This window comes from Leptodactylus fuscus, chromosome 2 (assembly GCF_031893055.1).
Source record: "Leptodactylus fuscus isolate aLepFus1 chromosome 2, aLepFus1.hap2, whole genome shotgun sequence".
Classification (NCBI taxonomy): Eukaryota; Metazoa; Chordata; class Amphibia; order Anura; family Leptodactylidae; genus Leptodactylus; species Leptodactylus fuscus.
Genome location: NC_134266.1, coordinates 204,013,019 through 204,301,376, shown reverse-complemented (window position 1 = coordinate 204,301,376; position 288,358 = coordinate 204,013,019).

Below are 288,358 nucleotides of genomic sequence, written 5' to 3'. Positions count from 1 at the left end.
CAGTTCCTGGAGAAAATAGCAGGATCTGTCTGATAACGGAGAGCAGTAGAGCTAGCTGCTTTGAAATTATATACAGCACAAAGAAATAATTCCCAGACACTCAAATGCATTTAGCAGTGCCAGTCACAAAGCAAAATGGACTTGTGCTGAATTTGGGGTAAAGTTATCACCATATAAACCACACGAGAAATTAATGCTCCAGAACCAACAATAAACTTACAAGGAAGAGTGGACTCCGAAGAATCAAGCCCGTTTAGGTCACAAACCGTGTGATCCTCCTCCTCAGCTGTTCTAACTCATTTTTCAGGCTTATATGAGACAAATTCTAAAGTCTCATTCTAAAATCTGCACCGGCATCCAGTCACAGCTGCCCGTATTTTGGTCCGGAATCTGAGGTGACCTCCGCCTCAGGTTCTGGACCAAAAAACCCCATGTGAACTTACCCTAAGGGTGCATTCACATTGAGTAAAATGGTGAGGAATTTGCTGTGGAATTTCAGGGCTGGAAAAAGCCCCCCCTCCTTGACTTCAGTGGGTTTCTTTTTCTGCTAGCAGAAAAAGGTACCCATTGAAGTCAAAGGGAGGCTTATTTTTTAGCGCTGGAATTCCACACCAAATTCCTCACCATTTTCCTCCATGTGAATGCACCCTTAGGGTCCTTCATCAAAGCCAAATCAATCTGATTTGGGGCAGCTGTCCAGATATATCCATGACATTTCTTCTTTCAATAGATGTTCCACACTGGCTTGCTCTTTCACCTACATGGATTGAATTAAGGGAACATGTCTTTTGAAATTCAGATAAGATTCCAAAATACATTTTCAACACTGTAGTAAAACCAAGGAGGGGGTTATATAAAAGTTCACAGTGCAGGAAATAATTCCCATTGCTAAAAAAAATAAGTGAGATGCTAAATGTAGTCCATGTTGGGGTGCGTTCACATATGTCAGTTGTGACCATCAGCTTCCCTCCAGTATAATCCACACAAGCCAGAGGAAATTAATGCAGTTTTCTATGGGATCTATTCTTGTGCAAAGAGCTTCAGTTTTTGCACCGTATAGCACCAGATCTCTGAATTACCTTTTATCTGCCCCGGTGAGTGATAAAGTGTTTGTGCATCTTGTGTCAAATGTGAACCAATAATCTACCTCCAGCACACAATAGGGGGCTAGAAGCAGAAATCTCCATCCACTTTCTAGTGGCCCTGTGTCTTCACTGCAGTTTAGCTCCCATTCTACTGAGCTGCAGTAAAGATGACGGATTGCTATACAACGAGTAGAGCTTTCTGCTTCAGTCGCCATATTGTGTACTGGATGGGCGCAAAAGCAACTCCGTTCAGATTATTGGTCTGGGGGCAAGGTGTTGGCTCTCTTTTGTTCAGATATTTATGACATTATCTTGAGGATAGCCATAAAAAAAAAAAAAAAAAGTCTAAACAACCCCTTTAATAATGTCAGTATAATGGCATGAGTTATAGCTGAAATCTACACCTGTTGTAGATTTAAATACTGGCACATGGGACCTCCCAAGATGCACCAGAATTACTAAGTGGCCAGAGCTTATTATAGAGCCTCTTTAATAACTTCGGCCCATCTCACTCCAGCAACATGGCATGCATATACTACCTGACTATAGAACACGTCACTCACATATTACATGAAAACAAAACATGTCAATATCCATATTTTAGTAACTTACATACGTTGGTAATATTACATACACATCACTCTTACACATCTGAACACTGCACATACATCCCTTTACACTGTAATACTTAAATGCTGTCCATATTGGCTGCAAAATTTCAGTAAAATAAAATCCTTCCTCTTGTTTATTAAGCGCCATTCACCTTTGAACAAGACTCCCAGTATTTCTTGGCCTGGTCAGTGTGAATTAGAGCTCTACAGTACAGCTATTTCGGCCCTTAACTGTGACATGAACCCTAATGCAGTATGCTGGAAAGTCTGCTATGGCACATAGGCTGCGCGCCCTGGCAGTATACATGAAGATCGACTCAGAGTACGTTCCCCAGATAATCAACTATAATATACAATACAGATTATTAGTGATAACTATGCAGTGAGCACAACCTGTCCCAAACATGACAGACATGGCACTTTCATCATATACTGCCCCCTCCACTTTTAATTCACTGAAAAAGGAGGAAGTGACTATACAGTAAATCTTAACCTTTAAGTATCTTAAAATTAGTTAACCCTAAAAAATTAAGCATAAAATAAGACAATAGTGACTAGAGCCATTACTTGACAATAATATTCTTTGGTCAAGGTAGTCACTACTAAAGGATTGATGGGCACTAGAGATGAGCGAACACTAAAATGTCCGAGGTTCGAAATCCGATTCGAACAGCCGCACACTGTTCGACTGTTCGAATGGATTTCGAACCCCATTATAGTCTATGGGGGAAATGCTTGTTTCAGGGGTACGCAAAATTCGATAAAATTATACTTACCAAGTCCATGAGTGACGGTCGGGCTGGATTGTCCTTGAAGTCTTCTCCCGGCGCAGCGTCCTCGCGTCTTCTTCCGGCTGGAATTCACTCTGCCTAGGCAGAGCCGACTGCGCATGCGCGGACATGCGCAGTTGGCTCTGCCCGGCCTGACGCCGGAGCAGAGCCGACTGCGCTTGCGAGGGACGGATGCTTAGGCAGAGTAAATTCCAGCTGGAGACACCGCTGGGACGCTGCACGGAGAAGACTTCTGAAGGTAAGAGAAGAACCTTAAACTTTGAACAGCTAGTAGTGTTCGATCGAGTACGAGTATTTCGAATACCGTAGTATTCAATCGAACACCTACTCGATCGAACACTTCTCGCTCATCTCTAATGGGCACCCAAGTATAAAATAGATGGCAATAATGTGGGACTATTATAATAAGCTAAATGCTCAAACACATCCAAAAAATGTATATTCAGATAAATAGTTCTCACACAATTGATGTATGATATGGGCAAAAGACAAAGTATAATGTTCACATAGGATTAATGTGTGTGTGTATATATATATATATATATATATATATATATATATATATATAGTGCATAATGCACCAACGTGTTAAAGCGGTCCAGTCTTTACCATATGCAGACACATTTTCTGCACATACTAAAAAATGGGAAATGTGTCTGTTCCTTATCCACATATTGACCTGGTACGAGAGTGGTTAAATTATCATGATTTAAAATGAAACCGTTTAAAGGGGTTGTCCCATCTCATGGATACTATCTATACTAATAGCTTATGTAAATTGAAGCCTTCTTCTAAATATATTCCTTTAGAAATTCTGCTTTCTTTGCCTGGTATGTGAACTTATTCCCCCATTGTTTACTATAACCACAGACCTGGGAGATAGGACAAGTGACATCACTTAGTGCCAGCAGGACAATATGTTCAACTAATTGCAGTTTGCTGATAACGCTTTGTCTGTTATCTCTCTATGTAAACAAATAGATAACACTAAGTCTGTTCTGTACAAGAATCTGCAGATTATCTCATCTGTATAAGTGTTGTGAGACTTCTTCAGTCTGTTTAGCAAGAGTTAGAGGGAGGGAGGAGAAATACAGGAAATGAGAACAGCAGACTGGCGAAAGACTGAGATGGGAGAACCCCTTTAAGATGGAGCACAGGTCCCATGTATATAAATAACTCACTTATTTTCAAGTAATATGAGACATTATCAGAGCTGTAAATATATTTTTTACAACTAGGGATCCTATTTGTAGATTTAGGGAGGTTTCATACTAATATATTTTTATGTGCTTTTTGTCCATATACAGCATTCATTAATTCTGTCCCAACCAAAGTTCTAGTGACCCAAACTAACAGAATTTTAGATCCCTATAACAGGATTGAGGCCAGGAGTTTCACATGTGCTACAGATGACATAATATACATCATTTTGCCTTTTTTAAATACATAAATTTAAAAAAAAAAACTTGATAATTTATTAGTCATTTTGAGTCATTTTAACAATTTATTATAAATAAAAGACAAGGGTCAGTTCTAAACAAATGCATTGTGGTGTTAATGATCAGAGAATACTGGATTAAGCGAGGGGGACCGTGACAGTGATAATTGTGATGGTTATAAGGAATATTATTCTTACTATATAATTTAAAACGTATTAACATTATCTTTTTATTTCTAAAAAATATTCACATTTACTTTAAGCATAAATACTGTGTAATACGATGCAAAGCAAGGTAGTGATTAAATTGTCATGCAGGTATACTGACTGTTCTGCTTGTAGCTTGCTGCAGTTATATTGATATACATTATGAAATATTTTGATATTTTCAGATAATGGAACAGGATTTCCATTATAATAGGGCTCCCGGGTATCAATATAAATGTGTTGCAGGCCATTAGTAGTTTAAAGTCTTTCTATTTAGAAGTAGACAGGTGTCTTCATCATATTTGACATAATAGCTTTAAGCTAAATATAAAGGAAGAAGATAAAGGTTGATCACAAAGACTCGCTGCTTTGCTCTGCTGTCCAGTTTTCTGTTTTATATTGTAAATGAATACTTTGAAAGTACATTCACAGCTTGGACATTAAGCTTATAAAGTATTATACATCAGAACTGTGCTTTCTAGTGATAACTTCAGAAAATGACACATTGTACCCACATTGTACTATTGTAAAAAGTGACAAATAATTATGAATAATGATGAGAAGTATAATAATGAGTCACAGTAGCAGACGATGTATTTTTTTCCTACAAAATAATTTTATTTGCAAGAAACTATTAAACACACGTTAGTTATAGCAAATATGATTTAGACATATACAAATTAGAAAATAAAAATAAAACTAACCTAAAAATTAAGTATAAATATTTATTAAATACATGATCTAAAAGATACCAATTGAGAGTCTGCAGTAATTTATACCTTTTTAATGGCTTACTGAAAAGATGAAAAATAGAAAGATTTTAAGACACTGTAGGTTTCTGTAACGTCTCTGCCTGTTTGGGTGTCTGCGCCACCCTCTGCGCATTTGGGAGGTGGGTTCATTTTGATTCTTTGCTTAGAGTTTTTCATTGCACTGTTTGAACACTGCTCTATTACCTCTCATCTGTAATTGAATTTCCACCACACCCATCTCCTAGATCTTTTTTCTCTTTGATCATCAAATGGTTAATTCTAGTCTGACCTGTGTGATTGACAGCCTGTCTACCACTCAAGCCCTAGGGCGGGTCTTTGGCTTGATCTATACAAGCCATTAGCCTACACAACCATGCTGGCTATTGAAACTCTGTCCTTAGACTTTGTCCCTGATCAGCTCCTCTGTCTGCTTCTATTATTACTACCTCTGACTTCTGGGTTCCCTTTTGACCATTCTCTTGCATTTTGATTCTGTACTGCATTGCTCGACTGTTACTGGACCCTCGGCTAGCTGACCTCCCTTTATTGTTGTTTGTCTTTTCTTCATTCTGTGTTGTCACCTATACAGGAAGGTCTTAGTCGACCAGTTGTCCTCTGCCGCCTAGGGCAGTGAGGCAAGCAGGTAGGGGCAGTGGTGGGTTCAGCTTAGGGCTCACTGTCTTGTTGTGCCACTTCCTCCAGGGTTTTCCAGTGGCTGATGGGGAATTTCTCCTCTAGCAATTCCATTACAGTTTCTTCATCAGACATGGTATAACACACTATCTGAAAAGTCACATTTATGCACAAAAGGACACATGAATAGAGTGGTAAATGAGACAAATGAAGTAGCATTCATGTTTCTTCCTCAATCTAAGTTTATACCTCGTTTCTCCTACATATAGACCAGGAGGACATTTGGCACATATAATTAAGTAGACGACATTTGCTATGGTGCAGCTGAAGGTGTCTGGTATTTTGTAGCCCTGATTAGAGATGAGCGAACACTAAAATGTTCGAGGTTCGAAATTCGATTCGAACAGCCGCTCACTGTTCGTGTGTTCGAACGGGTTTCGAACCCCATTATAGTCTATGGGGAACATATACTCGTTAAGGGGGAAACCCAAATCTGTGTCTGGAGGGTCACCAAGTCCACTATGACACCCCAGGAAATGATGCCAACACCTCTGGAATGACACTGGGAAAGCAGGGGAAGCATGTCTGGGGGCATCTAACACACCAAAGACCCTCTATTACCCCAACATCACAGCCTAACAACTACACACTTTACACACTCAATACCACCTCTCTGACAGTAGGAAAACACCTTGAAACATGTGTATGTGGCACTTGGAGTGAGGAGAGCTTGTCATCAGCAGTGAATTTGGCCCTTGTAGTAAGTTGAGGTTGGCACCAACATTTGTTTTGAAAATCAGGGTGGATTGAGCCTCTAACCAGCAGAGTTTGGGCAAATTCATGGTGGAGGGAGCCTCTAAAAACCCTAGTTTGGACCAATTCATGGTGGAGGGAGCCTCTAAAAACCCCAGTTTGAACCAATTCATGGTGGAGGGAGCCTCTAAAAAACCCAGTTTGGACCAATTCATGGTGGAGGGAGCCTCTAAACAGCCCAGTTTGGGCAAATTCATGGTGGAGGGAGCCTCTAAACAGCCCAGTTTGGACCAATTCATGGTGGAGGGAGCCTCTAAACAGCCCAGTTTGGGCAAATTCATGGTGGAGGGAGCCTCTAAAACCCCCAGTTTGGACCAATTCATGGTGGAGGGAGCCTCTAAACAGCCCAGTTTGGACCAATTCATGGTGGAGGGAGCCTCTAAACAGCCCAGTTTGGACCAATTCATGGTGGAGGGAGCCTCTAAACAGCCCAGTTTGGGCAAATTCATGGTGGAGGGAGCCTCTAAACAGCCCAGTTTGGACCAATTCATGGTGGAGGGAGCCTCTAAAAACCCCAGTTTGACACTGTGATGACCATACGGCTTATAAATGATATTTTCTACACTCAGTCTAGATTTATAGAGGAATAGCTGAACAATTTGGTCTAATTTCTTTGATAACGTGGAGGAATAGAGTAGTTTTACAGAAGGTATTAGTAGAAAAAGGAGGGGTTTGCAAAATTATTGACATTAATGGTTGTACTTTTATCCCGAATAATACAGCCCCTGATGGAAGTGTCACTAGAGCGCTAGAGGGTCTTACATCTCTGTCTGAAGAGATGGCTGAAAACTCAGGCATTGACAACCCCTTCACTGATTGGCTGCAAATCTGGTTTGGAAAAATGGAGTGGCCTAAAGTCAAGCCTTTTTGTCTCGGTGGCAGTCGTAGCGGCAATACTTGTTACCTGTGGATACTGCTGAATTTCCTGCAATCAAGGACTTTTTCATAGATTGACTGATACAACTATGTGTTTGGAATTAAAAACCCTGCAATGATGATTAAATGTGAAATGCTATAAGTGAGAATAAGATATGATCCTTCCCATACCTTCAGGGAATTCGGGAAGGCCTGACAATAGCTTCTTGCTATTGAAGTACTTGTGGATGAGGGAGGTCTCATATCTGTTCTCAAAAGGAGGGATTGATAGGGAAATCAATATGTTCATATATATTCCCTATATGTGTATACATTCTTTCAATAACTTAAGCTTGTAACATGCATCTTCAGGTCAGCTTGACCCATATTCCATATTAATCAGAATATTTGCAGACATAATGCCGCACCCCATAATAAACAGAGTAATAAAGTGGCTGGAATAAAGTGATAAGATGGTTATTAAAATAGCTTAAGATGAGACTAATGGAAAAACCCATGTCAAAATAGACTGTTATGCCACGCGGTAAGGTGACTAAAACATACACTACGTAATGCGCACTGAGTTAACCTCATCATCAGATGTCAGAACAGTTAGAATATTCATGGTTAGGGGTGGGATATTCTTGTAATACTCATGTATAGAAATTGCTGAATCCTAACGGTTAATGATTACTCAATGACACACCCATACACGCCTACCGAGTTAATGATTACTCTATAATACACCCTGTATGTACTCCCACTTCTTTGGGTATAAGAAGAGATGATTTGTTCAATAAACTTTATGCTTTTGCTCAGATTCAACTTGTTTCTGTGTCATTGCATCACTGACGCTCCGGAGTGTGACGTAATTTGGAATCCATCCAATATACCTATTGGTCTGACTTGAGGACCACCATAACAAGGGAGCCTCTAAAAACCCCAGTTTGGCCAAATTCATGGTGGAGGGAGCCTCTAAAAACCCCAGTTTGGACCAATTCATGGTGGAGGGAGCCTCTAAACAGCCCAGTTTGGACCAATTCATGGTGGAGGGAGCCTCTAAAAACCCTAGTTTGGCCAAATTCATGGTGGAGGGAGCCTCTAAAAACCCCAGTTTGGACCAATTCATGGTGGAGGGAGCCTCTAAACAGCCCAGTTTGGGCAAATTCATGGTGGAGGGAGCCTCTAAAGAGCCCAGTTTGGACCAATTCATGGTGGATGGAGCCTCTAAAAACCCCAGTTTGGCCAAATTCATGGTGGAGGGAGCCTCTAAACAGCCCAGTTTGGGCCAATTCATGGTGGAGGGAGCTTCTAAAAACCCCAGTTTGGCCAAATTCATGGTGGAGGGAGCCTCTAAAAACCCCAGTTTGAACCAATTCATGGTGGAGGGAGCCTCTAAAAACCCCAGTTTGGCCAAATTCATGGTGGAGGGAGCCTCTAAACAGCCCAGTTTGGGCCAATTCATGGTGGAGGGAGCCTCTAAACAGCCCAGTTTGGACCAATTCATGGTGGAGGGAGCCTCTAAAAACCCCAGTTTGGCCAAATTCATGGTGGAGGGAGCCTCTAAAAACCCCAGTTTGGACCAATTCATGGTGGAGGGAGCCTCTAAACAGCCCAGTTTGGACCAATTCATGGTGGAGGGAGCCTCTAAACAGCCCAGTTTGGACCAATTCATGGTGGAGGGAGCCTCTAAACAGCCCAGTTTGGACCAATTCATGGTGGAGGGAGCCTCTAAAAACCCCAGTTTGGACCAATTCATGGTGGAGGGAGCCTCTAAACAGCCCAGTTTGGGCAAATTCATGGTGGAGGGAGCCTCTAAACAGCCCAGTTTGGGCAAATTCATGGTGGAGGGAGCCTCTAAACAGCCCAGTTTGGGCAAATTCATGGTGGAGGGAGCCTCTAAACAGCCCAGTTTGGGCAAATTCATGGTGGAGGGAGCCTCTAAACAGCAGAGTTGTGGGAAATCAGGGTGGAGGGAGCCTCTAACCAGCAGAGTTGTGGGAAAGCAGGGTGGAGGGAGCCTCTAACCAGCAGAGTTGGGGGAAAGCAGGGTGGAGGGAGCCTCTAACCAGCAGAGTTGGGGGAAATCAGGGTGGAGGGAGCCTCTAACCAGCAGAGTTGGGGGAAATCAGGGTGGAGGGAGCCTAGTATTAGCAGAATTGTGCAACGCTTATGGTGGATGAGTATGAGGATGCGGAGGAATTGGAGAGGTTGAGCACAGACATGGAGTTTCATGTTGGGGTGCTTTACACAGGTGGGCACAAAAATGAAGGCTCTATCCAGTGGTGGTTCATTTTTATCAAAGTGAGCCGGTCGGCACTCTCAGCTGACAGACGGGTGCGCTTGTCAGTGATGATGCCACCGGCTGCACTGAACACCCTCTCAGATAGGACGCTGGCGGCAGGACAGGACAGCACCTCCAAGGCATATAGGGCAAGTTCAAGCCACAGGTCCAACTTCGACACCCAATACGTGTAGGGCGCAGAGGGGTCGGAGAGGACAGGGCTGTGGTCGGAAAGGTATTCCCGCAACATGCGCCTATACTTCTCACGCCTGGTGACACTAGGACCCTCCGTGGCGGCACTTTGGCGAGGGGGTGCCATCAAGGTGTCCCAGACCTTAGACAGTGTGCCCCTCGTTTGTGTGGACCGGTGAGAACTTGGTCGCCTACTGGAGGAATTGCCCTCCCTGCTGCCAACGTCACATGCTGGAAACATTTCCATCATATTCTGCACCAATTGCTTGTAGCAAGCATTGATGCGATTGGCCCTCCCCTCTACCGGAATAAAAGAGGAGATGTTGTTTTTATACCGGGGGACAAGGATAGCAAAGATCCAGTACTGGTTGTCCTCCATAATTTTGACAATACGCTTGTCGGTTGTAAAGCACCCAACATGAACTCAGCCATGTCTGCCACAGTGTTAGTTGGCATGACTCCTCTGGCCCCACCGGAAAGTTCAATCTCCATTTCCTCCTCATCGTCCATGTCTACCCATCCGCGCTGCAACAATGGGACGATTCGAAGTTGCCCGGAAGCCTCCTGTATCACCATCACATCATCGGACAACTCTTTTTCCTCCTCCTCCATTAAACGCGATGAAGCGGACAGATGTGTGGACCTACTCTCCAGCTGTGACGGATCGGATGCTATCCCGGGACTCCTCTGTGTGATCTGAGTTATCCCTGATGTCAATCAGGGATTCTCTCAGAACACACAAGAGCGGGATTGTAAGGCTCACCATCGCATCCTCAGAGCTCACCCTCCTTGTGGACTCCTCAAACACCCGTAGGATGTCACAAAGGTCTCTCATCCATGGCCACTCATGGATGAGAAACTGAGGCAGCTGACTTTGTGGCACCCTAGGGTTTTGTAGCTGGTATTCCATCAAAGGTCTCTGCTGCTCAACCACTCTATTCAACATCTGAAACGTTGAGTTCCAGCGTGTGGGGACGTCGCACAAAAGCCGGTGTTGTGGCACATGCAGGCGTTGCTGGAGAGATTTTAAGCTAGCAGCGGCTACTGTCGACTTGCGAAAGTGGGCGCACATGCGCCGCACTTTCACCAGTAGCTCTGGAACATTGGGGTAGCTCTTTAGGAAACGTTGCACCACTAGGTTGAAGACGTGGGCCAGGCATGGAACATGTTGGAGTCCGGCAAACTCCAGAGCTGCTACCAGGTTCCGGCCGTTATCACAAACGACCATGCCTGGGCCCAGGTGCAGCGGCTCAAACCATATTGCCGTCTCATCGAGGAGGGCATCCCTCACCTCGGAGGCAGTGTGCTGTCTGTCCCCCAAGCTGATCAGCTTCAGCACGGCCTGCTGACGTCTACCAACGCCAGTGCTGCAACGTTTCCAACTCGTAGCTGGGGTCAATCTAACAGCGGAGGAGGAGGTGGTGGCGGAGGAGGAGGCGGTGGAGGAGGAGGAGGAGGGGGGTGTTCTTCTCGTGTCCCTGCCAGGAATGTTAGGCGGGGAGACGAGGTACACCGGGCCAGTTTGGGAAGCAGTCCCAGCCTCAACTACATTCACCCAGTGTGCTGTCAGTGAAATGTAGCGTCCCTGTCCGCATGCACTTGTCCACGCGTCGGTGGTCAAGTGGACCTTTGTGCAAAGCGCGGAACTAAGGGCCCGCCTGATGTTGAGTGACACGTGCTGGTGCAAGGCGGGGACGGCACACCGGGAGAAGTAGTGACGGCTAGGGACGGCATAGCGAGGTGCCGCAATTGCCATCAGGTCCAGGAAGGCGGGAGTTTCAACAAGCCGGAACGCCAACATCTCCTGGGCCAGCAGTTTAGCGATGTTGCCGTTCAAGGCTTGCGCGTGTGGGTGGTTAGCGGTGTATTTCTTCCGCCGCTCCAATGTCTGAGAGATGGTGGGTTGTTGTAAAGAAGCGCCTGATGGTGCCTTTGATGGTGCAGGAGAAGGTGATAAGACAGGAACAGGGGAGGATGAGGAAGAAGTCAACAAAGTGGCGGAGGCAGATGAAGTGGTGTCCTGGCTCGTCCTCTGGAGTGCATCGCCAGCACAGTCAGCAGTGGCAGTGGCAGAGTCAGTGGCGTGAACGGCAGGCGGCCTTTGTCCTGCCATTGCTGCCTGCCACTGATTCCAGTGCTTGGATTCCAAATGACGGCGCATTGAAGTGGTGGACAGGTTGCTCTTCTCAGAGCCCCTAATCAATTTCGAGAGGCAAATTGTGCAGACAACACTATATCTGTCCTCGGCGCATTCCTTGAAAAAACTCCACACCTTCGAGAAACGTGCCCTCGAGGTGGGAGTTTTTCGGGGCTGGGTACGAACTGGAACATCTTGGGAGATTCCAGGTGTGGCCTGGCTTCGCCTAAGCTGCTGACCTCTGCCTCTGCCTCTAGCTACCCTTTTTGGTGCTGCACCTGCCTCAACATCCACACTACTTTCCCCGCTTGACATCCCCCCTGTCCAGGTCGAGTCAGTGTCCTCATCATCCACCACTTCCTCTTCCAACTCCTGTCTCATCTCCTCCTCCCGCACAATGCGCAGGTCAACTGGATGCCCTGACGGCAACTGCGTCACATCGTCGTCGATGAGGGTGGGTTGCTGGTCATCCACCACCAAATCGAACGGAGATGGAGGAGACTCTAGTGTTTGAGCATCTGGACACAGATGCTCCTTTGTTAGGTTCGTGGAATCGCGACGTGGAGGGGCAGGTTGAGGGACAATGAAAGGAGCGGAGAACAGCTCTGGGGAGCAGGGACAGTTGGGGTTATTGTTCTGTGAAGCTTGGGAATTTTGGGAGGAAGAAGGACAAGACTATTGGGTAATAGGAGGAGAGGAGGCAGAGTCTGACTGGCTGCTGGACAATGTACTGTAAGCGTTATCCGACAGCCATTGCAAGACCTGTTCCTGGTTCTCGGGCCTACTAAGGTTTGTACCCTGCAGTTTAGTTAATGTGGCAAGCAACCCTGGCACTGTGGAGTGGTGCAATGCTTGCTGCCCCACAGGAGTAGGCACGGGACGCCCTGTGGCTTCACTGCTACCTTGCTCCCCAGAACCATTCCCCCGACCTCGCCCACGGCCTCGTCCACGTCCCTTTCCGGGAGCCTTGCACATTTTGAATTCCCAGTCAGAAACTGGCACTATATGGCAGTAGCAAGAATTGAGGGTATTTGTAAACCCAATATATTCTTTGAATTCCCAGTCAGAAACTGGCACTATATGGCAGTAGCAAGAAATGAGGGTATTTGTAAACCCAATATATTATTGGAATTCTCAGTCAGACAATGGCACTATATGGCAGTAGCAAGAAATGAGGGTATTTGTAACCCCAATATATTCCTGGAATTCCCAGTCAGACAATGGCACTATATGGCAGTAGCAAGAAATGAGGGTATTTGTAACCCCAATATATTCTTTGAATTCCCAGTCAGACAATGGCACTATATGGCAGTAGCAAGAAATGGGGGTATTTGTAAACCCAATATATTATTGGAATTCTCAGTCAGACAATGGCACTATATGGCAGTAGCAAGAAATGAGGGTATTTGTAACCCCAATATATTCCTGGAATTCCCAGTCAGACAATGGCACTATATGGCAGTAGCAAGAAATGAGGGTATTTGTAACCCCAATATATTCTTTGAATTCCCAGTCAGACAATGGCACTATATGGCAGTAGCAAGAAATGAGGGTATTTGTAAACCCAATATATTCTTTGAATTCCCAGTCAGACAATGGCACTATATGGCAGTAGCAAGAAATGAGGGTATTTGTAACCCCAATATATTCTTTGAATTCCCAGTCAGAAACTGGCACTATATGGCAGTAGCAAGAAATGAGGGTATTTGTAAACCCAATATATTCTTTGAATTCCCAGTCAGAAACTGGCACTATATGGCAGTAGCAAGAAATGAGGGTATTTGTAAACCCAATATATTCTTTAAATTCCCAGTCAGACAATGGCACTATATGGCAGTAGCAAGAAATGAGGGTATTTGTAAACCCAATATATTCTTTGAATTCCCAGTCAGACAATGGCACTATATGGCAGTAGCAAGAAATGAGGGTATTTGTAACCCCAATATATTCTTTGAATTCCCAGTCAGAAACTGGCACTATATGGCAGTAGCAAGAAATGAGGGTATTTGTAAACCCAATATATTCTTTGAATTCCCAGTCAGAAACTGGCACTATATGGCAGTAGCAAGAAATGAGGGTATTTGTAAACCCAATATATTCTTTGAATTCCCAGTCAGACAATGGCACTATATGGCAGTAGCAAGAAATGAGGGTATTTGTAACCCCGTTATATTATTGGAATTCCCAGTCAGACAATGGCACTATATGGCAGTAGCAAGAAATGAGGGTATTTGTAACCCCAATATATTCTTTGAATTCCAAGTCAGAAACTGGCACTATATGGCAGTAGCAAGAATTGAGGCTATTTGTAAACCCAATATATTCTTTGAATTCCCAGTCAGACAATGGCACTATATGGCAGTAGCAAGAAATGAGGGTATTTGTAAACTCAATATATTCTTTGAATTCCCAGTCAGAAACTGTCACTATATGGCAGTAGCAAGAAATGAGGGTATTTGTAAACCCAATATATTCTTTGAATTCCCAGTCAGACAATGGCACTATATGGCAGTAGCAAGAAATGAGGGTATTTGTAACCCCAATATATTATTGGAATTCCCAGTCAGAAACTGGCACTATATGGCAGTAGCAAGAAATGAGGGTATTTGTAAACCCAATATATTCCTGGAATTCCCAGTCAGATAATGGCACTATATGGCAGTAGCAAGAAATGAGGGTTTTTGTAAACCCAATATATTCTTTGAATTCCCAGTCAGACAATGGCACTATATGGCAGTAGCAAAAATAGTGGGTGTATATAGCCCCAATTCTATTGCTAGGGGACTTGCAGGGTATTTCTGGGGTGAAGGTGGGGGGGCACACCGTTGGAACGGGGATTTGGGGTGTATATATGGGGTATACGGGAATACACTGTCAGTGTATTCCATTCAGGATCCTGGGAAAGCTGGGTTGCGGCGATTGAGCCCGTCAGTGCCACGTTACACTGACAAGCTTCTCCCTGGAATTGAAGTTATATGTAACCCCAATATATTCTTTGAATTCCCAGTCAGACAATGGCACTATATGGCAGTAGCAAAAATAGTGGGTGTATATAGCCCCAATTCTGTTGCTAGGGGACTTGCAGGGTATTTCTGGGGTGAAGGTGGGGGGGCACACCGTTGGAATGGGGATTTGGGGTGTATATATGGGGTATACGGGAATACACTGTCAGTGTATTCCATTCAGGATCCTGGGAAAGCTGGGTTGCGGCGATTGAGCCTGTCAGTGCCACGTTACACTGACAAGCTTCTCCCTGGAATTTAGCTCTTATAAGAGCTGTTGGTTGTCTTCTCCTTCCTATCCTAGCCTGTCCCTGCCTACCCAGAATCTAACCCCTAGCTAGCTGGACGGAAACCTCCGTCCCCGGTGAATTGCAAGCTCAGAATGACGCGAACCTGGGCGGCGCTGTTCTTTTAAATTAGAGGTCACATGTTTTCGGCAGCCAATGGGTTTTTCCTACTTTTTTCAACGTCACCGGTGTCGTAGTTCCTGTCCCACCTATTCTGCGCTGTTATTGGAGCAAAAAAAGCGCCAGGGAAGGTGGGAGGGGAATCGAGTAATGGCGCACTTTACCACGCGGTGTTCGATTCGATTCGAACATGCCGAACAGCCTAATATCCGATCGAACATGAGTTCGATAGAACACTGTTCGCTCATCTCTAGTCCTGATTCAAGTTGGGAATCTTTATCTTTTCCGTGATCATTATGTATGGACAGGTTATACATTTATTCAGGTTGCAAGGAAATGGTTAAATAGATAGTGATCAGATGGAGATCCAGACCCTATTTCACCTACTATGTCTATAATTCATAGATGACATACTGTTTCTTTGGAATTGGCTAAAAATGTGCAGATTTGGTTTATGCCCTTAAAAACAATGAAGTTCTTAAACATACAGTTTGTCAGGGTCTGGGGTTGCTATGTGGGGTGGCATAGACACACAAGTCCAGATTCTTTAGTCCAAAAAAATAGTAGAGTTTTATTTCCACTCCAAAAACAGTACAGCAACAAAAGTAAACAATACAAAAATAAATACCCGTCCGGCTAGGCTCTAGCTGAACATAGAATCAGATACCTCAGCTATAATAACAGAATCAATAACAAGTTGAATCATACAGGACACAGTTCCAAATGTGTGACCTTTCTGACTCTCCAGCCAAGCTCTGTCCAAAGTCTTGCTGCTGGAGCTTACCTCTTAAACCTCAGTGATGAGGAGACTCTCAGCAGCTGACACACTGCAGAAACATCCACAATGTGTGGACTGGAGGGGGGGGGGATGGAATGACAGGTCCCACTGCCAACCTACCTGCCATTCCTAAAAATCCTGCCCAATACTGGGCATTTAACAAAATGCTCAGGAGACAAAAGTTGTTTGCTGAGAAAAAAAATAATTCCTGGACTTTTCTCATCTCGCCCACCTGAGTAGTCTGGACGAGATGTACACCCCCTCCATTATGTGACTGGCCATTGGCTTACAAGTTATATATTTTCTACTTAAATGTATAATTGGTATCTAGCTACCCTACAAAGTGTGTATTATATAATTTGAAGAGATATTTAGGACACCCTACCAGCACTTAAAGCGCCATTTCTCAAAATCCCAGTATCATACCTTGCCTGATAGGTGCAGAACCCCTAAAGCATTTTGGTGTTTTATTTATCCAGGTGGGCTTTAACACTGTGAGCAGTAAAACCCTAATTTGTCCATAACACTAATGGTTCCTATTAGAGATGAGCGAACAGTGAAATATTCGAGATTCGATATTCGTTTTGAGTAGAGCCTCAATATTTGACTACTCGATCAAGTATCAAATCCTATTATAGTCTATGGTAAAAAAAAATGCTCATTTCAGGAGAAACCACTATTCGACTAAAGGAGAGTCACCAAGTCCACAAATAGCAGGAGGAGAGTGTTTAGGAGGCGCGCTGTGCAGTTAAAGCGCACGTACCCCATTCTAGTCTATGGGGTCTGTGCGCTTTAACTGCAAAGCGCTTGCAGTTTCGCTGATAAAAAGTAAGCTCCCTCGTAACATCAAGCTGCCAGCTCTCCTGACTAGCTGTTACAGTTCTGTGTATATAAATAAAATAATTTTTAAACAACAGAACCCCTGGGCTGCAAGGCACTGCAGCGAGGTCCACAGGCCTTATGATGGGCGGCCGTCTGCCTGAGCGCAACAGTATGACAGTACAGCACAGTGTGCACAAGGAGCAACACACATATGCCAGTTAAGTTCACTAAGCGGATGCAACGGTGCAGCTCCCAATGTGAACAGGGTGCAACTAGAACCTGTCAGTTAAACTCGCTGGCCAGGTGCACCTGTACTGCAGAAGTAACAAGGCTGCCAAGGGTTAACGCCACCCCTGGTCAGCAACACAAATGCTCCTGCAGCAGCTAGGAATTTAACACTGAACTTTGACAGTACAGTAAATCTATCTCCTGAGACCAACCTGCTGCAACTCTACAGGCTGGAACAGTCTCTACTGCTCCTAGCCTTGGTGTAGAGCTGGCAGTTCAGGGTTTACCGGTCCTAACTACCCAGCACCCAGATAACAGCAGAGGAACCCCACATAGAGGCCTAGTCTGGAAACCTGCCTGGAAACTGGAGCCTTTCCCTGCAACTACTGTCATTAGGTATTTCAGTCTAAGTGTGAGCACTGGGCGGGCGTCGGCTCACACTTTTTAAAGGGGAGTCCCCGCCCAACAGGGCAGTGGCCATGGTCTCATTGCTCATGCTCAGTAGGCACTTAGCCTGTGAGCGACTCCAATAGGCCTGAGCATGCTCAGTGGGCAGAAATCTGGACTTACACTCCAGACACCTCACTACATGAGGCCGAGGGCGAGGGTTAGATTGACCCGCAGGTGGCGCTGTGCACTGAGAGTGGACCCTGCGGGACCCAATCCTAACACTAGCAAGGATGAGCCTGCTGCAGAACCAGCGTTGATTTGCAGCAGGCTCGTCCTTGCTAGTCAGGAGAGCTGGCAGCTTGATGTTATGAGGGAGCTGACTTTTTCTCAGAGGAAAGAATTGATCAGTGTTGATTGGCTAGTGGACTCGTCTGTGAGGAGACGGAGTCTAAAATCGGACCACAATGGAGACTGCTGTGGTCCGATCTTAGACTCTGCCTCCTCACAGACGAGCCTCCAGCAGGACCAGCATTGATTGGCCGAATGCTGTACACTGGCCAATCAACGCTGGTCAATTCAATCCTATGAGAAAAATTAAGCTCGCTCGCAACAACAAGCTGCCAGCTCTCCTGACTAGCAGGGATGAGCCTAGGGGAAAGCACTTTATTAGCTCTTTTCCTAATCATTATGGAAGTAGTCAGAGGGTCTATCACTGATGGACCCCCTTGACCTTGGGTTATAAGACACCGTCATTTTTTAGCAAGATTTTTTCTTCATAAAAGTGCTCCTGACAGTCCAGTGTGTGTGTGTGTGTGTGTGTGTGTATATATATACACCGTATATGTGTATTCATTATAATAATTAAATTATTTGCATTAAGAAAGCCATACTAAAATTTCTACTTTTCTTGGTATGAAAACTAAGAATATGTTAAGCATAACTGTGTAATCTCAGTGGATGTGTATAGTAGTGATAAATGTAGACATGATAAGGAGCTGAATTGATGTGATTTAGATGCCTTGCGTTAACTGAAATTCTGCCCACAGGCTTTCTCTATAACATTTGGTAGTTAGACATAAAGAAGAGGTGACCTTGAAACTTAGCTTAAATGAGTAGGAAAATAAAAGAGCGATACATAAATATTTAGATGTAGAAAGTAACTTAATGTTTAACCCATTAAACCATTTTAAATTAGTTATCCTAAAATATAATTTTGGATTTTCTTTGAAATTATTGTCTTCTTTCTTTTGATCCATAAATTGCTGAAAATTGAAAAAAAAAAAAAAGAAAAAAAAAAAAAAAGAAAAGACTAATCAGAAACTTTATTGAAGGGTGTTTTTTGCTTTTTTTACATCATTTTTTTTTAACTTTTCTGAATATTAGAAACAGTCCTGTATGTAGGACTTTTTCTTCTGTTTGTTATGTTGTTTACATTAGAGCCAATGGTGATTGATGCAAATTGAGAGGGCTCCATGCCCATGACCTTGCTACAGTTAAAGTTCATTGTTATCAACTGTCAGAGGCAATAGCAGTAGTAGTTGCTTTGTACTTGTCTAGTACTTAAAACAAAACAATACACCAAAAAAATGCTCAACTGATACTTCATTTAATGGACAATACACTTAAATAGTAGAAGGATAATTTGTTACAATGTACAAGGATACACAGTGCAATATTTATCTAAGTTTCTGGTAAATGTTGAACTATCATGTAACAGTACTTAAACCTAGTTCTAAGGTCAGAGCCTTATGACAAATGATTTCAGCTGGTTAGTACATGTCAATGACTTATCTAAATTTTATCTGTTTGATGCACTTAAAAACAGCAATGCAAAGGGTTAAGGCTACATTCACACATTCACACCTGCCCATGAGCATAAATTGGAATATCTGACTAAAATTGGTGGAGGAAAGAGTCATGCATGGAGCACTTTCCTCCACTAGTTTCGGTTAAAAAAAAGACGGACATTTGACGGACTCCATTCAGTGAATGGGGTCCACCAGGCTTCGCATGTTAGGAGTATTTAGGTTCATTACTTTCTATTTTTCTTACCTGGGGAGTTTTTGGCTGCGCAGTGTCTGGGGTGGCATCCTGGCGCTGCGGGGTTGTCCTGTCGTGGGTATTGGTGCACACCTTCTGACTTGCACGTGCGCACTGATGGTAGGCAGCTTTATCTCCTGGTTGATTAGTCTGTCCTCCCATTTGCACCTGGGAGGAGTGGTCTCTACTCTGTATTTAAACCCATGCCTCCCATGGTTCTGTGCTGAGTGTCTCTTGTACAGAGCTAGGCCTTAGCAGGAGGAGTAGGTGGTTATCTTGGATAGAGGAAGTTGAGGAAGTTCCGTGGTTGGTTTTTGGGAGGTTTGGTTGAACGAGTTGGTTTGTGTGTTTTCCCTTCTGTGTTCACCAATCCTCCCTCTGTGTATAATTGACTGTGTGAGTGAATTGCCTTATCCTTTGATTTCTACTCAGTTTCCCTGTGTTTGTTTCCTAGTGTAAGGTTCCTTCCCATATTGGTTTGGGGGAATCCTTTCCCACATGTTTCCTGTGTGCTGCTTGTGTTGTTAGTCAGCGCACACCCTTGTCAGTCCCTGTCAGTAGCAGCTTCACTTGTTCGTTAGGGGTCACCCCCTTTAGTCTCCAGTCCCTAGAGATCTTATAGGGCATTCCTTCTCCCACTTCCCTCTAGGCCTACGGTATCAGTGAGAGAGGAGCCGTCGGGGTCAGGCTTAGCCTGAGAACAGCCGACCCACACCCGTGAGGCAGGGACCGGGTTAGCTAGTGGGAGTAGTGCAGGGCGAGATTCCCTACTGCTACTCCTTAGCCCCGTTGCACCTACCTGGACTTACATAACATCGCATGTAACCACTTTTAGCAATCCTATCAGTTGCTTGGTTCCCTGATGGACCCAAACAACAGAGATGTGATGCAAGTGTGCACCAAGTCAAACTCTGATAAATCTGTAAATATGACTTGTTCAGTACATAAAGATATAGAAAATTCTAAAAATGGCTCAGCAAACTTTAAATTGACATTTTAATGCATGTATTAAATTACATGGTAACACTTGCTGAGTTAGCGTAAAGATGTTGTAAATACTGTCATTGGTTGGAAAGCATATATTTGTAAAGCTACTGACATACAGTATATTCAGTCTTTAGCTCAGGGTTTAACTTTATTCTTTTTCAGTTTAGTTTAGTTCGAGTTCCTTTTATTGCTTACTTCTGGCCAAGTGTTTCCCTTTGAATTTACTACAGAGAAATGTAGTGCTGCAGAGAATTATTTTTGGGTAAACTATAACCTGTATTTTATAAGGTAATCCATACAATGCCAGAGGTCTAATCTTACGTTTTATTCAGATGCCCTATAACGTTAAGAATTGGTTCAAACATATACTCAAGATACATAATCCATTTTATAGCAAAGTTTAACACACTGATAACTATTTAAGCATAATGTATTGTCACAGGACACAACAAAGCCTTTGATACCTATTTACAGTACATCTATGCAGGAAAGAAGACAGTATAGAACCATTGTATTTAGCTGTTTCTCTAGTATCCTACCACTACCCTACCAAAAAAGCCTTACACAACATTTTTTTTTTATTTTTTATTTTTTTTATTTATTTATTTATTTTTTTTTTGGGGGGGGGGAGGTTAAAAATGTTTAAAAAAAAGAGAAAAAAGAAAACTTTATACATTTGGTATAGCTACAATTTCAGAATGCAGGTGACATTTTGACTGCACAGGGAACACCGCTGTGTGAAAACATGGTGGCTCAGTGGTTAGCACTGCAGCCTTGCAGCGCTGGAGTCCTGGGTTCAAATCTCGCCAAGAACAACATCTGCAATGAGTTTATATGTTCTCTCTATGTTTGCATGGATTTCTTTCCATTCTACAAAGACATACTGATAGGAAAGGAAAAAAAAGTGCATTATGATTGCATGATTAACTCTGCATTTCTTCATCAGTTTGTGACCATGAAGTTATGTTTGTGCTTATATTAACGGCTCCTATATGACGCTATTATTGATTAGGGAGGCATCTTAGACCTGACAGACTCCCTTCAGAGCTTGTCTTGTAAACTAGTGATACATGCACAATGCAGTATTTTACAATGAACTGCTCTGCAAGCATACAATACAGATCAATATAAAGTTAAGATCTATTAAATAGTACAATTGTGTGTGGAAAGAGCAATCCTATAAATTCACGTTTCCAGCCATTTTATACCTGTCCCCCATTATTTCTAAAGAGTTCCAAGTACTGCTAACATTTTACAATCAGAATAAAAAGTGTTTACAATAAAATTTGTAGAGAATTATGTTATTTAATTTGTGGTAATTCCCGAACTGAATTTTAATGAGCCGACAGATGGTACAAACTCAACAAAATCCTTTTATAAACTAAGTGCGTGTATAAAAACTTTGGATGGAAACCTTAATTAAATTGCAATCATGTACTATAGCTTGGGGATATTTGTTTTGCTTACAGGGCTAGATTCTTTTCAATTTTATTTTATATGTACAGCCATTCATTTCAATGTGATTATGTATGAGCATTCTTTATCCATGCCTAATGAAAATGCTTCCATTTTAATCTTAAATGGTATTAATAAGCAACCTAAAGTATGCAAAAATTGGTGCTGGATCACCTAGTGAGTTTAGATTTAAAGCTTGGGTTGTTAATTCCTCACATTTATATATCCAACTTCATTTTAGGTGTGGATATACAAATATCTATCTATCTATCTATCTATCTATCTATCTATCTATCTCTATCTGCCTATCTATCTATCTATCTATCTATCTATCTATCTATCTATCTATCTATCTATCTATCTATCTATCTGCCTATATATCCCTAAATAATACAAAAAGCATGTTTTTTAATATACTTCACCACTTGACTAAAATATTTATATTACAAATATTTAATATTTGCTAATTGTTTAAGTCACTAATTGATAGATTGTTAAGTGTGTTAACCTATATGTATATACAATCCTAAAATGTCAGCTTAGGCCTTACATGGAATCTGCGCACATATATATTGATATTATCTATCTATCTATCTATCTATCTATCTATCTATCTATCTGTGTATACAAACTGTATATGAAGTGTTTTTTATTCATAAACATGTAACCGGAAATGCACCATGGCTGCGCTGCAGGTAGACCGACACAGTGCATTTCTGCAGGATGATTTTCCGGTGTTGCTTGAAGATGTGCCTTTGAACGTGAGGGCAAGGATGTGGCTCCAGCAGTATGGAGCACCTCCCCATTTTGGCCACATCGTCCATGAACACACCAACAATTGATGGCAGAATCAGTGGATCAAACATGGTGGACCTATGCCGTGGCCCCCTCGCTCACTGGATTTGACCCAACTTGATTCTTGTAATAAGTAACAGTGATTAAACTGATTTCCCATTAAAACGCTTTCTCTTCTTCATTTGTCCTTTCACATGGTGCAGAGAGGGATAGGAAACCGATATATCGGTCTATTGCAGCACCACAATGGTGCATTTCTGGTCACATGTTCATTAATAAAAAACACTTCATATACCGGCTAAGGTCCACCCTTTCATTTTGTGTACTTACTTTCCAGACACCCTGTATATATACACAGCATAAATGAGAACATTTGAAAACTAAAATTTCACTTCATATCTCCCTGAACACAAGAACAATTTCCAAAATTTTGAGAAGACAGAGATTTATAGAACACATGTTTAACCCATAACATGAAAGTAAGGTTACTAAAATAACTTAGATTACAGAATCTTCAATTTTGCTCAAATTAGATGACGCAAAAATGAACACTCCCAAATCAAACCCTACTACATTTAGTATATTGTATGACCTCCCTCCCCATCTATTTAAAGTATTATTATACTTAATTTTAGATTGTGTTTCTTCTTGAATCCAGAATATGAAAGTGAGCAACCCTAATAGTTAAAGGGGTTCTCCCATCTTCAGCCAGGCTGTATGCAGTGTCTGCTTCTCACTTCCTGTATTTCTCTGCCTCCCCCTCCCTCCTGCAGAACGGGACAAACAATACTTCTGCCGGTCAGAAAATCTGCAGATTCATGTACAGAATTGACTCCATGTTATCTGTGTATTTACTTAGAGAGATATCAGACTTGGCTTTATCAGCAAAGTGCAATTATCTGAACAGATTGTCCGTCGGGTACTGAGTAAGTGACGTCACTTGTCCTATCTCCCAGGTCCGTGGTTATAGCAATGCTGTGTAAACAATGGGAGGAATAAATTCACATACCAGGCAAATAAAACAGCATTTCTAAAGCAATATATTTAGAAAATGGCTTCAATTTACATAAGCTACCAGCATAGATAGGATCCTGGAGATGGGACAACCCCTTTAAGTCACATTGCAATACTGGATATTCTCTGACTCATAGATTCAGAAGTAATTTTGTCTGCATGCATTATGTACTGTTATATAGAGATACGGTTTAGCTACAGTGTATTGCAAACCTAAAAATATATTCATGTTATGTTTTTTTAAAGCATACAATATCTCTGCATATACGGATATAACTTTATATACCAATATATAATGCATGCAAACAAAATCACTATTGAAGCCTTGGGTCAGAGAATTCCTTTTTTGAGGTTGAGGTTGTGGCTCAAACAATAGGGTTACTATCTTCCATACACAAAGCTCTGGTTTAACCTGAAGAAACATAATGAAAAATTAACTAGAATAAACTTTGCATAAATGGGGATCCCCTGACAATGTCTTCATTACTATGTACAAAACTGAGCTGATAGCACAGTGACTGCTAATGGTAGCTGCCATATGGGTGAACGAATATATTGACTGATCACTGGGATAAGGCTCTTGTCCTCCCTTATTATACAACAGCATAGTAAACCACTGCAAAAATATTTAACAAGTAAAATGAGAAAACATATAAAAATAGACAGAGACATTATACCCCTGGCGCTATTGGTGCCATGTTGTCCCGCATGAAAGGATGCCATACCCAGCTCCATACATATAAATAGAAAAAAGTTACAGGTGTCACAACTTGGCAACACAATTTTTTTTTTTTGCAAAGTTTACATTTTTTTATAAGGTATCAAAACATTACAAATACTATATAAATTTAGTAACACTAAGGCCGGGTTCACACGATGTATTTTGGCAAGTAATGTGGCACGTAGACAGCGCGGGAGCTTTTGCCCGCAAAAACTCCAGTGCCGTCTACGTGCCACATTACGTGCCAAAATACATAGTGTGAACCCGGACTAAGATTGTACTGACCAACAGAATACAGATAACATGTCATTTTTACCACATATTGAATGCCGTAAAAATTAAACCCATAAGAAATTGTCGCAAATGGATTTTTGTTTCCAATTCCACCTCATTCAGAATTTTTTTTGTAGCTTCCCACTGTTGAATGGTGCCATTACAAAGTAAAATTTTTAATGCAAACAATTAGCCATCAAGTGATTCTGTGAACTGAAAAAGGAAAAAAAATATGGAATGGGGAGAGGGAAAAATGGACATGCAAAAACAAAAATTGTCATGAAAGGATTAAATGAGGCGCAGCCTCTGCCAACTACAGGGTTATGAAAACTGGAGTTAGCAATGTCAGTCTTCATATGTGTGCCTCAATCTGTTTAAGTGAGGATGGGTCCACAATTAATTGATTTTCAGTTTAATTAAGGATTTAATTACACGTTAAACTAATTCAGCACAATATTACAAAATGATAGCAAACTCTATGCTAGCTAAAATGACATGTGAATTTACAGTTGTCATTGGCTTTTTAAGCTCAAGTGTTTTGGGTTACACTTGGTATCGAAAGTAGATCATCATCATCGTTTGGGGGATCTTGCATCCCCAGCCAAAAGACTATACTTAGTAAGCTCATATACACGAGTTTTACAATAGGATTTTTTTTTCTCCTCAGTCACAATTTGCTGACAGTGATCCACACTCAATGATAGGCCTCACATTGTGGTCGTTTTCCTCTTCTTTGTGCTCCTTCATGCATTTCCTAGGGAGTAGCACTAGAGACTGAACCTAATCTCTTAAAGGACACTATAGTCTTGGGAATCTCTGATTTGCTCTTTCACTATACCTCTGTCCTAACCTCACTCAAAGATACTACTAAATAGAGTCTTAATTAAACAGGACACTTGCCTTAAGTGGAAATACTCTTTATCCATTCAAAAATTTCTTGCCAGGACTCGAATTCGGACATAGCCCTCAATTACCTGAAGTCCCTTCAACTGGCAACCTTGGCAAAATTACAAGGACAGTATAAACCCAGTGAAAAGCTAGACTTTCCATGAACACTTTTTTTTAGCGTGGCAAAGCCCTACCATCCTAACTTCATACTAAATCTATGGCTGAGATTGGGGGGGAGGGGGAGGGTTTGCCAACAATGGCCTTCTGGCTGACTTCTCTATAACACAAAGGGAACACAAATAAAATAAACACACATATTATGTATCTATGTATGCATATAGGTCTGCAATATATAAAAATGGTTATTTATCCTGTACAAGGAACGTCGAAAAAATAAGATACTACAATTTATTCAACAACAAAAAGCCTTCCTATAACTCCATCAACAAAATATGAAAATGGTACATGTTTCAAAATGCAGTTTGGGTTCAGCCTGAACCAATTCCTTCTTATCTGGAAGTGCAAATAAATTGTTTTGAAAAGTTGTGTTTGATAGTCTGAAGACTCTTGGGCTCCATCTAACCTCTTTCTCTCTGTAACACAAACATAACCTTGGTAATGTCAAAGTGACATCAACTGATATGTTTATTGGTAACCAGTTGTAACAGCCTGTATAAAAACACATTTCACTATAGAAATGTTCATGCTTTTAAGACTTCACAGTTTGTTTGTTTTTGTGGGAAAAATTATTAAAGAGGTAGTACATATACCTTCACTGACTAAAAGAATGCCATGAGACATGACTATATTGTCTCTTTGACACATTACATATTAAATTGGAATGTTTTGACTTTGAGTCTCCGTTCCCACAGAGTAACGCGCCGTGGATTCAGACACGTATACACGTGTCAGAGTGTGAGCGCTCAAAACAGATCCCATTCACTTCAATGTGTGCCGGCTCACGCGCACTACACATTTGAAGTCAATGGGTTAAAAAGCCTCCCATTGATTTCAATGTGTAGCGCCCATAAGCCAGCACACATTGAAGTGAATGGGATCTGTTTTGAGCGCTCACATGTGTATATGTGTCTGAATCCGCGGCACGTTACTCCGTGCAAATCCTGTTCGCGATTGTGAAATTTGCTCGATCGCCGATCGGGATCCGATCTTTCCTGGTCCCAATCGCTCAACCCTAGTCAATGCTTCTCTATGGAAAAAAGTCACTTCTAGGTTTGAGCCGATCTTGAAATTTCAAAATCTGATTTCCGATCACTTTCCAATCCGATCTTTTCCGAACCCGATCTAAACTGAGATACATGCATCACAGGATTAGATACATAGATCAGCACACAGTATCACATGCCAGAGGATTAGATACACGCATCTGCACACAGTCCCACACACCAGAGGATTAAATACACAAATCTGCACACAGTTCCACACACTGAAGAATTAGATACGTGCGTCTGCACACCGTTCCACATGCCAAAGGATTAGATACACAAGTCTGCACACAGTTCCACATGCTGAAGGATTAGATACACGCGTCTGCACACAGTACCACAAGCCGGGGGATTGGATACATGCGTCTGCATAAAGTATCACATGCCGTAGGATAGGATATGCACCTCTTCACACAATACCACACAGGGGAGGATTAGATACGCACATCTGCACACAGTTCAACACACACTGAAGGATTAGATACGCATGTCTTCACATAGTACCACTGCCAGAGGATTAGATATGTGCATCTGCACACAGTACCACATGCCGAGGGATTGGATACATGCATCTGCACACAGTACCACATGCCAGAGGATTGGATACGCGAATCTGCACACAGTTCCACACACCAGAGGATTAGATACGCACGTTTTCTCACAGTACTACATGCGGTAGGATTAGATACATGCGTCTGCACACAGTTCCACACGCCAGAGGAATAGATACGCGCGTGTGCATACAGTTGTACACACCATAGAATTAGATACAAGCGCCTGCACAAGGTACCACATGCCGTAGGATTAGATACGCCTGTCTACACACAGTTCCACACACCATAGGATTAAATATTCTCCTCTTCACACAATACCACACAGGGGAGGATTAGATATGTGCGTCTGCACACAGTACCACACGACTGAGGATTCGATATGTGCGTCTGCACACAGTTCCACACATTAAAGGATTAGATACATGTGTCTGTACAAAGTACCACACGCGAAGGAATAGATTCGCACCTCTTCACATTATACCACACAGGGGATGATTAGATACGCGCATCTGCACACAGTTCAACACGCCAGAGGTTTAGATACGCATGTATTCACATAGTACCACCGCCAATGGATTAGATACGCACGTTTACACACAATACTACAAGCCGTAGGATTAGATACATGCGTATGCACACAGTTCCACACGCCAGAGGATTACATACGCGCATCTGCACACAGTTGTACACGCCGTAGCATTAGATACAAGCGCCTGCACAAGGTATCACATGCCGTAGGATTAGATACGTGCATTTACACACAGTTCCACATGCCGTAGGATTAGATATTCGCCTCTTCACACAATACCACACAGGGGAGGATTAGATACGTACATCTGCACACAGTACCACATGACCGAGGATTCGATATGCGCGTCTGCACACAGTTCCACACGCTGAAAGATTAGATACGTGTGTCTGCACAAAGTACCACAAGGGGGAGAATTAGATACGCACCTCTTCACACAATACCACACAGGGGAGGATTAGATACGCATATCTGCACACAGTTCAACAAACTAGAGGATTAGATATGCATGTCTTCACATAGTACCATCGCCAGAAGATTAGATACGCGAGTCTACACACAGTACCACACGGGGGAGGATTAGATACTCGCATCTGCACACAGTACCACATGCCAGAGGATTGGATATGTACATCTGCTCACAGTTCCACACGCCAAAGGATTAGAAACGCATGTCTGCACACAGTACCACATGCTGTATTATTATATATCCGCCTCTTCACACAATACCACACAGGGGAGGATTAGATATGTGCGTCTGCACACAGTTCCACACGCTGAAGGATTAGATATGTGTGTTTGTACAAAGTACCACACGCGGAGGATTAGATTTTCATCTCTTCACACAATACCACACAGGGGAGGATTAGATACACACATCTGCACACAGTTCAACACGCCGGAGGTTTAGATACACATGTCTTCACATAGTACCACCGCAAGAGGATTAGATGCACACGTCTACACACAGTAGCAAATGGGGGAGGGATAGATACGTGCATCTGCACACAGCACCACATGCCAGAGGATTGGATATGCGCATCTGCATACATTGCCACATGCCAGAGGATTAGATACACACGTCTGCACACATTACCATACTGGAGGATTAGATACACGCCTCTCCACACAATGCCACATAGGTGAGCATTAGATACCTGCATCTGCACATAGTACCACACAGGGCAGGATTAGATACATGCCCCTGCACACAATACCACACGCTGGAGAATTACATACGTATCTCAGTACAGTCAGTACACAGTACCACATGCTGTAAGATTAGATATGTGCGTCTGCACATAATTTCACTTTCTGGAGGGTTAGATAAGCACCTTTTCACACAATACACATGGGGGAGGATTAGATATGTGCCTCTGCACACAGTACCACACGCCAGAGGATTAGATACGCATATCTTCACACAGTACCACACACCGGAGGATTAGATACGCACATCTTCAGACAGTACCATATGCCAGAGGATTAGATACGTGCGTTTACACACAGTACTACATGGGAGAGGATTAGATAAGCGCATCTGCACACAGTTCCACACGCCAGAGGTTTAGATACACACCGCTTCACACAATACCACACAAAGAGGATTAGATATGTGCCTCTGCACACAGTACCACAAGCCGTAGGATTAGATACGTGCCTCAGCACACAGTACCATAGGCTGGAGGATTAGATAGACGGCTCTGCACAGAGTATCACACATTTAGAGTTTTACTCCAGGTTTCTATAGCAACCCATCCATTTTTCTTCACTACTTTATGTCAGTTTTAAAGGGGTAGGGCGCGGTGGATGACACTGTTACACATGGTCACATACACACAGCTTTACTCCAGGTCTCCATAACAACCGATCACAAGTTTTTCACTGATATCCAAAATGAGATACAAAGGATCACAAATTTATTGACTCAATTCATGTGTATGTCAGAAATACTACTTGTCTGAATTAGTATAAGTAAAGCTTAAAGGGGTTTTCTGGGGTGTTTAACTTACTCTGGTTCCGACTGCAGAAGAAGCCCTCGATTGCTCCGCCTCTTCCTTCCTCTCCTGATTTCACAGGTAATACCTGTGCTATGGCGTTTGGATCACTATAGCAAAGCCTCCTGGAAAATTAGGAGAGGAGGGAGAGGTAGTGCAAACCAGGTGTTGTGGAGTGGTTCAGATCACATGACCTGGGGTTTCGAAGCCAGATCTAAACTGCAGGGTCCAACATAAAGAAACAGCCAGAGGAAGTCAGGTAAGTTTAACTCTCTGGATAATCTCTGTAAGTAATATGTTTTCATGAAATACTTTGTCAAAAAGAAGACACATGCAAAAATAAATCTATTTGTGCTGTTACAAATTGCAACAATATAATGATCTGCTTATGTTGTGCATTTCCCTAAATTACATTAAGGTAATTATACAGTGTATATATATATATATATATATATATATATATATATATATATATATATATATATATATAGTCAATTTGAGATTGTGTATAGATCAGTATTTTACACTGTACTTGATATATTTCAGGCTAGAGCTACAGTGCTCTTAGATTAAGCATTCTACAGTATTAAAATATGAAGAAAATTGAAATATATTTTATTGGTTTTAAACCAGAGCTCACACTAAGAATGTTCCACTGACTTCACTTATCATTTGTTGCAATAACATAGTCTCTGAGGGCATCTTTTTTATCCGTGTTATATTAAATGTCAAAAGGGGTAATGATAAAGGCTTGTGTTGAGGTTCATGTAGTGTAGCTTAGCTAACACATCTAACCTTCAAAAAACATCTTCAAAAGTATTTTGTTAAATGATTTACAGGCTCATGCAATTTTAAGCCTTGGAGTGCACTAATGGGTTTTTCTGATGAATCCCAAAGGAGCTATTCCATTTGGAAAAAAAGAGCACAGAGAAGCACTTAGGACCTAAAGCTCTAAGTTGAGAGGCATATAACTTAAAATGCAAACTAAAACACACACAATTCTTGTGTTCACAATTATGTAATATGTTAATAAAGTGCATTTCAAATAAAGGGGATAGAAAAAAACATCATCGGCAAATAAATCTGTACCTACAGTGTCCTGGTATACTAACTGCAAAGTGCATTTCCATAATTGAGAAAAACTGTTTGACGTGTTAAATGATATAAAGCCAAACTTCTGCATCTGCTTGTTAAAGGGTTTCAAAACCTATTTACAAATAACCATTAAAGGGAATCTCACATAATAGCAGACATGCTTATTTGTATCTCCATCAATTAAATGCAGTGGCTTTCAAGAGCATATCTAGTTGGCGCAGTTTTATGGATTTCAATGGCCATGATGAAATGTATCTTTTCCTCTGTGGTGTCACTGTAGTGGGAATTGACACTTAGTGTTGCAGATATGTCCACACATAACTGATATCCAATGTGGTTAAGGACTTCTCCACTGGATGATTACATATATATATATATATATATATATATATATATATATATATATAGTATATATAAGACAATTAGCTTATTACTTTGTGATAACTTTTTATAAACCTGCTTAAACTTGATATACACATCTTCAGGATCCCACTTAAAATACAGTTTAGAGGGACAGTGTCGATGATTACCTTATTCTTTGAGTATCTGTTTAAAGGAGTTGATGCTGGTGTACATTCTTTTTTGGATTACCGTTCTTCTGGTCCACTTGAGGACCCGAAAAATGGAAACCCTATCTGCTTAAAAAACGGTTACCCATGGAAACCCACAAACTCCTTAGACCTATAATTGTATACATATATATTTTAAACGCAATGGGGGACAGAGTCCCTGAGCAGTCACCCAATGCTAGTGTGACTTCAGCTTGATTGTGTTAAAATGATTGAGGACCTACCCTAATAATAATTATCAATATTACTGTGATGAAATATGTATATATCATGCTATTAGATGTGTTGAGTTATGATTTAACTGTTGTAGTCATTGTCGTAGCAGGGCTTTTGGTGTACTGTGTCAGCCGTTTATATAAAGCTTTAGCGTTTCCTGGGTATAGTACCTCCAAGTTGTAATTTCAAACCCACGTCTCAGGTACTAATTCAATTGTCGTCCATTGAACTACTAAGTTTATGGTGGCGGTCATTCCCAGATGTCACAACTCCTGGGCGTGAATTGATGAATACATGAATGGCCAGAGCCTGGTATATAGATCAAAGAAATCACAGATGGGAGGTTGCAGGAAGTAGCTTGAGAGTCAGGGGTTAATAAAAGGCATAAGACAGAGGACCTGTGCCTAGTCTAGCGCAAATGGTGAGTTGGAAGGGAGTGTGGAAGTATAGATCCCCCATGGGGAATGTTGGACACACACCCTATAGCCTTACTAGTGGTTAATTACCCATGGCCAATGCTACAAGTGGGTATAAGAATGCGAGGGATTTACCCGAGACGGACATCACATTTTAATCATTGCACTGAGCACTTATTACTAGAGATGAGCGAGTAGTACTCGACCGAGTAGGTATTCGATCGAATACTACGGTATTAGAAATACTCGTACTCGATCAAGTACCACTCACTGTTCGAATGTAAAAGTTCGATGCAGAACCAGCATTGATTGGCCGAATGCTATACAGTCAGCCAATCAATGCTGGTTCTTCTCCTACCTTTAGAAGTCTTCTCCGTGCAGCTTCCCCGCGGTGTCTTCTGGCTCTTCATTCACTCTGCCAGGCATCGGGCTTGTAGTGTGGGCATGCGCAGTCGGCTCTGCCCAGGCCCGATGCCTGGCAGAGGGACTGAAGAGCCGGAAAAGTTGGAAGACGCCGCGGGAACGCTGCAAGGAGAAGACTGCACAGAGGATCCAGCCCGACCCTCACTCGTGGACTTCGTAAGTATAATTTGATTAAACGTTGCCTACCCCTGAAACGAGCATTTTCCCCCCCATAGACTATAATAGGGTTCGATATTTGATTCAAGTAGTCGAATATTGAGGGGCTACTCGAAACGAATATCGAACCTCGGACATTTTACTGTTCGCTCATCTCTACTTATTACTATTTTTATTTTATTATCAAAAAAGTTACGTTTTATTTTCTTTTTAAGGCACTGACTTCTCTTTGATTTGTGGTTATGATTTGGGTTCCCGATTTCACCCTTCTGTGATTATTTAAAGGTACAGTGTAGATGCATAAACTTAATTGAAGTTTTTTTGTGGAGTGCAAGTGCTTGGTCTAGTTCATGGATGTGTGCTTCCATGCCAATTCTCTTGGCTGGATATGTCCAAATATGTGTGTAACCCCCTCACAGGAGTTACTAATGGTTATTTGGCCATATAAGTGCCTTACATGTTATGATAGTTTGTATATGTTGCCATGTGTATTCTGTATTCATTTGTGTAATGTTGTTAAGCTATTGTTCTCTGGTTTCACTTGTCCTAGTGAGCTGTGGTCTCCATAGCAACACACACTATAGTGGGTGGATCTGTAGCTGGAACAGGAAATAGTCATAGCAGGGAGAGGAAGTAGTATTCTGTAAGAGCCAGGGAAGGAGAAGCAAGGAGAAGTGTGGCAGTGGCCATCTTGTGTGTCAGACACTGTGTTGTGAGGATTGCCACAGCAACAGCAGGACAGAGAAGCTGTGTGACAGCGCCCCCATCACTATCAGTAAGAGGACAGGAATTACATCAGGCTGAGCAGAGCTATAACCCTGGCAGCCTGCACCTACCTCTACAAGGTAACTGAGCCCCTGCAGTAGACCAGAAGCTGGACCTGCAGACATCTTAGACTCTCTGCTAATACATGGGAAGGTGTCAGCCAGCTACAAGCCACTGTGCCACAGCTCACTGCTACAGGACAAGTGACCAGGAGATGCCTGTTACAATAAAGCAGTGAGGACTTCTACTGATCCAGGCCTGGACATTGCCTTCCCTGTAGCTAAGCCCTGGGCAAATGCTCTTTGTTGGAGTAGAGCACTGGCACCCACATCACCATCTCAGCCCAGGGACCAGCGGGTGTCTCAATACTCCAACTGGCGTCACAACTAACTGACTCTGCCTATTTCCCTGTGCACCTCTCCTGGGAGTTCTGGTGCCTATAAGGTCACCGTGACAGTCCAGCCTCCTGCACGGTTCTCCCGGGGTGGTCGCAGTTGGCGTCACGAACAGGATTGCTGTGCCATTGAAAAAAAAAAGGGAGGCACTTGAGCTGCCGGCAGGAAAAAGGATCAGTGACTGCGACACTGTGCAGTATCGCCATCTTGGCCCTGCATCGCACGCTATACCTGAATCTACAGCACCGGCAAAAGCAGGTGAGCCACGTACTGCCAGTATGTTTAGGAACAAAGAAAAAAGGGATTTTGTCAGTTTTAAACACCAAGGGTCCAGTAGTGAGGATGAGGAAGAGAGGTGTAGTGTTTCAGCCCCCACAGCTGCAGTAATGCCAATCACAATGCCTTATTACCCAGGTGTGCCATGGCTGCCGCTCTATGTAGGCGAGCCAAATACCCTAAAGGACTTTAAAGAAAAGATGCAAGCAACTTTCAAAGTTTATCCCCTCACTGCTGAGCAGAATGTTGCTATGTTAATGGGTCAGATGGGAGGACTAGCCCTCCGTGAAGTTAAGTCCTGGGATGTTAAGGAGAAACAAACTGTTAAGCAAATATTTGATAAACTGCGCGCCATATTTGAAACTAAGACTCTGTCAGAACTAAAAGCTCGGTTCTTTAGCCGCAAGCAGAACGCAGGTGAAAGTCTTAGAGACTATGCTCTGAGCTTGGATGAAGCTCTCCGCCAGGTTGCGCAGCTAGATCCTCATGAGCTTCACAATTATGATCGCACGCTGAAGGAGCAATTCATCGAGGGTGCTACACCTGATGCAGTTAAAATGCAACTACGTATGCTTAACTCTCAAGACCCTGACCGACCCTTCAACCTATTTAAAGAGACAGCCATCCAAATCCTTAAAGTGGACACAATGCCAGAGGAGCAGCATAATGTGCCCTCAGCTTCTACAGCACCTCCGCCCTGTGTAATCCAACAACCCATTTCTCAGTGCGCACAGATCCAACCTTCTGACTCCAACCTTGAACTCCAAGGACAAATCGCTGAACTTTCAAAGAATCTAATTAAGCTTTGCAAAAAAGTGGATGACCTTCAGCTGACACCACCGAGGTCTCCCTCATCCCGGCACTGGCAGCGACCTTCGCCACGTCAGTATTCACGCAGACCGTTATTCCGACCCGGTCGCAGGGTCACGGACCAGTTTGATTCATCCGGAAGGCCCATCTGTCGAAGTTGTCATTTACCAGGACATGTTGAACGAGAATGCCAGTCTTTAAACTAGGCCGTCCTGGGGCAGAGGACCTACCCCCAGGAGACAACCACCACCATGGTCCACTATCACCTGAATGGGGCCGACGTTTCATTGGAGACCGTCCTATCCTTTCCATCAATATGAACAACATCCCACTGACTGCTCTCTTGGATACGGGATCACAGACGACCACCATGCCTCTTGCCCAGTTTGAAAAATATTGGTCTCAAGATCAGCTACAACCATGCAATCCTCATGAGCAGGTGACTCTAATTGCCAGCAATGGACAAGAACTTAAACAGGTAGGATACTTCCTAGCCACCCTTAAGATTGGCAAAACCGAACTGAAGGATCAAGGGATTGTCATTGTGGACGTTGCCAAAGACAGAGACACTCCCTCCATCATCATTGGGACCAATGTCTTAGTTAATTGTTTTGATGAAGCCATTGCTGCCTTGTCTGACACTCTTCAAATAGCCGCTCCAAAAGAGAGACACATCTACCATAAGGCCATTAAGGTTTTGGTACAACAACAACAGGTACAACTTTCCCAAGGTGAGATCGGAAAAGCTAGGGTGACTGACGCTAGACCCATCATCTTACCACCTGGTCATGTGATGATGGTCTGGTGCCGGGCCAGGTTTGGTGTCAAAGGCAGGGATTACTCCGTGCTCATCGAGTCAATGCCTACGGATCGTACAGTTATTGCTGCCCGTAGTTTGGCTAAGGTGACCCATGGACGAGTCCCTGTACAATTGTTGAATTTTGGGGATTCTGAAGTTACACTACCACGGTATACAGTGGTTGCCAAATTATCCAGAGTTCAGGATGCTGATTGCCTCCAGAGAGTCCATTGTGGAGCTCAGACCACCAATTCACAACCCACATGTAACCCCACTGGGGAGCAAAAAGAATGGTGGCAAGAGATTCACCTTGGAACCCCTGAGACGCCTTCATCTCAGCTGGAAGGGGTATTGCGGGTAGTTCACGAATTCGAACACATTTTCAGCAAGTCCCCTATGGACTTTGGGCATGTCACTGCAGTAGAACACACAATTCAAACTGGTGATCATCCTCCCATCAAGGAAAGACATAGGCCCATTCCCCCAGCACAATACCAACAAGTAAAAGGCTTACTCCAAAACATGAAGGATTCTGGTGTTATAAGGGACAGCCGAAGCCCTTGGGCTGCTCCCTTAGTACTCGTCAAAAAGAAGGACGGTACTATTCGCCTTTGCGTGGATTACCGCAAATTGAATGATATCACTCACAAGGATGCATATCCGCTGCCCCGGATAGAGGAGTCCCTTGCAGCTCTTCAGTCTGCAGCCTACTTCTCTGTCCTGGACCTTACCAGTGGATACTGGCAGGTCCCTATGTCCCCAACTGATGCTGAAAAAACTGCCTTCACAACACCAATGGGTCTGTTTGAATTTGACCGGATGCCATTTGGGTTGTGCAATGCGCCTGCCACATTCCAACGGCTCATGGAGTTCTGTTTAGGTCATCTAAACTTTGAGTCTGTCCTGTTATATCTGGATGATATAATTGTTTACTCCAGAACATATGCAGAGCATTTGGATCACCTTGCGAGAGTGTTTGAGTCTTTGGATCGCTATGGTCTGAAACTCAAGCCTTCCAAATGCCATCTCCTAAAATCTGAAATCCAATACCTGGGACACATTGTGAGCGCTGATGGAGTGTCGCCAGATCCTCAGTACACTGAACGGATACGCGACTGGCCAACTCCTGAAACGGTAAAAGACATCCGTAGATTCCTTGGGTTCGCCGGTTATTACCGCCGATTTGTAAAAAACTTTGCCCGGATTGCTGCACCCTTACAGGCTGTACTGGTAGGTCAGTCTACCACCCGATCTGGTAAGAGTCCAACTATCCAATGGACCCCTGAAATACAAAAAGCATTTGATGAGTTAAAAGCAGCCTTAGTCGGTCCAAATGTCCTTGCTTACCCTGATTACAGTAAACCGTTCATTCTGCAAACAGACGCAAGTAAAACTGGACTTGGTGCTGTCCTTTCCCAGAAACAAGAAGGTTTGATTAGACCCATTGCATTTGCCAGTCGTTCGCTTCGGGCGACTGAACGTAATGACTCTAACTATAGCTCCTTTAAGTTGGAGTTTCTGGCCTTGGTTTGGGCGGTTACTGAAAAATTCCATCATTATCTCACCGCCACTCCTTTTGTTGCATACACAGATAATAATCCTCTGACCCATCTTAGCACTGCCAAATTGGGAGCAATTGAGCAGCGTTGGGCTTCACGTCTTGCCAATTATCAGTTTACCTTAAAATTCCGGGCAGGGAGAGAGAATGTTAATGCTGACATTTTATCTCGGTTACCCCAAGAGTCAATTAATGACCTAGATGACCCTGACATATGGGAAGAAATTGAACTCCCTGACTTCTATGACAAAGTCACTCAACGTGTTAATCAAAATGTCCGGACTAAATATTGTACCCTTCAGACCGTGCGAGTTGAGTCCCTCCATCATATGGATTGGGAACAAGTCCAAAAACAAGATCCAACATTGCAAAGATTAAAAGACCTTTTAAAAGATTCTAATTCAATAGGTCCAGATAACAATGCAAGCCCTGAACTTCAAAATCTTTGGCGAGAGCGCGGTCGTTTAACCTATCTGCAAGGAAAACTGGTCCGCCGTTATGTAAATCCTCGTACCCATGAGCGAGTGTTTCAGATTGTGATACCAAGACAAGACGCTCCTTTGATCTTGGATGCGTATCATAATCAGTCAGGACATTTCAATGCCCAAAAGACAGAACGAACCATTAAGGATCGTTTCTACTGGGTGGGAATGCGCCCTCAAATTGAACAGTGGTGCCGGGATTGTGCACAATGTGCTTTGCGGAGAGGATCTAACCAACGGGCCCCTCTACAGGGCATTGTCACAGTCAGACCACTAGAGTTGGTAGCACTTGACCACATCAAGTTGACACCAAGTCGGTCAGGTTACACTTATGCACTAACAATGATTGATCATTTTTCAAAATTCATGGTTGTAGTCCCAGTAAAAGATCTCACTGGTAAAACAGCAGCTCAGGAATTCCAAAGACATTTTGGGCGACCCTACGGTTATCCTGAAAAGATCCTTACTGATCAAGGTCCTGCATTTGAGTCAGAGCTTTTTCAAGAGTTCTGCAACCTCTATGGGTGTCAAAAGATCCGCACTACAGCCTACCATCCCCAGGGTAATGGGCTTTGTGAAAAAGCCAATCAAATCATTATCAACATGCTGAGAACAGTTGCCCGTGAAAAACGATCTGAGTGGCCAGAGCTATTGCCAGAGATCACTGAGATCTATAATAACACCAGACAGGATTCCACAGGGTACACTCCTGCATACCTCCTTAGAGGACAGATAGGGCAGCTCCCCGCTGATCACCAAATGGGAGTGATTACAGAGGTTAGGTCCCCACCTTTACCAAATGACACTTGGGTAGCAGAAAGACTAAGGGTTAGTAGAGAACTTCAGGAACTTGTGTGTAAATCTCTGGACCAGGCTAGACACAAACAGGCTCTCCAGTATGACAAAGGAGCAAATGCTCAACCCTTGCAACCTGGAGATAAGGTCCTAAAAAGGCGACATGTTAGGCATCATAAGTTAGAGGATCGTTGGGAAGACAAAGCCTATGTTGTCCAAGAGGCACCACATGATAACTCTAAAGTGTGTAAAATTGTTCCAGAGGATGGAGAAGGTCCATCCCAGCTAGTGTCTCGAGATGATCTCAAAGTCTGTCCCTCCTCTTATACAAGTCCAAGAGTGACCCGTCGGTTACCGGCTACTCCACACGCTCTGTCACAACCAAGACGGACATTACCCTGTATACCCATTCCTGGCCAACATGGTACAGAATTAGGACTTGCTCTGGCTTCCCCTAACTTATACTTCTTTGTGAGACCTACGGTTACACCGTTGCAAAGAGAGACTCGCTCTGTGTCAAGGGAAACAAGTGACTCCATTTCCTTAGAGGACTTTGTGTCAGAGACTCCGGATACTCAGGTACTCCCTGTTGACAGAGAGGAGGCCTCAGAGCCTGAAACAATTTCTCAAAGGAGATCCCAAAGGGTAAACAAGGGTAAACCCTCAGTTCGCTACAGCCCTTAAAGGAGCATGCCCAGATCAGCCATAGTAGACTGTGCATTTCAGCTGATCATCTGCCTTGGAAACTTATCTTCACTTCAACAAATAAGCCATATACCTGGTGCCATAGTGGCGACACCATGCTTGGACTGCCCAAAGTTCTACCTCTATGTTTATTATTTGTTCCCAACCCATTTAACGTTTATTCCATTTACTTTGGACTATGGAATATTTAAGCCATTGACTGTTTTCTGTGTTATTGGTAGCCCGAGGACGTGCTACATTCAAGAAGGGAGGGATGTAACCCCCTCACAGGAGTTACTAATGGTTATTTGGCCATATAAGTGCCTTACATGTTATGATAGTTTGTATATGTTGCCATGTGTATTCTGTATTCATTTGTGTAATGTTGTTAAGCTATTGTTCTCTGGTTTCACTTGTCCTAGTGAGCTGTGGTCTCCATAGCAACACACACTATAGTGGGTGGATCTGTAGCTGGAACAGGAAATAGTCATAGCAGGGAGAGGAAGTAGTATTCTGTAAGAGCCAGGGAAGGAGAAGCAAGGAGAAGTGTGGCAGTGGCCATCTTGTGTGTCAGACACTGTGTTGTGAGGATTGCCACAGCAACAGCAGGACAGAGAAGCTGTGTGACAGCGCCCCCATCACTATCAGTAAGAGGACAGGAATTACATCAGGCTGAGCAGAGCTATAACCCTGGCAGCCTGCACCTACCTCTACAAGGTAACTGAGCCCCTGCAGTAGACCAGAAGCTGGACCTGCAGACATCTTAGACTCTCTGCTAATACATGGGAAGGTGTCAGCCAGCTACAAGCCACTGTGCCACAGCTCACTGCTACAGGACAAGTGACCAGGAGATGCCTGTTACAATAAAGCAGTGAGGACTTCTACTGATCCAGGCCTGGACATTGCCTTCCCTGTAGCTAAGCCCTGGGCAAATGCTCTTTGTTGGAGTAGAGCACTGGCACCCACATCACCATCTCAGCCCAGGGACCAGCGGGTGTCTCAATACTCCAACTGGCGTCACAACTAACTGACTCTGCCTATTTCCCTGTGCACCTCTCCTGGGAGTTCTGGTGCCTATAAGGTCACCGTGACAGTCCAGCCTCCTGCACGGTTCTCCCGGGGTGGTCGCATGTGTACCCCCAGTTAAGCACCTTTTCCAAAAACATCATGATCTAGTGTTAAATGAATACAATGTGATATGATAACTATGCTATTTGTGTTTATATGCAGCCACCAAGGGGAAATATATGATTTGCATCTTTTCAAAGATTTTGGTAGCATGTTAGGATATTGTGCATAACTGGTTAGTTAGAGTCCTTAACTAATCTGACAATAAGTTAGGTGTTTGCACAGCTGTATTTGATGCTATCTTTAGAAAACTGGCAAATGCCCAGGTTGTTAAGTCAATAGTTGAATTAGGCTCTGTTATGATGAGCCAGGGCCTCCACTGTGCTGCGCAGAGGCGCCCGACCTGATCCCTGTCCAGCGCCGGGATGTCTGCTTATTCTGGCACTGGGATAGGCCGGAGGCCTCTGCTTGAGTGTGCGAAGTTTCCGGTTTCCCCCTAGCGCCGGGACCGGCACTTCCAGGATCAGGGGGTCAGCAGCAGGCCTGAGGCTATTTAGGCCTCATTTTGGTTTCAGCCTGCCGCTGGTTATTCATTTTTCTGCGGTATCAGCTCCCTTAGTGATGAGTCTCTCCAGTCCAATGTCTCCTGTCCGCTTCCTCCTGCCTATTTTCCTGTACCTGGATTTCCTTGCATGTGTATGACCCAGCTTGCTTTACAGACCTCTCCTCCATGATCCTGATTTGGCACCTTCCTGACCTCCTGTGTATGACCTTTGGCTTCCACCTGACCTCGCATTTGGCTACTCCGTTGCCTTCCTGTGTATGACCCGGCTTCCCTGACTATGCTTTTGCCTCTGCCTTCTGCTACCACGTGACCTCCAGTTATCGACTCAGCTTGTTAGACCACGTATATGCTTCTTGGGTATCTGTGTGACTTCCTTGGTTTACCGTTCTGCTCATCTGCACTCCAGTCCATCCTGCTCTTTTGGACTTCACTCTCAGGTTAGTGTTTGAGTCCTTCTGGGTCCTCCTACTTGGGGTTCACTGGGCGTGCATCACTCTCTGGGCAGTTGCGGATCCGGGCTTCGGACTTTTACCAAGTCAACTCCACTATCAGGAGCTCTGGTGAAGAACTCCTGGGCCTAGTTCTGCTCCAGTTGGGAGAGAACAGCACACCCAGGACTGTTTTTGCCTCAGCGCTTGGGGATTCTAGCTGCCCGGGACTTAAAGAGGTATTTGTTGCATCAGGTTCCTAACAGGCTCAAAGGAGTGATGATATATAATGGCAGGGAAAGGTTTGGGAACAGGACCGTACTTGTCCATAAGTTGGGCTTGGTAAATAGTACCTGGTGAAACTTACCATCATTTAATGAAATCATACAGATATGCTATACAAGACACAACCAATGAAGAAGAGTTCCATTGATACTGTGGAAAAAGGACATTTTTTTTTGTCATACTAAATATCTTCTATTGACGTGCAGCATTTTATACTTTTCTGTGTGTTAGAATTTTGCCATTATGTATTACTATTGAGGTATAAATAGTAAGTCAAATTTTAAATAAAATGATCTCATATGTAAAATGTAAAATATTATATTCTGGATATAAGCCATTTAGATGGTTTCAAATTGTGCTTGGTTTACAATCCCTTGCAAGCATCATATTTATATATAATTAATGATATTTAACTAAAAGAAAACCATTTTCTACTAATGTGTTTGTGTGCAGCTTTGGATTTAAGCCCAAAATTTGCAGATCCATCATTAGAGAAGTGCATCTGGGTTTGGAAGACATGAAAAGAAACTCTATTTGTATAGCAAGGACTAAGATGGAAGTTAAATAACATAATTTACAATTTTACTTTTCTTATTTTCTTTGTTTTGGGGACGGCATTATTATTTTTGCCTGCCAGGCGATTGCGACATTTGATTATAGCTTACAGACCATTGTAAACTATTTAGAAATAGATAAAAGAAATTTAATGGATTTCATGAAATAAAGCAAATACAGAAGTAAATGTACACTGGATAAATGACTTGCTTCCGATTTCTGTACCTAAAATGGAGAAAATAGAGACAAATTATAAAAGAGAGACGACTATCGTCAAAACGCTTTTAAACCACTTAGATGGTATAGTAGGCAGAACTGTATATGGAGTTCATGATGTCCTAGGTACTTTTAGTGCTCATCCCGTCCCACTGTCTTACAACCACTCTCATATCCTTCTCAACTAAATGCACAGGGTTCAGTGTACACATTCTCAATAGAGACGAGAATAAGCTGCTGCCAGAAACTGGAGAGTTCAGCAGATATTCACCTAACTTATATGGCCAGCATGTGACATTCTATTCATGAACTAGGAGGCTCAGGACAAATCCATAGGTCTAGTGTTGCTACTTATATATACCGCAGCTATAAATATATCGAATCCATGATAAGAAACGTCCTGTGATACACCACAACTATGGAAAGCGTTTGAACTGAACATTTAGAATTATTAGTACATGGCTGGTAATATAGTGGGGTATTGAAACAGAGTATATGATTGCTATAAAAGACAACATTACCAGACTGGGATCAGTATGACAATTGTAGTTCTGTTTGCATCTGCACTGTGAATTCTGTTTTCCTTCATAGGAGCAGAAAATGGAATTTCAGCTGTTATGGTTGTCATTCATTTTACCAGAGACAAATAGGACTGCATTCTGCACTTTATTTTCTGGCAAGCTTGCCAGAATCTATAATGCAGACTTCAACACAGATGTGAACACAGTCTTACATAAGGAATTGTTATCTACAAGACATACAGTCTCACCACAAAACAACAGTATAATAATAATCAATTTCCCATATAATTTTTTATCACTTTTTTTTAGTAAGAATAGAATAAACTCAGGAATTCCTTTTTATAAGATAACAGAAAATGACATTTCCATTTTTCGGCTGAGTTGGCTTTTGACACTGATTTTGAGGCAGATTCTGTCCCAACTCTGCAGCAGATTCTGCCTATCCGGATCTGAGTTGTTTATAATATGGTTGTGTGTTTCTTAGCGGTGTTCGCCTGGGGACTTGAGCTGAGGTCCTGTGGATCTTTGGTTGGTTCTTTTGCCACTGAGTTGTTGGGATAGTGGTTGGGTATCTGCCTTAGTGTCTACTTGAGCTTGCTTTGTGTATAGGTGGATGTGAGATTCAGGCATGGGTAATTGTCATCAACCTATCAGGTCTTTCCGGGATCTGTAAAAGGCTGACTGCTGGCTTCAGTCCTTGCCAGTTTTCATGGTTACCAGCTAGGATGCTTGGCCCAGTCTAGAAGGAGAGTTTAGGTAGAGTTGTATGGTTTCTGGAGCTGAATTGGTAGTGGTGGGAGTTTTGTTCTGTGTGAGTCGGCTTTTCCCTCATATATTCCTACTCAACCCCTGTACTGCATTTCTTGGTGCCTGTCACTGTTTTGGTATTAGTGAGGTTCTGTTTTGGGTTTCAGGTTTGCTTTGCACCCTGTCCTGTGATACCTTTCCTCACCACTCCACTCACTATTCCTCTCCTCAGTTCCTGTTGTGTGTTTAGTGGTTGTGCTGTGCCTGTTAGTTCTCCAGCACATCTCATCCTATTTATTACTGTTTGCAGCTGCGCTTATCCTTTCGCTAGGGGTGACCACCTCTAGTTTCCCAGTCCCTAGCCTCTTTCAGCTCTCATCCTACCTGTCTGTTAGGTCTTCGTGTTTAGAGAGAGAGTAGTCATCAGAGCCAAAGTTAGCTCGGGTACAGCTGACCAACACCCTCAGGCAGGGCCTAGTCAGCCATCATAGCACTAGGGACTGCTTTCCTACCCCATTTCCTTAGTAGTGCAAGCACCATTCAGTACCACAGTTGTCAAGCATTGAAACAACCGTGACACTGCCCTAATTCTGCCTACCATTGTATTCAGTGAGAGGTGGAGATCAGAGAAGGGCACTGAATAAAAAAGTGGCCTGTTCAATCTTGTTGCAGATTCTGCTTCAGCATTCAGCTGTGGATTGCGGGAAGGGAACATGCTCCTCAAAATTCCTCTTTTTCTTCAATGCCTTAGGCCTGGGGCCCCACATAGCATAAATGCCGCAATTGTGCCGCAGCAGAAACGCTTCAACAAAAAAATTGTGGCATTTTACATTAACAACAAAGTGTAAGGGATTCTGCTTAATCTGATCCACACATTGCAGAAAAAAATCTGCAGGGAAAATGATGTGATTTGAAAAACGCTTGTGAAAAACTTTGCAGACTTTCTGTGAAAAGAACTGGGGGAAAAACAGAGATGTGTTTCTGTCAAGGTTATTTCTGCAACACTTTTTGGCTGCAGCTCACTAGACGGGATGTTAGCCTTATGCTAGGTTCACACCTGTGTTCAGCTGTCCGTTCTGTGGTTTCTGTCTTCTGCATGCCAGAAGAAGGAAAGCACAGACCAGGTCCGGCCGTGAGCGGCGGTGAGCGTTTTATGCTCTCCGCCGCGACACCGTTTTTTTTTTTTAGCCGGACACAGAGTACTGCATGTACGACTCTGTGTCCGGATTATAAAACCCGGTTTCGCGGCGGAGAGCATAAAACGCTCACCGCTGCTCACGGCCGGACATCTTTCTCACCCATTCAAATGAATGGGTGAGAGAGACTCCTGCAGGTTTCCGTCTCCTGCTCTGTTGTATGCAGGAAATGGAAACCTGAAGTACGGACACCTGGGCGCAGATGTGAACGAGCCCTTAGTCTTTTTGTGCAGTTTTTAAGCTGAAAACAAGTGTGTTGCATAAAGGGTATGTGCACACAAAGTTTTTTGAAGATTTTGAGAGGAATTCCACCACAAAAGCTCTCATAAAGTTCCTAACTTTCCCTCCCATTGATTTTTATAGTCCGTTTCAGATTTTTTTCCTCTAGAAGTGTCATGCTCAATCAGGTGGATTATGATGGAAACTTCTACAGAAATTAATTGGAGGAAGAAGAAAAAAAAAATGTGAAGAGGTTTTTAAAGCGATGTTGTAACATCTCTGCCTGTTCGGACCTCTGCGCCACCCTCTGCTCGCGTCCTGCGGCGCAGGAGGCGTGTGCAGTCTGATAATCTGCTTAAAGTTTTTAGTCGCACTGTGTGAACACGGCTCTAGTTCTGTGATTGCATTTGCACCACACCCGTCTTCTGCCAGAACACGATGAGAACATCGTCTCAGGAATAACCTGTGCCTGTACTGTGGTTCCTCTGGTCATGTCATCCGAGACTGCTCGATCAGACCCTTGTCACCTGCGAAAAATCTTCAGTGCCTGAGTGGTAATCAGAAGAACCACTCAGGCAACCAGGTATTTGGGGGGAATAACAATAAGATGATGTTATCTGTGTCTCTGTCCTCTGGGGACAGATCTGTTTCTGGCAAGGCCCTAGTTGACTCTGGGTCTGCAGCAAATTTTATTAAATATTCAGTTGTTGAATCTTTGGGCATTGAGCTTTTGCCACTTGATACACCTATGTCTGTTACTGGAGCGGATTCTACTCCACTGGCCAGGGGTAAAGTCAGTTTTAAAAACCCCTTGATCTCTTTGCAAGTGGGTTCTACTCATTCAGAGGTCATAAGCCTTTTTGTTATGGAGAATCTCTCTGCTGATGTTATTTTGGGGTTCCCCTGGCTGAAGCTCCATAACCCTGTTTTGGATTGGGGTAAAAAGGAGTTGGTAAAGTGGGGAGATCAGTGCTCATCCCACTGTATTGCTTTACATTCTGTAGATTGTGTCATTGAGGGGAAGGTCTCAGCTACTAAAAGTTGGGAACGCCCCTCTGGTATTAAAACCCAACAGTATCAGAAATTCCAGGTGAATAAAAAATGTTTGCCTGGTTCTCAAGCGTCTGTGATTCAAGCAGAACCAAAATACAAGGCAGGGAAAACTCAGAATCCCTCTAGAACTGGTTTGTCTGGTGAGGGTCCGGTGGCCCCTCATAAAAGGGGGGGTACTGTAACATCTCTGCCTGTTCGGACCTCTGCGCCACCCTCTGCTCGCATCCTGCGGCGCAGGAGGCGTGTGCAGTCTGATAATCTTAAAGTTTTTAGTTGCACTGTGTGAACACGGCTCTAGTTCTTAATTGGATTTGCACCACACCCATCTTCTGCCAATGTTGCCTCTGTCCATTTAGTGTTTGATTTTGTCTTGCCTGTGATTGACAGCTTTCCTTCCTATCAGGTTCAGGGCGGGTCCTTCCTCCCCTATTTAGTCTTGGCTCACAGTCACACTGGTGCCAGTTATTGCCTCTTGCTTTCTGGTATCTCTTGCTGTTTATTTACTTGTATTCTAATCCTTGACCTCTGGCTTCCCTACTGACAATTCTTTTGGACTCTGATTTGACACTGCATCGCTCTACTGTTACCGAACCCTGGCTAGCTGACCTCCCTTTGTTGTTGTTCGTCTTGTCTGCGTTTTGTGTTTCACGTATTCAGGGAGGGACTGTCTTCGTGGTTGTCGCCTATTACCTAGGATAGGGTCTGGCAATAGGAAGGGAAAGAGGGGGGCTTCAGCTTAGGGCTCACTGTCCCTTGTGCCCCATCCCAGGGTTTAAACAGTTACTGGGAATTGCTGTCCTAGCAATTCCCTTACAGATGTTAAGTCAATTTTTGCAAAAAATACTTTAAAAAAATGCTTCCCAAAACTGCTTCAGAACCTCTTTAAGGCTAGGTTCCCACATTGTGGAAAACATGCTTTTTGGCAAAGATGTTGCTGCATTTTTTGAGGCAAATCCAGGTGTTGATTGACCATAAGGGAGAAGTGTAAGTGTTACTTTTTTCAACATTGTAGGGCCTTAACTTAAAAAACCTTCAAAATCTGCAGAATAAGAGAAATTGTACTGTGCCCGATATACAGAATAAAACATTCTGAGAATTAGACTAATACACAGGACAAGAGAAGTGGTCCTTCTGCACAACTACATCAAGTGAGCATCTAACATCCAATCTACTGCATTTATTATCCAATTACTCACATTGAGCACCTCTTCTCCCCTTTTCTTCTCTTTTCTATATTGTCTATATTTGATTGCACTGTACATGAGCGCACAACCTTCATCCCACTTCTTCCTCCCCTACTAGTCTTGACTCCATTATTCCATATGCAAATTATCATTTCAGTGCCCACAGGGTATGTCTGCTTTTGCTGTAGCACCAATAGTCTATTGTGGTCAGTATCAAATATTGTTCATGTGACATGTCTGTCTTCATAGGTTGGTGTTGGGTAGCAACCACAAAAGAAAATGTGTGCTCTGTCAGATGCCTTGCGTCGGATGACTCATTTGTATATGGAATAAAAGTTGAATTCCTTAACAGCAAGATTGTACATTAAGAAAGATGATGATAAGAAAGAAATGGTATTGCAGTAAATCATGTGGTGATGGTGACTCCCTTTAAAATAATTTAATACCAGAGCTGACAATCAGAGCTTCGGGAACTACAACTATCATTACAAATGTTATTTTCTCAGCACTATCTGCCCTAATTGAGTTATTTACTGCTCCTAATGCACCCTATATCATTTTGTGCCATCACCTGTGTAACTGGATACTAGACTAACTCACATACCGCCCTCAGTATGTGAGAGCCCAGGACTGTGTGTCTGACACTGTGATCTGTAGTACGGGGGCACCACAAGGTACAGTTCTTGCCCCATTTCTCTTCACACTGTACACTGCTGACTTTAGGCACAACTCATCCAGCTGTTACTTACAGAAGTACTCCGATGACTCTGCAATAGTAGGCCTCATCCATGATGGTGACGATAGGGAATACAGAGACTTAAACTGGGATTTTGTTAAATGGTGCCAGCAGAAACATCTCAGGATTAATGCTGGGAAGACCACGAAGATGGTGGTGGACTTTAGTAAACGGAGAAGTGCTCTGACCCCGGTGGAGATCCAAGGGACATGTATTGAGATAGTCAGGTCCTCTAAGTATCTAGGTGTGCTCCTCAATAATAAATTAGACTGGGCTGATCACCTGGAGGCGCTGCACAGAAAGGGCCACAGCAGGCTCTACCTGCTCAGGAGGCTGAGGGCCTTCGGAGTCTAGGGTCGACTTCTTAGGGCCTTTTTCAACTTGTGGTTGCTTCAGCCATATTTTTCAGTGTGGCCTACTGGGGGAGCAGTATATCAACCAGGACAGAAATAGACTTGACAGGCTGATCAGAAGGGCCAGCTCTGTCCTGGGGAGCCCCCTGGACCCAGTACAGATGGTGGGTAACAGAAGGATACTGTCCGTGGTGACATACATGCGGGAGAACAAATCCCACCCCATGTATGGGACCCTGATGGGACTTGGCAGCACTGTAAGTGACCGTCTGCTTTACCCCAAGTGTGAGGTTCCTTCCAACCGCGACCAGGCTGTATAATCTACATCAGACCAAGCAAAGATCACTCTGCACAGAAAACTAATGATTATGAAGTCTTCCTTCTTTCTTCTTTTATTCCTTAGCTGCTATGAACTCCTAGTATATCTTCTCTTCTCAGCATAGGCATACATATTACTGTGTATTATCCTGTATCTGTATTACTATGCTGCTGTAACATACTGAAATTTCCCCACTGTGGGACTATTAAAGGATTATATCATCTTATCTTATCTTGAAGGGGGAATCCCATGGAGTATGAGTGTTATAGGGAGGATAACCCTTGAATACACTTTGGGCATTCCATTTAGAACAGTTTCTGGTTCTACTTCCATTGAAGACATGGAGACTGTTTATAACAACGAAGTACCTAGTACCTCGCGCTCATGAGGTAATAGTACCTCATAGGTTGCTAAGGGGTTAAAGAGGAATTTTCAGGTCCTTGGGCACACAGTTCTATATACTGCTAGAAAGCTTTCCCATTATGTGCCCCCATGGAAGAGATATCAGTGCATTTACAGATAGCTCTTCACTGTCAGAATGATGTTCCTGACAGTCTAAGGGTGCGTTCACACGATGTAAAATGGAGCGCAAGCAAGCAAGCACGTATACGTGTGTCAGCATTTTGCGCGCTCAAAAAGATCCCATTGATTTCAATAGGAGTTACTAGCGTATACGCCGCGTTATTTTGCGCCCATAATTTTGAGGAATGCCCCCCCCCCCATGTGGGTGAATACTATCAGGAGGAGAGGGGTGTTCCCAGGTAGACTGTGAGGAGTGCCCATCTGAAAGTTAAGAGCTACTGGTAAATGCACCAATAGCTCTTCAACTGGGCACATAACAGAAAAGCAGACAGTGCTCTGCATTCAGCTCACTGTCTGCTTTCTAGTGATATATAAAACCGCATGTGCACGAGGATATGAAAGGTCCTCTTTAAGCTGGGCTTCAGTAAACTGGCATGGTCACTAAACAGTATGCGGAGCTGTGTACACTGTGCTAGTTGCCGCAGCATCTGCCATCAACTGATCAATGGGGGTGTCAGAAAAACACTTCAAGTTAAGCCAATGGATCATATTAAAATATGTAAGATATAAAATATTTAAGACATTTAAAGTAAGTACACATGAAGCTTTCTACTGAACAACCAAGTATAACTGAAAACCTCCATCTACAATATTAACCGTAACTACGTCAGAATATGACATAGAAATCAATTTTCTGTAGATAATTGCAGATTGTAGAAAATGTGGGTTTATTGCAACTTCTAACAAAGAGCGCTAGTTATTGTGCATAATTGTGCACATTTGCATAATTAATACAACCTAGAGAATATTAGATTATAGTTCTTTACAATGTTTGTAAATTGTAATGACTAATTTTACAATTTATATATCAATTTTGTTGTTTTCACTCAGCAAGTGAATATTACTGTATGTTCTAACTAATTACCAAAATGAATTGTCACTGTATTATTATGATGAAATGCCTTATTACTGTATGCAGAAAATGGTAAGAATGTAAATCTGAGGAAAACCTAGGAAGATGAATTGGATGTCTCCTAATGTAGATTCTGGAGTCTCACTGATTTCCTCAAGAGTAAATAGCTATTTGCTAAACAAGATTTTATACTTTGAGATCATGAGAATAATTATACCCTTGTGTATATGTGTAATGTCTTTTGATACAGTTACATTATGTCTTGTGGATATACAGACTATTAGAAGGAAATCATAATTTTTATTTTGTTACGTAACTTGTTTGTCCTTTTGATGTTACAAAAAGCCAAGTACACATCAATTACATCTGCACAAGCAGTTACTACATTGTAAGTGTCTAACTTTGTTGAGTTTTAAGAGTCTCTATACTTATAGTGGTAATGTGCTGTGTAACAAGTAACCCTATTACAAAACCATATGTGGTCTTATAAAGAGGTACCACAGTTTTCTAACAGCACAGTTTGTGGTTACACAAATTAAATACATTGGGGAGATTAATCATGAACGGGTTCTTCCTTGGCATAATTTGGGTGGTATAGAAAGTGAAGTAATTAGAGATGAGCGAGTAGTTAAATATTCAATATTCGTTTCGATTAGCCCCTCAATATTCGACTACTCAAATCGAATATCAAATCCTATTATACACAATGGGGGAAAAATGCTCGTTTCAGGGGTAGGCAACATTTGAGCAAATTGAACTTACCAAGTCCACGAGTGAGGGTTGGGCTGGATTCTCAGAGAAGTCTTCTCCTTGCAGCATCCCCGCGGCGTCTTCCGGCTCTGTATTCACTCTGCCAGGCATCGGGCCTGGGCAGAGCCGACTGTGCATGCCCACACTACAAGAAAACGGCCGCTTACAGTCAAAGCGGCCATTTTCTTGTAGCGCAGGCATGCGCAGTTGGCTCTGCCCAGGCCCAATGCCTGGCAGAGTGAATTCAGAGCTGGAAGATGCCACGGGGACGCTGCGCGGAGAAGACTTCTAAAGGTAGGAGAAGAACCAGCGTTGATTGGCCGACTGTATAGCATTCGGCCAATCAACACTGGTTCTGCATCGAATCTTAACTTCGAACAGCTAGTAGTATTCGATCAAGTATGAGTATTTCGAACACCGTAGTATTCGATTGAATACCTACTCAATCGAATACTACTTGCTCATCTCTAGAAGTAATATCTCAGGACAGAAGGCATATAGATGCACCAAATTGATGAAATATTGTGCAAAGTTTCATCAATTTGGTGCAGCTATGTGTTTTGTCCTGAGATGTTGCTTGACTTTCTGCACCACCTAGCCATTGGAATGCGATTATGACAATTTTTGAGACTTTCGAAAAGTCACAGTTTGAGTAAAGACAATCAGACATGCCATCCATGCCCACTTCCCTGTTTTCTCGGTCTGCCTCTCTGTTATTTGGGTCCCCAAATTATGTAAAGCACAAAAAAAGGTGCAAATATATTTAGAAAACATGCTAAAGAAATAGTAAGAAGACAAGTCACATATTGTAGAAATGCTGTATCTATTGTTGCGGATTTTAAACCAAATTCAAGAGTGGATTGAGTAGAAAGCAATAATATAAATTTAGAGATGAGTGAACACTGTTCGGATCAGCCGATCCGAACAGCACGCTCCCATAGAAATGAATGGAAGCACCTGGCACGTACGCTTATAAATCCTTCCTTTATATTTCCAAAGCCTTTTGATGCCACACTTGGCACTGACAAAAAAAAACCACTGAAAAATCTCAAACAGAAAAATGCAGTTTTTCTATGTGTATTACCCATGGAAACTTGCGGACCCCATGGACTATAATGGGGTCTGCGTGGTTTCACTTGGTTTTGCCTGAAAAGGGCGAAAAATGTGGAGAGAAAAGCACTGCTTGCAACGCTTTTCTCTCTGCATTTTCCAAGTCGAGAGGGGAACGGAATCCCCTTATGAAAAGCCAACGCTGGTGTGAACCCAGCCTTAGCCTTTGTGCTGCATACACATTTTGTTGTAGATTTACTCCACTGCATTGCAATTTTATGAAATCCAATTAATGCAATGCAGCCAAGAGCCATCTGTTTTTTCAGGCCATGCTGCAATTATGTTCCATTAGATATGTATATAGGAGATTACTAGGTTGTAACTTTACAGTATTATGTAAAACTTTTATGTCAATCCCAATTTGTGCTAATACAGCCATCATTTTCTGGTAACGCTTGTGTGTTGGTAAAAGCTTTGTGAGATATTTAAAATGTACGTTCTGCAATGTGACACTGAAAATACTAAAATGTGAATCTTACTTTCTATATTAATTAATATATTATACCCTTGCCATCAGCACTGCTCCAGGCAAGTCACTTCATTGAATTCTCCACTTTCAAACACGGTATCATTTTAAATACATTTATATTTCTAAGGTGCGACTGCACAACAAGCAAAATCATTTTAAAGGGTAGATGGCTATAAAATATCAGTTACATATAAAGTAATAATATATCAGTATACATATAAAGTAATAATATATTTTAGCACTAAACTAAGCATATGTTAAATGTTACTGAAGATGTTTTAAAGATATAAAAGTATAAAGTGTGAGAAATTATTCATATTCTCCAATAGCCTTAGATTGCATATTGATTTCTTATTCATACAGGATACAATACATAGTTTTGTAAAGGACAAGTGAGATGGTAAAATCTTATGCAATTGCCTATAAACTATAAGATCACAATTGATTTTCTTCTTGGAATATTTTTCTGGTAGTTTACAAAAAAAATGCATGGGTAACAAACTCTTAGACCTCTCCATGTAAAAGTTTTGATCCAACCCCTCATTCATATCTGCATTTGGTAATTCGTTTGGGGAATCTGCATGGGGACCCCTCGAACGGACTACCGAACACATTTGCAAGTGGTGTGCAGTGAATGCAGACATACCCCATAGACTATATTGGGATCCGTGTGCTTTGTGCGTGCTGCCTGCATGAATCATGCTGACAGAAAAGTAGATTATGAACCAGAGTCCTAAATCAGGCTAAAACATAACTTTTAATATCGATAGAATAAAAGATGAAATAATCCCAAAGCAAATAAATAAAGGGATCAGTATTAGAGATGAGCGAACAGTGTTCTATCGAACACATGTTCGATCGGATATCAGGGTGTTTGCCATGTTCGAATCGAATCGAACACCGCGTGGTAAAGTGCGCCAAAATTCGATTCCCCTCCCACCTTCCCTGGCGCCTTTTTTGCACCAATAACAGCGCAGGGGAGGTGGGACAGGAACTACGACACCGGGGGCATTGAAAAAAATTGGAAAAAGTCATTGGCTGCCGAAATTAGGTGACCTCCATTTTAGACGAATAGTGGATTTCAAATCCGGGTCATATGAGAATGTGAACTTTGTGACTATGAGACAGGGATAGCTGTACAGGCAGGGATAGCTAGGGATAACCTTTATTTAGGGGGGAATGTTATTAAAAATAACTTTTTGGGGCTCTATCGGGTGTGTAATTGTGATTTTTGTGAGATAAACTTTTTCCCATAGGGATGCATTGGCCAGCGCTGATTGGCCGAATTCCGTACTCTGGCCAATCAGTGCTGGCCAATGCATTCTGTTGGCGTGATGAAGCAGTGCTGAATGTGTGTGTTTAGCTCAACTACACCGGTGGAGTAGTTGAGCTAAGCACACAGATTCAGCTCTGCTTCAATCAGCGCTGGCCAATGCATTCTATTAGCTTGATGAAGCAGAGTGTGCACAAGGGTTCAAGCGCACCCTCGGCTCTGCTACATCAGAGCCGAGGGTGCGCTTGAACCCTTGTGCACCCTCGGCTCTGATGTAGCAGAGCCGAGGGTGCGCTTGAACCCTTGTGCAGCCTCGGCTCTGCTACATCAGAGCCGAGGGTGCACAAGGGTTCAAGCGCACCCTCGGCTCTGCTACATCAGAGCCGAGGGTGCACAAGGGTTCAAGCGCACCCTCGGCTCTGATGTAGCAGAGCCGAGGGTGCACTTGAACCCTTGTGCACCCTCGGCTCTGCTACATCAGAGCTGAGGGTGCGCTTGAACCCTTGTGCAGCCTCGGCTCTGCTACATCAGAGCCTCGGGTGCGCTTGAACCCTTGTGCAGCCTCGGCTCTGCTACATCAGAGCCTCGGGTGCGCTTGAACCCTTGTGCAGCCTCGGCTCTGCTACATCAGAGCCTCGGGTGCGCTTGAACCCTTGTGCACCCTCGGCTCTGCTACATCAGAGCCTCGGGTGCGCTTGAACCCTTGTGCAGCCTCGGCTCTGCTACATCAGAGCCTCGGGTGCGCTTGAACCCTTGTGCAGCCTCGGCTCTGCTACATCAGAGCCTCGGGTGCGCTTGAACCCTTGTGCAGCCTCGGCTCTGCTACATCAGAGCCGTGGGTGCGCTTGAACCCTTGTGCACCCTCGGCTCTGCTACATCAGAGCCGAGGGTGCGCTTGAACCCTTGTGCACACTCTGCTTCATCAAGCTAATAGAATGCATTGGCCAGCGCTGATTGAAGCAGAGCTGAATCTGTGTGCTTAGCTCAACTACTCCACCAGTGTAGTTGAGCTAAACACACACATTCAGCACTGCTTCATCACGCCAACAGAATGCATTGGCCAGCACTGATTGGCCAGAGTACGGAATTCGGCCAATCAGCGCTGGCTCTGCTGGAGGAGGCGGAGTCTAAGGTCGGACCTGAATGGAGACTGGTGTGGAGCGATCTTAGACTCCGCCTCCTCCAGCAGAGCCAGCGCTGATTGGTCGAGTTCCGTACTCTGGCCAATCATGTTAGGAGTATTTAGGTTCATTACTTTCTATTTTTCTTACCTGGGAAGTTTTTGGCTGCGCAGTGTCTGGGGTGGCATCCTGGCGCTGCGGGGTTGTCCTGTCGTGGGTATTGGTGCACACCTTCTGACTTGCACGCGCGCACTGCTGGTAGGCAGCTTTATTTCCTGGTTGATTAGTCTGTCCTCCCATTTGCACCTGGGAGGAGTGGTCTCTACTCTGTATTTAAACCCATGCCTCCCATGGTTCTGTGCTGAGTGTCGCTTTTACAGAGCTAGGCCTTAGCAGGAGGAGTAGGTGGTTATCTTGGATAGAGGAAGTTCCGTGGTTGGTTTTTGGGAGGTTTGGGTGAACGAGTTGGTGTTTGTGTTTTCCCTTCTGTGTTCACCAATCCTCCCTCTGTGTATAATTGACTGTGTGAGTGAATTGCCTTATCCTTTGATTTCTACTCAGTTTCCCTGTGTTTGTTTCCTAGTGTAAGGTACCTTCCCATATTGGTTTGGGGGAATCCTTTCCCAAATTTTTCCTGTGTGCTGCTTGTGTTGTTAGTCAGCGCACACCCTTGTCAGTCCCTGTCAGTAGCAGCTTCACTTGTTCGTTAGGGGTGACCCCCTTTAGTCTCCAGTCCCTAGAGGTCTTATAGGGCATTCCTTCTCCCACTTCCCTCTAGGCCTACGGAATCAGTGAGAGAGGAGTTGTCGGGGTCAGGCTTAGCCTGAGTACAGCCGACCCACACCCGTGAGGCAGGGACCGGGATAGCTAGTGGGAGTAGTGCAGGGCGAGATTTCCTACTGCTATTCCTTAGCCCCGTTGCAGCTACCTGGACTGACATAAATCAGCGCTGGCCAATGCATTCTATTAGCCCGATGAAGTAGAGCTGAATGTGTGTGCTTAGCACACACATTCAGCTCTACTTCATCGGGCTAATAGAATGCATTGGCCAATCAGCGCTGGCCAATGCATTCTATTAGCGTGAACTGAGTTTGCACAGGGGTTCTAGTGCACCATCGGCTCTGCTACATCAGATTGCTACATCTGATGTAGCAGTACCGAGTGTGCATCAGATGTGTAGTTGAGCAGAACTGGCTCAGCACTGCTAAGTCTCTGCATTCGCATAGGAATGCATTGGCCAGCCTTCGGCCAATCAGCGCTGGCTCTGCCGGAGGAGGCGGCGTCTAAGGTCGGACCTGAATGGAGACTGGTGTGGAGCGATCTAGACTCCGCCTCCTCCAGCAGAGCCAGCGCTGATTGGTCGAGTTCCGTACTCTGGCCAATCAGCACTGGCCAATGCATTTCTATGGGGAAAAGTTAGCTTGCGAAAATCGCAAGCTGACAGGGATTTCCATGAAATAAAGTGACTTTTATGCCCCCAGACATGCTTCCCCTGCTGTCCCAGTGTCATTCCAGGGTGTTGGTATCATTTCCTGGGGTGTCATAGTGGACTTTGTGACCCTCCAGACACGAATTTGGGTTTCCCCCTTAACGAGTATATGTTCCCCATAGACTATAATGGGGTTCGAAACCCATTCGAACACTCGAACAGTGAGCGGCTGTTCAAATCGAATTTCGAACCTCGAACATTTTAGTGTTCGCTCATCTCTAATCAGTATCAAAAATATAATGGAAAAGCACTATACAGGACTGCCTTGGTCAATTAGCCACTATATACATACATACTGTATATCTCTATCTATCTATCTATCTATCTATCTATCTATCTATCTATCTATCTATCTATCACAAAGAGCAAAATACAATATGCGTGATATAAGATGCGGCAAGCACATGGACCCCATAATAGTCTATGAGGATCCGTGTGCTTTCACTGGCACACCGCTAGCCGTTCCGTTCGGTATTCCGTTCGGGGGGGGCGGGGGGAACCTCATGTGATCGAGGCCTTAGACCAGCATATAACCAGGTCTTATGTCTGTGTACCAAGATAGACTGGTGTATTGCCAGGTCTCTATGCGTTTCCCCCTAGGATATCAGTCCCACTACAGATGAATTGAATGCCATCGCAGTAAAAATTGTGTTTCCCGGGTCCTGGTGGTGGATCCTGGTACTCAGATACTAAATCACTTTGCATTGGACTATATTTAATAGACTTGCATTTATATATAGATAAAGAAAAAATATATATATCCCATTTTTGCTTTTCTAAAGCTTGCCTGAATTTTGACCTCCTGTGTGCATACAGTTTGCCGCTGCACTTTGCTTTCCTGAGCTGTACTCTGTCATGCTTTGCACAAACAAGTTATGCACCATGTGGGTCTGCAATGTGGATATACACTCACCGGCCACTTTATTAGGTACACCATGCTAGTAACGGGTTGGACCCCCTTTTGCCTTCAGAACTGCCTCAATTCTTCGTGGCATAGATTCAACAAGGTGCTGGAAGCATTCCTCAGAGACTTTGGTCCATATTGACATGATAGCATCACACAGTTGCCGCAGATTTGTCGGCTGCACATCCATGATGCGAATCTCCCGTTCCACCACATCCCAAAGATGCTCTATTGGATTGAGATCTGGTGACTGTGGAGGCCATTGGAGTACAGTGAACTCATTGTCATGTTCAAGAAACCAGTCTGAGATGATTCCAGCTTTATGACATGGCTCATTATCCTGCTGAAAGTAGCCGTCAGATGTTGGGTACATTGTGGTCATAAAGGGATGGACATGGTCAGCAACAATACTCAGGTAGGCTTTGGCATTGCAACGATGCTCAATTGGTACCAAGGGGCCCAAGGAGTGCCAAGAAAATATTCCCCACACCATGACACCACCACCACCAGCCTGAACCGTTGATACAAGGCAGGATGGATCCATGCTTTCATGTTGTTGACGCCAAATTCTGACCCTACCATCCGAATGTCGCAGCAGAAATCGAGACTCATCAGACCAGGCAACGTTTTTCCAATCTTCAATTGTCCAATTTCGATGAGCTTGTGCAAATTGTAGCCTCAGTTTCCTGTTCTTAGCTGAAAGGAGTGGCACCTGGTGTGGTCTTCTGCTGCTGTAGCCCATCTGCTTCAAAGTTCGACGTACTGTGTGTTCAGAGATGCTCTTCTGGCTACCTTGGTTGTAACGGGTGGCTATTTGAGTCACTGTTGCCTTTCTATCAGCTCGAACCAGTCTGGCCATTCTCCTCTGACCTCTGGCATCAACAACGCATTTCCGCCCACAGAACTGCCGCTCACTGGATGTTTTTTCTTTTTCGGACCATTCTCTGTAAACCCTAGAGATGGTTGTGCGTGAAAATCCCAGTAGATCAGCAGTTTCTGAAATACTCAGACCAGCCCTTCTGGCACCAACAACCATGCCACGTTCAAAGGCACTCAAATCACCTTTCTTCCCCATACTGATGCTCGGTTTGAACTGCAGGAGATTGTCTTGACCATGTCTACATGCCTAAATGCACTGAGTTGCTGCCATGTGATTGGCTGATTAGAAATTAAGTGTTAACGAGTAGAGATGAGCGAACACTAAAATGTTCGAGGTTCGAAATTCGATTCGAACAGCCGCTCACTGTTCGAGTGTTCGAATGGGTTTCGAACCCCATTATAGTCTATGGGGAACATAAACTCGTTAAGGGGGAAACCCAAATTCGTGTCTGGAGGGTCACCAAGTCCACTATGACACCCCAGGAAATGATACCAACACCCTGGAATGACACTGGGACAGCAGGGGAAGCATGTCTGGGGGCATAAAAGTCACTTTATTTCATGGAAATCCCTGTCAGTTTGCGATTTTCGCAAGCTAACTTTTCCCCATAGAAATGCATTGGCCAGTGCTGATTGGCCAGAGTACGGAATTCGGCCAATCAGCGCTGGCCAATGCATTCTATTAGCCCGATGAAGTAGAGCTGAATGTGTGTGCTAAGCACACACATTCAGCACTGCTTCATCAAGCCAATACAATGCATTAGCCAGTGCTGATTGGCCAGAGTACGGAATTCGGCCAATCAGCGCTGGCCAATGCATTCTATTAGCCCGATGAAGTAGAGCTGAATGTGTGTGCTAAGCACACACATTCAGCACTGCTTCATCAAGCCAATACAATGCATTAGCCAGTGCTGATTGGCCAGAGTACGGAATTCGGCCAATCAGCGCTGGCCAATGCATTCTATTAGCCCGATGAAGTAGAGCTGAATGTGTGTGCTAAGCACACACATTCAGCACTGCTTCATCAAGCCAATACAATGCATTAGCCAGTGCTGATTGGCCAGAGTACGGAATTCGGCCAATCAGCGCTGGCTCTGCTGGAGGAGGCGGAGTCTAAGATCGCTCCACACCAGTCTCCATTCAGGTCCGACCTTAGACTCCGCCTCCTCCGGCAGAGCCAGCGCTGATTGGCCGAAGGCTGGCCAATGCATTCCTATGCGAATGCAGACTTAGCAGTGCTGAGTCAGTTTTGCTCAACTACACATCTGATGCACACTCGGCACTGCTACATCAGATGTAGCAATCTGATGTAGCAGAGCCGAGGGTGCACTAGAACCCCTGTGCAAACTCAGTTCACGCTAATAGAATGCATTGGCCAGCGCTGATTGGCCAATGCATTCTATTAGCCCGATGAAGTAGAGCTGAATGTGTGTGCTAAGCACACACATTCAGCACTGCTTCATCAAGCCAATACAATGCATTAGCCAGTGCTGATTGGCCAGAGTACGGAATTCGGCCAATCAGCGCTGGCCAATGCATTCTATTAGCCCGATGAAGCAGAGTGTGCACAAGGGTTCAAGCGCACCCTCGGCTCTGATGTAGCAGAGCTGAGGGTGCACAAGGGTTCAAGTGCACCCTCGGCTCTCCTACATCAGAGCCGAGGGTGCGCTTGAACCCTTGTGCAGCCTCGGCTCTGCTACATCAGAGCCGAGGGTGCGCTTGAACCCTTGTGCACACTCTGCTTCATCAAGCTAATAGAATGCATTGGCCAGCACTGATTGGCCAGAGTACGGAATTCGGCCAATCAGCGCTGGCCAATGCATCCCTATGGGAAAAAGTTTATCTCACAAAAATCACAATTACACACCCGATAGAGCCCCAAAAAGTTATTTTTAATAACATTCCCCCCTAAATAAAGGTTATCCCTAGCTATCCCTGCCTGTACAGCTATCCCTGTCTCATAGTCACAAAGTTCACATTCTCATATGACCCGGATTTGAAATCCACTATTCGTCTAAAATGGAGGTCACCTGATTTCGGCAGCCAATGACTTTTTCCAATTTTTTTCAATGCCCCCAGTGTCGTAGTTCCTGTCCCACCTCCCCTGCGCTGTTATTGGTGCAAAAAAGGCGCCAGGGAAGGTGGGAGGGGAATCGAATTTTGGCGCACTTTACCACGTGGTGTTCGATTCGATTCGAACATGGCGAACACCCTGATATCCGATCGAACATGTGTTCGATAGAACACTGTTCGCTCATCTCTATTAACGAGCAGTTGGACAGGTGTACCTAATAAAGTGGCCGGTGAGTGTATGTCTAGACCATAAAAAAGAACAGCAATATGGAGGAAGTCCTATATCTGTCCTTATTTGTGGCTCAGCCAATTCATTCGAATATAATGGTTAGAGGATATCACAACTGATGCATGGATACCATTCCGTGTGTCATCCTTTCAATTTTTACTGACCTATACTTTGCACACAGTGAGCTCCTATGAGTTCTCCTAGGAGATAAATATATGCAGTAAAAGTTTAGGGGTCTTGTGTGACTTAGTAGAGAGACGTAGAGCACTTTACTAGCAAACTGTAGGACAGGTGGCAATGTATCAGTGGAAATAAACAGCCCAGCCACATTTTCAGTACTGATCCCAGAAGGACAAATGAGTAATGAAGAAACCAAAACTAGTGTAAAGATTCCTTCCTCTGCACTGAACAGAACTACTTGATAGTTTGGTTTTTCTTTTTAATGTACAGCAAATATGGCCGATATTATTCGTCTTTAAATTTCACACATTTTACAACTTCTAATGGACATGCCTCAGTCTGTGAACAGGTAGACAGTAATCCCTGAAATCAACGCTTTCAGGGATTTTCCAGACAATTGATATTGTCTTAGAATAGATAAACAATATTAAATTAGTGGGGACCCAACACCCAGGACTCTTACCGATCAGTTATTCTTTACAGCCACCGTGTGATTAATAGAGTCAGAAGCTGATAACTCTTCTCTTTTGTAGCCGCGCTGAGTTGTGTATAGGAGCTGAGCTGCAGTAACTCAGCACAGTGAATATTCAGAGAACAGCGCTATCTGCTCTCTGCTCTGTTCTATGTATAGTGCAGTGGTGAACCTAGCCTTTCTGCTGCCTGAGGTGGACGACAGAAAGGCGCACCCCCCCCCCTCCCCAACCGCCGGACTGAATACCAGGGGTGGGGGAGTTGCTAGTGGTAACAATAACAGTGAATACAGTGAGTAACATTTTGTGGTGACTTACCGGAGACGTCCCTGACTAATCGCTCCTCTGGACCGCCGTGACCACTTCTTCCAGCTGTAATTTGTCTCTGTAAGGTTTGCAACACAGACATCTTTGACTCCTCACTTCTCCAGGCACCCGACCCATATTGTCCTCTCCTACACAATGCCCCTTAAAGAGGTCCTTTCATGAGTTGGGGCACATGCGGTTTTATATACCGCTGGAAAGCCAACAGTGCACTTAATTCAGTGCACTGTTGGCTTTCCTGATCTGTGCCCCAGGTGAAGAGCTATCAGTGCCAGTACCGTAGCTCTTCACAGTCCAAAGGGCGTTCCTGACAGTCAGTCAGGAACGTCCTTCTTCACAGCAGCATCTATAGCATTGTACTGTGAGAGGGGGAGGAACACTTCCCCCAGTACTACCGTGTTTCCCCGAAAATAAGACAGTGTCTTATATTAAATTGTCACTCTAAATATAGGACTTGTCTTATTTTCGGGGGGTGCCTTATTAAAACCGGCAGTCATGCCGGCACTTCCTTAGTGGAGCGTCAGCATGACTGCCGGTTGTAGGTAGTGTAGTGTAGGGGAGGGGGGAAGTTATCATACTTACCTTTCCCTTCTTTCTAGCAGCGCTGGTGCTGCTGTTCATCCTGGAAGTGGTGAGCGGGGCTTAGCTAGGCTTCGGGGGGCGGGGCTTAGCAAGGCTTCGGGGGGCGGGGCTTTGCAAGCTCCACTTCACTGACACAGCAGCCGTGCTCTGTGCTCCATGTGCACAGGAAAGCCGGCTGCTGCCTCTTCTGTATGGCAGCTGCTGTGTCTGCCTCTGGGATGAGCTGGGAGAGCTCATCCTACAACAGCAGAGGCAGCAGCCGGCTTTGCTGTGCACACGGAGCACAGAGCATGGCTGCTGTGTCAGTGAAGTGGAGCTCGCTAAGCCCCGCCCCCGAAACCTCTGCTAAGCCCCGCCCCCCAAAACCCCGCACACCACTGCCGGGCATGCCTTTTTTTCGGGGGATGCCTTATATTAGGCAATTCAACAGAAACCCCCGCATGCCTTACTTTCAGGGGGTGTCATACTTTCGGGGAAACACAGTAGTCTATGGACGAGCACTGTGAGCAGAGGGAGGGGGCATTCCTCACCACTCTCACAGTACAGCGCTATAGGCACTGCTGTGAGGAAGGGCATTCCTGACTGACTGTCAGGAATGCCCTTCTGACTGTGAAGAGCTACGGTACCGATACTGATAGGTCTTCACTGGGGGCACAGATTGTGAAAACCGACAGTGCACTGAATTCAGCGCACTGTCGGCTTTCCAGCGGTATATAAAACTGCATGTGCCCCAACCCATGAGAGGTCATCTTTAAATAGTGCCCTTATTAATAATACCCCCTATTTTAATAATGCCACTAATAGTCTGTAATGCTGTAATGTCTGTAATGTAATAGTATGTATCAGACTGTAATGCTCCTATTAACCCTCAAGTGCAAGAATTGCAAGTGGGTGGAAAAAAAACAGTTCTCAAGCCCAAGGAAGGGCCAGACAGATATCCAAAAGCCCCCCTCCCTGTTCCCCAGCACCCCAACCCCCCCCAGCACTCCAACCCTCCCCCCTTCCCCAGCACCCTCCCCCAGCACTCCAACCCCCCCTCCTCCTCATCATCATCAATCTAGTATTTATCCCCTATCCGTAGGATAGGGAATAAATACTTGAAAAATCACTTACCTGTTTCTGCTCTTCTGCCTGCATAGCGGTCTTGTCACTGGAGACCGCGTAGGAGCGCAGGCACGCGTCGGGTGTGGGCCTGATTAAGTGGCCACGTCGCCTGGTGTGTGGGGAGGAGGGGGAGGAGGAGGGGGTGGCGTTAGCATGCAGAGAGCAGGCAGGGAGATAACCTGCTCTCTACTAAGAATGAGGGGCGGCCGCTGGAGCAGCGCTGCTGCTAATAGGTGAGAGTTAAAGCAGCGCTGCGTCCACAGGGCCGCCCCAAACCACCACTTTCTTCCCCTGCCAGGCTGACATGACGTTAAGCCAGTCCAGGACAGTTCGCACACAGCTTGTCCTGGACTAGCTTAGGTCTGTAAAAATGCCACCCACGCTGGTATAGTGACTGCTGAGAACAGCTCATTGGTATGGATTCCATGTGTTAGGATCCCTCCAATCTGATATTGAAGCCCTATCCTAAGGACATGTCACAAATATATATTTTTTTTTTTTAAAAAAAACCTTTCATGTGGCCTAATGAACTACAGTAATAATCCATTATATTTTATCTTCTGATTTATTAAAGGTAAATTATCAGATTGGTTGTTGTGTGCAACAATCCCAATTCTTTTAAATTAATCTTGTAGGGTTATTTAGGAGACCCATATAATTCAGCAATGGCTGAAAATAATATTAAAGGAAACCAAGCACTTGAAATATGTGTGATCACTTGCAAATAGTAATCTGGGCTCTGTAGTAGTGAAAACTAGAGATGAGAGAGTAGGTATTCGAACAAATACTACGGTATTCGAAATACTCGTACTCATTCAAATACTATCGCTATTCACAGTAAAGATTCGATTCAAAACCAGCATTGATTTGTCAAATAATAATGATAATAATAATACATTTTATTTATATATAATTTATAGGGTTCAGATACAGACATACATAACAAAGAACGTCATTTCACACAATGGGACTGAGGGCCCTGCTCAAAAGAGCTTACAATCTATGAGGTAGAGGGGTGACACAAGAGGTAGCAGGGGCGGCATTGCTTATACAGTGTTCAGACAATTTTGTGCATTAGGAATTGTGATAGGCTTGTCTGAAAAGATGCGTCTTTAGTTTGCGTTTGAAACTGTAGAAGTTGGGAGTTAATCTTATTGTCCGGGGTAGAGCATTCCAGAGAAGTGGTGCAGCTCGGGAGAAGTCTTGTATACGAGCGTGGGAGGTTCTGATAATAGAGGATGTAAGTGTTAGATCATTGAGTGAGCGGAGAACACGGGTTGGGCGGTAGACAGAGATGAGGGAAGAAATGTAGGGAGGTGCGGCATTATGGAGAGCCTTGTGGATGAGAGTAATAACTTTATATTTTATTCTATAATGAATAGGCAGCCAATGTAGTGACTGGCACAGACCGGAGGCATCACTGTAGCGTCTAGCCTGATAGATGAGCCTGGCCGCTGCATTCAGAATAGATTGTAGAGGAGAGAGTTTAGTGAGGGGAAGACCGATTAGTAAGGAGTTACAGTAGTCAAGGCGAGAATGAATCAGAGAGACAATAAGTGTCTTTAGTGTATCTCTGGTAAGGAAAGGGCATATTCTGGAGATGTTTTTGAGGTGGAGGTGACATGAACGTGCGAGTGATTCAATATGAGGGGTGAAGGAAAGGTCTGCGTCAAATATGACCCCGAGGCAGCGGGCATGCTGCCTAGGAGTTATAGTAAGGCCTGAGACTGCAATGGATATATCAGGGACAGATCTGTTAGATGGTGGAAACAGTAGTAGTTCAGTCTTAGAGAGATTTAGTTTCAGATAGAGCGAGGACATGATATTAGAGACAGCAGAGAGACAGTCACTGGTGTTCTGTATGAGTGCAGGGGTGATGTCACGGGAAGATGTGTATAATTGGGTGTCATCAGCATAAAGATGGTACCTGAAGCCAAATCTGGCGATGGTTTGTCCAATGGGGGCTGTGTAGAGAGAAAAGAGCAGGGGGCCGAGGACCGAGCCCTGAGGAACCCCAACAGCAAGGGAAAGAGGGGAGGAAACAGAGCCCGCGAATGATACACTGAAAGTGCGGTCTGAGAGATAAGAGGAGAACCAGGAGAGCGCAGTGTCATTGAGGCCAACTGAGCGGAGCATAGTGAGGAGAAGTTGATGGTCAACAGCGTCAAAAGCTACAGAGAGGTCCAGAAGAATAAGAAGAGAGAAGTCACCATTGGATTTAGCCTTTAGTAGATCATTAGAGACTTTTGTGAGAGCTGTTTCAGTAGAGTGCAGAGCGCGGAAACCAGATTGTAAGGGGTCAAGCAGAGAGTTAGCAAAGAGATAACGGATTAACCGAGAATAAACCATGCATTCCAAAAGTTTAGAGATGAAGGGGAGGTTAGAGACGGGTCGATAGTTAGCAGCACAGGATGGGTCCAGGGAGGGTTTTTTCAGTAGCGGGGTTATAACAGCATGCTTGAAGGAGGATGGGAAGATTCCAGAAGAGAGAGAGAGGTTAAATATTTTAGTAAGGTAAGTAGTGACAGCAGGGGACAGAGATTGGAGAAGGTGTGAGGGGAAGGGGTCACTACTGCAGGTTGTGGGGCGAGATGAAGAAAGTAGCTGGGAGACTTCCTCTTCTGTGACAGGTTCAAAAGATGAGAATGGACAGTCTGAAGTGCGGCTGGTGAGGGGATCAGTACTATCATAGGTGTGGGAGTCAATGCCACCTGGGGCTTGGGCAGTAATTTCCTGATGGATCTTATCAATTTTGTCATGGAAATACATGGCCAGGTCATCAGCACTAAGGTCTGTGAATGGTGTCTGCACCTTGGGTGTGAGTAAGGAGTGAAAGGTTTCAAAAAGCCTTTTAGGGTTGCTGGAGAGAGAAGAGATGAGGGCGGTGAAATAGTCTTGTTTGGCGAGGTAAAGGGCAGAGCTATATGTTTTAAGCATAAACTTGAAGTGGAGGAAATCTGCAGGTGAGCGTGATTTTCTCCAGAGACATTCGGCACACCTAGAGCAGCGCTGAAGAAATCGTGTCTGTGGCGTGTGCCAGGGCTGCTGCCTCCTATGTGGGACTTTACGAGTGGAGGGGGGAGCAACCTCATCCAATGCATTTTTGAGGGTTTCATTATAGTGACTGGTGGCCAGATTGGGACAGGAGATTGAAGAGATGGGGGACAGGGAGGACTGTAGAGTATCTGAGAGGTGCTGGGTGTCAATAGCATGCAAGTTCCTATATGTGTGATGGGTAGGGGCGTCTTGTGAAGGGGAGAGAGCACTGCAAATAGCAAATGCTATACACTGTATAACATACGGCAAATCAACGCTGGTTCTTCAGCAGGCTCATCCTTGCTAGTCGGGAGAGCTGGCAGCTTGCGTTTATGCGGGAGCTGACTTTTTCTCATAGGAATGCATTGACCAGCGTTGATTGGCTAGTGTACAGCATTCGGCCAATCAACGCTGGTTCTGCCGGAGGCTCGTCTGTGAGGAGGCAGAGTCTAAGATCGGACCACAACAGTCTCCATTGTGGTCCGATCTTAGACTCCGCCTCCTCACAGACGAGCCTCCAGCAGAACCAGCGTTGATTGGCCGAATGCTGTACACTGCATAGCATTCAGCCAATCAACGCTGGTCAATGCATTCCTATGAGAAAAAGTAAGCTCCCACATAAATGCAAGCTGCCAGCTCTCCTGACTAGCAAGGAAGAGCCTGCTGTAGCACCAGCATTGATTGGCCGAATGACGAGTAAGAGCCATTTCAAATTAGCGCTTGCCTTCCGTCTGGAAGGAGTCCGCAGGAGGACCCCCCGAACGGAATATCAGCACAATTGCAAGCGCTGTGCAGTTAAAGCGCACGGACCCCATAGACTATAATGGGGTCCGTGCGCTTTAACTGCACAGCGTCCTCCTAAACACTCTCCTCCTGCTACTCGTGGACTTGGTGACTCTCCTTTAGTCAAATAGTGGTTTCCCCTGAAACGAGCATTTTTCCATAGACTATAATGGGATTCTATTTTCGATTGAGTAGTCGAATATTGAGGCTCTACTCGAAACGAATATCGAATCTCGAATATTTCACTACTTGCTCATCTCTAGTGAAAACGTGATGTGAAGGCCCCAATGCAAAATCTATACCAGACCCCGCAAACTATAATGTATTGTACTGGTCTCCTTATAATGGGAAGAGACAGTGACACAAAATATGCAGCAAACAGGTTTATTCATAAAAAAACTGGAAAATAAATAAACCTTCACGTCAGGTACAAAATGAGCAAAATAAAATACAGCCTGAACTTCAGGCAAAAAAAAACCCAAAAAAATGTGAAGCAAAATCCTGCTCATCTGAGCTCTTAACTAAACAGTAGCAATAAATTAACTATATGTATGGCTTACTAGCAGCCATACAATCAAATTAGCATGATGCAGTCTCACCAGACTCAGAGTATCAGTACAGACTCGCATGCCTCCTCTCACTCCCTGGACCTGCTCTGAAGTGCAGCCTTTTATGGGTCAGTAATGAGCCTATGACCTATACCTGGGTTGTAGCCTACTGCAGACCACACATAGGTCAGAAACCTTGGGCTGATATACAGTAGTGGCACTCTCTCTCTCTCTCTCTCTCTCTCTCTCTCTCTCTCTCTCTTCCTCAGCTCAGAGTCTATAATAATTATTATAATAATTATACAGACAATTAATTAGAGACAAAATGAGGCAGTACTCCAGAACAGATGAAAAAATAGTACTTTAAGGTTAAATGCCCCACATAACAGGCCACAGTCACAAAAAATTTGAACTTTCTGCTTCCACCATCGGTTCTGTATGTATAATTGACATGCTATGATCTGCAAATAACACAAGCGTTTTTCAAATCGTAGCATTTCCACTGAGGATTATTTTTTGCAATATGTCGATGGGATTGGCCAGAATCCCATCCACTTTGCAAAGACTGTAAAACACCACGCTTTACACTATGCTTAATGTCACACAAGTAACTAACATTTCAGTACAATTCCATATGTGTGTCTGTCTATTTATATGCCCATGTAGACATATATTACTGTTGTTTTTTCATTACAGTTGTAGAATTGTGATAAATGCAACTTGTATACACCAAAAAAGCCATTAAGTGATATAATAACGACAAATTACATCTTCATATTGATTTCATTATGGCAGTCTATGGGAGGAAAAAAAAAAATTATATAGTTTTTTTTTATTTTATTTTATTAATCTTTTAATTCTGTGCCCCTTTAAACCAAAGGACATTCATCCATAATATAAATGATTTTGTCCTAAAATATTCAGATTATTTACGTGAAGGGCTACCTTAGCTCTGTACTATTGGAAAGCCATAACATTATGCTAGACAACCGATAAACTTGGCTGTTTGTTCTATAAAAGTACCTGCTGTTTAATTACACAGATATATATCTGAATTATTACTCAGGCAATAAAAACATTTCAAAATATTGAAATAAATAATGCAGATGTAGAGCAGACATTTGAACGATCCTATTAAAATGAAATTAGGTAGACAACATGTCTGTTTCATGACATTACACATGTTAAAAGTACAGACTTGACATCACTATGGCTTCTAACAATGCAATTATATATATATTATTGTACATCTGGGAAGATAGGCCCATTAAAATTAATAGATATGATTTAATGGTCAGAACTTGTTCTGACCTTTTCCTGACTCTGTATGCATAAAAATTTTCCTTTTAATCATCCGCATTTGCATAAAATCTATAACGATTTGGATTTATTTCCCTGAAAGCAGACGGTCTATCTCAGTAGGAACAATCTCATTGTTTGTGATGCAGAACGATAGTAAGAACTGTCAACATTATGACAAAACTGCCCATTACTACTGTTTGATATACGGCCAAAAATATTGACTTTCATAAATAAAATAAATATAGAAATAATTATAAATCCAAATCATTATTTGCTCATAGTGTACAGTTTTGCATTACTGTCTTATAATTAATACTAGATTTTTGTTTTAATATTCATTTTTTTCTCTTAAACTTATTTCTATTACCTTTTATTTAGGTAAGTTGCAACAAAATGGATATTTTCATAGTTTGCTAGTGCATGAGTTCCATTATTTTAAGAAGGGCCAGAAATAATGTTTAGAAGAAATACAAAAGTGAACATAAATATTACAATTTCTAAAATCAATGACCTAACTTAATATGGCATGTGTATGGCTAAGTAACCATAAACCATAAAAAAAAAAATAGAAGAAACCTCTATATTGAAGCTTAATGCGGCTACTGTGCCGTGAATATTATGTACTCCCTTTTCAGATTTCTATTATTTTTATACATCTTGGTACACAACTAGGTAATCTAACCAGAAAATGAATGAAGCACAAGAATGTTCTCCTCACCTGTCTCTGCTCTATATAGTGCTGTATAAACAATACATCCTGTCAATCACCAATGTGGTAGAGGCAGGCGCGCACTCCTCTTATGAATATACGGGACAAGTCCCCTAGCTAGGAGCCTGCTATATCCTCCTATAAATCTGATGGCCTTTACATTAGGCTCCATAGCTGACAAATTCATTTTAAAACCAACAAAACTGGTATGACTAGAAAACCAAGAAAACATTAAACGTCCATGATGGTTAAAAATAATCGCAGCATATAGTAGAGAAAGCTGACTTAGGCTTAGTTAAATCATGCTTTGCCCTCTTTTGGGCTTCCTGTCAGGCATGTATGTTTAAATCCCTAAAACAGCATATAAAATGTATACTGCAATTCTACTTTTGGCTCTCTTTGACCTATTCTGAGTTGGTTTTGCTGTTTTACAGTAATGTAGCAAACTAAATGAATCCTGATATGGAGCAACTTGGAATCCTTTGGACTCTGCCTCATTAAAGTGAAAGAATCTGTCACTGTGCACATTTAGATGGCAACTTCAGCATTCGGATGTACTGTATATCCCTGACAGAAAACCCAGCAGAGGATAGAAACAAGATATGAACAGAATTTGTTTTTTCTCATAGCCTATAAATGATGTTTGGAAATGCATAAGCCAGTTATAAGCCAAGATATCCTAATATGTAACTATTCAATTAAAGGGTCGTTCCCATCTCAGCAAATCACTGCCAAGATGGTGTTAACTTCTCTCAAGTCCAAACACAACTCATAGGAACATCTGAGCAGTGCTTCTGTACATTGTTTCCATAACTGCCAATAGAAAAGGAGCTATGGAAACTTGTACATTTAGCTATGCCATCTTTGTAACCAATAAGCTACGGAAAAGGTGTAGTTCAGTTGTGCTACTTTGTTTCTGTTGTTCCCATTCTTCTTTATGGGCACAGAGCAGTGGCGTAACTACCGCTATAGCAGCGGAGGCAGCTGCCACAGGGCCCAGGACATTAGGGGCCCGGTGACAGCCACTACCGCTGCTATCATTATACTCGGGGGGTCTTTTCGGACCCCCAAGTATAATGATTGGTGGACCGGGAGAGGTAAGAAACATAAAAAACATGTTACTTACCTCTCCATGATCCTGTCAGGCCTCCTTCCTGATGTCCTTTCTGACGTCTCTGACGTCACATGAACCCGGCCTGCGTAAGAGCCGGGGGACAGGTAAGTAACAGTAGTTTTTTATGTTTTTATTCCCCCGGGTCTCCGATTATTATACTCTGGGGTCTGAAAAGACCCCAGACTATAATAATTGTTTATGGGTGTCCACTATGGGCCATAATACTGTGTGCAGGGGCCACTATGGGGGATAATACTGTGTGCAGGGGCCACTATGGGGGATAATACTGTGTGCAGGGGCCACTAAGGGATATAATACTGTGTGCAGGGGCCACTATGGGGGATAATACTGTGTGCAGGGGCCATTATTGGGGATAATACTGTGTGGAGGAGCCACTATGGGGCATAATAGTGTGTCCAGGGGCCACTATGGGACATAATACTGTGTGCAGGGGCCACTATGGGGGATAATACTGTGTTAAGAAGCCACTATGGGGCATAATAGAACGCACAGAAATGCGTAGGAGGGGGTCGGTCGAGGTCTTCGGCGTCGGTTTCGGTCGGGGGGGGGGGCCCATGCCATACCTAGTTACGCCCCATCATCACCTTCACATAAACATACTTTCCCTACACAAATTATAATGCCCTCTCTGTGGTCCTCACATACTATAATACCTCTTAGTGGTGCTCACATAGTATAACGTGCCTGCAGTGACATCAAACGCTAACTGAATCCTCCAGACATAATCCTGTCCCACCCCAGTAGTATGTTAGACATTATATTATAATGTCCCCCTCCAGTTCCCTTCACAGTATAAAGCCCTTCTCCTGGTGCACCTACAGTATAATGTCCCTTGCCTGGTTTGCACTGTCCCAAGGTCCCCTCTTACCATAGTGCCAGATAACCCCTTTAAGTTACTTTTAGGCTTATTCCATCTGCGCTAATCTGAAAAAAATCCCCATTTCTAAAGTTTTTTTTTTTTTTTTCTTTCTGCTTACTGAATACACAGTGTGACACAGACTGATGATTATCTGAAAAATCTCCATTTATTAAGGTTTTTTTTTTTTTTTTTGATTACTATATACTGTACATACAAACTGCCACCAGTGGGGGGGGGGGGGGGAAGCTAATGCAGTTCTAGTGTACTTCCGACTTAGCAGGGTACCCTTTTAGTGCTTTGTTATTTATTTATTTTTTTTAAAGGGGGTTACACACACTGTCACAACCATTGCAAATCACTATTCTAATTAAGCAGGGTTCAGTAAAACAACTGGAAAAAAAACATGACAGGGGACAGGTGAGCAGGGGCAATCACTTGTGCATGCACTAACGGTTGGTGGAGGAGGGATGTGGAACTACTGGTAGTTGTTCTACTAGGGGAGGTAGGGGGGACATCTGAATCTAGAAATAATGAGCATGTGCAGGAATCCCAGGACTATAATGAGTCAGAAAAAAAGTGAGGAATTTTATGACATCATCAATGATGGTGATTGTTTTGCAGATAGAACCTGACAGCCAGGGGGACTAAGTGACATCAGAAGAAAAGGGTAGCAGCAGTAGTGATAGTAACAATTCCAGTCAACTGGGTCAATGCCTTGAGTGTCAATGGCTAAGGTCCAGAAATGCAACAAGACCAAGTGCTGGTTCCATCTAGTTAGTTCAGGCCTACCACCATGCAAGGCTGATCCATCTTCTCTGGATCCTCCTTTCTAGACCATTTACTGACCCTGTCTTTACCATGGCAAGGCGCTGCTTCAATTCCTCTCCTTCCCTCATTTAATAGGTGTAAGTGAAGCTCTGCCAAAGGGTTTTGTAGTTAATGAGCCTGAATCAGAGAATCCACAGCAAGTATCCTACAGCAAGTGTATGGCTGGATGGCTCCTTGCCAACTTCAACTGCGCAGTGTTGCCAGCAACAATGGCACTAATATTGTTGCTGTGCTGCAGTAGGGTCAAATAGCACATTGTCCCCGTATGGCATATGTGCTGAATTTGGTGCTGAATGACTTTACTACTATGTATACTAGCTTAAAAGAGGGGCTTTGTTTAATAAACATTGTACAGGAAGAACAGCTTCCACATTTTTGCCAACATCTTTGCCCCAGGTTCCGGCAAAGGGAACTCGAGGAGGATAAAGATCTGGGTCAGGGTCATTATAGTGTAGGACCTGGAACTTGATTTGTCACAGCCAGGTCAGGAGTCTGACCCTTATTTCTTTCAAGATTACAATGATGACCAGAAGTCTTAAGTTCCTTATTATGACTTCTCTAAAAAGAAAAAAACAAACATCTATTATGCTACAAATTTGCAAGCACTGTACTAGAATGCATTGTAAAACAAGAAGCAAATAGATAATTTGCTTTACCAGAGGAAAGACATGTCTTTGCTTTATAAATTTAGAATTCAGAAGATTGACCTTCTCTGTGTCACAAATTATTTTATTAAATTTGTTTCATGCAAATAAAATTCTAAATTATGTGCATCCAGTTGAGCACATTTTCCAAAGTGTATGTAACATTTTCTAACTCTACTGATGACTGTATTAATGGCAGGGCACACCAGATTGCATTCCAAATAAACATCCGGATGGTAAAGTCACAGCATGTAATTTTTATGGAGACATTAAGATGGATCTTATCTAAGCTAGCACATTACCTGCACTTTAAAATGATCAAAATGACCTTTAAAATGATAAAATAAAACATATGAAAACAATATTCTAGATACATTAGTGGCTGGTAATAACTTTTAATAACTTAAAAGTGTATTACAATATTAATATTAATAGGATAGCAATAATCCACTTTTTTGCCTATTATACCTAAAATTACAATGGTATTATCATAAGTAGAGATGAGCGAACAGTGTTCTATCGAACACATGTTCGATCGGATATCAGGGTGTTCGCCATGTTCGAATCGAATCGAACACCACGTGGTAAAGTGCGCCAAAATTCGATTCCCCTCCCACCTTCCCTGGCGCCTTTTTTGCACCAATAACAGCGCAGGGGAGGTGGGACAGGAACTACGACACTGGGGGCATTGAAAAAAATTGGAAAAAGTCATTGGCTGCCGAAATCAGGTGACCTCCATTTTAGACGAATAGTGGATTTCAAATCCGGGTCATATGAGAATGTGAACTTTGTGACTATGAGACAGGGATAGCTGTACAGGCAGGGATAGCTAGGGATAACCTTTATTTAGGGGGGAATGTTATTAAAAATAACTTTTTGGGGCTCTATCGGGTGTGTAATTGTGATTTTTGTGAGATAAACTTTTTCCCATAGGGATGCATTGGCCAGCGCTGATTGGCCGAATTCCGTACTCTGGCCAATCAGTGCTGGCCAATGCATTCTATTAGCTTGATGAAGCAGAGTGTGCACAAGGGTTCAAGCGCACCCTCGGCTCTGATGTAGCAGAGCCGAGGCTGCACAAGGGTTCAAGCGCACCCTCGGCTCTGATGTAGGAGAGCCGAGGGTGCACTTGAACCCTTGTGCACCCTCAGCTCTGCTACATCAGAGCCGAGGGTGCGCTTGAACCCTTGTGCACACTCTGCTTCATCAAGCTAATAGAATGCATTGGCCAGCGCTGATTGGCCAATGTATTCTATTAGCCTGATGAAGTAGAGCTGAATGTGTGTGCTAAGCACACACATTCAGCTCTACTTCATCGGGCTAATAGAATGCATTGGCCAGCGCTGATTGGCCAGAGTACGGAACTCGACCAATCAGCGCTGGCTCTGCTGGAGGAGGCGGAGTCTAAGATCGCTCCACACCAGTCTCCATTCAGGTCCGACCTTAGACTCCGCCTCCTCCGGCAGAGCCAGCGCTGATTGGCCGAAGGCTGGCCAATGCATTCCTATGCGAATGCAGAGACTTAGCAGTGCTGAGTCAGTTTTGCTCAACTACACATCTGATGCACACTCGGCACTGCTACATCAGATGTAGCAATCTGATGTAGCAGAGCCGAGGGTGCACTAGAACCCCTGTGCAAACTCAGTTCACGCTAATAGAATGCATTGGCCAGCGCTGATTGGCCAATGCATTCTATTAGCCCGATGAAGTAGAGCTGAATGTGTGTGCTAAGCACACACATTCAGCACTGCTTCATCACGCCAATACAATGCATTAGCCAGTGCTGATTGGCCAGAGTACGGAATTCGGCCAATCAGCGCTGGCTCTGCTGGAGGAGGCGGAGTCTAAGATCGCTCCACACCAGTCTCCATTCAGGTCCGACCTTAGACTCCGCCTCCTCCAGCAGAGCCAGCGCTGATTGGCCGAATTCCGTACTCTGGCCAATCAGCACTGGCTAATGCATTGTATTGGCTTGATGAAGCAGTGCTGAATGTGTGTGCTTAGCACACACATTCAGCTCTACTTCATCGGGCTAATAGAATGCATTGGCCAGCGCTGATTGGCCGAATTCCGTACTCTGGCCAATCAGCACTGGCTAATGCATTGTATTGGCTTGATGAAGCAGTGCTGAATGTGTGTGCTTAGCACACACATTCAGCTCTACTTCATCGGGCTAATAGAATGCATTGGCCAATCAGCGCTGGCCAATGCATTCTATTAGCGTGAACTGAGTTTGCACAGGGGTTCTAGTGCACCCTCGGCTCTGCTACATCAGATTGCTACATCTGATGTAGCAGTGCCGAGTGTGCATCAGATGTGTAGTTGAGCAAAACTGACTCAGCACTGCTAAGTCTGCATTCGCATAGGAATGCATTGGCCAGCCTTCGGCCAATCAGCGCTGGCTCTGCCGGAGGAGGCGGAGTCTAAGGTCGGACCTGAATGGAGACTGGTGTGGAGCTATCTTAGACTCCGCCTCCTCCAGCAGAGCCAGCGCTGATTGGTCGAGTTCCGTACTCTGGCCAATCAGCACTGGCCAATGCATTTCTATGGGGAAAAGTTAGCTTGCGAAAATCGCAAACTGACAGGGATTTCCATGAAATAAAGTGACTTTTATGCCCCCAGACATGCTTCCCCTGCTGTCCCAGTGTCATTCCAGGGTGTTGGTATCATTTCCTGGGGTGTCATAGTGGACTTGGTGACCCTCCAGACACGAATTTGGGTTTCCCCCTTAACGAGTTTATGTTCCCCATAGACTATAATGGGGTTCGAAACCCATTCGAACACTCGAACAGTGAGCGGCTGTTCGAATCGAATTTCGAACCTCGAACATTTTAGTGTTCGCTCATCTCTAATCATAAGGTGTTAGATAAATTGAATTATAGTACCAACATATTCTGTAGCGCTGTAGCAATATTGTATTAACTTTTCCACTTGGGTTCATTATTAAATAAGCTTATTAAGCTTTTCTAGAAGACCCTGTAGAGAGCTGCCACATAGGGAGCATGGACATGATCTCTTCATTGAAACTGTCATTTTGTCTGCTTTTGAAACAACATTTAAAGGAGTTTTCCCATTTTCCTGTTTCAGCAGTCTACCTGCAGTCTCTTTTTCTCACTTCCTGTATTTCTTCAGACCCCCTTGCTAAATGGGACACTGAGGTGTCTCAATACTTAAGCAGATCAGATATACGCATGCTTGTAGAGAAGGACTCAGTGTTATCTGTGTATTTGCATACAGAGATAACAGACTCCGCTTTATCAGCAAACTGCAATTAGCTGAACAATTGTCCTGCCGATACTGAGTAAGTGATGTCACTTGTCCTATCTCCCAGGTCCATAGTTATAGCAACACTGTGTAAACAATGAGAAGAATAAGTTCACATAATAGGCAAATAAAGCAGAATTTCTAAAGCAATATATTTAGGAAAAGTCTTCAATTTACATAACCTACCAGTATAGATAGAATCCTTGAGATGGGACAACCCCTTTAAGAAAACTGTTTTAAGTTGTAGCCACCCAGTGGTGGTGAGTGAATTGCATCCTTTTGAGGCTTTTGTAAGTATATTGTGATGTTGTGTTAAATGTGCTTTAAGACAAATTGGAATCTTTAATCAAACTGGAGAATTGAGTATGGACATATATCTTTAATATAATTACTAGTATTATTAATAGTATGGTTACTAGGTCAGCAAATACTACTGGATTATATAGTAGACCTATAAAATATGATATATACTCTCCACTTCCAATATGTAATTTACTGTTAAAGTTTTTATTGAATTAGTGTCTTTTTGCATATGGATTTAGTGAGAACTCTTCCTTCCTTCTTCTGCACCCATATATCAGTTGGTTGTGTGCTGTTTAATTGTACACAACTAACAGGCCTTATGTCATACAAAGATGTTTAATAAAGATGAATGAATGGATTTGGCACAAATCAAATTCATTCCAAAGTGTTTAAAAATGTAAGCGATTCAAGAACTTTTGGGATTTCTTTTTGACAAATTGCTTAAAAAGGTGGCTGCCATTTAACTGATCAAATAAAAAAAGGACGTTCACATAACCTGAGGCAACAGGCTTCCCACAATGCCTTGCAGGTGGTCCCTTAGCCAATTAAACTCTATATGTGTGAGGTCACTGATAACTTGGCTATTAATTATAATCATTGTGAAAAGCACAGCCATGAATTATGCCATAGTAAGGAGATAGAGACTGCAGAGAAAGCACATTATTGTTGATGGAAACAGATAGCAGTCAGTACTGTTGTTTGGTTTTTTTTTTTTTGTTTTTTTTTTAATATACTGTTTGTTTGTTTTCTTTTCATACAAAGTTTTTATTAGTTTTACAAGTGAAAGGTTACAACTCGACAAGTAACAAGAGAAATAAACATAACAATTCAGTACAGTTGTTAAACAGTGTGGTACATGACTAACGGATATATTTCGTGTCAATTTACTCTAGTAAACATGTTTTAATCCACACAATAATCTTGAGAATGATAATTTTTCATACAACAATAAGATAAAGAGGAGGGGTGGGGGAGGAGAGAGGGGGAGGGAGAGGGAAGGGACAAGACAAAGGGCAAGAGTAGTGTACTTTTCATAGAAAGAGAAAGTCAGGTGTAAAGGGCGATAAAGTGAAGGCTTAGAGCTATTAGATCAGCTAACGAAAGAGGAGTCATTAAGTGTTACTAGTAGGAGAGGATTTCTGCTCCAAATAATTTATCCAGGGAGACCAAATGTTTACAAACTGGGTATGGGTTCGCGATGCCCAACTAAGTAGTTCCTCGAAACGCATGATTTGAGTCACTTTAGCTTCCCATTCTTGTATGGATGGTGAGGTCGTCTGCATCCAGTATTTCGGGATCAGCAATTTGGCAGCTGCTAGCAGGTGGTTGAATAGGATATCCTTTTTAGGTACATAGTGGGGCGTAGATTTCATTAAGAATATGATAATAGGAGAGAGTTCAAAATCTCTGGACTTCAGCTGTTTAAGTATGTCCTCTATTTTAGACCAGAAGGGGGAGATTTGTGGACAATTCCACCAGATGTGTAGATATGAACCAATATCATTCTTGCACCTCCAACAAGTATCTACAGGTGAGAGATGTCTGTTGAAAAGCCACTGTGGTGTGCGGTACCACTTTGTCAATAATTTGAAGTGATTTTCTTGTATTCGAGTGCAAACAGATAGACCATGCGAGTACCTTAGAACATAAGACACGTCAGGTTCCGAGAGAACAATGTTTAGGTCTGTCTCCCAGTGGGTTAGTGCGTTGATTTTGATAGTTTCTGTCTGGGTGAGAAACTTCCGTACAGTAGTAGAGATTTTATATAATTGCTGTGGAGGGGCTTCTGTGTAGTGTTTCTCAAATTCGGTGAGAGTTTTTCGTATTTCAGTGCTTTTTGCGAACTTGGACAGACAAAATTGTAAGTGTCGTGTATGCAAGTCAGAGGTTCTCAAGGTCGGGATCAGATTCAGGGCAGTGGTTAGGGATAGAGAGGCATCTTCACTCATAATGTCCTTCAGCTGCAACGAGTCGAGTACAGACCAGAGATACCTAATTGGAGGCTGAGTGAGCTTGATAAGGTACGGAATGAGACTAATTGGGAGAAGCGGGGAAGGAAAAGGTGCCAGGTCCTCTGACATCAGTTTCCAAATCTCAGAGCACCCCTTCAATATAGGGTCCTGAAGGAGACATTTAAATCCTGAAAGATGGGGAACCCACAAGGCAAGTTTTGTTAAAGGTGGGATCAAGTCCCCTGGTCTACTGGGTTTTTTCGTCAATTTCATCCACCATGCCAATTGGACAGCTTTATAATATTTATGTACATCAGGTAGTCCTATCCCTCCCATTTGTTTATGTCTTATGAGTTGAGACCAGGAGATTCGCGGCCTTTTATCATTCCATGTTGTTTTTGTTAGGCAGGGTCTCAGGATGGATGTGGATGTCAGAGTCCTGCATCACAACAACCACACAAATTAATACTTACAGTACATTAATTCTTAGTTTGTGTTCAAGTAAAGTGACACATGTGGCACAGAAGTGTTCATATTCTGCATACAGGGCACCACCGGTAATTGTCCCTATATTTTATGTGACAAGTTAACACTTTCACACTATACTTCTTTACACTCCAGTTCACCTCCATTACTTACTCTTATAGTATGCTGTCTGCAATTGTCATTAGAGTATTTCCTTCCTACAGCAAGTAAAAATATTTTACACCATTAGGGTGCGTTCACACGATGTAAAATGGAGCGTAAGCTGGCACGTATACGCGTGTCAGCATTTTGCGCGCTCAAAAAGATCCCATTGATAAATGGGAGTTACGAGCATTTACGCCGCATTATTTTGCGCAAAATTACGGGCACAAAATACCGCGGCATATACGCTCGTAACTCCCATTGAAAACAATGGAATCTTTTGGAGCGCGCAAAATGCTGACACACGTATACGTGCCATCTTGAGCTCCATTTTACATTGTGTGAATACACCCTTAGTATTCATGTTGGGTAGGAGTAGGGAAAGGGCTAGGGAGCTGAGTCATCTCCATATATAACAGGTGCTGGCACAATCTGTTTCTAAACTGATTTGTAGATGCTTTACTCAATTGAGGTGCCTGAACAGTGAGGCACTATAAATCCAGCATATTGGACTGGATAACCACCCCATTAGAGGTTATTGGGGGCAAAAATGTGTTGCTATAACAGCTGGGAACCTATTGAAACCTCCCAGGCTTGCCAACTTCAGATAAAATCTAGAACCCATGTCACCAATAAGATAATTCTGGCTAGTTCCCTGGTCCCAGGACCACGCAGTATGTGCAGCAAGTCACTCCTCTTTTTGTGACCCCTACACAAGCTCCACCTCTCTTCCCTTCACAGAAACAGGCTATTTCATTGCATGCCCCTTCTTTCCATAGTCAACCAGTTCACCCTGACATCAGTAGACTGTAAAAATGGTTGGAGTAAGGCAAGCTGTGTTGCACTGCACTGCAAATGTATTTCTGTCAAATCACAAAAGCAATGTTAACATCTCTGGTCTATGCATGAATCTTTCCATACAGACCAATGGGAAGAACAACCAGCTACTTAAAGTTTGCATCTGTACCTCCTTACAGTCTGCCTATTGTTCTGCATAAAACTCACATTTAAACACCACATTTATACCATACATTTCAATTTGTGCCCATGTGAGAATTTTTTTTCAATAATACATTTTAATTGACATCAAAAACCTTCTGGACCAATACTGATGCTTCCTTTAACATGGCATATTACCTCCTGTGCTGACTGCTGGATCTGAAATTGTGGTTGTATGCCATAGCTGCTCTGCTCACTTCTTATTTTTTCACTCCCCAATTAACAAATTGTATGTAGATTTTTTTCTTAATAGAACGTTAAATCCTCCTCTGGTGCTGAATCAGATGACATTTCACTCGGTCAGTTTCCAAGAAGCAAATATTCTTCAAGTCCTTCTTCTACAGCTGATAATAGTTCATTGCCTATTAACATCCATAGCAAATGGTTTTCAAATTGAAATTAATTGAAATGCTATTCCTGTTGATGAGTTACTTGAGAACTGTGAGTAATTCAACTGCATTGTGTAGGTGGATCAGATGGAAGTGCAGGAAACAAGTGAAATACATAGCTTTGCCGATGGTAGTGTGGTATAGCCATGGTGATCAATGGTAGACAATGCAAATACAGGTGAGAAACATAAGACTGAGCAAAGAGCCTATGTCATAAAAGATTACAACACCATTCTGCTTGCACCAAGAGCATTACAGCAAATACCTACTGTATATAAAATAATATAAATTTTTTTATAAACTTGTATAAGCCCATCTGCCAGCAACATGGCAGCCTCTTTTGATGGGACTCTACACTATAATGACTTTTTCTCTTAGCCTTGGCTTCAGGACCAGAGAGAGGTGATCACAGCAGATGTCGCCTTGTTGCTGCAAGCAGATGAGCTTATACAATTGAAATTAACTTGTTAACCCAAAACCTAATTTTCATATACTTTATATACAGTAGGCATTAATAGTAGTGCTCTTAGGGCTAGCAGAGTTCTGTTGATGATAATGCTGACCCTTACCAACCATTGCAGAGCAGAGTGAAGAATTAAACTACTTCCTTGGACATGCTGGCTAGCATGGCAAACCACCTGCTTGGTTACTTATATACCCGTAACAGTATCATTAGCAGGAAGGAAATGCATAACTATTGGAATGGCATGCTTTAGGTCCTTGCTTTATGCAAAATAGGGAATTATCTGCATTTATCAAGACTAGCTATCATGGTGCCGGATGGAAGGACAGATTTGAACATAGAATAAATAAAGATATGTCTAAGTTTAACAATACATTGATAAATTGCCATGCTGTGATATCTTGTAACAGAATACTAGAAACTAGAGATGAGCGAACACTAAAATGTCCGAGGTTCGAAATCCGATTCGAACAGCTGCACACTGTTTGACTGTTCGAATGGATTTCGAACCCCATTATAGTCTATGGGAGGAAATGCTCGTTTCAGGGGTAGGCAACATTCGATAAAATCATACTTACCAAGTCCATGAGTGACGGTCGGGCTGGATTCTGCTTGAAGTCTTCTCCCGGCGCAGGGTCCCCGCGTCTTCTTCCGGGTGGAATTCACTCTGCCTAGGCATCCGGCCTAGGCAGAGCCAACTGCACATGCGCAGGCATGCACGCGCATGCACGCGCATGCGCAGTAAGCTCTGCCCAGGCCCGACACCTGAGCAGAGCCGACTGCGCATGCGCAGAGTGAATTCCACCCGGAAGAAGACGTGGGGACGCAGTGTGGAGAAGACTTCGGAAAGGTAAGAGAAGAACCAGCGTTGATGGGCAGAATCTATAGCATTGTGCCCATCAACACTGGTTCAGTAGTGTTCGATCGAGTACGAGTATTTCAAATACCATAGTATTCGATCAAACACCTACTCGATCGAACACTACTCGCTCATCTCTACTAGAAACGGCATTGAAATCCATTGAAAAAGTTGACCTTACACTCAATGCCTCTTCAGATTTTGTTATATCTAACTTTTAACTTTACGCCCCAAAACAATATGATATCAATGACTTATCCTAAGGAAAGGTCATCAATACCTAAATTCCAGAAAACCTGTTTTAAGGCCGAGGCTCCTTGGGACAGAAACGCCAAGATTTTCCCATGGTAGAAATGCTGCTGGAAAAATTAGGGCGTTTTACAGTAACTGCAAAGTGGATGAGATTCTTTCAAATCTCATGCCCACTTTGCAGTAAAAACCGCAGTGCGGACATGCTGCCATTTCCAAAACCAGTGCGGATTTGGAAGTCACAGGATGTTAATTATACCTGCAGAAACACCGTCGGTTTTCCCATAGGTATATTTGTAACAGAAAGTCCACAGAAAACTCCACAAACCTTCTGTCTAAAGCTCTGTGGGAAAAACTGCAATGCGTTGCCATTGCTGTTTTTCCCGCGGTGCTTTATTGCTGTCGATGTCCCATGGGGCCTTAGCCTAAAAGATCAGAGCACCTTCAGATGTTAGGCAGGTGGTTTTATTGTCATAGCTAATGGCTATATATACTGTATTATAAGATACTAGGTGTATGTACATTTATTATTATTATTATTATTATTATTATTATTATTATTATTATTATTATTATTATTATATATTTTTTTTTCTATAACTGAAGGGCTTGCATGTTCAGTACTTTAAAATGTACTTTAATAATTTGCAGCCTAAATGGATTACATTGATGCATAATTTTAATTATTACTATTATTAATTTTACTTAACAAGTATCTATCTATCTATCTATCTATCTATCTATCTATCTATCTATCCATCCATCCATCTATTTGCATTACTACTAGCATGTTTTCCCGTTTTGTTTCCTTTGCATCTGTTGGCATTTTAAAATTGTACTTGGGGAATAAAGATGTAAGAGGCAGATGTCTGTCAAGTCAGACAACAGATGAGTTAGAATTTCAATCCACTCACTTTTGGAAGAAAATAATTAGTGTGAGAGTTCCTCGTTGCTTATGTAGTTCCCTTTCGTCCTCTGGATAGAAACCTAATGGTTTTGCCTCTGACAAGAAGAATGATTTTTCTAATGTTTATGGCAAATGTATTCACCAGAGGAAGGTGACTGACAGCGTGCTGCCAGCGGTCATGACTTCCTATTTTAGGCTGCCATTTAACATGCTGTTTTATTTTTTAATAAAAGGAATTATACTGCTTTGTGCCAATATAATCCTCATGAGTACCTCAATTCACTGTTTCTACCTGTAAAAAGTAGCATTTTTGAAGAATATGAATATCATCTGTTAAGGGACTAGGAGGATAATTGGTCAGAATTCTTTTGCTGTCAGTGATTTAATAGGTTCCCTTTTAAAATAATACATAGAGATATTTAACCCTCATGTCACATTTCTCTGAAACATAATGATCTCAGTTATAAAAAAAAAAAACAGCATATAAAAAGATTTGTTTTCTGTTTTCCAGGTTCTCTGTATATCTATAAGTAGAAATTTACCTTGAACAAGCAATTATATTTTACTGAGCAGGGACAATGCTTCTCAGGCTGAAATAATATATCAGATTGTCATTTTATCAGTATTGAGACATATTTTTGCCAGCTGAGGAAAATAGATTAAGATTTGATACTTGAAGAGACACAAGTCCTTTAAATGTAAATGTATTATTATATGGAGTGATATAGTACATAGATTATAAAGGAAAATGAAAAACAATGGAGCTAAATAGATAACTCTTTGGCTTATGATGATATATGGACGGATCCAGAGGTAACTGAGGTCCAGTTTACTCAACTGGTGCAGTTTCTCATGAAACTGACTTAAAACTACATTACTATATTTCAACATGTTAACAAAAGCTTTGAAAGGTTGCAATTCACACATACCCCTATACAGAATGGTCACATGTAAACACAAATAGGACAGTTAACATATCTTTTGTACTATTTTATCAGGAGATCATATTGCTTTTAGAAAGATTGCAGTATTTGACTTGTTTTCGTCATAGTGAGTTTTTCGTCGAAATACTCGTACTCGATCGAGTACTACTAGCTGTTCGTAGTTAAGATTTGATGCAGAACCAGCGTTGATTGGCAGAATGCTATACATTGCCAATCAACGCTGGTTCTTCTCTTACCTTTAGAAGTCTTTTCCCTGCGCAGCGTCCCCGCGGCATCTTCCAGCTCTGAATTCACTCTGCCAGGCATCGGGCCTGGGCAGAGCCGACTGCACATGTCCACTTCTAGTGCGGGCATGCGCAGTCGGCTCTGCCCAGGCCCGATGCCTAGAAGAGTGAATGCAAGGCCAGAAGAGGACGCGGGGACGCTGCGCAGGGAGAAGAATCCAGCCTGACCCTCACTCATGGACTTGGTAAGTAGAATTTGATCGAATGTTGCGTACCCCTGAAACGAGCATTTCCCCCCATAGACTATAATGGGGTTCGAAACCCGTTCGAACAGTCGAACAGTGTGCGACTGTTCGAATCGGATTTCGAACCCCGAACATTTTAGTGTTCGCTCATCTCTAATAGTGAGTGGTATTGGTCATAGTGAGATTTCACACCATCTGTTCTTGGTCATGCAGCTGTTGGGTACCCATGGGTTACCATAGCAGTAAGCACATCAAAATACAACAAAAGCTTCAAGAACTGCTTCAGTAATGCAAAGGCAATATTGCTTTTGAATACTATACTAAGGATGGGTTCAGACTACCGTTGTTAATGTCTGTTACTGTCTTCTGTCATAGGATGACAGCAATGGACATTAAACTGTTGCAGAGAATAGACACAGACTAATTCTGTGTCTGTTCTCATCGACACTGATGTAAATAACATGACGGAGGCTATTTTCCATCATATGTGTTTACTTTTGTAATGAAAGATAAAGTCCTACATGCATAGCCTCTGCAACAGTATAATGTCCATTGGTGCCATCCTATCACAGAAGACAACAGCAAACATTAACAACAGTAGTGTGAACCCAGCCTAACTGTCACAGGGTTATATGCAAGCAATTATAGTTGTTTCAAGCCTCTAGGGAGATATAAAAAGAAAAATTAGATTTAATATCCATGTTAAAAGTTCTGTGTACCTCCTCATTTGTCCTTTTGGCTGGACATATTCAGATAAAAATATGACTACTTAAAGGGTAACCGAGTTTTTAATGGAACTTACAAATCATGCAGAGTCTTCCTTGATGACTTTGTTGATGTCGGACCCTTAAAAAGTGTTCATTTATACTTTTTTTCTGGGGTAATCGTCCCATTTTGTTTGCACCTTTATTTGCAATTTACTTAGGGCAAGGGGCAGGTACATACTGTGGACCTCTCGCAGTTGTTTATTGAGCAACACTTATTATGAGGCTCAGAAGTGTATATGCTAAGTAATGCCTGTGGTTCTATACGAGTAAATCTTTTTATCCTTCTCCTCTCATCCCCATTTGGAGTCAGAAGAATTTGCATATCTTTTCCTTGCTCGTCTGTTATCACCAACACAGATCTACAGTGTTGGTAAAAAGTATTTGCACCCCTGCAATTCTGTCAGATAATACTCATTTTCTTCCAGAAAATGATTGCAATCACAAATTCTTTGGTATTATTATCTTCATTTAATTTGTCTTCAATGAAAAACCACAAAAATAATTGACAAAAAGCCAAATTAGATATAATTCCACAGCAAACATAAAAAAGGGGGTGGACAAAAGTATTGGCACTGTTTGAAAAATCATGTGATGCTTCTGTAATTTGTGTAATTAACAGCACCTGTTACTTACCTGAGGCACCTAACAGGTGGTGGCAATAACTAAATCACACTTGCAGCCAGTTGAAATGGATTAAAGTTGACTCAACCTCTGTCCTGTGTCTTTGTGTGTACCACATTGAGCATGGAAAAAAGAAAGAAGACCAAAGAACTGTCTGAGGACTTGAGATTCAAAGTTGTGAGGAAGCATGAGCAATCTCAAGGCTACAAGTCCACCTCCAAAGACCTGAATGTTCCTGTGTCTACCATGCGCAGTGTCATCAAGAAGTTTAAAGCCCATGGCACTGTGGCTACCCTCCCTAGATGTGGACGGAAAAGAAAAATTGACGAGAGATTTCAATTCAAGATTGTGCGGATGATGGATAAAGAACCTCGACTAACATCCAAACATGTTCAAGCTGCCCTGCAGTCCGAGGGTACAACAGTGTCAACCCGTACTATCCGTCGGCGTCTGAATGAAAAGGGACTGTATGGTAGGATACCCAGGAAGACCCCACTTCTTACCCAGAGACATAAACCTTACCTGAGAGCCAAAAACGTTTTGGAAGAATGTTCTCTGGTCAGATGAGACAAAACTAGAGCTTTTTGGGAAAAGGCATCAACATGGAGTTTACAGGGAAAAAAAAGAGGCCATCAAAGAAAAGAACACGGTCCCTAAAGTCAAACATGGCGGAGGTTCCCTGATCTTTTGGGATTGCTTTGCTGCCTCTGGCACTGGACTGCTTGACCGTGTGCATGGCATTGTGAAGTCTGAAGACTACCAACAAATTTTGCAGCATAATGTAGGGCCCAGTGTGAGAAAGCTGGGTCTCCCTCAGAGGTCATGGGTCTTCCAGCAGGACAATGACCCAAAACACACTTCAAAATGCACTAGAAAATGGTTTGAGAGAAAGCACTGGAGACTTCTAAAGTGGCCAGCAATGAGTGCAGACCTGAATCCCATAGAACACCTGTGGAGAGATCTCAAAATGGTAGTTTGGAGAAGGCACCCTTCACATCTCAGGGACCTGGATCAGTTTGCCAAAGAAAAATGGTCTAAAATTCCAGCAGAGCATTGTAAGAAACTCATTGATGGTTACCGGAAGCAGTTGTTTGCAGTTATTTTGTCTAAATGTTGTGCTACCAAGTATTAGGCTGAGGGTGCCAATACTTTTGTCCGGCCCATTTTTGGGGTTTTGTGTAAAATGATCAATGATTTGACTTTTTTTTTCATTCTCTTTTGTGTTTTTTTTAATGCAAGCAAAATAAATGAAGATATTAATACCAAAGAGTTTGCGCTTGCAATCATTTTCTGGAAGAAAATGAGTATTATCTGACAGAATTGCAGGGGTGCCAATACTTTTGGCCAACACTGTACATAAAACCCACCCCATTATGTCCATAGATGCCTGCATACATGCTCCTTGTAGGTAAACATGAACTTGACATGATAATCCTATTCTTAGTAAATCCCTTTTTTTTTCCTTGTTGGGAAAAGTGAGATGATAGTACACCTACTGTTGAAGTTTAAAAGAGTATGGTTGGAATGAATGTTTTCAAAAATGCTGCCCCTAGCAGTCATGCAAAGGTGTCACCTTTGTTACAGCCTTAGTTCTAATAATAAGCACAAGGCACATTCACACTTCCTTTTAGCTTTAATTTTATTTTTTACATTTTAGCAGCATGAAATATGTACAGGATATAAGCCAAAGGATTTAACAAGGTCACTTTTATATAATGGTTCTGTAATCTCTTTTCCTTGTGTGTGTCTGTAAGATAGGCGAGATTTATTGTCCAAGTTCTTTAAGAATGATGGATTATCATTGGATAGATATCATTTAATTCACCATGGAAAGATCAATAATGAAAGAATGAAATTCTTCATTAAATGAATTATTGTCTTTTAATTACATTGTAAGACAAGACTGAGATTCAAATTAGGATTCAGATCATTACCTTGCTGACATTATTAATGCACTGATAAATGACACATATTTTTCTGGTTATATTGCAGAAATCACAAATACCCTATTACTTCCTGTGCAAGATAAATCAGAAGCCGAAAGTGTTAAATAATGCAACAAATGATTGAGCTTGGAGATGGGATCCAAAATCTATTTCTTTTTTCTTATTTTAATATATTTTGGTATAAACTGCAAATTTGGCACTGCTAAAACCCCTAACTTGCATTCATTTCAACAGCACCCCTGTGCCATAAGAATGGAATTAATTTAGTGAAAGGGTGGGTTGCATTGTTGAAACCTTTATAACACTATTACGGGAACATCATTAAATGCCACCTAAGGACACAAAGCCGGACACAAAGTCAGACATGCAGGACTTTATGTCCAGTTTAAAAAAAAAACCAGTTTCCTTGCAGACAGACCGGTGGACAAGGGCGGTCTCCTTTACAAACCTATTCACGTGAATGGGTTTTAAAGCTGACCTCCAGGTTTCTATCCCCTGTACAGTTTCGCCGGGGCTGAAAACGGAAACCAGGTGGAATGCACAAACCAGACACCGGGCGCAAGTGTGAAGTATTTAGTAGAAGTTACTTTGAAGATCTAATATACCTAAAGTACCTGTACTTCCAGTTTTTCAGAAGAAAATTGATCATAGTGCAGGATGTGTTACTATAATCATCTTTGTAAATGATTACATTAGTTAATTCTGCTGATAGAACAAAGTCCTTGCTGATGGTTACATTATTTATTTATTTATGCTTGCTTATATAGCACCATTATATTCCACAGCACTTTATAGATATTGTAAATGCCGTCCCAAGTAGGACTCACAATCTAATTGCTATGCTAAAGTCTTTAGTGGGGAAGCCAAGAACTATAATAAAAATTCAATTAAACTGGAGGAACACATTAGTTTTTAAAGATATTTATTGAAGGAAAGTGTACATTAGTAACACATTATACAGGGCCTTGCAAAAGTACTCATACTCCTTGAACTTTTCCACATTTTGTCACCTTATCACAACAAACTTAAATGCATTTTACTGAGATTTTAAATGATAGACCAACATAAAGTAGCAGATAATTGTGAAGTGATACATGGTTTTCAAAATCAAATAAAAATCTGAAAGTGTGACTTGCAAAAGTATTCAGCCCCCTATATCAATACTTTGTAGTAATACTTTGCCACCTTTGGGTGCATTCACACTACGTTTCCTGAAGCTTATTCTGAACGTAAAACATGTTCAGAATAAGCGGCGTATAAAGCAGCTCCATTCATTTCTATGGGAGCCGGCATACGAGCGCTCCCCATAGAAATGAATGGCCTGCTTCTTTCACTCCGTGCAGTCCCATTGAAGTGAATGGGAAGTGTCGGCGTATACGGCAAGCTCTGCTCATGCCAAGCCGTACACGCCGGCACTTCCCATTCACTTCAATGGGACTGCTCGCAGTGAAAGAAGCAGCCCATTCATTTCTATGGGGAGCGCTCGTATGCCGGCTCCCATAGAGATGAATGGAGCTGCTTTATACGCCACTTATTCTGAACGTGTTTTACGTTCAGAATAAGCTTCAGGAAACGTAGTGTGAATGCACCCTAACACTGCAATTACAGCTGCAAGTTTTTTGTTGTATGTCTCTACCAGCTTTGCGCATCTAGAGAATGAGATTTTTGCCATTTCTTCTTTGCAAAATAGCTCAAGCTCAGCCAGATTGGATGGAGACGTCTGTGAACATCAATTTTCATGTCTTGCCACAGATGCTGAATGGGATTTAGGTCTGGACTATGACTGTAGCTCTGGCTGTATGTTTAGGGCTTTTGTCTTGCTGGAAGGTGACTCTCCTTCCCAGTCAAGTTTTTGAAACCTCCAACAGGTTTTGTTATTTTCTTATTTAGCTCTATATCAACTCTGACCAGTTTCCTTGTCCCTGCTGAAGAAAAGCCTCCCCACAACATGATGCTGCCACCACCAGGCTTCACAGTGGGGATGGTGTGTTCAGGGCGATGAGCAGTGTTACATTTCCGCCACACATAGTACTTTGCATTTAGGCCAAAAAGTTCAATTTTGATCTCATCTGACCAGAGCATTCTCTTCCACATGTTTGCTGTGTCCCCTATATGGCTTGTAGCAAACTGAAAATTACACTTCTTATATCTTTTCTTTCAACAATGGGTTTCTTCTTGCTACTCCTCCATAAAGGCCAGCTTTTTGGAGTGCACAACTTATACTGTAGTTGTCCCGTGGACACATTCTCCCACCTGACCAGAGTAATGCTTGTAGTGAAGTTGGTGTTACCAAGGCTGATTCCAATGATACCTACTGTGACCATCTATCATATTATGTATGGAACATGCATTTGTAATAATATGGCTGAAACATAGTATTTATAGAGATTAGGAACAGATAGGCTTCCCAACATTTTTGAAAGTATGTGTCTCCGTATTTAAGGATTTCTATATGCCCATATATAGTGAAAGTTTTCTCTCGGCAAACCCACAAGGGAGATGGATGTTATCAGGGTTAGCATGGTATGGAAATAATAAAGTATTCTTGGCAAAGTAACCATTTTAACTGTATTAATCCTACTAATCCAGGAAAGAGTGGGATAGTTCCATGTGGTCAGATCTTACATTAATTTGTAGTAAGGGTGGCATCATTTGATTTGAAATAATAATTAGAAATGAACGAGTAGTATTCAATCGAGTAGATATTCGATCGAATACTACGGTATTCGAAATACCCATACACAATCGAGTACCACTCACTATTTGAATGGAAAAATTTGATGCAGAACCAGCGTTGATTGGCGAATGACTGTAAGCGGCCATTTTCTTGTAGTGCGAGCATGCGCAGTCGGCTCTGCCCAGGCCCGATGCCTGGCAGAGTGAATTCAGAGCCAGAAGACGCCGCGGGGATGCTGAACGGAGAAGACTTCTCGGAGGATCCAGCCCGACCCTCACTCATGGACTTGGTAAGTTCAATTTGATCAAATGTTGCCTACCCCTGAAACGAGCATTTTTCCCCCATAGAGTATAATAGGATTCGATATTCGATTCAAGTAGTCGAATGTTGAGGGGCTACACAAAACTAATATCGAATATCGAATATTTAACTACTCGCTTATCTCTAATAATAATATACCGTAAAGTGATTTGAAAAAATGAAATCCAAGATGTGGCATATACCTTTCCTGTGTTTTTAAACCAAAATTAAGGGCTATGAGCTTTCCAGTTGAGTGTGTGTGTGTGTGTGTGTGTGTGTGTGTGGGGGGGACATTGCAGTGCAAATTCTAATTGAGATGCATTAATTACAAGACCTAATAGCTGTGCAAAGTGCATAGGAGTGTTAATCAGGTTTGGAAGTGTGATCAATGGTTAAGTAATAGTAAGCGACATATTTTCAGCAAAAAGGTTAACTTTATAGTCACTTCCTTCAATACATACATCTGATATATCAGGGTTGGAACATATAGCAAGGGTGAACAACACTGGGGAGAGGGACAGCCCTGACAAGTGCCTTTATGAATATTAATAGGGATTGGAGAATCTATCAGAGGTTTTAAGTATGCAATGGAATTGCAATACAGTGCATGCAGAGCTTGTTGAAATTGACCTTTGATACCCATAAACTGGAACACCTGCACAAGATTGCTCCATGATAAGTTTTCAAGTTAAGTTCCTTTTTAATATCAGACACTATCAACTAAATAAGTAGGCGTTGTGCGTCAGCCCAATGTTGGTGTTACATCGCTTTCAGACAGTGAAGCTTGCCAGGATGGCATAAATCCATCTTGATCGGAATAAACTAATGTAGGAGCAAGCAATTCAGGCAGGAATCTAGGATGGAGGAGAACATCTTTATGTCTAAATTCAAATGTGAGATTGGCTTATAGTTAGCAGGAGTGGTGGTGTATTGGTTTTGGTGTTTTGGGGATTACTATTATTATTTCACTAAGCATGTCCAAGGGGAAGTTACCACACTATGGGATAAAATTGTACACATGTTGTAGATGGAGTGCAATAATATCTTTAAATTTCTTGGACTGGAGGCCAGTAATTTATCCAGTTTAGAGCATTTATAAAATTTGGCTGAGTCTATCAAACAGCCCTTTCTGTCCTATTTGCATGAACTGCATAAAGTTGCAGTTTGGTATCTTAAATACTTTTTATCAGGAACCTAAAAGGATGTTGCAGGTTAACGAATTCTACTTTAAGAAGCCTATGTTCTAGAAGTGATTGAACTTTAGATCACTTCAGCTTAAATTGAGTAGCTTCTGCAATAATAACGTCCCTAAAATTAATAGCTGGATTAGTATGGGCTGCTTAATTATGCTCCAAAAGCATCAGAGCAACTGAAAGTAGTTGGTTAATACCAGGGTCTGTAAGTAAGAACTCATTCAGGCACCAGAAATAAAGGCACTTGGCAGGCACTTGAAGATTGAAGTCAGCTAGCACAAAGTTATTATCCAACCAGGGGCGCGGTATATGGCAATCAGGTGTGTGGGTGAGTGCTGGGCGAAACAATGTGTGAGTGGGTGTTCATTCTTCATCAAAATTGAATTCTCACCAACAATCCACCACATCAAGGGACTGAATAGCGTTACTGATCTCATCCTTGTATTTAGAGGATAGCTTGTTGTAGGAAGGCTTTACACTGTTTTTATGGGGATTTTAAACCCCTGACGTTATGGGAGAGAATATTACACATTATACATATGCCGCTAATTGGTGTGCTAAGAAAAAAAAAAGGGATTACTCTAACTTCACATGTAGAAGTAAGCAAGATAACCCAGAGTCGGCCCTAGGCCCAGGAAGAAGTTCTTAACTGAAAATGAAGACCTAAGAAAACATCAGGAACAATAGATAACTCAAACAATATCCTTAAAGGGGGAATGTACCAGGGGAAAAAGGCACATTAGGATTTTAGGATTTCAAAGGGCTCTGTGAATGAGAACCATTTGAAATGATGTAGGATCAGCTTGAGGAAGTGGCACCCAAAACAGGTTGAAGACTGTATCTTACAATGCAGTGATCATCTCCAGCAAGTCATGTATCTGTTTGATGAAGTCCACAATAGCCGTAGATAGTTCAGTCGAAAACAGCTGTTTCATTTTTGTAAAGAAAGTAGTATCCAACAGAGTTTCATGCTCTGAGAAGGACAAAGACATAGTGCTATAGTGCAGGAACCACCATCAGTTAGATACTGTGTCCAGAACAACTCCGGGATGATATGGCAAGATGAGGGTTCGTCTGTTAGGGATCCTAACAGATAGCGGATCTGGGTACAGGTGTCATGGCTTGTGGTTGGAATACTAATCAGTCATTAACTGCATATGGTGGTACCGTGGAGAAACAGGTACCGACACAGACAATACTGGAGGCGTTACAGCTTTAGCAGAGAGTAGAGCAGAAGCTATAATCCACCAGATTCCAGCTGAGAGGGAATGAATAATTAAAAGATTACTATCTTCTGACTATAATATGCAATAAAATTATAATTAGTGGGGATATAACTTCTGGAACCTCAGCCAATACTCCAAACAAAAGGGTAGCACTCTGCAAGAAACATTGATAGAGTTGCTTTCAAGTGAATTAGGTTGTGCTGCAGTTTCCTGCATAGTCTGAGATACGATTATTATTATTATTATTATTATTATTATTATTATTATTATTATTATTATTATTATTTATATAGCACAATTAATTCCATGGTGCTTTACATTTGGGGGTTACATACAGTACGCAGAATATACAGTTAGATATAATACTAACAATGACCGACTGGCACAGTGGGGTAGAGGGCCCTGCCCACGAGGGCTTACAATCTATGAGATGTTAAAGGAAGACCAAGTCCAAAATGCCTCCCAAAACAATAGCTGTACAATGTAGGATTCCTTAATAGGTGTAGTATCAAACCTCTGGGGCCACAAGCAGATAACGCAATGCAGAGATTAGCATATTTTCATGAATATGCATATCAGGCTGCAAATGTTGATTGATATTTTCAGGCTCTGTCTGCATCCAATTGTCTGTATGTAAATGTAGTAAATCTGGTCCCAATGCACTTGCAGGCTAATTTGCATATCTATGAAATTATGATTATTATTAGAGATGAGCGAACACTAAAATGTTCGAGGTTCGAAATTCGATTCGAACAGCCGCTCAATGTTCGTGTGTTCGAACGGGTTTCGAACCCCATTATAGTCTATGGGGAACAGATACTCGTTAAGGGGGAAACCCAAATCCGTGTCTGGAGGGTCACCAAGTCCACTATGACACCCCAGGAAATGATGCCAACACCTCTGGAATGACACTGGGACAGCAGGGGAAGCATGTCTGGGGGCATCTAACACACCAAAGACCCTCTATTACCCCAACATCACAGCCTAACAACTACACACTTTACACACTCAATACCACCTCTCTGACAGTAGGAAAACACCTTGAAACATGTGTATTTGGCACTTGCAGTGAGGAGAGCTTGTCACCAGCAGTGAATTTGGCCCTTGTAGTAAGTTGAGGTTGGCACCAACATTTGTTTTGAAAATCAGGGTGGATTGAGCCTCTAACCAGCAGAGTTTGGGCAAATTCATGGTGGAGGGAGCCTCTAAACACCCCAGTTTGGGCAAATTCATGGTGGAGGGAGCCTCTAAAAACCCCAGTTTGGACCAATTCATGGTGGAGGGAGCCTCTAACCAGCCCAGTTTGGGCAAATTCATGGTGGAGGGAGCCTCTAAAAAACCCAGTTTGGACCAATTCATGGTGGAGGGAGCCTCTAACCAGCCCAGTTTGGGCAAATTCATGGTGGAGGGAGCCTCTAACCAGCCCAGTTTGGACCAATTAATGGTGGAGGGAGCCTCTAACCAGCCCAGTTTGGACCAATTAATGGTGGAGGGAGCCTCTAACCAGCCCAGTTTGAACCAATTCATGGTGGAGGGAGCCTCTAAACAGCCCAGTTTGGGCAAATTCATGGTGGAGGGAGCCTCTAAAAAACCCAGTTTGGACCAATTCATGGTGGAGGGAGCCTCTAACCAGCCCAGTTTGGACCAATTAATGGTGGAGGGAGCCTCTAACCAGCCCAGTTTGGACCAATTCATGGTGGAGGGAGCCTCTAAACAGCCAAGTTTTGGGAAATTCATGGTGGAGGGAGCCTCTAACCAGCCCAGTTTGGACCAATTCATGGTGGAGGGAGCCTCTAAACAGCCAAGTTTTGGGAAATTCATGGTGGAGGGAGCCTCTAACCAGCCCAGTTTGGACCAATTCATGGTGGAGGGAGCCTCTAAAAAACCCAGTTTGGACCAATTCATGGTGGAGGGAGCCTCTAAACAGCCCAGTTTGGGCAAATTCATGGTGGAGGGAGCCTCTAACCAGCCCAGTTTGGACCAATTAATGGTGGAGGGAGCCTCTAAACAGCCCAGTTTGGGCAAATTCATGGTGGAGGGAGCCTCTAACCAGCCCAGTTTGGACCAATTCATGGTGGAGGGAGCCTCTAACCAGCCCAGTTTGGGCAAATTCATGGTGGAGGGAGCCTCTAAAAAACCCAGTTTGGACCAATTCATGGTGGAGGGAGCCTCTAACCAGCCCAGTTTGGGCAAATTCATGGTGGAGGGAGCCTCTAACCAGCCCAGTTTGGACCAATTAATGGTGGAGGGAGCCTCTAACCAGCCCAGTTTGGACCAATTCATGGTGGAGGGAGCCTCTAACCAGCCCAGTTTGGACCAATTAATGGTGGAGGGAGCCTCTAAACAGCCAAGTTTTGGGAAATTCATGGTGGAGGGAGCCTCTAACCAGCCCAGTTTGGACCAATTCATGGTGGAGGGAGCCTCTAAACAGCCCAGTTTGGGCAAATTCATGGTGGAGGGAGCCTCTAAAAAACCCAGTTTGGACCAATTCATGGTGGAGGGAGCCTCTAATTAGCCCAGTTTGGACCAATTAATTGTGGAGGGAGCCTCTAACCAGCCCAGTTTGGACCAATTAATGGTGGAGGGAGCCTCTAAACAGCCCAGTTTGGGCAAATTCATGGTGGAGGGAGCCTCTAACCAGCCCAGTTTGGACCAATTAATGGTGGAGGGAGCCTCTAACCAGCCCAGTTTGGACCAATTAATGGTGGAGGGAGCCTCTAACCACCCCAGTTTGGACCAATTCATGGTGGAGGGAGCCTCTAACCAGCCCAGTTTGGACCAATTCATGGTGGAGGGAGCCTCTAAAAAACCCAGTTTGGACCAATTCATGGTGGAGGGAGCCTCTAAACAGCCCAGTTTGGGCAAATTCATGGTGGAGGGAGCCTCTAAAAAACCCAGTTTGGACCAATTCATGGTGGAGGGAGCCTCTAACCAGCCCAGTTTGGACCAATTAATGGTGGAGGGAGCCTCTAAACAGCCAAGTTTGGACCAATTCATGGTGGAGGGAGCCTCTAAAAACCCCAGTTTGGACCAATTCATGGTGGAGGGAGCCTCTAACCAGCCCAGTTTGGACCAATTAATGGTGGAGGGAGCCTCTAACCAGCCCAGTTTGGACCAATTAATGGTGGAGGGAGCCTCTAACCACCCCAGTTTGGACCAATTCATGGTGGAGGGAGCCTCTAAACAGCCAAGTTTGGACCAATTCATGGTGAAGGGAGCCTCTAAAAACCCGTTTGGACCAATTCATGGTGGAGGGAGCCTCTAACCAGCCCAGTTTGGGCAAATTCATGGTGGAGGGAGCCTCTAAACAGCCCAGTTTGGGCAAATTCATGGTGGAGGGAGCCTCTAACCAGCCCAGTTTGGACCAATTAATGGTGGAGGGAGCCTCTAACCAGCCCAGTTTGGACCAATTAATGGTGGAGGGAGCCTCTAACCACCCCAGTTTGGACCAATTCATGGTGGAGGGAGCCTCTAAACAGCCAAGTTTGGACCAATTCATGGTGGAGGGAGCCTCTAAAAACCCCAGTTTGGACCAATTCATGGTGGAGGGAGCCTCTAACCAGCCCAGTTTGGACCAATTAATGGTGGAGGGAGCCTCTAAACAGCCAAGTTTTGGGAAATTCATGGTGGAGGGAGCCTCTAACCAGCCCAGTTTGGACCAATTCATGGTGGAGGGAGCCTCTAAAAAACCCAGTTTGGACCAATTCATGGTGGAGGGAGCCTCTAACCAGCCCAGTTTGGACCAATTCATGGTGGAGGGAGCCTCTAACCAGCCCAGTTTGGGCAAATTCATGGTGGAGGGAGCCTCTAAAAAACCCAGTTTGGACCAATTCATGGTGGAGGGAGCCTCTAACCAGCCCAGTTTGGGCAAATTCATGGTGGAGGGAGCCTCTAACCAGCCCAGTTTGGACCAATTAATGGTGGAGGGAGCCTCTAACCAGCCCAGTTTGGACCAATTCATGGTGGAGGGAGCCTCTAACCAGCCCAGTTTGGACCAATTAATGGTGGAGGGAGCCTCTAAACAGCCAAGTTTTGGGAAATTCATGGTGGAGGGAGCCTCTAACCAGCCCAGTTTGGACCAATTCATGGTGGAGGGAGCCTCTAAACAGCCCAGTTTGGGCAAATTCATGGTGGAGGGAGCCTCTAAAAAACCCAGTTTGGACCAATTCATGGTGGAGGGAGCCTCTAATTAGCCCAGTTTGGACCAATTAATTGTGGAGGGAGCCTCTAACCAGCCCAGTTTGGACCAATTAATGGTGGAGGGAGCCTCTAAACAGCCCAGTTTGGGCAAATTCATGGTGGAGGGAGCCTCTAACCAGCCCAGTTTGGACCAATTAATGGTGGAGGGAGCCTCTAACCAGCCCAGTTTGGACCAATTAATGGTGGAGGGAGCCTCTAACCACCCCAGTTTGGACCAATTCATGGTGGAGGGAGCCTCTAACCAGCCCAGTTTGGACCAATTCATGGTGGAGGGAGCCTCTAAAAAACCCAGTTTGGACCAATTCATGGTGGAGGGAGCCTCTAAACAGCCCAGTTTGGGCAAATTCATGGTGGAGGGAGCCTCTAAAAAACCCAGTTTGGACCAATTCATGGTGGAGGGAGCCTCTAACCAGCCCAGTTTGGACCAATTAATGGTGGAGGGAGCCTCTAAACAGCCAAGTTTGGACCAATTCATGGTGGAGGGAGCCTCTAAAAACCCCAGTTTGGACCAATTCATGGTGGAGGGAGCCTCTAACCAGCCCAGTTTGGACCAATTAATGGTGGAGGGAGCCTCTAACCAGCCCAGTTTGGACCAATTAATGGTGGAGGGAGCCTCTAACCACCCCAGTTTGGACCAATTCATGGTGGAGGGAGCCTCTAAACAGCCAAGTTTGGACCAATTCATGGTGAAGGGAGCCTCTAAAAACCCGTTTGGACCAATTCATGGTGGAGGGAGCCTCTAACCAGCCCAGTTTGGGCAAATTCATGGTGGAGGGAGCCTCTAAACAGCCCAGTTTGGGCAAATTCATGGTGGAGGGAGCCTCTAACCAGCCCAGTTTGGACCAATTAATGGTGGAGGGAGCCTCTAACCAGCCCAGTTTGGACCAATTAATGGTGGAGGGAGCCTCTAACCACCCCAGTTTGGACCAATTCATGGTGGAGGGAGCCTCTAAACAGCCAAGTTTGGACCAATTCATGGTGGAGGGAGCCTCTAAAAACCCCAGTTTGGACCAATTCATGGTGGAGGGAGCCTCTAACCAGCCCAGTTTGGACCAATTAATGGTGGAGGGAGCCTCTAAACAGCCAAGTTTTGGGAAATTCATGGTGGAGGGAGCCTCTAACCAGCCCAGTTTGGACCAATTCATGGTGGAGGGAGCCTCTAAACAGCCCAGTTTGGGCAAATTCATGGTGGAGGGAGCCTCTAAAAAACCCAGTTTGGACCAATTCATGGTGGAGGGAGCCTCTAATTAGCCCAGTTTGGACCAATTAATTGTGGAGGGAGCCTCTAACCAGCCCAGTTTGGACCAATTAATGGTGGAGGGAGCCTCTAAACAGCCCAGTTTGGGCAAATTCATGGTGGAGGGAGCCTCTAACCAGCCCAGTTTGGACCAATTAATGGTGGAGGGAGCCTCTAACCAGCCCAGTTTGGACCAATTAATGGTGGAGGGAGCCTCTAACCACCCCAGTTTGGACCAATTCATGGTGGAGGGAGCCTCTAACCAGCCCAGTTTGGACCAATTCATGGTGGAGGGAGCCTCTAACCAGCCCAGTTTGGACCAATTAATGGTGGAGGGAGCCTCTAACCACCCCAGTTTGGACCAATTCATGGTGGAGGGAGCCTCTAAAAAACCCAGTTTGGACCAATTCATGGTGGAGGGAGCCTCTAAACAGCCCAGTTTGGGCAAATTCATGGTGGAGGGAGCCTCTAAACAGCCCAGTTTGGGCAAATTCATGGTGGAGGGAGCCTCTAACCAGCCCAGTTTGGACCAATTAATGGTGGAGGGAGCCTCTAACCAGCCCAGTTTGGACCAATTCATGGTGGAGGGAGCCTCTAAACAGCCCAGTTTGGGCAAATTCATGGTGGAAGGAGCCTCTAACCAGCAGAGTTGTGGGAAAGCAGGGTGGAGGGAGCCTCTAACCAGCAGAGTTGGTGGAAATCAGGGTGGAGGGAGCCTCTAACCAGCAGAGTTGGGGGAAATCATGTTGGAGGGAGCCTAGTATTAGCAGAATTGTGCAACGCTTATGGTGGATGAGTATGAGGATGCGGAGGAATTGGAGAGGTTGAGTACAGACATGGAGTTTCATGTTGGGGTGCTTTACACAGGTGGGCACAAAAATGAAGGCTCTATCCAGTGGTGGTTCATTTTTATCAAAGTGAGCCGGTCGGCACTCTCAGCTGACAGACGGGTGCGCTTGTCAGTGATGATGCCACCGGCTGCACTGAACACCCTCTCAGATAGGACGCTGGCGGCAGGACAGGACAGCACCTCCAAGGCATATAGGGCAAGTTCAAGCCACAGGTCCAACTTCGACACCCAATACGTGTAGGGCGCAGAGGGGTCGGAGAGGACAGGGCTGTGGTCGGAAAGGTATTCCCACAACATGCGCCTATACTTCTCACGCCTGGTGACACTAGGACCCTCCGTGGCGGCACTTTGGCGAGGGGGTGCCATCAAGGTGTCCCAGACCTTAGACAGTGTGCCCCTCGTTTGTGTGGACCGGTGAGAACTTGGTTGCCTACTGGAGGAACTGCCCTCCCTGCCGCCACTGTCACATGCTGGAAACATCTCCATCATATTCTGCACCAATTGCCTGTGGCAAGCATTGATGCGATTGGCCCTCCCCTCTACCGGAATAAAAGACGAGATGTTGTTTTTATACCGGGGGTCAAGGATAGCAAAGATCCAGTACTGGTTGTCCTCCATGATTTTGACAATACGCTTGTCGGTTGTAAAGCACCCCAACATGAACTCAGCCATGTCTGCCACAGTGTTAGTTGGCATGACTCCTCTGGCCCCACCGGAAAGTTCAATCTCCATTTCCTCCTCATCCTCCATGTCTACCCATCCGCGCTGCAACAATGGGACGATTCGAAGTTGCCCGGAAGCCTCCTGTATCACCATCACATCATCGGACAACTCTTCTTCCTCCTCCTCCTCCTCCTCCTCCTCCTCCATTAAACGCAGTGAAGCGGACAGATGTGTGGACCTACTCTCCAGCTGTGACGGATCGGATGCTATCCCTAACTCCTCTGTGTGATCTGAGTTATCCCTGATGTCAATCAGGGATTCTCTCAGAACACACAAGAGCGGGATTGTAAGGCTCACCATCGCATCCTCAGAGCTCACCCTCCTTGTGGACTCCTCAAAGACCCGTAGGATGTCACAAAGGTCTCTCATCCATGGCCACTCATGGATGTGAAACTGAGGCAGCTGACTTTGTGGCACCCTAGGGTTTTGTAGCTGGTATTCCATCAAAGGTCTCTGCTGCTCAACCACTCTATTCAACATCTGAAACGTTGAGTTCCAGCGTGTGGGGACGTCGCACAAAAGCCGGTGTTGTGGCACATGCAGGCGTTGCTGGAGAGATTTTAAGCTAGCAGCGGCTACTGTCGACTTGCGAAAGTGGGCGCACATGCGCCGCACTTTCACCAGTAGCTCTGGAACATTGGGGTAGCTCTTTAGGAAACGTTGCACCACTAGGTTGAAGACGTGGGCCAGGCATGGAACATGTTGGAGTCCGGCAAGCTCCAGAGCTGCTACCAGGTTCCGGCCGTTATCACAAACGACCATGCCTGGGCCCAGGTGCAGCGGCTCAAACCATATTGCCGTCTCATCGAGGAGGGCATCCCTCACCTCGGAGGCAGTGTGCTGTCTGTCCCCCAAGCTGATCAGCTTCAGCACAGCCTGCTGACGTCTACCAACGCCAGTGCTGCAACGTTTCCAACTCGTAGCTGGGGTCAATCTAACAGCGGAGGAGGAGGCGGTGGCGGAGGAGGAGGCGGAGGAGGAGGCGGTAGAGGAGGAGGAGGAGGGGGGTGTTCTTCTCGTGTCCCTGCCAGGAATGTTAGGCGGGGAGACGAGGTACACCGGGCCAGTTTGGGAAGCAGTCCCAGCCTCAACTACATTTACCCAGTGTGCCGTCAGTGAAATGTAGCGTCCCTGTCCGCATGCACTTGTCCACGCGTCGGTGGTCAAGTGGACCTTTGTGCAAAGCGCGGAACTAAGGGCCCGCCTGATGTTGAGTGACACGTGCTGGTGCAAGGCGGGGACGGCACACCGGGAGAAGTAGTGACGGCTAGGGACGGCATAGCGAGGTGCCGCAGTTGCCATCAGGTCCAGGAAGGCGGGAGTTTCAACAAGCCGGAACGCCAACATCTCCTGGGCCAGCAGTTTAGCGATGTTGGCGTTCAAGGCTTGCGCGTGTGGGTGGTTAGCAGTGTATTTCTGCCGCCGCTCCAATGTCTGAGAGATGGTGGGTTGTTGTAAAGAAACGCCTGATGGTGCCTTTGATGGTGCAGGAGAAGGAGATAAGACAGGACCAGGGGAGGATGAGGTAGAAGTCAACAAAGTGGCGGAGGCAGATGAAGTGGTGTCCTGGCTCGTCCTCTGGAGTGCATCGCCAGCACAGTCAGCAGTGGCAGTGGCAGAGGCAGAGGCAGAGGCAGTGGCAGTGGCGTGAACGGCAGGCGGCCTTTGTCCTGCCGTTGCTGCCTGCCACTGATTCCAGTGCTTGGATTCCAAATGACGGCGCATTGAAGTGGTGGACAGGTTGCTCTTCTCAGAGCCCCTAATCAATTTCGAGAGGCAAATTGTGCAGACAACACTATATCTGTCCTCGGCGCATTCCTTGAAAAAACTCCACACCTTCGAGAAACGTGCCCTCGAGGTGGGAGTTTTTCGGGGCTGGGTACGAACTGGAACATCTTGGGATATTCCGGGTGTGGCCTGGCTTCGCCTAAGCTGCTGACCTCTGCCTCTGCCTCTAGCTACCCTTTTTGGTGCTGCACCTGCCTCAACATCCACACTACTTTCCCCGCTTGACATCCCCCCTGTCCAGGTCGGGTCAGTGTCCTCATCATCCACCACTTCCTCTTCCAACTCCTGTCTCATCTCCTCCTCCCGCACAATGCGCCAGTCAACTGGATGCCCTGACGGCAACTGCGTCACATCATCGTCGATGAGGGTGGGTTGCTGGTCATCCACCACCAAATCGAACGGAGATGGAGGAGACTCTAGTGTTTGAGCATCTGGACACAGATGCTCCTCTGTTAGGTTCGTGGAATCGTGACGTGGAGAGGCAGGTTGAGGGACAATGAAAGGAGCGGAGAACAGCTCTGGGGAGCAGGGACAGTTTGGGTTATTGTTCTGTAAAGCTTCGGAATTTTGGGAGGAAGGAAGACAAGACTGTTGGGTAATAGGAGGAGAGGAGGCAGAGTCTGACTGGCTGCTGGACAATGTGCTGTAAGCGTTCTCTGACAGCCATTGCAAGACCTGTTCCTGGTTCTCGGGCCTACTAAGGTTTGTACCCTGCAGTTTAGTTAATGTGGCAAGCAACCCTGGCACTGTGGAGTGGCGCAATGCTTGCTGCCCCACAGGAGTAGGCACGGGACGCCCTGTGGCTTCACTGCTACCTTGCTCCCCAGAACCATTCCCCCGACCTCGCCCACGGCCTCGTCCACGTCCCTTTCCGGGAGCCTTGCGCATTTTGAATTCCTAGTTAGAAATTGGCACTGTATACCAGTAGTAAAAATTGTGGGTGCACGTAACCCCAATATATTCTTTGAATTCCCAGTCAGACACTGGCACTATATGGCAGTAGCAAGAAATGAGGGTATTTGTATTCCCAATATACTCTTTGAATTCCCAGTCAGACAATGGCACTGTATACCAGTAGTAAAAATTGTGGGTGCACGTAACCCCAATATATTCTTTGAATTCCCAGTCAGACACTGGCACTATATGGCAGTAGCAAGAAATGAGGGTATTTGTATTCCCAATATACTCTTTGAATTCCCAGTCAGACAATGGCACTGTATACCAGTAGTAAAAATTGTGGGTGCACGTAACCCCAATATATTCTTTGAATTACCAGTCAGAAACTGGCACTATATGGCAGTAGCAAGAAATGAGGGTATTTATAACCCCAATATATTCTTTGAATTCCCAGTCAGACAATGGCACTGTATACCAGTAGTAAAAATTGTGGGTGCACGTAACCCCAATATATTCTTTGAATTACCAGTCAGAAACTGGCACTATATGGCAGTAGCAAGAAATGAGGGTATTTGTATTCCCAATATACTCTTTGAATTCCCAGTCAGACAATGGCACTGTATACCAGTAGTAAAAATTGTGGGTGCACGTAACCCCAATATATTCTTTGAATTACCAGTCAGAAACTGGCACTATATGGCAGTAGCAAGAAATGAGGGTATTTATAACCCCAATATATTCTTTGAATTCCCAGTCAGACAATGGCACTGTATACCAGTAGTAAAAATTGTGGGTGCACGTAACCCCAATATATTCTTTGAATTACCAGTCAGAAACTGGCACTATATGGCAGTAGCAAGAAATGAGGGTATTTGTATTCCCAATATACTCTTTGAATTCCCAGTCAGACAATGGCACTGTATACCAGTAGTAAAAATTGTGGGTGCACGTAACCCCAATATATTCTTTGAATTACCAGTCAGAAACTGGCACTATATGGCAGTAGCAAGAAATGAGGGTATTTATAACCCCAATATATTCTTTGAATTCCCAGTCAGACAATGGCACTGTATACCAGTAGTAAAAATTGTGGGTGCACGTAACCCCAATATATTCTTTGAATTCCCAGTCAGACACTGGCACTATATGGCAGTAGCAAGAAATGAGGGTATTTGTATTCCCAATATACTCTTTGAATTCCCAGTCAGACAATGGCACTGTATACCAGTAGTAAAAATTGTGGGTGCACGTAACCCCAATATATTCTTTGAATTACCAGTCAGAAACTGGCACTATATGGCAGTAGCAAGAAATGAGGGTATTTATAACCCCAATATATTCTTTGAATTCCCAGTCAGACAATGGCACTGTATACCAGTAGTAAAAATTGTGGGTGCACGTAACCCCAATATATTCTTTGAATTACCAGTCAGAAACTGGCACTATATGGCAGTAGCAAGAAATGAGGGTATTTGTATTCCCAATATACTCTTTGAATTCCCAGTCAGACAATGGCACTGTATACCAGTAGTAAAAATTGTGGGTGCACGTAACCCCAATATATTCTTTGAATTACCAGTCAGAAACTGGCACTATATGGCAGTAGCAAGAAATGAGGGTATTTATAACCCCAATATATTCTTTGAATTCCCAGTCAGACAATGGCACTGTATACCAGTAGTAAAAATTGTGGGTGCACGTAACCCCAATATATTCTTTGAATTCCCAGTCAGAAACTGGCACTATATGGCAGTAGCAAGAAATGAGGGTATTTGTATTCCCAATATACTCTTTGAATTCCCAGTCAGACAATGGCACTGTATACCAGTAGTAAAAATTGTGGGTGCACGTAACCCCAATATATTCTTTGAATTACCAGTCAGAAACTGGCACTATATGGCAGTAGCAAGAAATGAGGGTATTTATAACCCCAATATATTCTTTGAATTCCCAGTCAGACAATGGCACTGTATACCAGTAGTAAAAATTGTGGGTGCACGTAACCCCAATATATTCTTTGAATTCCCAGTCAGACACTGGCACTATATGGCAGTAGCAAGAAATGAGGGTATTTGTATTCCCAATATACTCTTTGAATTCCCAGTCAGACAATGGCACTGTATACCAGTAGTAAAAATTGTGGGTGCACGTAACCCCAATATATTCTTTGAATTACCAGTCAGAAACTGGCACTATATGGCAGTAGCAAGAAATGAGGGTATTTATAACCCCAATATATTCTTTGAATTCCCAGTCAGACAATGGCACTGTATACCAGTAGTAAAAATTGTGGGTGCACGTAACCCCAATATATTCTTTGAATTCCCAGTCAGAAACTGGCACTATATGGCAGTAGCAAGAAATGAGGGTATTTGTATTCCCAATATACTCTTTGAATTCCCAGTCAGACAATGGCACTGTATACCAGTAGTAAAAATTGTGGGTGCACGTAACCCCAATATATTCTTTGAATTACCAGTCAGAAACTGGCACTATATGGCAGTAGCAAGAAATGAGGGTATTTATAACCCCAATATATTCTTTGAATTCCCAGTCAGACAATGGCACTGTATACCAGTAGTAAAAATTGTGGGTGCACGTAACCCCAATATATTCTTTGAATTCCCAGTCAGAAACTGGCACTATATGGCAGTAGCAAGAAATGAGGGTATTTGTATTCCCAATATATTCTTTGAATTCCCAGTCAGACAATGGCACTGTATACCAGTAGTAAAAATTGTGGGTGCACGTAACCCCAATATATTCTTTGAATTACCAGTCAGAAACTGGCACTATATGGCAGTAGCAAGAAATGAGGGTATTTATAACCCCAATATATTCTTTGAATTCCCAGTCAGACAATGGCACTGTATACCAGTAGTAAAAATTGTGGGTGCACGTAACCCCAATATATTCTTTGAATTCCCAGTCAGAAACTGGCACTATATGGCAGTAGCAAGAAATGAGGGTATTTGTATTCCCAATATACTCTTTGAATTCCCAGTCAGACAATGGCACTGTATACCAGTAGTAAAAATTGTGGGTGCACGTAACCCCAATATATTCTTTGAATTACCAGTCAGAAACTGGCACTATATGGCAGTAGCAAGAAATGAGGGTATTTGTATTCCCAATATATTCTTTGAATTCCCAGTCAGACAATGGCACTGTATACCAGTAGTAAAAATTGTGGGTGTATATAGCCCCAATTCTATTGCTAGGGGACTTGCAGGGTATTTCTGGGGTGAAGGTGGGGGGGCACACCGTTGGAACGGGTATCGGGGTATATATCGGGTATACGGGAATACACTGACAGTGTATTCCATTCAGGATCCTGGGAAAGCTGGGTTGCGGCGATTGAGCCCGTCAGTGCCACGTTACACTGACAAGCTTCTCCCTGGAATTTAGCTCTTACAAGAGCTGTTGGTTGTCTTCTCCTTCCTATCCTAGCCTGTCCCTGCCTACCCAGAATCTAAGCCCTAGCTAGCTGGACGGAAACCTCCGTCCTCGGTGAATTGCAAGCTCAGAATGACGCGAAGCTGGGCGGCGCTGTTCTTTTAAATTAGAGGTCACATGTTTTCGGCAGCCAATGGGTTTTGCCTACTTTTTTCAACGTCACCGGTGTCGTAGTTCCTGTCCCATCTACCCTGCGCTGTTATTGGAGCAAAAAAGGCGCCAGGGAAGGTGGGAGGGGAATCGAGTAATGGCGCACTTTACCACGCGGTGTTCGATTCGATTCGAACATGCCGAACAGCCTAATATCCGATCGAACATGAGTTCGATAGAACACTGTTCGCTCATCTCTAATTATTATCTACACATTTCTTCGTCAATTTATGACCACAAAGGTATGTATCAGCACTTTTATTGGTTTGGGAGGAAACAGACTCCCTTTAAACTAAGTGACCTCATTCTACAGTGTAGCATTTTTACTGTTTAATGACAACCAATCCTCTGTTATAATAACAGCCAGGATCAATGAAACCCACATTCCCATCCATTTAAACACCTCAATTTGTTTTTTGATAGAGACTACAGATGAGCGAACAGTAAAATGTTGGAGGTTCGATATTCGTTTCGAGTAGCCCCTCAATATTCGACTACTCAAATCGAATATCGAACCCTATTATAGTCTATGGGGGGAAAATGCTCGTTTCAGGGGTAGGCAACGTTCAATTAAATTATACTTACCAAGTCCACGAGTGAGGGTCGGGCTGGAACCTCCGAGAAGTCTTCTTCTTGCAGCGTCCCCGCGGCATCTTCCGTCTCTTCATTCACTCTGCCAGGCATAGCTGTAGCACACTACAAGCGGACATGTGCAGTCGGCTCTGCCCAGGCCCGATGACTGGCAGAGTGAATGAAGAGCCGGAAGACGCCGCGGGGAAGCTGCACGGAGAAGACTTCTAAAGGTAGGAGAAGAACCAGCATTGATGTTGAATGCTATACAGTCGGCCAATCAATGCTGGTTCTGCATCAAACTTTTACATTCGAATACTCTGGGGTTGAGTTGATTTTCTTTAGGGAGCACCAGTATTCATGTGTCTGCTACTTTAAAGGGTACTCCATGTTACTCTACCCCAGTGTATTATAACATCCTGATGGCTTAATTTATAGAGTAATTGGGAAAGTTGTTTTTTTTTCAACATTAAAAGTTTTATTGAAAGTTTTTCCAAAAATTTTTTAACACAAACTGGAGAGGGGGAGGAAAAAGAAAAGGGGGGGGGGGGTTCGGGGGGGAGGACTGGGAGGGGGAAATAATGTACAGAAGTATCAAATAATGGCAAAACTTGGGGGAAAAGGAGGGGATGAAGGAGGGGGAGGGAAGGGAAGGGGGAGGGGCACAAAACAGATAAACGCTCTGGCGCAGCAGAGCTGGGGAACAAACCATATGCGAGAACCTCAGCAAAAATATGAATAACAATAGACAGAGGAAATAAGGAAGAATTCAACAAACAAACCACGCAGGGGGACATTACACAGGGGACACAGAGGGAAAGAGGGAACGGAAGTCGGCAGAATAATAAAAGTGGTTCCAAAGGAGCCAGGTTTGTTGATGCTTGGTATCATCCTGACGGAGCTCAGCCACCAGGGTTTCCATAGTTCGCAAGGCAAGGACCTCATTCAACCAACAAATGAGCGAGGAGGGGGTCGTAGACTTCCATAGCCTGGGGATGACAGATCGAGCCGCCACCAATAAAAAGCCGAGACGTCTACGGGTGGGTTTACGAAACACCCGGGAGAATAGTGAAAGGAGTAGCGGAGCCGGGTCATCTTCCAGATCAATCCCCGTCACCTGCCGAATAACCTGTCTGACCCCAGTCCAAAAGGGACGAAGGAGAGGACATCCCCACCAAATATGGGCCATCGTGCCGCGGTCAGAGAGACATCTCCAGCATCTATCAGAGGTGGAGGGATAAATATCATGTAGGAGGGCCGGAACCCTATACCATCTGGAAAGTATCTTAAAGTTGGTCTCCTGCGCCCTACACGATATGGAGAAAGTATGACACGCACGAAAGGCCGATGACCACATACCTGGGGGGAACGAGACCCCCAATTCCCTCTCCCACCCGCTAATAAATGACGGAGGCGAATCCTCAGCCCCAACCAACAAAAGACCATAGAGAAGGGAGACAGTGTGAGAGGGAGGAGAGGAGGAGATACAGAGACGTTCGAATGGTGACAGAGGCCTATGAAGGTCTCGGGAGGACCGCAAAGAGGAATAAAAATGGGAAAGCTGGGAGTATTGCCAAGAAAAGAGCAGTGTATCTGGGCATGAGGCTTGGGTCAGAGTCTCAAAGCGAGAGAGAAGCGAGGAAGATGAAGTAACCTGCTTAAAGCGGAGGATGGGAGAGCCCACACGGTATGATAGAAAGGAAGAGCCCAGAGCTGCAGGAAAGTCCGGATTACCCAAAACGGGGGTCATAGGGCCATCGTTTGTAAAGAGAAGGCGCATGGCACTATACTTACGACACACTCCCATGGTCTGGCGCGCCACATAAGGAAGCGGATACCGTTTGTCATCGGACCAGTATTTCTCATGGAGCCAGGGGAGTGCAGTAAGGGGAACGGGGCTCAACGAGTCTTCCAGAGAAAGCCAGAGCTTGATCGGAGCTGAGTGGTGCCAGTCAAGGATGCGCGTAGCGACCGCCGCCAAATAATATTTGGCGCAATCCGGGGCTGCCAGGCCTCCTCTCCTTTTGGAACGTATCAACGTGTTACGGGCAACACGAGGGGGTTTCGAGGCCCAGATGAATTTCTTAAAGGCCTTGTTAACCACCGAGAAAAAACCTGGGGGCAGGATCACTGGGATAGTTTGAAAGAGATATAGCAACCTAAAGTTGTTTTTTTTTACCCCTTGTGTATGCAAATATCAGGGAAATGACTTATTGCTCTGCACCAATTTGAGTATATTGGGTAATGCCCTCTTATATTTTTAGACAAAATCAATAAAAGTTAGATTTTTTTTTTTTAAATTCTATTTACATCCTCCAGTGAATTCTAGTTGTCTTTTGAGTAAATAAGATCCCAGAGTGAACTCAACCTTCTAAAAAGAGTTGCACAGGATGTTTTGTTCAGAAAAGTGCCATGCTGTAGCCGTCTACAGTTTGTGTTTAGCATTGCAGCTCAGTCTCTTTCACTTCAATTGATCAATCGCAATATTACACACATGGGCAGGTTTTTGTTTTTTTTTAATTAAATAAAAGCAACCTTATTTTTCCAAGCTTATACAACCCTTTTTATTTTAACTTCATTTTAACTTTATGTTGTTGTTGTGATTTTTTTTTTTATAATTTAGAGTAATGTTTAATTTAAAGTATAATTACATTAGAGCAGTGTTTACAAAGTTAATGTTTCTACATCTTTCTCTCTATGTCTTCATAAATAACATAAAAAATGAATTGTGAATTGAGCCTTAACTGGTTGAGGAATTGAATAATGACATGTAAATCAGATATTATATAGTGTAGGTATAATTTATATCTCAATAATTCTTTGATTTTTAAGGAACATTTATAGAAGCTTACAAGTTAAACATTGAATTTACCTGCATTTTCTTATTAAGGTTTAGTTTACTGTAAATCAAAATCATTGACACATAATAAAAGTCATACTTGTGGCCTGAGGGACAATCATTCAGATAACTTAAAATGGCAACCATGGCTATAAAATGCACTGAGGCAGATCTAATGGGGAACAGTTGGTGTTAGGTAAACTAGAAACGCAAATAATATAGCTCAAATATAATGGTGTTTCAAATGTCAACAAAGCATGCACAAAATTAATAACACACACCAGTGCCTTTTCCGTTGTGGAGTAAGTAAAAAGTAAGGCATGAGAAAGAAGAGAGCATGTGTATTATTTAATACTGTAGAGGAAAAAAAAAAAAAAAACGGACAAGAAGGTTGTGACCCTCTTCTAATGTGCTTGTTTGACAACTCCATATAGCAGAAGCTGCTACATGATTAGGCCTATTAGTTAATAATAAAATAAAAAAAATGCTGAAATAATAACCTACTGTATATACATACATGGTCCAAGATTCTGAAAAAGTAGTGGGCACCAAAGATCCAATTACTTGTCTTGCCTTGCCACTTTGGTCTATTTCTAAGGCCCGATTCACATCCGCGTTCAGTATTCCATTCGAAAGAGTCCACTTGGAGGTCCCCCGAATGGAAACCTATGCACATTAAAAAAGTGGTTAGCTAAGAAACCACACGGACCCTATAGACTGTAATGAGGTCTGTCTGGTTTCCACACGAAACATGCAGAGAGAAAAGTGGTGCTTACAGTACTTTTATCTTTGTATGATTCGTGCGGACACTGAGTGGATACTCTACCATTATAGTCTGTGGGGTCCGTGTGGTTTCTTAGCTACCCGCTTTTTAATGTGTATAGGTTTCTGTTCGGGGGATCCTGAAACAGACTCCCCAAATGGAATAGTAAATGGAGATGTGAACCGGGGCTAAGTGTGTAGACTTTTTTCTTTTGAACGCAAGCAATAAAAAAGATGTACACAAATGCCCATCTCTATAAATATTAATTATGAAAAAAAAATACTATTGTTAGAGTCAAATCCTCCATCTTTGTATTTTGTCAGTCATCTTGTAACCTTTCACACATAAACTGTGTAAGTAAGTCGCAGCTGGCTATTTGTATATCTTATCTTCATGGTATATGGAGGTCACTGAGACTCATTTAGCACCAACATGACATCTTATCTCTGTTTCCATGATATATGCATATAGACATAGTGTGAGCTGCTAGTTCACACATAAGTGTTTTTGAAGCTTTCTTTGTTTAAGGACAAAGTACAAAGTCCATTAAGCTGTAATGATATGCAAAATACATAAGGCCTCAGCCAATAGTCATGTGCCAGGTTTATCTTATAACCAATCATTTTATGCCAACCATGTTATGTTATTAGAATAGTCCAACCTGCTCTTGTCTGTATTGTATTTAAACCACCTTTGTGCACCATTAAATTAGAACTCACTTGATACACCATCAGTTGTGTGTGTGTGGCTTCTCCAGACCTGATAATGGGCGTAATTACTTCAGGCCTGATATTTAATTTGGAACTCAGCAACATACTCTATCATGGGGACCCCTTAATGTCCCCAACAGAACCTGGCGCCCAACGTGGGGCTCGATAATCGTTTAATGTGCAGCCGATAGTGTACTGATCCACTCACCAACCGATTTGGAGACGGGCCCGGAGGACCTCAGATGAATAAAACGGCGCTGTAACGGTAAGTCCTTTTCTTGCCAAATAACTAATCTGAGTTCCTACGTGTCCCGGATCCTGTGTGTCGGTGAGTGAAGATTAGTGCTGCATATGTTATAACAATCGATGCCATATTATATAGTGTGCAAGAACCTGAATAGTATGTTGTCTGTAGTGGGGTGGGAAATGTTATACCTCATTCTTTGTCTACTGTCCATGCTGTCATTTGGTTGCTACATCTGTTATAGAGTGTAAAAAGCGGTGCAGAAGAGAGAGTTATTCTTCATCCTTAATCCCTAGAGTTGCGAGAGTGGAAGTACTGAGTGATTGAAAAGTCCTTGTTTTGGACACTAAGGACTGAGTAGAATCTGAGTAAGTACATGCAATGATTCAGGGGTGTTCGATAGAGGGACACAGACAAAGTGGAGTCTGTGGAAACCAAATGAGGGTTTTGCCCTGAGCACTACGCCAGAACATGCACATTAGAGATTAGTTCAATGAAAACAGAGTGACTGTTTGGGAGGTCCCACTAGGTGAGTCAAAAGTGACCCTCTATTGTCTTAATTGCCCTAGAGGAGTGGGATGCTCACGGCTGACTGGCCATCAGCTATTATGGGGGAGGGACCCTCTGAGGTAGGGTATACCCCCATATGAACTAATAGGAATGGGAGAGAGAGAAGAAGATGCCGCTCAAAAAAAAAAAAAAAAAAAGAGCAGGAGTTACCAATGGAGAATAGACAGGACAGATACAGGGATAGAGGGTAACCAGGAAGTGTTTTAATTGTGGAAACCAGGGACACTTGGCTAGAGATTGCTGGTGTCCTAAGCGAAGGACAAAGGCTTTGAGTGTAAGGAAATGTATAGTGAGCATCCATTGACAGTCCAGCTAAAGGGTTAATGTGCTCGGCACTTAGCATTGTGTTGTTAGTTTGTTGGTTAGTGGAAAGTGGAAACATGATATGTTTTGTCGTGAGGATACTGCAGGTTAAGTGTAGGTATGTGTATACACATATGTGTGTATATAGGCTTGGGGGTGGACATTAAGTTATTTCTAGAATGTCTATAGTGTCCTTTTATTCAGGAAAGGTTTCCCATTTTGAGAATGCTCCCCTCATGGTAATGTTTTTAAAAATTGGATAAATGGCATAAATATGAGATCAACATTATTATGTTTATTTTATAGTAATATGCAAATTGGTAAAAAGATGAAGGCAACTATTTACATGTTTTGGTTTGTTTTCTCCTCAATATTTAGCTGTGCGGGAATTATAACTAACTCTGTGCCTATTTGTAGGAATAAGCCGTCCCGAGACGATAAGTGATATCACGGTACAAAATATATGAAAATTTTTATTTTAGTTCAGACAAGTTCTTTTTGATTTAATTGACATTTGTTTTGTTTTGTCTGGAGCTCCAGTGTGACGTTGCATGTTTGTATGGAAGGTTCAGAAAAGTGAATGGGCCCATATATGTGTGTCAGTTATATGTACATGTTACATGTGTCTGCTATGTGTACATGTTCTGTTTGTCCATGTCTGTATTGTTACATGTTCAGTTTCCACAGCGAGCAGATAAAGATATTGACTGCTGATAACACAGAGGGTGGTGACAAGTAGATATGAAAGGGAGGCATAAAAGTTCTTTCCATTGTTGAATACATATATGTGTGTTCTGGTGTAAATGAGATGTACTTGATATACCATGTACATGTATTATGTACTCAGTGTGTATTGGTGCGTATGTGTTTCAAATATATCACATGGGCTTTACACTTGTAACATAAATATTTGTTATGGGTTTATACTATAATTCCATGAATGTTAACAATCGGGATTTATTGTGTGAAAAAGTTATTCAGATGTTCCTTCTGATATGGGATTAGGCCCCATAGGGGTAGGCAATACATGTGAACTATCTTGCCACAAGGGGCACAGAACGCCCCTAATATGTACACGCAGGTAAAGATAAATTGCAGTTCTACAAAGTTAAAGTGGTGTTTCTGGGTCATTGTTTGCGACAAGGTGTTAGATAGCTGTCTAAGTAAATCAGAAGTCACTCACATATCTGCTCTGTAATGGCTGATATATTTTGAGTATTTACTTACCTCAATGAATTTCTGGAGTGTTTAGAAGCTTTAAAGAACTGAATTTACTTGGGATTGTATAAATAAGTCTGCTGGGATATGTAGTACTACAGCTATGACAAGTGTGGGGAGAGTCAGCGCAGCTGCTTCCATGATAAGACACGGTTTACAAGGGGTGATAAATCTTGCATTGGAAACAAAGATGACAATGGCTGGATATCTCAGGCTGCAGTGTGTCTTATCTATGTCTTCTAATGTAAGCTTTGCATTCTGTGCTGCACTACAAGTCCCATCTAACCTGTTAACAATAGTTTCAGGGGAGGAGTAAGGAGAGTCAGATAACTTAAAATTAATTTTACTTTTGCTGATTTGGTTAATAAATGATGAATCTATTGTTAACTCTGATGAGAGTTCTTTTATTTTAGATGATTCTCGATTTGGGAATGATGGTGGATTCTGCACCAGATATGTCATGGTCACTGAATATGAGGTAAACCAAGGGTAAAACCAAGCACAAGTAGAACCATTATAGAACTGTATGGGTCTCAGCTCATGAAGTTGAACTAGAAGCCATCACTGAGACAGGGTACAATGTCTGAGGGTAGGTGTTTGATATAGTGGGACTATGGTCCAATCTGGAAAGCGAGAGCTTTCTGTAGGGTCAATGTTAAGCTTAAAAGGATTTCCATGCTGTTCAGGTAGTGATAGACCCTGCTGCCCCCACACAGGTGGGTATAGTCAAAAGTCAGGACACACACTAAGGCTGATACGAAGGAAAGTAGAGGTAACTTGTGGGCAGACACTGCCACTAACCCAGTTGCAGAGGCCTAGGGGATATGCCTTACTGATAATTGGTCATTATACTCGACCCAAACCCCCCTTTTAGCTCTCTTTTCAGGTTTTACAACACTGAGGCACCAAAAATGGTCCAGGACTACAGTAAAAGAGGATGTACAAGTCCTGATCTCCGGTGGTAAGAGAATATATTTACTGAGTGCATTGTCCCCACTGATGGCATAAAGCAGTGTTTAGAAGTAGCCATGTGTGACCTGGTGAGCAGAGGATGGGCGGCTGCAGGATTTAACATCACTACAGACACTGCATGGCATGTGTTAAATGCAAAGTAGGCCAAAAAGTGAAAAGTTTCTCAGAGCCAGGCCCAGAGCCCTTGTACCCGTTCCAGAGATTGCAGGTTAACTATATGCAGTTACTAAAGGTGAGATGGTATAAGTACGTGCTTGTGTGTATAGTTATCTATCTTCAGAAAAGTCTGAGGCATATCTGGTGAAGAAAGCCATCACAAACGGGGCTGCAGATAGACGGCTACTGAAGAAGTAGTGTGTCACTTGTATTGGTATTTTCTGTAAGGTACCCTCCTAAGAGAAGAATTGGCTTTAGCCCATGTCAAACTTTCTTTGAGGGTTGTATTCTTGGCAACTCCTACAGATGTGGTATGGTGTACTGACTGACTATGTGATGTATTGGCAAAAACATTTGACTAATGTATAGTTTTGAGTTTTCTCTCCTTCTCAGATTTTAAGTTAGTGGGCGGGACCTATTCATTTGAACCAAGAGATTGATGGTGATAAAGAGACACGTGAGAAAAACCTTGGAGACAAGATTTGATGGTCCCTTCCAAATGCTGATGATAACCAGTCCTTCTGTGAAATTTGAAGGAGAGCCTAATTGTATCCATGCTTCATATTGCAAGAAAGTCTCTACACACAAAGCGATGAAGATTCTCCTGATAATGCTGTTACAGATGGTCCTGACGATAAGCCTGCATAGAACATTTAACAATGAAGCGGGACAATAAGTTTCTTAAACATCATATGATTTTGATCGAAGATCTGAATGTGTCAGATTGTAGGATATGTCCTCATAACCCCATATTAGCCTAAGTCATGTCATATATAGCTGTTTCTTTGACGCAACAGGAAATGTTTGAAGTATATATTTAAGAAGATACCACCTCATATTTTAGGAACGATACATAGTATAAACAAGTAAATATCAGCAAGTTGTAGTAAAAATCTTATCTTCATTTTGTTTGTTTAATACAAAACATATACAAAAGGATGAGCAGACCAAGATATAAAAGGCCAGAACTATGATTGAGATTAGGTTAGAATACAGGAACATATGAGGGGAATCTGGTAAAGTCCGGCAGTAGACATTAGGTCACTGAAGTACCTAAATATGAATTCCTGTATTCAACCATCTCAAAATGGGGGAATGTTAGAGTCAAATCCTCCATCTTTGTATTTTGTCAGTCATCTTGTAACCTTTCACACATAAACTGTGTAAGTAAGTCGCAGCTGGCTATTTGTATATCTTATCTTCATGGTATATGGAGGTCACTGAGACTCATTTAGCACCAACATGACATCTTATCTCTGTTTCCATGATATATGCATATAGACATAGTGTGAGCTGCTAGTTCACACATAAGTGTTTTTGAAGCTTTCTTTGTTTAAGGACAAAGTACAAAGTCCATTAAGCTGTAATGATATGCAAAATACATAAGGCCTCAGCCAATAGTCATGTGCCAGGTTTATCTTATAACCAATCATTTTATGCCAACCATGTTATGTTATTAGAATAGTCCAACCTGCTCTTGTCTGTATTGTATTTAAACCACCTTTGTGCACCATTAAATTAGAACTCACTTGATACACCATCAGTTGTGTGTGTGTGGCTTCTCCAGACCTGATAATGGGCGTAATTACTTCAGGCCTGATATTTAATTTGGAACTCAGCAACATACTCTATCATGGGGACCCCTTAATGTCCCCAACACTATAAATAGTTGATTCAATAAATAAATAAATTAGCTTTCTTCCAGAAGAAAGAAAACAGAATTTCTAGTGCTACCTATTGGAAGTAGTTACCCTGTAAGTCTAATTTGACTTTAACATTACAAATAGTACATTAACTGTATTGTGGCTTAGAGTGTGAACTTTTGAAATAGGATTCCATGACTTTTGTTTTCTTCTGTTACAACATGTAATGGTGCATCGTTTTATCAGTGTAATGTTAGATTAGGTTACATTTGTATGTATACAGTATCACACGTTAAGAAGCTTTTCTAAACCTCACAAGTTCTGTGACAAGAAATCACAAAGCTTTATGCTAATCATTCTATTTGCTTTTATGTATGACCACCCAGTGTGAATAGAAGCTTTCCAAAGCTTTTGTTAGCATATCCTGATATTGAGTTGACTGCGTTTCTATACAAATTAGAATGCTTAACTAAACCGGGGATCAGTTAAGTGTGGACACATCTGTATATGGACCTAAAATGCGGGGCGGAATGTTAGCAGAATTTTTGCATACAATATTGCATTTGCAAAATGATCTAACGTTTTCATACAAACTAGGTCAATTCATAGATGATAAACTTTTAGGAATGCAGTCTATATACCAAATTCACAATATAACCTAAAACTGCCACATTTTCAAATTACATAAATCTATGCTATTTAACTATTAACTCATTTTCCCCATTGTTTTAATTTATTGTATCATTTGTTAAATCATATCAGAAAATGTGTAGATAATTTTTGGAGATTTGACCTATGTAACCTTTCCCATGTTAGAATTAGTTCCTACCATTCTGGACATCCACGGGGGCTTGTCTGGATATACAACTGGTCTATACAGCCCCTGAATGGTGATTCCTTTTTGGGTTTCCATGCCATGAACACCACTGTTGGCAACCTGACTAAGCAACTGTAGTGGAAGAGTTAACTGTCTGGTGATCCTCATTATTTGCAAAAATCTCACCCTATGATAATTTTCTTTGTTTGCTTGTTACAATGTAACCACAATTGTGTATTGTATAAACGGTCATTAATTTAAATGTTTTCTTCCCTTGCTAAAGCTGTTTTATAATCCAGTGAAACGTTGCAACTGTTTATGGTATAGACCATTGTGGTTCTGTGCTCCTAACATGATTTGGCGTATGTGCTTATACTACAATGTCTGTTCATGTTATGATGACAGAATAACATCCCAGGTGCTTGTACTAAATCAGGTCTTTTTAAGAAAATTGTTTACAACGACAAATAAAAGATTGTGATTTGTCAGAAGTTTAAGTGTTCTTTGTGCTGGAGCCTAATTTTCATGATACTGAAGCAAAAAAGAATCATATTTTACTCCTAAGAAGGGCATGTACATTAAAGATAATGAAGCCGAACTAGATAAAGCATCTTACCTAGCAGATTGTCACAGCATGGATTCTCATTTGAATATCTGCTTGAAGCTTGGTATTTGACACAGATAAAGTAATGCAGAAATTTCCAGGTGAGTTTAGCTGTAGGAGACAATTGATCACTTTGCTTAAATAGTGTTTGTAGGATTGCATAGCCCATGGGCATTAAAATGGCTCAGATATATTGATCAAGATAGACCAGCGAGAGGAATTTTACTTAACAAGCAGAAGTATATGAAAATTTAATTTCATGTAGCTAAACTAATACTATGTATTCTAAAGGATTTGGTTTATTGTTTTGCCCGCAATTCGTTTTAAGGGACAATCCTTTTCGATGGTGAAATATAGTTGTTATACAATGATTTTATAAATTCCTTTAAAAACCTCTTTGCCTCCTGTTGTTCACTGTTACTGTACAATGTCTACACTACAGCATCAAGTAGCTGACACAAATTACGCGTGGCTATGAAATATGTCAGTTCTATATTATTTACTTCTCACTACACAGATATTGCTTAGTAAGTACACACAATAAAGTGTCATCCAATGGGAGTCAATTACAGACATATTTTGTGGTAAACATGCAGTTGCAAGCATATTCTATTCTGAAATCATATCTTTCTCAGCTTTAGAAAGTAGAAATCTTGTCACTGGGTTTTTCCATGGGCAATTAAAGGCAAACATAATGGAATATTTATTCAAATTTTAGTTTGGAATTCTTAAAAATGTCAGAATCCAGCAAATACGAAACAAAACTTTGAATTTATTTTAAATAAAGCATTCAAAATAGTGGCCATCATTTTACGGATCAGTACAAACCAGAGAATGAGGACTTCCATAAAGCCTTGCAAGAAGTCCTTAGCTAGTCATCAGGAACTATACAGTGCCTACAAGTATTATTCAACCCCCTGCAGATTTAGCAGGTTTACACATTCGGAATTAACTTGGCATTGTGACATTTGGATTGTAGATCAGCCTGGAAGTGTGAAATGCACTGCAGCAAAAAAGAATGTTATTTCTTTATTTAATTTTTTTTTTTTAAATTGTGAAAAGTGTATTCAGATGGTCATTTATTATTCAACCCCTCAAACCACCAGAATTCTGTTTGGATCCCCTAAAGCATTAAGAAGTAGTTCAGGCACAAAGAACAATGAGCTTCACATGTTTGGATTAATTATCTCTTTTTCCAGCCTTTTCTGACTATTTAAGACCCTCCCCAAACTTGTTGAACAGCACTCATACATGGTCAACATGGGAAAGACAAAGGAGCATTCCAAGGCCATCAGAGACAAGATCGTGGAGGGTCACAAGGCTGGCAAGGGGTACAAAACCCTTTCCAAGGATTTGGGCCTACCTGTCTCCACTGTTGGGAGCATCATCCGGAAGTGGAAGGCTTATGGAACTACTGTTAGCCTTCCACGGCCTGGACAGCCTTTGAAAGTTTCCTCCCATGCCGAGGCCAGGCTTGTCCGAAGAGTCAAGGCTAACCCAAGGACAAGAAGGAAGGAGCTCCGGGAAGATCTCATGGCAGTGGGGACATTGGTTTCAGTCAATACCATAAGTAACTTACTCCACCGCAATGGTCTCCGTTCCAGCCGAGCCCGTAAGGTACCTTTACTTTCAAAGCGTCATGTCAAGGCTCGTCTACAGTTTGCTCATGATCACTTGGAGGACTCTGAGACAGACTGGTTCAAGGTTCTCTGGTCTGATGAGACCAAGATCGAGATCTTTGGTGCCAACCACACATGTGACGTTTGGAGACTGGATGGCACTGCATACGACCCCAAGAATACCATCCCTACAGTCAAGCATGGTGGTAGCAGCATCATGCTGTGGGGTTGCTTGTCAGCCAAGGGGCCTGGCCATCTGGTCCGCATCCATGGGAAGATGGATAGCACGGCCTACCTGGAGATTTTGGCCAAGCACCTCCACTCCTCCATCAAGGATCTTAAGATGGGTCGTCATTTCATCTTCCAACAAGACAACGACCCAAAGCACACAGCCAAGAAAACCAAGGCCTGGTTCAAGAGGGAAAAAAATCAAGGTGTTGCAGTGGCCTAGTCAGTCTCCTGACCTTAACCCAATTGAAAACTTGTGGAAGGAGCTCAAGATTAAAGTCCACATGAGACACCCAAAGAACCTAGATAACTTGGAGAAGATCTGCATGGAGGAGTGGGCCAAGACAACTCCAGAGACCTGTGCCAGCCTGATCAGGTCTTATAAAAGACAATTATTAGCTGTAATTGCAAACAAGGGTTATTCCATAAAATATTAAACCTAGGGGTTGAATAATAATTGACCCACACTTTTATGTTTAAGATTTATTAAAATTTAACTGAGCAACATAACTTTTTGGTTTGTAAGATGTATGCATCTGTTAATAAATCCTGCTCTTGTTTGAAGTTTGAAGGCTCTAACTTATTTGCATCTTATCAAACCTGCTAAATCGGCAGGGGGTGGAATACTACTTGTTGGTACTGTAGGTGTGTGAGGTCATTGATGATCAGCTGCCATTTTGGAACATTTGAAAACCAAGTTATTGGTTTATTGGCAATGGTATATGTCATTAAAATTTGCAATACTGATTAAACTATGAACTTCTAGTCTTATCCATAATTTATTCAAGATTTGATAGGTATGGGTACTACATGAGTTATAGGTGGAATAATTACAGGAGGCATTATATATAGATGGCCTCTCTCGTACTAGCTGCGCCATTGTTATATTGGTCCTATCAATTAATTACATACAAGCCTCTAAAGAGGAGATGAAAACTAGAGATGAGCGAGTAGTACTCGATCGAGTAGGTATTCGATCGAATACTACGGTATTTGGAAATACTCGTACTCGATCGAGTACCATTCGCTATTCAAATGGAAAAGTTCGATACAGAACCAGCATTGATTGGCCGAATACTATACAGTCGGCTAATCAACGCTGGTTCTTCTCCTACCTTTAGAAGTCTTCTCCATGCAGCTTCCCTGCGGCGTCTTCCGGCTCTGAATTCACTCTGCCAGGCATCGGGCCTGGGCAGAACCGACTGTGCATGTCCGCTCGTAGTGCGGGCATGCGCAGTCGGCTCTGCCCAGGCCCGATGCCTGGCAGAGTGAATTCAGAGCTGGAAGATGCCGCGGGGACACTGCACAGAGAAGACTTCTCAGAGGATCTAGCCCGATCCTCACTCATGGACTTGGTAAGTGTAATTTGATCGAACGTTGCCTACCCCTGAAACGAGCATTTTCCCCCCATAGAGTATAATAGGATTTGATATTCGATTCGAGTAGTTGAATATTGAGGGGCTACTCGAAACGAATATCGAACCTTGAACATTTTACTGTTCGCTCATCTCTAATGAAAACTCTTAGACTAAGCCCATGTAGCAAATCACTGCTAAAAAAAACCACTGCAGAAATTTTACTCAGCTTTTTCCACTCCCTGTTCAATAGAGAAAATGCTTGGAATTCTGCCACTAAAATTAACATGCTGTGTTTTTAAAAAAAGGCATTTTTTCCACAGCTTTTTTTTCTTAATAATGTGTGGATGAGAAACACCTACATCTCATTCACTTTTCTGGTATTGTAAAACGTAGAATTTTTTTCTGCCGTCTTTCCACAGAAGCCGAAAAAAAGCTGCTTTTCTGTAATGTGGGGTGTTACCCTTATACAGATTTATTGCATTTTATACAGATAGGTTTTGCAGAGAGAGGATATCTCAGACAGAAAAGGATACAGAAAACACAGTAAAGATATACATAGTGAGAATTAGTGCTTGAGTGAGAAGAGAGAAATTAGATTAAGGTCTACAAATAATAATTGATAGAGTTTTTAGGGGGATCGATACATGTCTGTACTAGTGTAGCTGTGTTAGACAAGGCCAAGGGATATCAACTGATGTAATTGTGTGCTAGATGATCACAACCTCAAAATCCCTACATATATTCTATGAATGTGGCCTATGGTGGCACATGTTGTGTACAGTGCTCCAGGACTACCCATAATTGGCAATGTTACTGTATTTTCTTCATCGAGTCAGCAGTTTTGCACCACTGTTAATTGCACCTCACTTCATGTTTTGGTACGCACAGTGCATCACCCACAGTTGACTTTACCATATTTCTTGTCAGCATTTTTTACAATTCGATTCACTGTTTCATTGCATGATATAGCCCTTCTTCATTTGATTCTGATAACATGAAGCACCTGAAAAAGGTCAGGTTAAATAGGAATGCAACTGTTCATTTGAAATTGTCATGTTTAAAGGACTGCATTTATAGTGCCACCAAAAATTAGCATATTGTTCTGCATCACATTTGCATTTATTCTGTGTCCAAGTGACATTTTTTTTTTCCCAAATCTTGGAAAGGTATCCAAATTAGACTCTGGGGTTCTACACTGGTTACAACTAAATTATGAAACCGCAAGATCACAGCTTTACCTAAAAAATCACCTGAGATATCACCAGTTATATCAATAGGGATTGGGAGGAGCTGCATCTGTATATAAATATGGCAATCGTGGCAGTGTTTTTATCTGGTAATATCTCTGAAAATGTCACTTCCCATGTAGCGAACCACTGCCAAAAAACACTGCAAAAAAAACCAAAAAAAAAAAAACATGGCAGAAACACATCATGGTGTTTTCGGCAGAGTTATAACAGAAATCCACAGAGTTGTCCTCTGTGGATTTTCTGCCCCTATCATACCTATGCGGAAAATGACAGTATTTCCATAGGCATAAATGATATGCTGCAAATTTCAAAAACTTTAAATCGATTTTGAAATAATAGATTTTCCGCTGAGGATTTTTTTCTGTAATGTGTGGATAAGAATAGGCAGAATCTATCACATTTTATCCTTAAACCAGTAAGGGTCAATGCACACAGTGTTTTTGGATGCGGATTGTGATGTGGTATCTGCATCAGAATCCATGCTTAAAAAAGCCTCCTATTGACCTCTGCTACTGGAGGTAACCCCGGCACACTTGAGGAACTATAATGTCTTTAAATTGGCTTGGTTAACCTGGATTATTGCCATCAAAATGGCTGTTGTCCTCTAATTTCTATATGTATTATACAGTCTGTCTTTACCAAATTTAGAACATTCATGCTACTAAAATTTGACAGTGGTGCAGGCCTCCTACACCCTAATCTGTACAATACTGCTGCAGCCTGAATGACTGATTGGAGCTATAGGAACTTCCAAATGCAATGGTTAGCCATTATAGAGGACCTACTTCTCCTACTCCCCATTGGCAGAGGACTCCTCTGACACACCATAGTGAAGATGCTCCGGCAGCCATGGATCATGTTCTGGGAATCCGATAATTATCTTGAGAAGTCACTGGGCGGGCTATCCAGGACCACATCTGGGCCAACCCTGTTCATTTGACCGAAGACTAGACAAATTCACACTAGTTGTTCCTAGACACATAGTTGTTCCTTTAGTAGTCCCTTTAGGAACCCCTTTAGTAGCCACTGTATAGTATTTCTGTTTGACATTTAGACATTCTTTTTACCAGTTTTCCAATGTTGTCTAATTTTAAATTGGAAAAACCTTTAGTAAACTTTGATTAAACATAAAAATATTACAGGTGTAGAATATAGTGACTACAAGATTTTTTTTTTCGATTTTTTTTTTAAGAGTTGAAAACATAAAAAAAACACAATTTAAATAGTTCCGTCCAGCCTATAACAGAGTGTCGTTAAACACAGATTTATTACACATTTATTTGGACTTAAACTAATCCAGATTCACCAGTAGGCCATACAGCAAAAATAAATATGTCTTGCACAGGGAAAAATAATAAGATTAATAGAGATGAGTGAACAGTGAAATATTTGATATTCAATATTCGTTTCAAGTAGAGCCTCAATATTCGACTATTCGATTGAATATCAAATCCCATTATAGTCTATGGGAAAAAATGCTTGTTTCAGGGGAAACCACTATTCAGCTAAAGGAGAGTCACGAAGTCCACGAATAGCAGGAGGAGAGTGTGAGGAGGAGCGCTGTGCAGTTAAAGTGCACAGATCGCATTATAGTCTATGGGGTCCGTGAGCTTTAACTGCACAGCGCTTGCAGTTGCGCTGATAAAAAGTCAGCTCCCTCGTAACCGCAAGCTGCCAGCTCTCCCAATTAGCAAAAACGAGCCTGTGGCAAATCAATGCTGGTTCTGCAGCAGGCTCATCCTTTCTAGTCGGGAGAGCTGGCAGCTTGCTGATATGAGGGAGCTGACTCTCTTTCTCATAGGAATGAATAGACCAGCGTTGATTGGCCAGTGTACAGCATTCGGCCAATCAACGCTGGTCCTGCCGGAGGCTCGTCTGTGAGGAGGCGGAGTATAAAATCGGACCACAATGGAGACTGCTGTGGTCCGATCTTAGAATCTGCCTCCTCACAGACGAGCCTCCAGCAGAACCAGCGTTGATTGGCCAAATGCTGTACACTGGCCAATCAACGCTGGTCTATTCCTTCCTATGAGAAAAAGTAAGCTTGCTTGTAACAGCAACCTGCCAGCTCTCCTGACTAGCAAGGACAAGCCTGCTGCAGAACCAGCGTTGATTTGCCAAATGCTATACACTGGCCAATCATCGCTGCCTCTGAATTGAATATTTACTGCGAATAGCTAGTAGTATTCGATCGAGTATGAATATTTTGAATACTGTAGTATTCTATCGAATACCTACTCGATCGAATACTACTTGCTCATCTTAAAGATTAATTTTCTGAAAAAGTTACTTTTTTAAATTCTCTGAGTAAGGTAGGGAATAGTTGCCTCTCAATGGGACATTCACTTTAAGTTTGTAAAAAAATATCAGTTTTCTCTCTTTCTAGTGCCAGTAACATATTCTAAAAAGTAAATCTATAATTTCTTGTATTCTGTATTACAGCAAATTAGCCTCATATAACATACTCTGGTCATAATATATTATCTTTGAACACGGTGCAATTTAGTTTTGTGGTCACTTTAACAAATCTCTGTTTTTCCCTCTGGACAACAAGTAAAATGTTGTGAATTGCAATTTTCAGCAATTTGCTGTAACAGTATACTAATAATACCAGGACACTGTAACAGGTTTGTTATGGCATTGGTTTACTGGTATTGATTAGTTGTATAGCACAAACATAATACCCGGTATAAAAGGTTAAAGAAACAAATAAACTAGAACTTGATTTTTTCTTTGCAACATTAAAATCTAAATGTCAAAGCAAAAATGTAATAATTTGTCACAATTACAGCTAATATTGGCAGGCATTCTAAACTTTCTATTTGATAACTAGACATAAATTTCAGCTTTTAAATCTTTACACCCAATTTAAGGGATCATTTATTTCACTGACAGCAAGATGTATATGCTTGTATTTAGTGCTATGTTGCTGACTAGTCTCTTAGAAAGTCCGAGGTCTCAGAAGTTACCATTTCTGGGAGATGTTTAGAAGAGTATGTGATGTATAAATTACATATATAACATTTCCTATAATGTCCATGAAAATAACATATTCTGGTATATAATTTTATTACATTAAAGATATATCCATTATATTTGTTCATTTGTGTCACCTATTTTTCCAACTGCTACTCTAAATACTCACTAAATTCTAAACATCTCATCGGTAATGACAATATACTGAGACCTAACAGTCCATTTTGTCATATAAGGGTAAGACCTTATGCACACAATAGTGATGTTTTTGATCAATCTTGCATACAGGTTCATTTTTAATGGCCTATTTGCAGCTGCTCCATTCCATTTTTCCATTTTTGATGTCTGAGTGTTATGCTTTTTGCATCAGCTTTCTAAGGGATTTCATAAGTTTGTTTTTCTTTTTTACTAGAGATGAGCGAACAGTAAAATGTCCGAGGTTCGATATTCGTTTTGAGTAGCCCCTCAATATTCGACTACTCAAATCGAATATTGAACCCTATTACATGTTCCAAGAGCAAGACAAAAAGAAGATACCACAGCTAAAGCTGTCTTGCTCCTGGAACATGTAAGATGTTTCTGTTTTATTGGAATATGAAGTAAAAGTTATATTTTATATACATTGGTTTGCTGGACACACTTTTTGCGAATTTGGACTTCTGACTACGTTCATAGCTGTAGTTGTTTTAGAATTTTGCAACAAATTAGATTTTCTTTTTTCTGACATGTATATAAGTAGCAAACTGCCAATTTGGATTAAAGGTGTTTTCCCATCCAGTGTGTCAGCACTGCCTGAAGAAGATCAGATAATATGCAGATGCATGTACAGAATGAGTGTTAGCTGAGTGTTTATACATAGAGATAGACTTGGTTTTATCAGAAGCTGAGATAGGCTGCTGGCAAGAGCAGTATAATATAGTATGTGAACATAAATTCATAACAGTCATGAAGCCATGTCATTTACCGGGATAAAAAGTAGCCTATGTTTTAATTGAGGTTACAAACTATGTGCCAAATTTCATTCAAATCCATTCAGCAGTTTTTGCGTGATTGAGTAACAAACACACAAACATACAAACACACTATTAGTAGGATTAAATTCAAGGACTCATCCCTGCATTGCTGATATTTTCTCAATGTGCTTAACAAAACACATAAAAGTTATAACAATTTGTGTGTTATTAATTTAGTTAATTCCAATGTGCTAGTAACAAATCAGATTTGGTATTGTACATGTTGTTCATATTAAAGAGGACCTTTCATCAGATTGGGCACAGGCAGTTTCATATACTGTTGGAAAGCCGATAGTGCACTGAATTCAGCGCACTATCGGCTTTCCCGATCTGTGCCCCGGGTAAAGTGCTACCGGTCCCGGTACAGTAGCGCTTTACAGTCAGAAGGGCGTTTCTGACAGTCTGTCAGGAATGTCCTTCTCCACAGCAACACCTATCGCGCTGTACAGTGTGAGCGGGGAGGAACGCCCCCTCCCTTTGCTCACAGTGCTCATTCATAGACAAGTATTATCAGGAGGGGAGGGGGCGTTCCTCCCTGCTCACACTGTACAGCGCGATAGGGCTGTACAGTGTGACTGTCAGGAACGCCCTTCTGACTGTAAAGCACTATGGTACTGGGAACGATAGCTCTTTACCCGGGGCACAGATCGGGAGAGCCGATAGTGCGCTGAATTCAGCTCACTGTCGACTTTCCAGCAGTATATGAAACTGCCTGTGCCCAATATGATGAAAAGTCCTCTTTATCAGGCCTTAGCTGAAAAGTTAAGTCTCAAAAACCCTTTACTTAATACTTGCACCTGACATTACATGCCATTTTTGGATTCATAAGAATTCAATAACACACTTCAAACATGTAGCAATGCACATAAAATGTTAATAATCATATGAAGATTGTTATTGTCTATGGTACTATAATCTCTATAATTTACAGTACAGTCTTCATTTAAACTGTAAAGGGAACAATGAAAACTTATAATGCTAAACTTTTTTTTTATTTAAAATTCTATTACTTAATAAAAATATGTCTTATAATTCAAATTGTAGCTTAAATATGAAACCATAGATTAAAATACATATGGACTATGAGCAAGGTCATCACTGAATTTTAAAATACTGCAATAAAACAAATGTATTCAGCTACTCCATCTGTCTTGCTCATTTTTACTATAACTATCAGTCATATGCTTGGGGTTAATCACCAAACCCACCACACACTGCTGTCCTCCATTACATCATAATTAGAGCAGGTAGCGAAAAGCAACAAAAAGCTAAGACAATTATTCACATTTTCTATTGGGAGCCAGATGTTGTAGGTTATATTTCATTTAATTTAGTGACAGATGCAATAATAGCCTCCATGTGGAGAGATCAGATAGTCACATCGATAACAGTCTAAGGGAAAGGAAGTGAAACATTCTTCTTAGTTACTTTGGGATGATTATGCATTATTCTTAATTGGCTTGTTTAATAGAGAAAAACAATATGAGATGATAACATTGAAAAAAAGCAATAATTTTAAATATTCATGCATTTCTAAAGGTGCACTGTGTATAAATGTATATGAATTGTATCAAACCTTGATATAATTGAATTTTCTAAATTTTGGATCATTTAAGCTGAAAACCGCTGTCAGATTCTTTTTGGTGGGAACAATTTTTAACAATCCGAATTTGACCATGCAAAACATCAAATCTGAACTAATCCAAACTTTCTGTTATTCAAGCCTGTTAGGGCTCGTTCACATGGAGGAAAATTTTTCAACTGTGTGTTTTTTTGCTGTGGCTAGCAGCGATGGCATCACAGCATCCTACTCTTGATTAGGAATAAATGGGCCTAAACAGGAGCGTGCCTTGAGCCATGGGTGCTGCAGCTGACTATGACTGAACTAATACTGTTTCCACCATCTAATAGATCTGTCCCTGATATATCCATTGTAGTCTTAGGCCTTACTATAACTCCTATGCAGCATGCCCGTTGCCTCAGGTCATGTTTTACGCATGACCTTTCCTTCACCCCTCATATTGAATCACTCGCACATTCATGTCACCTCCACCTCAAAAACATCTCCAGAATGCGCCCTTTCCTCACCAGAGATACACTAAAGACACTTATTGTCTCTCTGATTCATTCTCGCCTTGACTACTGTAACTCCTTACTAATCGGTCTTCCCCTCACTAAACTCTCCCCTCTACAATCTATTCTGAATGCAGCAGCCAGGCTCATCTATCAGGCTAGACGCTACAGCGATGCCTCTGGTCTGTGCCAGTCGCTACATTGGCTGCCTATTCATTATAGAATAAAATATAAAGTTATTACTCTCATCCACAAGGCTCTCCATAATACCGCACCTCCATACATTTCCTCCCTCATCTCTGTCTACCGCCCAACCTGTGCTCTCCATTCACTCAATGACCTAACACTTATATCCTCTATTATCAGAACCTCCCACGCTCGTATACAAGACTTCTCCCGAGCTGCACCACTTCTTTGGAATGCTCTACCCCGGACAATCAGACTAACTCCCAATTTCTACAGTTTCAAATGCAAACTAAAAACGTATCTTTTTAGACAGGCCTATCACAATTCTTAACGTAAACCCTTCCATACTATAATTAGAATCCCCCAAATTTAACCTTCCTCTGTCCCCACTCCCACACTTCCCCACATGATATGATGTCTTATCAGGATAACTTTAGAGGTCCAAGCTCCATTCACATGTTACAGGACACCACTAGTGATGGCTGATAAAGTTTTAACTTTGTGTAATGACAGTAACTTCTATTACAAAAGTGTCTGACCTCTGCATAAGCAATGCCGCCCCTGCTACCTCTTGTGTCACCCCCTCTACCTCAGATTGTAAGCTCTTGCGAGCAGGACCCTCAGTCCCATTGTGTGAAATGACTTTCTTTGTAATGTATCTTTCTGTCTGTATAAGAACCCTACAAATTGTACAGCGCTGCGGAATATATTGGCGCTATAGAAATAAAATGTATTATTATTATGCCACGAAATCCATAGCAATCCATATATATATATATATATATATATATATATATATATATATATATATTCATACAACATATGGAATACCCAAGTGTATCTTCAGCAGAGAATCATTCATCATTTGCTGCATCTGTTTTGGATAATTAAACTAGGTTGATGTTTGCTCTTTCACACTCCAAGAATAAATTTTACAAAAAAAATAAAAAAAATAAAGGTTAATTCCCTCCAGTATATGACATATTAGAAGTTATAAGATTTACAATTATATTTTTGGCTTAGACACTATGGTCTGATAATATCAGTACATAGAATATGTAAGAGTTTTTCTTGACCCCTAAATTCTCTTGATTTGGACTCACATTGCAACTTTAGATTGTATTTTGAGAGCTTGCAAGGGTGTTTTGTCTGGTAAGCCACAAAAGATATACCTACTAGAGATGAGCGAACAGTGTTCTATCGAACTCATGTTCGATCGGATATTAGGCTGTTCGGCATGTTCGAATCGAATCGAACACCGCGTGGTAAAGTGCGCCATTACTCGATTCCCCTCCCACCTTCCCTGGTGCCTTTTTTGCTCCAATAACAGCGCAGGGTAGGTGGGACAGGAACTACGACACCGGTGACGTTGAAAAAAGTAGGCAAAACCCATTGGCTGCCGAAAACATGTGACCTCTAATTTAAAAGAACAGCGCCGCCCAGGTTCGCGTCATTCTGAGCTTGCAATTCACCGAGGACGGAGGTTTCCGTCCAGCTAGCTAGGGCTTAGATTCTGGGTAGGCAGGGACAGGCTAGGATAGGAAGGAGAAGACAACCACAACAGCTCTTGTAAGAGCTAAATTCCAGGGAGAAGCTTGTCAGTGTAACGTGGCACTGACGGGCTCAATCGCCGCAACCCAGCTTTCCCAGGATCCTGAATGGAATACACTGTCAGTGTATTCCCGTATACCCGATATATACCCCCGATACCCGTTCCAACGGTGTGCCCCCCCACCTTCACCCCAGAAATACCCTGCAAGTCCCCTAGCAATAGAATTGGGGCTATATACACCCACAATTTTTGCTACTGCCATATAGTGCCATTGTCTCACTGGGAATTCAAAGAATATATTGGGCTTACATATAACTTCAATTCCAGGGAGAAGGTGTCAGTGTAACGTGGCACTGACGGGCTCAATCGCCGCAACCCAGCTTTCCCAGGATCCTGAATGGAACACACTGTCAGTGTATTCCCGTATACCCCATATATACACCCCAAATCACCGTTCCAACGGTGTGCCCCCCCACCTTCACCTCAGAAATACCCTGCAAGTCCCCTAGCAATAGAATTGGGGCTATATACACCCACAATTTTTGCTACTGGTATATAGTGCCATTGTCTGACTGGGAATTCAAAGAATATATTGGGGTTACGTGCACCCACAATTTTTGCTACTGCTATACAGTGCCATTGTCTCACTGGGAATTCAAAGAATATATTGGGGTTATGTGCACCCACAGTTTTTACTACTGGTATACAGTGCCATTGTCTGACTGGGAATTCAAAGAATATATTGGGGTTACGTGCACCCACAATTTTTGCTACTGCTATACAGTGCCATTGTCTCACTGGGAATTCAAAGAATATATTGGGGTTACGTGCACCCACAATTTTTACTACTGGTATACAGTGCCATTGTCTGACTGGGAATTCAAAGAATATATTGGGGTTACGTGCACCCACAATTTTTACTACTGGTATACAGTGCCATTGTCTCACTGGTAATTCAAAGAATATATTGGGGTTATGTGCACCCACAATTTTTGCTACTGGTATATAGTGCCATTGTCTGACTGGGAATTCAAAGAATATATGGGGGTTACGTGCACCCACAATTTTTGCTACTGCTATACAGTGCCATTGTCTCACTGGGAATTCAAAGAATATATTGGGGTTATGTGCACCCACAATTTTTACTACTGGTATACAGTGCCATTGTCTGACTGGGAATTCAAAGAATATATTGGGGTTATGTGCACCCACAATTTTTACTACTGGTATACAGTGCCATTGTCTCACTGGTAATTCAAAGAATATATTGGGGTTATGTGCACCCACAATTTTTACTACTGGTATACAGTGCCATTGTCTGACTGGGAATTCAAAGAATATATTGGGGTTATGTGCACCCACAATTTTTACTACTGGTATACAGTGCCATTGTCTCACTGGTAATTCAAAGAATATATTGGGGTTATGTGCACCCACAATTTTTACTACTGGTATACAGTGCCATTGTCTCACTGGTAATTCAAAGAATATATTGGGGTTATGTGCACCCACAATTTTTGCTACTGGTATATAGTGCCATTGTCTGACTGGGAATTAAAAGAATATATGGGGGTTACGTGCACCCACAATTTTTACTACTGATATACAGTGCCATTGTCTGACTGGGAATTAAAAGAATATATGGGGGTTACGTGCACCCACAATTTTTGCTACTGCTATACAGTGCCATTGTCTCACTGGGAATTCAAAGAATATATTGGGGTTATGTGCACCCACAATTTTTACTACTGGTATACAGTGCCATTGTCTCACTGGGAATTCAAAGAATATATTGGGGTTACGTACACCCACAATTTTTGCTACTGGTATATAGTGCCATTGTCTGACTGGGAATTCAAAGAATATATTGGGGTTATGTGCACCCACAATTTTTTACTACTGGTATACAGTGCCATTGTCTCACTGGTAATTCAAAGAATATATTGGGGTTATGTGCACCCACAATTTTTACTACTGGTATACAGTGCCATTGTCTCACTGGTAATTCAAAGAATATATTGGGGTTATGTGCACCCACAATTTTTGCTACTGGTATATAGTGCCATTGTCTGACTGGGAATTAAAAGAATATATGGGGGTTACGTGCACCCACAATTTTTACTACTGATATACAGTGCCATTGTCTGACTGGGAATTAAAAGAATATATGGGGGTTACGTGCACCCACAATTTTTGCTACTGCTATACAGTGCCATTGTCTCACTGGGAATTCAAAGAATATATTTGGGTTATGTGCACCCACAATTTTTACTACTGGTATACAGTGCCATTGTCTCACTGGGAATTCAAAGAATATATTGGGGTTACGTGCACCCACAATTTTTGCTACTGGTATATAGTGCCATTGTCTGACTGGGAATTCAAAGAATATATTGGGGTTATGTGCACCCACAATTTTTACTACTGGTATACAGTGCCATTGTCTCACTGGTAATTCAAAGAATATATTGGGGTTATGTGCACCCACAATTTTTGCTACTGGTATATAGTGCCATTGTCTGACTGGGAATTCAAAGAATATATTGGGGTTATGTGCACCCACAATTTTTACTACTGGTATACAGTGCCATTGTCTCACTGGTAATTCAAAGAATATATTGGGGTTATGTGCACCCACAATTTTTGCTACTGGTATATAGTGCCATTGTCTGACTGGGAATTCAAAGAATATATGGGGGTTACGTGCACCCACAATTTTTGCTACTGCTATACAGTGCCATTGTCTCACTGGGAATTCAAAGAATATATTGGGGTTACGTGCACCCACAATTTTTACTACTGGTATACAGTGCCATTGTCTCACTGGGAATTCAAAGAATATATGGGGGTTACGTGCACCCACAATTTTTACTACTGGTATACAGTGCCATTGTCTGACTGGGAATTCAAAGAATATATTGGGGTTACGTGCACCCACAATTTTTACTACTGGTATACAGTGCCATTGTCTCACTGGTAATTCAAAGAATATATTGGGGTTATGTGCACCCACAATTTTGGTACTGGTATATAGTGCCATTGTCTGACTGGGAATTCAAAGAATATATGGGGGTTACGTGCACCCACAATTTTTGCTACTGCTATACAGTGCCATTGTCTCACTGGGAATTCAAAGAATATATTGGGGTTATGTGCACCCACAATTTTTACTACTGGTATACAGTGCCATTGTCTCACTGGGAATTCAAAGAATATATTGGGGTTATGTGCACCCACAATTTTTGCTACTGGTATATAGTGCCATTGTCTGACTGGGAATTCAAAGAATATATTGGGGTTATGTGCACCCACAATTTTTACTACTGGTATACAGTGCCATTGTCTCACTGGTAATTCAAAGAATATATTGGGGTTATGTGCACCCACAATTTTTGCTACTGGTATATAGTGCCATTGTCTGACTGGGAATTCAAAGAATATATGGGGGTTACGTGCACCCACAATTTTTGCTACTGGTATACAGTGCCATTGTCTCACTGGGAATTAAAAGAATATATGGGGGTTACGTGCACCCACAATTTTTGCTACTGCTATACAGTGCCATTGTCTCACTGGGAATTCAAAGAATATATTGGGGTTATGTGCACCCACAATTTTTACTACTGGTATACAGTGCCATTGTCTCACTGATAATTCAAAGAATATATTGGGGTTATGTGCACCCACAATTTTTACTACTGGTATACAGTGCCATTGTCTCACTGGGAATTAAAAGAATATATGGGGGTTACGTGCACCCACAATTTTTGCTACTGCTATACAGTGCCATTGTCTCACTGGGAATTCAAAGAATATATTGGGGTTATGTGCACCCACAATTTTTACTACTGGTATACAGTGCCATTGTCTCACTGGTAATTCAAAGAATATATTGGGGTTATGTGCACCCACAATTTTTACTACTGGTATACAGTGCCATTGTCTCACTGGGAATTAAAACAATATATGGGGGTTACGTGCACCCACAATTTTTGCTACTGCTATACATTGCCATTGTCTGACTGGGAATTCAAAGAATATATTGGGGTTATGTGCACCCACAATTTTTACTACTGGTATACAGTGCCATTGTCTCACTGGGAATTCAAAGAATATATGGGGGTTACATGCACCCACAATTTTTACTACTGGTATACAGTGCCATTGTCTGACTGGGAATTCAAAGAATATATTGGGGTTACGTGCACCCACAATTTTTACTACTGGTATACAGTGCCATTGTCTCACTGGTAATTCAAAGAATATATTGGGGTTATGTGCACCCACAATTTTTGCTACTGGTATATAGTGCCATTGTCTGACTGGTAATTCAAAGAATATATTGGGGTTACGTGCACCCACAATTTTTGCTACTGGTAGATAGTGCCATTGTCTCAATGGGAATTCCACAAATAATTTGGGGATTCATTCACCCTACATCTCAGGCTCTTGCCATATTCACCCAGGTTGTCAGTGCTGCACCAGCTCGTTCCCAGACAGCTCGGCCCGAAAAACACGTTACCTATATAGAGGATTTGGACAATGAAGACAACATGTTCTAAATCTAAGGTCTGCACCTTCTCCAGAATTAAAATAAAGGCAGCGTTTAACTTTCAAATAGCACTGCACAAAGGAAGAGCTTATCAGCTTGTCTCATGACATGCTACTGAAAAGTGTCATTTGTGTATCTTAATGTAAATATAGTTGTATAAGCTTTTTGGGTTTTAGGCACTGCCAAGTCATTTATTACCACCCGCTCCCTTATAATGATGATGACGCCAAAGTCACTGTGGGTGTTCAGAGCTCACAGCTTTGGGTGACATTTGTCTTGCTCTCTGTCGGTACCAGCTGTCTTTTTGGATACCGTAAAGTTATGTTATGTTAGACCTAGACCGGGGTTCGAGGCTTGTAAAAATCCAGTATTATTTGTTCTTCATGATGTGAAATATGTGTTGAAAAGCAACCCAAGATGAAGTCAGCCATGTGTGCCAGTGTGTTACTTGGCATGCCTTTGCTGGCCCCAACTGTAAGGGTCACTCTCCATTTCCTCCATTTTCCACTCCCCTTCACACCATTTGTGGTGAAGCAATGGGATGCACTGAAGTGCACCCTCTAGCCTCGTGTGGGATAGGGACATCAGATGCCACTCCAACCCCCTCGTCTTCCTCCGCCAGCCAATGGTGCGAAGATGAGAGGAGTGTGCTCTGAATGTTTTCTGCCTAGCAGAGGCTAGTTCTCACTTACGAAAATGGCCCCACTTTGACCTGTATATCAGGCACAATGGTGTAGGTTTCAAAGAAACATGGCACCAACAAGTGGAAAAACGTGGGCCATGCGTGGACCGTGTTTGAGTCTGGCAAGCTCCAGATCTGCTACCAGGTTCCAGCCATTATCACAGGCGCAAAAATGCCAGGCCCCAGGTGTAGCAGGGAAAAAAAAATGCCATCTCAGCCAGGATGGCATCCCTGACCTCGGAGGCACTGTGCTGTCTGTCCCCCAAGCTGATCAGTTTCAGCACGGCCTACTGACATCTCCCCATGCCAGTGTTACAGTGTTTTCCGCTAGTAGCTGGGGTGGAGGTTGCAGCTTCGTAGGGTTTCAGTCTACTCCTGCCATGAATTTTGGCCTGGGAGAGGAGATAGGCCACCCCAGTTTGCACCCGGGGAACAGACTCCACCACATTCACCCTGCCTGTCATTAAAGATAAGCACTGCAGCATCCCTGACCACAGGCGCTTGTCCATGTGTCGGTGGTCAAGTGGACCTTGCAGCAAAGCGCGGAACTAAGGGCCCACCTGATGTTGAGTGACACGTGCTGGTGCAAGGCGGGGACGCCACACCGGGAGAAGTTGAGACGGCTAGGGACGGCATAGTGAGGTGCCACAGTTGCCATCAGGTCCGGGAAGGCGGGAGTTTCAACAAGCCGGAACGCCAACCTCTCCTGGGCCAGCAGTTTAGCGATGTTGGCGTTCTAGGCTTGCGTGGGTGGGTGGTTAGCGGTGTATTTCTGCCGGCGCTCCAATGTCTGAGAGATGGTGGGTTGTTGTAAAGAAGCGCCTGATGGTGCCTTTGATGGTGCAGGAGAAGGAGATAAGACAGAAACAGGGGAGGATGAGGGAGAAGTCAACAAAGTGGCGGAGGCAGATGAAGTGATGTCCTGGCTCGTCCTCTGGAGTGCATCGCCAGCACTGTGAGCAGAGGCAGTGGCATGAACGGCGGGCGACGTTTGTCCTGCCGTTGCTGCCTGCCACTGATTCCATTGCTTGGATTCCAAATGACGGTGCATTGAAGTGGTGGACAGGTTGCTCTTCTCAGGGCCCCTACTCGATTTCGAGAGGCAAATTGTGTAGACGACACTATATCTGTCCTCGGCGCATTCCTTGAAAAAACTCTACACCTTCAAGAAACGTGCCCTCGATGGGGGAGTTTTTCTGGGCTGGGTACAAAAGGGAACATCTTCGGACATTCCGGGTCTGGCCTGGCTTTGGCAAAGCAGCTGACCTCTGCCTCTGGACATGTCTCTGCCTCTAGCTACCCTTTTTGGTGCTGCACCTGCCTCAACATCCACACTACTTTCCCAGCTTGACATCTGCCTTGTCAAGGTGGGGTCGGTGTCCTCGTCGTCCACCACCTCCTCTTCCAACTCCTGTCTCGCCTCCTCCTCCTGCACAATGCGCATGTCAACTGGCTGCCCTGACAGCAACTGCGTCTCATCGTCGTCGATGAGGGTGGGTTGCTGGTCATCCGCCACCAAATCGACCGGAGATGGAATGGAGGAGACTCTAGTGTTTGAGCATCTGGACACAGATACTCGTCTGTTAGGTCCGTGGAATCGCGAAATGGAGGGGCAGGTTGCGGTACAGTCAAAGGAAGGGAGAACAGCTCTGGGGAGCAGGGACAGTTGGGGTTATTGTTCTGGGAAGATTGGGAATTTTGGGTGGAAGGAGGACAAGACTGTTGGGTAAGAGGAGGTAGAGGCTGCCTGGCTGGTGGACAATGTGCTTTAAGCGTTATCCGACAGCCATTGCAAGACCTGTTCCTGGTTCTCGGGCCTACTAATCTTTGTACCATTCAGCCTAGTTAATGTGGAACTTTTGTGCAAAGCGCAGAACTTAGGGCCCGCCTGATGTTAAGGGACACACGCTGGTACAAGGCTCAAGTCACCCTAAGTGCCAAAAACACTGCTGGTGCAAGGCTCTACTCATGCCAAGGGCCTCAATCTCTGCTGGTAGCTCAGCTTAAGGTCCTGTAACTTTGTTTGGAAGGGCTCATGTTAAGGGCTAGAAAAGTGAATTTTGGAAGGTCTTACCACATCACACACACACACACACACTCAAAATGATAGTTAAGGGTGAGGGCTTTTGGAATTCCCATTGCCTATTCCATTTGTGGTTGTCATGGGGAACGTGATTTAAAGGGGTGGTTGTTACTGTTTGTTGAGCTTAAATTGGGGTTTGTGTCCATCCATTTGGGGAGTAAAGAAGGTTTCCAGGTATTTTCCCACTTTGTTAGAGGTTTTTTTGAATGTGGAAAGTGTGTAGTTGTTAGGCAGTGATGTTGGGGTAATAGAGGGTCTTTGGTGTGTTAGATGCCCCCAGACATGCTTCCCCTGCTGTCCCAGTGTCATTCCAGAGGTGTTGGCATCATTTCCTGGGTTGTCATAGTGGACTTGGTGACCCTCCAGACACGGATTTGGGTTTCCCCCTTAACGAGTATCTGTTCCCCATAGACTATAATGGGGTTCGAAACCCGTTCGAACACACGAACATTGAGCGGCTGTTCGAATCGAATTTCGAACCTCGAACATTTTAGTGTTCGCTCATCTCTAATACCTACAATTCTTTTCTTTTTAGACACAAATATAAAATGTAATGATTTCTTTTCTGGTTATCATGGTACTACACAATTTGTTATCCTGTTGTTAGACAAAGTACTGCATCACATCCATGACCAGATATGTAATCCATGGTATTTGTAATATGTTGCTTCAGTGTTCCATGGACCACATCACCAAAAGTAATGAGTAGACAGTACGTAGTCTGATTCTGTAGTTATAGTCTCTTCTCCCTGTCCCTTTTTGTTATCCTACTAAAAATCCATCAACGTGAGGTTACTTTAACTAAAATTCCCCTTCCAATTTTTTTTTTCTCTCAATCAGGAAAATTAATTTTACTCCCACCACAGAGGTATTGACACTTCCCAAAATATCACCTATGTCTTAGAAAATATTTGTTCCTCCCCACTACAAGGACTGATCCCCCTTACACTCTATGCACACATAGTTTTCGGGCGTGGATTCTGATGCAGAATCTACGTCAGAATCCCTGCGGAAAAATAGCCTCCCATTAACTTCAATGGGTTCCTTTTTTGAGAGGAAATTTTGTCTATGCCAAGAAACCAGAGGTTTTAAAGGGAAACCACCCCAACAAGTCCAGCTCTTTACATTAACTAATACATGTGTGCCTCTCCACTGATTTTGGCACAGTTTAAATTTTTTCTCTAGTGTTCAATAACTGCTGTTATCTGTGGTGTCTGATATGCTATTTAGGCTCTGTTAATGGAGTAGACAGCTCTGTACTTTTTATAGTGGCAACCACCAATTACTGCAGCTTAGTTCACATTCAAGTGAAGAGCAGAGGCTATTTATCATTAAGGGGAGTTAGCACACAATGGGGCAGATTTACTATTAGCGTCTAAGTATTCGCAGCAGGTTAATCAGCTTTCATCAGGCATGAAGAACAAGAAGTTAGGCAACATGTTGGCTCAGTGGCTAGCAATGGTGCCTTGCAGCACTGAAGTCATAGGTTTGAATCTAGTCAAGGAGCTTGTCTGGAAAAAAACTGAAGTATCTGAAAGAAACCCAAAGACGTGTTGATAGGGATATTTTAATTTGAAAAGATAATTCTGCATTACTTTTCAACTTGGTTCACAGCCAGGAACAATTATGGCTCCCAAATAAAAAGTCCAATAGCAAGCAGGACTTTTCTTTCTGATGATTTTGGGTGGAAAATGGGCAGAAACCCGGTGGACCCTATTATAGCAGGTAACCACTTTTTAAGCGGATAGGGTTTCCATTTTTCAGGTCCCCGACCGGACCCGCAGAATGGAAAACCGAACCATTTGGTTACCTTAGGCATTATTGGGTGTATGTTTAGTGTTTATTCATACTCTTTCTCTCCCAATCACTTATTCTTTTCATCCACTCTAAGGGCTAGTTCAGACGTGGGGCTAGCTGCGTCTCTCTCTGGTCAAAACCCACCTGCCACGACCATCGCGGTCGCGGCTTTCCCCTCCTATGTTGGCTCAAATGAATGAGCCAACACTGGAGGGTGCTGCCGCTAGGCGGAAGCCGCGGTCCAGCACGCTGCGGCTTCCGCCTGAAGAAAGGACATGTCGCTTCTTTTCTCCGCTAGCAGCAGCCCGCCGCTAGTGGAAAAAAGAAGCCCGGCGGTCTGCATAGACCACCATTGTAAAGGGGCGGATTTTGTCAAAATCCACCCCTTTGTTCACATATGAACGAGTCCTAAGGGTTGGAGAGGATTGTAAAGAAAGGTAAAGTGTAAGCTAAAAGTGCTTCAGAAAAAAAAAAAAAACTGCATCAGGTTCCAATCCAAAAGCATGGTAGACATGACTGAAAGCCGGTGCACAGCAGCAGCATCCAGCCTCGCACTACGCTCTGGATTAGGCCCAATGAATGAGCCTAGTCTGGAGGAGGGTGCGTTTTCAGGCCTAATCACTTCTTTTTCCGGAAGCCGGCACAAGCCAGCTCCCGGAAAAAGCTCCTGAGTGGTTCCCATTCATTTCAATGGGAGCCGTCTTTTTGGTCAGGATTTTGAGGAGAATACGGCCTCAAAATGGTGACCAAAAATTTCTGTGTGAACTTACCCTTATGCGGATCTGCCAGTAGTCTAGAGATAAAAATCTAAATTTATTAGCTGGTTTAGTCTGAATACTATAGAAAGCTGTATTGTGAAATTAGAAACTACTTGTTTTGTTTGTGAAAGCATGAGCTAAATTTATAATTTACATTAAACACCCAGTGGTTGTGATGTGAATTGCAGTCTGTCCAGAGTTTAGATAACATATCATGGTATTGTGTTAAATTGATTTCAAGAGAAATTGTACTCCTTCACCATTTTGAGAATGGCTCTTGTTACATTAGTTTTACAATCCTAGAGAGATGACATGCTAATTTGAAAAGTGGGAAAACACTACAGTTAGGCTGAGGCCCCACGTTGCGGAAATGTAGATTTTTTGTTGTAGATTTTGCTGCTTTTTTTTTAGCCAAAGTCAAGAATTGCTACCACAAGAATGGGAAATATATAGAAAGTCCTTACACGTCTACCTTCAATCCACTAATGGGGTTGGCTAAAAAAAAAAAAAGGCAACAAATCTGCAACAAAAAGCTGTGTTTCTGCATTGTATAGGCTCAACCTTAAAGTGAGTTTGCCACCACTAAAATTTCTTCTAAACTACTTCAATGCTGTTGCAGGGACTAACATTGACATAGTGAAAACACTTGTTTGTGTCAAAGTACAATCTTTCTGCCAAGAAAATCAACTCATAACTTACCTGTCAAAGCACCTGTTCTTGTCTGTACTTGCTACCACTTCTTAGCAGTAGGATTTACAGATCCAGATGTGCGGTGGGGTGACCACAAGCGAATTTGGTGTATATATTTGATAAAGTTTCTGCATCAATTTTGTTTCATATGTGTCCACATGAATGCAACCTTAACCAAACACAAAGGTGATATATTCTGGGACATATAACAAATTGTTTGATATGTCTTATCAGACATGAACATGTATAGTATAAATACATCACTTTGCCCTAAATGTATTTATGACATGAGTACTGTAGATTTCCTGAAGTACATTTCATGGAATTTTAATAAGCTCCAGTGATTAAAACTTTATATATTCTTTTCAAGCTTAGAAAAGGTACCATAAACTACATCATATTTAGCTCTATAACTACAGTATATTATTGCATTCTGGAATGTATCAGCTTCCAAAATGTCTTGGAAAATGTTGAAGAGAATTGTTCACTTCTTGGTCTGATAGTACGCTTATGTGATGTACTGTAGTTTGATAATAATGGATAAGGTACAGAACTTTTGTCATATAAAAGGTTAAAAAACAATTAAATGAGCTGGAGATCAAGACTTTTACATGAAGAAAAGACCTAATGAACTCTTTTAGATAAAAATACACTGTAACCTATCATAGAGGCTCAAGAAATAATTGTTCTGAAAGACCTATGCCTTTTAATGATTATATATATATATATATATATATATATATATATATATATATATATATATATATATATATACCTTTACACTGGAAAGAACAAAAGGGCAGAGGAAAATTGATTGAGATCTATTATTGAAGTATAACCATTTATGAAAAAATGTGTTTCGCTCCTGGCTGAGGACTCTCCAAGAAATGTAACTTTTAATTGCAGTCATACCTTTGTAAAGTTCTTTATTGTGACTTAATTAATAGCAACAAATTAGAACAAGACAAACAAATAATTATTACTCACCTTTGACCTTTTCTGATGAGCTGCTCAGTTCCGCAAGTTCTGTGCTGCAGCCTTTATAGAGTTTATCTTAGGACCTTTGACATGATTATCTTTGTTAGGTCACTTCAGCTCTAAGGCAAGGCAAGAATCGGGACAGTAACAGTTTTTAATTCTGTTCTATTTTTCCTTTCCTATTTTTCACAATTACGTTTTTTCACTATTCACTATGTTTACTCAGTTTTAACTGAGGGGGATTAATATTGATACATCATTTGGATACATCATCAACATGTAGTTTGTGGGGTCTCACACCCAGGACCCCCCATCCATCAACTGGTATTCATTGAAGCCTCTTCAATGAACACCAAGCATAGCATCATTATATATGTAATTTGTATAATATGCAATTTCTATAATATCTTAGCATTGTGACATGTATATTGTGTGCATATAGAGTGTAGTTTCTCCTTTAAATGGGCTGTACCACTGTGAACCAGGAGCAAAAATTTGGTACGAACAAAGCAGGAAGTTCTGCTTGGAACAGAGGGTAAATGTTATATGAGTCTCAGAGCTACTTACCTACTACCTACGGCCATAAGACAAACTGGTCACCCTGATATCCTATACCCTGGAGTGGTTACTGGTTTAGACTCTCTGGGACCTTTGTGAACTTTTGTTCATGTTTTCTGAAAGGACATATATCAGACAATATTTGGTGACTCCCGGGAGACTTCTATTAGATAGAGTGTGCCCCAACCTACATGGCCAACATGACATTAGGCTTCATTATGACTGTCCCACTGTGCAGTTATTAGTGGTATATATGCGAGTGCAGTCAGGCTATTGCATGGGATGTGACGTACTTCAGGAGTTATAGCTATGTGCCATGCAACAGGTATTTCTGATGTATCTGCTGTGTTCCCTTGTATTCAACACAATATACTACATCAACACTTCTGCCCCAGAGGAAGCCTTGGAGTGAAACACATGTTGTGGCAGAAGGCTAGACATTGTGGGAAGTCGTAGCTGCTATTCTTACATCAGCATTTTACACTGGTTAGTTTGTGCACTTTATAATAATTTCAATAATGGTTGTTTACAATTATGTTCATGAATTGAACCTGGTATAAAGTACTAAAAATATTATGGATGTTAGACTTATTGTATGTGTATTTTGTTTTATTCACTATTAGCTGCCATACTCGGTATTTCAGCTTAGTACTATTCACTTGAACGAAAGTGAGCTGCTGCTTTACCATGTGACGGGTGAACATAACATCATTGTCACAAGGTCAATGCCACAGTTTCTTTAAACAGCTGATCGGTAGGGTACCTGGGTGATAGACCACCAACAATTAAACATTGATGACAAATCCTAAATATTTTTGAAAAACTCCTAATTGAGCACTGTGTTTATAAAGAGCAGTCACCTATGCATGTGTCTTTTATACTAATAATCTTCCATACTCCATTTAGGTACCTTTGATACAAATAGAGTATATGAATGGATGTAAACATTGAGGCTCTTGGTTACATAGTTACATAGTAGATGAGGTTGGATAAAGACATTAGTCCACCAAGTCCAACCTATAACCCTACAATCCCCTACAGTGATGATCCAGGGCAAGGCAAAAAACCCCATGAGGCTCATGCCAATTGCCCTATATCAGGGGAAAAAATTCCTTCCCGTCTCCAAATCTGGCAGTCAGTATAAAAACCCTGGATCAACGTGTCCTTAAAATCGAGAGTCCATAACCTGTTATATTTTTCTCTTCAAGAAAGACATCCAAGCCCTCTTTGTACTTGTTTAATGAATCCACCATCACCACAATGCGGACAAAAATGTGCCAGGAAATTTCAAACCAACTATAATCTGAGTGTATCACAGATGGTGAAGGGTAACCCAGTACTCATATTATATCCCAAATACTTGGCCCCAGGAAGAGAATAAATAAAATATAACCTGTATTGATACTTTTAAAATCTGTGAAAGACGTAAACGTCCACTGTATTAATTGTACAAGTCTCTAAATAACATAAAAGTAGCCCTATCAAATATAGGGGATCTGCAATTACAAAGTGGTATAGATCTGTGTGCTCAGGTGGTACTGATGATATAACCCACACTCAAATATATACTACTTCTTTACCCTGTTCAAACATGAACAAGAACATTCCCCTATAAATACAATCTTTTATAGGGGTATTAGACACCAGTGAATAAGATACACCTAAATATTGGACTTAGAGGATTCAAATATATACTGCAGTGAGGGTCAACAATAAAGCACAGCAGGGGCTACACAGTGGCTCAGTGGTTAGCAATGCAACATTGCAGAGTCCTGGGTTTGAATCCCGCCAGGAACATCTGCAAGGAGTTTGTATGTTTGCGTGGATTTCCTCCCAGTCTACAAAAGACATACTGATAGGGAAAAAAATGTACATTGTGATCACTATATGGGGCTCACAATATACATTTTTAAAAAAGCACAGCTTCATCAGCCTCCTCAATCCAAACACTCTGGTTACCAATACCCCTCTCAAAAGTTCTATTCAGTGATATACATGCCCTAACCCACTACTCAACTCGTTTCACCTATGTCTAAGTTCATCAGGACTGATTTAAACTAGTATTATTTTAATATAAAACAAAAAATGAAGTAAAAAATGCTGTTCCCAGGACTCTGATGGTGAGTCCTGGTACTTCATAGATGTTGATGCTGGTCACTGGCACTGCTTCCCTATATAAAAGGTTGTAAGTGCCAAAGCTCCGACCATAGCCTTGCGCCGCTACCAACCAGAGGCTCCGATCGCTAAAACATCCATATATGATCCTGGTAGGGCGTCTACAACAGCGCAGGGCATAACACAATATCTAGGTCCAGTCAGCTGTTTAGGAAAATCAGCTGGATCGTAGTAATGGTAAATACATGAAACAGGGATGGTCCCAGTTATGGATGTGCAATGATATTTTGGCCCAATACTGTGTAATGATGTTAATGATACCAACCACCATTACCAATGATCAGGACTATACATAAATACATCCAGGGCACCAATAATACCTCCTCACTGGTTAACAAATACACTCACCGGCCACTTTATTAGGTACACCATGCTAGTAACGGGTTGGACCCCCTTTTGCCTTCAGAACTTCCTCAATTCTTCGTGGCATAGATTCAACAAGGTGCTGGAAGCATTCCTCAGAGATTTTGGTCCATATTGACATGATGGCATCACACAGTTGCCGCAGATTTGTCGGCTGCACATCCATGATGCGAATCTCCCGTTCCACCACATCCCAAAGATGCTCTATTGGATTGAGATCTGGTGACTGTGGAGGCCATTGGAGTACAGTGAACTCATTGTCATGTTCAAGAAACCAGTCTGAGATGATTCCAGCTTTATGACATGGCATTGCATTATCCTGCTGAAAGTAGCCATCAGATGTTGGGTACATTGTGGTCATAAAGGGATGGACATGGTCAGCAACAATACTCAGGTAGGCTTTGGCGTTGCAACGATGCTCAATTGGTACCAAGGGGCCCAAAGAGTGCCAAGAAAATATTCCCCACACCATGACACCACCACCACCAGCCTGAACCGTTGATACAAGGCAGGATGGATCCATGCTTTCATGTTGTTGACGCCAAATTCTGACCCTACCATCCGAATGTCGCAGCAGAAATCAAGACTCATCAGACCAGGCAACGTTTTTCCAATCTTCAATTGTCCAATTTCGATGAGCTTGTGCAAATTGTAGCCTCAGTTTCCTGTTCTTAGCTGAAAGGAGTGGCACCCGGTGTGGTCTTCTGCTTCTGTAGCTCATCTGCCTCAAAGTTCGACGTACTGTGCATTCAGAGATGCTCTTCTGGCTACCTTGGTAGTAACGGGTGGCTATTTGAGTCACTGTTGCCTTTCTATCAGCTCGAACCAGTCTGGCCATTCTCCTCTGACCTCTGGCATCAACAACGCATTTCCGCCCACAGAACTGCCGCTCACTGGATGTTTTTTCTTTTTCGGACCATTCTCTGTAAACCTTAGAGATGGTTGTGCGTGAAAATCCCAGTAGATCAGCAGTTTCTGAAATACTCAGACCAGCCCTTCTGGCACCAACAACCATGCCACGTTCAAAGGCACTCAAATCACCTTTCTTCCCCATACTGATGCTCGGTTTGAACTGCAGGAGATTGTCTTGACCATGTCTACATGCCTAAATGCACTGAGTTGCCGCCATGTGATTGGCTGATTAGAAATTAAGTGTTAACGAGCAGTTGGACAGGTGTACCTAATAAAGTGGCCGGTGAGTGTAAGTCACATCTTTCAGAGAATTTTAAGAGTATCAATAATGGTTATATTTTATTTATTAATTTCACCCTGGGGCCAAGTATTTTGGATGTGGCTATAATATGGTATGTAAAGTTAAACTACATAGAAGAATATAGCAGATTTATCAAACAACATTAGATACTTTCATACAATTGGTGCAGTTTATAGCGTCTAGTCTAGGTTTGCACTGTCTTTCATTTAGACAGTATTAGTAAATCTGCCCCAGTTGTGTCAGATAACAAGGACAGCTAAGTAGAATAATATCCAGTTCTGTGTAAAACATATACTTTATTTTCTTAATTTAGATCATTGCTGGCTGTTGGATCCTACGCAGCTATCTGTGACTTAGAAGGATAGCTGTCTCCTAAGCACAGAAGGACAGGAGACTGAATCTTTCCCCACAACATATATTTGAATGTACTAATCTCCTCTTGCTCTATATCATGGTGGAGGACAGGTTCCCTTTAATGCAATATATCTGTAAAAATGTTATGTATGCATTTTGATACAATTATTGACCATGTTTAATTCATCTGTAAAGAAGGATATGTCATAGGGTATCATGTTTGTAATATATTTTGATAACATAAAATATGTCAGAAATCATTTTCAATTATATTAGAAGTACACTAGAAGATGATTGGGATAAATAAGTACATGGAGTGCAGTCTAGTCTAACAAAAACAATTATTTTACCATTTATTTCATTATCATTATTCATAATGAAATCTCTGACCACTTCACATTACTCGAGAATTGTCCATCTTCTGCCAAATTAGTGTTTGGAAAATGAAGATGTTTGTAACTCTATCTATTTGATCTTCATCAAATTATTTCTGATTGTAATTGGATTCCCTGGTATTTAACTATTATTAAAAGCAATAATGAAAGACACCATAGAGAGTTTCAATTATGCACACAGTAGGCGGCCGATAGAGCTGTTCTGCTTTAACCTTCATTCTGTGATGAGAATATTATTACCAAGTACAATTGTAACTAATATAAATATAAAGTTTAACAGAACACTTACCCAAAAGGGCATTAAAAATTCAGTTTCATTCGAAATGTATGTTTTAATTTAAAGGATTTTAACATAGATTTAAGAAAGTAAAAGAAGCAATGCTACAAACATACATTCTTTAACTTGGTCGCACAACAAACTTCATGTTTTAAGGTTTCTTACAGGAAAATAAGTATATGGCACAAATGATATCACTATGATAAATAAAATTGACTGCTAGATAGGAAATTTAACATTTTTTTGTGAAATCACAGAATCACAGTATTATCTGAATTGGAACTTACTATATGTACATGGTAAAGTTACATTAACAGACTCTATACCTTATCAAACAGCATCCTATAGGCAAGATATTCTCACAGTATTCTCTGCTAGAAACAATGCTTGTATGGAAAATTCCTTTATAATACAGAAGATAATAGAACATGCCAACATTTAGTTTTGCAACAATTCCAAGGTCTCTAATGGGCCCATATTATGTTATAAGTGTATTTTACAAATCTGTGATTTATAATGCTGCCCTGTGAAGCTTTCAGTTATACTATTTAGAGTAAAATATATTGATATTACTTTGTATGGCAACTTTATATGATTTTCAATAAAATGAATTACTGTATTCAACTATTTCCAGCACTGCCAAAGACTTGGAAATGGAGTGGCAAGTTGCATGCATGACTGTCTACTAGAGATGAGCGAGTAGTATTCGATCGAGTAGGTGTTCGATTGAATACTACGGTATTTGAAATATTCGTACTTGATCGAATACTACTATCTATTCGCAGTAAATATTCAGTTCAGAACCAGCGTTGATTGGCTGAATAATATACAGTGTATAGCATTCGGCAAATCAACGCTGTTTCTGCAGCAGGCTCGTCCTTGCTAGTCGGGAGAGCTGGCAGCTTGCTGTTATGAGAGAGCTGACTTTTTCTCATAGGAATTCATTGACCAGCATTGATTGGCCAGTGTACAGCATTCAGCCAAACAACGCTGGTCCTGCCGGAGGCTCGTCTGTGAGGAGGCGGAGTCTAAGATCGGACCACAGCAGTCTCCATTATGGTCCAGTCTTAGACTCCGCCTCCTCACAGACGAGCCTCTGCTAGAACCAGCGTTGATTGGCCGAATGCTGTACACTGGCCAATCAATGCTGGTCGATGCATTCCTATGATTAAAAAAGTCAGCTCCCTCGTAACAGCAAGCTGCCAGCTGCAGAACCAGCGTTGATTTGCCGCAGGCTCATCTTTGCTAGTCGGGAGAGCTGGCAGCTTGCGGTTACGAGGGAGCTTACGTTTTATCAGCGCAACTGCAAGCGCTGTACAGTTAAAGCGCACGGACCACATTATAGTCTTTAACTGCACAGCACTCCTCCTAAACACTCTCCTCCTATTACTCGTGGACTTGGCGACTCTCCTTTAGTCGAATAGTGGTTTCCCCTGAAACGAGCATTTTTTCCCATAGACTATAATGGACAGTGAAATATTGGAGATTTGATATTCGTTTCGAATACAGCCTCAATATTCGACTACTCGATCGAATACTGAATCTCAAATATTTCACTGTTCGCTCATCTTTATTGTCTACCACTTCCTTCAAACATCTCAATAATAAGAACTCAGCACCTCATTCTAATAATCGGTGAGGCTCTAAGAGGTGTTTTTTTGTGGTATAACATTTGCAAACATTTGTTTAATTCACCACATACTTAGGGGGCGTTCACACTACCGTTGGTGTCTGCTCAGCAGTGTCCGTGGCTATGCTCCATACAAGATTTTAGCAATGGACACTAACTGGTCTGTTTGAAATTTCCATTCATTTCAATGAGATTTTATCTTGTGTCCTTTAATGTCCGTTTACAACCATGTCCATTTTTTCAAGTGGACAAAAAAATCCTACATGCAGGACATTTCTGTCCATTTGAAAAAATGGACAATAAGTGTCCGGTTTGTTTTTTTTAACAACGAGGTTTTGAGCAACAGACATATAACCGACAGTAACTGATAGCCATCAATTACTATCCATTTATGTCCATTATGATAGGTGTCTTTTTTTTTTTTTTTTTTTTTAAACAGACACCTTCTGAGCGGACACCTACGGTAGTGTAGCTTTTTATATTTCAGTCTCTGAAGCTATGTAAAAACTCTTTTTTGGGGAGGAAACTGTAGTTTTTATTAATAATATTTTGGGATAAGTATAACTTTTTTATCACTTTTAATTCTTTTAGTAGCTAAAAAAAACTAAAATAAAGAGATTTGAGCATTTTGACTGTACATTTACATACAGGATAAACACTTATTTTTAAACTTATTTTTAATCAGTTTGGGCATTTTTGTATGTAGTGATACCAACTATGTTTAATTTTTATGTTTAACTATTCATGATATAGTATTTAATTAATGTAAGGCCTCAGTGTTTTGTTAGAGAACACAAGTGAACAAATAGCATCATGAAGACCAAGGAACTCACCAGACAGGCCAGAGATAAAGTTGTGGAGAAGTTTAAAGTGGGGTTAGGTTATAGAAACATATCCAAAGTTTTAAGCATCCCAAGGAGCACTGTTCATTCCATTATCCAAAAATGGGAAAAGTATTCCACAACTGCAAACCTAACAAGACATGGCTATCCATCTAAGGTAACAGATAAAGCAAGGAAAGTACTGGTTAGAGAAACAACCAAGAGGTCCATGGTCACTCAGGAGGAGCTGCAGAAATCCGCAGCTCAGGTAGGAGAATCTGTCCACAGGACAACTATAAATCTACAAATCTGGCCTTTATGGAAGAGTGTCAAGAAGAAAACCATTGTTGAAAGAAAGACATAAGAATTGTCGTTTCTAGTTTTCCACAAGCCATGTAGGGGGCACAGTAAAAATGTGAAAGAAGGTGCTCTGGTCAGATGAGACCAAAAGTTGAACTTTTTGGTCTAAATGCAAAACAGTATGTGTGGCGGAAATGTAACACTGCTCATCACCCTGAACACACCATCCCCACTGTGAAACATGGTGGAGGCAGCATCATGTTATGGGGAGGATTTTCTGCAGCAGGAAGGGGGAAACTGGTCAGAGTTGATATAGAGCTAAATAAAAAAAGAACAAAACCTGTTAGAGGCTCCAAAAACTTGAGACTGGGAAGGAGATTCACCTTCCAGCAAGACAATGACTTTTGCATATTACTCTTTTTAAATTTTTATTTGCTTAAAATTTTGAAAATCACGTATCATTTCCTTCAACTTCACAATTATCTGCTACTTTGTGTTGGTCTGTCACTTAAAATCTCAATAAAACACATTTACATTTGTAAGGTGACAATATGTAAACAGTTCAAGTGGTCTGAATACTTTTGCAAGGCACTGTAATATGTAAAAATAAAGTTTAAATAGTGCCTTTAAAATAAAATGTTTGCTTTTACATTGCAGCCACATCGGTGTACATTTGGTTACATTTATTTTATTCTGGAGATACTGCCTCATCTTAGATTTTTGCTTATTACCTGAAGATGGCATGTACATTTACTGTAGAGTAGATTTATATGAAAATTCACAGATTTTGGAATTAAATATTTAATTTTATAGTTTCTATAAGGCCTCGTTCACATCTGCATTGGTAATCCACTCAAGAGAGTCTGCATGGGAACCCACTGGATTACCAAACTCATTGGCAAGCAGTGTGCAGTGAAAGCACATGAACCCCATAGACTATAACGGGGTCCGTATGCTCTCTGTGTGCTGCCCGCACAAATCATGCGGACATGAAAGTACTTTGTGATCTACTTTCTTGTCCACATGATTCTTGCGGGCACAGCACAGAAAGCACATGGACCCCATTATAGTCTATGGGGTCCATCTGCTTTCACTGCATACCACTTGCCAGTGTGTTCAGTAGTACATTCAAGGAGTCCCCATGTGGACCCGCCGAACGGATTACCAAACGCAGATGTGAACCAAGGGTAACACGGGAAAACAAGTGTACAGTTCAACCAAATTTTAATTGGAATTACTCTTTTTAGAAATAATAATGACATTAAAAAAATTCTAAAAACTGTATAAGAAAAAATTAAACCTGAAACTAAATTTGGTATTGTTGCAATCATACTGAACCACAGAATATAAGTAATATGTCTTTTTTACCACCTAGTAAATGATGCATAGATATAATAAAATTATTTGCATCCTATTTTCAAATCCACCTCATTCTGAAATTATTTCAAGCTTCGTAGCAAATGAACATAATATTAAATGGTGCCATTAAGAAGTATAGTATGTTCCACAAAAAATAAGACCTCACAGCTATGTGAACAGAAAACTAAACACAAATGACTTTTGGAAGGCTGCTGCAAAAAAAGGGTTAAATATAATTTCTTTATCTTAAATATACTGAAGTTCTATAATTGAATTTTAATTTAACCAATACTTACACTTGTTTTGATGATTTGGGAATTTGATGTCATTTTGTACTTTGCTTGCTCGGGTTTGATAAAGTTGGTATCTTTGAAACCCGCACATGTCAATCATATTTGCATTACTACTTCTTTAAACTGAAAAAAGTTGCGTGCAGATCCTAGGTAAAGTAGCAATGATGTTATGTAATTGGAATCACAATTACATGGGCTATTACCTTTTTGTTCACTTAAATGTAAGTTCTCATGCACAAGTGATACATATTTCCTGTTCTATTTTTTTCTTAATTACTTATTAAAGTTGTGGTTCATGAAGTAAATTAGTTCTTTGCCACAATCCTTTATTGAATTAATGCATGTCATGAACAGAAATTCATGAGCAGTAATTATAACTCATTAAGGTATTAAGCAAATCATATAGAACACAATAATGAATGCAAAGTCACATATGCTTCATTAAGTTCATTATTTAAATAAAGTTAGCATTTTTACTACAGCGCAGAATTATATCTAACTTACTATTAGGCAGCTGAAATATATCTCGGTTTCCTATTAGTATACTTATCAAGCAAGCACAAAGGATGGTCGCACTTGTTTTATGACAGAGTAACTCGGCATTTATGACTCCACATGTTTCCTGGTTTTCTAAAATTAATGATTCATTATGACAGGAAAACTCTACAGTATTGAGGCTTAGAAGCATAATGCAAAATTAGCTATAGAAATGAACTTTATGCTATTTATTGCACAAAATTATGGGTAATGTAATTATACACATATACACTTCAATAGCACACTCAGTTATTCCTCATATAAACTATAAACATTTGATGGACATGACATTATTAAAAAATGATAATACATTTTAATATCTGTCTTTCATGCTTCTAGAGCTCATGGTACTATGATGCTTGGTACCCTGGTGCATGAATACCAGAGTAGCAAGAACAGCAGCTGTCATGAGGTTCACTAAGTAAAGCAACCTCTTCCACTCCCAGTGACATACAGTCCCATATTGATTTGATTTTTTTCCAAAGCAAAAGCGCTACAGACTTTTTTTTGCTTCTATTATATCTATACGGAAAATGCCATTCCCGACCGTATATTTGATACAAACAAATGTCCAAATTGCTGCATTTATGCCACGTGGGGCCCTATCCTTACTCCAGATTGAAATTATGCATTCTCCATCATCTTTTTCTTTTCTTCATTATGACTAGAGATGAGGGAACAGTAAAATGTCCAAGGTTCAATATTCGTTTCGAGTAGCCCCCTCAATATTCGACTACTCGAATCGAATATCGAACCCTATTATAGTCTATGGGGGGGGGGGGGGAAATGCTCGTTTCAGGGGTAGGCAACGTTCGATCAAATTATACTTACCAAGTCCACGAGTGAGGGTCGGGCTGGATCCTCCGAGAAGTCTTCTCCTTGCAGTGTCCCCGCGGCGTCTTCCGGCTCTTCAAGCTCTTCATTCACTCTGCCAGGCATCAGGCCTGGGCAGAGTCGACTGCGCATGCCCGCACTACAAGCCCGATGCCTGGCAGAGTGAAGGAAGAGCTAGAAGACCCGGAAGACGCCGCGGGGAAGCTGCACGGAAAAGACTTCTAAAGGTAGGAGAAGAACCAGCGTTGATTGGCCGACTGTATAGCATTCAGCCAATCAATGCTTGTTCTGCATCGAACTTTTACATTCGAACAGCGAGTGGTACTCGATCGAGTATGAGTATTTCGAATACCGTAGTATTTGATCGAATACCTACTCGATCGAGTTCTACTCGCTCATCTCTAATTATGACCTCTTACGTATAAATGTAAATAATGTACGACCTTCTATCCTGTTAGAGAATTATTGACCATTTTCACCAACTTTCAGGTCCAAAATTAAATCGGGAAAACAGATGACAAAAATTTTACATGCAAAATCTTCAAGTTGATTTTCAATCTTAGAAATGTTATATTTTTTATTCTTAAAGCACTGAAAGGTAAACACTATCCCAGTTATAAGAACCAATTTAAAGTACAGTCGATTAACCCTTTTATGACCAAGCATCATTGATACCCCAATGCTCAGGCCAAATTTAGCACTTTTGTATGCATTGCTTTACACAGCAACATCCTTTTAATGGCTTTGCATATCCCCACTATTTTTACCATGTTTTTTTCAGAACACATAAGGCTTGAAATATCTAACCTTATTTGTTAAATAAGTTGAATATTTTTTTATATAAGTAGAAGAATGGTATAAAATGTAAAAAAAAAAGTAAATTTTGCTTCTTTTACCTAAAACAAATTTGTTTTTATATATAGTGTTGCACATAAACTTATTAAAATTTGCTTTCCTAGTTCCTCTGATCACAGGGGCTACACATTTATATAGTTTTTCAACTAAAATTAGGTTTTATATTCAGCATGGTTTATTTTCTGACCACTAGTCCATGTGTAAATTAATCACTATAGTAGTATAGTAGAGGGCTGTAAACTGCTTGTATTATTTCTAGTTCCTGCTGAGACTGAGCAACATCCAGACAGTAGGTGATGGGAGGGGGTGGCAGGGGAGCAAGTCCTGCTAGCAAAACTTGATCACTTTAAAGAGTTAAATTTTCTAGGTAAAAGTGATGATAAAAGTCCTAAAAGCTTCCCTTATCACAGTGTAACTCCCATCAGTAACTTCAGCATGGAGATGCCGGCACTTATCACTTGTAGAGGATCATATGTAAATCACAGGTATTAAACTTTAATTAACATGACTGCAGCATTGGGCATCAGATAAAGCGACATAAATAGCCAGATTAGTGACGTCTAGGGGTTAACATCCATGGTTACATTGTGTAAAGGAATACACATGATTTTTTTTTTTTTAAATTATTTGAAGAAGCCTATCCAAATGAAGTTGAAGTTGAAGCTATATTACTAGTTTTATTGCCTGTAGCTATATATGGATATTATGAAAGCCTTTGTTTAAATTGAACATAAGTTTCACATACTGTGAGCCATCTGTTTGCTTCAAATGATACTGTGAACTATCTTAAAGTACTATCTTAATGAAGAGACTGAAGTGTAGTTAAGAATTCTCATAGGTGTTATTGTGTTAGTTAAGTTTAATGACTACATCTTATTACATCATCCTTTCTACTTGAAGCTATAACCATGTTTTGACATTTTATTGTTTTTTTTGTCCTTTTTTGTAAAACCATTGAATTTGCCTTATAAAATCTTAATCACACAGTTATCTTTGCAACATTATATGCATTGTTTAATTCATTTATAAAGTAAAGTAAAATAAAATGCTTGTTATTTTCAGTGATATTAAATAAAAAAAAAAAAACTGTTTCATGAACAAGGATAAAGTAAGAGGATAAGAGTGAAGTAGGAAATGCAATATGTTTCTTTTTGGAAATTTGACCCCTATAGCTTGCTATAGTCCCTTCACTGCATGACAGATATTTGTGCAGCTGTGTTTACTATGGACTACAGATACCAGTCTCAGCTGCTTGAATGAATGTGCCACTGTGTTTTTGCGCTCGCTGTAATGAAGGGTTTGCAGAACTTAGTTCTGATGATCTACTGATTGTATATATATATATATATATATATATATATATATATATATTAGTGCATCTCAATAAATTAGAATATCATCAAAAAGTTATGGGTTCTTTTTAGTAATTCAATTGAAAGAGTGAAACCCATAAATTATATTGAGGCATTACAATCAGAGTGAATCTTTTTCAAGTATTTCTTTCTGTTAATGTTGATGATTATAGCTTGCAGCCAAGGAAAACCCAAAAGTCATTAATCAGATAATTAGAGTATTATATAAGATCAAATGTAAATGTGTATATATATATATATATATATATATATATATATATATATATATATATATATATATATGTGTGTGTGTGTGTGTGTAGATAGATAGATAGATTTCCAGTAAATGCCCTCAATACTTGGTGGGGGCTCCTTTTACATGAATGATGACATCAATGTGGCAATGTGGCCTGGAGGTGATCAGCCAGTGGCACTGCAGAGGTGTTATGGAAGCCCAGGTTGTATGATAGCAGCCTTCAGGTTGTCTGCATTGTTGGGTCTGGTGTCTCTCATCTTTCTTTTGACAATACCCCATAGATTCAGTATAAGATTAAGGTCAGGTGAGTTTACTGGCCAATGAAGCACAGTGATACTGTGGTTATTAAACCAGGTCTTGGTACTTTTGGCAGTGTGGACAGGTGCAAAGTCCTGCTGGAAAATGAAAATTCCATCCTAAAAGCTTCTCGCAGAGGGAAGAATGAAGTGCTCTAGAATTTCCTGGCAGAGGCTGCCAGGGTTAGCTAGCAATTAGAATTATTTAGGAAGGAATCTTACTCTAACAGCTCTTATAAGAGCTAAACTTAGATCTACTACTGCTTGAAGACTGTATATACACCACTAGCCTCTTCCCACAACTTCGTCTGCGGGTTGTGGTTTGCACCTATATTTAACAAAATGTGCTCGGCGATGATCTGCCTGTGCCCGCGTTCCACCTGCGTCTCGGTTCTGCTACATCTTTGCATATGTGCAGCAGAGCCAGCGGTGGTTGCGACTTGGTTCTGCTACATCTGTGCATATGCGTAGCAGACCCAGTGGTGCCTGCGTCTAAGCTCTACTACGTGTGTACATATGCGCAACAGACCCAGCGGTGCCCGAGTCTCGGCTCACACACGAGGTTAGTGGGGAAGTTCAGTGCGCCCCATTGCTTCAGCGCAGATGGGGCGAAGGGGAGGAAGAAGAGGAGGAAATAGAGAGTGACCCTTCCAGTGGGGGCAGCAAAGTGATGCCTATTAACACTCTGGCACACATGGCTGACTTCATGTTGGGTTGCTTTTCCAGTGACAAACGCGTTGTACACATCACGGAGAGCAACCAATACTGGATTTTTGCAAACCTCAATCTCCAGTATAAAAATAACATATCATCTTTCATTCCGGTAGAGGGAAGGACCAATCGCATAAATGATTGCCACAAGCAACTGGTGCAAAATATGATGGAAATGTTTCCATCAACCCTCGCTGGCAGAGAGGAGAGTTCCTCCAAGAGGCTAACAACTGCCATCCGGTCCACATCCACCAGGGGGACACACTCCAAGATGTGGGACACATTAATGGCACCCCCTTGCCAAACTACCACCAGTGTCATCAGGAGGGAAAAGTATAGGCACATGTTGCGTGAGTACCTGGCACCCCACAGCCCTGTCCTCTCCGATCCCTCTGAGCCCTACACATATTTGGTGTTGAAGTTGGACCTGTGGCTGGAACTTGCGCTTTACACCTTGGAGGTGCTGTCCTGCCCTGCCAACAGCATTCTATCTGAAAGGGTCTTCAGCGCAGCCGGTGGCATCATCACCGATAAGAGCAGCCGTTTGTCAGCTGACAGTGCTGACCGGCTGACACTGATCAAAATGAACAGCCAAGGGATTGACCCAGGATTTGCATCTCCACCAGGGTAAAGCACCCCAACATGAAGTTACATGTTTCTGCTCCAGCTAACCAGTTTATCCTCCTCCTCCACCATCACCGTTGAAAAACAATATTTAAAACCACTCCACTGAGGCTCACCTCAAGGGCCTCAATCTCTGCTGGTACAAGGCTCAACTCACCTCAAGGGCCTAAAACTCTGCTGGTACAAGGCTCAACTCACCTCAAGGGTCTAAAACTCTGCTGGTGCAAGGCTCAACTCAACTCAAGGGCCTCAATCTCTACTGCTACAAGGCTCAACTCATCTCAAGGGACTCAATCTCTGCTGGTACAAAGCTCAAATCACCTCAAGGGCCTAAAATTCTGCTGGTACAAGTCTCAACTCACCTCAAAGGTCTAAAACTCTGCTGGTGCAAGGCTCAACTCACCTCAAGGGCCTCAATCTCTGCTGCTACATGGCTCAACTCACCTCAAAGGACTCAATCTCTGCTGGTACAAGACTCAACTCACCTCACGGGCCTCAAAATCTGCTGCTACAAGGCTCAACTCACCTCAAAGGACTCAATCTCTGCTGGTACAAGACTCAACTCACCTCACGGGCCTCAAAATCTGCTGCTACAAGGCTCGCCTCACCCCAAGGGCCTGAAGCTGAGTTTGGGAGGGCTCACTCCAAGGGCCTGAAAAGTAATTTTTGTATGGCTCAGCTTAAGGGCCTCTAACTTAATTTGGAAGGGCTCACCTCAAGGGTCAGAAAAGTAATTTTTAGAGGTCTCACCACATCACACACACATACACAATGACAGTTAAGGGTGGGTGCTGTTTGATTTCCCCCTTGCCTATGCCATCTGCGGTTGTCATTGGCAACGTGATTTAAAGGGGTGCATGCTAATGTTTCTTTAGCTTAAAATTTGTCTTTCTGTCCATTCTAAAAAAAATGTTTATTTTGACTTTACATCTTATAATAGTAGAATCTGTGTCCAAGGAGCTTACAGTTGGAACATAATATCAAACAACACAGGTAGGGCAACACGGTGGCTCTGTGGTTAGCACTGCAGCCTTGCAGCGCTGGAGTCCTGGTTTCAATTCCCACCAGAAACAACATCTGCAAGGAGTTTGTATGTTCTCCCCGTGTTTGCCAGGATTTCCTCTCATTCTACAGAGACAAAAAAAAAGTACATTGTGATCCCTATAGGGGCTCACAGTCTACAATTAAAAAAAAAAAAAAAATGCAGGTATCACTTGAGGTATTGGTATATGTGAATATTGATCTTGATAAGGTCCAAGACGTTTCGATGGGAAGACCGATTACCACAGAAGTGAAATACCTTATAGTTGTGCATCTAACATGTGCACGAGCAAGTGTAGGGATAGTCCTGCAGAGGCGTATACGGATGCTACAATTAAAGAGGAGCTGAGCAGGAGGAGTCCTGCTGTCCCAGTACAAGATTTTTGAAAAACGATTTTACAGGACAATTTTTAATTGAATAAAAAAGAAGTACCTGTGTGCTTACATGGGTTTCCAAAGACCCAATTAGGAACTGAAGTTTTCCAATAGTGGACTTTTAGGGTAGGATTTATTTAATTGACCAAACTTTCCACTGTAGAAGCAGAGTCTCAATTATCTGCATCTAGTTGCTAGATCCTTGCAAGATTACATGACTACAATCTGTATAGGTGACATTGTTGACACCAGAAATTTAGGTGTGGAGGTATCAGTTTACTCAGGTGATGTTCAAGTAAGTGCTGATCCACTTTGATGGCTAAGGACATTTCAGAGTCTAGAATGTTGGGAGAAGGCTGATGGACTGGATGACCTCAAACAGAACTGACATCTGAAGGCCAAATCATTCCACTGGTATTTAGTAGCCTTACACCTAAATTTATAAAAAAAAATTCTGAGCTGTATGTTTACTGTGTATTGGACATGACCACACAATCGGGGTCATAAAAAGGTCCCACGAGAGAAGGTTCAGGAGAGATAAGTAAAACACTCATATCTGTAACTTTTTGATAGATATATGATGATAACACTGACTGCTAAGTCTGAACCAATGTTGCTCAGTTACGGTGTCTGAGCTTGCAGTTTTTCGACAACTATTTGGAGTTTTCGGCATGCTTGGCCCAGTTATTCTGAAAGAGTCTTGTCACCTGTTTTAAACAGGACTTCTGCCAGTTGGTCTTGGCTTGAGCTACTTTGTTAAGCAAAATGTAACGGATTGCAGGTTTTCACAGCTAGGGCCCGTTCACACGAAGTAAACGCGCGCGTATTTTGGCAAAATACATGTGTAAAAAATACACCTGTAAAAATAAGACTCCCTTTGACTTCAATGACATTTTACACGTGTATTTTGATGTGTATTTTGACATGTTTTTTTACACGTGTAAAAAAATGTCATTGAAGTCAATGGGAGTCTTATTTTTACACGTGTATTTTTTACACATGTATTTTGCCAAAATACACGCCTGTTTACTCCATGTAAATAGGCCCTAATTCCTATGCAGGAATATGTTGCTTCTGCACTTTTACATGGGTAGGAGATCACTGCACATGTGGAGGGATGTTTATCAAGAACTTTGCACAGTTTTCTGTTATAAAAAAGGCCTAGATTTTGGCACGTCAGTGAAGACAAATTTTACAATTTTATTAATTTTAAAAGTGACAAGAAAATTGGATATAGATTTGTAGAAGGGATAAGAAATAGTAGAGTATAGCACAGAAATTATAGAACAAATTTATACTAGATCGCAGATGTCACAGATTTCATTTTCTAGCACATGGACAGAACATACACAACAAATTTATTAAGCGCTGTATGCCTTTTTGCAATCTGCAGAGTGGGCAAAAACTTGTTTGGTCTTGGGGGAAATAGATGAAAAATGTTTACCAGGGACTGGGTTAGTGGTATGTTTGATTTCATATTTCTGCTGCAGTTTCTGAAACCTTCCAGTTTTTATTAAGATCAAAAAATGTGTCATTACTGTGTGATTTTTCAGTACCATAGGCATCAAATATCTCAGAACTCTTTTTTTCAATGTAAGTCACTGTAATCTTTTCACCATAGAGAATTAGTTAAGAGCAAATGGGAAAACCAGTTCTTTTCTCTGTTGCACATACTATCCAGTTTTCTTTAGGCAGAAGGTTAAACACTGAAGATCATGGAATAGCATCATATTAGGATGTACACTATTCCATCCCTGCTCCTTTTCAAGACATTATAAGATATAATTCCTTATTGTATATGTTTAATATACAATGTACAATAAATGTACAATAAAATAAATGTGCAATAAATATACAATAAAATGTATCATGGTTTATACTTTTGCAGAAATTGAGAAATTTTCTTACAACACAGTCTAATTTTTTGACAAAGTCCTCTACAAATTCACTTTAATGCAATGGTACATTCAAATATGCAATACATTAAAGAATAGATAGATTGATGATTGACAGATAGTTAGATAGATAGATAGATAGATAGATAGATAGATAGATAGATAGATAGGAGATAAATAGATAGTTAGACACACAAATTAACAAGTCAACACTCCAAAAAAAAAAAAAAAATAGCTTTATTAGTCGAAGATGCATTGTTACAGTCATATCAGCACCATTTTCAAGATTTCTTCTATTTTGACCTGTTCATTTTTTATTATGCTATTTCTGGTCAATTAGCTATTGACCTGAGGTCTTGCACTGCCTGTAGGAGTCGTTGGTTCTGCTCTTCTCTTTTCTTTAAATAGATAGGTAGACGTTGTCTCTCTCATATTTGTTATTCAATTTTACAGACCCCTAAAAAGTTGTTTTGTACATGTCACAGCACAAATTAGTGAAGTCTAAATTTCTGCTCAAGGCTCCATGTGTCATTTAATAGCTTACGTTTGCTAACTGTAGCCAAAAAGCATGCTTCCATCAGGGACTTTGAGATTCCTAATTTGCATAAGAATAGGAAGTTAATTGTGTTACTGATATTCTGGCTTCCCTGAGGAGTTCATTAAGAATGCTGAACATGATGAGAATGTAACTTAACTGTTTCTATAAATAAATAAATATTATTCAGTATTTTAGAAAAGTCATAAAAAACACTGCTTCTTAAAAAGTTCATTGAAATGTTTTTCTCGTTTTTTATTTTCCTCAAATACTAAATAAATTATTTTATGGTGTTCAAATTAATCGACTTACTGCCAAAATCTTGAAATACATCCCTAAACTTCCAAGCTTGTCTTACATTGCCTAATCATATGATTACTGTGTCAAATAACATACATGATCAATAAATAAAGATAGCTACAGTATCTATAGATCTATATAAGTGACTAATTAATTTAAGTGACTGCAATACTACTAACAATAATAACATAGTTGTGTACTTCAGTAATACAGATATAGCCTCTGTTAAAGGCTCCCTGTATCAGCAGCTTTGCCTACTGTTTTTTCTTCTCACTTCCTGTATTATTACACAAGCTGGGGGGAGAGCTTTGACTGTTTGATAACCAGTACATTATGAAATAATACAATATACACTTTGCCTTTACTATGAGATATGATTTATATAAGAAATCTAGTATAAATGCAGATCAAATAATATGCACAGTACATGTATTTTACATTACAGAGGTAACAGACATAGCTCCTAGAGCCTTTATCAGCAAACTGCAATTAGCTGAACTGAGTTTCTAGCTATAGATAACAGTGCGAGCACTCAGTCCCCTTAGAGAGCAGTGACTTAAATCATCCATCTTGCTTATCACATGGAAATTATCTATAAACAATGGGGTGAATAGTTTCACATAACAGGCATACAAAGATCCATTGCTATACACCTAGACCCCTAGTACAAAAGGGGATAAGGATAACTGTAAGTCAGACTTCCAGGATCATGTAAAGGAGAGGTGTTCCATCTCCCTATCATGCAAGAGATTGGAATAAAGGGTAGATAGGAGTCTCTTCAGAAGTTGCTTCTGGAGAAGTAATAAAAAGTTACTTCTTCAGAACAACCTTCAACCAAGAGGTGGTTTGGGGCAAAATTGCCGACCTCAATGATCCCAGGTACTCACCCTTCATAGATTGATATTCGAGAAAGAATTGTAGGGTAGGTGACAGATCTGCTGAGGGACGATAGGATTGGTGTCTAGGGATTTTGTTTCAGAGTGAATCAGGTCTTGTTTTGACATAGGAGGTGATAGGCCAGGTGCAAGGCACAAGAGGCGGTTCACCCATCACCATGAATTGTACACTGTTGTTTGGCAATGTTCCGTAGTACACATAGTGTAGCAGTAAGGGAGGAGGCCTACTGTACCTCCACTGGTACATGTAATTTTGGCACATCTCACTTAAACCAATCAAGGAACTGTGCTGCATGGTAACACACTTCCACATCTAGTAGGACTATGCCACCTGGCTTTTTAAATTTACATATTGAGACAAAAGATGGGAGGATGTGGTATAGGAAGGGTTTGAAACCGATACAGTATCTTAGGCAATATCATAATTATTAAGAGGTTAAACCTACCAATCAACGAAATATACTATATTCATCATACAGCGTCTTCAATAGCATCTTATTATGTGAAAGCAAAGGGTGTCAAATACAGGCCCAGATATTTAATGCAATCAAAGCACAGCAGGAATGGGGAAATAGCTTCTATTTCTGATTTGATAGAAAAGTAGACAAGAAAAACCACGCTTCCTTTTAGATCTTAGAAAAAGCAGGAATAATTCGCCTTAGCAAAAAAAAAAAATTTTTTTGGGTAATTAAAATCTCCTTAACGGTGTGCCGAGCATATGATGGCAGCGTTGAACTCACGATCACAGATCGAAAATCATAGTGGGTACTGGATATACCAGAGATAAAGTAGAACGCGCTCACTCGGACCAATTTAAAACAATTATTGTAGTTTATTCAGATAACGCGTTTCGGGGTTTGTTTGGAGTCACACAGGATTCCACCCCTTCATCAGATTTTGAGACGAAAAATGGAGCTGTCTTCAGACACTGCAAGGTGTAAATTCAGACTGCCAAAAGCTAGCTGAAGCTTTCTTAATTATCCCTTCAGACGTCTTCATTTGATCTACATCCCTGATTGAATACAGAGCCACGTGTATTCAATCAGGGATGTAGATCAAATGAAGACGTCTGAAGGGATAATTAAGAAAGCTTCAGCTAGCTTTTGGCAGTCTGAATTTACACCTTGCAGTGTCTGAAGACAGCTCCATTTTTCGTCTCAAAATCTGATGAAGGGGTGGAATCCTGTGTGACTCCAAACAAACCCCGAAACGCGTTATCTGAATAAACTACAATAATTGTTTTAAATTGGTCTGAGTGAGCGCGTTCTACTTTATCTCTGGTATATCCAGTACCCACTATTTCTGATTTGAGGGAGGCCAGACAAAAGACACATCCAGCTTCAAATTTCTCAGTATTAATTTTGATATTACAGAGTGACCCAAAATCAGGTATGATTGTAGCCATGCAGGGGAGAGCAACAGATGGATTAGTGAGGAAGGTCATCCACGAACGCAGCTGTGTGGTGCTGGGTGCCTCTACACTCCATTCCTTTTAATAGGGAGTCTTGTCTTATATGTGCAAAGGGGAAAGCCCTGTCTAGCACTGTTCTTGATAAGGAATGAAGGGAAAGGCATCCAGTAACACTAATCTTAACACTAAAGTTATTGTATAGATACATTATTTGTGTGAACAAACATCGGGGGAAGACCAAAGCACTGCATTGCCAGGGTCATGAACGCCAATCCAACTAGTCAAAGGCTTTTCCAGCATCTGTCACTAGCAAGAGTAATGGGGTCTATCTTGATCATGAAAACTGGATCAGGTAGAGCAGAGGTGCCCAATACGTCGATCGCGATCTACTGGTAGATCGCAAAGGACGTATAGGTCGATTGTGGGATGCAGGGATCTCCGGTGTCTGCTTGTTCACAGTGCAGGCTGAGAGTCCTTTCCGGACACTGGCAGGCAGGGCAGCCAGTGTCCAGAGATAACTCTCAGCCTGCGCTGTGAACAAACAGACACCAGGGATCCCTGGGCAGCCACAGAACACCACAGTCTCCTGTTCTCATGATCCGCCAGGCTCTGCCCACATGCCTGGCCCCGCCCATAGACACGCCCACCCCGTCCAAAAAGCCTGTCTATAGGCCCACCCACAGACCCGCCCCAGTCCCGCCCTAGTAGATCTTTTGCCTTGGTCAGCTAATAAAGTAGCTCACATGTTGAAAAAGTGTGAGCACCCCTGAGGTAGGTATGTGTTGGGTGTATTTGCTCTCTCTGCCCAGCATAAAACTGGGAGGCAACAGGGAGTTTAGTCAATTGGAAATTCATTTAACATATAATTTAATTTAAGATAATATAAGATAATCCTTTAATAGTTCCACAGTGGGGAAATTTCAGCATGTTACAGCAGCATAGAAATACAGATACAGGATAATACACAGTAATATATTACAGATGTAGACACACATATGCTGAGAAGAGAAGATATACTAGGAGTCCATAGCAGATAAGGAACAGAAGAAGAAAGAAGGAAGACGTCATAATCATTAGTTTTCTGTGCAGAGTGAGCTTCGCTTGGACTGATGTAGATTATACAGCCTGGTCACAGTTGGAAGGAAGGACTTGCGATAGCGCTCCTTACAGTGCTGTTAAGTGCGATCAAGGTCCCATACATAGGGTGGGATTTGTTCTCCCAAATGGAGCTGACCACGGACAGTATTCTTCTGTCACCCACCACCTGTACTGGGTCCAGGGGGCTCCACAGGACAGAGCTGGCCCTTCTGATCAGCCTGTCAAGTCTATTTCTGTCCCTGGTTGATATACTGCTCCCCCAGCAGGCCACACTTAAAAAGATGGCTGAAGCAACAACAGAGTTGAAAAAGGCCCTAAGAAGTGGCCCTTGGACTCCGAAGGCCCTCAGCCTCCTGAGCAGGTAGAGTCTGCTGTGGCCCTTTCTGTGCAGCACCTCCAGGTGGTCATCCCAATCTAGTTTATTATTGAGGAGCACACCCAAATAATTATAGGTCCTGACTATCTCAATGCATGTCCCTTGGATCTCCACCAGGGTCGGAGCACCTCTCCGTTTACTAAAGTCCACCACCATCTCCTTGGTCTTCCCAGCATTAATCCTGAGGTGGTTCTGCTGGCACCATTCAACAAAGTCCCGGTTTAAGTCTCTGTATTCCCTATCGTCACCATCAGTGATGAAGCCTACTATTGCAGAGTCATCAGAGTACTTCTGTAAGTAACAGGTGGATGAGTTGTGCCTAAAGTCAGCAGTATACAGTGTGAAGAGAAATGGGCAATAGCTGTACCTACGGGTCACAGTTTCAGACACACAGTCCTGGGCTCTCACATACTGAGGGTGGTTTGTCAGGTAGTCTAGGATCCAGTTTGACAGGTGATGGTCCACACCACCAAGGTTCAGCTTCTCCCTCAGTAGCCCTGGCTGAATGATGTTGAACGCACTGGAGAAATCAAAGAACATTATTCTCAGTGTTCTACTGCAATTTCAGCCCAGCAAGTGAGTTTTCATACTAATGTTGCTTATAGTGATAGACAAGGAATGTAAGAAAGAACAGGAGGGAGAAAGATCAGTTTAGTTTGTAGCAGCTGTAACACTGGCAGCCACACAAGGCGTCGCCATCTTAGAAAAAAAAAATATATATATATCTATATATTATCAACATTAACAGAGAGACAGGCTAATATCTATCACATCAGGTCAGGGCCTTACCTGGATAATAGAGGGGGGGCCTCCATAGCCTAGGACAGGAAACAATGGTTGTCATCTATGGAATTACAGAATTGTAAAAAATGGGAGAGTAAATTAGAGCCAAACTGTTTATAGTAGCCTGGAAGCTGTCCAGGCCAGAGGATTTCCCTGAGTGGGTGTCAGAGAGTGGGGTCATCAGGGCTTCCTGTTGTTGGTGTTTGAGAGAGGGTAGCGTAAAAGACTGGAGGAAAGTATGAATATGCATAATGTGGTCCTGGAGTTCGACAGAACTCTCTGTGGGCCTTAAATCGTAAAGTATCTGTAAGAAAGCAAAAAATTCAGAGGCTATGTCTGAGGTGTCTTTGAGACTAGTTCCAGACCTTGAGGCTATTTCTGCTACAAAGCTTTGAGAACATCTGTTTTTTGCTAAATATGCCATCAGTTTTCCGCCCTTATTGCCGTGCATTTAATATTTGCAAGAAGATGAGAGATAAGCCTTGGATGTCTTTAGATTTAAACAATCTTTGAAATGCTCTCTACATAAAAGTAAATCTGTGAGGACCATATATGTAATACTTTTTACTATGCACTGTATGTGTTTTCACAGATTTATACATTCACCATGTCATTTTATTTGAAACTTTGCATTTAACAATGTAATTGCTCTGCCCCATTTATCCCCTTAGGGACATGACTTAAATACAGTTTGTGTTGAGGGATAGGTGTTTATAAAACTTAACTTCTATTGATGTGTAGTGAATTGAATTATTAATATTAATTTTAGTGAAATATTAAAATATGAAGACTTCAAAAATTAAAAAGCATATATATATATATATATATATATATATATATATATATATATATATATATATATACCCATTATTCGTGTAAAGGTGACTAATGAAACGAGGAGGCAAAAGGATATTTCATACCCTCAAGGTATACAATTAGTGATCTACAGTGGGACCAGCAAACTTAAAGTCCCCAGGGTTCTCAATAACAAAAGAATGTTAGTTTACCTCGAGTATTAGATACTCATGCACAGGCAACAAGATTAATCTGACAACAGCCACTTGCTCATATCAATGTCTGTACTGAATGTATATTTTTGTTGGAAAGATAGTCCTTTGTGAGTTCAAAACTGCTAGGGTTGTCAATAGTGTAAAAAAAGAATAACCTCCATAGCAGGAAAAAATCTTATCCACCTATGTGTGTTAATCCCCTCACGACCATTGAATATTCCATATTACAAGGGGAAAGGGAAGATTCTATCTGTTAATAATTTCTCATATGGAAGGTTCTCTGCGGTTTGATAGGGAGAGGTTTGAGTCTATTGAGGACAGTGTAGAAATGACTAGTAGAGATGAGCGAACACTAAAATGTTCGAGGTTCGAAATTCGATTCGAACAGCCGCTCACTGTTCGAGTGTTCGAATGGGTTTCGAACCCCATTATAGTCTATGGGGAACATAAACTCGTTAAGGGGGAAACCCAAATTCGTGTCTGGAGGGTCACCAAGTCCACTATGACACCCCAGGAAATGATACCAACACCCTGGAATGACACTGGGACAGCAGGGGAAGCATGTCTGGGGGCATAAAAGTCACTTTATTTCATGGAAATCCCTGTCAGTTTGCGATTTTCGCAAGCTAACTTTTCCCCATAGAAATGCATTGGCCAGTGCTGATTGGCCAGAGTACGGAACTCGACCAATCAGCGCTGGCTCTGCTGGAGGAGGCGGAGTCTAAGATAGCTCCACACCAGTCTCCATTCAGGTCCGACCTTAGACTCCGCCTCCTCCGGCAGAGCCAGCGCTGATTGGCCGAAGGCTGGCCAATGCATTCCTATGCGAATGCAGACTTAGCAGTGCTGAGTCAGTTTTGCTCAACTACACATCTGATGCACACTCGGCACTGCTACATCAGATGTAGCAATCTGATGTAGCAGAGCCGAGGGTGCACTAGAACCCCTGTGCAAACTCAGTTCACGCTAATAGAATGCATTGGCCAGCGCTGATTGGCCAATGCATTCTATTAGCCCGATGAAGTAGAGCTGAATGTGTGTGCTAAGCACACTCATTCAGCACTGCTTCATCACGCCAATACAATGCATTAGCCAGTGCTGATTGGCCAGAGTACGGAATTCGGCCAATCAGCGCTGGCCAATGCATTCTATTAGCCCGATGAAGTAGAGCTGAATGTGTGTGCTAAGCACACACATTCAGCACTGCTTCATCACGCCAATACAATGCATTAGCCAGTGCTGATTGGCCAGAGTACGGAATTCGGCCAATCAGCGCTGGCTCTGCTGGAGGAGGCGGAGTCTAAGGTCGGACCTGAATGGAGACTGGTGTGGAGCGATCTTAGACTCCGCCTCCTCCAGCAGAGCCAGCGCTGATTGGCCGAATTCCGTACTCTGGCCAATCAGCGCTGGCCAATGCATTCTATTAGCCCGATGAAGTAGAGCTGAATGTGTGTGCTAAGCACACACATTCAGCACTGCTTCATCACGCCAATACAATGCATTAGCCAGTGCTGATTGGCCAGAGTACGGAATTCGGCCAATCAGCGCTGGCTCTGCTGGAGGAGGCGGAGTCTAAGATCGCTCCACACCAGTCTCCATTCAGGTCCGACCTTAGACTCCGCCTCCTCCGGCAGAGCCAGCGCTGATTGGCCGAAGGCTGGCCAATGCATTCCTATGCGAATGCAGACTTAGCAGTGCTGAGTCAGTTTTGCTCAACTACACATCTGATGCACACTCGGCACTGCTACATCAGATGTAGCAATCTGATGTAGCAGAGCCGAGGGTGCACTAGAACCCCTGTGCAAACTCAGTTCACGCTAATAGAATGCATTGGCCAGCGCTGATTGGCCAATGCATTCTATTAGCCCGATGAAGTAGAGCTGAATGTGTGTGCTAAGCACACACATTCAGCACTGCTTCATCACGCCAATACAATGCATTAGCCAGTGCTGATTGGCCAGAGTACGGAATTCGGCCAATCAGCGCTGGCTCTGCTGGAGGAGGCGGAGTCTAAGGTCGGACCTGAATGGAGACTGGTGTGGAGCGATCTTAGACTCCGCCTCCTCCAGCAGAGCCAGCGCTGATTGGCCGAATTCCGTACTCTGGCCAATCAGCACTGGCTAATGCATTGTATTGGCGTGATGAAGCAGTGCTGAATGTGTGTGCTTAGCACACACATTCAGCTCTACTTCATCGGGCTAATAGAATGCATTGGCCAATCAGCGCTGGCCAATGCATTCTATTAGCCCGATGAAGTAGAGCTGAATGTGTGTGCTTAGCACACACATTCAGCTCTACTTCATCAGGCTAATAGAATACATTGGCCAATCAGCGCTGGCCAATGCATTCTATTAGCTTGATGAAGCAGAGTGTGCACAAGGGTTCAAGTGCACCCTCGGCTCTGATGTAGCAGAGCTGAGGGTGCACAAGGGTTCAAGTGCACCCTCGGCTCTCCTACATCAGAGCCGAGGGTGCGCTTGAACCCTTGTGCAGCCTCGGCTCTGCTACATCAGAGCCGAGGGTGCGCTTGAACCCTTGTGCACACTCTGCTTCATCAAGCTAATAGAATGCATTGGCCAGCACTGATTGGCCAGAGTACGGAATTCGGCCAATCAGCGCTGGCCAATGCATCCCTATGGGAAAAAGTTTATCTCACAAAAATCACAATTACACACCCGATAGAGCCCAAAAAAGTTATTTTTAATAACATTCCCCCCTAAATAAAGGTTATCCCTAGCTATCCCTGCCTGTACAGCTATCCCTGTCTCATAGTCACAAAGTTCACATTCTCATATGACCCGGATTTGAAATCCACTATTCGTCTAAAATGGAGGTCACCTGATTTCGGCAGCCAATGACTTTTTCCAATTTTTTTCAATGCCCCCGGTGTCGTAGTTCCTGTCCCACCTCCCCTGCGCTGTTATTGGTGCAAAAAAGGCGCCAGGGAAGGTGGGAGGGGAATCGAATTTTGGCGCACTTTACCACGTGGTGTTCGATTCGATTCGAACATGGCGAACACCCTGATATCCGATCGAACATGTGTTCGATAGAACACTGTTCGCTCATCTCTAATGACTAGATCTCTCACCTACAGTAGTGGGGAAGAGCACAAGGGATAGGGGGGAGGCATTTAAAGCCAGTAGTTGTATACTGCTCTAGTGAAGGGGTTCATGGTAATGTCAGTGTAGCAATATTCTGCAAAAGAGAAAAGAAAACATTGAGCAACCCAAAATAGTGTAGATCTTGTATTTCTAAGATCACAAAATAAAGCAAAACAAATTAAAACAAATAGAACCAGTTGGCCTCTCACTTGGAGGGGTTATGATTAGAGATGAGTGAACACCAAAATGTTCGAAGTTCGAAATCCGATTCAAACAGTCGCTCACTGTTCGACTGTTCGAACGGGTTTCGAACCCCATTATAGTCTATGGGGAACATATACTCGTTAAGGGGGAAACCCAAATCCGTCTCTGGAGAGTCACCAAGTCCACTATGACACCACAGGAAATGATGCCAACACCCTGGAATGACACTGGGACAGCAGGGGAAGCATGTCTGGGGGCATATAAGTCACTTTATTACATGGAAATCCCTGTCAGCTTGCGATTTTCGCAAGCTAACTTTTTCCAATAAGAAAAAGCGCTGCCGGAGGAGGCGGAGTCTAAGATCGCTCCACACCAGTCTCCATTCAGGTCCGACCTTAGACTCCACCTCCTCCGACAGAGCCAGCGTTGATTGGCCGAATTCTGTAAACTGGCCAATCAGCGCTGGCCAATGCATTCTATTGGCGTGATGAAGCAGAGCTGAATGTGTGTGCTGAGCTCAACTACGCCAGTGGTGTAGCCGAGAGTTCAGTGCACGGCCAGCTCTGCTATGCCGGAGATTGAACTCTCAACTACACCGGTGGTGTAGCCAAGAGTTCAGTGCACGGCCAGCTCTGCTATGCCGGAGATTGAGCAGAGTTGGCCGTGCGCTCTGGTGGTGTAGCAGAGCCGAGGGTGCAGAAGGGTTCAAGTGCACCCTCGGCTCTGATGTAGCAGAGCTGAGTGTGCACAAGGGTTAGAGCGCACACTCCGTTTGGAGATGTAGCCGTGCTGATGAAGTCAACACTGCTACATCTGATATCGGAACACAATGGAGACTGCTGTGGACTCCACAGCAGTCTCCATTGTGGTCCGATCTGAGATGTAGCAGTGTTGACAGCATCAGCACGGCTACATCTCCGGATGGAGTGTGCGCTTGAACCCTTCTGCACACTCGGCTCTGCTATATCAGAGCCGAGTGTGCGCTTGAACCCTTCTGCACACTCGGCTCTGCTACATCAGAGCCGAGGGTGCACTTGAACCCTTCTGCACCCTCGGCTCTGCTACATCAGAGCCGAGGGTGCGCTTGAATCCTTCTGCACCCTCGGCTCTGCTACATCAGAGCCGAGGGTGCGCTTGAATCCTTCTGCACCCTCGGCGCTGCTACATCAGAGCCAAGGGTGCGCTTGAATCCTTCTGCACCCTCGGCACTGCTACATCAGAGCCGAGTGTGCGCTTGAATCCTTCTGCACCCTCGGCTCTGCTACATCAGAGCCGAGGGTGCGCTTGAATCCTTCTGCACCCTCGGCGCTGCTACATCAGAGCCAAGGGTGCGCTTGAATCCTTCTGCACCCTCGGCACTGCTACATCAGAGCCGAGTGTGCGCTTGAACCCTTCTGCACCCTCGGCTCTGCTACATCAGAGTCGAGGGTGCGCTTGAATCCTTCTGCACCCTCGGCTCTGCTACATCAGAGCCGAGGGTGCGCTTGAATCCTTCTGCACCCTCGGCACTGCTACATCAGAGCCGAGGGTGCACTTGAATCCTTCTGCACCCTCGGCTCTGCTACATCAGAGCCGAGGGTGCACTTGAATCCTTCTGCACCCTCGGCTCTGCTACATCAGAGCCGAGGGTGCACTTGAACCCTTCTGCACCCTCGGCTCTGCTACACCACCGGAGCGCACGGCCAACTCTGCACAATCTCCGGCATAGCAGAGCTGGCCGTGCACTGAACTCTCGGCTACGCCACCGGCGTAGTTGAGCTCAGCACACACATTCAGCTCTGCTTCATCACGCCAATAGAATGCATTGGCCAGTGCTGATTGGCCAGAGTACATAATTCGGCCAATCAGCGCTGGCTCTGCTGGAGGAGGCGGAGTCTAAGGTCGGACCAGAATGGAGACTGGTGTGGAGCGATCTTAGACTCCGCCTAATCCAGCAGAGCCAGCGCTGATTGGCCGAATTATGAACTCTGGCCAATCAGCGCTGGGCAATGCATTCCTATGGGAAAAAGTTTATCTCACAAAAAACACAATTACACACCCGATAGAGCCCCAAAAAGTTATTTTTAATAACATTCCCACATAAATAAAGGTTATCCCTAGCTATCCCTGCCTGTACAGCTATCCCTGTCTCATAGTCACAAAGTTCACATTCTCATATGACCTGGATCTGAAATCCACTTTTCGTCTAAAATGGGGGTCACCTGATTTCGGCAGCCAATGACTTTTTTTCCGATTTTTTTCAATGCCTCCAGTGTCGTAGTTCCTGTCCCACCTCCCCTGCGCTGTTATTGGTGCAAAAAAAGCACCAGGGAAGGTGGGAGGGGAATCAAATATTTTTGGAGTTTGCCACGTGATGTTCGATTCGAATCGAACACTTCGAACAGCCTGATATCCGATCGAACATGTGTTCGATAGAACACTGTTCGCTCATCTCTAGTTATGATAAGTCCTAACCGCATCAATAGCATATAGCAATTGCACAGGCGGAGGAGGCAGCAAACACCACTGTAGACACCGAATACCACTACGTGGACGGGAATTGCAATAGATAGACAATAGAGATGAGCGAGTAGTGTTCGATCGAGTAGGTTTTCGATCGAATACTACGGTATTCGAAATACTCGTACTCGATCGAACACTACTAGCTGTTCAAAGTTTAATGTCCGATGCAGAACCAGCGTTGATTGGCAGAATGCTATACATTCTGCCAATCAACGCTGGTTCATCTCTTACCTTTCCGAAGTCTTCTCCGCGCTGCGTCCCCGCGTCTTCTTCCGGGTGGAATTCCCTCTGCTTAGGCATCCGGCCTAGGCAGAGCCGACTGCGCATGCGCGGGCATGCCGCGCATACACGCGCATTCGCAGTCGGCTCTGCTCAGGCCGGATGCCTAGGCAGAGTGAATTCCACTCGGAAGAGGGCGCGGGGACCCTATGCCGGGAGAAGACTTCAAGCAGAATCCAGCCCGACCGTCACTCATGGACTTGGTAAGTATGATTTTATCAAATGTTGCCTACCCCTGAAGCCACCAGCGTTTCCATAGATATAATTAACATGCTGCGATTTCCAAAGCCACACCGGTTTTGGATATCACAGCTTGTCCACGCTGAGGCTTGAAATGCAAAGTGGGTATAGGATTCGCATGAATCCAATCCACTTTGCAGATACTGTAAAAATCTGTGATTTTTCCCCCGTGGCGTTTTCGGCGCGGACAAATCGCAGCATTTCCGGCCTGTGGGATCCCGGCCTTAAGGCAAAATTAGCTGAGTAATTAAGTGGGTTAAGATGCACTTAGCTTTGGTTTGGATTAGTTTCTGGAGTTTGGGAAGAAACAAAGACATACTGAAACGGAATTGAAATTGTGAGCCTTATATTGGACATTTATTGACAATACCTGTAAAGTGCTTCAGAATTTGATGGGGCTATATAAGCAAGTAAAATTAATAAAATTGACGCCACTGTTCATCCTAGTATTCATAACTAGCAATATTTACATTTGATAGAAAATGTAATTGAGTAATTGTGTTCATATCAACACTGGAAGCTTTTGTAGTGTCAAGATTAACTAATATACAATGATTCTAATTTTGTTCAACTAAATTAATAAATACTACCATGTTGCTGAAAAGTAATAATAAGCATAATAATTGTGTATGTTTGTTAATGTAATATTTGATTGTATTGTTCTTAGAGGTTTAATTTATATAAGTAATTACACTGTCCTTGAGTTTGGCAGAGTAGTATGGGTCAATTTGTTTTAGACGCAAGACATTTTTTTTATGAACTTCATTGCCTTGGTGGCAGATAAGCCATGCATGAAATAATCCAAGAGATAGCATACATACATCAATATTTAATAAAGTTACGTTCTCTTTCAATATACTTCTTGCGTCTCTGGAAGTAAGCAAAATATGTGGCAGTATATAATTATACTCTAACACAGACATAGAATTTCATTTTTCAGGGATGAGATGCAATTTTTATGTGCTTGTTAATCAAAAAGTGTTTTAAAGCCATACAGAAGATGTTCAAGTCTTCAGCTACTCCATGTATTTCTCTTTGTAAGAAAGAAACAGATATAGTGACATAGTGTAATAAAAGTTATAAGATGCTGCAAGCATATAATGTTTACCAGTTTTGCAAACTATGGAAGCTGCACTGGGTTTACATTAAAACCTTTGTTTAACTTTTGATTAATTTTATTAATAATTAAAAGTTCTTGATATTTGTTCAGTTCTTCATTCATTTCTGTGCAATATGTTTACTTTACAGTAAATTTATTGAACTTGACTGAACATTTTGGCCACATGTAGAGATGGGCGAACCTCACAAAATTTATTTGAATAAATAAGTGTGTTGCAGCTTTCTTGGGCATCCTCACAGCATCCAGTAGTTCTCAGCATCCTTTTAGTAGTTCCCAGCATCCTTTTTAAACCTCTCCTGTCATTTTGCTGATGTCACACACCCCTTCCCAGAATCACCAATGAGGCCTGTGATTTGATCTCAGAGATCTCATGGAGTGGTGCATCAACATCATAATGTTCTGACCCAGCTCACCACACTATCATAACAGGTGGTATCGCAGCACAGTTCAGCATCTGTTCCAGGGATAGATCATACATATTCATAAAAAAAAGACATACTATACAAAAAACATATCACAGTAGAAAGGCTATGCTTACCCAATACCAGATAAAACATGGCTTGGTGCAGGATGCAGACAAGACCTTGTAGTATATGATACAAAAAACACAGGTGCAAAATGCGAATAAAGCTCCCACTTACACACCTACAATCCATGACGGCAATGGATGCCAGCATTTCAAATGCACACAGATAAAACTTTTACAAGGTGCTGTCAAATGATCATTAGAGATGAGCGAGTAGTATTCGATCGAGTAGGTATTCGATTGAATACTATGGTATTTGAAATACTCGTACTCGACCGAATACTACTCTTATTCGCAGTAAAGATTCTATTCAGAACCAGCGTTCTGCAGCAGGCTCGTCTTTTACCAGTCGGGAGACCTGGCAGCTTGCATTATGTAGGAGCTGACTTTTTCTCATAGGAATGCGTGGACAAGCGTTGATTGGCCTAATGCTATACAGTGTACAGCATTCAGCCAATCAGCGCTGGTTCTGTCGGAGGTTCGTCTGTGATGAGGCAGAGTCTAAGATCGGACCACAGAAGTCTTCATTGTGGTCCAATCTTAGACTCCACCTCTTCACAGACGAGCCTCTGACAGAACCAGCGCTGATTGGCCGAATGCTGTACACTGTATAGCATTTAGCCAATCAATGCTAGTCAATGCATTTCTATGAGAAAAAGTCAGCTCCCGCATAACCGCAAGCTGCCAGCTCTACCGACTAGCAAAGACGAGCCTGCTGCAGAACCAGTGTTGATTCGCCCAATGCTATTCAGTGTATAGCATTTGGCCTATCAATGCTGGTTCTGCAGGACGAGTAAAGGCCGGTTCACATTAGCGCTTGTCTCCCATCCAAAAGGAGTCCGCAGGAGGACTCCCCCCCCCCCCCGAATGGAATATCAGCACAACTGCAATCGCTGGACAGTTAAGCACATGGACCCCATAGCATATGGTGCTCTGCGTGCTTGCCGCGCACAGCCCACACAAATGATTCAGGCGGGCAGTGCTCGGCAAGCACATGGAGCAAATCCAACCAGCGTTGATTGGCTGAATCCTATACAGTGTATAGCATTCAGCCGATCAACGCTGGTTCTGCAGGAGGGATGCTGCAATACTATCCTGCGGGTCTATCATTCGCCGTGTCCTAACTCCTTCCACTTTGCTTTTAGGGCCGGTTCACATTAGCGCTTGCCTCCCGTCCGGAAGGAGGACAATCCCGAACGGAATTTCAGCGCAACTGCAAGCACTGTGCAGTTAAAGTGCACGGACCCCATAGACTATAATGGGGTCCATGTGCTTACCATGCACTGCCCACACGATTTATTCATGCGGGCAGTGCGCTGCAAGCACACGGACCCCGTTATAATCTATAGAATCCGTGCGCTTTAACTGAAAAGCACTCCTCCTCAACATTCCTCAACTGAACAGCACTCCTCCTAAACACTCTCCTTCTGCTATTCGTGGACTTGGTGACTCTCCTTTAGTCAAATAGTGGTTTCCCCTGAAATGAGCATTTTTTCCCATAGACTATAATGGAATTCGATATTCGATCGAGTAGTCGAATATTGAGGATCTACTCAAGACGAATATCGAATCTTGAATATTTCACTACTTGCTCATCTCTAATAATAATATGAAGTGCACAATGCCAAAGTACAGCCTATTGGTCAGTTATGTTTTATCTGGTATTGGATAAGTGTGGTCTTTTTTCTGTGACACAGATCATACACAATATCAGTAAAGCATTCACTTGTGTAGTCGGACATCAACCCCTCTCTCTCTGTAGTATTCACAGGCACATTATTCTGCAAGATCTTTGATAAATATATCATAAAACTAGATTGTTGATCAGATGTGCCATGGATAGGCCATCTCCCGATAACAATATAGAGGTGGTCCCCTACAAGTCTAAGCCTTCAAGTTATATTCCTATCTGCTCAAAAATTGAATTCATCCAACTAGTAGAAAATTCTAAAGCAAAAAAAAAAAAAAAAAACGTAAGTATGAATTTTTCCCCCAATATATAAAATTATTTGGATATTCCTTCCTATCTGAATCCTTATCTTTTGCTAGGACATGCGACTTTCACTCTGACCAGATAAAAAGTATATGAGTGAAAAAGACATCATCTGCCATACTGTATGATGGACTGTACCACAAAGCTTGAAAGAAACATTTTTTTTAATGACAAGTTTTAGGTGAAACAAAATAATAAGAAAAGCAAGACACAATCTGCCATTTCTGCTGTGTAATAACAGAACATGCTGCTAGAAGAATGAGAGTAATAACTGTAGCGACATGCATGGGAATTGCTTCCATATTAATAAAGCATAAAGCCATGGCAGGATCTGGAAGTTGATGTTTATTAGCATTCTGAGAAGCAATATGAAGGCTTCCAACAAATACAAATGGCATAACTGAGCATATGTAGATAGGAGCCTGTCATATCACACCCACTACAACCAGTATTAGGGTAGTTATTAGAGATGAGCGAACAGTGTTCTATCGAACTCATGTTCGATCGGATATTAGGCTGTTCGGCATGTTCGAATCGAATCGAACACCGCTTGGTAAAGTGCGCCATTACTCGATTCCCCTCCCACCTTCCCTGGCGCCTTTTTTGCTCCAATAACAGCGCAGGGTAGGTGGGACAGGAACTACGACACCGGTGACGTTGAAAAAAGTAGGCAAAACCCATTGGCTGCCGAAAACATGTGACCTCTAATTTAAAAGAACAGCGACGCCCAGGTTCGCGTCATTCTGAGCTTGCATTTCACCGGGGACGGAGGTTTCCGTCCAGTTAGCTAGGGGTTAGATTCTGGGTAGGCAGGGACAGACTAGGATAGGAAGGACTATCCACCTCGGCCTATAGGCCAACTACCACAAAAAGACAGAATAATCTCTCAAAAAATATATAAATTTATTGAAAATTACATAAAAATTAACAATATATTCAGAAGCAATGGTGCAACCAGCAATAGATGCAATGAACATACATACTAGTAGGTTTCCATGGTATACTCAATAAATAGTCAATGCAATGCTCCATGATATAACATTTTAAGAAAGTGAATGTCACTGGCTATATAAGAATAAATATAAGAACTTGGAATTACCAAAAGCATACTAGGTTACAAGGCCAATGATTTAACACTTAGTGTTGTAAGAGCAACATTGCAGACATGAGAAGATAGCATATGAACTACTAGGACATTACCTTTATGTATTTCATGCACCGATACGCGCCCCGACGCGCGTTTCACCACACAAGTGGCTTCGTCAGGGGGAGATAGCTATATACACCCACTATTTTTGCTACTGCCATATAGTGCCATTGTCTGACTGGGAATTCAAAGAATATATTGGGCTTACATATAACTTCAATTCCAGGGAGAAGCTTGTCAGTGTAACGTGGCACTGACGGGCTCAATCGCCGCAACCCAGCTTTCCCAGGATCCTGAATGGAACACACTGACAGTGTATTCCCGTATACCCCATATATACACCCCAAATCCCCGTTCCAACGGTGTGCCCCCCCACCTTCACCTCAGAAATACCCTGCAAGTCCCCTAGCAATAGAATTGGGGCTATATACACCCACTATTTTTGCTACTGGTATATAGTGCCATTGTCTGACTGGGAATTCAAAGAATATATTGGGGTTACGTGCACCCACAATTTTTGCTACTGGTATATAGTGCCATTGTCTGACTGGGAATTCAAAGAATATATTGGGGTTACAAATACCCTCATTTCTTGCTACTGGTATATAGTGCCATTGTCTGACTGGGAATTCAAAGAATATATTGGGGTTATAAATACCCTCATTTCTTGCTACTGGTATATAGTGCCATTGTCTCACTGGGAATTCAAAGAATATATTGGGGTTACGTGCACCCACAATTTTTGCTACTGGTATATAGTGCCATTGTCTGACTGGGAATTCAAAGAATATATTGGGGTTACAAATACCCTCATTTCTTGCTACTGGTATATAGTGCCATTGTCTCACTGGGAATTCAAAGAATATATTGGGGTTACGTGCACCCACAATTTTTGCTACTGGTATATAGTGCCATTGTCTGACTGGGAATTCAAAGAATATATTGGGGTTACAAATACCCTCATTTCTTGCTACTGCCATATAGTGCCAGTTTCTGACTGGTAATTCAAAGAATATATTGGGGTTACGTGCACCCACAATTTTTGCTACTGGTATATAGTGCCATTGTCTCACTGGGAATTCAAAGAATATATTGGGGTTACAAATACCCTCATTTCTTGCTACTGGTATATAGTGCCATTGTCTGACTGGGAATTCAAAGAATATATTGGGGTTATAAATACCCTCATTTCTTGCTACTGGTATATAGTGCCATTGTCTGACTGGGAATTCAAAGAATATATTGGGGTTACGTGCACCCACAATTTTTGCTACTGGTATATAGTGCCATTGTCTCACTGGGAATTCAAAGAATATATTGGGGTTACGTGCACCCACAATTTTTGCTACTGGTATATAGTGCCATTGTCTGACTGGGAATTCAAAGAATATATTGGGGTTACAAATACCCTCATTTCTTGCTACTGGTATATAGTGCCATTGTCTCACTGGGAATTCAAAGAATATATTGGGGTTACGTGCACCCACAATTTTTGCTACTGGTATATAGTGCCATTGTCTGACTGGGAATTCAAAGAATATATTGGGGTGACAAATACCCTCATTTCTTGCTACTGCCATATAGTGCCAGTTTCTGTCTGGTAATTCAAAGAATATATTGGGGTTACGTGCACCCACAATTTTTGCAACTGGTATATAGTGCCATTGTCTCACTGGGAATTCAAAGAATATATTGGGGTTACAAATACCCTCATTTCTTGCTACTGGTATATAGTGCCATTGTCTGACTGGTAATTCAAAGAATATATTGGGGTTATAAATACCCTCATTTCTTGCTACTGGTATATAGTGCCATTGTCTCACTGGAAATTCAAAGAATATATTGGGGTTACGTGCACCCACAATTTTTGCTACTGGTATATAGTGCCATTGTCTGACTGGGAATTCAAAGAATATATTGGGGTTACAAATACCCTCATTTCTTGCTACTGCCATATAGTGCCAGTTTCTGACTGGTAATTCAAAGAATATATTGGGGTTACGTGCACCCACAATTTTTGCTACTGGTATATAGTGCCATTGTCTCACTGGGAATTCAAAGAATATATTGGGGTTATAAATACCCTTATTTCTTGCTACTGGTATATAGTGCCATTGTCTGACTGGGAATTCAAAGAATATATTGGGGTTATAAATACCCTCATTTCTTGCTACTGGTATATAGTGCCATTGTCTGACTGGGAATTCAAAGAATATATTGGGGTTACGTGCACCCACAATTTTTGCTACTGGTATATAGTGCCATTGTCTCACTGGGAATTCAAAGAATATATTGGGGTTACGTGCACCCACAATTTTTGCTACTGGTATATAGTGCCATTGTCTGACTGGGAATTCAAAGAATATATTGGGGTTATAAATACCCTCATTTCTTGCTACTGGTATATAGTGCCATTGTCTGACTGGGAATTCAAAGAATATATTGGGGTTATAAATACCCTCATTTCTTGCTACTGGTATATAGTGCCATTGTCTGACTGGTAATTCAAAGAATATATTGGGGTTACGTGCACCCACAATTTTTGCTACTGGTATATAGTGCCAATTTCTAACTGGGAATTCAAAATGCGCAAGGCTCCCGGAAAGGGACGTGGACGAGGCCGTGGGCGAGGTCGGGGGAATGGTTCTGGGGAGCAAGGTAGCAGTGAAGCCACAGGGCGTCCCGTGCCTACTCCTGTGGGGCAGCAAGCATTGCGCCACTCCACAGTGCCAGGGTTGCTTGCCACATTAACTAAACTGCAGGGTACAAACCTTAATAGGCCCGAGAACCAGGAACAGGTCTTGCAATGGCTGTCAGAGAACGCTTACAGCACATTGTCCAGCAGCCAGTCAGACTCTGCCTCCTCTCCTCCTATTACCCAACAGTCTTGTCCTCCTTCCTCCCAAAATTCCCAAGCTTCACAGAACAATAACCCCAACTGTCCCTGCTCCCCAGAGCTGTTCTCCGCTCCTTTCATTGTCCCTCAACCTGCCTCTCCACGTCACGATTCCACGAACCTAACAGAGGAGCATCTGTGTCCAGATGCTCAAACACTAGAGTCTCCTCCATCTCCGTTCGATTTGGTGGTGGATGACCAGCAACCCACCCTCATCGACGATGATGTGACGCAGTTGCCGTCAGGGCATCCAGTTGACCGGCGCATTGTGCGGGAGGAGGAGATGAGACAGGAGTTGGAAGAGGAAGTGGTGGATGATGAGGACACTGACCCGACCTGGACAGGGGGGATGTCAAGCGGGGAAAGTAGTGTGGATGTTGAGGCAGGTGCAGCACCAAAAAGGGTAGCTAGAGGCAGAGGCAGAGGTCAGCAGCTTAGGCGAAGCCAGGCCACACCCGGAATCTCCCAAGATGTTCCAGTTCGTACCCAGCCCCGAAAAACTCCCACCTCGAGGGCACGTTTCTCGAAGGTGTGGAGTTTTTTCAAGGAATGCGCCGAGGACAGATATAGTGTTGTCTGCACAATTTGCCTCTCGAAATTGATTAGGGGCTCTGCGAAGAGCAACCTGTCCACCACTTCAATGCGCCGTCATTTGGAATCCAAGTACTGGAATCAGTGGCAGGCAGCAACGGCAGGACAAAGGCCGCCTGCCGTTCACGCCACTGCCACTGCCTCTGCCACTGCCTCTGCCTCTGCCACTGCCACTGCTGACTGTGCTGGCGATGCACTCCAGAGGACGAGCCAGGACACCACTTCATCTGCCTCCGCCACTTTGTTGACTTCTCCCTTATCCTCCCCTGTTCCTGTCTTATCTCCTTCTCCTGCACCGTCAAAGGCACCATCAGGCGCTTCTTTACAACAACCCACCATCTCTCAGACATTGGAGCGGCGGCAGAAATACACTGCTAACCACCCACACGCGCAAGCCTTGAACGCCAACATCGCTAAACTGCTGGCCCAGGAGATGTTGGCGTTCCGGCTTGTTGAAACCCCCGCCTTCCTGGACCTGATGGCAACTGCGGCACCTCGCTATGCCGTCCCTAGCCGTCACTACTTCTCCCGGTGTGCCGTCCCCGCCTTGCACCAGCACGTGTCACTCAACATCAGGCGGGCCCTTAGTTCCGCGCTTTGCACAAAGGTCCACTTGACCACCGACGCGTGGACAAGTGCATGCGGACAGGGACGCTACATTTCACTGACGGCACACTGGGTGAATGTAGTTGAGGCTGGGACTGCTTCCCAAACTGGCCCGGTGTACCTCGTCTCCCCGCCTAACATTCCTGGCAGGGACACGAGAAGAACACCCCCCTCCTCCTCCTCCTCCTCTACTGCCTCCTCCTCCGCCACCGCCTCCTCCGCTGTTAGATTGACCCCAGCTACGAGTTGGAAACGTTGCAGCACTGGCGTTGGTAGACGTCAGCAGGCTGTGCTGAAGCTGATCAGCTTGGGGGACAGACAGCACACTGCCTCCGAGGTGAGGGATGCCCTCCTCGATGAGACGGCAATATGGTTTGAGCCGCTGCACCTGGGCCCAGGCATGGTCGTTTGTGATAACGGCCGGAACCTGGTAGCAGCTCTGGAGCTTGCCAGACTCCAACATGTTCCATGCCTGGCCCACGTCTTCAACCTAGTGGTGCAACGTTTCCTAAAGAGCTACCCCAATGTTCCAGAGCTACTGGTGAAAGTGCGGCGCATGTGCGCCCACTTTCGCAAGTCGACAGTAGCCGCTGCTAGCTTAAAATCTCTCCAGCAACGCCTGCATGTGCCACAACACCGGCTTTTGTGCGACGTCCCCACACGCTGGAACTCAACGTTTCAGATGTTGAATAGAGTGGTTGATCAGCAGAGACCTTTGATGGAATACCAGCTACAAAACCCTAGGGTGCCACAAAGTCAGCTGCCTCAGTTTCACATCCATGAGTGGCCATGGATGAGAGACCTTTGTGACATCCTACGGGTCTTTGAGGAGTCCACAAGGAGGGTGAGCTCTGAGGATGCGATGGTGAGCCTTACAATCCCGCTCTTGTGTGTTCTGAGAGAATCCCTGATTGACATCAGGGATAACTCAGATCACACAGAGGAGTTAGGGATAGCATCCGATCCGTCACAGCTGGAGAGTAGGTCCACACATCTGTCCGCTTCACTGCGTTTAATGGAGGAGGAGGAGGAGGAGGAGGAGGAGGAGGAGGAGGAAGAGGAAGAAGAGTTGTCCGATGATGTGATGGTGATACAGGAGGCTTCCGGGCAACTTCGAATCGTCCCATTGTTGCAGCGCGGATGGGTAGACATGGAGGATGAGGAGGAAATGGAGATTGAACTTTCCGGTGGGGCCAGAGGAGTCATACCAACTAACACTGTGGCAGACATGGCTGAGTTCATGTTGGGGTGCTTTACAACCGACAAGCGTATTGTCAAAATCATGGAGGACAACCAGTACTGGATCTTTGCTATCCTTGACCCCCGGTATAAAAACAACATCTCGTCTTTTATTCCGGTAGAGGGGAGGGCCAATCGCATCAATGCTTGCCACAGGCAATTGGTGCAGAATATGATGGAGATGTTTCCAGCATGTGACGTTGGCGGCAGGGAGGGCAGTTCCTCCAGTAGGCAACCAAGTTCTCACCGGTCCACACAAACGAGGGGCACACTGTCTAAGGTCTGGGACACCTTGATGGCACCCCCTCTCCAAAGTGCCGCCACGGAGGGTCCTAGTGTCACCAGGCGTGAGAAGTATAGGCGCATGTTGCGGGAATACCTTTCCGACCACAGCCCTGTCCTCTCCGACCCCTCTGCGCCCTACACGTATTGGGTGTCAAAGTTGGACCTGTGGCTTGAACTTGCCCTATATGCCTTGGAGGTGCTGTCCTGTCCTGCCGCCAGCGTCCTATCTGAGAGGGTGTTCAGTGCAGCCGGTGGCATCATCACTGACAAGCGCACCCGTCTGTCAGCTGAGAGTGCCGACCGGCTCACTTTGATAAAAATGAACCACCACTGGATAGAGCCTTCATTTTTGTGCCCACCTGTGTAAAGCACCCCAACATGAAACTCCATGTCTGTACTCAACCTCTCCAATTCCTCCGCATCCTCATACTCATCCACCATAAGCGTTGCACAATTCTGCTAATACTAGGCTCCCTCCACCCTGATTTCCCCCAACTCTGCTGGTTAGAGGCTCCCTCCACCCTGCTTTCCCACAACTCTGCTGGTTAGAGGCTCCCTCCACCCTGATTTCCACCAACTCTGCTGGTTAGAGGCTCCCTCCACCATGAATTGGTCCAAACTGGGCTGTTTAGAGGCTCCCTCCACCATGAATTGGTCCAAACTGGGGTTTTTAGAGGCTCCCTCCACCATGAATTGGTCCAAACTGGGCTGTTTAGAGGCTCCCTCCACCATGAATTGGTCCAAACTGGGGTTTTTAGAGGCTCCCTCCACCATGAATTGGTCCAAACTGGGCTGTTTAGAGGCTCCCTCCACCATGAATTGGTCCAAACTGGGGTTTTTAGAGGCTCCCTCCACCATGAATTTGCCCAAACTGGGCTGTTTAGAGGCTCCCTCCACCATGAATTGGTCCAAACTGGGGTTTTTAGAGGCTCCCTCCACCATGAATTGGTCCAAACTGGGGTTTTTAGAGGCTCCCTCCACCATGAATTGGTCCAAACTGGGGGTTTTAGAGGCTCCCTCCACCATGAATTGGTCCAAACTGGGGTTTTTAGAGGCTCCCTCCACCATGAATTTGCCCAAACTGGGGTTTTTAGAGGCTCCCTCCACCATGAATTTGCCCAAACTGGGCTGTTTAGAGGCTCCCTCCACCATGAATTGGTCCAAACTGGGGTTTTTAGAGGCTCCCTCCACCATGAATTGGTCCAAACTGGGGTTTTTAGAGGCTCCCTCCACCATGAATTGGTCCAAACTGGGGTTTTTAGAGGCTCCCTCCACCATGAATTTGCCCAAACTGGGCTGTTTAGAGGCTCCCTCCACCATGAATTTGCCCAAACTGAGCTGTTTAGAGGCTCCCTCCACCATGAATTGGTCCAAACTGGGGTTTTTAGAGGCTCCCTCCACCATGAATTGGTCCAAACTGGGGGGTTTTAGAGGCTCCCTCCACCATGAATTTGCCCAAACTGGGCTGTTTAGAGGCTCCCTCCATCATGAATTGGTCCAAACTGGGGTTTTTAGAGGCTCCCTCCACCATGAATTGGTCCAAACTGGGCTGTTTAGAGGCTCCCTCCACCATGAATTGGTCCAAACTGGGGTTTTTAGAGGCTCCCTCCACCATGAATTTGCCCAAACTGGGCTGTTTAGAGGCTCCCTCCACCATGAATTTGCCCAAACTGGGCTGTTTAGAGGCTCCCTCCACCATGAATTGGTCCAAACTGGGCTGTTTAGAGGCTCCCTCCACCATGAATTGGTCCAAACTGGGGTTTTTAGAGGCTCCCTCCACCATGAATTGGTCCAAACTGGGGTTTTTAGAGGCTCCCTCCACCATGAATTGGTCCAAACTGGGCTGTTTATAGGCTCCCTCCACCATGAATTGGTCCAAACTGGGGTTTTTAGAGGCTCCCTCCACCATGAATTTGCCCAAACTGGGCTGTTTAGAGGCTCCCTCCACCATGAATTTGCCCAAACTGGGCTGTTTAGAGGCTCCCTCCACCATGAATTGTTCCAAAATGGGGTATTTAGAGGCTCCCTCCACCATGAATTGGTCCAAACTGGGGTTTTTAGAGGCTCCCTCCACCATGAATTGGTCCAAACTGGGGGTTTTAGAGGCTCCCTCCACCATGAATTGGTCCAAACTGGGGTTTTTAGAGGCTCCCTCCACCATGAATTTGCCCAAACTGGGCTGTTTAGAGGCTCCCTCCACCATTAATTGGTCCAAACTGGGGTTTTTAGAGGCTCCCTCCACCATGAATTGGTCCAAACTGGGGTTTTTAGAGGCTCCCTCCACCATGAATTTGCCCAAACTGGGCTGTTTAGAGGCTCCCTCCACCATGAATTTGCCCAAACTGAGCTGTTTAGAGGTTCCCTCCACCATGAATTGGTCCAAACTGGGGTTTTTAGAGGCTCCCTCCACCATGAATTGGTCCAAACTGGGGGGTTTTAGAGGCTCCCTCCACCATGAATTTGCCCAAACTGGGCTGTTTAGAGGCTCCCTCCACCATGAATTGGTCCAAACTGGGCTGTTTAGAGGCTCCCTCCACCATGAATTGGTCCAAACTGGGGTTTTTAGAGGCTCCCTCCACCATGAATTGGTCCAAACTGGGCTGTTTATAGGCTTCCTCCACCATGAATTGGTCCAAACTGGGGTTTTTAGAGGCTCCCTCCACCATGAATTTGCCCAAACTGGGCTGTTTAGAGGCTCCCTCCACCATGAATTTGCCCAAACTGGGCTGTTTAGAGGCTCCCTCCACCATGAATTGGTCCAAACTGGGGGTTTTTAGAGGCTCCCTCCACCATGAATTTGCCCAAACTGGGCTGTTTAGAGGCTCCCTCCATCATGAATTGGTCCAAACTGGGGTTTTTAGAGGCTCCCTCCACCATGAATTGGTCCAAACTGGGGTTTTTAGAGGCTCCCTCCACCATGAATTGGTCCAAACTGGGGTTTTTAGAAAAAAGTTCATTGCTGTGCCAGCTTCATCAGGCATCATATAGCTCTGGTTCCTATACCTCTTTATAATGATGTGAACAGGTCCTAACCACCCCTGATTTTCCCAGTGAACTGTGATGATTGGTTTTAGTCATTTTCAGAGCCGGAGGTTAGTAGCCAATAAATCCAGGAGTAAACTCAAAATAACTTTAACTTAGATGTAATAGAAGTACCCTCTGACTATAACATCTCATGGAATATATGTGCTCTGTCAATAATATATATTATTTATTTGTCTTCATGGTTGACTACATTTTTATTGAGCCATGTTTGAACTTATCATAGGACAAGTTGTGGGTGGCCACCAACTCCTTGTGAGTGGAAGTCTGTTCTCCCATCTCTCCACTTGGTACAAGTGCCCAATTTGTGGATATTGGATTGTAGTTTTTGGATATTATTGTCCAATGTGTAGGTAATGTTGTTTGAAGAGAATTAAACATACTTTTCATCATTGTAGTAGAGGGGTATCATAAAAAAAAGAACTCCAGATTCTTTAGGCCAAAACAAAGGTAGAGTTTATTTTCACTCAAAAAGGCAGTGCAGCAACAAAAGGAAACAATACAAAAATAACTCCCTGCCCGGCTAGGCTCTAACTAAACATAGAATAGGTTACCTCACCTAGAATAACAGAAATCAAAATCCAGTAGAATCATTCAGGACACAGCTCCAAAAATATTACTTCTCTGCTGGATCTCCATCCAAGCTCTGCCACAGTCTGCTGCTATAGCTGACTTCTTAAGCCTCCCTTGATGAGAAGACTATCTGTCGCTGCTGGAACATCCCCAAAATGTGGACTGGAGGGGGGTGGAATGACAGGCCCACTACCAACCTACCTGCCATTCCTTAAAATCCAGTCCAGTAACCAGAACTCTGAAATACCCCTCAGCAGACAATAGTTATATGCTGAGAAACATTCTTTCTGGAGTTTTCTCATCTCACCCACCTTAGTAGTCTGGATGAGATGTACACTCCCTCCATTACCTGACCAGCCATTGGCTTACAATATAGATATATATTTAAGTGAGGCTGGGTTTGAGATGTCAGCTTCCATTTTGACCTTTTGTTTTGTTCCATTTGTGATGGCCTAGTAGAATGGACATTTGATATCTTGTCAGATATAGCTGCCAAAGTAGAATTGGATTGCCAGTTGGTGATTGAAAAAACTCCAGGAGTTTCTTCATACCCACAGCCTTGGAACAAAACTCACACAAACATAGGGAGTATATAAAAACTCTTTGTAGATGCTGTCCTTGGCTGGATTCAAAGTCAGGACTCCAACTCTTCAAGGAAACAGCGCTAACCACCATGCTGCCAAACTTCCAAATGAGCAGCTGATATTATGTTTAATCAGTTTTTATTGAAAATGTTTTATATATAACAGGGTAGGAAAAACAATGAATTAAAGCACATAGAGGTGTTCAAGCATCAGAAACATGAACAAGGTGCACAATAATCAAACAAGGTTGATACCTTCAAACCAACATAAGCTGGAGGCTAACAAAAGAGGACAGGAGGCCCAGAAGTACAGGGCCATTAAAACATTAATAAGGAAATGGGGGGTAAACAAACAGACAAAGGGTAAATACAGTCAGAAAAACACATGCAGGAAAGAAGGACAGCGGAAGAATAACCAGCAGCCTCCTCTAAGGGAGGGTAAAAAGGATAAAAAGGTAGTACTGTATCAGGAGAAAAAAGGTGAGTATTCTGTGCAATCCTGGAACACCACTCAAGGTCTCCAGAGCATGTCAAATTTGGAGGGGTCAGGGGAATCCTCTGCCACCAGGGCCTCCTTATTAGAAGGAGCTCTTGTACAAATTCCACCAGAGTCGGCGCAGCAATTCTCCACCAGTTTCTGGGAATGATGGTTCTGGTAGCTGTGAGAAAGTGTTGCAGGAGGTTTCTCTTTACCACAGAAATCCTGCCAGGGATAACTGAAAGAAGGGCCAGTTGGGGAGTCACTGCAACAGAACAGCCACACACCTTAGCATACAGGGCAACCACAGCATCCTAGAATAGCCTAAGAGCATCACATTCCCACCAGATCTTATATAGATAACCTTTTTCAGCACTAAAGCACCAACACTGGTCAATCACAGAAAAATATATTCTGTGGAGGAAATCGGGGAACTAGTACCACCGAGACAGGATTTTGAAATTCTTTTCTTGCGCACTGCAGGGCAACGGAAGCTTACATGTAAATAGGAAGGACCTATCCCAGTGTTATGGTTCTGTGTGTATATGTAAAAATAATAATAAATACAACCAGAACCGCTAAGCCAAAGAGCACTGCGGCGAGGTCCACAGGCCCAGATGGGCAGCCGTGTGTCTGAATATGCACCACCAGTTGAACTGCACTGGCAGTGATGTTGTGCAACACAAATGTGAACAGGCGGCAACAGACTCTCTCCAGTTAAACGTCACTGCGAGAGCGTGACAATGTACAGCAGTTTGAGCAAATGAAGTTGTCAGCAGCCCCTGCTATTTACAGCAGGAGAACAAGACCTTGCATGTGCTACACTACACTGCTGACACAAGACTGCCAGGGGTTAACTTTACTCCTGGTTAGTCAAAAACAACAAACACCTATCCTGCAAGGAGATACAAGGCAGTTGGACTGGGAATGGGTTTGATGGGTTCCAGAGGGCAGAGCAAAGGGGAACTAGCTGGATCCCTATTCAGCTCCTAGATTTGTCTGGAACCTGGCCCTAACCTCCTGTCTCAACAAATTTTAAGCAAAGTGTGAGCACCGGGCGGGCGTCGGCTCACACTATTTAAAGGCTAGTCCCCGCCCAATAGGGCGGTGGCATGACGTCACCAATCATGCTCAGTATGGCCAAACTGGGACTTAGCCTCAGAGTGAACCCAAAAAGTCTGAGCATGCTCAGTGGGGAGCGAACGGCACTTAGCCTCTGAGCGGCTCCAAAATGTCTGAGCATGCTCAGTGGGCCAAAAGCTGGACTTAGACTCCAGACATCTTACTGCACAACGCCGAGGGCGAGGTTCGGATTGGTCCGCAGGTGGCGCTGTGCGCCGTGATGGAAACCTGCGAGACCCGATCCTAACACCAAGTCTGCAGGAAGGAGGCCGGCATGGAGGTCCAACTCCCAGAGGCCCATATAAAAAGGGGACCCAGGGGTAGCATCCCAAAGAAGAATGCTGTAGAGAACCAAGAGTGCGTGCGGGAAGAGTCCGAGAGTGAGAGAATGGATTCCAGGTCAGTCATCGTGGAAGAAAGAAGAAAGGGCAGGGAGAATTTCTGAAGGAAGGCCATGAGTTGGCTGCATTCTAGCCAGGATGAACAGCTGATATTAGACTGCTAAAATGAACAAACTCATATCTCATCTTCCTTAACTATACAATTATAGGGCCAACTTATTAAAATGCAAAACTATCTTAGAAAAATGAAAGCTGAATTGAGATTGGTTGCTATCAATAACTACGATAGTTTTTGGACCCGTTTAATAAATTTGCTGTACTGTCTCTTTAATTATTTAAGAGAATATAGAGAAGAATAATTGCACAACTCCACAGCTGGTAGATATAGACAGTCTCTCAATCTGCCCCATGTGATGCAGATGCATAATTGGATTGATAGCAAAGCAAAGAGGACTATATAAGCCACAATGGTGTCTTATCAGAAGCTGAGGATAAGCTTGATTGTGAAGATATGGGTATGGTATACATTAAAAAATTCTTTAGTGTGGCTATCAGGCGGTAGATGCAGGGATGAAAAAAAAAATTCTGGAGTTTTTCTTATTCTCTAATACAGTCCTATGAAAAAGTTTGGGCACCCCTATTAATCTTAATCATTTTTAGTTCTAAATATTTTGATGTTTATAACAGCCATTTCAGTTTGATATATCTAATAACTGATGGACACAGTAATATTTCAGGATTGAAATGAGGTTTATTGTACTAACAGAAAATGTGCAATATGCATTAAACCAAAATTTGACCGGTGCAAAAGTATGGGCACCTCAACAGAAAAGTGACATTAATATTTAGTAGATCCTCCTTTTGCAAAGATAACAGCCTCTAGTCGCTTCCTGTAGCTTTTAATCAGTTCCTGGATCCTGGATAAAGGTATTTTGGACAAACAATTCAAGTTCAGTTAAGTTAGATGGTCGCCGAGCATGGACAGTCCGCTTCAAATCATCCCACAGATGTTCAATGATATTCAGGTCTGGGGACTGGGATGGCCATTCCAGAACATTGTAATTGTTCCTCTGCATGAATGCCTGAGGATTTGGAGCGGTGTTTTGGATCATTGTCTTGCTGAAATATCCATCCCCAGCGTAACTTCAACTTCGTCACTGATTCTTGAACATTATTCTCAAGAATCTGCTGATACTGAGTGGAATCCATGCGACTCTCAACTTTAACAAGATTCCCGATGCCGGCATTGGCCACACAGCCCCAAAGCATGATGGAACCTTCACCAAATTTTACAGTGGGTAGCATGTGTTTTTCTTGGAATGCTGTTTCTTTTTGGACGCCATGCATAACGCCTTTTTTTTTATAACCAAACAACTCAATTTTTGTTTCCAAAATGAAGCTGCCTTGTCCAAATGTGCTTTTTCATACCTCAGGCAACTCTATTTGTGGCGTACGTGCAGAAACGGCTTCTTTCTCATCACTCTCCCATATAGCTTCTATTTGTGCAAAGTGCGCTGTATAGTTGACCGATGCACAGTGACACCATCTGCAGCAAGATCATGCTGCAGCTCTTTGGAGGTGGTCTGTGGATTGTCCTTGACTGTTCTCACCATTCTTCTTCTCTGCCTTTCTGATATTTTTCTTGGCCTGCCACTTCTGGGCTTAACAAGAACTGTCCCTGTGGTCTTCCATTTCCTTACTATGTTCCTCACAGTGGAAACTGACAGGTTAAATCTCTGAGACAACTTTTTGTATCCTTCCCCTGAACAACTATGTTGAACAATCTTTGTTTTCAGATCATTTGAGAGTTGTTTTGAGTAGCCCATGATGCCACTCTTCAGAGGAGATTCAAATAGGAGATCAACTTGCAATTGGCCACCTTAAATACCTTTTCTTATGATTGGATACATCTGGCTATGAAGTTCAAAGCTCACTGAGGTTACAAAACCAATTTTGTGCTTCAGTAAGTCAGTAAAAAGTAGTTAGGGGAATTCAAATCAATAAAATGATAAGGGTGCCCATACTTTTGCACTGGTCAAATTTTGGTTTAATGCATATTGCACATTTTCTGTTAGTACAATAAACCTAATTTCAATTCTGAAATATTACTGTGTCCATCAGTTATTAGATATATCAAACTGAAATGGCTGTTGCAAACACCAAAATATTTAGAACAAAAAATGATTAAGATTAATAGGGGTGCCCAAACTTTTTCATAGGACTGTATATTTAATTATCAGTTAAACATAATTTAAAGTTTTGATATCTGAAAAACCAATAGTACTGTAGATCTGTCTTCTTAAATTACATTTTAATAAGTTTACCAAGTTTAATTATAACATTAAAAGTATAAATAGAAACATCATTTACCACATCACTAAGCATTCAACAAAAGGCTTCAAAAGAGCTGGAACAAATTTTGTACAATTTTCATTACATATTATGCATTCGTTTTTTGTTATTGTAGATATTTAATAGAATCCTAGGAATAATATTCTAACATTGCTGTTACTAGGAAAAAAAAAAATCACAGAGACAATAGTATACACCTTAAAAAGTTGTGTGTGTCAAGAGACTTTCCATATTGCTGAGTAATTAATCACTTGGAGAGATACATTTCAGAGAATATTGACCTGACCTAACACTGTAGTTTGGCAGCATTCCCAGTGCATTCAGTGAAAAAAAAGCATAGCCAGGTTATATTTCCGTAAAAACATATCCCTCAGTGATCAATTGCATTGATTAAATTTAGTGCTAGGTTTCAAATTTCTTATTTCTAAAAGCTAAAAATGATGCTCTGCATTAAGTTGTTTACCTTCCAGTGACTTTTTAAGTCAAGAGGTGCAGTGGGTCAAATATCATGACTCTTTAAAGCAAATAAAGACAGCTCATATACTGTACAGTAGCAAGTAGCTTCCAAGGAAATAAAATTGTTAAAGACAGTTAGTATGATTTGAAACTCCTTTGTGTGCTGTAATGTTTTGTTAATAATTACACTAGACATTGAATAAAAAATATTAACTTTTTGTTACACGTTTGCCATGAGTCAAAGCAATAGGTAGACTTAGCTTCACCCAGGGTATAGACTTCCTATTCTTTCTACACATCACTTCTTTGTACCTCCTTCTTTATACGCATATTATTACTACGGAAAGGAGTTATGAATTTTTTTTTTAAATTGATGGCCTATTTTTAAGGGGGTTGTCTATTCCTGACTGTCATATCCACTACATTAAAAATTATTAACTGATGTAAAACAAACCTAAGAATGGCGGCCTCAAGTATGACAGTAAGACTGGTCAATATGTCACTGTTGTTTGGATCTGCCTTTGGGGAATAGACGAGCTTCATAAAGGAGCACAAAGTGAATAACTCACAAATAACAGACTTCATATTCCAATATATTTTATTAAGTCTCTGTAGTGATATTAATATTGTATTGATATACTGTTAAACCATGTCATTCATTGTCAATTCATTTTGCAGAGCTTAAAGATTTTCTGTTTCTCTCATTGGACAAATCCATGAATTTAGGAACCTTCTATGGTCTGAGACAGACACCCAGCCATGATTTCCTCTCTGTGGACAGGTTATCAAGTTTGGAGACTACAAAGACAAGAAGATAACTCAACCACTATAAGAAAAACATGACTTTTTTTCTGCTAAGTGTCACATTACAGAAAGGTCCTGCATTCGTGGTCCTCTGAATACAGATACATTGACCGTTGTACTCCCAAGAATCTAAAACTGATGAAGTAACTTATAATAGGTAATCAATTTTACATTATTGGGTTACGACTGTTGGGTCCCTTATTAGCTGTTTTTATGGGACCTGTTAACATGCTATGAGCTCTAGTGCCCACACACTTTATAGCAGCTGTTATGAGCATTACGGTAGAACCCTGAATGCTTTAATGGGACACTGGGGTTGCTTTGCTGCCTCTGGCACTGGACTGCTTAACCGTGTGCATGGCATTATGAAGTCTGAAGACTACCAACACATTTTGCAGCATAATGTAGGGCCCAGTGTGAGAAAGCTGGGTCTCCCTCAGAGGTCATGGGTCTTCCAGCAGGACAATGACCCAAAACACACTTCAAAAAGCACTAGAAAATGGTTTGAGAGAAAGCACTGAAGACTTCTAAAGTGGTTAGAAATGATTCCAGACCTGAATCCCATAGAATACCTGTGGAGAGATCTCAAAATGGCAGTTTGGAGAAGGCACCCTTCAAATCTCAGGAATCTGGAGCAGTTTGCCAAAGAAGAATGGTCTAAAATTCCAGCAGAGCATTGTAAGAAACTCATTGATGGTTACCGGACTCGGTTGTTAGTAGTTATTTTGTCTAAAGGTTGTGCTACCAAGTATTAGGCTGAGGGTGCCAATACTTTAGTCTGGACCATTTGTGGAGTTTTGTGTAAAATGATCAATGATTTGACTTTTTTTTTTAAATTCTCTTTTGTGTTTTCTCATTGCAAGCAAAATAAATGAAGATATTAATACCAACGAGTTTGTGCTTGCAAACCATTTTCTGGAAGAAAATGAGTATTATCTGACAGAATTGCAGGGGTGCCAATACTTTTGGCCAACACTGTATTGGGTGTCGAAGTTAAACCTGTGGCCCTTAAAGTTAGCCTTTTTGGTGGGACAGAGAGTGCACAAAGAACCACATCTGTCACTTGCTGAGTGACTCTTCTACTTGTAACATCATGATTGAACCTGTGTGTGTATGTTTTCTTTTGAGTTCAAGTTTGATTTCTGTTTCCTATCTTGTCACAACTTTTGAAAAATGAAAAGTGGTCAACGATTTACTGTAGTTATGTTTTCTTATAGTATGTTAGATTATCAATACAATATGAATAGATTAGAGTTAGAATATCAATAGATTTATATTTGATTTATCGAGAGTTGCTGAAGAATGGCATGTAGAAAAGTTTTTCTTCAAACATAATTTTGGAATTTTTAAGGTCTTGAGTTTTATAGTAAGTCTTCTCTTCTCAGAGCCCTTCGGCCCTTGATGTGAGCTGAGCCTTGCACGAGCAGTTTTTAAATTTTGTGCCCCTTGGTGTGAGTTCAGACTTGCATCAGCAGATATTCGGTAGTAGATAAACGCCATATATACCAGATAACAGTATACAGGAATGAGTGAGCTCACAAACTGATGTATACAAATGTTTTTGTTTTTTTTGTATACACAGAGGGTAGATATATTGAGCGCATATACTGCCGTATATACCGGATGACAGTATACAGCATGCTTCTCACCCAATGGGACAGTTATAATGAGTGAGTGCACAAACTAATGTATACAAGTGTTTTTGATTGAACTATACACAGAGGGTAGATATAGTGAGCGTATGTACTGCCGTATATACCGGATGACAGTATACAGGTTTCTTCTCACCCAATAGCACAGGTATAATGTGAGTGAACAAAAACACTTGTATACATCAGTTTGTTTGAAGTATACACAGAGGGTAGATAGAGATAAGACTTGTATACATCAGTTTGTGTAAAGTATACACGGAGGGTAGATAGATATGGTGTTTATCTACTACCGTATATGCCGGATGCAAGGAAAACTGCTAGCTTCTCACCCCTATGGGACACATATTTACTGTATACCAGTGGTAGGGAATTGGAGCCCTAAAATTTGTCGAAATTAGCTGCAGAATGAGGTATATACTGGAGGTGTATACACACTCATAAAGCAATGTAGCTCTGCCAATATTTCCTGCCTGCCTAGCATAAGCTGATCTCTCCCTGACCCTCAGTATGTATCTCCCTATCTAACTCCAAGCGGCAAATGACACGAACATGGCTGACACTATTCTTATAAATCCAAGGTCATCTAATTTAGCCAGCCAATGACTTTTTCCTATTTTTTTTTTTTTTTTTTAATGCCTACATTTTCCTGCTTCCTGTCCCACCTCCCCTGCACAGTTATTGGTGCAAAAAAGCACCAGGGGAGGTGGGAGGGGGATACAAATTTTTACTTCGTTTACCGTGTGGTATTCGATCGAAATCGAATATGTCGAATATCATAATATTTGATCGAATACCTACTCGATCAAACGGTATTCGCTCATCTCTACAAACTAATTCATATAGTAGCTTAGATTGCTCTAGTCTTGCAAACTCTTTCTTTTGAACTGGACACTAATACTGGTATATACAAGTATCTAAACACAGTGCTATTATATTTTAGAATATTTCGGACATATACCATTTAATACTATGGTATTCAATAATAGACTAACAGCATAAATCAAATGATATTACTCTTTATTACTTTATTTTATCATAGTAAATGATAATGTTACTTTACAATTATCTCTGACACAAAGTCAATGGCTAGATATTTGGACTTATTACAATTCATTTATAAAAATGAACTGTGAATTAAGGCATTTTAGTTGCTTCCTTTAAATTATTAGCAAACTCCCTGAGGTTAGCCACAATGTGAAAAATGAAGGCCTTTCTCATAACAAAAAGTGTACCTTGTAAAGAGACATCATTTACATTTTGGATAGCACATTATGATTGAAACAAAAAATAGCAGGAAGAAATCTCACAAAATTCCAAAAAGTCTAGTTTGTGAAACTGTCTATTGTTATGTTAAAGGACCTTTTAAAAAAGTCAGAAGTCTGGTCATAGCAAGTCAACCAAGGCTTGCTTAACCATTTCAGGTCTGTGTAATTTTCTCTGGTTCTGAACTAGACACACTTTTGATATTTTTGGCACATGCAGGTTTGAGGGTTATAATGTTTTTCTCCTTTGGATTACTTGAACACTTTTTGAGTCTTTTTTCAGTGACAAATATAGCTTACTTTTATTTAGCCATAATTTTCATAAAGAAATTCTAAAATAATAATAATAATAATAATAATAATAATAATAATAATAATAATAGTGGGGAAATGTTGCTGTACATTACCAAAATATTTAACTTCTGTCTTCTGGAATTTTCCCATCCTCTTTCAAGCATGCTGTTATAACCCCACTATTGAAAAAAACCTTCCCTGGACCCGTCCTGTGCTGCTAACTATCGACTCGTCTCTAACCTCCCCTTCATCTCTAAACTCTTGGAACTCCTGGTCTATTCTTGTTTAATCTGCTATCTCTCTGCTAACTCTCTGTTTGACCCCTTACAATCTGGTTTCCGGGCTCTGCACTCTACTGAAACTACTGACTTTACTACTGTTTCCACCCTTACTAAACTCTCCCCTCTACAATCTATTCTGAATGCAGCGGCCAGGCTCATCTATCAGTCTAGACGCTACAGCGATGCCTCTGGTCTGTGCCAATCGTTACATTGGCTGCCTATTCATTACAGAATAAAATACAAAGTTATCACTCTCATTCACAAGGCTCTCCATAATGCCGCACCTCCCTACATTTCCTCCCTCATCTCTGTCTACCGCCCAACCCGTGTTCTCTTTTCACTCAATGACTTAAGACTTACATCCTCTATTATCAGAACTTCCCATGCTCATATACAAGATTTCTCCCGAGCTGCACCACTTCTCTGGAATGCTCTACCCCGGACAATCAGATTAACTCCCAATTTCTACAGCTTAAAGCGCAAATTAAAGACACATCTTTTCAGACAGGCCTATCACAATTCTTAATGTAAACCCTTCCGTACTGTCATTAGAATCCCCAAAATGGCAAATTCCAGCAGATGGCCCTGTATGCCTCTGTATACATTTAGGTGGATGTGTGTGTGTGTTAGGTTAACCAGTTAAGCACCATCTCTGGTTAACTAGTTTAGTGCTGGATCTGGCAGCTGCAGATCCAGTATAGGAAAGCTATACCTATCAGTGTGTGGGTTATGTGATGAATCAGCTGGCAGGTTTCATATTTAGTGACCTTCCTGAAGAAACAAGTGTTCATCTAGTGTTCTATGGGGGACGTACCCTAGCGAATTGAGAACTCACACACAAGAAGTGGATTGGGTTAGCTTACACACAGATCCCAATTAGCCCTTATTGAACTGACCATTTTTATCGTGTGGTTATTTAGGCTTTTAGCTTTATTAATAAAAGTTATTTTTTAGTGCACTTTTTCATTTTTTGTTTTAAATTACCCTGGTGCATAACCTTTATATATTAGTTACTCCACTTTAGCCCTGCATTAAAAATGAGATCAGTGACAAATGACTTTACTCATTTGACAGCTGATCAGTGCCTTGTTTCCATGTTGTAATTTGTCGGTGTAAAGAGTTTTTAGTATTATCATACAGTATCTAGTTCCAATCGAGAAATAACAATTTTGGGGTTTAATTTGCTCTAATTATTCTTTCATCCATGTTAAAAGTAAAATAATGCAGCATATATTATGTCACCTAGTATACATACAGACTGAAGAAAATAGGCATAATATGAAGAAAATTAGTCTAATTGATTGCTATCTTTATATTTTATATTGAAAAAATAATACATTTAATTGTTTTGGGGGTTTTTTTGCAATAAAATGTATTTCTTTCTTTCCCAATATAGTATGTACTTAATAGCTATCTAATTATTTCTGAAAAAAATAAATGTAGAAATGTCAAATGTTTTAACTTCTGAAGGTCACCGAAGCAATTAAGCCTAATTGAGGATTTTATTAGTACTTTGTAAATAGAGGAAGTATGAATATGTTTTCCATTCGCCAATAAATTCTAAATTGTATTGCATGGCAAATAACTTGTTTCAATTTTGCCCCTTGATATTGATGTTATTTAAGCCAACATCACTGCTGATTGGCTGTCTGAAGCTCAGTTTAATGTTTTTTTCTGCTTTGCAGGCGTGTGAAACAACATTCATCTATCATAAGGTCTGTTTTCAGCTCAGTCCCATTCAAATTAATGGAACTGAGCTCCAATACCAAGCATACTTTTTATACAATGTCCTACATTGTGCTTGGTAAGCAGTAGAGATGAGCGAGTAGTATTTGCTCGTGTAGGCATTCGATCGAATACTACGGTATTCGAAATACTGGTACTCAGTCAAATACCACACAGTAAACGTATTAGACTGAGTACGAATATTTGAGACTTAGACTGAGTACGAATACCTACTCGATCAAATTCTTCTTGCTCATCTCTAGTAAGCAGCAAAGAAGCTGTAACACCAGTGGCGTAACTAGGAATGAAGGAGCCCCATTGTCAACTTTTGGGATAGAAGGACCAATGGCTCAGATTCGTTCTGAATCCGGAAATGAGGAACTGCACTCTCTTGTTTAGTAGATATGAACACACGGTTTTATTGACTTCAAACAAACTTTCACACAACGCGTTTCAGGTGTTACACTACGCCCTTCTTCAGGTGCATTAGTTTCTACAATTAAAACACAACAACACATGTCTAGACAATATGCAGTTGAAGATCTCCAATAAATATTTAAAACCAGCATTTCACTATAAGTTAAATAGAATAAAATGTAAAAGAGAACATATTTAAAACTCAATTACAGAACATCTCATTATTCACACCCTAATGTGTGGACAATGCTCCACACAATGTTTCCTGCTTGCCCAGCATTGTCTATATAGTAGGAGATAAAGTGATGAAAAGCTACTACTGAATGACTCAATTCAGGAGTCATTCATCTATACTCCTTTGGTAAGAGCCCAATTCCCCATAATACAAAGTGTTGTTAAGGCCAAAAAGAAAGTTGACTTACCCGTAACCGCTGGGCTGGTTGCTTGTCAGCCCGGCAGACGGCATAGTTATTTATACCATTGGTGGAGGTGGCGGACCAGGAAGCCGCTGCTTCCCACGCTGGCGCACGTGCACAAAAGTGCACGTGCGCTGGTATAAGCCAGTATCTGGCGTCCAAAAGATAGGACAGCGCGTGCATCAGCTGTATTACTCTGCGCACGCGCCCGTTCTAAAAGCCGCGCATGCGCGGTGTGACCCAAACCAGCCGTCCTGGCAATATCTCCTGGCGGTCACTGCGCATGCGTCTGCTACAGCCGCACCGCAACCAGGCTGGGCAGTCAAGCAGTTGCTCGCTATTCAGCGAGCCCTGCTTCTTCAATGGATGAATGTGGTGACTTTGTATATTAACGCTAAGGCTGAACAAGCACCGTTCAAACGTGCTCAATAAGTTTGAGAAGCACAGCGTATCGAGACACGCTGATTTATATCACAACGGTGACTTCAAAGACTTTTCAGTCATTCCAGTAGACCACATTCCAGATACCCACCAAAATAGGTTTCAGCTCCTCCGTAGACGAGAAATGTTTTGGATTTATCGTCTAGATACGTTGGTCCCATCAGGGTTGAATGAGGCATTAGAAGACGTAACAAATTAATTGGAGGTCTATTTGAGGCCAATCTGAGGTCAATATGTTAAAATGGGAAGCCAGTCCAAAACACTATAGTCTATTGCTAGTTTTATACAAATTTAGAAAAACTTCAGGTGGTTATAGATACCAACCTATAATGAGATATGACATTCCACTATAATAAGGTAGAGAAATGGGTTTAATGTATTTGAAAAACAAATATCCATTTATTGACATTTATATATAATCTTGCTTGTTTTTAACATCCATCTAGATCCTAAAGGTAATGTGTTTTTAATGTAATGTAATTTTTAACAGTTGTCGTTAATATACAAAGTCACCACATTCATCCATTGAAGAAGCAGGGCTCGCTGAATAGCGAGCAACTGCTTGACTGCCCAGCCTGGTTGCGGTGCGGCTGTAGCAGACGCATGCGCGGTGACCGCCAGGAGATATTGCCGGGACGGCTGGTTTGGGTCACACCGCGCATGCGCGGCTTTTAGAACAGGCGCGTGCGCAGAGTAATACAGCTGACGCATGCGCCGTCCTATCTTTTGGACGCCAGATACTGGCTTATACCAGCGCACGTGCACTTTTGTGCGCGTGCGCCAGCGTGGGAAGCAGCGGCTTCCTGGTCCGCCACCTCCACCAATGGTATAAATAACTATGCCGTCCGCCGGGCTGACAAGCAACCAGCCCAGCGGTTACGGGTAAGTCAACTTTCTTTTTGGCCTTAACAACACTTTGTATTATGGGGAATTGGACTCTTACCAAAGGAGTATAGATGAATGACTCCTGAATTGAGTCATTCAGTAGTAGCTTTTCATCACTTTATCTCCTACTATATAGACAATGCTGGGCAAGCAGGAAACATTGTGTGGAGCATTGTCCACACATTAGGGTGTGAATAATGAGATGTTCTGTAATTGAGTTTTAAATATGTTCTCTTTTACATTTTATTCTATTTAACTTATAGTGAGATGCTGGTTTTAAATATTTATTGGAGATCTTCAACTGCATATTGTCTAGACATGTGTTGTTGTGTTTTAATTGTAGAAACTAATGCACCTGAAGAAGGGCGTAGTGTAACGCCCGAAACGCGTTGTGTGAAAGTTTGTTTGAAGTCAATAAAACCGTGTGTTCATATCTACTAAACAAGAGAGTGCAGTTCCTCATTTCCGGATTCAGAACGAATCTGAGCCATTGGTCCTTCTATCCCATATTACTACACCTGCGAGGTGTTAGGAACTTTGCTGCCTCGACCTAGGAGAAGCAACTTTGCGTATGCACGTGCAATAGTGTTGTGGCTTCCATCCACAACTCTCCAAGGTGAGCCTTCTTCCTTATTTGAACATCTATTTATCTAGAGGTTACCACACCACGGTTTGCTCGGTGTCCCTTTTGTTTTTGACATTGTCAACTTTTGACATGGGCCCCCCGGACCAACTCCCCCCAACCACCTTCACCCCCTGACCGACTCCCCCCAAAACCCCAACTGACTTCCCCCTGCATTCACACATGATATTATAGTGGTCCCTTCACAAAGTATTATGCCCCATAGTGCCCCTTATACATAGTATTATACCCCATAGTGGCCCATGCACAGTATTATACCCCATAATGGCCCTTGCACACAGTATTATGCCCCATTATGGACCACCCATGAACAATTATTATACTGTGGGGGGTTTTCAGACCCAAGAGTATAAACATAAAAAACACTGTTACTTACTAGAGATGAGCGAGTAGTGTTCGATCGAGTAGGTGTTCGATCGAATACTACAGTATTCGAGATACTCGTACTCGATCGAACACTACTAGCTGTTCGAAGTTTAAGGTTCAATGCAGAACCAGCGTTGATTGGCAGAATGCTATACATTCTGCCAATCAACGCTGGTTCTTCTCTTACCTTTAGAAGTCTTCTCCGTGCAGCGTCCCCGCGGCGTCTTCCGGCTGGAATTCACACTACCCTCGCATGCGCAGTCGGCTCTGCTCAGGCGTCGGGCCGGGCAGAGCCGACCGAGCACGCGCAGTCGGCTCTGCCTAGGCCCCGATGCCTAGGCAGAGTGAATTCCAGCCAGAAGACGCCGCAGTGGCGCTGCGCCGGGAGAAGACTTCAAGGGGATTCCAGCCCGACTGTCACTCGTGGGCTTGGTAAGTATAATTTTATCGAATTTTGCGTACCCCTGAAACGAGCATTTCCTCCCATAGACTATAATGGGGTTCGAAATCCGTTCGAACAGCCGAACAGTGTGCGGCTGTTCGAACCGGATTTCAAACCTCGGACATTTTAGTGTTCGCTCATCTCTATTGCTTACCTCTCCTGGGCTCTGGCATACTCCTTGATGATGTTGGCAATCTTCAATGATGGAAGAGATGGCACTTGAGCCAGGGCTTGTGTCACAATGCATAAGAACGCAAGCCTGGCCCATGTGACACCTGGGACGTCACACAAGTAGGCCTGAAGCTTTCCAGAGTCAGGAGCAGTAAGTAACAGTGTTTTTTATGTTCCCTCACCTCGCCTAGCACTCCGATCATTATACTTGGGGGGTCTGAACAGACCCCCTGAGTATAATGATAGCAGTATTTGTGTGGCCTCACTTACCAATCCAGGCTCCTGATCACAACCTCCACAGAAGGGAAAGCACAGGTGGCCATGAGCAGGAGCCTTGATCAGTAAGTAAATAGGACCCCTTACCTGCTGGAGATACTCAAGCAGGTCATAGCTAGAGATGAGTGAACACCATTCGATCGAATTAGTATTCGATCGAATATCAGGCCATTCAAGGTATTTGATTCCAATCGAATAACACGTGGCATACACAGTAAAAATTAGTATCCCTTCCCACCTTCCCTGGCGCGTTTTTTGCACCAATAACTGTGCAGGGGAGGTGGGACAGGAACTACAACAACGTAGGCATTGAAAAAAATTGAAAAAGCCCATTGGCTGCCAGCCAAAATCATGTGACCTCCGATTTATAAGAATAGCGGCCGCCATCTTTTTTGTCATTTTGCGGCTTGTAGATGTAGGGACATATGTGCTGCTGAGGATTAGAGATGAGGGCTAGCTTCTAGTAGGCAGGGAAAAACTGAAGAAGAACAAAAGCTCTTTTCAGAGCTATACTGAAGGGAGAGGAGTCGAGATTTCCATGGGGTGTCCCCCCGAAACAGGAATACAGAGCAATTCAGTCCAGTTCTATACGCTCAACCAAGCTTTGCAGGCAAACACCTAACAGGGATAAAGAGCAAATCAGTCCAGTTTTATACCCTCAACCCAGCTTTGCAGGCAAACACCTAAGAGGGATACAGAGCAATTCAGTCCAGTTCTATACCCTCAACCCAGCTTTGCAGGCAGTGCCCCCCCAAACACCTAACAGGGATACAGAGCAATTCAGTCCAGTTCTATACCCTCAACCCAGCTTTGCAGGTGGTGTCCCCCAAAACACCTAACAGGGATACATAGCAATTAGGTCCAGCTATGTACGCTCAATCCAGATATTCCCGGTGTGTACCCCCAAAACCTAAGTGGGATACACAGAAATACAGTCAGGCTATGTACGCTCAATCCAGATATTGCCAGTGTGTATCCCCAAAACCTAAGTGGGATACACAAAAATACAGTCAGGCTATGTATGCTCAATGCAGATATCCCTGGTGTGTACCCCCAAAACCTAAGTGGGATACACAAAAATACAGTCAGGTTATGTACGCTCAATCCAGATATTGCCAGTGTGTATCCCCAAAACCTAAGTGGGATACACAGAAATACAGTCAGGCTATGTACACTCAATCCAGTTTTTTACGGTGTGTAACCACAAATCCTTTCTGGGATACACAGAAATTCAGTCAGTCTAGATACGCAACATCCAGCTTTCCACATGCTGTACCCCTCAAAGCTAAGTGGGAGACAGCCGTTCAGTCAGGCCATGTATGGTCAAACCTGTTTTTAATGCTTTACCCCCCAAAGCTAAGTGGGAGACAGCCGTTCAGTCAGACCATGTATGGTCAAACCTGTTTTTAATGCTTTACCTCCCAAAGCTAAGTGGGAGACAGCAATTCAATCAGGCTACATCAGCTCAATCCAATTTTTAAGGGTCTACCCCCCAAAAGCTAAGTGTGATACACAGCAATTCAGTCATGCTATATAAGCTCAATCCAATTTTTTGTTCAATCCAGTATTGTTTGCTCTCCATGATGTGAACTATGCCTTTGTCTCTTGAAAAGCAACCCAACATAAAGTCAGCCATGTGTGCCAGTGTGTTGCTTGGCATGACTTCGCTGCCACCAACTGTAAGGGTCACTCTCCATTTCCTCCATTTTCTAATCCCCTTCACACCATCCGTGCTGAAGCAATGGGCCGCACTGAACTTTACCCTCAAGCCTCGTGTGGGACAGTCACATGAAATGCCACTTCATCCCCCTCATCTTCCTCCGCCAGCCAACGGTGTGAAGATGACAGGAGTGTGCTCTGAATGTTTTCAGCCTAGCAGAGGCTACTTTTCACTTACGAAAATGGACGCACTTTGACCAGTATATCAGGCACAATGGTGTAGGTTTCAAAGAACCTTTGCACCAACAAGTTGAAAACGTGGGCCATGTCTGGACCATGTTTGAGTCTGGCAAGCTCCAGATCTGCTACCAGGTTATGGGCATTATCACATACGCAAACATGCCTGGGCCCAGGTGCAGCAGGGAAAACCATATTGCCATATCATCCAGGATGGCATCCCTCACCTCGGAGGCAGTGTGCTGTCTGTCCCCCAAGCTGATGAGCTTCAGCACGGCCTGCTGACATCTCCGCACGCCAGTGTTGCAGTGTTTCAAGCTTGTAGCTGGGGTCGGGGATGCAGTGCAGGAGTAGGCTTTCAGAGAACCCCTGCCATGAATTTTTGGCTGGGAGAGGAGATAGGCCACCCCAGTTGGCACCCCGGGCCCAGACTCCACTACATTCACCCGGCCTGTCATTAAAGAGAAGCTGCATCCCGACCACAGGCACTTGTCGACGCGTCGGTGGTCAAGTGGACCTTGCAGCAAAGCGCAGAACTCTGGGCCCGACTGATGCACATCAAGAGAAGTAGTAGCGGCTAGGCCCAGCATAGCGAGGTGCCACAGTTGCCATCTGGTGACGAAAGGGCTGAGTATCCAGAAGCATAAACGCCAACATCTTCAGGGCCAGCAGTGTTTAGATGAGGCTGTTGAAGACTTGAGCATGTGGGTGGCTTGCGCTGTACTTCTGCCTGCAATAAAATGCCTGGGAGATGGCTGGGAAGAGTTGCATGACGGTGCAGGCAAATAGGGCAGATGGGGGTGAACTCCCCAAAGTGTCAGAGACAGATGTGTAGGTGTCCAGGCTGGTGGTCTGGACTGCAGCACCAGCACTGTAAACAGTGGAAGAGGCAGTGTCGGCAACACCGGGGGACAATTGTCCTGCATTTGCTCTCTCCCACTAAGCCCAGGGCTTGCCTTCCAAATGACAGTGCACGCAAGAGGTGGTAAGCTTGCTCTTTTCAGAGCCCCTACTCAGTTTAGACTTGCAAAGTGTGCAAACCGCACTAAATTTGTCATGTAACTGACATGTAAATGATGGGTCTATCCATTGGCTGTTCATTTTGATGAAAGTCAGCCAGTCAGCACTGTCAGCTGACAGCTGGCTGTGCTTATCCGTGATGATGCCACCGGCTGTGCTGAAGACACTTTTCGATAGCATGCTGGCGTTAGGGCAGGAAAGGACCTCCAATGCATACAGCACAAGTTCCAGCCACAAATCCAACTTGGAGACCCAATAAGTGTAGGGCGCAGAGGGATCGGAAAGGACAGGGCTGTGGTCGGCCAGGTACTCCTGCAACATGCACCTATACTTGTCACTCCTGGTGACACTAGGACCCTCAGTGGTGGTAGTTTGGCCAGGGGGTGCCGCTAACCTCCTGTGTGACAATGAGATCATCTGCCACTTCATCATCCTCCTCTTCCTCCATCAATATACGCTGTGAAGCAGACAGGAGTGTGCACTGACTATCCTGCTGGGATGGTTTTGCTCCTATGCCCGACTCCTCAGCGTACAATGCGTTATCCCTGATGGCGAGGAGGGATTCTTGCATCACACACAGGAGGGGGATTGTTACACTCACGAGTGCGTCGTCACAGCTGACCCTGTTTCAGGCAGATGTAAGCGTTGCTGGAGTGTATTGAGGCTAGCAGCAGCTACTGTAGACTTGCCAAAGTGCGCACACAAGCTCGTGTAAATTGGGGTACGTTTTTACAAACCGTTGCACCAATAAGTTGAAAAAGTAGGCCAGGCATGGACCGTGATGGAGGCTGGCAAACTCCAGAGCCTCTACCAGGTTCGGTCCATTATCACACACAACAAAAATGCCTGGCCCCAGGTGCAGCGGGGAAAAACACATTGCCATATCATCCAGGATGGCATCCCTCACCTCGAAGGCAGTGTGCTGTCTGTCCCCTAAGCTGATGAGCTTCAGCACGGCCTGCTGATGTCTCCCCACGCCAGTGCTGCAGTGTTTCCAGCTAGTAGCTCTGGTCGATTTAATGGCAGAGGAGGAGGAGTGTGGTGTTTCAGCACTCCTGCCAGGAATATTGGGCGGGGAGACAAGGCAGGCCACCACAGTTTACGACCCCGGTTCCAGCCTCAACTACATTTAATCAGTGTGCCGTGATTGAGATGTAGCGTCCCTGGCCACATGCACTTGTCCACAAGTCAGTGGTCAAGGGGAACTTTGTGCAACTTAGCGCAGAACTTAGGGCACGCCTGATGTTACGGGACACGTTCTGGTGCAAGGCTCAACTCACCCTAAGGGACAAAAACACTGCTGGTGAATTTTGTTCCGTTCCAAAGGACTCTGTGTTTAGATTTGGCTCAGTTACAGCTCCACAACATGCCTTGGAAGACAAGGTTTCCTTTAGTGGCTCCATCTCAGCAGGATGATGATGATGAAGCTTGGTTAAATCTGGTGTCGGTAGGGAAAGTGGTTTCTGATCTACAGCTAAAGTACTGGAGCATGTTGTTTGGACTATTAACTCCTGATCAGAACCCTGTACAGGTAATGTAGAGTCCCATATTAGAGGAACATTACTGGTAGTAGTGGTTGCAGCCAATTCTCCACCTTTGCGGTCCTCTAAATAAAAGTTACCCCCAGGACTTGATGCCAAAATGTTATCAGTTTCCCAATCCAAATCAAGATCAATGTCTGGGTCCTCAATCCAATCCACTGCATCAATCCTACACAATGAGAGTGATGGTTCTGGAACCACTGTTTTAGGGGCTGAACTAAGTTAAAAGGCCTAAAACTCTGCTGCTAAGAGGCTAAAGGCCCTCAATCTCTGCTGGTAGCTCAGCTTATGGGCCACATCACACACACACACACACACACACACATCCACAATGACAGTTCAGGGTGGGTACTGTTGGATTTCCCATTGCCTATTCCATCTGTGGTATCATGGGCAACGGGATTTAAAGGGGTGCTTGTTAATGTTTCTTTAGCGTCAAATTTGGGTTTCTGTTCATCCAATTGGGGAGGAAAGAAGGTTTCCAGGTATTTTCCCACTTTGATAGTTTTTTTTGAGTGTGGAAAGTGTGTAGTTGATAGGCTGTGATGGTAGGGTAAAACTGTGACTTGGGCTTGTTAGATGCCCCCAGGCATGCTTCCCCTGCGCATTGGCATCATTTCCTGGGGTGTGATAGTGGACGTGGTGACCTTCCTGAGTCGAATTATGGGTTCCCCTGAAACGAAGCATTTTTCCCCATGGACTATAATGGGGTTCGATATTAGTTCGAATAGTCGAATATTGAGTGGCTATTCAAAATGAATAAAGAATATTGAATATTTTACTGTTCGCTCATCTCTAGTCATAGCCTATTAAAAAACAATTTAGCAAACAAAAAATCCACAGCGGTAGTGGCTTCCGCCAGACCCCGGCTGGTAACCCGGTAGTTATGACATTGTGTAACACTCCTCAGAATACTACAGTCTATTCAATTCAAGTTTATTGTGGAGGTGCTGGGTGTCTGATATTGATGACCTCAAAACTCATATAAATTCTATTTTTTGTATCTTAATGCCCTGATCTTCTATGTATTAAAACCAGGGATATACTGCTATACTGCTTTATCAATCAAATTTAACCCTTAAGTACTATAATGGTGTCCATCATACACCTTCCAATCTTCGTTCCCCCATAATTCCATGTTCCAGTATCTGATCAGAAGCTCCACCCACATACCTTTGAACCGATAGAAACAGAAAGAGTGGTGTTGATTTGGTGGAGATTTATTCAGTGCTTTATTAGTTATGGTGATATGAAGACCTGCTGGTGCTTCCGAGACACATGATAGTAAGTATGCAACTTTTTTTTAATGATTATGGAAATGCTGCATAACTAATTAACTTAACCACTTCCGGACCGCCCATATACTATATACGTCCGGGAAGTGGTTGCCTAGTTCTGACAGGACGTACCTGTACGTCCAGTCAGAACACAGCAGCTGCACAGTGATCATGCAGCTGATTTCAATGGGAGCCGGCTGTAACTTCAGCTGGAGCTCCCAGAGAGATAGCAGGGAAGATTTATTCCCTTCCCTGCCATCTCGATCGCTGTGTATACAGTGCTCAATGAGCGCTGTATACACAGCTATGGACGCTGCCATAATTCAGCTGCCCTCTGACCCGGCGGACAAGTGATCCTCTGGGAGCAGAGTCTTGCAAAAGCTGCTGGGTCCTACAGGACCCCAGATCAGCTCAGTAAGCTGTATATACAGCGTGCAGGAGGCTGGATTTCTCCTGCAACTGGGGTTAAATGTACCAGCCCCAGTTATAGGAGAAATCAGTCTCAAGTTCAAAAAAATAAGTGATCAGATGTCCCCAAAGGTCTCTTATCACCTTATGGGGACACAATCTGGAAAAAAATAAAAAATAAAAATATAATAAAAAAGTTTTTTTTAAAAAAAATGTAAATAAAATAATAATAAGGGGGCGGAGTCTGACCGCGCATGTAGATGGACGCTTGGAACTAGAGCTCCGTCTTCTTCAGCCGAAATCCCGCTTCATTCTCCAGCAAACTTAGCGAAAATGGTAAAGCTGGGCAGGGAAACAGGCTATTCAGCATTACGAAACCACTCCGCCTCTGTAGCCGCTACACTAAGAGCCCACAAAGAATATATAGACAGATCTCTCACCCTGATCGAAGATCAGGAAAATAGAGGCAGAAGACGTAATATTAGAATTAAGGGCTTACCAGAGTCAGCTTCTGAGGATCTCACAAAAATGGCGGCTTCTCTTTTTTCAGATCTACTAGGCCCAGACCGAGCCCGCACAGTAGTAGTAGAACGCATCCACAGAGCGGTTAGGCCCAAGCCTCAGCCAGGTGAACCGCCGCGCGACATCATTTGTGGACTCCTGTCCTACCAGGACACCTTTGCCATACTCTCAGCTGCACGTGCCCAGCGTCACATCACTGTAGGAGAAGACGAAATTTTTCTCTATCAGGACATTGCACCCTCCATCTTAGCCAAACGGCGCACTTTAAAACCGCTACTGGAAATACTCAGGCACAAGGACATAAAGTACGCCTGGCTATATCCATTTGGATTAGCTATCACACTGAGAGGCAGAAGGTATACTATACATACCCCGGATGATCTTGTTCCTCTGTGGCCTTTGCTGGATGTCCAACCCATAGACATTCCTTCTTGGCTGCCCATGCCGTCGCTACCGGACGTTCCTGATCTCCTGGATCTAGAAGATGATGACCGTCCACTGAGCAGATACAAGTCTCCCATGATGAAGAAGTTCACAGCTAAAAACAAACAGTACTAATTGAACTTTCTCTCTTGAACGTTTTTGGTTTATTTTTGGAGAATTTTTCTCTTCCTTATCCATACCTCTTCCTGAACAGATAAGTGCCTTAGCCATGTTGTGCTTATGTTTGTTTGGCCTACTTATCTAACAGTTATTATGCCTAATGTAGCACACCTGTCTTTGCCTTCTATAAGTTACCAAAATGGTGTCTATAATTACTCTGATATATATATTACCATATATAACTTCGCTTTGGAGCAATTTGCTTAGTTCAGAAATGTTATTATTTGTTACTTTGATAGGTTTTCATAATGGATGGTCTCTCCTTATTAAAATTTGGGGAGATGCGGACTGTGTCCCCCACTCTAGCTTAACTTCATGGTTTGGGTGTGTGGGGGCCCCACTCTGCTTCTCTCCTACCTCTCTCCACTCCCCTACCCTCCCTCACCCACCCTATTTCCCACAACCTATATATTGATAGGTCTAGATGTCCATTTAGGCTTAGATACTAGTACCCTGGTCCTCACTGCCTTGGACCACCCGTTTTTCTTTTCAACGGAAGCGGGATCAGGCTGGCCTTTCGATCAGACACCCAATTTTCTTCCGCTCCAATATTTACTGAAATAGCATTATTAATTATATAGAACCTGTTTCATAACACTTTGTTCTCTCCAAGGTTATATTTGTTAGTTAACCTTTGTTTCACTGTGACTAACTGTTACTGAAAAACTATTATATATTTGAATCCTCCTAGCTCAGACAGGAGAACTTTTTTCTCTCAACCCTCTGTCTCTATTTTTCCCCACATCTCCCCCCCTCTACCTTCTCTTCCTCTCCTCTCTCATTCTCCCTTCTCACCACTTTCAAGAAATGTATTTGTTTATCTAGGGAATTGACAATGTCGACAATTACTACCACCACTTTGAATGTGAATGGTCTAAACTCACCGCACAAGCGCCACGGTGTGATTAGGATTGCCAAGAAACTAAACTCTGATTTTCTTTTTATACAAGAAACAGCAGACAGGCTACCCCATTTCCCCAAGCAAATCTACGACCAATGGTTCTTCTCTTCGCACCCAACATCTGCGAGTAAAGGTGTGGCTATTGGAGTTAAGAGATCTATACCCTTCGAACCTCAAGGCCAACTATCAGACTCAGAAGGTCGGTACCTGTTTGTTAAGGGCCTACTTGCCTCCAGACGCATAACCCTGGCATGTCTGTACGCCCCCAACCACAAACAAGGTATGTGGATAAAGCAGGCTTTACAGGATCTTAAACAATTTGCCCTAGGAGATATTTTGTTAGCTGGTGACCTGAATGTCACATTGTCCCCGCAAATTGATTCTTCTTCTAAGAAGTCACCCGTCTCACAGAAAACTTTGGGTTCCTTAAACAAGACACTCCATGAGATGGGACTGGTTGATACGTGGAGAACTCTTCACCCCTCCACAAAAGATTTTACACACTTCTCCGCCCAACATAATTCCCACCAGCGGACTGATTACATTTTTAGCTCTTCATCCCTACTAAACTACATTTCATCATCTGCAATCTCGTGTGCCACAATCTCTGACCACGCTCCAGTAGTGACCAAATTTAGCATATCAGACTTAACACCCTCGGAATGGCACTGGAGACTCAATGAAGGTCTTCTAAATGATCCCTCGCTAGTTACTGATCTAACAGACAAACTTAAAGAATACTTTGTGCTTAATCAAACCCCTGATACTATAATGGGAATGATATGGGAAGCTCACAAATCTTTTGCTAGAGGCATTCTGATAGCTAAAGCTGCGTACATAAAGAAACAAAGGCAGAAGGAAGTAGATTCCTTACTGTCACAAATCTCTTGTATTGAGAGACTACAGAAAGCAAATCAACTTCTTTCTAGACAATCAGACCTTCTAGTACTTAGGGATAAATTCAATAGACTATTCCAGCAACAAGTTTCAAGGCACCAGTTCTTTTACAAACTTAAAATGTATGAACATGGAGATAAGGCAGGGAAGCTTATGTCCCAATACATTAAAAAAAAGAAATCTAAAGCCTTCATTCGCGAAATACGAGACTCTTCAGATAAACCCTTACGCACTACTCCCGAGATTGCTAATGCCTTCCAAAAATTTTATGAGCACCTGTACAACATAAGTGATCATGAATCTGTTCTTCCTGAAGCTACTAGAAGTGAAAAAACAGAGACCTTCCTAAACTCTTTAAACCTACCCCGCCTCTCAGACACTGCAATTACATCTTTAGTTGAGCCTGTGACACTGCATGAGTTACGAACTGTTCTAAAAACTTTTCCTCCCGGCAAGAGCCCAGGCCCAGACGTTCTGACCCTCCTCTATTATAAAAAATTTAGTGATGTTCTCCTCCCCAGGCTTGTAGACCTATGTAACACGCTACTCAAAGGAGGTGCGTTTCCCAAACAGTCCCTAGAGGCATTTATCACGTTAATACCCAAAGAAGAGAAAGACCCCAAACTTTGCAGCAGTTACCGCCCCATATCACTATTAAACCTAGACATCAAACTTTGGGCGAAGCTTTTGGCCCTCAGAATTCAGCCTTATCTCCCTTCTTTGTTACACGAAGAACAAGCAGGTTTTGTCCGCTCCAGAGAAGGGAAAGACAATGCTCATAAGCTTCTGCATGCCATATCCCTTGCAAAAATGAAGAATACCCCCCTTGTCCTTCTCGGCGTAGATGCCGAGAAGGCATTCGATAGGGTTAACTGGAGTTTTATCAGATCTTCCCTAGCTAAATTTGGCTTCCCACAAATATTCATTGATGCTATCTTCTCCCTATACTCGACCCCACATGCCAGAATTAAAGTCAATAACACCTTGTCACCTTACTTTGACATCAAAAATGGCACCAGGCAGGGATGCCCCCTCTCGCCAACCCTCTTTATACTTTCCCTGGAGCCCCTATTACAGGCTGTTAGGTCGCACCCAAATGTGAGTGGCTTATCCCTCAAAGATCAATCTTTGCATGCCGCAGCATTTGCGGACGACATTCTTTTCCTAGTAACCAACCCAAAAGATGGCCTCCCTACTATAACAAACATGTTAAGTGACTATGGAAAGTTGGCCTTTTATAAACCAAACTTGTCAAAATCCGAGGTCTTGGTTGTGAACTTATCCCCCCAAGAAAAGCAAGAGTTAGAGATTGGTTCGCCCTACGTGTGGAAATCCCACAGTATTAAATATCTAGGCATAAACCTCACTAGCGACTTAGCAAACATCTACTCAGAGAATTTCATCCCTCTTTTACAAAAAGTCAAACAAACCTTGCACTCGTATGATCTCCCATACCTCTCATGGCTCGGCAGAAACAATCTTATAAAATCCTATGTAGTCCCAATAATACTTTACAGGCTACAGATGCTCCCAATTTCGCTCCCGCGCACCTACTTAGCCGCTTTGCGCTCTCTTTTTTCTAAATTTGTGTGGAAAGGGAAACCACCTAGACTTGCTCACTCCCTACTGATCAAACCTAAAAACAGAGGAGGTATTGCTCTGCCCGATCTGAACACTTATTACCAAGCAAATTTACTCCAACATTGGCTCTCCCTCAGTTCCCCCCTTCCGAATTCCCTAATTAGGCGTATGGCTGAAATACAATTTGGTCCTTCCTTGAACGACACGCTATGGAACTCCAGTAAGAAACAAATTAACAAAAACACTTTCCCTTTCCTTCTCAAAGGCCCCTGTGAAGCTTGGTGCGATCACCGTTCGTACTTGGCTCCACACCCATCCAAAGTCTGTCCTGCTGACCTTGTCCCTACTCTCCTTCCCAAGAACAAAAAAACAAAAAGAGACTTTTGGTCCAAACTAGCTAACTACTCGTTAGGTGACTTGTTTAAGGATGATACACCGTTATCCCATGTCGCCCTTCAATTCCTGATTCCGAATTCGCCCACTACTCACCTGCACTATGACCATTTCAAGTGGTGCCTCTCTCTCATCTCTACACCAGAGGGTCTTAGGAAAAGACTTACCAAATTTGAAAAATTGATTGTGTCAAATGTCCCTGGAACGAGGAAATTATCTCACTGTAAGACTGCCCTAGCAGATCCCATCCTACAAGCTTCAAATTACAAGCCAGTTTTCCTCTCTTCCTGGGAAAAAGACTTGGGCATAACGCTGTCTGAGGAGGAAATGGAAGCCATCTTAACTAATTCACATGGTTTCTTGACTTGCGTTAAAATGATGGAAATGCACTATAAGACTCTCACTCGTTGGCACAGAACCCCCTCGTGGTTATACGCCCGCAAACTCTCTAACTCCCAACGATGTTGGCGCTGCAACACAGATCAAGGCTCCCCACTCCACATCTGGTGGTCGTGCCCGCAAATCAAATCCTACTGGGATGATATCCAACGACATATTAGAGCTATAACCTCCACAACCATCACCCTCTCTCCAGCCTTAGTCCTCCTCTCCTGCCCTCAGCCGGACTTTAACCCGAGCAAGTCGAACCTCACCACCCATTTAATTGAAGCTGCTAAATCCTTGATCCCCGGCTTATGGCTGTCGACCGACATCCCTTCTATTCATCACTGGCTGGAAAAAGTTGCTTCTATTGCAAGATTTGAAGAACTCATCTCCTGGTCCAAAGGCCGCAAGGACAAATTCTTACGGATCTGGTCTCCATGGCTTGAATTCAGAGGCTCCACACTCTTAAATGACCGCCACTGAACTAATTTCCTGCCCCGTTTTCTCTGATGCCCTACATCAGCTCTCCCACACTTCTAAGCTGTCATTGTCCCCTATTTTCAACACCCTCCCTACCCCACTCTCCCCTCCTTTCTGCTCATCCCCCCCTCCTGTCTGCCCTATTATCTAATTCTGATTCTATGTTTTATACAATATTATATTTTTATTCATTGACAGTATCACGAAGTCACGTTTATGTCACATCACTTGTTTCTGTATCTGGTTCTGGCTGCGTCCAGAACAATTTCTCCTTTGATACTACGATTTATCTGATATTATTTTACAACTCCTTGTTTTCCAAACGATGTTTTACCTTGTAAAAACTGTTAAAATTCAAATAAAATAAGAATTTCAAAAAAAAAATTAATAATAATAATAAAAAATAAATAAATAATACGCTAATAAAACACCGTTATTAAAGGTTATAGCCCCACCCCCGACGACATCATACAAAATAAAAATTACCGTAACGGAGAGGAAAAACTATATTATAAAGTTTTTCAGTGACACTTTGTGTTATTAAATTAAAAAAAATAATAATAAATTGAAAACCAGACACAATTTCCCTCTTATTTTGTTTATATTTTCCTGGATATAAAAAAAAATTAAAACACATTTGAAAATAAAAATAACATAAAAATAAAGCCCTATGTGTCCCCAAAAAAAAGACGCAAAAATTAGTTGACTGAGACATACGAGAAAAATTTTACAGACCTCAAAACCGCACATACAAAATAAACCTAAAATGTGTCTGGTCCTGGACCACAAATTGGCCCGGTACTGAAGTGGTTAATTAATTAATTAATTTAATTAATTATTGTGTTTCCACTTATAGATTAGAAACTGTTGAACTCTGCACCATAATGAATATACAACCTGGTCCTTCTCAGCCTAAATGAGCCAGAAATTACTTTTTATAAAATTTTTGCTTTTTATAATGCAAAGCCAAAGCAAATTATATTGTAAGGTTTCTATATGAATGTAGCAAGTCTAAGAGCAAAATAGAGAATTTTTTTTTTTTAATTCAAAAAAGGGGGACAATAGAAGAATCCCACAGACACCTTGGTAGGGAAATCCTGACGTGAGAAATCCTGACGATAGTATCTAAGATTTAAAGTAATAAAACACTTGATATTAACCCCTTCCCGACATGCGCCATAATAGTATGGCGCATGTCGGGTCTGTAACTATGGCGACCGCCCGGGAGCAGTAGACAACCGGCTCTAATGCCTCAGATCGGTCCCCGGACCGATCGGAGGCATTAACCCCTCCGACGCTGCAGTCAAAGAAGCTGGAGGCGCCATTTTCCCAGCGGGGCATGGGCGCCGCCATTTTGCCTGGGATCGCCGGCTCCTGGAGCATGCTCCAGGGCCGACGTCACATTGCCATGACAGCCGGGTGCCTTTACAAGGCTCCCAGGCTTGTCTGCAAATTCTCTCTTTTGCAGGCTGGTCTATGCAGCCTGCAAAAGAAAGGATTATTTTTTGCAATGCATTGCAATGCATTAGCATTGTAATGCATTGCATTAGTGATCAGACCCCCTGGGGTTCAACACCCCTAGGGGGTCTAATAAATACAAAAAAAATATTTAAAAAAAGTTAAAAAAAATATAAAAAGTATTAAAAGTTCAAATCACCCCCCTTTCCCTAGAACACATATAAAAGTAGTTAAAAACTGTGAAACATATACATGTTAGGTATCCCCGCGTCCGAAATCGCCCGCTCTACAAATCTATAAAAAATATTTTTCCTGTTCGGCAAACACCGTAGCGGGAAAAATAGTCAAAAGTGCCAAACCACCGTTTTTTCACTGTTTTGATTCTGATAAAAATTTGAATAAAAAGTGATCAAAGCAATAACATTTCCCGAAAATGGTAGAACTAAAAAGTACACCCGGCCCCGCAAAAAAAGATGCCCTATGCATCCCCGTACACTTACGTATAAAAAAGTTACGGCCGTCGGACTATGGCGACTTTTAGAAAAAAAAAAAATTAACACAGTTTTGGATTTTTTTTTAAGGGGTCAAAATGTAAATAAAACCATATAAATTTGGTATCCCTGGAACCGTACCGAAACACAGAATACAGGGGACATGTCATTTTGGCTGCACAGTGAACGCCGTAAAACCGAAGCCCGTAAGAAAGTCGCAGAAATACATTTTTTCTTCAAATCCACCCCATTCTGAATTTTTTCCTGCATCCCAGTACATTATATAGAATAATTAATGATGGCATCATGAAGAAAAATTTGTCCCGCAAAAACTAAGACCTCATATGGCTCTGGGAGCGGAGAAATAAAAAAGTTATGGGGTTTAGAAGGAGGGGAGTCAAAAACGAAAAACGAAAATCAAAAAATGCCATCGGCGGGAAGGGGTTAAGAACAAACAGTGGCAGACTATAAAATGATGCTTCTGTTATTCTGATAGGCCAATTTTTGATTATAGAAGCTTCAGACTAAGACTAAGGCCCCACAAGGCAACCTGCAGAAAAAAAGCGCTGCAGGAAAAACCTGTGACAGCAATGCATCGTGGTTCTTCCCGCAGTGCATTAGACAGAAAGTTCACAGAGCTTTCCTCTGCGCACTTTTTGTTTCAATTACATCTAGGGAGAAACTGATGGCGTTTCTGTAGGTATAATTGACATGCTGCAACGGTTTTGGAAATGGCGACGTATTTGCACCACAGTTTTTATCGCAGAATGGGCATGGAATTGGCTAGAATCCCATCCACTTTGCCCTGAATGTAAAACGCTGCTTTTTTTCTGTGGCATTTATGCCGCTGGCAAATCGCTGTGTTTAAGCCCCATGGGGCCCCGGCCTAAAGAAGACTTTTCATCACCTGCATCAAATCAAACTCTTTGCATTCTTCAACAGGCTCAGCTCCACTTATTCTGTAGCAGTTGGAGTCTTTTACTGATCAAAAATCATTCTTATATGTTCATCAGATCCATTTCTATCCACTCCTTCCAGGCCAGGCCTGGCCCTGGCCTACTTAACATATTGGGTGTTCAAACTAATAGGACAAATGCAGAGTAATGGTGGGGGCTAGAGAAAAAAAAATCAAACTGTGCTGGCATCAGTGAATTTGCTTTTATTAAAACATGCAAAGGTGATGAAATTATCATAGAAACCATGCAATATATTACCATTTTTCTGTTCTGTTTTAATTCAATTTATAGTAAAGGGGATTTTCAGGTGCAAATTTAAAAAAAAAAAGTGCAATTTTTAAAAAAGTTTTCCATTACCTGTTTAACCCATGTTCTACTTTTGGTCGTATTCATGGATCCATCACTAAACTTGGCATAAACTGTAAAGTTGGATACTTATTTGACTACAACTTACATATTCAATGGGTGACACACATGAAAGTAGAAACATCTTGGAGTAAACTTATAGGGATACAGATCCACCAAGTATGTGAGGATACATCTGTAACTGAATTGTAGCAAATGCATGTGCAGTTTATTTTATATACAGCATATTTGTTAGAATTATGATACAGTATCTAATTCCAATAAAGAAATAACAATTGTGGGTCTTAATTTACTCTAATTATTCTTTTATCCATGTTAAAAATAAAAGAATGCAGCATATATTATGTCGCCTAGTATACACATAGCCTGAAGAAAGTAGACATAATATGAAGAAAATTAGTTTATTATATTATTTGTACTTTTACTATTTTAAGTTTTTTTGTTATTTTACCTTTTTTATACAATGTGATGGGTAAAAGATAATTGGATTCTATATTTCTACTTTATTAAAAAAAAAAAAAAAACTAATACATTTAATTGTTTTTTGGGGTTTTTTTTTGCGATAAAATTTATTCTCTTCCCTCCCAATATAGTACTTAGTAGCTATCTAATTACTTCTGAAAAAAATAAATGTAGAAATGTCAAATGTTTTAACTTCTGAAGGTCACCGAAGCAATTAAGCCTAATTGAGGATATTATTAGTACTTTGTAAAAAGAGGAAACATTAATATGTTTTCCATTTACCAATTAATTGTAAATTGGATTGCATGGCAAATAACTTGTTTCAATTTTTTCCCTTGTTTTTTGTACCAACAATTTTTGTGGTCGGCTATAGGCTCCCTAGTCTAACTTTGCTACCTACTGTGTTTACTGGTGCCTTCCCACATCTTTCATCTTGCTTGAGGAGTACTTATGAAAAGCTACATTTGTTCCATTCCTATTAATGGTTCACTAACTTTCCTTCCTGCTTTCCCACTACATAAGTCATGTTACTAACTGTCGCTTACAGGTAATAAATAGAGATGGGCTAATCGGCTCGTAATCAATTCAGTTTGTCCTGAATATTCCAAAATGTTTTTTTTTTTTTTTTTTTTTTTTTACAAAACTAAACAAATGATGATTCGCCTCGACATACCTAACATGACTGCTGCATTACGCTCTGAGGTTTCTTAGATGAAATAAACCTTGAGAGGTTTGCCTATCTCTAGTAATAATCCCTCTCTCTCCCTACCTGTTGTTGTGTGTGTACTTTGAACTATAATTGTATTCTATTACCATTCACTTGTTCGACTTTTGTATTTGTATTTGTATTTGTAGATATGTCGTCTGGTACTGAGTGATAAGCCCTCCCTTTCAATTTCTGGGTTGTTAAATTGGATATGTGCTTGCCCCCACTGCAGGGCAGGCCTGCACCTCCAAGGCATAAAGTGTCCTTCAGAATGTGTGTTCAGCACTGCAGGGGGTGTTATAACAAAAAAAAAAAAAAAAGATCAGCCTATCCACAGTCAATGTGGATATACTTACATTCATTAATTGATCCCACAGGACTTGGCTATGCCAGTGCTTGTGGTTAAAATGATGCCTACCTCCCCCTCCTCCTCCCCCTCTTTCATTTACAAAGCCACATCCACCTCCACCTCCTCCCCCTGGACTTCCACCCTGTACTTGCCCTGTTAATAACAACACATTTTTCAGCCCTCCACCCCTTACTATCCCCATTTTAAGGCATTTTTGGGTCACCAAGTTTGGGTCTCCATTGATTTAAATGGAATTTGGGTCAAGTTCAGGTACCTGAACTGAACGTTTGGGCAAAGTTCAGACCAACTTGTCCAATCTGAACTTCAACAGGTTCGCTCAACACTCATTATGGGCATTAGCCCTGGGTGTTTGCTAGCTGGCCACCATATTTTAATACACCATAGTACGGCAGATGTCGGGAAGGTATTAAATTTGTAAGATCCAAATTTTATTGCTATTACAGTGTATGAACAGCAAGTAGATGGGTTTCAATTTTGGTGGTAAAGAATGGGACACATTTACTAAGCTATTTCTCCAAAATTAACTTAAATTAAATTGACTTAATTTGTGACCTGCAGCTCTTTCACAACAGTGTTTGCCACAATTTTGTGTAATGCGGTACCAACCTGTAAATACACATTACTAATAAAAATATATAGATATATATTGTATAGTTATAGTTATGGTTGAGCTTTATTTAAGCATTTATTAAACCTTTAACTCGATCCAACTTTAAAAAAAAGTTAAATATAGTGTAAATTTGTGGTATTAGAACCACAAGTAACTGATGATAAATTTTTATAACTATCTTATCCATCAAAGCTGTATCACCCCAGTATGGCTACCTCAGAAGATTAAATCTTCATCTGATCACAGTTATTAATGCACTGCTAAACATGATGATTTAATCTACATATTATTGTTATGCACTGCTGTCTCCTCATTTCTTTCTATACCAGGTTTTTTTCTCCTGGTCATCATTTCTTCCAGTCCCAATGGCACAAGTTATTTAACAATACCTAACCATATATAATAATTTTGGAAAATGTATTATGACATTAGTGGCCCATCACATTTAGGATCATTTAGACCATTTTAGACCATTTTGGTATAAATGATGCCTGAAACTTATGCCAGTTATATGGTGCATGCACCTCATCAAAAATCTGTTGCATCCCCTGGAAGAACTGGTTTTGGTAAACGGCACCCATTTTCTGGTCCATCACACAGTAAATGACCCCCTTTTTCTGGCCAATCACATGGTATATAACCCCCATTCTTAGCCCTCACACAGTGACTCCATTTTTACCCCATTTTCTCCCCCCCCCTCAGTATATCAACCCCTTTAATTTACCCCCCCACACACACACACACACACACAGAGCATATGTTCCCCCTACTTATGGCCCTCACACTGTTTATGATACCTTTTATACTCCCACACACAGTATAGATCCCTTTTTTAAAACCTACCCACAATATATGACCCCCTGTTATCTCCCCACCTTCACATAGTGTAGTGGCAGATACTTTTTACTTATCTGTACATGTTTCAGACCTCGAGGCCCTTTGATACCGCCTCCAGGGAGTGCTGTTGCCGACATTGAAGAAGGCTGAAGGCTGGGAAACTGTACGTTGCGTCCCGGCGTTCTTCAACATTGTGGTGTCAGTGTAGCGCTGCTTAGAGGAGGGAGTGGAGGGCAGCCAGGACAGGAACGTGGACAGGTGAGTAAAAAGTATTGGCAGCTGCTTATTACAATAAGTAGCTACAGATGTGTGCCATCCAAAATGTCTTGGCACGTCACCTGTGACACAAAGGTCAGAGGTTCGCCATCACTGTTCTAGATAAATGCCTACACACACTGCAGGAAAAAAAGGGTGAGGAAAAGCTGCATCTTCAAAAATTTGGCTTGCGGAAATGCAGATGTTTTCCATATAGCTTTAATAAGGGAAGAAAAACCTCAAGAAAAATGCTGTAAAAAAATATATGTATGCATTTTTCCACAGCGTTTTTTGGCTGCATTCCAAAACATGTGGCCTTAACCTTGGTGTTCATAGGTTAATGCTTAGTGTATAAAGAGGCATCAGAGGCATAAAGCGATAAATACATTCAATTGCTCAAACATACCAAAGAACACACGAACGGGAACTAATATGCATTTTTCTATTAACAGTCTAATTAGATATGCATTGTTCTATTAACCCTATAATTCATACCCTATACTATAACAGTAGAATTCATACCCTATACTATAGACTGCACTGAACATTCAGGAAATGAAAATCTGAGGTCCATGATAAAGGTAATGATCTCTGAAAAAATATCTAATGAGTAATTTGTGGCTCAGAGGATTTTAAAAAAGATTATTGGTTTTGGAATAGATTCTATCAGCTTAGTGGATAATGAAAATCATTAGAGCTGTATAAAATAAAACAGACTATTTGTACTGCATAATAATACTATTCAATGGCCGTCTATTCCCTGCACAAATATACAACTCATTTAAAATAATTGAACTCTTCAGTAGTTCAGCTGACATTGTTGGGTCAAATGTACAAGGTTTGTCTTAACAAAGAAAAAACTCTTTAAGGTTACAGCTGTTTCATACTTTCTATAGTGTTGCTTTTTTTGCATATATGAACTGAAAAGGTTTATAAATATTTATTACTATATGTAATATGTAATTATTTTCAACACCAATTTCTCCTAAAGCAATTCAATGCAATGTCATGACATGATCCCAAAACTCTTGATAGATTGCAACTCACTCCACATATAGATACATAGAAGATGTGTTTATACAGATGTGACCAAACTTATCTGACATCCAGTTTAGTTAAATGATGCAATTTTCCATAAAAACAATTGAACATGGCATGCTAACAAAGGCTACAATTGACACCTACCTACAGAGTTTCCAAACACAGACACAAATAGGATAGTTAACAAGTCCCTTTGCAATAACTTTTCAGAGGATCATTTTTATTTCAAAAAGGTTCTTATCTTGTCAACAGTGGCAGAACTGTCATAACCTTAGAGGTACAGATCTGTCCCTGCTTTTTTTTTTTTTTTAATAGGCCATTACCTGCTGAGTTAGTCCAGATAACAGTAACAGTCACCATTTATTTACTGATTCCCAATCCTGCCAATAGCTACTTCCCCTTTAGCCCTCCAGGAGGCCCTGTGCATCTCAAATCATACTGCTGTTACAATGTTAATCACCTCTCCTGGGCTCCAGCATTGGTCTTCAGGCCTCCTAAGTAATGTTAAAGACAACTGAGACCTGTGATTGAAACTCAGATACATAATGATGCCAAAGTAACCCATTTGACCGCTGAGGCCTTAGTGGTCTTTGACATCATTCAGGAGGACTGAAGACCCATGCTGGAGCCTAGAAGAGGTGAGTAACACTGAAGAAACACTGTTTTGAAGAAAGCCCAGATTAGAATAATAATACGTCAGTGCAGAACCCCCAAAATTTCAGGTTTGACCAAACAAGAAACAAAAAATCCCCATAGGGGGTCATTATGGGACATTATACTGTGTAGAGGGGTCAGTAAAGAATGCTATACTGTTAGGAGAGGCTAAAATAGGACATTTTTCTATGTGGAGGCATGTTTTAGTATATTATACTATATGGAGGCCACTATAGAACATTATACTGTGTAAAGGGGCAACTGTGGGATATTTTATTGTGTGAAGGGCTCACTGAGGGAAAATATACTGCTTAAAGGGGCAACTGTGGCACATTATGCTATGTCGAGGGCAACCCTTTGGACATTACAGTGCAAGGAGGGATCGCTATGATACATTTTATAGTTCTATTTACTATTATACATTATTCAACTGGTTGTCCAGGAATTGGTAAAACTCCAGATGGACTTATTGCAGGTGATGGTCTAAAGTCTCTAGTACTTACTATATGGAGGCCTGTAAAGGAGGCATACTGTATGGGACCAGGAAAGAGGGCACTCTATCATGTGGAGATGTGGGCACCCCAGTCAAAAGTTTGCTATGGGGCCCAGTATTTGCTATTTCTCCCCACTTGTCAAGCAAATATCTGGACATGTCCGGCCAAGGCAAGGACGCACGCATCTGTAGCATATCACATTGTGATCCAATATTGAAAAATAATATTTTATTGAAAAAGCTAATAACCTTGTGATACACATATAAAATAAATGATAGGTTTCATTGTGAGCCTGAAATCCACCATCTAGTTCACCAAAAAAATAATGTGCTTGCCATACAGTTTTTAATGTTGTGAGAAGGTGACAGGCAGAGTGCTGGAGTCCTGCTATATCAGCTGCAGGAGGTTTCTGATCTATGTGTGGTCCAGGGTGGATCTGGAGTATGCTTCAGCCCAGGTGTGGGTCATAGGCTCATTACTGGCCTATAAAAAGCTGAAAATCCTGCACTTCAGGGCAGATCCAGGGAATTAGTGGAGGCATCTGAGTCCGATGAGACAGTGTCATGCTTATTGGTTTGTTTGTATGGCTGTTAGTAAACGACACATATAGTTAGTTTATAATTACTGTTTAGTTAGTTGCTCGGACGAGCAGGATTTTGTTTTGTTTTGCCTGAAGAAAAGGCTGTATTTTATTTTGCTCATTTTGTGCCTGAAGTGAAGGCTTATTTATTTTCAGGTTTTTTTTTTTTCTAAATAAACCGGTTTGCTGCATATTTTGTGTCCCTGTCTTTGACTGTTTGGGTCCAACACTGCTGCTACTGAGCTAACTTCCCCGCAATGTGTATGTCTACCTTTAGAGTCAAAACCACCAGTGATATGAGGTCATAGGAAAAGGAATACAATGAATCTACAGTCTACCACAGACCTTCCTAACCTATCTATAGTGGGACATCATACTGCTCAATGTATATATGATTTTTTTATTCACCTGTCACCTTAGCCACACCTCACAAACAAATGGGGGGATGTCACTCCATCGATGCTTTCCACACAGCTAAAAAAGCTGTTCTACAAAACATGTAATTTAATAGATTATTTTTCTAAAGTGAAAAATCTTGAACAAATGAATATGCAAAGGTTAAATCTTTTAACACTTCTGAGCCTGCTAATCATCATACCTGTAAATTGGACTAAATTCAGTACTATTTGTTTTCCATTGACAAGTGTTAATTATGGAAAGGATAATATCAGCTTTAGTTATAACAGAAGAATTTAATCTAGTTTTGTGAGATTTATAATGAATTTAATGTAGCAATGTGGTGCGCATTGTAATCTCATAATGAGAGTCATTCATTTTATTGTCTTTGAATGTAGTATTCACTATTCCTCTCAATAATTACAGCATTGTTGCAGCTTTTATTTCACAACAGGGATTAACTTTTTCCTGTTCAGCTCAAACCTCTAGAAATAATGAAAGAAGCTTCTGTCTTATGGATGTGTAATATTATAGCATGAAAGCAAAACTTGAGAAATAAACTAAAGATTCTATTGCATTGTGATAACACACTCTCTGCTTATATTGTAACCAACATTGCCTGTTTGTTTGTTTTACTGTCTAGAACAAAATATCTAAAAAGTATTAGTCTTCCGTCAATCATTCTTAGTCTTACAAAAAAAATATATCACTACCAGTTCCCAAAGTTCCAAGTTTCAAAGACTATATGAAGCTTTGGAACCAACTTTTCGTATTTGTACCATTTATACTGAATCATGTTACAGTCATTGGTGAAATTTTTCAGGTATATTTTCACCATTGGATTTGCCAGAGTCTACGCTGGTGTAATTTGAACCAAATATATTAAACTTCACACTTTAATTGTTAAATCTGGCACATCTTGTTCTAAGATATTACTTTACATTCTACACTACCCACTCACTGGAGTTACAATATGACAAATTACACAACTTTTGAGAATCGATAACTTTGAAGTACAGACATGCCAACCACAACTACTTTTATATTCATTAAAAAAGTGTCCAAGTAAGCGAAAAAAAAGTTAAAAATCTTTGATTTGCCACTTTTTTAATCCCAGAATTCTGGAATGCAGGACTTGATAAATTACCCCATATGTCTACTGTTGTTATAGTTATAGTAAGGCCTGAGATTGCAATGGATATATCAGGGACAGATCTATTAGATGATGGAAACAGTAGTAGCTCAGTCTTAGAGAGATTTACTTTCGGATAGCGTGAAGACATGATATTTGAGACAGCAGTAAGACAGTCACTGGTATTTTGTATAATTGGGTGCCATCAGCATACAGATGGTACCGGAAGCCAAATCTGGTGATGGTTTGTCCAATGGGGGCTGTGTAGAGAGGGAAGAGCAGGGGGCCTAGGACCGAGCCCTGAGGAACCCCAACAGCAAGGGAAAGAGGGGAAGAAACAGAGCCCCCAAATGATACACTGAAAGTGCGGTCTGAGAGATAAGAGGAGAACCTGGAGAGCGCAGTGTCCTTGATGCTGACTGAGTGGAGCATAGTGAGGAGGAGTTGATGGGCAACAGTGTCAAAAGTTGCTGAGAGGTCCAAAAGAATAAGGGTGAGTTCACATGGAGTAACATGCCGCGTGATGTGGCACGTAGATGCCGCGTGAGCTTTTGCGGGCCGTATACGCTCCCATTGATTTCAATGGGAGCCGGGATCGTATATGCGGCGCTATTTTGCGGCCGCAGAATAGCGCCACGTATACGATCCCGGCTCCCATTGAAATCAATGGGAGCGTATACGGCCCGCAAAAGCTCACGCAGCGTCTACGTGCCATATCACGCGGCACGTTACTCCGTGTGAACTCACCCTAAGAAGAGAGAAGTTACCATTGGATTTAGCCATCAGGAGATCATTGGAGACTTTTATGAGGGCTGTTTCAGTAGAGTGCAGAGCGCGGAAACCAGACTGTAAGGGGTCAAGCAGAGTTAGCAGAGAGATAGTAGATTAAATGAGAATAAACCAACTGTTCCAAGATTTTAGAAATCAAACAAGTTAAACAAGGAAACAAGTTAAAGGACATTTAACAGCAGTAAATCTATATATATAAAACTCAAATTCTGTAGTAGTCTGCTCTTTACAAATCCACAGTTCTCGACCGATTTGGGTGAAATTTGACACGTCCCCTCTCCACCCACAGGAGCAGAATACTGTGCATGTTACATTTCGCTAGTGCCCTTCCCCCCCCCCTCCCATCATGAGATTGGGGCCCCCGAAGTTAGGCCCTATACATATAATGGGGAAAAGTGCTGAGGGGAAAACAACAGCTGTGACTGACAGGGATGGATTATAGCGACGGCACCAAAGAGTCGCTGCTAAAGGGGCCGCACCACCACACATAACACACAAACATTTCACAAACACTATATAAACATCACACAGTGCACATACATCAACCCACAAGCACAAAACCACACAAATACCACAATACACCACACAAACACCAGACCACTCTAGACACACACAACACAAACACCACCCCATAAATACCACATGCACACATACATGCACGCATGCACGCAAACACACTTGGATGGATGCACACTATATACACAAACGAACAGAGCAAACACACAACTACTGCACACATAGGCACTTGCACTGAACATGCACAAACACATTGATCACATGCGCACATACATGCATGCATATACATAGACCACACACATGCATGCACACACGCATACATACCCATGGATCACATGCATGCACAGATACAGACACGGACCACACACGTGCACACACACACACATACACACACACGCACTGACAAAACACATCTGGTATCCTTAGTGGCTGCTTGCACACTACAGTATTTTTCACGGGCCTCCAGGCTATGAATTTTGCAGTTCCATAGACTTCTTTGTGCACAAAGCTGTGAATTTTGCAGCTCCATAAAAGTCTATGGAGCTGCAGAATCCATGGCCCAGAGACCCGTGAAAATTCCTGTAGTGTGCAAGCAGCATTACTGAGCAGCAATATTGGTCAGGTGAAATCTGCCTCATAGTAAGATTGTCATTATTGCTGACTATACAGGAGCTTTCATCACTGAAGCTGCTGAGGTAAAGTGAAAGCTGAGCTCTGATTGGTTGCTATGGGCAACTCCACAAGTCTGCCTGTGAGGCGGTTTTCATTACTGAGATGTCAGCTCCTCCAGGTCATAGTAAGGGTCCATTCACACGGAGAAAATGGTGAGGAATTTGGTGTGGAATTTCAGCACTGAAAAGAAAGCCTTCCATTGACTTCAATAGTTTTTTTTTTTTTTTTTTTCTGCTAGAACTGAGTTTTTTGGCGAGAAAAAAAATTTGCTTCAGGAATTAAGAATTGGTTTTTTGAAGTGGTTTTTGGAGCATTTTTTGAGTCTTTTTTTTAATTTTTTTTATTTTTTTCTTTCAGCACAATGCATGGACCCTGAAAAAAACCACTAGCATTCTTTTCCATGTGGTTTTTGCCAATTCTGCACCCAAATTCCCGATGTGGATTTTACTGCGTTGGTTTTTGCAGGTAGAATCCGCCTGAAGGAAGCTTTTATTTCCGCAAGTGGAAAAATAAAGCGAGTGGAACCCATAGAACTCTATGGGGAGGCATTTTTTCCACGTGGATTCTGACTCGGATTCCGCGTCAAAATCAGTGCTAAAAAAGGAAAATGACGCTGTATTTGGCGCTGAATTTTCAGCTAGCAGAAAATTACGCAAGTGGGAAAAAAAAGCTAGCCAAACCCATTGAAATCAATAGGAGGATTTTTTCAGCTCTGAAAGTTCAGCGCCAAATACAGCGTCATTTTCCTCCATGTGAATGGAACCTAATACTGTGTGAGGGCTGCTCTGTACTTACTATTCCTCCTATTTTATCTCTTATCAGTGTCTGGTGTTGCTACCAAGCAACATGCCCTTCAACTTTAAGCATCTGAAGTTCCCAATCCGTCTTGCATTTGCTATGACTTTAAAGCACGGGCTGGAAACCCAGCGCTAAAGCGCTGTGGGATCAACTGCACCGTGAACGCATCGCGTTTTTTCCTGCAGCGCTTAGAACAGAAAGTGTTCCGTACTCTGGCCAATCAGCACTGGCCAATGCATTTCTATGGGGAAAAGTTAGCTTGCGAAAATCGCAAACTGACAGGGATTTCCATGAAATAAAGTGACTTTTATGCCCCCAGACATGCTTCCCCTGCTGTCCCAGCGTCATTCCAGGGTGTTGGTATCATTTCCTGGGGTGTCATAGTGGACTTGGTGACCCTCCAGACACGGATTTGGGTTTCCCCCTTAACGAGTATATGTTCCCCATAGACTATAATGGGGTTCGAAACCCATTCGAACACTCGAACAGTGAGCGGCTGTTCAAATCGAATTTCGAACCTCGAACATTTTAGTGTTCGCTCATCTGTATAACCAACAATTTAACATATTTTACGCAAGCGAAGCCACGGGTATTCTACTAGTGTTTTATAAATTAAATCACATTACGTTATAGAGGTGATTCTACAGTTTCCAAATATGCTTCTGTTATTCATCTTTAGAGCTTTATGTTCATGTAAATCTCCATTTGATTCATATAGATGAAGAGGAAAGTGCTTTTGGAATGCCTTAGCTTGTCTTTGCTTTGCTCTGCCATCTAGGTTTCCTCCTTTGTTACATATGTATAAAACAGCTAATTACATGAAACTAGGACTCCAAAGTTGAATAGCAGAGACATATTTGGAAACTATAGAGTCTATAGAGTCACCTAGTACTGTGAGTAAGTATATAATGATTTTATTGCTTCCAGCTCTCCAGATCTTGGGAATAAAACAAAAAAAATTTTCATGACCAATGGTAGAAAATCTATTTGGACAAAATAGAATTACAGCAAAGGATCCTGCATAAGCTTTGACTATAATGCTCACAGCTGTTTCCTTTCTTTTTGTGTTTGCGCCATGTACAAGAGCACCATGTGTCTTTCTGTCCTAAAGATGTGCCTTCATTTATCTTCCCTCTTGGCTGGATGTGCCCAGATATTTGTATTACAAGTTAAGCTGCTTTTCAAAGCACCCTATGGTTTTGTGACAAGTTATTGCAAAGTGATATTGTAACTCTCCTCTTTGTGTCTATTTGCAGGAGGGTGAATTACAACTTTTCAAGGATTTTTTTTTTTTTTTTAGTACATTGGGATATTGTGCTGAATCCATTTTAAGACAAAATTAGTAATACTGACTGAACTGTGAGTGAACACATCTATACATAGTGATATAGTTTCCAAAAAACACAATGTAGCAGATTTATTATGGCTGGTGTTTTTTTGTAGGCCTGAACAGGTGCAGGGTACAGTGTCTTTATGAAGAGGTACACAGGAGTTAGGAACTGGCAAAGAGCTTTACCCGATACAGTGTGCCCCACTCCGGACACATTCACATTATGTGGCAAAAGAGGTGCAGAACGGGGGTTGTATAGAAAAATTTAGTGTGACACTTATAACTTGCTGCAGCATCCCATCACAGAGGAAAAGTAATAAAACTCACTGAGTTAAAGTTTGTGTGACAGTGTATTCAATGTGTCAAGGAGTATTCATATGTGTTGTGCTGCATCAATCTAAAAATTCCTTTAAGATAGAGAAAGAACTAAAATAATATTACATTCCGCATTTTATAAAACCGGTTAACAATCATAAACATTTGTAGTAGAAAAATGGCTTAGGACAATCATTAGTGTCTACATAAAAATTTCAACATTCAAAAAAATACTAAGAATAATTAATATTTAATATTTGTATAGCACTTTATGTTTATTAGTTCACAACCTAAGGCACAGCTAAATTTCAAAGGAAATTTATAATTATAGCATTATTTTAAAAAAAACCTTGCATTAAATATTTAGTTGAAATATTTTGATGCCTTAATAAAATAGTCATCATGCAATATCAATAGATACAAATTGAAAATGTTTTTCATTCATTTCATTTTCAAAAAGTAACAAAAGACAACTAGAAATAATATAGAAAAAGAGTTCAAATAATGTAAGACTCCCATTTTTCACAAAAATAATGGGATTGTGCCAAAAAGGTTGAATAGAGGTTGAATAACCCCTCCCTCCCTGATAATACTCGTCTATGGACGAGTACTGCGAGCAGAGGGAGGGGGCGTTCCTCCAGGCTCTCACAACACAGCGCGATTGTCTGTGCTGTGAAGAAGGACGTCTCTGGCTAAGTGTCAGAAATGCCCTTCTGACCATAGAAGAGCTACGGTACCGGACCGTAAGCTCTTCACACCAGGCACAGATCGGGAAAGCCGACAGTGCGCTGAATTTAGCGCACTGTCAGCTTTCCGGCAGTATATAGAACTGGCTGTGTGCAAAATGGTGAAAGGTCCTCTTTAACTGAAGCAACATTGTAAGGAAGAGCCCAAGTGCATGATGTCAGAGAAGAGTGGCAGGTGCCAGCAGGAGGAAAGCAAGAGTGCTGAACTATGTGAAAAGGACCGAAAGAGGTAAAAGAAAGTGAGTATAAATGTTTTTTTAATTCAAAAGTTTTTATTAAAGATTTTCAAATTTACAACAAAGAAGTTAAAGAAACAGGAATGGCAGACATGTTATAAAACGTCAAGTACAGACAATTGCATTAGCCAATTCACAAGTCGGGGGTAGGGGGGTGTGAGAGGCAAAGTCTTAGCAGTTTTTATATATATCTAAACTCGCACAAATAGAGGTGGAGGGGGGGTGAGAAAGAGGGAGAAGAAGGGGGGTAGGGGAGTGAGCAGATTTGTGGGTCTTTGGGCAATCGCCTACGGCGATCCTGCGATATAGTTGAGCCACGGGGTCCAGACCTTCATGTACTTGTCGTGAGTCCGGTTCGTCCAGCTGAGTAGCTCCTCTAATCTGGCTATGTCCTGAACCGTATGCAGCCAAAGTTGGATAGGTGGGGGCCGATCCTGCATCCAAAATCTTGGGATCAACAATTTGGCTGCTGCTAGAAGCATGTGGGTCAATCTATCTTTGTTCGGTGAGTACTGTTTAGTCGGGAGCGAGAGAAATAGGGATTTCGGGTCTAATAGAAGAGGGGAGCCCCTGACTGCTGTAACAATGGACAAGACCTCGTCCCAAAAAGGCTTGATATTTGTACAAGTCCACCAAATATGGAGGTACGTGCTTAACGGCCTTTGAGAAAATGCTTCTTTCTGATACTCCTATGTTGCGTAAAACAGCAGCCTTACTTCACAGGTTTGTAAATCCAATAACGCCATACAAACCCGCGTATCTTACCAGTTGGGAGAAAGAACTCCAGATCACTTTAACCGATGAGGAGGTTGAACAAGCGCTGATGGCCTCACATGGTTTTGCTCCCTGTGTCCGCTTACAAGAGAACAGTTTCAAATTGATATCGCGCTGGTATAGGACTCCAGATTGGCTGGTTCAGAAAGGACTCTCAGCAGAAAGTGAGTATAAATATTTTTGTTTTTTTTTCTTTTTCTCGTTACCCCGCGGGGCCTCCACCTATTGCATTCTGGGATCTGAACAGACCCCAGAGTATAAGAATTTCCCTTAGGTTTTATCCAGACAAGTTCAGACTGGACTGAATTAGGGGTTTGTCCATCTTTAACTATTAGTTAGCACATTTCAGATAAACTAATAGGAATTCCAACAATAGTTAGAAGACTGGGAAAATATACAGAATGAAGCCCTTACACAGGGCAGATTAGTTCTAGAATTCAATAGAGATAGGATAGGTTAATAGACATAGTGGCTAGGTCAATCTGTGCTGCTTACACATTTAACCCTTTATTGAGAGCCAAGGGGAGTGACACTATCACTTTTTGTAAAGGCCTGTTCACACTACGTAAGAAGCAGCAATAAAATGGAGAAAACCATAACCATAGAAAAACCATGGGGTGGTGCTCAACATCCCGTATAAACAGTAAATGTAATGTGAAAAAGACAAGAAAGAAAACGGGGGCCACTCACCCAAAAAGGTATCTTCTTTAACCCCTTCCCGACATGCGCCGTAATAGTACGGCGCGTGTCGGGTCTGTAACTATGGCGACCGCCCGCGAGCCGGGCGGCCGTCATAGCCGCCGGGTGTCTACTGCTTTAACCGGCTCTAATGCCTCCGATCGGTCCCCGGACCGATCGGAGGCATTAACCCCTCCGGCGCTGCTGTCAAAGGCGCCGGAGGCGCCATCTTCCCGGCGGCGCATGGGCGCCGCCATTTTGGCAAGGATCGCCGGCTCCTGGAGCATGCTCCAGGGCCGACCCCCCGTTGCCATGACAGCCGAGAGCCTTGTTAAGGGCTCCCAGCCAGTCTGCAAATTCTCTCTTTTGCAGGCTGGTGTATACAGCCTGCAAAAGAGATGATGATTTTTTGCAATGCATTGCAATGCATTAGCATTGTAATGCATTGCATTAGTGATCAGACCCCCTGGGGTTCAACACCCCTAGGGGGTCAAATAAATGCAAAAAAAAATAAAAAAAAAATAAAAAAAAATATAAAAAAATATAAAAAGTATTAAAAGTTCAAATCACCCCCCTTTCCCTAGAACACATATAAAAGTAGTTAAAAACTGTGAAACATATACATGTTAGGTATCCCCGTGTCCGAAATCGCCCGCTCTACAAATCTATAAAAATATTTTTCCTGTTCGGTAAACGCCGTAGCAGGAAAAATAGTCAAAAGTGCCAAACCGCCGTTTTTTCACTGTTTTAATTCTGATAAAAATTTGAATAAAAAGTGATCAAAGCAATAACATTTCCCGAAAATGGTAGAACTAAAAAGTACACCCGGCCTCGCAAAAAAAGACGCCCTATGCATCCCCGTACACCTATGTATAAAAAAGTTACGGCCGTCGGAATATGGCGACTTTTAGAAAAAAAAATTTTTAACACCGTTTTGGAATTTTTTTTAGGGGTCAAAATGTAAATAAAACCATATAAATTTGATATCCCTGGAACCGTACCGAAACACAGAATACAGGGGACATGTCATTTCGGCTGCACAGTGAACGCCGTAAAACCAAAGCCCATAAGAAAGTCGCAGAAATGCATTTTTTCTTCAAATCCACCCCATTCTGAATTTTTTTCCTGCTTCCCAGTACATTATATAGAATAATTAATGGTGGCATCATGAAGAAAAAATTGTCCCGCAAAAATTAAGACCTCATATGACTCTGGGAGCAGAGAAATAAAAAAGTTATGGGGTTTAGAAGGAGGGGAGTCAAAAACGAAAAACGAAAATCAAAAAATGCCATCGGCGGGAAGGGGTTAAAAACGTAGTCCTTTATTCAAGTACATAAGTAAAACAATGCGACACATATCTCTATGTATCATATATGTAACACATATCTGGCTTGAGAAAGCGGCCGTAGTAGGCACGAGACGGCTGTTGCCTCTGCCGCATATGTTATCACTCCCTCCCGCATTGTTTTACTGATGTACTTGAACAAAAAAATGCGTTTTTAAAGAAGATACCTTTTTTGGGTGAGTGCCCCCCGTTTTCTTTCTTGTCTTTTTCACATTACAGTTAACTCTTTCATTGCCAATAATCTAATTTCACATAGACACACTTCTAATAATCACGCTTGTGCGATAGAGTAATTTCTCTATACACATTCTTTAATCATACTGTTTTACTGACAATACAATCCCATTAGTGGAAAAGCATTCACAGACTATCAAACACAGTGCTGTACATTTATATAGCAACAGCTTAACCTGTTCACTTGAATGAGACATGATATCACATGACCTGTGAAGTGGAAGAGGAACTCAGGATGTGCAACTACCTCTTCAAACAGATCACATCCATGGGGATCCTTGGTGTAAGGCTCTGTTGATCTTTAATTGATGACCTATCCTAAGGATAGGTCATCAATTAGTAAGTCCTAGAAAACACTTCCTAATTATTTTAACTTTTCTTTTTTCCATTGCTTTCAATGACATTTGTTACAGAGCAGCAAGTTAGAAGACTTAAGATGAAGATGAATACATCTTTATATGTTATCTGCTGCTGTTATGGTAGTTTATAATTGATTGGAATAACAATACCCTACTATATATTGTCTGCTTTCTAGTTGTACAACAGTTCCACTCTACTCTAATATCTATGCTACTCTCCTATACACAAGTGTGAGGAAACTTACCAAGTATAGTTGGCATATGCATAGATGTCATCTTATCCAAATGTAACACACAATAGGATGTCTATTAGGGTTGAGACGATCTTGAAATTTCAGGATTGTTTTTAAATCCGATTTCCTGATCCCAATTCCGATCCTAATGCAAGTCAATGGGATATTTTTTAATTATCGAAGATCGGATTTTAAAAACGATCCTATTCACTACACAGCATGGAGTCCAAAATTGTTTTAATTTTTGGACTCCATGCTGTGTAGTGATTAAATAAAATCCCCCGGCTACTTAGCCCCCCTGGTGTCCGCTTACCTGCACAGATCCGCTGCCACTGCCGCTTCCCATTCTTCTTGGTTCGGTCCTCTCTCATTGACATGCCTTCAGAGCGCCGTGCACGTCCCTAGGCTAGTGTTAGAGATGATGGGAGTAGGCGGGCTTTTGTGTCTTAGGAGATTGTGGGCAGGGATATGTGAGTGCATCACTCATGTCTCCCCTCCTAGTACCTGCCCACACTCTGCTAAGCCACAAGCTCTGCCTTCTCCCAGCATCTCTAACACTAGTATAGGGAGACGGGGGCGCGCAGAGCGCTCTGAAGGCATGTCAATGAGAGAGAAAAGGAGCAAGAAGAACAGGGAGTGGCAGAGGCAGCGGAACTGTGCAGGTAAGTTGAGCGATAGGGATCGGAATTCCATTCCCGATCTTTTTTAGGCAGGATCGCAACCTGATCTCGATCATGAAATTTACTTGATTGCTGATTGGGATCTGATCTTTTCCAATCCCAATCGCTCAACCCTAATGTCTATATTACATAGCAAAGTTGGCACACATAATTCAGACTAGAACTAGACTAAAATTAGTACATACCACATTAGGTTAGATATATATGCTCTACCTCATACTGTATGGCCCATACAGGTGTAACCACCTCCGTAGCAGCTGCCACAGGACCTGCAACCTTAGAGGGCCTGGTGAGCTCCTGCGGTGGGCTCCTGCTGATTTTTTTCTGCTGAAGTAACCCCAGCAGTTAATGGAGTTACTTACCGATCCCTGTTCCTGCTCACTGCCACCTCCACTTTTTTTTCTGGCCTCCTGGGGGCCCCCTGCATCTCATATTATGTCACTAGGAACCCTTGGAGGGAAGAAGGGGAAGTGGAGACAGCCATGAGAAGGGGCAGGGATCAATAAGTAATATATAGATGTCAGAGGAACCGCACACTAAATAACTATAAAGGATATGGGTGCTAGCAGTCAAGAGAGTCCTGCGACTCATGCACAATGTAAACAAATGCTGCTGCACACCGTAAATAGGTGAAAGGGTGAAACAAATTTTTATTTTTAGTACATTAATTTTTGGTACATTAGCGCCACGGATTGATTTGACAAGCATAAGGAGAGTACTAGATCAATAAATGAGCATAACGTTTCGGTCATTGTCGACCTTCATCAGATCAGATCTAGGAAAGAAATGACGACAATATAAGTAAAAAATGCAGTACACAGTATGGCACGTATATGGGCGTAATGACCAAGTAGATAGAAAATAGGGAGGGAAAGAAGAAAAATAAAAGGGGAAAAAAATAAGGGGGAAAAATGAAACAAATGGGCCAGAATAGGATGTAGGAAAAAGGGGGGAGGCGAAAGGCAACTGAAACAACCAAAATATAAAGGGAAGATGGAGCGAAAGTAAGTGGAGAACTAGTACAGCTGTCCCAGTAAAAGGAGTCAGAAAGAAGGAGAGAAGACGGCAGTGTAAGACGGCAAATAGAGTGGTGAAATAAGCCGGAAGTGGGGTGAATAAGCAGGTGCCTGGTAACAGGAGGGGGAAACACGAAAAACCACTACATACCTAGTATCCGTAAGGCAGAGTACGCAGCAGGGTCATGGAGTGCTGGGGAGTAGAGCCAGAAGGATTTAAATGAATCAGGATGGCGAGCGGAGCCAGTCAGAGCGGCGCTCGGGAGCCGCGCCGCCCACCGGCCCATCGGCGCGCTAATGCCACGGAACCGGAAGTGACGCGGCCAGAAATGCCCATGCGTGTCACCGATGCGTTCCACCGGCGACGCGCATGCGCACACATGACCATGCGCGTAACAAGGCAGGGAGCCGAGACAAGTGAGGGAAAGCTGGAAAGGAGAAGAAGAATAAGAAGGATAAGAAGAATAAGCATGTATACAAGAGTGAAGAGATAAGGAAAGCAGAGAGATCAAAAGAAGAGAGGGGTTATATATAAAAAAAAAGGGAAAAAGAAAAAAGGAGAAAAGAAAAGAAAAAAGGAATATAGGTACAAGAGATGAATAAGAGGAAATATACATAAATAAAGGTGAATACAAAAAGGGTGAATAAAAAAAGGGGGGGGGGGAGAACAGCTCAAAAGCATCCCAAAGATCGGGATAACACAGGAAAAGGGGAGAGAGTAGAAAACACAAAGGAGGGGGGGGGGAAGAAGGAGGGGAAGTGAGGTACAATATGATACCAAGGGAAGCAAAACTAGCTTATGTTACTGTATATCTATACTATACCAGGGGGTGACTTGTGGGTGTTCATTTCATCTGTAAGGAAATGGAGAAAACATGCATTAGAGAACTGTCAACATGAGAGCATACTTAAAAGATACATCAGCCGGTGAGGAACCTAGAGAAGAAAAGATGATATGGTGAAAAATGAAAACAAAAATATATAGAAAGATAAAAAGTAAGAATTGCTGAAAAGGCAAATAAAAAGAACAATGACAAAAGAAAAAAGAAAAAACGGGGGCGGAGCTTGACCTTCTAGCGAGGTGGACGCATGAGCCTGTAGCTCCACGTCGTAGAGGCAGAAAGAGAGCCCAGCAGCCGTTTTCCCGTCGCCAGCATGGTCAGAACGGGCAAAGAGAAAGGTGGTGAAGCCCTTGCCACCCCGAAAATGGCACGCCAGCAGCTAGACTTACAGCGGTTTGCCCGAAAACAGAGCCCGCATCACAGCGTGAATACTCACAAGATGGCGCCGGATGGCGCGAACACAGGGTCAGCCGCAACGTCAGACCAGGAGAGTGGAGGTGAGGAAGACAGTGATGTGAGCCAGGCTGCATCAATTTCTAGGTCTTTCTTAAAAAAGGCTCTGAATCGTGCCCTGGCCCAAGCCTTACAGCCAGTGAGGGCTGACCTGGCTGATATAAAAGCCGAATTAACTACTGTGAATACTAGAGTGGATACAGTAGAGGAGACCTGCTCAACTTTATCAAAGCATGCTGCGTTTTTGGCCTCTACTCTCTCCTCACAGAAAGAACAAATTGATAGGACCCTTACTCTCTTGGAGGACCAGGAGAATAGGGGGAGAAGGAGAAATGTCCGTATCAAAGGTTTGCCGGAGGATGTGGAACAAATAGACCTGAAGGATAAGGTAACAGCCATCTTTACTGATTTACTAGGCCCCGACCGAGCCTCCTCGATGGTGATTGAGAGAGCACATAGGGCCCTCAGACCTAAGCCGAAACCCTCAGACCCCCCTAGAGACGTAATCTGCAGTTTGCTTTCCTTTCTGGATGCCCAGGACATTCTTGCTGCAGCTAGAGCTAAAAATGATTATACATTTGAGTCTTATAAGCTTACCTTCTACCAGGACTTGGATCCCTCCACTCTGGCAAAACGCCGACAACTTCGCCCGTTGCTAGATACTCTCCGCCAAATGAACATCCCCTATGCTTGGTTATATCCTTTTGGTCTCTCGATCCATCATAAGGGCAGGAGACTGACGATCCAGACACCAACTGATTTGCCTTATGTTTGGGAACAACTGAATATTGCCCCGCTGGACATCCCGTCCTGGATGCCTACCCCTGACTTGGCAGACCTGCCGGACTTACCTCCCGCTGCGACCTGGAAGAAACCCAGAAGGGCTAAGTCCCCGAAATCCAAGAGGGCCCTACATCATGCTTTGCTTTCCCCGTGAAGACCATTCCCTCGCTTAGGGTATACCACCCTCCCCTGCTCCTGAAACCTTTATCTGCAATGTGGCCACCGTGACATTCTTATCTTATGATGGCGGCCATCTCGCTAGTTGGCCGCGGACTTTATTTACCTGCTTACATAATTTGCCTAGTTAGCTGTGGGTGGTATGGCTAATATCTAGAGTTATATTGATGCTGTTCTTCTCGGTAGGGGGAGGACGGGTGACTCAAATGTTTTTTCATATTGCTATTGTGAGGAAAACGTTACTTTGATTTTTTACTTGAATTCATGTGGGCGCTCTTCTTTCTTTCTGCCTTATCTTATCAAGTTCTTTTTTCTCCCCAAGTGGTCAATATCTTGGTACACTGTGGTGATACCTCTCTGTTGACCTGGTCCCCTCTAACTAGGGAACCTTTCTTTTTGTAGCAGTGTCCTTACAGGCTCGGACACTTATAGCGTGCACTTGATTAGTTCTTACCTTGCTAAATCAAAAGTTTACTTGTTTAGCTTTGTGTATATTTGTTACTAATTGTCTTTGTGTCTTTTTCCCAGAGTTCTTTTTTACCCCATTCGCCTGCCTGTTCTTTCCTCTACCTATCTTTTATCTTCTACTCTCTCTTTCTTCTCTGGATGGCTGCGGGTAGTTCTACTGGAGCCCACCACAAGATGGCAGTGGCAACGATATCTACTCTCAATGCTCATGGCCTAAATTCCCCGGAGAAGAGGCATGGAGTTCAGATTTTGCTCCGAAAAGCGCAGACTAAGATCCTCTTCCTGCAGGAAACCCACTTCAAGAGAGGTAAAATTCCTAAACTTCCAACCAACTATTTTGCTCAGTGGTTTCATAATCCCAGTGATTCCAGTGCCTCTAGAGGCGTTTCCAAAGCTCTACATCACTCTATTCCATTTAAGTGTGAACACCGTTTCGCAGACTCAGAGGGCAGAGTTTTATTCCTAAAAGGGAAAATTGCTTCGGACGTATATACTCTTGTAAATCTATACGTACCCACCACAGGCCAAGTGAACTGGTTGGTCAAGACCTTTGAATCTTTACAATTATTTGCAGAAGGGGTGATTGTGTTGGGGACAGATTTAAACTTGACCCTAAACCCCCTCTTGGACTCCTCTTCTATGAGATCTCAGACCTCGCAAAGAGCCCTGCGCAAAGTATATAACCTATTGCAATCCTTGTCTCTGGTAGACGTATGGAGAACGCAACACCCTACGACAAAGGACTTTACCTTTTACTCGAACCCTAGAGCTTCGTATCAGAGGTTGGACTATATTTTTGTTTCAAGGAAACTTCTGAATTTTTGCAGAAAGTCTGTCATAGGCCAGATATCCGTATCAGACCATGCCCCAGTACATTGTAATTTACTGTTAGCACCAATTCCCCGAACAGACATGACTTGGAGACTAAATGAAAGGTTGCTAGACTCCGGAGAGACTAGGGACTACATTTCTAAACACCTTGCCGAATTTTTCCAAATAAACTCAACTCCTGATGTGAGCCCGACGGTGGAGTGGGAGACACACAAACACTACATTAGAGGTCTTCTAATTTCCCAAGGCGCCAAGCAAAAAAGGCAGCAACAACAACATATAGATTCCCTGCTCCAACAGATAGCGAGTATAGAGAGCCTCCACAAGAGATCGCAGTTGGAGTCTTATCATAGTAAGTTACTAGCCCTTAGGTTAGAGCTTAGAGATATTCTATCTGTGAAGGCATCAAAACACTTGTTAAATTATAAGCAGATGTTATACGCCCATGGAAACAAAGGAGGTCGCATGATGACTTCCCTTATAAAAAAGGCACAATCCAGAACGTTCATCTCTTCTATTAAAGACAACTTAGGTGATGTAGTCTCCTCAACACCAAAAATTGCAGAAGTTTTTAGATCCTTTTATACGAACCTGTATAACCTTAATGCTGTTGCTCCTGATCACGCTCCTGAGTCTAGACGGTCAGCTATAAAAGAATTCTTAGCTCCACTTAAACTTCCTAGTTTAGATCCAGATAAGGCGGAAGAACTGCTTGATCCGATATCTGAATCGGAAGTAAAGTCTGTGATTAACACTTTCCCCATGCATAAGAGCCCTGGACCTGATGGCTATTCATTGATATATTATAAGTTGTTCTTACAAAACCTTCTATCCCCTCTCACGAGATCTTTGAATGCTACCCTACAAGGTTGTAGTCTTCCATCACAGGCGCTGGAGGCACACGTTACTTTGATTGCCAAGGAGGGAAGGGACCCACAATGTTGCAAAAATTACCGTCCGATATCGCTCCTGAACTTGGACTTGAAGTTCTGGGCAAAATTGCTTTCATTACGCCTTAAGCCCCTTCTGCCGTCTTTGATTCATGATGAACAAGTAGGATTTATTAAATCGAGAGAAGGTAGACAAAATTCAACTCGATTATTACATGCTTTGCGGTTTGCAGCAGACTCCTCTATCCCACTAGTCCTTCTCGGCTTAGATGCCGAAAAGGCGTTTGATAGAATTAACTGGGACTTTATGACACTGACCCTAGAGAAGTTCGGCTTTCCACCGGAATTCATTTCGGCCGTTTTATCCCTTTATAACGGGCCGAGCGCACGTATTAAAGTGAATGGTACCTTATCCTCTCCCTTCCAAATCTCAAACGGAACTCGGCAGGGTTGCCCCCTCTCACCCGCCTTGTTCATCCTGTCCCTTGAACCTTTTCTACAGACAATTAGGGAACACCCTTCAATTCATGGCCTGCAATTCGATAGATGCTCCCTTCACTCCTTGGCATTCGCTGACGATGTGCTGCTACTCCTAACTGAACCTGAGGAAAGCCTCCGCTCGGTTTTGCATGTTATTGAGACTTATGGTGAGTTGTCTCACTATAAAGTGAATCTGGATAAATGTGAGATCCTTAACGTCTCCCTCCCAATGCAACAAGTAGCTTCTCTGAAGAGATCCCTTCCTTTTTCTTGGTCTGCTTCTCATATTAAATACCTAGGGGTCTATATCCCAAGTTTACTTACAGATGTTTTCAAGTTAAATTACGAAACACTTATACAAGAAGTACGCAGACTTTTGAAGAAATATGACATACCATGCATCTCATGGTTTGGGAGACGCAGCTTGTTGAATACCTATATTACCCCAAAGATAACCTACGTCCTCCGGATGCTACCTGTCAAACTTCCCAACTCGTTTTTTAGAACCATACGGTCCATTTTTTCTAAATTTTTGTGGAGAGGAAAGAGACCTCGATTAGCTTATTCAGCACTTTCTAGAAGGAAATCTGAAGGTGGCATAAATCTCCCAGACATACAGAAACTGTACGAGACCATTCAACTCCAATTCTGGATGGAAATGACGTCTGCACCTCGGGAGTCTACGCTCAGAGACATACTGCGCTCCACCTATGGCAATACTTTGCTCAAGGCGTTGTGGCTTCCATCTACCTCTTCGACCGCTAGAGTTATGGCACTTAATAAGTCTGATTTGCTGCTGGGGGGTGCCATTCATGCATGGGACTTAGTACAACTGACTGCTGCTCCACCTCCATCCCTCTGCTTACCAGCAGGCCTGATACCTCATCTGATTCCAGACATCCTTCACCCTATTGCGGATTTCTGGGACCTACTTTTGCATATTCCGTTAGCAGATTTCTTTGACGGAGAAGGTTTACCCTCGCCTGAAGCGGTTGCAAACTTAGCAGCTCTTGCCCAGCATAAAGGATCGCTTACTTTTCTGCACTTCTCCCACTATGCGAAATGCAAACAGAAGTTTGAGAGTCTCTTTGAGTGGAAACGCAGCCCTACTTACCTTGAACAGCTCCACTTTCAGGCAGATCCTTCTAAATTCAAGATGTCTCTTCTTCTGAACAAGGTTGTTTGTCCTCTGTCTGCTACAAAACCTTTTTTCCTCCTTAGTTGGGAGAGGGATCTTGAGTTAACACTGACCTCTGAACAGCTTAAAATTGTGATGGACAGATCGTGTGGTACCTCAACGTGTGTTCGAATACAGGAGACACATTACAAGCTTCTCACACGCTGGTACCGGTCTCCGGCGTGGTTAAATGCTCATAAATTGATTGATTCTGCAGTCTGCTGGAGATGCAACAGAGACACAGGCACGCTGCTACACATCTGGTGGACTTGCTCAAATATCCGACTATTTTGGGAGGAGGTGGAGGTCAAGATAAGATCCTTGGGTTTTCAGGACTTTAAAATTACACAGGCTCTTGTTGTTTTCTTCCTCCCGATACCAGACATACCTGCTAGGTCGCAACGTTTGATTTATCACCTGCTCTCGGCTGCCAAGGCACTAATACCCCCCCTGTGGAAACAGACTGAGTCCCCCTCTCTCTCTCACTGGCTCACTAAAGTGGATCAAATAGCTAAGTTTGAAGAACTTTTGAGCTGGTCCCGTAGAAACAGAAAGTCATATCTTGCCCTCTGGTCGCCATGGCTGGACAATAGATGATTACGCTAAGCCAATTTTTTGGATGCCCGCAGTCACCCATTCTATTTCACCTCTCTGCCACTCTTTCTGCCCTTTCATTTTCTCCTTTCTTCCTTTCTTTCTTTCTTTCCTCTTTCTTTTTTCTCTTGTCCATGTGTTAGTGATGTCTGTATCTGTGTACCCCCCCCCTCCTCCCCCCCTCTCCTCTCCTCCCTCCCACCCTCCCCTCTTCTTGTCTCTTCCCTACCCTACCTTTCCTTCCCTCCACCTCCCCCCCTCCCCCCCCTGCCCTATCCTCTTCAAAACCAAAAAACATGTAAAAAAAAATTGTTTATTGACATTTATGATGCTGTTTGCTTTGATGTTTTTTGCAAGTTGTACCTCCGCATCATCTTGCTTTATGGAGCTGCGACTCCGCTGAATCTAAGGTACTCTGCTTTTGTTTATTTCTTTGTTATTCTGCCAATAAACTTAAAATATTAAAAATCTTCTTGAGGCGCTAGTATACAGACGTCCTTATGTCCTGACGCTAGTTCAACAAGCTGTAGCAGGGTAGTGTCATCCGTGTCAGAACGAATATGTCCTATCGTAGGCCCGATTGAGCCCCAGGGGTTCGATGGTATTCAAAGTGTGAATCCAGAAGGATTCTCTTTGTTTAAGTCTGGCTATACGGTTACCTCCCCTTCTGGACTCAGGAACGTGTTCGATTACTTGAAATCGTAGCTGTGACACGTTGTGTCTAGCTTTGCTGAAATGCGATGGAACTGGTAGGGCATCAACATGGTTCCGTATTGTAGATTTATGTTTGGAGAACCGATCTCGAATATGTTGGGTGGTTTCCCCCACATATAATAGTCCGCAAGGGCATTTAAGTAAATACACCACAAACGCTGAATCACATGTAAAGAAGTCGTGGATAGGGAAGCGATGTCCTGTGTGGGGATGAAGAAAATGGTCCCCACGGATGACAGCAGAACACTGGATACAGTGCAGGCACGGAAAAGTGCCACGTTTAGGAGTAGCCAAGAAAGTTTGTCTAGGTATTTTGTTGATACTCCCGAAGTCGGCCTTGACCAATGTGTCTCTCAGATTTTTCTCCCTCTTATAGCTCATAAGAGGGGGATGTGAGAATTCTTCTATTGAGGGAAAAGCCCTATGTAGAATGGACCAATGCTTCCAGACTATACCATTGATTTTATTGGACAACGGATGGTATTTTTGGACAAACGGAATTTGTTTAGGTCTTGATAGTCCAGGGTTACTCATTGGCCTCTGGGATTCATGTATAAGGGCTTTGCGGAGGACCGGGCTGGGGTATCCCCTCTCCCTGAACCGTTGCGTCATATCATCAAGACGTGCCGTCTGGATAACGGGATCAGTTACGATCCGTCGTACCCTCTTGTATTGTGAGATGGGTAGTGAATTCCTAGTATTGGGTGGGTGATTGCTTGAATAGGCCAACAGGCTATTTCTGTCCGTGGGTTTAGTGTATAAATCAAAACTGATCAGCCCCAACTCGTCTTTCAACACCCAAGTATCAAGGAAATTTAATTTAGACGGATCGTGATGGATAGTGAATTGAAGTTCAGGATGAATGTCATTAAGTACATTATGGAAAGAAAGCAGAGATGTAAGGGATCCATTCCAGACACAGAAGATGTCATCGATATAGCGGCGCCAGTATATGGCGTGCTCTTTAAATAAGGTATGGGGATAAACGTGGTCAATCTCAAACATGTGCATGTATATGTTAGCATATGGGGGCGCTACGTTAGACCCCATTGCGGTGCCACGGATTTGCAGAAACATGTCGTCCGCAAACATAAAGAAGTTGTTGTGTAGAATCATGTGGAGAAGGTCAAGGCAGAAATTGAGTTCCTCACCAGAAATGTCGTTTGCCAAAAGGAACCGTTTGGTGGCTAAGAGACCCTTATCGTGTTGAATGGACGTGTAGAGACTAGTGACATCCCAGGAGACCAAGATGGTGTGACTGGGGCAAGGGGAAATAGCGGTAAGTGTATCCATGAAATGAGAAGTGTCCAATAGGAAGGAGGTGGTGTTACGAACCAGCGGAGTAAAGATTTTGTCCAGTAGCTTAGAGAGTGGAGAGAGAATGGAATCAGTACTAGCCACGATGGGACGCCCAGGTGGTTTCTGTAGGTTCTTATGGACCTTTGGTAGTATATAGAAGACCGGAGTAATGGGATGGTGATTGGTCAAATACTCCATGGTTTTACTGTCAATGATCCCTAACTGTAAGTAGTGTTCCAGATGTGTATGTATCAAGGCAGCGACTTGTGAGGTGGGATTATGGGACAGTGGTAGATACGTATTAGTGTCAGCTAGCTGACGCCTCACTTCCTCCAGGTAATCTGACCTATTCATGACCACTAGGGCGCCCCCCTTGTCCGCAGGTTTGATAATAATATCAGTGTTATTTTGTAGCTCGCGAAGGGCTGAACGCTCCTCATGCGAGATGTTGGACCGTTGTCTAGACCTCCCGAGATTGACATCGTGTAGGAGATTACGGGTATCTCTTTCAACAAGTGAGATATACGTCTCAATAGGGTGCTTGTCTTTAGGTGGTAAATAAAGACTCTTGTTCCTCAGACCAAGGTTGGATATAGAAAAAATAGGTATCGGAGAAATACCACTAGAGTCAGAGGAAGGGACATTATGGAATTGTGCTTTAAGGCGAAGTTGTCTGAAGAAGCGGAAGAGGTCATCTTCCAACGTAAATGTGTCCAATGGCTTACTTGGACAAAAAGAAAGGCCTTTGCCCAAAACCGACATCTGCGGGGGAGTCAATGTGTTACTGGAAATATTGATGACCAAACGGGGCTCACCTGGGACCGGGTCTGGATCCTGTTGTTTCTTGCTTCTGCCCCTTCTGGTGCACCTCCTCCGCGAGTGTCCTGCCTTAGTCTGGTCCGGGGTGCACGTTGTCGTCTCTCTAAAAAAGGAACCCTGTCGGAGCCTCTGGAAGAGTCGCTGCCCGAGCCGGAATAGGCTTCTCGGAACCTGGATCGTGTACGGGTGAAGGGTGTCTCCTGCCAACGGTACACTCGATTCTGGGCGTAGTCCTCAGTGTCGCGGATGAATTTGTCCCTCTTCCTCTTTTCGTTGGTTGCCTTGAAATCCTTAATAGTAGTATCAATATTGGTCTTGAGGGTAGTCCACTCGTCACTTGAAAGGGAACTTTTGAGTTGTTCCTCCGTGCTCTGGATCTCCTTCTGGAGAGAGTCTATTTTGGACTGTAAAGTCTCGACTGTGAGTAAGATTAGATCGAAAGAGCACTTGTTCAGTATGCTTTCAAATTTGGCGCAGAAGTCTGCGTCTTCACTAAATATAGTGGGGCGTAGATTACATCTAAGTCCCCTAGGGATGCGTTTGACCTTATAATATTCGGCTAATGTGCCGCAGTGCAGCTCATATGAGGTGTACTTTTTATATACACGCTCAAGTTCTTTTGATCTTATTTCAGAGTTGGATATTTGTAAAAATTGGTTCGGACAAGAGACATTCTCTATAATTTTATTGGCTGCTTCAATATTATAAGAGAATGTATTATGGGACATTTGGCCTTAGATATAGGTGCTGGTCCAAAGTCAGTAATAGTAATATATAGATGTCAGAGGAACCGCACACTAAATAACTATAAAGGATATGGGTGCTAGCAGTCAAGAGAGTCCTGCGACTCATGCACAATGTAAACAAATGCTGCTGCACACCATAAATAGGTGAAACGGTGAAACAAATTTTTATTTTTAGTACATTAATTTTTGGTACATTAGCGCCACGGATTGATTTGACAAGCATAAGGAGAGTACTAGATCAATAAATGAGCATAACGTTTCGGTCATTGTCGACCTTCATCAGATCAGATCTAGGAAAGAAATGACGACAATATAAGTAAAAAATGCAGTACACAGTATGGCACGTAAATGGGCGTAATGAACAAGTAGATAGAAAATAGGGAGGGAAAGAAGAAAAATAAAAGGGGAAAAAAATAAGGGGGAAAAATGAAACAAATGGGCCAGAATAGGATGTAGGAAAAAGGGGGGAGGCGAAAGGCAACTGAAACAACCAAAATATAAAGGGAAGATGGAGCGAAAGTAAGTGGAGAACTAGTACAGCTGTCCCAGTAAAAGGAGTCAGAAAGAAGGAGAGAAGACGGCAGTGTAAGACGGCAAATAGAGTGGTGAAATAAGCCGGAAGTGGGGTGAATAAGCAGGTGCCTGGTAACAGGAGGGGGAAACACGAAAAACCACTACATACCTAGTATCCGTAAGGCAGAGTACGCAGCAGGGTCATGGCGTGCTGGGGAGTAGAGCCAGAAGGATTTAAATGAATCAGGATGGCGAGCGGAGCCAGTCAGAGCGGCGCTCGGGAGCCGCGCCGCCCACCGGCCCGTCGGCGCGCTAATGCCGCGGAACCAGAAGTGACGCGGCCGGAAATGCCCATTAGCGCGCCGACGGGCCGGTGGGCGGCGCGGCTCCCGAGCGCCGCTCTGACTGGCTCCGCTCGCCATCCTGATTCATTTAAATCCTTCTGGCTCTACTCCCCAGCACGCCATGACCCTGCTGCGTACTCTGCCTTACGGATACTAGGTATGTAGTGGTTTTTCGTGTTTCCCCCTCCTGTTACCAGGCACCTGCTTATTCACCCCACTTCCGGCTTATTTCACCACTCTATTTGCCGTCTTACACTGCCGTCTTCTCTCCTTCTTTCTGACTCCTTTTACTGGGACAGCTGTACTAGTTCTCCACTTACTTTCGCTCCATCTTCCCTTTATATTTTGGTTGTTTCAGTTGCCTTTCGCCTCCCCCCTTTTTCCTACATCCTATTCTGGCCCATTTGTTTCATTTTTCCCCCTTATTTTTTTCCCCTTTTATTTTTCTTCTTTCCCTCCCTATTTTCTATCTACTTGGTCATTACGCCCATATACGTGCCATACTGTGTACTGCATTTTTTACTTATATTGTCGTCATTTCTTTCCTAGATCTGATCTGATGAAGGTCGACAATGACCGAAACGTTATGCTCATTTATTGATCTAGTACTCTCCTTATGCTTGTCAAATCAATCCGTGGCGCTAATGTACCAAAAATTAATGTACTAAAAATAAAAATTTGTTTCACCCTTTCACCTATTTACGGTGTGCAGCAGCATTTGTTTACATCAGGGATCAATAAGTAAGGCTGCAGGCAGTGGCAAGAGTATTTGTTTAGTGAACACCAACAAATACTACTATCATATTCTGGGGTCTCTTCAGACCCCAAAGTATAATGATTGGAGGCCTAGGGTAGTTGAGACAACATAAAAACCAGGTGTTACTCATTTACCCTGTGCAACTCCATTTCACCTCACCACAGACTTCACAGCTAGCATCGCAATGCATAGTGTCACCAGTACAAATTATATCTATAACATCATTAAAGTGGACCGAAAACAGTAAAGAGTCGTGACGGAGAGCAAGAGACAAGTATCACTAGTTTTTATGTTTGCAATCTACCATTATCCTTCGATCATTATACTCTGGGGTCTGACACTATGTGGCGTTGCCACAATGGGACATAATACTGTGTGGAGGGGTTACTGTGAGACATTATACTTTATGGAGGCTACTATGGAACATTATACTGTGTGAAGGGTCAAATACATGACATTATACTCTGTGGAGGAGCTGCTATAGGACAGTATAATGTCTTGATGGGTTGCCATGGGACATTATACTTTGTGGAGGAGCCACTAATGGGACATTATACAGCGTGGAATGGCCGCTATGGAACATTACACTGTGTGGAGCCCACTTTCGGATAATATAGTATATGTAAATGGAAAGTTATACTGTATGTGGTCCAGGAAAGGGCATGCAATGCCATGGAGGGCCTCAAGTCAAAAGTGTGCTATGGGGCCCAGTCTTTGTTAATTATACCACTGATGGTCTACCAATCACATTCAACAGAACTGGTAACTCCCATTTAATTTGTTGAATCACCTGTGTCTGATTAGTCCAGCAATGACATTGCATGAACAATAGATTTATTAATCGGTTGTATAAATATGAATACTATTATTTTTACTTTTTTCTGTTTAACTTGACAAAAGGCTTAAAGCAAAGAACTTGAAACATTGCTGTAAACTACACTTTCATGTCCTCTGAGATCGGCGGTATTTAGTACTACCACTAGAAAACTGACAGTGCGCCCAGGTGCTAGAGATATCAGTGCCGTTAGTTTCAGCACTGATATCTTTCCAGTCTCAGAAGGGCAGGCCTTACAGCCTAGTGTCATGACATGCCCAGTAATGACTCTGAGCTGTAAGGCCCGCTCTTCTGACAGAGGAGGAATACCAGTGCTGAAATCAATAGCACCAATATCTTTGGAACCCGGGTGCATACTGGCATAGCTGAATTTAGTGCACTGTCAGCTTTCTAGCGGTATATAATACTGCCAATCTCTAAGGACATGAAAGTTTCTCTTTAAATTGCATTGAAAAAAAAAAAAAATACATTGAATCCTGTTCCATATTGTGACTGGCTAACAAACATTTGGAATATTCTGCAAAATTAATCATTTGAGTATTAAGACTACATCTCCTTAATTGGTACAGTTATGATTGATTAAAAATAAACATTGTTTTTCATATAATATTTTACACCTTTGCTATGTATGTTAATAATGAGGGTAACATAAATTATTAGAAATTCTAAAGCAATAAATTATACATTTTAATATGTAATGATTCAAATCAGCCACAGGGTGGTAGGAGATCCTCTCTGTACTACTTGTCGTATTGCAGAGCTGATTGATAACTGTCCTTTTCCCAGTAGTAAATAATAGTTCATCATAAAATCTAATTTTTTGTGTGCACATTTAATGAGTATTATGCTATTTAAATATTAGAAGGCAAATTTTTTAGATATCTTGACATATTGATCAAACAAGAATCTTTTCCCTGAGTATAATTTTATGCTTAATTATGTAGTTAAAAAAAACAACACTTCTGTAAGATAAATAAAACTTCATTTTACTCTCATTTTAAATATTTTTCAGATAAGGACATAAGTCAGGTGAATTTATTCAATTTGCTCTACCTGGACGAGGGATAATGAAGTCACCACAAGCACCATGGCAACAATACTTTAGCTGAAATTATGTCATAGATCAAGATTAGTCCACTTTACTAGTTTCAGTTTGGAGATTGGGCGTCACTATGCCTACTGCACTGTAAAAATGTCTTTCAGGACAGGCAATATGTAATCTGTTATTTTTATTTCTACATGTAAGTTCAACATAATCTTTGCTAACCATGGTCATTGCAAGAGTATTAGTAGACCGGTGGCACAACCCCAAAAAACGTGTTTTGCTATACATCCCCTCCAAAAAAAACAAACAAAAAAAAAAAAAAAACATAAAACAGTACAGTGTGTATGTGTCCACACTTAACTGATATTCAATTTAGTTAAGGAATCCAGTATGTCTTGAAAGCAGTTCAACACAGTGTCACAGACGTATAAAACATGCTAATAGAAGCCTTTTGTCGTGAAACTACATTCTTCTCAAAAGTTGCCTAAGCCATAATTTTTCAATAGTGAATAGTATATAAGAAACTTTAAAAATAAGAAACTGTAATATAACTTTGTAAATAAATATGTTTCCATCTCCATTTATTAGGTTGAGTTGTAGTTTTTTTTTTGTTTTTTTATATAGAAGCTTATGGAGAGGAGGGAGCTGCTGGAAAAACATATAAATAACTGCAGCTGCATAACTCTGTCACACTGGAACTCTCTTGACTCTGTTATCTCTTAATATAAGGCTTTACTACTACATAAACTAGGAAAATATATAAATTACTTAGCTGACAGCAGCCTCGTCCTCTCCCCTCTCCATAGACTTGTGAAGCTGTAGACAAGGGCAGGTGCAACAAAGATAAGATCCTGAGTAGAAATGAGCGAGTACTGTTCGGATCAGCCGATCCGAACAGCATGCACGCATTGAAATGAATGGACGTAGCCAGCACGCGGGGGGTTAAGCGACCGGCCGGCGTCAAAGCGGAAGTACCAGGTGCTTCCATTCATTTCAATGCGTGCGTGCTGTTCGGATCAGCTGATCCGAACAGTACTCGCTCATCTCTAATCCTGAGTGAAAGGAGAGTAGAGCAGCCTAATAAGGGGAGAAAGAAATACATTTATTTAATACTAAATATTAATTGTATATATAAATATAATTTTCATGACATTTCCAATGCATTATACATATCATTATTTTGTTGTATGTACCAAATATGATAAAAAGGACTCTATCATTGGGAAAGGTCATTTTTAACTAAGCACATACTTGCATAGCCTTTAGAAAGGCTATTCCACACCTACCTTTTGTATTTCAGTAGTTTTTAAATGAACCCATTTTTATTAATATGCTAATTAGGCTCCAGTGTGCACAGGAAATTCTCAGAGAGCACTGTGTGCTGTCTGTGAGAGCAGGGAGATGAGTCAGCAGCATTAGCAGCATCAGTCTGTGCTGTACACACAGTAGACAGTGCTCAGTGAAAACTTCCTGTGCACAGTGGAGCCTAATTAGCATATGAATAAAAAAAGGGCTCATTCAAAAACTAATGAGGCAATTAGCATACAAAAAGTATGCGTGGAATAGCCATTCTAAAGCCTATGCAAGTATGTGCTTAGTTAAAAATGACTTTTCCCAATAATAGAGCCCCTTTAAAAGCTGTGATTGCTTGATCAATTGTATGGTTTATTGCAATACTTTTGCAATTAGAGCAATTAGAGCCTAGGTGAAAATCTATACAAGCTCCTTGTACAATTTTGTGTTGTAAATAATGCAAGCAGCGCTTTTCTCTCCGCATATTTTGCCCTTTTCGGGCGGAAACTGAGCCGACCCCATTATAGAATATTCGATGCGCTTAACCCCTTGGTGTTTGGCTGCTTACACACATTCCTATGGCAGCAAGGTATTCGATCAAATATTACTCACTCATCTCTTATCACAAGTAAACATGATACAAAAAAATTTCCAAAGTGAAGAAATGTTAATGAGAAAATAACTTTTCATAATAATAACAACATTATCAATGATTATTGTTTATTACTGCTATGAATAATAATAATAATAATAATAATAATAATAATAATAATAATAATAATAATAATAATAATTTGTATATAATGTCAATATATTGAGCATCACTTCACAAATCAAAGTGTACACGAGCAGACTATATCAGAATAACTGCTCAAATACCAAGTGTATGTATAAGAGTATGTATGTATGTATGTGAGTATGTATGTATGTATGTATGTGAGTATGTATGTATGTGAGTATGTATGTATGTGAGTATGTATGTATGTGAGTATGTATGTATGTATGTATGTAAGTATGTGAGTATGTATGTATGTATGTATGTATGTGAGTATGTATGTATGTGAGTATGTATGTATGTATGTGAGTATGTATGTATGTAAGTATGTGAGTATGTATGTATGTATGTATGCATGCATGTATATGAGTATTTATGTAGAATTAAAATAAGGTAAAATAATGAACACTTTTGTCCGCGATTAGTTTGTCAAAGTTACAACCACATATAGCTTTTATCACAGAAAACATAAGAGGTTTATGTGACAGTATTTGAATGAATGTCTGTCTAGATATGAAGACATATGCTCTGCCTTATGTTGCTACATAAATGATCTGTCAGTCAGAAGTTTAAGAATTTAACTAATAGTATAAAATATATTTTAATATAATATACAACACTGGTTAAAAGTGTGTAACTTAATTTTTTTTTATTTCCGTCTAAGTACAGATGTAGAACAGCAGTCATAAAATAAGCATTCATTTTGCAGTTGCTATAATTCTGTGGCTTCACAGACATTGACTTGGAATGGAAACTGTTGTGCTATGCAAAAAACATAGCTCAGAAATAGCAGAAATATTCCTTGGTGACGTCTACATCTGGAAGTCTGCTTTAAAAAAAATGTGATGTAAGTAAAGCATTACACAGCTCTAATCTTCACAAGTGCCCATCACTTTGCAAGACAGTTTCAACTGCAAATATAGCTTTAGTTGCAGGAAATACAGGAGGTAAAAAATTACGAATAAAATCCTAATAGTGACCCCCTCAACGAAGATTTTGTTATGTGTCAAAATAAGCTATAGAAAAGTGATTTGAAACTATTTTTTTTTACAATTTACCTACAATAAAATCCCTACTTAATAAGAACAATTACAACAAAATCACTTAAAATGATTATTATAAAAGAATTAACTATTTTACTATATATAGAAATATTTCATTGACACGGTATTATTAGACTTTATTATTTATAAATAATGTTCTTGTATTATGACTTATTTTAATATCTATATTAAATTTACAATTTAAGAAGTCATATTTAGAAATGTAAAATGATTGACCAGGCTTAAAAATTTTCATTTTCAAGCCCACAATGAGTCAAGAATCACATCATCCCTTGTCTTAATGCCGTTTCATAATAACTCCAGCAATACTAAATGTTACAAAATATTTGACTGACCCTGATTTTTAGTCTTTCTGCTAGATTCAACCACACTTTTTTATACACACAATCTCCTTGGACTGATGATGAATAGAACTAGTGCGGAAAAGTTTCCCTAATAAAAAAGCAGCACAACTTTTTTGACAACCCTAATCATTTACAACACAACAAATGAAACCTGTGCAGAAACGGAAATAACTAGGATAAAGAGTGTTATCTTCTGTGTCATTTAAATATTGGCTTGTAGAAAATTTCACCCTACTGAAAAGGTTAGCCATTTATCTCAGAAAGTTCTTAGTAGTTTTTTATTTTCTTCTGGCACAGACCCTATTTCACATTGAAAATACTGTGATAATGTTATGCAAGGTTATTGTGTTACCTGCATAAGTTAGGATCTAGAAGATTTATGACAAAGTTAACTTTTCAAATGACAATTTACACAGACATATATATATATATATATATATATATATATATATATATATATATATATATATATATATTTGAGGGTAAATAATGTTTAATATAATAAAATATTGAATTATGAGATGAAGCCTACCAACCAGGTGGTGCAGTGCTAGAAGTCGCTACTGGGCACTGGATTCTGGGGAGGCCTTAAAGTGTCACTTTGCCACATAGTATATACCTCTAGGTACAAGGTATGTAGTGACACATTTACTGATTATACATTGTTACTAGAGATGAGCGAACACTAAAATGTCCGAGGTTCGAAATCCGATTTGAACAGCCGCACACTGTTCGACTGTTCGAACGGATTTCGAACCCTATTATAGTCTATGGGGGAAATGCTCGTTTCAGGGGTATGCAAAATTCGATAAAATTATACTTACCAAGTCCACGAGTGATGGTCGGGCTGGATTCTCCTTGAAGTCTTCTCCCTGCGCAGCATCCCCGCGTCTTCTCCTGGCTAGGATTCACTCTGCCTAGGCATCGGGGCCTAGGCAGAGCCGACTGCGCATGTGAGGGCATGACCGCGCATGTGCAGTCGGCTTTGCCTAGGCCGAATGCCTAGGCAGAGTGAATTCCAGCCGGAAGATGCCGCGGGGATGCTGCACGGAGAAGACTTCTAAAGGTAAGAGAAGAACCAGCGTTGATTGGCAGAATGTATAGCATTCTGCCAATCAACGCTGGTTCTGCGTTGAACCTTAAACTTCGAACAGCTAGAACGCCTTTGGCCCTTAAAAGCACTCTATCAATTATTCACAACATATGTATATGTGTAAAAGGTAAAAAACTAAATAAATAAATAAATGGAAATATAGAAGCAGTAAACTGATAAATATGCTGATAACCACAGTAAAGCCCAGAGTCAACCTGAGTGAAACACCTGGCCCAACTATGCTGACAGAAGGCCATAGTGTATCATAACACCTCAAAAACATGTATAAGCATTTGGGTCAAAATAATGATGCTTGCTTACCTTCCCAAGCAAACCACAGACGGAAGGAAGGATACACTAGTGCCTGGGAGAAACATAGGTGGTTAAATAACGGCGGCAGGGGGAAGCCACGTCACGCGGCAAACCTGCGTGCACGTGGCTGAGCTGTACTAGAAAGCTGGCATCCGGATAGACCGGGCCGCGCATGCGCAGGTGTGTTTAGCCGCGCATGCGTATTAACGCCGCCCGAGGAGTTACGATGTGCGGCGTATAGGAAACTACGGGACAGTCGCTTCAATACACAGCCGAACTACAAGCGTGTCCCTGTGCCGTGTTAACAAGCCTGTATAACTATCATATACAAAGCTTGAAAAAAAGGGGGAACACCACCTAGTTAGTTAACAAGTGCATTTACAACAACAAGGGAATATGTAGGAACAGGGATGGATAAATAAATAATTAAATAATTAAATAATGGATGATTATAAATATATCTCTCTGATTCTTTTAAAAATTGATGAGCAATTAATGAACAAGAAACAATAAAACAAGTCAATATGATAGATTAAAAGATTAAAAAGAACCTTAACCATCCTATAATATAAATGATAAATTAGGTACCCCCCAAAAAATGATGATCAAAAGACATGAAGGTATATGACTGGAAAATGGAGCTAAGTTACACAAAAAAAACAAAAAACGGTGATAATCGTATGGGCTTAGTGCCCTATATGTTCAATAGGATAATAAAAAAGGGTAACTGCGGTGTACACTAAGAAATAAATTATATTAAAGAAAAAATAAATATAAAAATGAATGGAGTATTAAAGGGGACCCTAGCGATGGGAAATAATACTAAGCCATATAACCCAAAGGAAAAGGGGGGGGGGAGAGGGGGAAGGGGGGGGGGATTGTAAAGGGGAGGGGCTTTCAAGAGGTGATATCCTCTAGAGCCTCGTTCAGACCCTTTGAGAATAGGCAATCAAATTTGTATATCCAGAAGATCTCTCTTCTTTTCAAAGTCTCAAACCTATCATGACAGTGAATTGGGATATGGTCTATAGGGGTAACCTTAAAACCTGTAAATAGGCTGTTATGGTGTCTTGCCGCATGTCTCGAGACCCCATGCTTGAGATAACCATTTATCACATTTGAGCGGTGCTTGTTCAATCGTACTCTAAGAGGCATAGTAGTCCGTCCAATATACTGGAGCCCACAGGGGCATTCCAGCAAGTACACTATGTAAGTTGAGGAGCAAGTGAGATTGGTTGGAATCTGAAAGGACTCATTGGTGGTCTTACTTGTGACACTATTAACCCCATGGACTATAGTCTTGCAACATTTGCAACATTTCTTGTTACACCGGAAACTTCCGTTAGGAATAGACGGAATTCCAAAACCAGCCGTAACTTTTTTATTATTATTATTATTATTATTATTATTATTATTATTTATTTATTTATTTAATTTTTGGACATCTAAGCCTACTTGGTGCAATCAGGCTTTTTAATGTCCTTGCCCTTCTAAACGTGAACCCCGGTCTCGAGGGCAAAGATTTCCGTAAATGAACATCATTTAATAAGATCGGCCAGTATTTCTTAATTATACTCCTAATGGCCTCATGGGCACCATTATAAGTGGTCAGGAGGTTACATTTAAAGTCTGCCTGACCCTTACTTGCCCGTGGGACCAAACAGTCCTGTAGGGTAAGACTAGCCGCCTTTGTCTGAGCCGCCTTGATGATGGCATTGGGATATTTTTTCTCCCGGAATCTTTGGGTTAAAATTGTACATTGCTGTTTGTAATCGGAGGCCTGCGTACAATTACGTCTTATGCGTTTGTACTGGCCAAATGGCACATTTTGTTTCCATTTTTTAAGATGGCAGCTATGGAAGTCCAAAAAGCCATTACTATCGACTTCCTTGAAATGTGTCCGTGTGCTGATGCCCGAGCTATTCCCCATCAAGACTAAATCCAGGTACTCAATCTCACAGCTACTCATTTTGCCTGAGAACTTGAGGCCCCAATCATTCTGGTTAAGCATGCTGGTAAATTCCTCAAATTCCCCTGATGTACCGTCCCAGATGAATAGGAAGAAGGATACTCCCATTGCTTGGCACATTTGGGGATGTCATGCTAAAAGCAATGTGAAGTTTGGGATAATCCCTTCCTTAAGGGGGAGCAACTTTAATAAAGAGGTATTCCAGCATGAAGCAGGATCTTCACTTTATAAACAGTTATACAAAAAGATCTTAAACTTTTTATGAGATTGTATTGCTGATTTAGTGTTGATTCTCTCTGAGTGAAGGATTTACACTTCAAATCTGGGTTTAGGAGTGGACTTCTACTGTGGGAATACCTCAATGGTCTATATTGAGATGATAGGCAAGCCTGTAGGCTATTTGGCAGCTAATATAGTCAATATAATGATTAAACAGTATGTGTTATTTTGTACCACACACCTCAAATAGTTAAGGTAATACTCTGTTCCAACACTTTATGAGTCATGTTAACTTTTGCTACATCTGTACATACATATGGATATAACTTTCTGATCTCTAGTTTAATTAACCAATGCAATTTTTCATTAAACCAATTCAAAACATGTATACAATATGCTAATAAAAGTCTTCAAAGACTAGAAATTCCACCTTGCACCCAGCCAAACCGGATGACCCCATGGACACTCATAGGATATTAAGCACAGTGTTAGTATATCTGGTGATCATGTTGCTTTTATTAAAGGTGTTTAATATGTGACACACATAGATAGATGACACATCTGTACATAGCATTGCAGCTATCATAAATATTCTGCATAATATGTGTGATAAGGGAGTAGGAGTAAAACATTCATTACAACAAATCTTGAAGATGTTTTCCCATGTACATAACCATATTGTGATTTGTAGGCAATTAAAATTTATACATATAAATAATTATAAATTTAAAACTTTTCTAATTTTCTCTATCTTAGGTGACAGTCTTTTGTCTTTATCAATGCAAATGGATATGACAATGAATGCAGGAACTTTCTATGGTCTGGGACTTGCTAGAAACTCATCCATGATTTACATTATTTATATTTTTTAAAAAATGAATAATTTTTAATTGTCTGAAAATTTAAAGAGCACCTTCACCATCTCCAACAACTGTTTTCATCTTTCAATAGGTGTCACTCCAGTTATTTATTTTGGAATATTTTCTTTAGCCTCCACCGTTTCCAAGCAATTGGTGCGGTTAATTTTAGCTACCAATATTCTTTCTACTGGCCTACTGTTAGGTGGGTGGTCCTTGACTATCTGTTTCAGCTCAGGACAACCCTTTTGATGTAGACAGACTAATTAGCTTACTGGGAACTGAAATGAACAGTACCAATTGCTTAGGAATGGTGAAGGTTAGAGATGAGCGAACACTAAAATGTCCGAGGTTCGAAATCCGATTCGAACAGCCGCATACTGTTCGGCTGTTCAAACGGATTTCGAACCCCATTATAGTCTATGGGGGAATGCTCGTTTCAGGGGTAGGCAACATTCGATTAAATTATACTTACCAAGTCCACGAGTGACGGTCGGGCTGGATTCTCCTTGAAGTCTTCTCCCGGCGCAGCACCCCCGCGGCGTCTTCCGGCTGAAATTCACTCTGCCTAGGCATCGGGGCCTAGGCAGAGCCGACTGCAGATGCCTAGGCAGAGTGAATTCCAGCCGGAAGACGCCGCAGGGACGCTGCACGGAGAGGACTTCTAAAGGTAAGAGAAGAACCAGTGTTGATTGGCAAAATGTATAGCATTCTGCCAATCAACGCTGGTTCTGCATCGAACCTTAAACTTCGAACAGCTAGTAGTATTTGATCGAACACCTACTCGAACACTACTCGCTCATCTCTAGTGGAGGTTAAAGAAAAAAAATTTAAATGTGCAGGAATCAGTATAAACCCATTAATGTATGCAAAGGTATCAAGTTGTTGAAGGTGTTGAAAAGTCCTCTTTAAATATGGTTATGTTGATGGGAAAACCCCTTGAAACCATGGAAATGTGTGTTTTTTTCATTGTGCTAAAAAAAAAGCAGACAGACCTCATAGCAACTTCAATGAAATAATAAGTGTTTGGGCTGCTGGAATGTGCTATGGTAAAAATGTAAAACAACTCCAATATTAGCTGCTTCCAAGCTTAAGGGGTTAGCCATGTAAATTTTTCTTCTTAGGGGTGGTTCACTCTTGTGCCCGGTGTCCAGTTTGTGCATTCCGTCTGGTTTCCGTTTCAGCCCCCGGTGAAAGTGGACAGGGAACGGAAACCCAGCAGACAGTTTTAAAACCCATTCACTGGAATGGGTTTGTAAAGGTGACTGCCCGTGTCCGCCAGCAGCCTGTTCGCGGGAAAACAGTTTATTTAAAGTTTAAAGTCCAACTTTGTGTACGGCTAAAAAAAATGGTTTCCCCTCGGACAGGCAGCAGGTGGACAAGGGCGGTCACCTTTACAAACCCATTCCAGTGACGCTAAGTTCACACTAGCATTCGGCAGTCCGTTCGGTGGTTTCCGTCTTCTGAAACCTGTCAGATCGGGTCCGGCCGTGAGCGGCGGTGAGCGTTTTATGCTCTCCGCTGCGAAACGTTTTTTTTTTTTAAATCGTAAACAGAGTACTGCATGTCCGACTCTGTGTCAGGTTTAAAAAAAACAGTTTTGTGGCAGAGCATAAAACGCTCACCGCCGCTCACGGCTGGACATCTTTCAAACCCATGAATGGGTATGAAAGAGTTCTGCAGGTTTCTGTCTCCTGCCTCTGTTTTGTGCAGGAAACGGAAACCTGCAGAACGGAGACCGGGCGCAGATGTGAACGAACCCTGAACGGGTTTTAAAACTGACCGCTGGGTGTCAGTCCCCCGTCCAGTTTCAATGGAGCTGAAGACTGAAACCTGACAGAATGCACAAACTGGACACCGGGCGCAAGTGTGAACGACCCCTTCTCTTGTGCCTGACAGGTGAGCTGTAGAGAAAAAAAAAAAAGTATTACACTTGTACTGCTGGAAGGATCAATTCAACCTCAAAGTATTGTTCCAAAGAAGATACATTTTTTGTTGTTTCATCTATGTCACATACGTTAAGCACAAGGCCCACAGGATGAATCTAGTGTGCGTCTCTCGTACATCTAGCATCTCTGATTTTGTTTACTTGTTACTTTGAACCATAATCCTGATGTGGCTCTTAGTGAAAATGAGCTTCACAACCCTGATCTATGTGTTGCAATTACACAGAACAATTGTATTAGTAAAAAAGAAATAAAACATTTTTTAGCAGCTAGTCACAAATTCATAAGTCATTACAGAACTCATCCAGGTGCCCCTTAATATCTAGAGTAAATTAAATATGAAGTAATTTGTCACAATACATGGACATTATTTTATGACAGAAAATCTTCCTACTAGTGTTGGGTGAACCTTGTAAGATTCAGCTTGTAGATATTTGAGTGGTTCATGTAGCAGTTTCAGACAGAATCAGAAATGCTATTAGGTATTTTTCAGACCCCAGAGTATAATAAGCAGAGGTGTGTCATGGCATTTCCTGGCATATTCTCAAAAGTGATCCCATACTACAGCCCCTTTTACCAGAGAGAACAGAAATCATGTTCTGGAGGGTGGGAAAATGCTATAGCCCCAAGTAGACTGAGCCCAAAGCAGACTGAACCCCAAGCAGACTGAGCTCCAAGAACACTGAGCCCCAAGAACACTGAGCCCCAAGCAGTCGGAATATGAAGACTGATACCCTGATCCGAAAACAGAAAAATAGTGCAAGCTACAAACACCAGCACAAGAAATGCCTCTGCTGGAAAAGTCTAACACAGAATCAGAAATCCTTTAATACCACTACAACAAGAGAAGAAACCTTCCCTATAAAATTCCATCTAGATTTCTAGATGAATTATACCTTCTGAATTATACATTATGAAGTGTAATGGAAGAAACAATATGTTGGTCAGACAATACAGCTTCTGCACAATTAGATAACAAGAGCAGGGGTTTCTTGAAGAGCTGCTTATTCCTATACTGTACACTGCAACATAAAGCAACTTTTGGCCAGGGCCCCACGGGATGTAAACGCTGTGATTTGCCCACGGTGGAAATGCTGTGGGAAAAATTGCAGTGTTTTACAGTCAGGGAAAAGTGGATGGGGACCACTTTGTGGTAAAAACCATGGTGAAGACATGCCTCAATTTCCAAAACCGGTGCAGTTTTGGAAATCGCAGCATGTCAATTATACCTACGGAAATGCAATTAGTTTACCCATAGGTATAATTGTAACAGAAAGACCACAGAAGAAAACGCTGTGAACTTTCTGTCTAAAGTACTGCAGGAAGAACTGTGATGCGTTGCTGCCATGGTTTTTCCTACAGTGCTTTTTTAAGGCCATAGCCTTAAATGGGTTTTTTGGCCTTTAATGCATGTTTTATACTGTTGAACTTTACATAAGGATAGGTCAACAGTAGAGATGAGCGAACAGTGTTCTATCGAACTCATGTTCGATCGGATATTAGGCTGTTCGGCATGTTCGAATCGAATCGAACACCGCGTGGTAAAGTGCGCCATTACTCGATTCCCCTCCCACCTTCCCTGGCGCCTTTTTTGCTCCAATAACAGCGCAGGGTAGGTGGGACAGGAACTACGACACCGGTGACGTTGAAAAAAGTAGGCAAAACCCATTGGCTGCCGAAAACATGTGACCTCTAATTTAAAAGAACAGCGCCGCCCAGGTTCGCGTCATTCTGAGCTTGCAATTCACCGAGGACGGAGGTTTCCGTCCAGCTAGCTAGGGCTTAGATTCTGGGTAGGCAGGGACAGACTAGGATAGGAAGGAGAAGACAACCAACAGCTCTTATAAGAGCTAAATTCCAGGGAGAAGCTTGTCAGTGTAACGTGGCACTGACGGGCTCAATCGCCGCAACCCAGCTTTCCCAGGATCCTGAATGGAATACACTGTCAGTGTATTCCCGTATACCCGATATATACCCCGATACCCGTTCCAACGGTGTGCCCCCCCACCTTCACCCCAGAAATACCCTGCAAGTCCCCTAGCAATAGAATTGGGGCTATATACACCCACAATTTTTACTACTGGTATACAGTGCCATTGTCTGACTGGGAATTCAAAGAATATATTGGGAATACAAATACCCTCATTTCTTGCTACTGCCATATAGTGCCAGTTTCTGACTGGTAATTCAAAGAATATATTGGGGTTACGTGCACCCACAATTTTTACTACTGGTATACAGTGCCATTGTCTGACTGGGAATTCAAAGAATATATTGGGAATACAAATACCCTCATTTCTTGCTACTGCCATATAGTGCCAGTGTCTGACTGGGAATTCAAAGAATATATTGGGGTTACGTGCACCCACAATTTTTACTACTGGTATACAGTGCCATTGTCTGACTGGGAATTCAAAGAATATATTGGGAATACAAATACCCTCATTTCTTGCTACTGCCATATAGTGCCAGTGTCTGACTGGGAATTCAAAGAATATATTGGGGTTACGTGCACCCACAATTTTTACTACTGGTATACAGTGCCATTGTCTGACTGGGAATTCAAAGAGTATATTGGGAATACAAATACCCTCATTTCTTGCTACTGCCATATAGTGCCAGTTTCTGACTGGGAATTCAAAGAATATATTGGGGTTACGTGCACCCACAATTTTTAGTACTGGTATACAGTGCCATTGTCTGACTGGGAATTCAAAGAATATATTGGGGTTATAAATACCCTCATTTCTTGCTACTGCCATATAGTGCCAGTTTCTGACTGGTAATTCAAAGAATATATTGGGGTTACGTGCACCCACAATTTTTACTACTGGTATACAGTGCCATTGTCTGACTGGGAATTCAAAGAGTATATTGGGAATACAAATACCCTCATTTCTTGCTACTGCCATATAGTGCCAGTTTCTGACTGGGAATTCAAAGAATATATTGGGGTTACGTGCACCCACAATTTTTACTACTGGTATACAGTGCCATTGTCTGACTGGGAATTCAAAGAATATATTGGGGTTATAAATACCCTCATTTCTTGCTACTGCCATATAGTGCCAGTTTCTGACTGGTAATTCAAAGAATATATTGGGGTTACGTGCACCCACAATTTTTACTACTGGTATACAGTGCCATTGTCTGACTGGGAATTCAAAGAGTATATTGGGAATACAAATACCCTCATTTCTTGCTACTGCCATATAGTGCCAGTTTCTGACTGGGAATTCAAAGAATATATTGGGGTTACGTGCACCCACAATTTTTACTACTGGTATACAGTGCCATTGTCTGACTGGGAATTCAAAGAATATATTGGGGTTATAAATACCCTCATTTCTTGCTACTGCCATATAGTGCCAGTTTCTGACTGGTAATTCAAAGAATATATTGGGGTTACGTGCACCCACAATTTTTACTACTGGTATACAGTGCCATTGTCTGACTGGGAATTCAAAGAATATATTGGGGTTATAAATACCCTCATTTCTTGCTACTGCCATATAGTGCCAGTTTCTGACTGGTAATTCAAAGAATATATTGGGGTTACGTGCACCCACAATTTTTACTACTGGTATACAGTGCCATTGTCTGACTGGGAATTCAAAGAGTATATTGGGAATACAAATACCCTCATTTCTTGCTACTGCCATATAGTGCCAGTTTCTGACTGGTAATTCAAAGAATATATTGGGGTTACGTGCACCCACAATTTTTACTACTGGTATACAGTGCCATTGTCTGACTGGGAATTCAAAGAGTATATTGGGAATACAAATACCCTCATTTCTTGCTACTGCCATATAGTGCCAGTTTCTGACTGGTAATTCAAAGAATATATTGGGGTTACGTGCACCCACAATTTTTACTACTGGTATACAGTGCCATTGTCTGACTGGGAATTCAAAGAATATATTGGGAATACAAATACCCTCATTTCTTGCTACTGCCATATAGTGCCAGTGTCTGACTGGGAATTCAAAGAATATATTGGGGTTACGTGCACCCACAATTTTTACTACTGGTATACAGTGCCATTGTCTGACTGGGAATTCAAAGAATATATTGGGAATACAAATACCCTCATTTCTTGCTACTGCCATATAGTGCCAGTGTCTGACTGGGAATTCAAAGAATATATTGGGGTTACGTGCACCCACAATTTTTACTACTGGTATACAGTGCCATTGTCTGACTGGGAATTCAAAGAGTATATTGGGAATACAAATACCCTCATTTCTTGCTACTGCCATATAGTGCCAGTTTCTGACTGGGAATTCAAAGAATATATTGGGGTTACGTGCACCCACAATTTTTAGTACTGGTATACAGTGCCATTGTCTGACTGGGAATTCAAAGAATATATTGGGGTTATAAATACCCTCATTTCTTGCTACTGCCATATAGTGCCAGTTTCTGACTGGTAATTCAAAGAATATATTGGGGTTACGTGCACCCACAATTTTTACTACTGGTATACAGTGCCATTGTCTGACTGGGAATTCAAAGAGTATATTGGGAATACAAATACCCTCATTTCTTGCTACTGCCATATAGTGCCAGTTTCTGACTGGGAATTCAAAGAATATATTGGGGTTACGTGCACCCACAATTTTTACTACTGGTATACAGTGCCATTGTCTGACTGGGAATTCAAAGAATATATTGGGGTTATAAATACCCTCATTTCTTGCTACTGCCATATAGTGCCAGTTTCTGACTGGTAATTCAAAGAATATATTGGGGTTACGTGCACCCACAATTTTTACTACTGGTATACAGTGCCATTGTCTGACTGGGAATTCAAAGAGTATATTGGGAATACAAATACCCTCATTTCTTGCTACTGCCATATAGTGCCAGTTTCTGACTGGGAATTCAAAGAATATATTGGGGTTACGTGCACCCACAATTTTTACTACTGGTATACAGTGCCATTGTCTGACTGGGAATTCAAAGAATATATTGGGGTTATAAATACCCTCATTTCTTGCTACTGCCATATAGTGCCAGTTTCTGACTGGTAATTCAAAGAATATATTGGGGTTACGTGCACCCACAATTTTTACTACTGGTATACAGTGCCATTGTCTGACTGGGAATTCAAAGAGTATATTGGGAATACAAATACCCTCATTTCTTGCTACTGCCATATAGTGCCAGTTTCTGACTGGGAATTCAAAGAATATATTGGGGTTACGTGCACCCACAATTTTTACTACTGGTATACAGTGCCATTGTCTGACTGGGAATTCAAAGAATATATTGGGGTTATAAATACCCTCATTTCTTGCTACTGCCATATAGTGCCAGTTTCTGACTGGTAATTCAAAGAATATATTGGGGTTACGTGCACCCACAATTTTTACTACTGGTATACAGTGCCATTGTCTGACTGGGAATTCAAAGAATATATTGGGGTTATAAATACCCTCATTTCTTGCTACTGCCATATAGTGCCAGTTTCTGACTGGTAATTCAAAGAATATATTGGGGTTACGTGCACCCACAATTTTTACTACTGGTATACAGTGCCATTGTCTGACTGGGAATTCAAAGAGTATATTGGGAATACAAATACCCTCATTTCTTGCTACTGCCATATAGTGCCAGTTTCTGACTGGTAATTCAAAGAATATATTGGGGTTACGTGCACCCACAATTTTTACTACTGGTATACAGTGCCATTGTCTGACTGGGAATTCAAAGAGTATATTGGGAATACAAATACCCTCATTTCTTGCTACTGCCATATAGTGCCAGTTTCTGACTGGTAATTCAAAGAATATATTGGGGTTACGTGCACCCACAATTTTTACTACTGGTATACAGTGCCAATTTCTAACTAGGAATTCAAAATGCGCAAGGCTCCCGGAAAGGGACGTGGACGAGGCCGTGGGCGAGGTCGGGGGAATGGTTCTGGGGAGCAAGGTAGCAGTGAAGCCACAGGGCGTCCCGTGCCTACTCCTGTGGGGCAGCAAGCATTGCGCCACTCCACAGTGCCAGGGTTGCTTGCCACATTAACTAAACTGCAGGGTACAAACCTTAGTAGGCCCGAGAACCAGGAACAGGTCTTGCAATGGCTGTCAGAGAACGCTTACAGCACATTGTCCAGCAGCCAGTCAGACTCTGCCTCCTCTCCTCCTATTACCCAACAGTCTTGTCTTCCTTCCTCCCAAAATTCCGAAGCTTTACAGAACAATAACCCAAACTGTCCCTGCTCCCCAGAGCTGTTCTCCGCTCCTTTCATTGTCCCTCAACCTGCCTCTCCACGTCACGATTCCACGAACCTAACAGAGGAGCATCTGTGTCCAGATGCTCAAACACTAGAGTCTCCTCCATCTCCGTTCGATTTGGTGGTGGATGACCAGCAACCCACCCTCATCGACGATGATGTGACGCAGTTGCCGTCAGGGCATCCAGTTGACCGGCGCATTGTGCGGGAGGAGGAGATGAGACAGGAGTTGGAAGAGGAAGTGGTGGATGATGAGGACACTGACCCGACCTGGACAGGGGGGATGTCAAGCGGGGAAAGTAGTGTGAATGTTGAGGCAGGTGCAGCACCAAAAAGGGTAGCTAGAGGCAGAGGCAGAGGTCAGCAGCTTAGGCGAAGCCAGGCCACACCCGGAATCTCCCAAGATGTTCCAGTTCGTACCCAGCCCCGAAAAACTCCCACCTCGAGGGCACGTTTCTCGAAGGTGTGGAGTTTTTTCAAGGAATGCGCCGAGGACAGATATAGTGTTGTCTGCACAATTTGCCTCTCGAAATTGATTAGGGGCTCTGAGAAGAGCAACCTGTCCACCACTTCAATGCGCCGTCATTTGGAATCCAAGCACTGGAATCAGTGGCAGGCAGCAACGGCAGGACAAAGGCCGCCTGCCGTTCACGCCACTGCCACTGCCTCTGCCTCTGCCTCTGCCACTGCCACTGCTGACTGTGCTGGCGATGCACTCCAGAGGACGAGCCAGGACACCACTTCATCTGCCTCCGCCACTTTGTTGACTTCTACCTCATCCTCCCCTGGTCCTGTCTTATCTCCTTCTCCTGCACCATCAAAGGCACCATCAGGCGTTTCTTTACAACAACCCACCATCTCTCAGACATTGGAGCGGCGGCAGAAATACACTGCTAACCACCCACACGCGCAAGCCTTGAACGCCAACATCGCTAAACTGCTGGCCCAGGAGATGTTGGCGTTCCGGCTTGTTGAAACTCCCGCCTTCCTGGACCTGATGGCAACTGCGGCACCTCGCTATGCCGTCCCTAGCCGTCACTACTTCTCCCGGTGTGCCGTCCCCGCCTTGCACCAGCACGTGTCACTCAACATCAGGCGGGCCCTTAGTTCCGCGCTTTGCACAAAGGTCCACTTGACCACCGACGCGTGGACAAGTGCATGCGGACAGGGACGCTACATTTCACTGACGGCACACTGGGTGAATGTAGTTGAGGCTGGGACTGCTTCCCAAACTGGCCCGGTGTACCTCGTCTCCCCGCCTAACATTCCTGGCAGGGACACGAGAAGAACACCCCCCTCCTCCTCCTCCTCTACCGCCTCCTCCTCCGCCACCGCCTCCTCCTCCGCCACCGCCTCCTCCTCCGCTGTTAGATTGACCCCAGCTACGAGTTGGAAACGTTGCAGCACTGGCGTTGGTAGACGTCAGCAGGCTGTGCTGAAGCTGATCAGCTTGGGGGACAGACAGCACACTGCCTCCGAGGTGAGGGATGCCCTCCTCGATGAGACGGCAATATGGTTTGAGCCGCTGCACCTGGGCCCAGGCATGGTCGTTTGTGATAACGGCCGGAACCTGGTAGCAGCTCTGGAGCTTGCCGGACTCCAACATGTTCCATGCCTGGCCCACGTCTTCAACCTAGTGGTGCAACGTTTCCTAAAGAGCTACCCCAATGTTCCAGAGCTACTGGTGAAAGTGCGGCGCATGTGCGCCCACTTTCGCAAGTCGACAGTAGCCGCTGCTAGCTTAAAATCTCTCCAGCAACGCCTGCATGTGCCACAACACCGGCTTTTGTGCGACGTCCCCACACGCTGGAACTCAACGTTTCAGATGTTGAATAGAGTGGTTGAGCAGCAGAGACCTTTGATGGAATACCAGCTACAAAACCCTAGGGTGCCACAAAGTCAGCTGCCTCAGTTTCACATCCATGAGTGGCCATGGATGAGAGACCTTTGTGACATCCTACGGGTCTTTGAGGAGTCCACAAGGAGGGTGAGCTCTGAGGATGCGATGGTGAGCCTTACAATCCCGCTCTTGTGTGTTTTGAGAGAATCCCTGATTGACATCAGGGATAACTCAGATCACACAGAGGAGTTAGGGATAGCATCCGATCCGTCACAGCTGGAGAGTAGGTCCACACATCTGTCCGCTTCACTGCGTTTAATGGAGGAGGAGGAGGAGGAGGAGGAGGAGGAAGAAGAGTTGTCCGATGATGTGATGGTGATACAGGAGGCTTCCGGGCAACTTCGAATCGTCCCATTGTTGCAGCGCGGATGGGTAGACATGGAGGATGAGGAGGAAATGGAGATTGAACTTTCCGGTGGGGCCAGAGGAGTCATGCCAACTAACACTGTGGCAGACATGGCTGAGTTCATGTTGGGGTGCTTTACAACCGACAAGCGTATTGTCAAAATCATGGAGGACAACCAGTACTGGATCTTTGCTATCCTTGACCCCCGGTATAAAAACAACATCTCGTCTTTTATTCCGGTAGAGGGGAGGGCCAATCGCATCAATGCTTGCCACAGGCAATTGGTGCAGAATATGATGGAGATGTTTCCAGCATGTGACGTTGGCGGCAGGGAGGGCAGTTCCTCCAGTAGGCAACCAAGTTCTCACCGGTCCACACAAACGAGGGGCACACTGTCTAAGGTCTGGGACACCTTGATGGCACCCCCTCGCCAAAGTGCCGCCACGGAGGGTCCTAGTGTCACCAGGCGTGAGAAGTATAGGCGCATGTTGCGGGAATACCTTTCCGACCACAGCCCTGTCCTCTCCGACCCCTCTGCGCCCTACACGTATTGGGTGTCGAAGTTGGACCTGTGGCTTGAACTTGCCCTATATGCCTTGGAGGTGCTGTCCTGTCCTGCCGCCAGCGTCCTATCTGAGAGGGTGTTCAGTGCAGCCGGTGGCATCATCACTGACAAGCGCACCCGTCTGTCAGCTGAGAGTGCCGACCGGCTCACTTTGATAAAAATGAACCACCACTGGATAGAGCCTTCATTTTTGTGCCCACCTGTGTAAAGCACCCCAACATGAAACTCCATGTCTGTACTCAACCTCTCCAATTCCTCCGCATCCTCATACTCATCCACCATAAGCGTTGCACAATTCTGCTAATACTAGGCTCCCTCCAACATGATTTCCCCCAACTCTGCTGGTTAGAGGCTCCCTCCACCCTGATTTCCACCAACTCTGCTGGTTAGAGGCTCCCTCCACCCTGCTTTCCCACAACTCTGCTGGTTAGAGGCTCCTTCCACCATGAATTTGCCCAAACTGGGCTGTTTAGAGGCTCCCTCCACCATGAATTGGTCCAAACTGGGTTTTTTAGAGGCTCCCTCCACCATGAATTGGTCCAAACTGGGCTGGTTAGAGGCTCCCTCCACCATGAATTGGTCCAAACTGGGCTGGTTAGAGGCTCCCTCCACCATGAATTGGTCCAAACTGGGGTGGTTAGAGGCTCCCTCCACCATTAATTGGTCCAAACTGGGCAGGTTAGAGGCTCCCTCCACCATTAATTGGTCCAAACTGGGCTGGTTAGAGGCTCCCTCCACAATTAATTGGTCCAAACTGGGCTAATTAGAGGCTCCCTTCACCATGAATTGGTCCAAACTGGGTTTTTTAGAGGCTCCCTCCATCATGAATTTGCCCAAACTGGGCTGTTTAGAGGCTCCCTCCACCATGAATTGGTCCAAACTGGGCTGGTTAGAGGCTCCCTCCACCATGAATTTCCCAAAACTTGGCTGTTTAGAGGCTCCCTCCACCATTAATTGGTCCAAACTGGGCTGGTTAGAGGCTCCCTCCACCATGAATTTGCCCAAACTGGGCTGTTTAGAGGCTCCCTCCACCATGAATTTGCCCAAACTGGGCTGGTTAGAGGCTCCCTCCACCATGAATTGGTCCAAACTGGGGTTTTTAGAGGCTCCCTCCACCATGAATTGGTCCAAACTTGGCTGTTTAGAGGCTCCCTCCACCATGAATTGGTCCAAACTGGGGTGGTTAGAGGCTCCCTCCACCATTAATTGGTCCAAACTGGGCTGGTTAGAGGCTCCCTCCACCATTAATTGGTCCAAACTGGGCTGGTTAGAGGCTCCCTCCACCATGAATTTGCCCAAACTGGGCTGTTTAGAGGCTCCCTCCACCATGAATTTGCCCAAACTGGGCTGGTTAGAGGCTCCCTCCACCATGAATTGGTCCAAACTGGGGTTTTTAGAGGCTCCCTCCACCATGAATTGGTCCAAACTTGGCTGTTTAGAGGCTCCCTCCACCATGAATTGGTCCAAACTGGGGTGGTTAGAGGCTCCCTCCACCATTAATTGGTCCAAACTGGGCTGGTTAGAGGCTCCCTCCACCATTAATTGGTCCAAACTGGGCTGGTTAGAGGCTCCCTCCACCATGAATTTGCCCAAACTGGGCTGTTTAGAGGCTCCCTCCACCATGAATTTGCCCAAACTGGGCTGGTTAGAGGCTCCCTCCACCATGAATTGGTCCAAACTGGGGTTTTTAGAGGCTCCCTCCACCATGAATTGGTCCAAACTTGGCTGTTTAGAGGCTCCCTCCACCATGAATTGGTCCAAACTGGGGTGGTTAGAGGCTCCCTCCACCATTAATTGGTCCAAACTGGGCTGGTTAGAGGCTCCCTCCACAATTAATTGGTCCAAACTGGGCTAATTAGAGGCTCCCTCCACCATGAATTGGTCCAAACTGGGTTTTTTAGAGTCTCCCTCCACCATGAATTTGCCCAAACTGGGCTGTTTAGAGGCTCCCTCCACCATGAATTGGTCCAAACTGGGCTGGTTAGAGGCTCCCTCCACCATGAATTTGCCCAAACTGGGCTGTTTAGAGGCTCCCTCCACCATGAATTTGCCCAAACTGGGCTGGTTAGAGGCTCCCTCCACCATGAATTGGTCCAAACTGGGGTTTTTAGAGGCTCCCTCCACCATGAATTGGTCCAAACTTGGCTGTTTAGAGGCTCCCTCCACCATGAATTGGTCCAAACTGGGGTGGTTAGAGGCTCCCTCCACCATTAATTGGTCCAAACTGGGCTGGTTAGAGGCTCCCTCCACCATTAATTGGTCCAAACTGGGCTGGTTAGAGGCTCCCTCCACCATGAATTTGCCCAAACTGGGCTGTTTAGAGGCTCCCTCCACCATGAATTTGCCCAAACTGGGCTGGTTAGAGGCTCCCTCCACCATGAATTGGTCCAAACTGGGGTTTTTAGAGGCTCCCTCCACCATGAATTGGTCCAAACTTGGCTGTTTAGAGGCTCCCTCCACCATGAATTGGTCCAAACTGGGGTGGTTAGAGGCTCCCTCCACCATTAATTGGTCCAAACTGGGCTGGTTAGAGGCTCCCTCCACAATTAATTGGTCCAAACTGGGCTAATTAGAGGCTCCCTCCACCATGAATTGGTCCAAACTGGGTTTTTTAGAGGCTCCCTCCACCATGAATTTGCCCAAACTGGGCTGTTTAGAGGCTCCCTCCACCATGAATTGGTCCAAACTGGGCTGGTTAGAGGCTCCCTCCACCATGAATTTCCCAAAACTTGGCTGTTTAGAGGCTCCCTCCACCATGAATTTCCCAAAACTTGGCTGTTTAGAGGCTCCCTCCACCATTAATTGGTCCAAACTGGGCTGGTTAAAGGCTCCCTCCACCATGAATTGGTCCAAACTGGGGTTTTTAGAGGCTCCCTCCACCATGAATTGGTCCAAACTTGGCTGTTTAGAGGCTCCCTCCACCATGAATTGGTCCAAACTGGGGTGGTTAGAGGCTCCCTCCACCATTAATTGGTCCAAACTGGGCTGGTTAGAGGCTCCCTCCACCATTAATTGGTCCAAACTGGGCTGGTTAGAGGCTCCCTCCACCATGAATTTGCCCAAACTGGGCTGTTTAGAGGCTCCCTCCACCATGAATTTGCCCAAACTGGGCTGGTTAGAGGCTCCCTCCACCATGAATTGGTCCAAACGGGTTTTTAGAGGCTCCCTTCACCATGACTTGGTCCAAACTTGGCTGTTTAGAGGCTCCCTCCACCATGAATTGGTCCAAACTGGGGTGGTTAGAGGCTCCCTCCACCATTAATTGGTCCAAACTGGGCTGGTTAGAGGCTCCCTCCACCATTAATTGGTCCAAACTGGGCTGGTTAGAGGCTCCCTCCACCATGAATTGGTCCAAACTGGGCTGGTTAGAGGCTCCCTCCACCATGAATTTCCCAAAACTTGGCTGTTTAGAGGCTCCCTCCACCATTAATTGGTCCAAACTGGGCTGGTTAGAGGCTCCCTCCACCATGAATTTGCCCAAACTGGGCTGTTTAGAGGCTCCCTCCACCATGAATTTGCCCAAACTGGGCTGGTTAGAGGCTCCCTCCACCATGAATTGGTCCAAACTGGGGTTTTTAGAGGCTCCCTCCACCATGAATTGGTCCAAACTTGGCTGTTTAGAGGCTCCCTCCACCATGAATTGGTCCAAACTGGGGTGGTTAGAGGCTCCCTCCACCATTAATTGGTCCAAACTGGGCTGGTTAGAGGCTCCCTCCACCATTAATTGGTCCAAACTGGGCTGGTTAGAGGCTCCCTCCACCATGAATTTGCCCAAACTGGGCTGTTTAGAGGCTCCCTCCACCATGAATTTGCCCAAACTGGGCTGGTTAGAGGCTCCCTCCACCATGAATTGGTCCAAACTGGGGTTTTTAGAGGCTCCCTCCACCATGAATTGGTCCAAACTTGGCTGTTTAGAGGCTCCCTCCACCATGAATTGGTCCAAACTGGGGTGGTTAGAGGCTCCCTCCACCATTAATTGGTCCAAACTGGGCTGGTTAGAGGCTCCCTCCACCATTAATTGGTCCAAACTGGGCTGGTTAGAGGCTCCCTCCACCATGAATTTGCCCAAACTGGGCTGTTTAGAGGCTCCCTCCACCATGAATTTGCCCAAACTGGGCTGGTTAGAGGCTCCCTCCACCATGAATTGGTCCAAACTGGGGTTTTTAGAGGCTCCCTCCACCATGAATTGGTCCAAACTTGGCTGTTTAGAGGCTCCCTCCACCATGAATTGGTCCAAACTGGGGTGGTTAGAGGCTCCCTCCACCATTAATTGGTCCAAACTGGGCTGGTTAGAGGCTCCCTCCACAATTAATTGGTCCAAACTGGGCTAATTAGAGGCTCCCTCCACCATGAATTGGTCCAAACTGGGTTTTTTAGAGGCTCCCTCCACCATGAATTTACCCAAACTGGGCTGTTTAGAGGCTCCCTCCACCATGAATTGGTCCAAACTGGGCTGGTTAGAGGCTCCCTCCACCATGAATTTCCCAAAACTTGGCTGTTTAGAGGCTCCCTCCACCATTAATTGGTCCAAACTGGGCTGGTTAGAGGCTCCCTCCACCATGAATTGGTCCAAACTGGGGTTTTTAGAGGCTCCCTCCACCATGAATTGGTCCAAACTTGGCTGTTTAGAGGCTCCCTCCACCATGAATTGGTCCAAACTGGGGTGGTTAGAGGCTCCCTCCACCATTAATTGGTCCAAACTGGGCTGGTTAGAGGCTCCCTCCACCATTAATTGGTCCAAACTGGGCTGGTTAGAGGCTCCCTCCACCATGAATTTGCCCAAACTGGGCTGTTTAGAGGCTCCCTCCACCATGAATTTGCCCAAACTGGGCTGGTTAGAGGCTCCCTCCACCATGAATTGGTCCAAACGGGTTTTTAGAGGCTCCCTTCACCATGAATTGGTCCAAACTTGGCTGTTTAGAGGCTCCCTCCACCATGAATTGGTCCAAACTGGGGTGGTTAGAGGCTCCCTCCACCATTAATTGGTCCAAACTGGGCTGGTTAGAGGCTCCCTCCACCATTAATTGGTCCAAACTGGGCTGGTTAGAGGCTCCCTCCACCATGAATTGGTCCAAACTGGGGTTTTTAGAGGCTCCCTCCACCATGAATTGGTCCAAACTTGGCTGTTTAGAGGCTCCCTCCACCATTAATTGGTCCAAACTGGGCTGGTTAGAGGCTCCCTCCACCATGAATTGGTCCAAACTGGGTTTTTTAGAGGCTCCCTCCACCATGAATTTGCCCAAACTGGGCTGTTTAGAGGCTCCCTCCACCATGAATTGGTCCAAACTGGGTTTTTTAGAGGCTCCCTCCACCATGAATTGGTCCAAACTGGGCTGGTTAGAGGCTCCCTCCACCATGAATCGGTCCAAACTGGGGTGGTTAGAGGCTCCCTCCACCATTAATTGGTCCAAACTGGGCTGGTTAGAGGCTCCCTCCACCATTAATTGGTCCAAACTGGGCTGGTTAGAGGCTCCCTCCACCATGAATTTGCCCAAACTGGGCTGGTTAGAGGCTCCCTCCACCATGAATTGGTCCAAACTGGGGTTTTTAGAGGCTCCCTCCACCATGAATTGGTCCAAACTGGGGTTTTTAGAGTCTCCCTCCACCATGAATTGGTCCAAACTGGGGTTTTTAGAGGCTCCCTCCACCATGAATTTGCCCAAACTCTGCTGGTTAGAGGCTCAATCCACCCTGATTTTCAAAACAAATGTTGGTGCCAACCTCAACTTACTACAAGGGCCAAATTCACTGCTGGTGACAAGCTCTCCTCACTGCAAGTGCCAAATACACATGTTTCAAGGTGTTTTCCTACTGTCAGAGAGGTGGTATTGAGTGTGTAAAGTGTGTAGTTGTTAGGCTGTGATGTTGGGGTAATAGAGGGTCTTTGGTGTGTTAGATGCCCCCAGACATGCTTCCCCTGCTGTCCCAGTGTCATTCCAGAGGTGTTGGCATCATTTCCTGGGGTGTCATAGTGGACTTGGTGACCCTCCAGACACGGATTTGGGTTTCCCCCTTAACGAGTATCTGTTCCCCATAGACTATAATGGGGTTCGAAACCCGTTCGAACACACGAACATTGAGCGGCTGTTCGAATCGAATTTCGAACCTCGAACATTTTAGTGTTCGCTCATCTCTAGTCAACAGTATCTGATTTGTAAGGATCTGACACCCAAACCCACACAGACCAGTTGTACCTGCAGCCTTCAGGAGTTGGAATCTGCTGCAGTGAATGGTGAGTGCAAGTGAAACTGGAAATACCCAGTTAGATAGCAGGTGGGAGAGTTTTTCCCCAAAACTGGATCCACAGTGCATTTTTGCTCCCTTACTTGAATTCTCCATCAAATCAACTATTACCTTATCAATGGAAAAATTTCCACAAACTTAAGGATTGTGCCACGGGAAGTCCATGTGCAACAACCTATGTCAACCTACTTATGGCCTGGTGAAAATGACGCTCTATGCATTCCCGCATATGGGAATATAAAAAAAGTTATGGGTGTCAGAATATGGTGACTTTGTTATAAGTCAATTAATTGTAGTTAGCGCCACCTTTCTATTTTAACATGAGCATTAGGTGCCAACTGTTTGCTTATCTGTAGATATACCATCACTATTAAACATTCAATAGGGAATGGAAAGCTTAATCAAAGAACTCAACATAGCACCATTGATTGAAATACTGATTCCTTTACAGACAAATCTGGCAGAATAAAGAAATGTGAAATGTGGTGGATCCATAAAATTGACACTCCGAATCCAAAAGCTCTAAGCAAAGTGTCAGAAATAATCAACTGAAAATGAAAAACAAACAACAAATATGTCTTTTTGATATCAGGCAGCATATAACTAATCTTCTTCACCTGCCATTACATACTTATCTGCCATTTACCGTGGATAGAATTACAGCAAATAGCTCAGGACTAGGATTTCCTTTTTCTTTTAGACATTACTTTGTTCTCTTGAAACAATGTCACTGCTTGTCTGTTCTCTTTAATCAAGTTGGAACATTTATCCTTTTTAGGACATTTATTTTAGGGCATTATGCTTTCTGGTTCTAACTGACCTAGTCTGCAACCGGCCGGTCGTGAATTAAAAGCACGGAAGGCTCATGGGGGACACGGAGTTGTCCCCCATGTGCCGCCTGTGCATGGTCCGTGTTCCCGTGGCCCCTTTCATTAAATAAATAGGAGCCACCGAAGTACATGCACGCATAAGCGGCCTCCAAAAAATGGCCGCTGGCCGGCCTGTGCACTCGGCTCTGTCTGGGTCCAAATGACAGAGCCAACTGTACAGGCGCACAAATCTGACCCCAGTGGTTGCTGAAGAAGATGGAGGCATCGCTGGAGAGAGTTCTCTCGCAGCATTGGGGATGCCCCCAGTGCGGAAAACCTACACTTTCAAAAATGCATTCATTTAGGAAAAACTGCATTTTACCTGCAGAAACTATAGATTTAATAAGGAAAGAAAAACCAGATCGAAAACCGCAGCAAAAATACAAAGAAAAATGCTACAAAAAAAAACAAAACGTGATTTGTTTCTGCTGCATTTTTAGCTGCCTTCTGCAGTGTGGGGCCCTATCCAAAGACCTTATCAAATGTAAGTTTGATGTGAAATTGGGACCTGTATAGTCCAGAAGAATGATTCTCTAAGCAGTATAAGCCTAAGGGTGAGTTCACAAGGTGTAAAGTGCCGCGTTATGTGGCACGTATACGCTGTGTGAGATTTTGTGGGCCGTATAAGCTCCCATTGATTTCAATGGGAGCCGGGATCGTATACGCGATGCTATTTTGCGGCCGCAAACTCACGGCCGTAAAATAGCGCCGCGTATACGATCCCGGCTCCCATTGAAATCAATGGGAGCGTATACGTGCCACATCACACGGCACTTTACTCCATGTGAACTCGCCCTTAGACGGAAAAACGCGGTGGAAACAAATCATGGTTTTCCCCACAACAGTTTTTACAGAAAATCTGCAGAGGTTAACTCTTCTGCTGCCATTTTACCTATAGGGAAATTGCTAGCGTTTCTATAGGTATAATTGACAAGCTTCAATTTCCAAAAATGCAACCATTACCGCTGGGGGTATTTTTCTGCAATGTGTGGATGGATATTCCTAGAATCCCAACCACTTTGCATGGACTGTAAACTGCTGCATTTTTTTGCCACGCCATTTTTGCTGTAGCCAAACCATCCTGTTTAGGACACATGGGGCCCCGACCTAAATTCTTTTTTTTCTCGTTTCCAGAATAAGTATCTCTATAGAGGCCAGCTAAGTGACTGCAGTAGCGGAGGGTAGTACATGCATTTATGGTTATATATTTATCATAACCCAGCTAGGAGAGCAACCAAACACAAGGAGTACTCCAATGTCTGTATCTGTAATTTATAAGCAGTACACATTGAATGTTGCTCTTTTTTCCCCATGATATACAAATATAACTAAGTATCATAATATAATCAATAAAAAAAAATAGCTGCATGGCTGAACAAACATTCAACGTTCTGCTAATTCGAGACACATTCAATAACGTGAATGACAGATTAGAATTCCCTACAGATTAATGGATCTAACATGTCCATGTGTGTGTATTTTTATGTTATTTTACATTTTACATTAGCGAACCCATTTTCCATCTTTCATACCGTATTTGGTGTCAGTACTTAGCAGGAGGTGAAATATTTCATCTGGCTGTCTGCAAGTAAACTAAAAGCAATTTTGGTCTTCCCATGTGGTCACTTGAGGTGCTTGTCATGTTCAAGCTAATGATATCAGGCACCCTCAGGTTCTTTAAGTATTCATGAAGTAATTAAATTCTCATTAACATATAAATAAAAGAAAACTGAAAACAAATTTAGCATACACCTAACATCTGTTCTAATATTTTTTACTAGTACATTTTCTACTGAGACGGCCACAATGGCCAAATAGCCACATTGCAGAGATCTTTTTAGGACCAGTAATCAAACTGATGTAAGATTATTACAATATTAATCATCATCTTAGTTTCAGTTTTACCACCAGGGTTAAATATTCTACATTGAACGCAAGTGTATAAGGTCAGTAATATTTCTTTGACTAAATAGTCTTCCTGTCAAATTATTTTGGCACAATTTGTTTGAATGATCTTTTAAAATCAACTTAATAATATCATGCATGAAATTACACAAATACAACAATTTACATTTCAGAACTGATAAAATAATCCCGAACTTGTCTATTTTAGCTAGTGCAGGTGCTAAAGTATGCAAAACTTGCCCACCTCCCATAATTTTATTTCCCCTGTCCCCCTCAACCAGCAAAGTTACATAAAAAAATAAATAAATAGAGTACTCACCCAACTGCGTTCCCCGGACCTGCAGGCTCCATGTGTAATGTCTGCAGATTGGGGCTCTTTGTACTTTCCAAAGGCTGAATAATGATGCACAGAGCCGATAGCTCCATGCTCCACTATTGTATTCAGGGCCGCCATCAGGAATTTTGGGGCCCCATACAGCCTAAGTGTCTGGGCCCCCCCGCCATTTTAAAATGACCTTATTTTGCGACACACTAATTATGTATTACATTTCCCTTTATTTAGCAGCATTACAAGGCTAAATCAGATTCTATTTGCAGGTAAAATCTGCTACGTGTGACAGCGCCTATAGAGAGCCAGCACCATGTATAAGAGCCCTCCTAATAAATCCTCAGGGTTTATTCACATTGCGTTTTTGGCCTCCCTTGCCGGGATACGTTGGTAACCAGTCAAAATCAGCTGTCAACTTATCCCTGCAAGAAGAACTGGCCATTAAAAAAAAGGGGGGCCTGCGGTTCTCCGTGCAGGGATAAGTGGGTAGCTGATTGTGATTGGTTACCAACGTATCTCGGCAAGGGAGGCCAAAAACACAACGTGAATACTCCTTTAAAGTGAAAGTCCCACCCCCAAACAGGCTGCTATGCTAGTAGTATAGCCGCCTACATCATTATTATTCTCCAGCTAAAAACTTATATATTATATATTATTGCCCCAGTTCCCTCTCCGCAGTGGCGCACACCCGATGTCCCAACAATCCCCCCCGTCCACCCTCTAACATCTTTCCATTGCCCCCTGTACCCATACCTCCCAACTTTTGAAGAACCAAAAGAGGGATAAAATGTGCGGCGCGCAATTAGCCCCACCCACTGTTATGTTGATTCTTCCCACTCATTAATTTTTCATGTGCCCGCACACTGTATAATACTCCTACAGTCACCCATAAATTATATGTCCCCCCTCCGTCTCTCCCCCAGCTTCATATACACCCTTCATCTGCCCCCAGATTCATGTCCCTCCATCTCTGCCCCCAGATCCATGTCCCCTCCATCTCTGCCCCCAGATCCATGTCCCCTCCATCTCTGCCCCCAGATCCATGTCCCCTCCATCTCTGCCCCCAGATCCATGTCCCCACATCTCTGCCTCCAGATTCATGTCCCCACATCTCTGCCCCCAGATTCATGTCCCCCCAGCTAGCCGCATATGTGTCAGCGAGAGAGGCCGCAGCGGCGAAGCGAGGAGCTGACACAGGTCAGCTCTTCGCTTCAGCCGCATATGTGTCAGCGGCAGCGAAAGAGGCGGCAGCGGCGAAGCGAGGAGCTGACACAGGTCAGCTCGCTTCAGCTGCTGAAGCGAGGAGCTGACCTGTGTCAGCTCCTCACTTCGCCGCTGCCGCCAGCTACCCGGCAGTGTAGACGTGATGTGATGACATCACATCGCGTCTACAACTGTGCGCCAGTAAGAGAGAGAGGCACGCAGAGAGCAGCGGGGGAACGAGGAAACAGGGAGGGGATATATGAGAGGGAAGAAGACAGGAAGTGGGGGGGAGTGAAGTGAGAGGAGTTAGTGTGGAAGTTACATAGCAGGAAGCAGAATCATATAAACAAATGCAGACGATGCCAAGAGCTGCCAGAGACACCCAGAAATCACTCAAAACACTGCAAAAAGTATATGGTGCATTTATTAACCCATTAGTAGCACTGACAGCCTTTTTTATAAGTGTTTTTTTGCCTGGAAAACCCCTTTAATTTGAAGAGAACTGCAACTCTTTTAGTCATTATAAACTTGGCTACTGCTGTGTATTATCTTTTTAAATAAAACTATTTACTTTGCAACTAAAGTCCATTTACATTTTATGCATATGTCTTCCTTCCTCTTTCTTATCTATTTGTCAGTTTTATTTTTTTCTAGCTATCTATAATTTTAGACTGATTTTTTTTTTTAATTGACTGCTTACTAGATTGAATGTAACATGATTTATTTGAAACTCATTTATTTATTTGATGTTGTTCTGAGTTTGAAAATTTTTTATATAAGGTTGATGTTGGATTTTTGTTCTTTACAGTAATAGCCACTATTTCTGAATTAGGATTAATAATTATATACTTGCACTATTAATAGCTTATTGTTATTATTATTATTATTATTATTATTATTATTATTATTATTATTATTATTATTATTTTTATTATATTGTTGTTTAAATATTGATTTTAAGCCTGCTACACTTGTTCTTTTAAACATGACCCCAAGTAAAATGACTTACCAAACAAACATGATTGTGTCTCCCTTACACAATCTAGCAAGTTCTTAACAGCAGTGATCCGTGACTAAGAGATCATAAATTGATTGATGGCTGCCCACAGGTCTGATAATGACATTGTCTGCAATGAAAATACAATTCATTTGGTGTGAAAAATACTCAGATCCCTGGAGTCACTAACATGTCAGGTGGCTACTACATCTGGGGGAAAATAATGCTTTGTGGAAGCCTTAGCGCCTGCTACAGTTAAATTTAAACTGTGACAACTTATTTATTATAGTCTTCAGCATTTTACATTATAGTAGCCATAAGCAGAATTTATAGCCCTAAAGAAGGAGAGAACAAACTTTTAACTTAATTTAGCAAGTTTTAAAAATTAATGAGTAGTCTAGGGGATTATGATTTACTATCAGTCTACTCGGAAATGTCAGCATCCAAGAACAACTTATAACAAATAACACATGGCAGAATTTTGCAGTGCTACAATAGTGAAAAAATAATCCAGAGAAATGTTATTCCTTGTGATTGGTTCCAAGAATAATAACTGATCTTTCGCTAAATGTTTATGAAAATGCTGCAACAAGCATATAGGACTTGTTTTGTCGCTAAAGTAAATATTATCTTGAAATGTATCACTAATATTATTATAATGTGTACATATCTCCCTATTATATGATAGCTTGCCTATCCCTGTAGTTTTACTACTAATATAAAATTCAATCCATGACCTGATAAATAACAAATTGATGTTCTCATCGGTCCCAGACATAATATAACTAGTATGTAATCTAATAACTGGCAATACTACCCAATTGGATTATCCCAGTTTTTCCCATGCAATGATAGGGCGGCAGCACAGGGCATTACAGATTGAGCTGCTGAATATTAGCATCTGCTTTTCTTGTAATATCTTCTATCAGTTCAGGCTAATAGGAGATAAAATGAAGTAAAATAAAGCTTAGACAAAGTATTCCTGAAGAATAGTTTGCCTAACCCTCCACAGTTTCAGTACATGAATCTTTGAATAATAAAATTCAGACTAAGTCCTCATGTTGCGGGCGGCAGCAAAAAAGCACTGTGGGAAAAACCACAGTGGAAACGCGTTTCTTCTGCAGACTTTCTACTTCAATTATACCTATAGAAAAACTGCCAGAAGTTCTAAGATATAATTGACATGCTGTTATTTCCAAAAATGCAACGCTTTTGGAAATCACAGTATTGATTGTGTGTCTTTTTCTGCAATGTGTGGAAGAGATTTGTTGTAAAACACTGTTGGTTTTTCAAGTATGTGTCCTGATGATGGAGATATCGGTGCCAAAATCTCCCCACTGTCAGTAAGGCATTCCTTACCACCTAGCGTCAGCGCTGGGCAGTAAGGTACGCTCTCCTTGATAGTACTCGTCCCCCTGTTAGAGTATAGTTAGAGGGGGGCGTTTCTTACAGCCCAATGATGATGCTGAGCTATGAGGAATGCCCTTCTGACAGTGGGGAGATGTCGGTTCCGAAACTAACGCCACCTATATCTTCACCATTGGGGAACATACTGGGAAAGCTGACAGTGTGCAAATTCATTTGTATTCTAATGGTATATAAAACTGCACTTTCATGAGGACTTGAAAGGTCCTCTTTAAACATTGAAATTGCAATTTAATGCAATTGCAATCTGACTACCTGACTCTGTTATATGCAAGCATTTCCCCAAAACTCTCCTTTGTATTTCTTTTCCCTTTTATCATATGCAAATCAGATGCCTCGGACACCTGTGAATGTCCTTTTCTACCAGGGTCAGATAGGATGTGATATGCGCGTATCACATTGAAAGCAATAGGGAAAAAAGCCTCCCATTGATTTCAAAGGGTAGCGCTCATATGCCGGTACTCATTCAAGTCAATGGGAGCTGGTTTTTATGTGCTCATTCTGAACAGGTTTTACATTCAGAATGAGCGGAGCGTAACTCTGTGTGAAGGCTCCCTAAGGGATTTTTTTTCTTCTCTGCTTACGCAACACACAGTGTGATGGGGTGTGATTTGGCCATCAGTGGTCAAATTGGCATGCCAAGTGTCATGACAATCGTTGTGATTGCACTCACGTCTCCCCGCCCTGTAACCACCCACCTCTCCTAAACCACAACAAGCCCCACCTACTCCCAGCATCTCTAACACTAGCCTAGGGAGACGGGAGCGCACAGCGCTATGAAGGCCTGTAAATGATAGAGAAGAAGAGCGAGAACAGTGGGGAGCGGCAGCGATCTGTGCAGGTAAGTGGACACCAGGGGGGGGGGGGGAATAAGTAGCCAGAGGATTTTTTTTTTTTTTAATCACTACACAGTGTGGAGTCTAAAAATTAAAGCGTTCAATTTTTGGATAAATAAAGAAAAAAGTACTATTCAGCTCACCATATGTTCAAAATAAATCAATCCTGGAGAGCACGGCAAACAGGTGGACTTGAACCCGTCTTGATGAAGATATTTGTGAAGATAAAAGAAGCCAGCTACATCCAGAGTAATGATGAAAAAATTCTGCAGTAAATTAAAATTTAACTTTTATTCCATAGTTTGAATAAAAAGGTTACATGGCAACCATGGTGTAAGGTCAAGTATACAAAAAATGCTTTTTGTATACTTGACTTTACACCATGGTTGCCATGTAACCTTTTTATTCAAACTATGGAATAAAAGTTAAATTTTAATTTACTGCGGAATTTTTTCATCATTACTCTGGATGTAGCTGGCTTCATTTATCTTCACAAATATCTTCAATTTTTGGACTCCATGCTGTGTAGTGAATAGGATCATTTTTAAAATCCGATCTTCGATTATTAAAAAAATCTCATTGATTTGCATTAGGATCGGAATTGGGATCGGGATCGAATGGAAAATTATTGGAAATAGGATTTTAAAAACGATGCTGAAATCTCAAGATCGGCTCAAGCTTAATTATCACTCCTACTTCATGGGAAACAGATTACCCCCAAGGCTCAAGAAACGTCCTGGTAGAATCACAGAGAAGCGAATCATTCAAGAGCAAAACTAAGAGAAGATAAGTTGACATTGCTTTCCTCATTTAGACTCAGTAAGCGTTCTCCATTGTTTTACTGCTTGCTTAATATCATTTCATTTTGACATGTTATCACCAAGTGATACACTAGCTATGATATGCGAGTCAATATGTGATGACCCGGTGAGGGAGTGTGAATTGCAGCTTTTGAAGGCTTTTGTAGGGATTAGAGATGGGCAAATCTCTCAAGATTTGTTTTGGTTTTGGTTGCTCAAGGCTCAGATTTGTTTTAGGCCAAACAAGTTTAGTAAGGACCACAACTTAAATTGACTTAAAATATAGTGTATAACACTCTCAGGGCTCCAAGGAACATATGTATGAAATTTCTAGCTCTTTAAGGCAAACATAGATGAAGTTATATCAAAGTGAAAGTGACATGTGTATCTTAAAAAAAAAACGAATGATAAGCAGTAGATACAAACTCCAAGTTAACCAAACACTGCGCTGCCACTCGATTTAACACATTTTAACATTTAAAATGTTCCAAAAATTTCCCTTTTATTAGGGTAATTAGATTTGTGGCTGTCAGACACTTGAAAAGTGATGAAGACATGTCACAGGACAAGTCTTACTGAGTAGTGGCAGTGGTAGCTGTGGCACATATGTGGCAGTATTGCATGGCATTATACGATGGACTGGGCCGCAGGATATGTCTGGCTGAATTTTGGCAGTGGTGGTAGCTAAAGCAAATAATATAATGTACTGGGCCACAGGACATATGTGCTTGAGGGGTGGCAGTGGTGGTAGCTGTTAAGGAGTAGCAGACAGCATCAGCAGTACAGTAAATGGAACATAATGTCCCTATAGTGTGCTGCATGCAGTAATCATTCACCACCTTCTGCTGCTTACACAGACCTTCTGCATGTTTAAGGTGGAGTTCCTCCAAGTTGGAGCATCATAGATAAGGTGTTGCCAATCACACATGGTGCTTTTGGGATTTAGGAACAGGAAGACATAATGTGCAGAGACTTTTCCAGCCATGAGAAGCACTTCTTTTAAGCCAAAATACAGGTTAATAAAGTGGCGAACCACCAGCTTAACCATTTCAGTGTCGGGCCAATTTCTGGTCCAGGACCAGACACATTTTAGTTTTTTTTTGTGTGTGTGTGTTTGCAGTTTTGAGGGCTGTAAAATGTTTCTCATGTGTGTCATTCAACTAATGTTTGCGTCTTTTTTCGGTGACATATAGGGCTTTATTTCTATGTTGTTCTTATTTTTGCATGTGTTTTCATTTTTTTTTAATATCCGCGACAGTATAAACAAAATTATAGGGGAAAAGTGTCTGTTTTTCACTTTTTTAGAAAATAGTTTTTCTTCTTCGTTATGGTAATTTTTATCTTGTATGGTGTCACCAGGGCTGGACTATAACTTTTAATAACGGCATTTTATTGATGTATTATTTAATTTATTTTTTAAATGATTTTATTTCCATTTTTTTTAACATATATATATATATATATATATATATATATATATATATATATATATATATATATATTAGCTGGTACCCGCGACTTCGTCTGCGGTGATTGTAGAAGTGTGTAAATACAGGCGCGGGTAAGGTTTTAGTAGTGTGTATAAGGTATGGGATATAAAATGTAACTTTGTATCTTGTTTTTGCTGTAATTCAGAGAATACATGAGACTTTTGTGTGGAACGTAATTTGTAGTTCAGCTGCTATATGGTGTTCTGCGAAACTGTACATAGTGTCTTTGGGACAGAGGTATTTCAGGTTAATATACTTCGATATACGACATGGTATGATTTGTTATTTTGCGCCAGTACATGTAAGTTTTGGGCACAGGATACCCTTGAGCAAGCAACATAAAGGCTGTCCCTGTGCATGACAGTTTAGTAACTCCATGTGCCCCCTTATTAATAGCAATTCACCCCATAATGTCCCTCACATTAACCCCTGTGTAAGAGTTACTGATAGAGATGAGCGAGTACTGTTCGGATCAGCCGATCCGAACAGCACGCTCGCATAGAAGTGAATGGACGTAGCCGGCACGCGGGGGGTTAAGCGCGCCGTCTACGTCCAATCGGAAGTACCAGGTGCATCCATTCATTTCTATGGAGCGTGCTGTTCGGATTCAGCTGATCCGAACAGTACTCGCTCATCTCTAGTTACTGATATGTGAGAGACTTGGAGGTAATAATTAAGTATCTTCATTATTGAGGTCTTTTATTAGTACCTCCATATGTCTCACATATTAGTAACCTTTATATGGGGCACACAGGGGTTAATATGAGGGACATGATGGGGTTTATTCCTATTAATGTGAGGCACATGGAGTTACTAACACTAAACTAATAACCCCAAATACCTGACATTAATGAGAATAGGAACTAAAGGAAGGGAGCTGTGTGTTTCTTACTTTCAGTTTGCTAGCAGCTTCCTGTCCTCCTCCTCCTCGGGGAATGTTAGCAGGGTGCAGATGGCAGGAGCTATCACTATAGCAGGCAGGCAGAGACTTGAGCGATTAAGCTCCACCCCCTGGGTTTCCTGCACCCCTCTCAAAGGGGAGTGTCCTTATGCCTCAGCTCTAGCAAAGCGCTGAAGAGACTTGGACTTCATGTAACTCTTGCAGGTCCTGTGCTGCTGGCATGCCAGTGAAATATGGCAGGAGTGCCACTCTTGGCATGTGTGCCAGGGGTTGCTGACCTCTGCTGTAGAGGGTAATATGAATTTTGTGGTTTGCTATGGTCCAAAGTGTGTGAGATTACAAAGATAGTGATGTGAGTTTGGGTTTTGTGGGGGTCCTGGGAAAAACGTATGTGCGCTATTGTGACGAAAAGTAGCCTATTGCGCAATCGAGTGTAGTGACTGTTTGTGGAAAATTTCAGCCAAATCGGTGGAGCGGTTTTTGCGTGATTGACCACCAAACATCCGAACATCCAAAGTCACAAACCCACAAACTCACAAACATTTCACATTTATAATATTAATAGGAATATTTTTTTTTTAGATTATTTTACCATAAAGTCATAATAGACCTTTGGGGACATGTGATCACTTTTTTTTGTATTAGAGACTGATTTCCCCTGCAATCGGGGCTGGTACATTTAGTCCCAGTTGCAGGAGGAATACATCCTCCTGCTCACTACTATACAACTTATAGAGCTGATCTGGGTCATGTAGTTCCCACTAGCTCTAGTTAGACGCTGATCCCGGCATATCACGTGACTGCTGGGTCAGAGGGTGGCCACATCATGGCAGCTCCCATTAGCTGTGTATACAGCACTCATTGTATGCTGTATACACAGCGATCGAGAAGGCAGGGAAGGTAATAAACCTTCTGTCTGGGAGCTCCAGCTGAAGTTATAGCCGGCTCCCTGTTTCAGCTGCTGGCAGCTCCACGATCTTGTGCAGCTGCTGTGTTCTGCTTGGACATACCGGTACATCCTTGCAGAACAAGGCACCCACCTTCCGGACATAAAAACCCAATGGGTGGTCTGGAAATTGTTAAGGACATGCACCATACAGGGACAATGTGCTATTCGTCCTAACTGCAGCACAGCACAAAGATGAGCGTTATTGTCGCTGATAATGTTGCCCATTTGTTCCTTCATGTCTACAGCTAAGTTTTTTGCTTGTAGATCCCACTACTATGTATTTATTGTTTGGCAATGGGCATAAAAATTACCACATAGGAGATGACTGCATGTAGTTGGGGCCGCCAAAACCAGCAACAATGGAGAATGAATGGCTTTTTCTGTAATATCCTATAGCCGCCCCTCCACACAGTATAATGTCTCATACCAGTTCCTCCACTCAGTATAATTTCATATAGTTGCCCTTGTACACAGTATAATTTCCCATAGCAGTCCCTCCACTCTATATAGTGTTTAATAGTGGCCCATGTGCACAGTAAAATGCTCAATAGCGGCACCTCCACACAGTATAATGTGCCATAGCAGCCCCCTCCACACAATTTAATTTCACATAGTAGCCCGTCCACACAGTATTATGTTCCATAGTGGCCCCCATGTTGTTTGCTACAGATATTTTTAAATTTTGGGTTCTGCCAAAATTTTTGGGGTACACCACCCATGGACTAATATTATACTCTGGGGTCTTTTCAGATGAACATCTTACTAGGCCCCTTCTGCTTTTTTTTCTTTTAATAGGCCATTACCTGCTGGAGTAGCACCAAAAGATAACAAGCCCTTTTACTCACCAAACCCACTCCTGCTCACAGCCACCTTCACTTCCCCTTCTGCCCTCCAGGGGGTCCCATATCAGTGATGTAAGGTTCTGGACCACTATGGCTGCTTCGGCAATAGCTATGCCACTGCCAATTTTTTAACGCATTCATAGTTTTAGACATATTTATGAATCTGTCATATGGACTTTCATAAATATGGAGTGTTTCTAGAAGCACCAAAATTCTGAATCACCAGAAACTGAATCATGAGACAAATATTTGGCACAAAATAAATGTAGAAAAATATTTGGTGCAGATCTCACAGGCTGCACGGAACAAATATTTGGAGCACTCACATCAAAAACCATACAATTTTTGGTACAACATAAGCAGAAACAAATCATCTCTGACTTATTGAGGAGACAAATCTGTGGCACATCACAGGAATTTATGGTGTTATTACATCATTTTAACCTTGGTCTACTTTGTACAAGAAAGTCTGCAACAAATTAGTTCTTTTCTATTTCATAAATGTGTCATAAGGTTAGATACTTCTCAACAACACCCACTCTGGTGGAGTTGTATTTCTGTACTTTCTGGTGCACGTTTCATGAATATGTCACAAATTCAATGCAGCATAAATGTTGCCCTAATGTACACAGAAAGGTGTTGGACTTCTTTTGATAAGTATGCACCTGTATGTCTTTGCCTTTATTTATTTATTTATTTATTTATTTATTTATTTTTAAGTTTAGCACAATTTGCAAGGCTGTATATGTAAGCCACAAAAAAAATACTTTTAGAAGCAAATATTTTTTTCAGATTAACACTCTGTCATACTGATCAGTGTAGGCTGTTAGATTGTATATAGGGTGAACAAGAAAACACTTAAAGGGTTTGTCCCATCACAAGGATCCTATCTATACAGCTTGATAATGTGAATGTAAGACTTTTCCTAAATACATTGCTTCAGCAAAACTGCGTTGTTTGTCCACTATCTTACTTTATTCATTTTTTTTTTTTTTACATATCCCTTGACTTATCTGCTCATAAGTCAAGTGATGTATCTGCCTGCTCTCCGGGGGAGGGAGGAGGGGCTAAGTGCACGGGAGCGAGCCT